The following is a 288358-nucleotide window of genomic DNA, read 5'->3' as shown; positions in this document are numbered from 1 at the left end:
TTGTCTGTCCCTGTGTGCCCTGCGATTGGCTGGCAACCAGTTCAGGGTGTCCCCTGCCCACTGCCCGATGAATGCTGGGATGGGCTCCAGCCCCCCCGCGACCCTACTGAGGATAAGCGGTACGGCTAATGAGATGAGATGAGATTTAATCATTACATTATTACTTTGAAAACACATTATTCATTTAATTCTTATAAATGTACTTATGTTTACCCACATATTTGAATGAAGTATTTACTTTCTGTACTGTCCCAGGTGTTTCTGCAGTGTTCTCGTTTGCCCGTGTCCCTGCGTCCTAGACTCATCATTTTTGCTGGGGACGCATTGTGTCAAATCAACGTGCGTCCCCCGGACGCATCGTTTTTGACACCAAATTGTCATTATTACCCGATTATTTTTCTTTTTTAACAAAGATTTACCACACTCCAAACTTTTCGTCAGGCAGATCCGCCATTGTTGTTTTGGTCTCGCGCCGATCTCGGCAAACGAGATCTCGTCGTTTCGAGGTGACGTCATTGTTGTGGTGATTGTCGAGTTAAAGGAAGTACAGTGGAACCTCGGTTCTCGACCATAATCCGTTCCATTTCTTTGTACGAAAACCGATTTGTACGATCACCGAAGTCCTTTTTTCCCATTAAAAGTAATGTAAAATTGTTTGAATCCGTTCCAACACCCTAAATGCTTACCATGAAAGTAAACATGAAGCTAACCCAGGCTAATCGTACGTTCGCGTTATCGTAATCTTCCGTACGAAAGATTACGCTAACATGAACGTGTAAAAATAAAAAAATCAGGTAGTTTACACGTCATTTAGCACCCGGGTCTCCACAACAAGTGGTGAGCGGTTTAAGGATAAAGAAAAGAATTATGAGTAGGATTTCTTACCTTGGCGGTTGTCTGCAGAAGCCATGCTGTATTCCTGAAAGAAGGGAAACTCGCACACCTTCTTCATATTTTACTATTATTTCTTTCTTAAATGCAATATTTGTAGGTACTACTCCTCTTTTTTCACCTGTAGCAACTTTTCTGCTTGCACCAACCTTCTTCCGAGGCATAATTAGGAGTTAAAACGCTCCCTTCACCGCTTTTGAAAAACGAAAGCAAAGAAGGAGTGCGCGTTGCCGTGACAACAGTTCTTCACGAGGGGTGGGGGCAATCTACACTCGTACGCCGCTCAGCATCGCCCCTAGCGTACCGGCGTTCGAGCGCCGATGTTTTGAACAAAAAGCGAAGCAAGAATTTCTCGAAATTTTTGGTCGAGAACCAATTTGTTCGAACTGAGAGGCGTTCGAAAACCGAGGTTCCACTGTATGCCTCTAAAAAAACAGTTGGTATTAGGTGCAAATCACCAAAAAATTGGTAATTCCTTCAGTGTCTGTAATAAGTCGAAACATAATACAGAAAGTGGTAACAACGGCAATAATTCCGGCACGAAAAAACGGCGGAGAAATTCTTTAGAAGACCGCGAAGGCAAGGAAAAGACGTGTTTTGAAGCGAACGATTCCATGAAAGAAAACAAACAAAAGAACACTCCTAGCAAGAAAAGGACTTTTCTGCCAAAATGGACTCAATTATATTCCTGGTTACACTATGAGGAGGATGATAATGGAGGCTACATGTTCTGTGATGCGTGTACCCAGCGTGACAGAAAAACTGGATTGCATGAATCATTTCTCAATACAAACTTTCAGAAAAGCACATTGGATCGGCACAACAACAATGAAAATTACAAATTAGCTACGAAAATTCCGTTGCTGCAGGAAGAGAGAGACAAGTATGAACAGATACGACATCAAAAAGAAGACTTGGCCATGCTTTTACTGCTAAAAATAGTTAAGTGGATGGCAGAGGAAGATGTTCCATTTAATAAATTTAAAAGCCTCATAAATCTTATGCACGACCTTGGTGTGGAAAAATTTGAAAATTCTTAGCAATAGTGCCATCAATTATGATTCTTATTTTACAATACACGGACTCTTGGAAAGTTGATCAAAAAGTGCTGAAAATAAGACGGAAGAAAAAATGAAAATGTCACCAGTTTTAACCAGTGTTCCCTCTAAGCAATTGCGCACTGCTCGCACATTCTCAACGCACAAGAAAATCTAGCCAGCGCACAAAAATGAGGGCTCAAAATTACTTATCAAGAGGCGACTTAAGTCAAAGTTACAGTGCATGAACGTAAAAATACACGGGTTCCCCTGACGTTGTGTCCTAAATGCGGAGAACCGGCTCGGCTCACTAAAAACAAACCGGATTTTTTGGGTCCTAAACTGCTCTTCAGGTTGTTTTTGCTTCTTTAATCCCAACATGACCAATATTAAGTAAAATTATGCACAAAATGACTTAAAGGAAGGGGGGAATAGAACAAAAGAGAAAAAAATACCAAAATGAAAAAGTAGTGAAAAGCTGAGAAAAAAAATAAACAAAAGAAAGAGAAAAAAAAGAAGGAAAAATTTAGAAGAAAGCCAGAAAAAAAGAAAAGGAAGAAATGTAGGAAAAAGTAAATAGAGAACAAAAAGAAAAAACAGCTCGGAAAAAATAAGCACAATGAGATTTTTTTTTAAAGGAATTTTTTAAAAAAAGTCGAAAAAAAACACACCGAAAAAAGAATAAAAAGTTTGTGTTGCATTCAAATAATTTCCAATTTTATCAAGTGAATGTCACAAGGAGACCGGACCAGAACGGAGGCAGGAGGCAGGAAGGGAGAACTAATTTGCGTTAAAGATTAGTATTTTTATTTTTTAGCAAAATAAAAGTCGTCCATTTCTCAGGGACAAACAAAACAAAAACAGGCTTACAGGCAAACAGGAACTAAGACCAGGGAATACTCACAAAACAGGTTTTAACTCAAAACGTGCCAACACAGATTTCTTCAGAGTCAAACAAAACAGGACAGAGCAAAACAGAAAAGAAAATGTAATGAGCCAGCACCCGCAAAACCCAAACCCCCCCTTAAGAAGCAAACGCGCAAATTAGGCAATCTGCTTCAGCTGGTGCCCAGGGGGCGGGGCCAGACGGTCGCCACAGCGACCATGCTGGACACGACAGAGCCCTCCCTTTAAGGGACAGCTCCTGAGGTCCCAAAAAGAAAAATTATTACCTCGCACCCCGGAATGGTTCGACGCTCTTGATTGGGGCAACCCCGCTCCCTCCTCCGAACACGCAGGAAAGGGGAGAGGCAGGCGCCATCGGCGTCGGACGATCGGACTCGGTGCTTGGCAGGGGCGGGTCGGACAGGCGATTGGCAGCGGAGTCGGAACTGGTCGACGCTCTCGATTGGGGCAACCCCGCTCCCTCCTCCGAACACGCAGGAACGGGGAGAGGCAGGCGCCATTGGCGTCGGACGACTGGACTCGGCGCTCGGCAGGGGGGGTCCGGCAAACAGGACAGGCAAAACCAGACGGGCAAACAGGTGAAACCAGACGGGCAAACAGGACAGGTGAAATCAGACGGGAAAACAGGACAAGCGAAATTAGACGGGCAAACAGGACAGGCGAAATCAGACGGGCAAACAGGACAGGCGAAATCAGACAGGCAAACAGGACAGGCAAACAGGACAGGCAAACAAGGGAGTGGGACTGGCAGGCAAGGGAGTCGGACTGGCAGGCAAGGGAGTCGGACTGGCAGGCTGGGGAGTGGGACTGGCAGGCAGGGGAGTGGGACTGGCAGGCAGGGGAGTCGGTCTGGCAGGCAGGGGAGTCGGACTGGCAGGCAGGGGAGTCCTCCCCGAGTAACATAGGGACCTGTGTTTACTAGTCCCTATCTTGTAAGACAGTCGGTTGTATCTTATGTGCATTGTGCACATCCCAGGTGGCTGAAAAATTCCAGCTCTTGTACAGCACCAGTAAATACTGGCAAGTCTTTTTATTACTTTAGAGGCAGCAGCAAAAGAGAAAAATCCCTACATGATGTACAGATTATCTTGGATGAAAAACCACTGAAGATCAAAGAGATCCATGCTGTGAGATGTCTGTCCTACTACAATGCACTCAGCACAATCTACAAGTCACTCTTGGTCTATTTCCGGGATGCCAGCTCTGAGGCCAGCAAGGACCCCAAAAGTGTTGGTCTGTACAAGAAACTGTCAAACAACAACTTCATATCAATTACCTACATGATGTTAGATGTCATGGCACCAGTGATGATACTCTCCAAATTTTTTCAAACTGAGAATGTGGAACTAGGACTGGTCAATGGGAAGAAAGCCCAATGCATTGCAGAATTGGAAGCTGTTAAAGGTTTAGACACTCCTCATTTAGTGCAGCTGAGAAAAGACCTCGCTAATGGAACCTACAAAGACATTCATAAGGTTTCATATTCCCCAGGATTCAATTTAGCTACAGTCACTGCTGCCTTCGTCGACAACTTGATTGACCATATAAATGACAGATTTCCTGAAGGAGATCTTCTCTTCTCATTTTCTGTTCTCGGCATGCGACCCCTTAGCTTCCTGACAGCAAAGGAAAGAAATGAATATGGAAATGAAGAGATAGAGATGTGTGTGTGAGCACTATGGAAAATCAAAAACTGTTGAGTGGATGGAGGATGATTACACTGAGCATTCAACAACATCAGAGGCGAGAATATCAATCTGTGCTGCACAAAGAGAATGGGGTCTGCTGAAAGAGGTGGTGTTGGCACGGAAATATAGCCGGGATAATATCAGAAGTTTGTGGAGCAGTATAATCTATTTCCACAAGGAGGATTTTCCAAATCTCATTTTGTTGACGTAGATTGCAATGACATCAGCCGTACATACTGCAGGTTGTGAGAGGGTTTTAGCGTCCAAAACAGCATCCTCACAAGAAAACGGAACCGCCTCAATATCGCAACACGCTTATGAATGTGCATCTTACCAAACAATTGGACCTTGAGATCAACTGTGGCGGGACAGCAAACCACGAAGAATACATGAACTGAAAAATCTGAAGTGATTAAAACTGCATGAATATATAGACTAATATTTCAGCAATATTATTTTGTATAATGTACAATATTTTTGTGAACTGAAAAATCTGAAGTGATAAATGCTTTGTATTACCAATTAAGTGTGATTATTAAAACTGAAAAATATAGATTTATATTATATATTTGGGGCAGCACGGCGCCGCAGTGGTTAACGCGTGTGTGGCACAGTTCTAGGGTCTCGGGAACCTCCTGTGTGGGTTCAAATCCGGCTACCGGACTTCCTGTGCGGAGTTTGTATGTTCTCCCCGTGCTTGCGTGGTTTTCTTCCGGGCACTCCGGTTTCCTCCCACATTCCAAAGACATGCATTTCAGGTGGATTGGCCGGTCCAAATTGTCCATAGGTGTGAATGAGCGAGCGAGTTGTCTGTCCCTGTGTGCCCTGCGATTGGCTGGCAACCAGTTCAGGATGTGCCCTGCCCACTGCCCGATGATTGCTGGGATGGGCTGCAGCACCCCTGCGACCCTACTGAGGATAAGCGGTGCAGCTAATGAGATGAGATCATATATTTGTCGCCGATTTACAATTTCAACCTCTATAACACTAAATTTTGGGGACCCATAGATCTCTGTCGGGACCCATAGATTTTTGAGCATGCAAGTCCCCAGGACCCATCACTTTTCAGAGGTAAAATGAACACTGTTTCTGTGAGGTGTTCTTGTAAGTCTGCCCTTGAATCTACCATACTCTTATCATACAACCATGAACATCCAGCTGGGTCCATTCTTAATAATAGTCTTTTTGTGAAAATGAAACTTTTTCGATGCCTTTCATGGGAGAACGCTTTCCTGATCCACTGGCACAGGGTATACGCTGTTTATTTTTATTTTGTAACTATGTAATAAAAGTCTTCAACTAAGGTCTCTTTTCAGCTCGTTTTTTCTTTGACTAAATACTCGGTCTAGTCCCAGGGTGTTGGACATGCAGCGAGACACGAATTTTATACGGCAACAATGTTTATACATTCTTATTTAGCTTAAATTTCGTTACAAATGACAGGTTCTAAGTGTCGTGCGGTGGACAATCCGCATGACTGTGTCTGTCCCGCTGCGTTGCTACCGCCAAGCGGTCCTTATAGGACCAACAAAGAACTAGTTGCCTGGCTGGGACCAGCAAAAATCCCCCCTTCTCCTCCCAGGTCCTCGCAAGTACGATATAAAATGTCAGGTTTGTGTCAGACTCAGTCTTGCAAATCGAGTTAATTGGTCAGGCTCGGGATGGGTCAGTGATTTTTTTTTTAGGCCCAATCTTACCTATAGTGTGTGCATAAGTTTACCTTGTTTTTGTGGTTGACCTTAGAAATATATTAAACAAAGACTTGGGGGTTCGGTGGAGTGGTACCTCGGAATCAAATGGACTGAACAATTTTAAGGCAGTTGCATTGAAAATGGACTAGTTCTGCCTATCCTGATGGAACTGGTGGACATATGGGGAGGTCTGCAAAGCCTTACGCAGAGAATGGCGGGACTGCTAAACAAAAATGCATGATGCTCTCAAGAATAGGATGTGGAAAAAATAACTTAATTTATTTTTAAGGTTTCCAACATTGATACCGTCTCACCTCCTTCTCTTTCCTCACTTGTTGAAAATAAATAGCTAAAATGTGGTGGGCAGGCCTCATTGAGAACAAATAGGCAATCTGTACCAAGCCATGTTTCTATTAAAAGAATCCCTTCCAGGCTAGTGTCTGATATCAAATATTTAATGATAAGAGTTTTATCTAAAAGAGAGCACACGTTCAGCACAGCTAGGTTTATGGTTTTTTTTGAACATGTGCTCGTGAGGTGATGTCTTGATGTAATTGAAATTGTATCTGACAAGCCTCGTTTGTCCTGTGTGGAGTTGTGTGATTGTCTGCCTGTGACAGTCTGAATGTGTGTGAATGTGGGCTGGGAGATGCTTGAGAGAAGGAGTAACCCGGGCTGGGGTGTGGCCTGTGGAGTCAGTTTCTCTGTGGTCTTTGTACACATATGACGACACCATGATAGACGGTAGTAAACCATAGTAAACAATGGACAAGGCCAGTAAACAGTAAACAACAAGAGGTCGGGTCAGGTATGCTCTGCAGATGACACTCAACTGTATCTCCCACTGGAGACAACTGAACAGTTAAGTTGTAGAAATCTGGAGGCTTGCCTTACTGAGATTCAAAGATGGATGTCACTTAATTTTTGCGCCTTAACCCAGAAAAAACTGAAATGTTGATTATTGGTTCAGCTCATTGTCAAGAGTTGTTTGCCCTGAACCTAGACAAATGTAATATCACCCAAAGTGACTCGGTCAAAAATCTAGGTGTTGTGTTTGATCCTAATCTGTTGTTTCAGTTACACGTGAAAAATATTACTAGAATAGCTTACTTCCACCTCCGTAATATTTGCAGTGGGTTCAAAATGCATCAGCGAGATTCTTGACTAAGACAAAAAAAGTTTGAGCATATTACTCCTGTATTGGCCAACATGCACTGGCTCCAGTCCACTTAAGATGTGACTTTAAGGTTCTCTTACTAACATACAAATGTTTGCATGGACTAGCGTCCTCTTATCTCCCAGATTTGATTTCCCCCTATGTTCCTGCACGGAGCCTCCGTTCTGAAAATGACGGTCTACTTGTGACTCAGAGAGCTAAGAAGAAGTCTGCAGGCTCTAGAGCGTTCTCCATCCGGGCCCCTGTGCGGTGGAATGCTCTGACTCCGGAGATAAGATCTTCAACCTCAGTGTAAGTTTTTAAATCTAGACGCTGAGGTTTTGAGTTTTTCCTTGCCTGCATGTTGTTTAAGATCAGGCGATGGTGTGATTGTAATCCTGTGCAGTCCTTTGAGACATTTTTGTGATTGAGGGCTATACAAATAAATGTGACTTGACTTGACGTATTGGAGCACGCGCCTCTAAGGCACTTTGCCCTGCTCACCCTACCCCTCCACTTTGCTGACCTTCTCCGGGCCATCGCCCAGGCAGACGTCCTGCCCATGCCCAAGCGCTTCATGTATCCTGCCAGCCAGAGAGCCACGATACACGTGGGCGACCAAATCAGCGGGTCCAGCCTCTTGGATGCCTGACAGAAAGATTTAATGAACTGGGTCCTGCGGTGGGAACCGCGCCACATGTTCGTAGAAACGCAGCTTGGTGCCCTGTTGCTGTGGTAAGAAATAAAGGGCTCACGGTTCAAACAACGCAGCCCTCATTTGTGTTTTCTTTCTGCGCATAGTAAACATGAGCTCTCTTTGTAATCGCCATCTTGAATGATCAAATGGCCCAGAAACACATGACATTACGACACAGAGTAAAACAGAAAACTGCGCGGGTAGAAACGGCGTCTGGTGTGTGGGAGCACGGCGCCATTGGCCTTCTGCAGCCGAAGGCGTCAACAGGGTATTCCCCAAATGGTTGGCGCCAAGTGGGCGCTGGGTTTAATATGTAAGAAACGGACGTGAATTAGTTCATTTTCAAAGAGCTATACTATTCAACACCATTGGCAATGACTAGTCAAACGAATATTGTTGTTAGATGAGGTGACTCACCTTGTCAGAAAGCACAAAGGGCGCCATTTGGAGAAACTGAGGATAGCATTAGCAGTGCTAGCTTCCAACATATACAGTCTTCCTCCTGACATTTTCACATATCTAAACAAATTGTCAGGTCTGCTTCACTTCAGTCCGCAAAATCTTTACCACTATATTGTACAAAACTCAATTCCAATGAAGTTGGGAAAGTGTGTTAATTGCAAATAAAAATTGATCCAAGTAAATTGCAAATTCTTTTCAACCCATATTTAAATGAATGCACAGCAAAGACAACATATTTATTGTCTTCACTCATAAACTTTATTGTTTTGGGAGAAAATCATCAACTCTGTAATTTGATGACAGCAACACGTGCCAAAATAGTTGGGACAGGTGTCAATAACTACTCAGAAAGTGGATGAATGGAAATCAACCAACTATTTGCAGGTGAACAGATGAATTAGCAACAGGTGAGAGTTGTTACTGGGTATAAAAAAGGGAGACCCGAACAAGCTAAGTCATTCACATGCAAGGATGGGGCGAGGTTCACCTCTTTGTGAACAACTGCGTGAGCAAATTGTTGAACAGTTTAAAAACAACATTCCTCAAAGTACAATTGCAAGGAATTTAGGGATATCATCATCTACAGTCCATAATATTGTGAAAAGGTTCAGGGAATCTGGAGAAATCACTGTGCGTAAACGGCATGGCCGTAAACCATTATTGAATGCCCGTGACCTCCGAGCCCTCAAGCGGTACTGCATTAAGAACCGACATCAATGTGTAAAGGACATCACCACATGGGCTCAGGAACACTTTGGAAAACCACTGTCAGTCAATACAGTTCGACGCTATATCCGTAAGTGTGGGTTAAAACTTTATGTTGCAAAGCGTAAGCCATTCATCAACAACATCCAGAAACGCCGCAGGGTTCTCTGGGCCCGAGCCCATCTAAAATGGACTGATACAAAGTGGAAAAGTGTTCTGTGGTCTGATGAGTCAGTTTTCCAAATTGTGTTTGGAAATTGTGGACGTCGTGTCCTCCGGTCCAAAGAAGAACAGAACCACCCAGACTGTTATGCACGCAAAGTGCAAAAGCCAGCATCTGTGATGGTATGGGGGTGCATGAGTGGCCAAGGAATGGGTAACCTGCACATCTGTGAAGGCACCATTAATGCAGAAAAGTACATTCAGGTTTTGGAACAAAGTATGTTGCCATCCAAACAGAATCTTTACCATGGGCGCCCTTGCTTCTTCCAGCAGGATAATGCCAAGCCACACACTGCACGTCTCACGACAGCGTGGCTTCGTAGTAAGAGGGTGCGGGTGCTTGACTGGCCTGCCTGCAGTCCTGACCTGTCTCCCATTGAAAATGTGTGGCGCATTATAAAGCGCAGAATAAGACAAAGGAGACCCCGGACTGTTGAACAGCTGAAGCTGTACATAAAGCAAGAATGGGAAAGGATTCCACTATCAACGATTCAACAACTAGTCTCCTCACTTCCTAAACGTTTATTGAGTGTTATTAAAAGGAAAGGTGATGTAACACAATGGTGAAGAAGCCCCTTTCCCAACTACTTTGGCACTTGTTGCAATTATAAAATTCTAAGTTTATCATTATTTGCTTATGGAAATAAAGTTTATGAGTTTGAACATGGATAATCTTGTCTTTGTGGTGTATTCATTTAAATATGGGTTAGAAAAGGTTTGCAAGTCATTCTATTCTAATTTTACTGACATTTTAAACTTTTTCCCAACTTCAATGGAATTGACTTTTGTAAAAGAAGAATCCCTATTCATCAATGCTGCTCTGCTTCGTTTTGCCAAGAAATGCACCCCTGCATGAAATGTCCCGCTTGCACAAAAGTTACTAAAATGACTGTATCTAAATTATTGTGGGATGCAATAGAACAGTAACTCATAGAGAATTTGCACCTTATACAGAAATAACTTTTGAGCATGTTGAAAATACTTTCTTCGTCAAAATGATGTTTTATCTTCTGAACAATTGTTTCCTGTTTTGCCCATTGATAATTTGGCACTTCATTTCTGCGTAATAAGCTTAACGGGAGAGCACATAACAGTTTACAATACATGTGACATTCTGAAGATTATCGTTTTAAACTGCTGGTTAATCGCAAAAAAAAAGCAGCTCGTTTACGTTGTAAGAAATGGCAACAGTAAGCCACCAGCTAACTTATCATATCGAGTGTCTTTAACGTGAATCTTACCTACTTAAAATAAAATTGCTCGAATATACATAAAACATATTTTGTAAAAAACGCTCGCTGCAATTCCTGAAATAATTTGAGGGCTGCAAGTCCCTCCATTTGATTTTCAGATAACCATCACCAACTTTTGTCCCTTCCCTTACTGTGTCGCTCTGCCCTCCACTCACCAGCTGAGTGTTCTCCATTTTCGGCCAGGCTTTCAGGGACACTGTGGGTTTTCCCTGGAGTTTATTTCAGCTGGAAAACAAGGCACTATATACTTCTTAGGCTTCATAGAGCATTGGAAGTTGCATTGAAGTGAGATTATTCCTCTGCCCTTCACTTAACGGGAAACCAAAAAAATGGTTGCATAATTTTTGTGACAACATCTAACCGCATCTGTTGGGCCCATCCAATATGGTCGACGTCACACAAAAAATAAAGACTGATTTGACAAGACAGGTCTTGTATTTTACCTCCAGGAAGGCTGAGGATTTGACAGAACTGGAGGCCAGCATGGTCACGACAGCCAGGCAGTCGGGTAGCTCCTTCATGTAGGACACGTACAAATCCAGGAAGTCACTCTATGAAAAAATGGATGCATTCAAGCAGCGTTTTCTTTCTTTTTTTTTTTTTAAATGTATATGCTCGTTGAGGATTCTGATAGATGTGAATTGGAGAAGACATATTGGCCACACTTTTGACCTACACACATTCACATTAAATTGTCTCTGCTGTAGAATTATTATAATCATATATATCATTATTATTATTAAACTATTCAGAAGGATGTGTTGCTTTAATAAACTACATCCTTTTGCTTTTTTGATAGATGCATTAAATGAAATACCTAATGAAATGAAATGATTTGCATTTATATAGCGCTTTTCAAGTCAATGACTTCCCAAAGCGCTTTACAGTGTGCTTCACATTTCCCAATAGCGGCCTTGTATTGCAGCCATATAAGACGCTAACCTGCTTATTGGGGGTATTAGGGGTTCAGTGTCTTACCCAAGGACACTTCGACATGTAACACGGACAAGCCGGGATTCAAACTGGGATCCCTTGATCCCAAGACGAGTGCTCTACCTCCTGAGCTACTGCCGCCCCAGACATAGAGCAGGGGTCAGGAACCAATGGCTCACAAGCCATATATGAATCTTTTCATGTGTACATAAGGCTTGGCGATAAAATACAAATTTGCGTGATAACTTGTTATGTTGTTACCCATGAAGCCGATTGCTGCATGTACAAAACCAAGACATTGGTAAGTATTTACAGGGTTCAGTCCAGTACATATAAAAAACAATTTTAACTGCAGTTTACAGTCAAGATGTCACACTAACAGAACTCGTTTTGGCTAAACATAATCAGATAATCCTTTATATGGAAGTTTATTAAACAATCTGTGTTCATTGTTGAGACACTTACTGATGAAAAGCCACATAACAAACTTTGAATACCCAGAAGCTCAAGCAAAAGACCTGGAGTAAATTGATTAGGTGAGGGGTAGGAATGGGCGAGCTATACACATCCCGCGCACCCCCTCTATTGACCAGCGCGCCTGCACTGAAGGTAAATTTTGGACTGTGTACTTTAATAAGGGATATTCAGTTTCAATCGCAGGACAAGGAGGATTGAGAACTTTGGCTTGTGGCTCTGGTATCAATCTGTTTTAAGAGGTACATTGTCCACTATTATATTGCATCCTTTCGTTCTGCGATATATTGCGTTCCTATTAGAAAAGTAAAGCTGCAGAGTCCTGCCTGAAGATTTGACAGAACTGGAGGCCAGCATGGTCACGACAGCCAGGCAGTCGGGTAGCTCCTTCATGTAGGACAGGTACAAATCCAGGAAGTCACTCTATGAAAAAAGGGATGCATTCAAGCAGTATTTTCTTTCTTTTAAAAAAAAAATGTATCTGCTCGTTATGCCGGTGGACGGAGACATAACAGCGTGCGATTTCTGTTCAAAGATGTGTGAGCTGATTCGGAAAGAATGTCAAGGCTGGATTTTTTGAACAGGTTTGTTCGAAAGTGTCTGAAGTTTAAACTGGAGGAGATGTATTGCATTATAACCTTGCCTTTTGGCAAGGGCTTTGATGTAAGTTTAGTAACGGCGGCTCTTTTGCAAGAGTTTTGGGATCGCTTTGAGGGTCTGAGGCCCCAGTTTTCTGGATTCATAGTGGAGAAGCTGACTGATAATGCTGGCAAGATAGTCATTGTCAGAATGTTTAATGAAGTGGTGAATGCAGATGAAATCTGTTATTGGTTGAGCAGATACTGCTCGATAAAAAGCCAGGCTATGAAGGTGAAGGATGAGAATGCCATTTGGAATTGTGCCGGGAGGATACCCATCCAACAATGGGAAGACCCTCATGGCTTTCAGGGACTGAAACACCTCCCGTCGATGATAGTCCTGGGGGAAAACCGTGGCTTTATCCACTATCAAGGACAACCAAAACTCTGCCAAAAATGTGGTGAGCATGGGCATCTGGCTGAGGTATGTGATCGAATTATTTGTGGAAAGTGCAGGACAATTGGACATTCTTTTGAGGAGTGTAGCAATAGCAGAAAATGCAACCTCTGTGGAGAAACGAACCACCTCTATAGGAACTGCCCTAAATCGTTTGCTAACAAGTTCAGATTCAGATTCAGATTTACTTTATTGTCATTCGTGTACACGTGTATACAGAACGAAATGTCGATACATCTGACCCACACAGGTTCTTTGAACGTCAGCCGGGATAGATAAGATTAACCATGTCTTCGTCAGAATTTTAGCGCAGCAGTTCGTCATCTCGCGGTTCGATGCCACTTCCAGTTGTTAAATGGTCCAGTTTATTGTCCAGAGAGCGAACGTTGGAGAGCAAAATGGATGTTAGAGGGGTTAGCCTTTAGCCTAGCTGTTAGCCCGGCCCGCTTCCTCGTCACGCCGCTGTCTTGCCACTCTGCTTCGCTGCTTTGTAGGCCGCTGGGTCTTGTTGACATAGCAGTCCGTGGCTAATAAACACTCCCGAGTGGTCGTAGCACCGAGTGCTTGATGTCGAGTGGTCGTAGCACCGAGCGCTTGATGTCCTCGTTCGGCGGTCACGCCGCTGTCTTGCCACTCTGCTTCGCTGCTTTGTAGGCCGCTGGGTCTTGTTGACATAGCAGTCCGTGGCTAATAAACACCGAGCGCTTGATGTCTGGATGATCGCATATCCAGCAAAAAAAAACTGCGATCGTATCTTAATCTGCAGTTCGAGCCGACTTTGTGCGCCATCAAAACTGAGTCGAAGACTGGATCTTATGGCCGACGTGTAAAAAAAACATTGCAAGCCGATGCAGCCGCAGCCGAACAGGGCGCCGCCATGATGATGATGATGAAGTTGAAAGCTAGGAAGGCAGTTAACAAAGACAATAAAGACAATGAAATGATTACAGACAACAAAGACAATGAAATGAATAAATGTAACAAAAACAATGAAATGAATAAAGATAACAAAGACAATGAAATGAATAAAGTTATGGAAATACCCAATGAAAATGAACAAGAAATGCACAAAGAAAATGGACAAGACAAACAAATTGAAATTACCGATGTCCCTCCAAAAACCCCTAGTTGGGAAGGACTTGGAGGAGAGGCCAAAGAATCAAATTTGAGTCAGGAAGGACCCGGAGGAGAGGCCAAAAATTCAAATTTGAATTTTCATACAATACCTGAATTTAGACAAGTCAAACAAATAGAAAAGGCAACTGTCCCTCCCCCTCCCAAAACCCATATTAATCTGGAAGGGCCTGGAAGAGAGTCCAAAATATCAAAATTGTTTTTTACTCCACTATCGGAATTTGAAGAAGACAAACAAATCGAAAAGGCGAATGACTCTCCCAAAACCCATACAGCCACTGGAAAGAGGGGTAAAAATAGGACAAAATTGGGGGGGGGGGGGTGAAAACACCGGAAACAAAGACAAGAGATTTAGAGGAAAGCCGATAAAAACGCCCACAAGGGAACTGTATGAAGTTGAGCCGGAGGAAGTCGGGGAAGAAAAAAATGTGATCCCTTGTGGGCAGGGAAGTAAGAGACCCCCGATAGGTCCTCTGGCCCACCCCCTAACCCAGAAAAAAGGGGAAGACCTGAAACCACAGACAGAGTCAGAGGATTCCAGACTTTTCCCCGGTGGGTCTCCAAATGAGGTACCGTTCTTAAGTGGTGCTTTGTGCCCCAATCAGGAATCCGACACAGGCGACACTCTCAATGACCACCAGAGAATGGACTCTGATCCCCCGGTTTCGTCTAAGTAGTTTGTACACTTTAACAACACTTATGAACATTACCTTCTCTACTATCAATGTGAGAAGTGTGAGATCAAAGGTTAAAGCTCACAGCGTTTTATCGTTTTTAAAAAAACCTTCAGAACGGATGTGTTTTTACTACAAGAACAGTGGGAAGAGATATCCTTCATTATGGAGTGGCTCAAATGAAAACAGTAACGATGGGGTGGCCATTTTAATAAACAACCCTCAACACATCATCGTGGTGAGGAGATTTTAATTGCATCCTAAGGGCCCGGTCACACAGCCGTTTGCGTCTGAATCACGGCCAGAAATTTCTGCCTGTGAAGCAGACGATGTTGGACGCTTTGAGATCGCCATGTAGACAAGATACAGCAGTGCTTTACACGTGGTCGGAAATTCAAACGCAGTTTGCCGCGCGAAAAAGTTTTGCGCTGCTCAAAACTTTAGACCACGTGTTAACCGTGGGCGGCACACGAGGTAATGACGCGGAAATGACGCGGAAATGACACAGAACGACGTGCTCTGGCCGCGGCCAGGGCGTGGTTACACATGGGCAGGACGCGAATTTTCAGCGGGTAATCGTGGGTGGAGCACGGTCATAGCATGTTCTGCGCCTGTATTGCGGTGTTATTACGTGAAATTAGCTTGTTACGCGTGTGACGGTCAAATGCCTTTCTCCGCGTATATACAGCGCGATTTGCCGAGCAGACGTCAGCTGTGCTCGAGACTTTAAGGGGTGGACATGGATCCCCGTCACCGTAGTGACCTCGTCTTATTCCATTTTTATTTCTTGACATTTCTTTTCATTTCATAACAAGATAATAAAATAAAAATGAAAAACTATTACAATAATAACATATTGGCTTCTTCGGTGCCATAGCTTGAAATCTTGATCTTCACGGGACTGTGTCTTGAGCGGTTATGATTTCTACAGCCCGGTGTTATGCCGAGAAATGCATCCCTGCCGAGATTTGCATCCCCTCGCTACTAAAACCACTTTTACCACGTTTTATCTCACTTTTAGGGAATGTAATGGCGAACATATAACCAAATCCACTTCGTCTTGCATTTGTTGGGAATGTAATACAACATAAACCATTCCGTCTTTGTTTTTGTTGTGAACGTAATCGAACGGTAATGCACACCGTATATAAATCACTTTTGAGAACTGTTATGCACTCTACCGTAAAGCTTATTATGCAAAAATAAGCTTTATGGTAGAGTGCATAACAGTTTCAATACGAGCAATTTGAATAGAAAAAGGCAAAATAAACATGTTACCTGCTCAAAAGTGATTTGTATACGGCGTGCATTACCGTTCGATTACCTTCACAACAAATACAAAGACGGAATGGTTTAAGTTGTATTACATTCCCAACAAATGCAAGACGAAGTGGTTTTGGTTATATGTTCGCCATTAAATTCCCTAAAAGTGATATAAAAGTGAGATAAAACGAGGTAAAAGTGGTTGTAGTAGCGAGGGGATGCAAATCTCGGCAAGGATGCATTTCTCGGCATAACGCCGGCTCGGCAGCTTTTATACCTGTGGTCCACACGAGAAAATGACACGGAAATGACGCGATGAGGAAGCGGAACAGTTGCCGGCGTCTGTTTTGGGGGCATACCACTGATGAACAGCGGGTTGGCCAATTTTGCGCATTTTCCATCGCGGGCAACCACGGGCAAAAAAAAACTGCAAAATTTTACCCGCGATACAGACGCAAACAACTGTGTGACCGGGCCCTAAGTAGAAAGGATAGAAAGGGGACCGATGAGTTTAAAGTAGATAAAACTTCCATTTTATTACAGTACATGTGCCGGACATTTAAACTGGATGACTGTTTCAAATCAATACATAAATACAGAGGAGGGCTTCACCTGGTTCAGTAGTGACAATGCCAGAGCCTCTCGAATAGACTACATATCTACAAGGGGCTTAACACAGAGTGATGCCAGATTAATTCCTGTCTTTTTTTCAGATCACTTGCTACTGTCCTGCTCTCTCTCATTTCCTTCAGGTATGACTGTTGGGGGGGGTCTGTGGAAGTTGAACTGCTCCCTGCTGGAGGATGAGGCCTTAGCCGCACAATACAGGGAGCGGTACAAAGACTGGCAGACCCTTCAAGACTCGTATGATTCATGAGCACAATGGTGGGAGATGACAAAGAAACAAACGCAGATTTTTTTTTTTTAAATGCAGGGAAAAACAAGAAACTTAAAGAGATGAAACGCACGTTGGGACTACAAAGAAGACTCCAACGCTATTTTGCCCTAACACAAAAGGGGATGGACATTAATGATGAAATCAGAGAGATCAAACAACAACTAAACACTTTGGCGGAAATAAAGAGTAAGGGCATCATAATAAGAAGCAAAGAAAGAGAAATAGAAGAAGGGGAAAAATGTATGCGCTAATTTTTTTTAAAATTATGAGCAAAAGTGAGGGGCTTTTTAAACTCCAAAACAAAAACGGGCTAATAAAGGAAAGTAGTGAAATAACCAAATTAGTCAAAGACTACTACAAAAAAAATATAAGAAAAGAAAGAAACACATGAGAATGAAATGGGGCATTTATTAGATCATATCTTGAGATCAGTGCGTCAAGACCCCTTTTTAGCATCGGACTTTACCCAAGACCAACTGAATGATTGCATAGAGACTTTTAAAAAAGGCAAATCACCCGGGGAGGACAGGCTCAGCCTCGAATTTTACCGGACTTTTTGGGATATTTTAGCACCGGATATGATTACGTTTTTAACTAATTTTCCAGTCGAGACAACATACCAGACAGTTTCAGAATAGGGATAGTTACTCTATTGCACAAAAAAGAGACAAAACTGACTTAAAAAACTGGCGACCCATAACGCTTTTAAACGTGGACTGTAAAACTTCAGCAAGCTTTTAGCAACACGAATGTCTGCAGTCATGAGAGACCAAACCTGTGCCATTGTGGGAAGGAAGATCAGCGACAGTCCCATGCTGATCCGTGACACCATCTGTTATGCGAGAGACAGAAACATGCGACTAGTGGTCCTAAACCTAGACTTTGAGAAAGCCTTTGATCGAGTCTCGCACCAATACCTCTTCAGGGTACTGCAAACACGTGTTTTTCCCCAAAAATACATCAAGTGGGTGGGACTGCTATATCGAGACATGTACAGCAAATTCATGATTACCGGGAATTTATCAGAAGCAGTAGAGATCAACTGCGGTGTACGTCAGGGTTGCCCTTTATCTCTCCTTCTCTATGTTCTTTGCATTGAACCTTTGACACAAATTTTAAGAAAAGATAGATTTGTCAAAGGGATCAATATCCCAGGAAGTGGGGGACAAATTACTAAGTGTGTTTTGTCCATGGATGATTTTAACGGTTTTTTACACGTCGGCCATAAGATCCAGTCTTCGACTCAGTTTTGATGGCGCACAAAGTCGGCTCGAACTGCAGATTAAGATACGATCGCAGTTTTTTTTGCTGGATATGCGATCATCCAGACATCAAGCCCTCGGTGCTACGACCACTCGGGAGTGTTTATTAGCCACGGACTGCTATGTCAACAAGACCCAGCGGCCTACAAAGCAGCGAAGCAGAGTGGCAAGACAGCGGCGTGACCGCCGGACGAGGAAGCGAGGTTGTCGGGCCGGGCTAACAGCTAGGCTAAAGGCTAAACCCTGCAAAACGCCTCTCCCATCCATTTTCCTCTCCAACGTTCGCTCTCTGGACAATAAACTGGACCATTTAACAACTGGAAGTGGCATCGAACCGCGAGATGACGAACTGTTGCGCTAAAATTCTGACGAAGACATGGTTAATCTTATCTATCCCGGCTGACGTTCAAAGAAACTGTGCGGGTCAGATGTATCGACATTTCGTTCTGTATACACGTGTACACGAATGACAATAAAGTAAATCTGAATCTGAATCTGAATCTTATCCGTTAGAAGAGCCCTTGACTTGACTGACCTGTTTGGGAGTGCGTCTGGGTCAAGGCTCAATAGAAAAAAGTCACAAGCGAAGTTTTATGGACTGTGGAAAGAGACAGAAAAGGCAGGACTCCCACTGACGGTGCTAAAGACAGACCAGAAAATTCTAGGGATAAAATTCAATGCAAATGGAGGAGGCGAGACCAGCTGGGACGATGTGACAAGGAAAGTTAAGCAAAGACTTGGCTTTTGGACACTAAGAAAACTGACAATAGAGGGGAAGGTCCTACTCATCAAAGCGATCATCCTCCCACTGCTTTTATCAATCAGTTTAGTTTTTATACCCGAAAGAAACATGCTTTTACAACTGGACTGAGCCATCTTTCACTTTATCTGGGGCTCAAAGTGGGAAAGGATAAAAAGAGATACAATGAAAAAGAAAAGGAAAAAGGGGGGAAAGGGGTGCCTGACCTCCAGCTCTTCCTTGGGAGCAAATATGTCTCCCTCCACTTCCAAAACGCTATGGGCCCACCCAACAACCCGAAAAGTCAAGCGACGACCCAGTTCTGGATGGTCTCGTACTTGCGGAAGCTAAAGCTTGTACCAAACAATCATTTGATAACAGTGTCCTTTAACTTGCCACCAACACATCTCTTTATTCGGGACTTTTTAAAGAAATTTGATTCAGAAACACAAGAATGTCACACTTTACAAAACCACAGGGCCCTTATTGCTATTGTGCAGGAGCGAGCAACAGTGAGTCCTGTGCGGGGGCTTGCGTTTGGCGAGCCTACAACGGTTTGGAGCAACGTGAATCATCCTGCCATCCCAAATAGACTACGGGACCTGTCATGGATGGTGGCTCATGAGGTTCTCTCAGTCAGAGCCGTAACGCACCACCGAGGAATGTCAGCGATTTCGACATGCCCTCGACCTGGCTGTGGCGCCCAGGAGTCGGTGAGGCACCTTTTTTGTAAGTGCAGTGCTGAAAATTCCCGGACTTGCCAGCAGGGGAGGTCCCTGACGCACAGTACGTGTTTTACGGGGTGAATCGGTCGAAAAGGTCAGAGAACGACTTTGTCAAGGACTGGCTCACTCTCGCCGCCATCAAAGACGCCACCTGGACCTCCAGAAACCTGCTGGTAAGGAGGTGCAGGCAGATCCCCCCCGTGGCTGTGCTCCGACTGCAGATAGCATACAATCTGCGAGCGGCAAGCCTAGGACGCACCCACCGGGAAGAGGGAACCAGGGGTCCCGGCAGCAACGGCCTGGTTATTCGGGTGGTTGTGGAAGGTAGAAGTAAGAAGGGAGAGGACCCATCTGAGCATCCCAGGCAGAGGACTGGAGGATGCTGCTTGGGAGGGTGGGATGGAATCCCACTTGAGAAGACAGAGCTATGCCCTTGCACAATAGTATTGCCCTTTACACATTGGTTAACTGCTGTTAAAAATGTAGATTAAAATTGTTTAAACCTCATATTGTTAGAATATGATATAATGAAATTGTGAATGTATTTAATTGCTGTTAAAAATGTAGAAAAAAAAATTAAATCGTCATATTGTCAGATATAACGAAATTGTGAATATGCTTAATTGCTGTTAAGATTGTCAAAAAAAATGTTCAAACCTCACATTGTTTATTTGCTGTTGATAGTGGCAATAAAATTGTTCAAACCCCCCAAAAAAATACATTGATATCTTCGAGTGCAGTATTTGGAAACATTTTTGCTCGCACCTTAGTTTGAAACTATTATTTAGGACAAAAATGACAAATGAAAAAATAGGCCTCAAGCCCATCTTTTCTTCCACAAACTGGTTGAATTTTCTATTTCGGCCAAAAGTTGCGGAGTGACGGTTATTTAATTGCATCTAAGGTTAATGAATCAGGAAGGTTAATTTTCGGAAATATTTTTGTGTTATCTTGTACTCATCTTTTCACCAAGATCTACTGTAAATTCCGGACTAAGAGGACATCTGATTAAAAGCCACATACTCAAAGTCATGAACCAAGCTAAATTTTGTCTTTTTACAAGCTGCACCTGATTTTAAGCCACAGGGTTCAACAATGAAAATGAACTAATTCGCGTTCGTTTTTTACATATTAAACCCAGCAGCCACTTGGCGCCAACCATGTGGGGAATTTGCCAATGATGCATTCGGCTGCAGAACGCCAATGGCGCCGTGCTCCCACACAGCAGACGACATTTCTACCTGCGCGGTTTTCTGTTCTACTCTGTGTCGTTTATATCACGTGTTTCTGGGTCATTTGATTATTCAAGACTGCGTTAACAAAGAGAGCTCATATTTACTACTGCGCAGAAAGAATCTCTAATGAGGGCTGTGTTGCATAAAATGTGAGCCCTTTATTTCTTACTGCATTTACAGGGCAACCATTCTCTGAAGTAAAGTGCCAGATTACAACACATGTCCTTTTGTGTTGTTATTGGTGGTTGCCGTGGAAACGGACCAAATTGTGTTTCTTTGTTATCGTCCCTCTAGGTTTCCGGTTTGAACAAATTTATTGACACTAATAGCAGCAAACAAACAATGTGAGGTTTGAAGAACCCTTCTCGACAATCTTAATAGCAATCAAGCATATTCACAATTTCGTGATATAACATCTTTGTTAGTGTCAATAGATCCGTCCAGGCCAAAGTTGATTGTTTTTTGGTCTGAACAAATCCACCAACACCAACATCAGCAAAACAAACACGACAATCCCAACAGCAAACAAGCATATCCACAATTTTGTTATGTCTGACAAAATGACGTGACAAAATGACGTGACAATATGACGTTTTAACATTTTTTCTTGACATTTTCAACATCAATTAAACAATTTCAGAGTTACAGTAGTTAACCAACGTGTAAAGGGCAATAATATTGTGCAAGGGCATAGCTCTGCCATCCCACCCTCCCAAGCAGCATCCTCCAGTCCTCTGTGTGGGTCCTCTCCCTTCTTACTTCTACTTTCCACAACCAGGCCGTTGCTGCCGGGACCCCCACAGTGTAGCTCCGGTTCCCCCCCGGGTGGGCGCAGACGATTCTTCTTTATGACTGCGTCCTAGGCCCGCCGCTCGCAGATTGTATGGTATCTGCAGCCATTTGGAGCACAGCCACGAGGGGGATCTGCCTGCACCTCCATACCAGCAGGTTTCTGGAGGTTCAGATGGCGTCCTTGATGGCAGCGAGAGTAAGCCAGTCCCTGGCAAAGTCGTTCCGTGACCTCCTCGACCGACTCACCCCGTAAAGCACGTACTGTGCGTCAGGGACCTCCCCTGCTGGCAAGTCCGGGAATTTTCCTAGTTGGTCGGCCATTGTCCACAAGTCCTCGGCAGCGCTGCACTCACAAAAACGGTGCCTCACCGACTCCTGGGCGCCACAACCAGGTCGAGGGTATGTCGAAGTCGCTGACATTCCTCGGTGGTCCATTACGGCTCTGACTGGGAGAACCTCATGAGCCACCATCCATGACAAGTCTCGTAGTCTGTTTGGTAGGGCAGGATGATTCACGTTGCTCCAAACCGTTGTAGGTTTGCCAAACGCCAGACCCCGCACAGGACTCACTGTTGCTCGCTATTGCACAATAGCAATAAGGGCCCTGTGGTTTTGTAAAGTGCGACATTCTTGTGTTTCTAAATCAAACTTCTTTAACAAATCCAGAATAAAGAGATGTGTTGGTGGCAAACTAAATGAAACTGGAATCAAACAATTGTTTGGTTGGAGCTTTAGCACGTTTCTTTTGGGCATAAAAACTAAACTGAATGATAAAAGCAGTGGGAGGATGATCGCTTTGATGATTAGGACCTTCCCCTCTATTGTCAGTTTTCTTAGTGTCCAAAAAACAAGTCTTTGCTTAACTTTCCTTGTCACGTCGTCCCAGTTGGTCTCGCCTCCTCCATCCGCATTGGATTTTATCCCTAGAATTTTCTGGTCTGTCTTTAACAGCGTCAGTCGGAGTCCTGCCTTTTCTGTCTCTTTCCACGGTCCATAAAACTTCACTTGTGATTTTTCTCTATTTAGCCTTGACCCAGACGCCCTCCCAAACAGGTCAGTCAAGTCAAGGGCTCTTCTAACAGATACGCGGTCAGTACATAAAATATTAAAATCATCCATGTACAAAACACACTTGGTAATTTGTCCCCCGCTTCCTGGGATATTGATCCCTTCGACAAATCTATCTTTTCTTAACATTTGTGCCAAAGGTTCAATGCAAAGAACATAGAGAAGGGGAGACATAGGGCAACCTTGACGTACACCGCAGTTGATCTCGATTGCTGCCGATAAATTCCCGTTAATCATGAATTTGCTGTAGATGTCTCGATATAGCAGTCCCACCCACTTGATGTATTTTTGGGGAAAACCACATTTTTGCAATACCCTGAAGAGGTATTGGTGCGAGACTCGATCAAAGGCTTTCTCAAAGTCTAGGTTTAGGACCGCAAGTCGCATGTTTCTGTCTCTCGCATAACAAATGGTGTCACGGATCAGCATGAGACTGTCGCTGATCTTCCTTCCCACGATGGCACAGGTTTGGTCCGGATCAACCAAGTCTCCCAAGACTACAGACATTCGTGTTGCTAAAAGCTTGCTGAAAATTTTACAGTCCACGTTTAAAAGCGTTATGGGTCGCCAGTTTTTTAAGTCAGTTTTGTCTCCTTTTTTGTGCAATAGAGTAACTATCCCTATTCTGAAACTGTCTGGCATGTTGTCTCGACTGGAAAATTCGTTAAAAACAGTAATCAGATCTGGTGCTAAAATATCCCAAAAAGTCAGGTAAAATTCTAGGTTGAGCCCGTCCTCCCGGGTGATTTGCCTTTTTTCATAGTCTTTATGCAATCATTCAGTCCGATGTTAAAAAGGGGTCTTGACGCACTGATCTTGAAATATGATCTAATACATGTCCCATTTCATTCTCATATGTTTCTTTCTTTTCAGATATTTTTTTGTAGTAGTCTTCGCCTAATTTGGTTATTTCACTACTTTCCTTTGTTATTAGCCCGTTTTCGTTTTGAAGTTTAAAAAGCCCCTCACTTTTGCTCATAATTTTTTTTAAAAAGTAGCGTGCACATTTTTCCAAAGCGTTTAGTTCTTGTTTGGTCTCTCTGATTTCATCATTAAAGTCCATCCCCTTTTTTGTTAGGATGAAATAGCGTTGGAGTCTTCTTTGTAGTCCCGACATGCGTTTAATCTCTTTAAGTTTCTTGTTTTTCCCTGCATTTTTAAAAAAGGTCTGTGTTCGTTTCTTTGTCATCTCCCACCATTGTGCTCATGAATCATACGAGTCTTGAAGGGTCTGCCAGTCTTTGTACAGCTCCCTGTATTGTGCGGCTAGAGCCTCATCCTCCAGCAAGGAGCAGTATAACTTCCACAGACCCTTCCTAACAGTCATACCTGAAGGAAATGGGAGAGAGCAGGACAGTAGCAAATGATCCGAAAAAAAAAACAGGAATTAATCTTGCATCCCTCAGTGCTAAACCCCTTGTAAATATGTAGTCTATTCGAGAGGCTCTGGCATTGTCATTACTGAACCAGGTGAAGCCCTCCTCTCCTGGATGTATGGATTTGAAACAGTCCTCCAGTTTAAATGTCCGCCACATGTCTTGTAATAAAGTTGATGTTTTATCTACTTTAAACTCCTCATCGGTCCCCTTTCTATCCTTCCTACTTAGGATGCAATTAAAATCTCCTCCCACGATTAGTGGTTGATGGCCTAGCATATGCGACTGGATGTCCTCTAAGAGTTCGTACCTGAGTTGTATGTCGGGATGGCCGTATATAGTAATGAGGTTAAAATCATTCCCTATATAGGAAAGTCTTGCTAAGATTGTGCGTCCGTCTCTCATCACAGTACTCCCCTTTATGATGAGTTGAGGGTTGTTTATTAAAATGGCTACCCCATCGTTACGGTTTTCATTCGAGCCACTCCATAATGACGGATATGGCCAAATCTCTTCCCACTGTTTATAATTTTTTAGAAAGGGGATGCAGCATTCTTGTAGTAAAAACACATCCGTTCTGATAGTTTTTAGGAACGAGAAAACGCTGTGAGCCTTTACCTTTGATCTCACACTTCTCACATTGATAGTAGAGAATGTAATGTTCATAATTGTTGTTAAAGTATTTAAACTACTTAGACAAAACCGGGGGATCCGAGTCCATTCTTTGGTGATCATCGAGAGTGTCACCTGTGTCAGACACACCACTTAAGAGCAGTACCTAATTTGGAGACTCACCGGGGAAAACTCTGGAATCCTCTGACTCTCTGTCTGTGGTTCCAGGTCTTCCCCTTTTTTCTGGGTTGGGGGGTGAGCCAGAGGACCTATCGAGGGGTCTCTTACTTCCCTGCCCACAAAGGGTCAGATTTTTGCCCTCCCCGACTTCCTCCGGCTCAACTTCATACAGTTCCCTTGTGGGCTTTTTCATCGGCAATCGGCTTTCTTCTAAATCTCTTCTCTTTGTTTCCGGTGTTTTCACCACCCCCAATTTTGTCTTACTTTTACCCCTCTTTCCGGTGCCCGTATTGGTTTTTGGAGAGTCGTTCGCCTTTTCAATTTGTTTGTCTTGTTCAAATTCAGGTATTGTATGAAAAATCGAATTAGAATTTCCAGGTCCTTCCTGATTCAAATTTGATTCTTTGGTCTCTCCTCCAGGGGTTTTGGTAGGGACATCTGTATTTTCAATTTGTTTGTCTTGTCCATTTTCTTTGTGCATTTCTTGCTCATCTTCATTGGGTATTTCCATAACTTTATTTATTTCCTGTTCATCTTCATTGGGTATTTCCATAACTTTATTCATTTCTTGTTCATTTTCATTTGGTATTTCCATAACTTTATTCATTTCATTGTCTTTGTTATATTTATTCATTTCATTGTCTTTGTTACATTTATTCATTTCATTATCTATGTTGTCTGACATCATTTAATTGTCTTTGTTGTCTTTGTTAACTGCCTTCCTAGCTTTCAATTTGTTAGCAAACGATTTCGGGCAGTTCCTATAGAGGTTGTTTGTTTCTCCACAGAGGTTGCATTTTCTGCTATTTGTACATTCCTCATAGGAATGTCCAATTGTCCTGCACTTTCCACAAACAATTCCATCACATACCTCAGCCAGATGCCCATGCTCACCACATTGCGAGTTTCAGTTGTCTTTGATAGTGGATAAAGCCACGGTTTTCCCCCAGGACTATAGTCAACGGGAGGTGTTTCAGTCCCTGAAAGCCCTGAGGATCTTTCCATTGTTGGATGGGTATCCTCCAGGCACCAGTCCAATAGCCTTTCTCGTCCCTCACCTTCATAGCCTGGCCTTTTACCAAGCATTATCTACTCAACCAATAACAGACGTCATCAGCACTCACCACCTCATTAAACATTCTGACAATGACTATCTTGTTAGCATTATCAGTCAGCTTCTCCACTGTAAATCCAGAAAACTGGGGCCTCACCCCCTCAAAGCGATTCTAAAACTCTTGATGAAGAGCCGCCGTTACAAAACTTACATCAAAGCCCTTGCCAGAAGGCAACTTTATGATGGCATGTATCTCCTCCTTTTTAAACTACAGAAGCTTTTCAACAAACTTGTTAATAAAATCCAGCCTTGACATTCCCTCCGAAATTGGCACAACATCTTTGAGCAAGAATTGTACGCAGTTATGTCTCCGCCCGCCATGGCAGGACTCGGCTGCTTTACTTCTAGCTCTGTCAAAATGGTTCGAATTGTAAAAATAATAGTTAACAACACACTCGAGGCCAACGCAGATGAGAGTATAAACGCAGAGATCGAGCAGTGCTAACCTGATTTGTCCGCCATCAAAGCCAACCTGAACCAACCTATATTCTAATTCAGTCTAAAGCCCAACGGCACAGCTATTTTCAACAAGAAACTTTAGCGACCTGAAATCTGATGATACGAACAAAGAAGTGTACCATTTCATAGATAATTTCCACTGCTGTTGTATTCATAGAGGATTTGATTTATGCGTGAATAAGTTGAAAGAAAGTAAGTATGTTGTGAATATTGTGCACTACTTTTATGCAGTATATTAATAATGTTTGAAAAAATATCAAATAATTTTCCCAAGCCGCCTACCTCAGCAGAGACCCTGGATTTATTTGTGTCCATTATTTATAGTATTTCTATTTAAGTGTTGCACTACCTCTTTGGTGGTTAGCCTCATAAAGATATCTCCCATAATGCCTTGCCACTGGCACCTGAGAACACGCTCCTGCAGGGTGTGCAGCAGATCCAAGTGTTGCTGGATCAGGAACCTCAGAGAGCTTGGAAAGGGTCTACTGTGACTCAGAAAAGTTGAGAAGTTAGGTTGGAAACATCCAAACAGATACAAAACCAATAACAAAAATAGCCTCTTGTGCAGTTTTTAACTCATGCTCTTTAGCTATTACATGAGCAAACAGCGGGCTATCCGATCAGGGGTCTCCAACCAAGAGTGACCCCTAAGGAAAGTCAAGGTTCAGTGAATAGCTCACCAGTGCTAGGTTATATAGATTTTATGGCAAAACTTTTTTTTTTATTAGTTGACAATCTATTTAACCCAATTTTTAACGATTAACTTGGTAATAACATGAAAAATTGTTATTTTAGAAATTCAAAGAAACATAGGTTCATGGGCTTCATGTACGAAAAAAGTCTCCGTGATTATTTTTAAGCGATTAATTGAGTAGAATCAGAATTTAATCATTTATAAAACAATGTATTCATCTGTTCATTGATTAATTTTCCAGGTAATACAACTAAATTCCAATTCATGGGTTTCTTCAAGCGAATGATTGACATTAATATAAAGCGAATTGGCAAAAAAGTGAAATGAAATGAAATGATTTGCATTTATATAGGGCTTTTCAAGTCAATGACTTCCCAAAGCGCTTTACAATGTGCTCCACATTTCCCAATAGCGGCCTTGCAGCCATGTAAGGCGCTAACCTGCTTTTGGGGGGTATTAGGGGTACAGTGTCTTACCCAAGGACACTTCGACATGTAACACGGACGAGCCAGGATTCGAACTGGGATCCCTTGATCCCAAGACGAGCGCTCTACCTCCTGAGCTACTGCCGCCCCAGCTAGTGCTGTTTTTAGCATGCTTTATGGCTACCTTTTTAGCTGTTTAACAACCTATCCAGCAAGCTTTTAACATTTTTCGCATGCTATCTAGCTAATATTTTGCCCTTTTTGCTTGTTATCGAGCTAAATTTTGGACTCCTTTGTATCTAACTATTTAGCTTTCTATCCAACTATTTAGACGGCTTTTTACTTGTTTAGCTAGCTATCTAGCTCCCTTTTAGTTTTTTTACCCGTTTACCTTTCTAGCTAATTATCAAGCAGCCTTTTAGTCATCTATAAAGCTATCTAGTTAAGTTGCTATTTTAGAAATTCATATCCCTGCCTTTTGTGCTTATTAGTAACAAAAAGCAGCTGTCAGCTTGAAATGGGTTGGAGAGCCCTGTATTTATCTATCTATCTCGTCCCTTCAGATGAAACAGGACAAGAAGACCCCTGTATTAGATTAACCTTTTCTTGCCTCACAATCACTGTAACCTTTTAAATTCAAACAAGGGTGTGCATGAAGTTGTGCTGGCTTATAATGAAGTAATCTTGTCACCGTTTGTCCTTGACCGCCAGCGCCTCAGAGCCATTGAAGGAGATGTTGGCCTTGAGCAGCAGAGACAAGTGGGACACGTAGATCCTTTCTGACTCCAGCAGCTCCAAGGCAGCCTTTTCACGCATATCTGCAAAATACTTTCAGATTACACCTCAAATTGTGTATATTTCTTTACATCAGTGTCAGGCCGTATATTTCTCACCTTGGCCTTCAGCTTCAGTCACAATTAGTGATGTGTCATTTGAGACCGAACAGACTATGAAAGGGAAATTTCCTATTTCATTTTAGAGGAGAAGTAATTTGGATCCCGCCATCCCACTCTAGGTTGGAAACCTATGGCCCGCGAGCCATGTATGGCTCTTTTCATGAGTACATATGGCTCAGTGATAAAATGCTATCTGTGCAAAGCAACGTAACCAGGGAGAAGAAATAAAAGGAAACTGGCAGACAGTTTGGAATTGAATAAGTATTGATGGACAATATATAATTATCACATGATTCAGATGTTTTCAGGCCACCTGAGAAGGCCTTGCAGGCCCACCACTGATTTATATTCGTACACTAATAGTACATAGTAGAAGCATGGTCAAGTTGTCTTACCGTTTTCATTTAGGCTGTTGTGCATTGTTGTGTCTCCTTTGCCGTTCCCCCATGCTTGGCTTCTGGACAAAGCCCCTCGCTGCCGCTCCGAATTGGATGCTACAACACGTTTCATTTGATCTGATTCAGTCCAAGTGGCTCAATTAGAGACAACAATCCCTACCCTGCGAAGACATGCCACTACTCTGCGAGTTCAGCGAATCGACAAAGTAGCGATTGATGCTGCCAAGTTGTGACAGGCCTGCTGCGCAAATGCGCTCGTCCTCAGAAGTGCTCAGCACGCCGGACCTGGAACTCTTCCTGCTTTTTAACGATAAAAAAATATGTCTCAAATTTACTTTCTCTTATGCTGTGCTATTCAGCATAACAGTTTGTCTGTTTTTAAGGGTGGGGGTATGTTACCTGTGTTGAAAAGGGACAGTAGTCTCTGGCTGCAACTGTTCTAGCTGTTTAACCACCTCATTTTGTCTATGGGACACATTCTGGATGTGGAAAAAGGTCGCACTCAGCTCCTCCTGGGAATGGGTAGATGGGTTCATTGTCAGAGGGACGTTTTAGGTCAGGGAGCTTGAGTTGTGTGGATAGAAGTTAAATCGACTTAGTATAATTGGTAGGGAAGTAAAGTGGGCGTTAAGTTTTGGTTGTGGATGATGTGGGGGAGGCAGGGGTGCTCAAATCAAGGATGGTATTTATTAACAAAACAATGCCCAAAGTAACAATAGATCAAGTGGGCACAAAGCACAAAATGCCCAAACAAAAAACAAAACCTGGAACTGGATAAAGCAAGTAGCGAATTAACAAAGCAACCAGAACTAAACAAACCTGCTGTGGTGGTGGAATTGAAATAAAAAATGACAACGAAAACCACAATGTCAATGGCAAAAAAAAAAAAAGAAAAATCACATGTCCAAACAAAAATCAAACCTAAAAAAGTCTAAATCAGAAACAAAGACTGAAACTAGAAATGGTAGACACAGGGAGCAAAGTTATAAATAAAACCAGAAACAAACAAATCTAATATGGCAGTGGAAATGGAAGTAAGGCAGACAGAAAACCTTTAAATGACCCTACCAAATTTACTGAATAAAAAAAATCATTTTAAATGGTTCAGGATAGTTGAGCACATGTGTATGATAATTGGACACATCTGCCAGTTGGGGCCCTCTGGTGTTGGGATGTATGCCAGACCCTAACAATGCCAGCTCGGTAGCCTAGATGGTAGGGCGCCCGCTCCGAGACTGGGAGGTCGCTGGTTCAAGCCCCGGCCGAGTCACACCTAAGACTTACAACATTGGTACCCATTGCCTCCCTGCTTGTCGCTCGGCATTAAGGGTTGGAATTGGGGGGTTTGGTCACCTAATGACTCCCAACACAGCAGTTGGGTCTAAAAACCCGGCGCCGATCGAAGGCGACGCGTCACGTCGATAGCTTTGCTTGACAAAATGATTTCCGGTAGATATCATGTTGATGGTTGATACTGGCTGAATAATAATAAATAAAATAATAAAAAGTAACGGGAGGTAATCAGAAGATTGATCCAGGTTGACTGGTGTTTGGCATTGATGATGGTTGGTCATTAGGTTGGGTTGTGGGATGTAGTTGATGCACAATAGGGACAGTAGATATTGGTAAGTAATAAGGTACATGAAGCTGTTTGACAAAAATGGTTATAAAAGTTAGTAATTACTAACGTAGGTAGACTAATCGTACAAATACATTAGTGGGTTTGAATGCAGGTTTGTTCGATACTTGAACTGACATTGTACAAGCAGCATGGTTAGGTTAAATTTAGTGGGTTACCAACTCAAGACACCCCAAAACACTGAATCCCTAATGCCCCTGATAATCAGGTAGTTGCCTTGCATGACTGACGCTGTTATCGGGGTGTGAGTGTCTGTGAATGGGTAAGTGGGAAGTACATTATAAAGTGCTTTGGGAGGTCTTCAGTGACTTGAAAAGCGCTGCATAAGTGCAGACCATTTACATTTACATTCATGTAAACTCTGTACAGTTTTCCCATAAATTATATGTTTTGTATCATTTAAATTTGTATAAGCCATATGAATATCTTTGTACGGATAAAAAAAAAATATTACAAAATTAAATTTTTAAAAATTGTTTTTTTTTCGGTAGACCCATCTTTTCTTGTCCATTTGGTTCTAACCTTAATCGTCTCGGTTACGGGTAGCAGATGACAACATCATCGTAGATTGCTAATGTTGTGTCTTGCTGTGAGTAAATAGGAGCCACGTGAGTTGTTTTTTAAATATCTTATTTATGGGAATTGCAGTCAATAATTAGGGGAGCAATTGGCTGATGTTTGCAAGTTTGCAAAATAGACAAGCCAAGAATTTTGAGCGGGTTCACTGCTTCCACAGGTTGGTGGACATACTCAATACACAATGCCTGGAGAATAAAATCAAAACATCTTAGACCAGACCTGGGCACTCCGGTCCTGGAGGGCCATACGTCCTGCCAGATTTTGAAGTTTGCTCTTCTTTAACTCAGGTGATACAAATTATAACCTCGTTAGCAAGCTAGCAAGTGCTCGTTAACGATACCGGTGATTGGAATCACCTGTATTGGATCAGAGAAACCTCAAAAATCATGCAGAACATACGGCCCTCCAGGAACGGAGTGCCCAGGTCTGTCTTAGACAGTACCAAGAAATGGAGAAGGAGATCTGCAAGTGGTTTGAAGTGAAAACTGATAAGGAGTGTCTCGAATAAGTATTCATTTGCTCAAGATTGCACGAGCCAAGGAATAAAATGGCTTTTCTACATCTTATTCATTGTCTACCATTCCTTTTATTATGTGGCTATTTTAAAGCATTGTAATGGTGTAATGCACCGGTATCCATACCTTTTCAAGCATCAAGCTACTTTTCAGTACTAATTAGTCATTTTGCTATGAATTTCCACATGGAAGATCCATGAAGTAACAGTAGTTTGGAATCTTTACAGTACTTTGAGACTTCTTGTAATTAAGGGCTATACAAATAAACATTAATTTCAGCGGGTCGGCTTCTATGTTCAGTAATATGTAACTTGATAGTTACTTTCAGAGAAACTAGCTAATTTTTGGCGTCAGTAATCTGGGGGTAATTGAATTACCGTTTCAATGAAGTAACTAGTAACTGTAACTAATTACTTTCTTTCGGTAACGTGCCCAAGTATGAGATTACCATAGCAGTGTACACAGTACCTTGAAAGTGTTGAGCAGGTTCTTAAGGCCCATTATGCGATCATCCACGTCCGTCTGGTGGGACAGAAGTCTCTCCTCCAGCCGCCGGTCCTCTTGTCGCAGCTCGCACATTTCCGCCAGGGCGACTTGAAGCCCCTCACGCAGCTCCGCCACCAGGCTCTGCAACTGTGTTAAAACAATATTTTACACCAGGGAGGTCAAACTTATTTTAGCTCGGGGCAACATTGTAGAAAAAAACTCTTACAGAAGAGTAGAAAAGAAAGAAAAAGAAAGATAGAAATAAACCAAGAAAGCAGGAAAGCAAGAATGAAAGAAAGCAAAAAAGAAAGAAAGAAAGAAAGAAAGAAAGAAAGAAAGAAAGAAAGAAAGAAAGAAAGAAAGAAAGAAAGAAAGAAAAAAGAGAGAAGAGAAAAAAGAGAAGGGGAAAGAAAGAGATAAAAAGAGACAGTGAAATGTAGAAGAAAAGTCACTAAAGAAAGAGAAAGACAAAAACAGAAATAAAGAAAAGGAGAGAAGTAGAAAGACAGAAGAGAAAAGGGAAAGAGAGAAAGAGAAAAGAAAGAGAAAGAGACAGGCATTGTGAAAAATAATTAGAGAAAGACACAGAGAGAGAAATAACAACATATAGAAGGAGAAAAGGGGAGGAGAGAGAGAGAAGAAATATAAAAAGAGTGAGGTAAAGAAAAAACTCAGGAAGAGAGAAAGAGTAAGAAATGAAAATAGAGAAACTGAGAGAGAAGACAAAAAGATAGCAGAAAAAAGAAAAAGAAAGGAAGACAGGGAAAATAATGAGAGAGAGAGAGAGAGAGAGAGAAGATAAAAAGAGAAAAAAAGGAAGAAATGAAGAGAGGGAAACAAAACAGAGAAAGAGACCAAGAAGAGGAGAAATAAATGGGGAAAGAAACAGAGAGAGAGAAACAAAACATATAGAATGAGAAAGAGAAGAGAAAGAGAGAAAGAGAGACAGAGGGAAAAACAGAGAGACAAAGTGAAAAAAAGAAAAAAGAGACTGGGAGAAAAGTTGAAATAAGTGGAACAGTGACATGGAAACAGATAAACAAAAGATGTGGCAACAAAGAGAAAGAAAAAGATAAAGAGGAAACGCTAGAAAGAAGGCAAGGAAGCAAGAAACCAATAAAGCAGGAAAGCAAGAAGGCAAAAAAGAAAGAAAGCAAACAAGAAAGAAGAGAAAATAAGAGAATGAGAAAGAAGGGAGATATAAAAAAGACAGGCAGTAAAGTGGAGAAAAAAAGACTTAAGAAAAAGAACGATAGAAAGAGAAAAGAAGACAAAGAGAAAATGAAATAAAAAGAATGTGGGAAAAAAGAGAGAAAGAGGTAAAGAAGGTCAAGTCAAGTCAATTCATCTTTATTTGTATATAGTGTAGCCCTTTTTCGTATTGGCTTAAACAGCCCATTCTTGATTTTATCTGATAAAATAACATCAGATAAGTTTCCTCTATGTTATCTGGTTAATTAATGGTAGTAAGCAAATACAGCTACAGTGGAACTTTTGCGTGCCCTGCGACTGGCTGGCAACCAGTTCAGGGTGTCCCCTGCCCACTGCCCGAAGATAGCTAGGATGGGCTCTAGCACCTCCGCGACCCTACTCAGGATAAGCGGTGCAGATAATGAATGAACGAATGAATGAATGAATGGAACTTTTGCAAGTGGTGCCTGGCTTTAGCAACAACCATATCTAAAACTGACATTACGCAATGCAGCTAATCTTTCTCTTTTCTTGCGGCCCACAGAAAAAAATTGGCGGCCCACATTTGGCCCTCATCCATTGACATTTGACATGTGATTCGAAAAGTAACAAACTTCAAGTATAAATTGTTATGAATAATAAGAATTTCTTACCTGTGATACCCCTTTGCTAACATCTTGTTCATTTTTTTCTTCCCTGTCTGGAAAAATAGAAATAGATTTAATAGACTTTTAAAGCTGCCCTGCGATTGGCTGGCAACCAGTTCAGAGTGTCCCCTGCCCAGTGCCCGGATATGACTGGGATAGGCTCAAATAATCTTTCATCCAGGAAAAAAAATATTGATATGAACACTGTGCAAAAATACATGAAATACCATACCAATGTTAACTTTTATCAAAAGAAATCATAGGTCGAGAAATTTGTATTTCTTTTTCACCGTTGGAATCTTTTTTTGGATCGACCGCATGTTCTTCCGGCATCCTGCCGCCACCCTCTGCTGAGCATCACTAGCCCTTGCTCTTACCAAACAACACAGTGCCATCTAGTGGTCAAATATAACGCATTGAGGCTTTAAGTAACTGTGGGAGGGAGACAAGTTTAAAGGTAGGGTGCATAGTTTGAGGTGTCCTTAATAATTCGAAAGTTAAATATTTTCTCCATTGTGTTAACAATACCCAACTCAATTCAAAGATTCCTTAAAGTCATCTAACGTCACATAGAGAAATAAAATATGCTAAAAATTCGCTTTTATCTAGAAAGCGAGTTTGGCGGTTTGGCTGAATTTTCTCTCAAAAAATATGGTATGACTTGCTCTCCCAAAAAAAAATATACTGTGTAATTATAGCTCTTTGGGCCAAAATGTTCCCGACCCCTGATATAGGGCACAGTCTTGACTACAGTTTACAGTCAAGGTGTCACACCAACAGACCCCGTTTGGCTGTAAGTCGCTAAATAATCCTTTATATGGAAGCTCATTAAGTTATTTTTGTTCATTAAGTAGATACTTTATGATGAAAAGCCACAGAACAAACTATAAACACCCAAAAGCTATAGCAAAGCAATTGTAGCAATTTGATTGGGTGAATTGGGTGAGTGGTGGGAATCGGAATATGGGAATATACACAAAGTGCAAACCAATTCAGAGTGTCCCCTGCCCACTGCCCGATGTTTGCTGAGATGGGCTCCAGCACCCCCGCGACCCTACTGAGGATAAGCGGTGTAGCTAATGAGATGAGATGAGACACAAAGTGCACACATTTAGTATCCTCGCCCAGCAATGAATGTTTGTATCCTTGTTTGCAGAATTTTGTGACATTTTAAAAAAAGAACTTTGCAGCACAGCTGAAATGGGGTCTTTTGAGTATTAGATCGCCTGCTTCAAAAGCTTGATTTTTTAATGATCTTATTCACGATTACAAACTTCACCTGATTCGTCTGTGTGAAACTTGGTTGAGACCTGATGAGATTTTACAGTTAAATGAGGCTTCCCCCCCTGATTAGGTGTGCTGTCACGTAGCACGCTCTTTGAAAAAGGGTGGCAGTGCTGTGCTTATTTCTGGGAAAAAAAAAAAACTTAAATTAACTCCCTGAGCCTCTAATAATTAGAGGGCCTGTGAGGCTCGTGTCATGCACTCCTCTTTCATGTCAAATTTGTAGTAACTATTTATTGCGCCCCTGGATCATACTTGGTCTTAGATGAATTCTCGGAACTGTTGTCTGACCTAGTAGACAAAATAATAATTATGGGGAATTTAACATCCACATGAGTTCCCCACTCAGTTCACTTACTGTTGCGTTTTGGTCTCTAATTGACACATTTGGTTTTAATCAACTGAGTGGTTTGCCGATGGAAACACACTGGACTTGGTTCTGACTCAAAGAGTTTCAACCTCAAATGTGACAGTGTTACCGTGTACTAATGTTACTTCTGATCATTATTTAATTACATTTGATGTGCTGGCTAAATGTTGTGTGAAAGAAACAAAAGGATTAAGCTGCCAAAATATTTGCACTGGTACAGTTTCTGAGCTCTTTGATCTTCTTTCAGGGGTGGTTTGTTCTTTTTCCTGATATACAGGACTGTCTCAGAAAATTAGAATATTGTGATAAAGTTCTTTATTTTCTTTAATGCAATTAAAAAAACAAAAATGTCATACATTCTGGATTCATTACACATCAACTGAACTATTTCAAGCCTTTTATTATTTGAATATTGCTGATTTTGGCTTACAGCTGAAAAAAACTCAAAAATCCTATCTCAAAATATTAGAATACTTCCTCAGACAAAGTAAAAAAATAATTTTATAACAGCAAAACTAAATCAAACATTTGAAAATGTCCATTGATGCACTCAGTACTTGGTTGGGAATCCTTTTGCACGGATTACTGCATCAATCCGGCGTGGCATGGAGGCAATCAGCCTGTGGCATTGCTGAGGTGTTATTGATGCCCAGGATGCTTCGATAGCGGCCTTCAGCTCATTTGCATTTGTAGGTCTGGTGTCTTTCATCTTCTTCTTAACTATACCCCACAAATTCTCGATGGGGTTCAGGTCTGGGGAATTAGCAGGCCAATCAAGGACAGTGATGCCATGGTCAGTGCACCAGTTACTGGTGGTTTTGGCACTGTGGGCAGGTGCCAGATCATGCTGGAAAATGAAATCCTCATCTCCATAGAGCTTTTCAGCAGATGGAAGCATGTAGTGCTCTAAAATCTCTTGGTACACAGTTGCATTTACTCTGGACTTGATGAAACACAGTGGACCAACACCAGCAGCTGACATGGCTCCCCAAACCATTGCTGACTGTGGGAACTTCACACTGGATTTCAAGCAACTTGGATTTTGCTCCTCTCCAGCCTTTCTCCAGACTCTGGCGCCTTGACTTCCAAATGAAATGCAAAACTTGCTTTCGTCTGAAAAGAGGACTTTGGACCACTCTGCAACTGTCCAGTGCTTCTTCTCCATAGCCCAAGTCAGACGCTTCTTCCGTTGTCTTGAGTTCAGAAGTGGCTTGACCATGGGAATACGGCTATTGTAGCCCATTTCCCGGACACGTCTGTGAACTGTGGCTTTTGATACCTGGACTCCAGCTTCAGCCCACTGTCTTTGAAGCTCCCCCAAATTCTGGAAGCGGCTCTTCTTCACAATTTTGTTAAGGCTGCGGTCATCTCTCTTGGTTGTGCAGCGTTTCCGGCCACATTTTTCCCTTCCAACAGACTTTTTGTGGATATGCTTTGAAACTGCACTATGTGAACAGCCTGCTCTTTGAGAAATTTCTTTTTGTGTCTTACCCTCCTGATGGAGGGTATCAATGATGGTCCTCTGGACAGCAGTCAGATCAGCAGTCTTCCCCATACTTGTGATTTTGTTTACTGAACCAAGCTGAGTGTTTTTGAGGCTCAGGAAACCCTCGCAAGGTGTTTCGAGTTAATTAGATGATTCAGGTGATTAGTTGAATAGCCTACTTGTATACTTTTTCATGATATTCTAATATTTTGAGATAGGATTTTTGAGTTTTCTTAAGCTGTAAGTCAAATTCAGCAATATTAAAATAATAAAAGGCTTGAAATAGTTCAGTTGATGTGTAATGAATCCAGAATGTATGACATTTTTGTTTTCTTAATTGCATTACAGAAAATAAAGAACTTTATCACAATATTCTAGTTTTCTGAGACAGTCCTGTATAGTTTATGAATTACCTATTTTTCCTGTTGAAGATATCTGTGTATTATTTGTTATTGCAACATCCATTGCACCCTGGTCCTACCTCATGTGCAGTCCCTTCTCAAGGTTTCTTCATTTTCCTCATGTTGAGGTTTTTGAGATTTATTACTCCTGGTCTACAGGTTTTTGAGTTTTTGGTGCATATTTTAGTCATCAAAATGCATGTTTTGTAAAAATAAGATTACAAATTGATTACAATGAGGACACCCCTGTGATTACTGTTCAAACCCAAATATTAAACGTACATAAAGGATATACAATTCCTCTTCACATGTAATTCACGAGTCAAGAAAATAGGTATTGCACGATTTTTATTTTCACAAAGAAGAAATGTGACATTTGCTGCACAATGGCGCCGAGTGTGCTGTGTGCAATGCTTCACTTTTTGTTATGTTACGGTATTATGGCCAAATTGATTATAGTTTCTGTCCAAAAATCCTACAAACAACACCCTATATTACATTAAAAGATGTCTGAGATTTTTGTAAAATATATTCTTTCATATAAGCTTATATCACATATGAGCCAACCCTCTAAAACCTCTTTGAAATAGTCACATACTAAAATAAATTTGAAAAAAACAGGAGCAGAAAACCTATGAAACTATGAACCTGTCATATTTCTTTGCTTGTGCAATATTGAGAGCTGGGCTTCTACTCAATTTTTGGGTACTGTCCATGTTTACATCCCTTGCTGATCGTCTGACATTGATTTCATCCACACCAAACATTCTTGCTGCTTCTAGGTTGTTTCTTCAGCAGCCTTTGTCAGATTTAGCTTGTAGTCAGCAATAAAGAACATACATTTTCCTTTTTCTCCAGGCATGGTGTATTGTAAAATAACTTTACATACAAAATCTTCAAAATTCAGTACACTTCTACTTTTGCTCCTGTTTGGTTTGCCGTTGGCTTGTTGTTCTACAAGCCATGCATCCCATCCAAGCAAAGCCTATTGTTCACTACAGGTGACACACAACCAAAAAGACACATAAAAGCTGACCCCTGATTTCAATATTTCTGTACAAATAAATAAATTTGATTTGATTTGACTTATAATCCTATGTTCAGTTTATATGCCAGTAAAACAGAAAAAAACTAAGAAAAATAAACAAGAAACCCCATAATACAGAGACCCCTCGCTACTCTGCGCTTCAGGTTTTGCTGGTGAACTCCTTCGTGGATTTTGTCCATATTGTCATTGATATCATTGTCTTGTGCATTGTGTTCTGTTAAACAGCAGCGGGGAAAAAACTAAAGGGGGCGCTCTGTGTTGGGTGGGTATGACTATCTGTTTCTTTGACTGTGATAGGCTGGTGTGATTGTCTGTGTGTGCGACTTGCGATGGGCTGGTGTATGCCGTCAGTCAAACAGCAGGCGGGCACTGCCTTGTAAACAAACTGAGAAGTATGGCAACCGCTTGCTTTTAGCAGCTCGTTATATTGTAAAGAAACTCATCAATTAAATCGGACTCTGAGGACAGTCATGACAGCGCAAAGTAATGGTTATCACCATAGGGTGCTCTTTGGATTACTATTGGGTTTCAGGAGAAAATAGGGCGCCGTCAGTGAGAAGGCAAGAGCGGTGCCAATGGTCCGGCCTTCTGCTAACAGCTATGCTAAGAACTCTACAAAGCCACTGCTGCGGACCCTGCATCTTGCCACGCCAGCTCTATTAGACAAGAAATGGATGGCCTGGAGCTACAACTCATTGAAAACAGCTACATTCGAGACATATTTTAATCATCAAGGAGATCTGTCTACATTTTAGGACACCTGATGCTAGCGGGCAGCTAGCCAGCCGCTCTCTAACACTTACTGAAAGAAGAAGCCCTCCAATTTCGTTTTACTTTACAACTTCGCAAATTTTCATTTTGTGCGGGTGGTACTGGTTCCAAACAACTACGAAAACCGAGGGATCTCTGTATTCACAACCTCTGCTGAAAATTTCGTTGGGAGAAATTACAGCCTCGAGTCTTTTTAAATATGACACCAAGAGCTTGGCACACCTATCTTAGGGCAGAGGTGTCCTTTCCTTTTTGCAACACCTCTTGATATCTTGACTGTGTGCTCAGGGTCCTTGTCTTGCTAAAAGATGAACCTTTTTCCCAGTCTTAGGTCAAAAGCCCTGTAAAAGAGGTGGCTTCCGTCCAACCATTCTACCATACAGGCGTGATTGGTGGATTTCTGCGGAGACAGTTGTTCTTCTGGAAAGTTCGCCTTTCTCTAAAAAATTAGCCTCTCTCCACAAAAAAATGCTGGGGCTCTGACAGAGTGACCACTGAGTTCTTAGTCACCTAATTGACAAATTTTTACTTAAATTGAATATTTTCTGTATAAATTAACAAGTTATTGTAACTAGCTCGGGCTATGAGTAGTCGCCCCTTTTAAGTTTCTTGACACGTAGACGCAGATTCTCGACGTTGTCATATGTGAAATATATATATTTTCCAGTTGGCCTTTGTCAAATCCAGCATGCTAACACCATCCAGAGTGCACCAGAGAACTAATGAACTGATTACGTGCACATCGAGCCCATTACCCACTGGCATATCATGACAGCGCTGACAGTTCACCAGCGTCAGATAGCTGATGTATCAACTGGTCCGTGCTGTTTCTCTGAATTCTTGACGAATGCTTTGTGCCACGTAGGACTTTTATTTTTTATCCAGCCATGATTTCTTTATCTTTGTTGCCCGTTATTTTCTCTCCTACCCTTGCGAAGCACACTGACAGCACAAACAAAGTCGTTCCCTTAAGGCGCAGCAATATAACTGTGCTGTCATGTGAACAGATGAACAAAAAGGTACTTTCAGCAGATTGCTAAAGGGATGCCAAGAAGTCATTATACTAGAAAACTTCACAAATCCTCAAATCCTAATACTGAATCACACAAACACTTCTCGATGATAAAAAAACATATATTTATTCAATGCAATTTTTTTTATTGCATCTTTATCCTCAAATACAAATGATTAGTATAGACCAGTAGGTTCCAACGTGGTGCCTGCGGGAACCAGAGTGCCCCCTGAGGGCAGCTGAGATACACTGGGACCTGTTCTGAAAATAGCCAGTGCTGGGTCATTGAGATTTTCTAGTCACATTATTTTTTTGGGGTCATCCACAGAGTTAATTTAACCCTACTTCCTCCTTCTCTTTCTCTCTTTCTCTCTTTCTTTCTTCCTTTCTTTTTTCCCTTTCTCTTGTTTTTCCCTTTCTCTTTTTTCTTTTCTCTTTCTCTCTCTCTCTGTCATTGAGTTTTCAGTTTAAATTGAGTTAATGTAGGCCGAATGCTAAAGCATAATACTGAAATACAAAACTAAAAATGTTTGAGTTGATATCTTTTTACGTATCCGGCCCACCTCAGAACAGAAAGCCACGATCCTGCCCCAGAGCCAAAAGTTATGGAACTTGTGAGAACCGTGTTATAATTGTATTTACAGTAAATATACAAAACATATTATTATAAAATGTAACTGTAATAGGCAGCACGGCAGCGCAGTGGTTAGCGCATGTGCGGCACAGTTCAAGTCATGGGAACCTCCTGCGTGGGTTCAAATCCAGCTCCAGACTTCCTGTGCGGAGTTTGTATGTTCTCCCCGTGCTTGCGTGGGTTTCCTCCGAGCACTCCGGTTTCCTCCCACATTCCCAAAACGTGCCTTTCAGGTGAATTGGCCGGTCCAAATTGTCCCTAGGTGTGAATGAGCGAGTGAGTTGTCTGTCCCTGTGTGCCCTGCGATTGGCTGGCAACCAGTTCAGGGTGTCCCCTGCCCACTGCCCGATGATTGCTGGGATGGGCTCCAGCACCCCCGCGACCCTACTGAGGATAAGCGGTGCAGCTAATGAGATGAGATGAGATGAGTAACTGTAAATATATAAATTCAATCGGAAATTTAGATTTGCTTTCCAGCAACCAATCCACATTTCTGAAATATCAAAATGTACAATAATTTCCAAAAATGTCACCATGATAAGGGGATTTTACCTACTGTTTGAAAATATTGGTATGGGAATTGTTTATAGTCACCACCTTGCTCTTGTATTACATTAGGTAACAATAAGGGAGCTAGGATCAAAGGCAAATCCTCAAGTAGGGGTCTCCAACGTAGTGCCTGCGACCTGAGGACCTGTTCTGAAGATAGGTCACCAGTGCTGGGTCATTGGGATTTTCTATTATTTTTTTTATTGGTTGAATGAGTCTATTTAACCCTTTATTTAATAATGAACCTGCTAATAACACAGTAATACCAGGATAAATTGTTATTTTTGAAATTCAAACAAATGGGACTTTATGTACAAAAAATCTATTCAAGTATTAATGATTTTTGATCAAGCAATTAATTAAAATAATAGAATGAGAATCTATTTATGTATTACATTTATTTATTCACTTTTTATTGAATCATTTGACAGGAAATAGAACAAACTAAATTTGAATATGTGGCTTTTATAAGGCGAATGAGGAAAAGATGTGTAGTTTTTTAAGCTAGCTATCTGGCTACCTGTTGAGCTTCTTACATTTTAGCAAGCTATCTAGCTAGCTTTTTACATTTTTTTGCATGCTATCTAGCTAACGTTTGATTTTTGTGTGCTAATCATCAAGCCAAATATTGTCCTCCTTTTTAGCTAGCCATCTAGTTACTTTTTAGGTATTTAGCAAGCCATCTAGCTCAGTTGCTATTTTAGAAATTCATATCAAACTGGGTGCCCTTTGCGCTAATCATTAACAAAAAGTAGTTTAACTCTTAAAATAGGTTAGAGACGCCTCCTCTATTGTGAAAAGAAAACTTAACTGCTTTCCAATAACTGCTCCACATCTTTGTTGCATGAGTATCACCCTTAAAATACTTCATTTGTACCTGTTTTGTTCAGCGAAGCATTTTCTGTGCGATCTTGAGCTTCTCTTGGGCTTTCCTCCATGTTTTAATCCTTGTCCTACAGTCCAGTGGATGCTGGCGTTTTTACTCCCTGTCAAAACAACTCGAAAAACATGAAGAAGATCTTGATGATTAGCTTGCGTTCATGTCCCTCCCTTGCAAAGAGCATGTGAGTCCTGTGATTTGTCTTGTGTGCACAAATGGCTCCTTGTTCGTGCCCAGGCCTTCATCACAGGCGTCACGCCATCCTGCTGTACACTAAATTGTCAATGCTTCTCAAATTTGCTCTCAACAGGTGACCAAAGTACTCATGTACAGAGTACTCATTTCTTTGTTGGATATTATATGGCTCTGACGTGCAAACAAGAACAGCCCGATGTCCACTACCTCAATGTGAAATGCAGTATTAGTGATATAAAGAATTAGGTACTGTTACTAGTTTCTTCATTTGAAAAAAAATTCCGTTTTCCCTTCAAAAACTGACACCAAAAAGTAGCACGTTATTCTGAAGAACTTATCTAGTTACAAATTATGTATATTTTACACTCGTTAAGTATAATTGACTAATTATATACTCATATAAAAGCTGACCTCCTTCAACTGCTTCTGAGCAGCCATATAATATAAGAAGTAAAAGAAAACGTGTACATCAACCTGTGGAAGCAGTAAACCCTTCATATTTTGAGAGCGTGCAAACGAGCACTTAGCAGAGACGCTCCATATCCATTTTGGCTTTAGACCACTCTTTCTTCATTTCTTGGTACTGCACATGACATTTTATTTTTTTTCCAGGCACCGTGTATTGCAAGATTTTACCCCAAAAATATTATTTTTCGTTGGTTTGTTATACTTGTATAAGACATGCATCCCTCCGCACGCGCTCCTGACCTACTGGTGACACATAAGCAAAGGGGACCTAAGCTGCCTGATTTTAGTGATGTAAATTCAGCTTAGATGCAAGTATATACAGTAGGGAAAATATCTACACATGAGGGGGAATTCAGGGCTCTTGTACGTAAGACAGCGCCACCATAACTGTATTCAGTTGTATTTTGTAGGTAAATATGCACACCAAATAATCGTCATCCAAATAATAACTTGAGTAATAGTAAAAAAAGTACTTGGTGAAAAAAAACTATTTAAGTACTGGGTTACTGTAGCAACATTTTATCTATTATTATTTTTAAACAATTATTCAATCAAATCATCAAAATCTATCTGATCAACAATACATTAAATTTAATTTGATAATAGATCAAAATAATCAACGTAAGTCCAAATACTTATTGTGTATCAAAATACACAATGAAATAAATCAAATAAATAAATTAAGTACAAGTAGCACAATTAAAGCCCCAGGACTTTTTTAACAGGCTCTGCAGGCAGAACAAGCAAGCCCATGGGTCGCCAACCAAAGATGTTGAAAGAGCCATGCCGAGAAACACGGAATTTGAGCTCCCTCCAAAGGTTTTCGATTGGGTTAAGGTCTGGATACTGGCTGGGCCATGATGGAACCTTGAAATGCTTTTCACGGAGCCACTCCTTGGTTTTCCCGGCTGTGTGATTTGGGTCGTTGTCGTGTTGGTAACCCCGGCCACGACCCATCTTCAATGCTCTGACTGAGGGATGGAGGTTGTTTCTGAAATCTCACAATAAACTGCCCCAGTCATCCTCTCTTTAATGCTGTGCACTCGTACTGCCCCATGTGCAGAAAAACACCTGTAAAGATTGATGCTACCACCTCCATGCTTCTGAGTAGGGATGGTGTTCTTCGCATTGTACTCTTCATCCTTCTTCCTCCAAACCCGCTTAGTGGAATTATGGCCAAAAAGTTCTATTTTGGTCTCATCTGACCACAAAACTTTCTCCCATGACTCCTCTGTATCATCCAAATGGTCATATGCAAACTTAAGACGGGCCTTGACATGTGCTGTTTTAAGCAGAGGAACTTTTCGTGCCATGCATGAGTTCAAATCATGACGTCTTAGTGTATTACTTACAGTAACCTTGGAAATGGCTGTCCCAGTTCTTTTCAGGTCATTGACCAACTCCTGTCGTGTAGTTCCGTGCTGATTCTCACCATTCTTAGAATCATTGAGACCCCACGAGGGGATATCTTGCATGTGGCTCTACTCCGATTGAGATTGACCATCATGTCCATTTTCTAATGATTGCTCCAACAGTGGACCTTTTTTCACCAAGCTGCTTGACAATTGCTCCGTAGCCCTCAGAGGGTCAGAGTCAGAAATCTAGATGATACACAGGGGTTCAAACACTTATTTGCAGCTGTATCACACAAATAAATTGTTAAAAAATCATGCATTGTGATTTCTGGATTTTTGTTTTTAGTTTATTTCTCTCACAGTGGACATGCACCTACGATTAAAATTTCAGACCCCTCCATGAATTTTAAGTGGGAGAAATAGCAAAATAGCAAGGTGTTTAAACACTTATTTTCTTCACTGTAAGCCTTATAATGAATGCAACACATATTAGCCTACTATCAAAATGACTAAGTTGGATGCAGTACTTTCTGTGGAGACTGACGTGACTACTCTGTTGTTTGATACTGCCTTAAATTCATGAATAAAATGTTTAATCCTTCATCCTGTCTGCATTTTTCCTTCTACACTTTTTTCCTTTATTTGCTTAATCTTTGTGATCCTATTTCTTTTAAGCCGTGTTTATTACTTTTCATGCTTTCTTTTCACTCCATCTTTCCCTTCCTTCCTGCCTTTTCTATCTTTTTCACCCTGTCTTTCCCACCCTTTTTCAATTTCTCTGTCTCTCTTTCCCTCTCCCTTTTCCCTCTCTTTTTCCTCTTTTGCTGTTTATTCTCTTTCTTTCTTTGTTTCTCTCATTTTCACTTTCGTTCTCTCTTTATTTCTGTCTCTTTTCTTTTTCCATCTCTTTTTTCTCTTTCTCTCTCCCTTTTCTCCCTTTCCCTTTCTTTTGTGAACTCTATTTCTCTCTGTCTTTCTCACCTTTTCTCTCTCTATACTCACCTTCTCTGTCTCCCTTGTTCTCTATCTCTTTTTTATCTCTCTCTTTCCTTCCCTCTTTCTCTCAAAACCTACTAGTCCGACAACTGTGAGATTTCTTTTTCTAGCATGTGGCCCCCAGCTAAAATAAGTTTGGCACCCCTGACTTAAGCATTGAGGCCTTTATGCCTTTTACGGTAAGATTGCTCAACCTCTTCCCCAAATGTACCAAGGATTTCTGTTTTGGCATGTCTGACAAGTAGCTGTGAATTCTCACAGCATGGTGTCAGGTCCTCAGAGTTACAGTGCTATTGTGCCCCAGCCTCTGTAGCTGCTAAAAACAATATTGTGAGGAACACACTCACAAATACAGACATACACTTAGTCCAGGTGGCTTTTATTGTCTGCTAACAGTAATCCAGGAGTTTGCAAGACCATTGCTTACTGTGGTATGGGTACCGATTGAGGCTTAATTAGTGCTGGATGCATTCAGAATCAGCTCTTAAATGTGCGCCACACACACACACACACGCACACACACACACACACACACACACACACACACACACACACACACACACTCACACACACACACACACACACACACACGCACAAACGCTCACACGCACCTAAGCGCTCAGAAAACCTTAATTATCCTTACATGACATACACATGAAAAACCTTGAATATGTTTGTTTGACAGAGAGTTTGTGGGTAAATTCAGTGCAAATTTAAACGTATACAAAGAAAGGCTGTTGAGACACCATTGAATGTTACAAGACTTTCTAGGGATTAAATCAGTAATTAATCAAAATTTAATTGTGTTTAAAATTGTTTAAAGGTACGTTATTTTTATTATAGATTTCACTTCTGAACATTCGTTTCCCGTTTTATCTGATGGGAATTTGACAGTTAATTTCTGCGTAAAAAGTTTAATGGTAGAGGGCGGAAAAGTTTTTAACACATGTAATATTCGTAACATTACTGTTTTTAATCGCTGGTTAATTACAATAAAAACAGCTCATTTGTGGTAGGTAACTGCCTTGAAACAAACATTTAACTAAAACAGCATTTAATGGATAAAATCATCCTTTTAGAATTGAAAAGGCTTTGACAAAATATTTTAATCAAATTGTTGCCATCCATCCATTATCTGCACCGCTTATCCTCAGTACGAACCTACGTGGGGTAAGCGGTGCAGATAATGGATATCACTTCGAGTGCAATGAAAAAAAAGTTTTCAACCAGACAGTCACTCTGGATGCTCAGCTCCCCGAAACTATGAACCTAAATAAACCGCTGATAAATAACCTGTCAACCTGTACGGTTTTGCCGTACAAAGTACGTTTATTATGCATTTTTAGACGTGTAAGACGTACGAGAAAATCTGTACGGAAAAATGCAAAATTGTCAATTATGGGTACCATCCGGTATACACCGAATATCACGAAACGCCAAATCAATCAAGTCAAACGAGTTCACCATGGAAGCCTCTATCTCGGTATCGTTTTTTTCCGTTGCAAACAAAGCGAGCGGTTTGATGTAGTAAAATGAAGTCCGTCTCGTTTTAGAGAACCGGCTTTTTCAGCTCAACACATTAGCCGGCTCTCAAACCGCTCACTTGCTTTGGTGCATTATATTACGAATTATTATGTTGTATAAAGAAGTTAAGAAATAAGGAAGCATAAAATGAGAAAATGAAAAAAGACAGATTTGTAGTTATCCCTTCAATCAATATATTACCAACAATAATTGAATGCAGAAAATGAATTCATAATTTGAATAAGAAAATGTATTATTCTACTGAATTATATTTGCATGTATTTTTTTTCTTCTACAGTGTACGTCCAAGCTACTTAATTTTTGAACTTTTTTTATAATAAACCTCATTCATGTCGAGCAACTCAGGATCTCAAAATGTTAATTAACAGTATATGATATAACGAAACACATGTACAATATAACATGTTAAACTACATAAATAAACACGTTTGAAAAAAATATGGTGTAAAATTATTTGTAAAGAAAAATACAACATTTTGTAAGGGCATGGAGCCGTGGAGGTTGACAGGTATGGATATTCTTTGAAAGATCGCGGAGACGTGGAAAACACGTGTGTTCAAGCGAACGATTCGACGAAAAAAATAAACAAAAGAATACTCCTAGCAAGAAAATGACTTTTCTGCCAAAATGTCAGGTATGCTTATGTAAATATTTGATGGCATAACTGGTAGGTTGGAGGGGGACTTATTCATTGTAAAAATTATGCAATGTCTCTAAAGGTAATACATATACGTTCACCCTATGTATGTTTGTAAATATATATTATTTATAAATAATTTAATATTGAACTAGAAAAAAAACCTTGCTCTAATAAGTCAAACCCAGCACAGAGCGACCAAGTAACGGGTACAGCACTCAGCTCAATGCCCCGCCCATCAGCACTGTATTAACCAGTGCACAGCAACGGAAGCTTCTGACTAAGGGAGATCGCCTGCTCGTGACTCAGGAAGGAAACCTCTCACAAATGACTCCAAAATTAACTTTATTTATTTCTTCGTGTATTTTTCTACACAGACTTTTTCCCACAACTTTGTGGATTTATTAGGGCTCTCCACCAGGAACTATTTTACTTGGACTTGCTGTTGTATCTTTTTCGTTATAGTTAATAATTGAAATACAGTTATTAAAATCTTGTTTACCAAACCGACCGTCATGTCCTATCACTGATATGCACAGGTGAGTCCAAACCGGGTCGGAACCATTTCCTCAAGTGTACAGTCACTTTTACAAAGAAGGATTTAAATTCCCTATACTAAGATATAATAAATATTATAAACACAACGCGGCACAGACTATGTAGAATTAAAAAAAAACATTTGTGTAGATAATCGGCTCGAAAAAGAAATGCTTGATCGAAAATAACATTTGCTTGTATACCACGACAATATTAGTTATATACGATAGAGTTGTCTGCAACAGTGACCGAGACGATCTGTAATAGAAGTGGAATGGGAAAACGAGATTGGTATAACAAAAACAAGGAGTTAAAACAAATACCCGCATACCATTTTAAATAGTGTCACGCCGCGCACGCTGAGGCGAGACGGAAGAAAATTTACTATAATTCAGTACCTTACACGTCTTCACATCTTCAATTTTAACATATTTTAAAAGGTACACATACTGTTTTTCGTTTTTAAATTCCTCAGTAAAAGCTCTTCTTGAAATGATACGTCCAACTTCTACAGGAAATGTTTATTTTGACAACCAAGCAAAACCACAAGAGTAATCTGTAGTTACTGGGTAGGGGTCGGGAACCAATGGCTCGCGAGGCATACCAGTATATGGCGTTTTATGAATTAATCTTGCTCAGAGATAATATAGAACATGCGGAAAAATATACTGTATTGACTTATGCGGAGCCGATCGTGGCTCGTGCGAAGCCTATTCGACGCAGACAAATCGTTCGTTTCGGTCCAGGTTATATTGGCCACAATTTGTAAAACAATTTAGGGTGTAACATCAACATACCCTGTTTTGGCTGTAAATTGCTAAATTATCATTCATATGGAAACCCATTTAACAATTTATATTCAGTGTTGAGTCAATTAATGGTGAAAAAACACAGAAAAAACTGCAAACACCCAAATGTTTAGTTTTTTTTTTTGGTTTGAACAAATTTATTGACACTAAAAACAGAAAACAATCATGACAATCTCAACAGCAATTAAGCACATTCACCCAAATGTTTAGTAAAGCACTTTGATTGGGTGAGTGGTAGGAATGGACGGAGCTATAAGCACAGCGCACGCTCTCCTCACCCAGCGCTGTCTGCACTCAAGCATCTTCCTTTGTATTACCTTGTGACGTTTTACAAAAGATCTTTCCGTGCACCTTGTTTTGAAACTATTATCTAGGACAAAAAAAATATTCAAAATCTTCCTCAACACTTTAACTGCAGGTGGGAGAAACAATTTTAAGTGGTATATTTATATAGATATGGGACACAGGCTCTGGCATTAAGATTATTTTATAGACTTTATCAAATCATCAAATATCACACAGTGAAATAAAATATGCTGAAGAATTATCTTTTGTCTGGAAAGCGGGTTTGGCAGTTTTTTTTGGGGTCAAAAATATATGATCAAATTATTTGTTCTTTTATAGATTATTGGGCCGTAAAGGTTCCCGACCAGTGTGTTAGAATCTAAAGTTCTTCATCTTGAGTTCACAGGATTTGATTCACTCCCTCTCGCTTCTCATTCGTCTTTGGTCTGTTTTTCACGGCAACGTCATGAATCATAGCAGTTTGTTGGTTTTACTTCTTTATTAAAAAATGTATTGAACAAAACGCATCCATAAAAAAATATCTTTGAGTTCAGAATCAGATTGTCCAAACTATTCAAATTACTGTAGAATATAAATCAACAAACACGCCATGGGGAAAGGATGAATAATTTCAGCTATAAAACTAGAGATTTCAGACCGGAATCTTTTCACCAAGGAGCTGTGCTAAAATAAATGCGTTACAGTTCCAGGGTTCAGCAGAACATCTTTTCGCAAGATGCACTTCGGAGGGGTTAAGCCTATGATTTTTTTTAAACAAAATTTCTCACACTTAGTTTATTTGTTTCAAATAGCAGTTGGGTAATAACCAGACTTTTTTTCCAGTCAGTCAATCAAAGGGATTTCTTCCAGAAAGGCATCACATTTGGAACAGTCACATTTTCCCTTATACACAGAAATCAGATTTGTCCTTTTGGTCTGATAACTGTTTATTTGTTTTGTTCCGAACGATGATCCCAGTAAAACAGTAGCTAACAGGTTGAAGTCAACGCTCTAATCAGTAAGAGGGCAATGATGCCGCATGGGTATCATGTGTAGGCCTAATTGTGCACATGTCATAATAATAACAAAGTCATGTATCATCCACAAAAATAGTAAAGCTGACAATTTAGTGTTGACAAATTATTGGAAATGTACATTCATGTTTTAATATATTGTGTTATAAGGTTTAGTAGACACTCAAAATAAGGAGAGCCAACATAAACGTAATTCGAAATTTCAAGGAGAACAGAAGTCTGTCACAGTCAGCTAAGAATTCGAACCAGTTTTATATGTTCTTTTCCGAGCCCTTTCTTTTTAGTAGTTGTTCTAGGTTACAAAAAGCAGATCAGCACTAAGTGGTGTGGTTTTCAAAGAACAACAACCGGTTTGCCCAATGATGACAATTATGTAAACAGCGCATTATGTTCAAAATTAAAACAGTGCGAAACAACAGTCAAACCAACAAACAGAGGGTTTATAGTTAAAATAATGATCGCATGAATCTAAGCAGTAAATATTTCTACACATGTTCTACTAACATGTTCTGAACTTCCTGGCATACATCTTTGAGTGTTTTTTTTTTGGCTAAGCGTTGTTTAACACTGCCATTGCCTTTCCCACCCTGCAGAGCTTATGAGACCGCATTGATCCCAGAGGCGAGCGTAGAACGTCAGTGGCAGGAGCCGAGGGAAAACGGCAGAGAGCAGCACGACTCAGGCTTCTGCTGGCTGGACACCGAAAGAGGTGGCGGAGTAGGAGGAACACTCGCAGAGGCTGCCCCCGTGCTGTTCCTGTGCCAAGGGTGACTCTCTCCCGGGATCATCGCTTTCGTCGCATGGCATGGCCTCCCTGCAGGCCGTGTTTCATTCTGGTAAAAACACTTGCTTACCCTATTTTCGCGAGCATAAGGTGCACATAAAAGTCGCAGATGTTCTTCAAATTGTGCTGCCCGCCATATCGTGCGATGTCATGTAACGTAGCTGAGGACACCATGGGGCTGTGTGGGAAGTGTGGGCGTCACCGCTAAAGGCTGAAGTGTGGACGTGTATATAAGATGAGGTTCACACTACAGAGCTTATTGCTCAATTCCAATTCAAGGGTGAAATCTGATGTTTTTTTGAGTTTGTCACATTCCCAACTAAATGCAACATATATGCGATCTCCTGTTACTTTTATGCAGAAAATAGCACGTGACATCTCACGCAATGTGTCCATTGTTTGCGGAAGTACTTCTGGATTCTAACGGCGTAGCGTATCTAGCAATTTGAAATTTCTTGTGCTACCGGAGGCTGAATAGAGTTGTGCCCCCAAATACTAATTAAATCCAAAACCTCACTTTCCCTCCATTGAATGCTTTTCGTGTTTTATGTTACGCTTAAGAACATGGAAACCGAGCAATCAGAGAATTAAAGATTATTGAATCAAAGGTTCGCAAGTGGTGGAAGCTGAAAATTTCTTTATCCATGTGTTTTACTTTGTAATCAAAACTTAAATAAAGCACAACCTAACTCAGTTTTGCGCCTGCTTGTATTCTGAAATATGCACACTTGTATGATTGTCTGTGTTGTTGTAATGTGGCCACAGAACAGGGCACTTGTGCCCCATTGTGCGTCCTGTGTATGTGTTAAATACAGAAATATAACCAGCTAAGGAGACTCCGCCTTTTAACACAGTGCGCTCTATGGTCGTGAAAATACGATACATGCAAAGCAAGTATGGTTGTGTGAGTAGACTGCGTGTTAACAATATCTTGTGTTAGTGCAGCTGGAGCTATGCAAGATATGCCATGTTTCCCTGGACTCTAAGGCTTATAAGGCAAACCTTTTAAAAACAGTATTTTGTGATATATTTTTTATATACAAGGTACCCTGGACTATAAGGCAAATGGAATTAAAACTAGAATAAAAGCTAGGGTTTCTTAAAAAATAAAACACATTTAACTTAAAATAATTAAAACAATTAAACATTGCGTAATTCACTAATAAACTTGAGGCGGTATCATACAACAGAGTAGTCACGTCATTCTCCACAACACAGGTCGGGAACCTTTTTGACCCAAAGAGCATAATAGCAAAATATTTTGATCATTAATATTGGTTTTTTTTTTTTTTTTGAGAGCGAGCCATACCATATATTTTATGACAAATTAAAGCTAAACAGCCACTCCCCTCTCCAGACAAAATCTATTTTTTTCATCGCATTTTATTTCACTTTGTGATATCAGATGATACGATAACATTTAGGAAATGATAATACTTTAAGACCTCGGTTATCGCGGTTAATTGGGACCAAAACCACCCGCAAAAACGGAAAATCTGCGAAGTAGTAACGCCACTTCAAAAAGAAAAAAAAAATATATATTTTAAAAAAATTATTATTATTATTATTATTATTTTGAATTATTATTTTTTAGACCCGTTTAATGGGGAGCAAAACCACCCAAAAAAGGGAAAATCTGCGAAGTAGCGACGCCACTTCAAAAAGAAAAAAAAAAAATCTTATCTCATCTCATTATCTGCACCGCTAATCCTTATTATTCGCAAGCGAGCCCCTAACCCGCAGCGCGGGTACTTTGGGGCGCGATACGCACGACACCGCGACAAGTCGAGCGGGTCCAGCGCTCCGCGCGTAGGCCGGCCTGTCGGAAGCGCAGAATCGTCCGCCCAAATCTGCAAAGTAGCAACGCCCCTTCAAAAAAAAAAAAGTGTTTTTTTTTCCCCCATTACAGACCGCAAAGCTCTGAATCCGCGAACGTCGAACCGCAAAGTAGCGAGGTCCTACTGTAATGCCAGACCTTGTGTCCCATTCAACAAATATATTTGTCTCCCTCCTGCAATTGCTTAAGATCATGGAAGCCCATTTTGACCTTCCCTTATTTCATAAACAACAATAGTTTCAAAACAAGGTAAAAAATAAAGTCACAAAATACTGTAAATAAGAATACTAACATATTTACGTTTGGTACAGGTGGCGCTGGGCAGTGCATACTGTAGCTCTGCCTATCCATGCCACTCACCCAATCAAATTTCTCTGTGCTTGGATGGCGCTTCTGGCTGTTTACTATTTATACTGTGGGTTTTCATGATTAATTACCTCAAAAGTGAACCTCAAATGTTTATTGAGCTTCCATATAAAGGATTCCTTTGCGATGTACAGCCAAAACAGGATCTGTTGGTGTGACACCTTGACTGTAAACTAGTGGAGAAAATGCTTTTTGTATAACCCCTAACAAAAAGTATGGAATCACCAGTCTTGGGCAAGTCCTCACTCAGACATTTTATTCTGTAGAAAAAAACTCAGATCACATACACGTAACAATAGTAAAGTCATTGCAAAGTGCATCATATTGGCATTCAGAAACACTAAAAGAAATTAAGAAAAAACATTGCAGTGGTCAGTAATTGTTACTTTTATAGAGCAAGTGCAGGGAAATAAATTTGGAATCACTTCATTCTGTGTAAAACATTTTGGAATCCGTGCATTTTGAGTAGAAAATAAGGACACACCGAGTAAATTTCCTTACTTTAATTGGACACCTGGCGCAGATCAAGTATGCTCGTTAGTCAGCAGTTAAAAACAGTGCAGTCATCACACCTTGGAGGGCTCCTGGACTAAATGGATTGGCAAGGCTCTAACAAGAGAGATGTCTTTTGAGACCAAAGACAGGATTGTCAAATTTTTTGAAGGAGGTAACTCTGTTCTTATGGTTGCCAAAAATGTGGGCTGTATCAAAGATTTGGACCAAGTACAAACAGCATAGGAAGGTTGTTAGAGTCAAGCATACTGGTAGGCCAAGGAAGACGTGTATGCGTCAAGACAAACATCTAAAGGCCATATGTCTTGAAAACAGAAAATGATGACAAATGAAGAGGAAATGGGAGGAAGTCGTCAATCTAGGTGACAGAGCTGTGCAAACTCGGATAAGGAAATGGGATTTTTGTATAGGGAAGCTAAAAGGAAACCATCATTGACACTTAAACACAAAAGAACAAGACTGCAATGGGCTAAGGAGAGGCAATCATGGACTGTGGAGGACTGGATTAAGGTTACTTCAGTGATAAATCACGAATCTGCATTGGATTAGGTGATGATGCTGGAACTTTTGTTTGGTGCCGTTCCGGTGAGATTATTATGAGGACGGCTGCATGTCATGCAAAAGCACTGGGGAGATGGTTATGGTGAAATCTGCAATAAACGCACCGGTTTATATTGACATTTTGGACAGCTTTCTTATTTGTTCAATTGAAAAAAAAATGTTTTGGGATGACAAACTCATTTTCCAAGATGGCAAGGCATCTTGCCACAGAGCAAAAACTTTGAAAGCATTCCTCGGAGAAAGACACATCCAGTCAATGTCATAGGCTGCAAATATATTATTAGGCTTTTAATATTTAGCTGCCCCGAACAAATCTGTCTTTTGGTGCAGCATTGCTCTTTTGACATTCAGGGTTGCTGACCCCTGGTCCAGCTTGTTGTTCTGGGGCTTTAAGTATGCGACTTATGCCTAATTAATATATTTGTTTTATGCGATTTTTTTTTTTTTTTTTTTTTTTTTTTTAAGATTACGATAACGCGAACGTACGATTAGCCTGGGTTAGCTTTAAGTTTACGTTAAACATTCAAGGTAAACATTCAGGGTGTTGGAACGGTTTGAAATGATTTACATTATTTTTAATGGGAAAAATGATTTCGGTGATTGAACAAATCGGTTTTCGAACAGGGTTCTGGAACGGATTATGGTCGAGAACCGAGGTTCCACTGTTTTTGAATACAATTTTTGGCTATTCTTACCACCCTTGCAGTGTGGTATAATACTTTAACAATTTCGACAAAAAAAAACATGCAGGGTACGAGCATGACGTCAGTCTTGTGTGTGTGTGTGTGTGCCTCGTGTGCGAAGTACAGCACCATCTGCAAATAGCACTGTTCGCATAAGGTGTCTCACTTATGTCGCCTCTTATGCATGGGGTCTCAGTTATGCCAGTGCTTCTCAATTATTTTCTTTCACGCCCCCCCTTTGGAAGAAGAAATCTTCCCACCCCCCCAAGATCAATCTTTTTTTTTTTTTAAGTGATCACAATATTTGTGAGAACAAAACAAAGATTGCTCGATATTGATGGTGACACTTAACCCCCGCTCATGCAATATGAAAGCCTTTCATCAGCACATTCTCGCTGAACAAAAACGTAAGCGTCTTATCAGAGTCATTGGGTTGTAAGGCCATCAAGTGACAGAGGAATTTGATTGGATGACTTTGCTGTCTGCTGCCAAGATTTTTTACTTAGCAAGCTCACTGGTCTTTGCTCATCTCCCTACAAGATAATAGTGAAGTGCTATGAGAGGTGCCTTTTGCTTGTCTCTTTAACTTGTCTTTCTGCCTGTCTGCGCATTCAAATTTTTTTTTTCATGGGGTCACTTGAGGGCCTGCTACACTTTGTGTCTACACTTCATACTCTGCCTATACTGTGTGCTTTATACACTGTGCAGAGGCTAAATGTAAACAAAACACTGCCTCTGAGAACACCACTGTCCCTTTGTCTACTGAAGGTGCAATTGCACTTTATTCTGCAAAACTTCAAAAAAGGTTCCCCGAAGTCAACCGCGCACCCCCTTTGATGGAGTCTTGCATCTCCCCAGGGCAGCCCGCCCCACTATTTGAGAAGCCCTGAGTTATGGAATCTTATGAACTTGTTCAGAAGCAGCTGGTTGCATGTGTTGCAAAGTTGACTCAAACATTGAACTATGTGAGTCATGTTTTATGGTGTCATATCATCAACTCACATCTACAGGGGGCAGAAAGAGTTCCCAGGAACCTGACGGCTGCACACTAAATACAGGTGCACACACAGGGCATTATGTTATAATAGTCCAATGAAACTAAGTAGAATAGAATAGAATAGAATAGAATAGAATATACCTTTATTGTCATTGTTACAAATGGGCTAACATATTGTGACAACGAAATTGGGCATGACACTCCAGTTTTACACATAGTGAGGGTATGAGCAAGAAGATAAAGGAACAGAGAAGATAATGTTATAAAACAAGGGGAATAAGGCTATAGTTATAATTTACATGGTATTTACACAACAATGTCAGCATGTGGGATGTTACATACAGGGTTGTCGTGATAACGTTGTATCGTAACGGTTGTGCAATATTGCATTTGGTGCAAAGTCATCATGGTGCAAAAATAGTCCGCATATACATTGGTGCAAGCATAGACATCATAGTGCAAAAAAAGGAAATGGTCAGACATTGTGCAATTTGAGCATTAAACGTAGTGCAGTCGACATGAGCAAGAACAAGACTTGAGTAACATTATTTTCGTATGAGGTAGTGTTGGCACGAGTTTTCAGTTTTTGTGCGGTGTCTGTTGAGCAGTGAACAAACATAGTGCAGACAGCATGTACGTGAGTACCATTTTACATACGTGTGAGGTATTTTTTTTTTTTTTTTTTGCAACAGTTTTCAGTTGTTTGTGCGGTGTCTGTTTAGGGTGGTAATGGCTGTGGGGAAGAAACTGTCTCTGAGTCTGTTCGTTTTTGCTTTGTGTGACCTGTAGCGCATGCCGGAAGGCAGCAGGTCGAAGAGATGGTGGCCGGGGTGAGAAAAGTCCTTGACGATGTTTTCTGCTCTGCTGAGGTAGCGAGAGCAGGCAATGTCCTCCAGACTGGGCAGAGAGCAGCCAACGATTCTCTGGGCTGTTTTTATGATCCTCTGGAGCTTTTTCCTGTCTGCTGCTGTGCACCCCGCATACCACACCGTGATGCAGTATGTTAGGATGCTCTCCACTGTGGCTTTGTAGAAAGACACCTGCAGCTGCTGTTTTAGGTTATTTTTCCTGAGCAATCTCAGGAAGTGCAGTCGCTGCTGGGCCTTCCCTACCACCGCTCTGGTGTTTGCAGACCAGGAGAGGTCGTCGGCGATGTGCACGCCCAGAAATTTGAACGAGTGGACTCTCTCTACGCAGTCTCCTTTTATGATGAGTGGTGCTGGATTCCTGCTATTCCTTCTGAAATCCAGAATCAGTTCTTTTGTTTTTGTTGTGTTCAATATGAGGTGGTTTTCCGAGCACCACGTTGAAAGTGACTCAACCTCATCCCTGTATGCCGCCTCGTCCCCTTCAGAGATGAGGCCGATCAAGGTGGTGTCGTCAGCAAACTTAATAATAGTGTTTGTGGGGTGGGTCGGTGAGCAGTCGGAGCTGTAGAGGGTGAAAAGCAGGGGGCTCAGTGCACAACCTTGGGGGGAGCCAGTGTTCAGTGTTAGGGTGGGAGAGACGTGGGTACCGAGTTTCACCGACTGTGGGCGGTTGGAGAGGAAGTCCATTATCCAGTTGATTAGTTCTTAAATTGTTTAATGAGCTTCTATGTAAAGGATTATTTATTGATTTACAGCCAAAACGGGATCTGTTGGTGTGCCACCTTAACTGTAAACTGAAGTGGACACTGTGTCCTATATGTACTGGACAGAACCCTTTTCACTGTCAGTATTGACTCGGCTTCGAAGGTGCAACAATCGGCTCTGTGTGTCATAGTACATTAAGTAAATGCGCAAATCCTTTTTATCTCCTAAGAATATGTACTCATGAATAGAGCCATATATGGCTCCTAAGCCTTAGGTTCCCGACCCCTGCTTTAGGGAAGGCCCGGTCTCGGTAGGTTTGCAGTAGTTTTTCCTCATTCTATTTTGATATTATTGCTCACACAGGGCTCCGGGAGATATGTAAATGTTGTGAAATCTTCTTGAAAATTAAGAAACCTTGAGAAGGTACCGCACATGAAGTAATTCCCCTTCCAGGATGACCAGGCTGCATTGTATGTTGTACTAAAAAATAAAATATAAAATAATTAAAGTATATTATAAAATAAAAACAAAAAATAGAATAAAAAGGATGACCAAGTATGCGATGTATGTAGCATCAACAAACAATACACAGTCATTCTCAACATGAAATGTAGGTCATTCATAAGCTATAGAAAACAAGTATGTTTTAATCCTCCATTTAAACAGTTCCACTTAGGTTGCTGATCGAATCTCAGAGGGCAGAGCATTCGACAGCATCAGGGCCCAAATGAAGAATGCTCTCAATCTCTTTGTCTTTGTTAGTTGTTTAGATCGACATTGGATCATTTAGAAGAGATCAAGGAACTTCTGGATTCAGTTGGCTGAACTGTGAGAACAGGGGGCCAATATTTTTGTAACACCTACTTTATAGTTTTTTTCATTGTAAATATGATATAAAATTGTAAAATTACTTGGTTCCACTTCACAAATGTGTCTCGCATGTTTTTGATTCTTAGCTTTAAGTTTGAAACCTGAAATGTGGCAATATGACATATTTCTTGGGAGGGGGCGGAAAGATGCTTTCGTGAACATTAGAAAAAGGAGAATATGGACTGGGAAAGTCAAGGGAAACACTTGTTGGCTTAGTCCTGTGTTTCTTAATTATTTTCTGTCATGCCCCCCTTCTGAAGAAGAAAATATCTTAAAATCTATTTTAAACTGAATTTTGACCACATCTAGTATTTTTCACAACTTTAAATCAGACACATGGTGAGTGGATTGCCTTTAGGGCTGCAACTAACGATTCATTTAAAAATCAGATCGCTCGATTATTTTTTTGGCTAATTGGTGAATGAAAATTTTAAAAGACACATTTTTGTTTCCTCACATATGTCATCCTATTGTACATTGAATGTTTTTATATGGCTCTTTCAGTTGCATTTTTGTGTCCTAAAAGTGCTATATAAATATATTTGAATTTGGATCATAAGGACCTCAAAATACAGTTTTGAGGGCTATTTAGAAAAAGAGTGTGAGGGAAGAGGTGAAGATGTCAGAGTTGAATAAGGCAGAAAATGAAAGAGAGATTAAAAAGAGCATAGGGGAAGAGTAGGAATGGAATAGTAGAAGAGAAGTGGAGAGTGTGGAATGGATGTGGTTTAAAGAAGCATTGTTGAGGAGTGCGAAAGAAGTGTGTGGAATGAGAAAAGTTGGTTGAGGTATTAGGAAAGGAAGGGAATGGTGGAATGATGAGGTCTCAGGCTGTGACAGGGAAGAGACGTGCCTTTGAGGAGTGGCTGCAAGATAAGAGTGGTTATGCGTATGAAAGGTATAAAGTGAAGAAAAGGTTGGTGAAAGCAGTGGTGAAAGCAGCTAAAAGCAAAGCAAATAATAAATAGTGTTGAAGGATAGTAGAGATATTTGTGGAAAGGAGAAAAGTGTTCTATAAAGAAATGAAAAGAGTAAGAAAGACAAGTCTGTAAAAGAAGAGAAAGTGAAAGATAAGGACAGTAGTTTGCTGGTTAGCAGTTGTGCAGTAAGGACGTGATGGGCAGAGTATTTTGAGGAGTTGTTAAATGTGCGGGATGGGAGAGAAGTGAGAGTCAAGGCAATCGGTGGTATGGGGAGAATGCCCGTGCTGGGTGATTTAAATATAAAGCCTGTGGAAACATGTGAGGTGCAAGAGGCAGTGAAAAAAAATGAAAGGGGGGAAGGCACCTGGGTAGGATGGTTTTAAAGCTGAATGCTCGAAGAAAGGTGGCATAGCTATGATTGACTGGTTAGTAAGCTTGTTTAATGTATGCTTTTTAAGTGGTGTAGTTCTTGTTGATTGGTGTAGTGCATGCCTGGTGCCATTGTATAAGGGTAAAGGTGATAAGTATGAACGTAGCAATTCGAGGTATCAGTTTGTTGTCCGTGACGGGTAAGCTGTATGGAAGAGTCTTGATTAAGAGAGTGAGAGGAAGAACGGATGAGGTGGTGATGGATGAGCACAGTGTTTTTAGGAAAGGTTGAGGATGTCTGGATCAGGTGTTTGCCGTACGACAGGTGTGTGAGAAATATTTTGCAAAAGGTACGGATGTTTGTTTGTCTTTCATGGATTTAAAAGGCGTATGACAGGGTCGACAGAGAGGCATTGTTGCAAGTTGTTGGAAACATTGAAGAGTTTTTATGTGAACAGCAGAGCATGTGTAAGAGTAGGGAGTGAGACAAGTGAGAGGTTCCCTGTGTTGAATGGTGTGAGACAGGGGTGTGTGATGTCGCCATGGCTGTTTAAGGTGTACATGGATGGTGTGGTGATAGAGGTGAATGCAAGAATATTTGGCAGAGGTGTAGAGATGATGGATAAAAGTCGAACGGTGTGGCAGGAAAGTCAGTTGTTGTTTGCAGATGACACGGCGCTTGTGGCTGATTCTGAGGAAACGATGAAAAAGGTTGGTCATGAGCTTTGGAAGACTGTGATAGGCGTAAGTTATGTGTGAATGTTGGGAAGCATAAGATGATGAAGTGTTCACCTGATGGAGTGGAAATGGCGTTGGAAATAAGGTTGCATGTACTGGTGCTTGAAGAAGTTGAAACCTTTAGGTACTGGGGTTGTGATGTGGCTGCAGTTGGTGGAAAGAGTACGAGGTATTGCACAGAGTGAATCAAGTAAGCAAAATTTTGGGTGCTCTGAGGAGAGTGATGAGCAACAAGAATATGAGTATGGATGTTAAGAGAGGACTGTATGAGAGTGTGATTGTGCTGAATGTGTTGTATTATGCAGAGACTTGGCGCCTGAGCGCAGATTTGAGAACTAAATAATATGTTTTTGAGATGAAGTGTTTGAGGAGTATTTTAGGAGTGACAAGATTGGATAGATTGAGAAATGAAATTGTGAGAGACAGAACTGGAGTAGTAGTGGAACTGAGCAACTGTGTGGACAAGAGAGTACTTGTTTGGTTTGGACACATGGAGAGGATGGATTAGGAGCAAATGTTTTAGAGGATTTACAGAGCAGAAGTAAATGGAAGGAGACCAACAGGAAGGCAGCGATTGACATGGATGGATGGTGTTATGAGTGCACTGCAGGAAAGAGGTCTAAATGTAGTGGAAGCTAGAGCTCTTGTTGGTGATAGGAATGAGTGGAGGGGCGTTGTAAAAGGATATTGGGATGTTTAGATTTGTTCTAATGGATGGGCAGGGCACCTGTATGATGCGGCAGGGGTAAACCAGTGAAAGCTGTCGGGCCCTGCTGTTGAACAGAAGAGTGTGTTGTGTCATTCTGACCCAAGTGACATGGCCGCATGGACAGATTCAGATTCAGATTCAGATTCAGATCTACTTTATTGTCATTCTAGTACACGTGTATACAGAACGAAATGTCGATGCATCTGACCCCCACAGTTTCCTTGAATGTACAGATATAAATAAAGTTGTATTGTATTTTGGCTACGTATAGTATTTTACCATAGTGCCGATAGTGCAAGAAGAGTAGCTAACCAGATGTGCAAAATGGGCAGTCAGGTTAACAAGTCAGGTACACAGTAACATTAACACTGTAACAATAACGCTGTAATTACAATAGTGCAGAGAGCAATGTGCAAGGAGTGGCAAGCTATAAAAAACTGCCAGTAGTGCAAAAAGTCAGATTAGCAGCCGTTTAGATTTAAGTTAACCCCACCCCATACCAGCAGATGGCACTGTTGGACTCAGCATTGCAGGACATTTACCAAAAACTATACACATATTTTAGCAGGAATTTCAATAAAATAAAAGTTATTATTACACCCGTTACATACACCCCCCTGAAATTCTGCTAAATATGGGAGTGCTACACTAAACAGAAAAAAAATCACAGCCAAAACGGCAAATACTGATGAAAAAGACACGAAAACTGGTACAGTATCACAAGGAACAAACTGAAGTGCATGTCAGTTCTAAAACTCTCCCAAAAAAGGAGTGTGAAAAGAAAGGAGGCGATCAAACTCCTAACTAAACACAGACTCAAAGATGCCTGTTACATCTCTGAAATATCAAACATTGTTCCTGTAGTTGTAAGTGCTCACATAGGCACAATTCTTGTTTCTTACTCAAGCTTTGTTACTTAAACTGAAAGTGTATCCCTACTGAACTTAAATTAGGAACTAGCAGATATCGCAGACAGAGGAGTGTCACCTACCAACTGGTCATTCATCTGACAAATTAGACGACTAGGAGGCCTGATGGACTGGCGGACCCTAAGACCATAACGGTCAGGTTGAGCACAATTAACCTGAGCTTGAAGGTCTGGGACAGTCAAGTCTAAACAGTCAGTATTAGGGGAGTCTGCGTCCGGATAGTCAGTGTTAAATGGGGTCTCGTCTGGGAGGCCCATACCCAAAGGGATCATGTTTTCAGAGCACTGTGATGGGCTTTCCGTATTGTCACTTGAAGTATGGTCAACATCTTGTTCGGGGATGTGCTGACTTCCTCGACTGGATGTATCAACTGTGAGAGAGTCGGACTGGGCATCAGATCTGCTGTCTAGTGAGTTATCCTCCACTTCTGGATGAACTTGCTCTCCACCTGCCTGTATCACCCAGTTTACTGTACGGACGTCACTGTCTTCAACCGCGTCAGGTAAATCAGGGCATACATCACTTCCGTGCATAGCAGCGTCACACCCTGAGTGTTCAGATTCGCTGGCCAGATCATCCTCACAGGGCAAGAAGCTAACAGAGAGCAGCAAATTCCTGTGAACTACCTTCTCTTTGCCCGTCAGACAATCCTTGACTCTATAGACATTGAGATCAGGCTTGACTGATATGACTTCATACGGGGTCGACTCCCACTTATCTGCAACTTTGCATTTCCCCGGGACACCTCTGTTGGCGATCAACACCCGGTCTCCCACGACGAGGGGTGATCCTTTGGCCCTACGGTTGTACAGCTTGGCATGGCGAGTCTGTTCTCTGAGAGTATTCCTCTGTACAATCTGAGCAGCTTCATGTAGATCTTTCGCTCTCAGCGGACTCCCCGGCTAAGCTAAGCTAAGAAGCGAGTTAGCATTGCTAACTTCGCAAGCTACATTGCTAACTATCAAAATGAGCAACTGCTGCGCTGCGGCTAACTGCGACTACGATGCTAATATTCCACTTTTCAGTTTTCCCCTGGATCCACAACGCTGCAAAACCTGGTTGACTAACTGTTGTCGTCAAGATTTGGCCTCTCAACCACCAGAAGAGCTGCATAAGCACCACAAACTTTGCGCAAAACACTTCGAGCCCTCTCTGATATCTAATCAGAAAAGTCTCTTGAACGACAATGCTGTTCCAACAATATTTGACTTTTCTGCACCTGCCAGTAATGAATTTAACGAATCGACACGTACCAGGAAACGTTCAGGAGGCGCCGTGGAAGAGGAACCCACTGTGAAAAAAATAAAAGAAAACACCGAAACACCAAAAGTTACAGAGGAGACAGAAAGTGTTTGTGATGATAAAACTGCTACTCCTGAACAGAAAGATGACCAAGCTGAAGACAATGCAAGCGATTTTAAAGCCAAAGAAATTCTCAAACCCTATTTTAAGGAAATTTTGGCACTGACAGGATTCAGCATCAACGGTGGCAGCATCAACACAGATGAAGCCACCGGAGAAAGGGAACACCTCAAGCAAATTTGTGTGGAAAAAATTGACAAGAAGGAAATCCTGCAGATTAGCGAGAGCCTCATGCGACAGGAGATCAAGAACACTTTGAAACACGCCCGATTCTTTTCCATTCTTCTGCAAAAAGCAACCAACATTGAGGACAAAGAGCAGATTCCCATTTTTATTCGCTCTGTCACAGAGGCGGGTTTCCCACAAAAACACCTGATTGGCTTCTTGCCTTGCAATTTAGATGCTGAAGGTCTTTTCAATCACCTTTTATCAGAGCTGAGAAATAAATGGGGCTTGCGGATGGAGCATTGCAGAGGGCTCTCGTACCTCGTCAAAGGACCAATGTGTCAGCCGATGCGAGACCTCACTTGCAAAATTTTACAGGAATTTCCGCAAGTTGTGTTATCATCAAGTGACCCGTATTCATTTAACATTTGGATCATTCGCTGCATGCCAGTCACATCAATTCAAGCTATTGTAGACACTGTGGAAGAAGTAGCGTCATTACTCAGAAACACACCAGAGCTCTACAAAAGATTGGAAGGAAAAATCCAGATGACGTATGGCCCTATCAAGGGAGAAGTGGACAGAATCAAGGCCATCCTCAGTCAAAATTGGGAGTATGGCACGGATGCCTTTCACACCATGTTGGATATCTTGGAGCCATTCCTGAACTGCATCAATGAAGTGATTTCAAAGGTGGATGAAGAAGCAGCTGAACAAATGGCCAAGCTTAAGCCCGTTCTGAGAAATTTCAATTTCATCATGACGCTTGTGGTTCTCAAGAACACCCTGTGCTGTGTCAGCATTCTCAACTCCAGTCTCAGAGGAATCATCAGCCTCATAAATGTTGCTGGGCTGTTGCAAAGTCCCTGAGGGAGCCGCTTGTACTCGTGAAGCCCGAATGGTGAGGAGAATGCCGTGTACTTTTTGTCGTCAGGGTGCAAGGGGACATTGTAGTAGCCTGACGTCAGATCCATTGTGGAGAAAAAGGCATTTCCCCCAAGTGCGGCCAAAGCATCAGCTTGATGCGGTAGTGGGTAGGCATCCTTTATGGTTCTTGCATTAAGCCTTCTGAAATCAGTACATACCCTTAGTTCTCCATTCCGCTTCCATATGAGAACAAGCGCAGATGCATAGTCGCTAGTCGACTTCTGAATAATTCCTTTCTCTTCCATCTCGTTCAGAGTTGTCCTCAGTTTTTCATACTGACTTGGTGGTATACGTCTGTAGGGTAGACGGAACGGCTTATCATCAACAAGGTGGATACGATGTACAAACTCTTTGGCCTCTCCACAGTCCATCTTATGGCGAGAAAAGATTGACTCGAATTGTTCGATGATATGAAGGAGCTTGTCTTTACACTGCAGCGAAACCTCACATGACTTCAGGTCAATGTCTTGCAGTCCCAGAGCTTCCAATGTACGCATCATGTCCTCTTCTGACCTGGGTCGGACCTCTTTGCTCTGTACACTCTGCACGTTGCACTTGACCTCCTCTGCATTGGGCAGGTCTTCCGCTGCGATACAAGGAGACACATCTGCAATTTTCCTGTTTCTCCTCAGCACCACAACTCTGTCCGTGGGATTAAAGACTTTCGTCAGAAGTTCATGCATGTGGAAGAGTAATGTATTTTTTGTCAATGTTCTCAGTTCTAAATATAATTATCTATATTGTTACCGATCACAACGCAGTGCAGATTTTTATAGCAGGAACATACAATTTTGCATATTATTTTTTTTCCCTGTGAAAAATACGATACCAAAAGTAAGAATGTATTTTCTATTCACGCTGGACTGGATGATGAGGTTTTTATTATTACAGTTCTGCAAATGGATGAGTCACAACATTAGCTTTTTCTGCTGGGTCTGATCTCTTTGATCTCTTTGTAGTACTCTGGTAAAACTGACAACAAAGCATATCAAAGAGCTGTCTTTTCACTTTACAGAAAATACATTTTAGAATATCACAATACATTTATAAATCTTTGCATTTTAACAAGATACTTTTAACAAGAGATCGTATAGTGGATTTTTAACGTTTACAATGAATTCAACATGTTTTTCTTTACTCTGAATTTTAACCAACATTATCCTTTTTTTAATGTATATGAAAAATAGGAATAAAAACAATAATGAGTATAAAAATGGGTACAATTTACCTGCAAATGGATGAGTCACAACATTAGCTTTTTCTGTTGGGTCTGATCTCTTTGATCTCTACAAGGGGAATTAAGATTTAGTAAAACAGAAACAAAACGAAAATAAACCTAAACAGCTTGACAATATCAATCACATTACTATGCATGGTGAGAGATTTGTCAGCTGGGGTTATAAAGTTTAAAATTAACTTATTTTGTGGAGCACCAAAAGATATGTCTTACCTTTGTAGTACTCTGGTAAAACTGACAAAACCCCGCCTCCTGGTCACATGTTAGAAGCCAAAACCAATGTAACCGCGGTGTACGTGTCCCACCAAAGATCCACATTCACGCTGGACTGGATGATGAGGTTTTTATTATTACAGTTTCTGCAAATGGATGAGTCACAACATTAGCTTTTTCTGCTGGGTCTGATCTCTTTGATCTCTTTGTAGTACTCTGGTAAAACTGACAACAAAGCATATCAAAGAGCTTTCTTTTCACTTTACAGAAAATACATTTTAGAATATCACAATACATTTTTAAATCTTTACATTTTAGCAAGATACTTTTAACAAGAGATCGTATAGTGGATTTTTAACGTTTACAATGAATTCAACATGTTTTTCTTTACTCTGAATTTTAACCAACATCATCCTTTTTTTAATGTACATGAGATAATAGGAATAAAAACAATAATGAGTATAAAAATGGGTACAATTTACCTGCAAATGGATGAGTCACAACATTAGCTTTTTCTGCTGGGTCTGATCTCTTTGATCTCTACAAGGGGAATTAATATTTAGTAAAACAGAAACAAAACGAAAATAAATCAAAACAGCTTGACATGACGAGTCTGTTCTCTGAGAGTATTCCTCTGTACAATCTGAGCAGCTTCATGTAGATCTTTCTTCAGATGGCGTACAAAGTCAGAGTAGCTGACAACAGCATCATTGGTATTAGCATGTTGAAACATGACATCGACAGGGAGACGAGGGATCCTACCAAACACTAGGTAAAACGGTGCAAACCCTGTTGTCTCATGCTCTGTGCAGTTATAGCAGAATGTGAGCTGCTGCAGCATTTGTGGCCACTTTGCTTTGGGCTGAGGGGGAAGGGTTCTGATCATATCTCCCAATGTTCGGTTGAATCGTTCTGCGATACCATTTCCATGACCAACTATGGTGCCGAGGTGCTTAACTTCTTTGGGTGTTTGGGCATTTGGGTTGGTTATGGTCAAAAAATGTGTGTGTTTTGTGCTACATTTTCCTTTTTTTTTTTAAGTTTTATTTGTTTTTGTCTATGTGTTTGTCTTGCTGTCTGTCACTCCTCTCGAGGGATATGACCAAGGTAGCTTGATAGATGGTGTCGTCTATTATGTCCTCTTTACAACACGCACAGGGCGCACTACAAGAAGGCTACTTCTCACAATTTGAAGAAAATCTGAGGCTTCGATGTGCACCCTATTGTTGTGAAAATAAGACAATTAACGTGCTGAGTCCCTCCTAAATAGTGCAACACCAAAAAATGAATATGAAATTTGTTGCCAATGGTTCTAATAATCGATTATAATCTGTTTTATCTTTTTGTTGTTGCAGCCCTAGTTGTCTTAAATGTTTATGACATCCTTACAGTTTATAGCTATCATATCAGTGCATAGCTGATACTCGTAAATTAGCCACCAAGCTGTCTTAATGTATTTCTTCAAAATTTAAGGTTTTCCCTGGCTGAGTTTTCTGTAAATCTTTTACATTTAGCATACATAATTAGAACATTGTGGATTATTTCACAGTCCGTAGTAAAACAATTGACTGAATTAACCGTCTTGCTAAATGGGAGGAGTGTCCTAATTTAATAGAATATAATTAAATACTTTTTTAAAATGTACCGTAAATTCTGGACTATAAGCCGCTACTTTTTTCCCAAATGTTCAGCCCTGCGGCTTATTCAGTGAAGCGGCCAATTTATGGAATTTTTCTAACGGCCACCAGCGCCGCTAGAGTATAAAAGGTAAGATTAAGACCAGTAGAATATGGGCGCCAAGAAAGACTGCAACCTCTAAGTTTAAGCATACATTGTCTGTAAAGTTAAGGTACGTTCCGAAAATGAGGTAAACGCCCTTGATGTTGATAGTTATGAGGAAGAAGTTGAGGATGATTCTCCGTGAATTTCACAATTACGGGATGCTTTATTTCTAACAGGCACGTTTGATACATTGCGAGCGTGATCCTATTAGCGTGTTGGTACCTTTCAAAGGCACGGTTAGGGATGAAAGTTATATTATTATTATTAAAGCTTTGAAAACTCTCTCGGTGTACCGTCTTTCTTCGTAAATATGTATAACCATGTATAATATGTATTTGCAACTGTATATTTTTGTAATGTATTTTTTTTATAGATTTATTCTGTTATGTGTTCTACGGACGAGTCAAAAAGAAGGGGCGGAGCACACGCGGGCTGATGGGAATTGGGGTAAAGCTGAGTTACCGGTAGATCTGTCTGTTGTCGCAGCGGACAATAGTGGATATATATTTTTCCCACCCTTAACTTTGGAAATATACATTTTGTTTCCATGGATTACTTTCAACGGGACCCGGACTTTACAAGTCTGCATCATACGTTAATTACGGGTATCATTTTCAATTTATGATGCCAATTGTGATTCTAGAATTGTGTACTATCCCTGGCAGGGGATACCATGATCATGAACAAGACTGTGTGCTTCAATGAAGGACACGGTTCTAGATTTAAGTACCATGTATGAAGGTTCTGGAGATGTGTACTACACAGGTAGTTACAATCATGGAACTTAGATTTTTGCAATTGGGAGATGGAATAATAGCTTGCTCTGTCCACTCCTCGCATTGGCCCGGTATTCCAGTACCTCCGGGAACGGTGCATTCGCACTGATCGCTGCTTGGCCCTGTGGCTAGGACCTTGACTCATCCTCTTGGCTGAGAGCAAGTGTCTCGGCCTCTTGGCTTTGTAGCGTATTATGATTTGACCGATAACGGATAATGGATAATTGTTAAAGAATATAGAACAATAAACCTCTACATAACCCCCCGCAGCTACAGTCGTGGCGCTAACAGCCCGGTCTGGGTTAAAGATGTGATTGAGTCACAAGTTTTAATGCGGGCGCACGCGGCTTATACATGGGTGCGGCTTGTATAAGAACAAAAGTAGCAGATCACCTAAAAAATTGTGGGTGCGGCTTATAATCAGGTGCGCTCTATAGTCCGGAATTTACTGTAACTGTTTTTGGTCCTTAGTAGTGAAGTAATTTACAGTGTACATCTTGTAGTACACTTTGGTATGCCAACATGTTTCTGCTTAACCCCTACTAGGGGTGAATAATACCAACCTTGACATATGAATCTTGTCTGCATTTCTAAAAGTGTTTTTTGTCCCACAACATTGATTATCTCCATTTATTTTAGAATCATACATAAGGAGGCTTGAACTAGATTCAAACTACTTTCACCTTCAGAAATTTTTGTCCGCATCTTACAATTTTTTGAAAACTTTGATATGGAATAAGAATGTCCTTGTTTGTGATTAATATGTTGTTTTTAATCATTGTTTTCAATCCAATTAGACATAGCCTCCTAGGATAAACGTGTACTGAAAGACTAAAACGAGAATTATACGATAAAAGCGAATGTTAGGACACAACATATTGCCGAAATAAGAGTTGAAAGAATAAAATGTGAATACACATGTGTACTTAGACAAGATCTATTCTTTTCACCACCTAGTAAGCTTGTTTTGGTAGGTATTGAAGAAGAAACTGTTTCTGAGTCCTTATTTTAAGAGATCTGTAGCATCTGACAGGGGCAGCTTATCAGGGTGAAGGGTGAGAGAAGTCTTTTATAATATTGTTGGCTAGATAGATAGATAGATACTTTATTCATCTCCGCAGGGAAATTCACATGTGTGTTTCGCCAGATTACCAAGTACCAAAGACTACTCTCCATATTAGAAAATATGCTGACGTATTGCGAGACAGCAATGTCCTCAAGACTGGGCAGAAAGCATCTTACGATATAACCTTTTGACTTTTGTTGAATTTTAACAATACCATCCAATTATCCCTCTAAGCTTTCTCGGGTCTGAGCAATCACGCAAGGTTGATAAGCATCGCTTGGAACAACGCTGAGCAACATCAATCCAGCATAGAGCCTCCATGGGGCGATAAGCGCAATTTGATTTTGGGGCCCTCTATTTCTGCTATTATTTTTGATTGTCATTTACACACGTACAATTAACTGTAGCTGAACTCTGGCAGCGTAGTTCACAATGTCTGATTGCCATTTTGACATGTATGTATTTGCACAGGTATGTGTTTAAATCTGTTGGATTGATTTACACAACATTCCAAGTGATAAAGATTAAGTGGAACATCATTTAGTCTAAAAAAACAAATAAAAATCATAGACAGTCTTTTTACTGTAAGTATTGTCAGGACCCAGAATGGAATCTCGGATTCAATTGCGTTTGTTTTAAAGGAATCTTTACTGGATTGAGCTGACAGAGCTGGCTTTGGGAGCCAATGGTTGTCGGTCGCTAGCAGCTTTGGACGGAACGGCAGTTCCGTGACAGGTAGGCAGAATCAATATGTCTTAGCGGGCAGGTCGATGGCCAGGGCAGGAGAATAGATCATAACGCGGGGCAGAAACAGGTCGGAACCGAAGGCAGGAATCAAAACAGGAGAGTAGTCTTTGGTACTTGGTATCCTGGCGAAACACACAGGAACACAGAAGTACGCTCTCACGACCTGGTCTGGATGCTGACCGCTTAAGAAGAGAACGTCAGCCAATCAGGGAGCACGCTCCAGCGCGCCAAACGACTGCCACAGGTGTCTTCACTTCGGCAATCATGACAAATATGTTATAATTTTATATTATAGATCCGAACAAATTGCAGCAGCAATGTGGAAAAACAACATTAAAGTGCAACAACAAACTGAAATACTTGGGTAAAAAAATAACAAATTTAACTCTAAAAAAACAAATTGAATTAGATAAAACATCAAGCAAATACTTAAATAATGAACATAGCAACATGAAACAACATGAAACGGATTTTAAAAATAGACTTAAGATAAAAGATCAGGTCTTAAAACTATGTTAATGTTGGTAACAATGTGTTAAAGCTTTGGAAAAACAAATTAATTAATAAATAAACTACCTTAAGCTACACATCTAACTTTTTTGGTTAGGCATCTGCCTCAGTTTTCCACCAGCTTTTTTAGAACCTGAGCTTCCTGGCTTTTCTGGAGGCAAACTCATTTATTACATCATTGTAAAAGATCTCATGGCCAACTTTGTCATTAATACTAATCACTGCTAGGCCACTAAGTCTCTCTCGTGCCATTGAAGATCTCAAGTACTACTTGATCAGCTTGAGTTTTGAGAAGCTCCGCTCTGCAGATGCAACAATCACAGGGAGAGTTCAGGCTATCTGCAAGTGCTACCCAAAGATTTGGATACAACTCACAAATCTCGTTTTGAGAGAGGTAAGTGAGCAGTTCCAGTAGGGTCATCTGTGCTTTTGGGGGTTCTGGCAGGTTCTCCATTTCTGTAGCAAGTGCATTCGATCAATGTCTTGAAAAGTGAGTTTTTCTCTGAGAAGGATACACTGGTCCTTCCTTGTCTGTGCATCAAGCTGCCCGAAGTTGAAAAGCCCTCCCAAGATGCCTCTGACATCCACCATGGACTCAGAGCGGTCCTCCAAAGACCGGATGGTGCACTCTACCACAACATTAAAAAAGGATACTTCCAGCCTCTTCATTACATCAGCTTGTGGCCATCTGATATCTCGTAGGCAAAATGCCTTTTTGTGGTTCGCAACCTCTTCTGTTAAAGCACCGCTTCCATGTTCATCTGTTCACATATCTCTTTTGCTGAGATCTGTGCATCCTTAAATCCATTTGCCCTGTAGTCTGTCAAATTGTCTTTGTTTTTCTTTATGAGGCCCACTGCAACATCAATCTGCATATTGGGTGACTGCATTAGTTTGCTAAAAATGTTAATCTCGGAGAGCGCATAATACCAGACCACACAGAAAATTTGAAATCTAAATGAGCCAATTTCTTCTGCGAGCGAATGGGCGTCGACTCTAACTGTGGGCTCAGTAATTTTTTTCCGGACTTCGATCAGAGCTTCCCTTACAACCTGTGCTTGTTAGTGTAGGGGTTCAATCCCTTTCAGCCTTCTCTCCCATCTGCTTTCACTAAAAGCCTTGAGAGAGATGTTCACATGCTTCTTCAAGATATCCCACTTTTGAGTGGAACCTGACAGTGGTCTGTACATTTTTTCAACATTTCCAAAAAAGCATTTGGCATCCACAGGTGTTACAGCAGCATCAGAAATGACTAGATTTAAGGTGTGGCTCCACAAGGTGCATAAAAATCAGGTGTTTTTTAAAGCTTTTCCTGTACACCCTTGTTTGAACCTTTCAAGTTCCATTGTCATAAGATTGCCCCCTGCAATCTTCAAATGGGATGTTCAGCTCCTAAAGCTTTTCAAGAATCGGTTCAGACAAGCCTTGACCAGTGGACTCAGGGGCAAGTAGAAACCCCTAGAAGTGGTCCTACATCTCTGGTGTTTTGTCCAGATTTACAGTGCGGAGAACAGCAGACATCTGTTCTTGATGACTTCCATCTGGAGTAAAATCCAGTCTTATAGCGTAGTATTTTGAATTTTTGATTTTTGACACTATTGTTTCTAATATTTTAGAGTCTACACAGGATATCAACTCGTTTTGAATTGTTTTGCCCAAATAGGTGACATGCTCTGTTACACTTTCTATGCGTCTCACGTGATCTCTCAGCACAGGGTCACAATTGGCCATCAATTCCACTTCTTTTAGAAAGTTTCCCAATTGTTGGCCTGATGTAATGTATCAACAGATTCCCTAAGTGCAAGGTTCCTACTCCACAGTGACTGGATAATACATGTAAAAACATCTTTCCAGCGATTCTTTTCTGCCATAAGGAGTCCCATTTCTGTCTCATTAATAGTTTTACCCTTTGAAACACGCGAGGCAAATTCCTTCGATTCACCATGTTGCTACAATGATCTTACAGTATGTTGACCTAATCCCCCTGTCTCTCGGTTGCCACCTTTAAGGACTTTTTGGAAAAGAATTTGCAGCAAAAACAATAAACTGCATCTCTACTTTTTTACAAGTCAGCCAGCTCCCCTTGACTTATTCTCCATTCACTAACTAGGTATAGTGGTAATGGAAACTTTTGTCCGTCTTGTCTTTTTAGGAAGAAAAGGTCCTCCTTAATAGGCTGTGGCCTTCTCATCTTCTGCTCAGCCCTGTCTAAATCAGAGAGGAAAAAGGCCACTCGGCTGGGTCAACTGCCGGAGCTGGTGATGAGGAGGGACAGGATGTTGTTGATTCTGTGAAAGTGAACAAGCAAAGACACCGACCTAAAATTAACATACAGGACATTGAAATTAAAGTTTCTGACATAAAAACAGCACAACAAGAATGGTGTTTTGTTACAGACCTCTGTAAAAGGATATGAACACATATTAATGAGATAATTTGACTTAATTAAAATTAAGTTGTTATTTATACACTACAAAAGGAAATATTTATGATATAGTCTTTTCCTCACCTGATAAATCAACGGCAGTCGAGCCCAGGGATGTCGACTGGCTCTGGCCTAAATCTGTGCCTCCAAAATATTTTAACAGTGATCCTAAGGAAGTTTCACAGTTTATTAGTTTACGTAAGGAGTGTATTAATAATAGATTATGATATTAGATAACCATGGTCCACACTGCAGCAAACAACTTATGCAAACAACATATATCTAAATAACTAAGAGGTATAGTAAAGTAAAGTTCTTGAAAAAGACGTTGGCCTTGAAATAGTAGATGGCCTCGTCGATAATATCCGTGTTGGTGGCCTTCTCCTCTCGCAGGTCCTTTAAACTGAGTTTTGAGGGGCAGCACACACACACACACACACAGTGTCCCCAAAACTTGTTTGTAAGGAAATACTAGAGATTAGAGCCATTGCTGTTTCTGGACCCGTTTCCGCCCTGATCTGCCATCCCGACTACTGACCTGTTTTGCCCTGTTTCCTGCCTGATACCTGTTGCAGACCTCTTTTCTGAACTCTATACCGCCCTTGCGCTCCCGTTCCGGCTAGTTCAGACGCTGCCCGATCTAGGGAATGAGTTAGTTTCCGGACAATCGTTCGAAATTTGAATTTGTTCTTAAGTGGCTTCAATGCCATATTTTGGATGTTTATGGTGTATGAAAGTATGTTTAAGGCTTGTATAAGTAACCTGTATTGTTTTGTACGAAAAAATAAACGTTTAAAAAAATGATATGCTCTATAAAGATAGATAAAGTGAGGTTTTACTTACTTTTGGGACTTGCACTTCCAGAGGTCCTCCTCCGTGGTAAAAAAGTGGCCGAAAATAAGCATTCCGACCATTTCCTCAAACGCATCAAGCTTTCTTATTCCACTTTCGTTTTAAAAGAAACGGCTCGCCTCTTCCTTGCACTTTACACCAATCATATTGAATGGATGCACGAGATATTAAACAATAAAAACGTCAAAGTTCGTAGTGTGTTAGCGATACAGTACACGTTGTTATGATTACACACGAACCAGGAAATAGAAGCCGGATTCTTCTTCGGTGTGGATGCTGGGTGACCTCTCACAGCACCACATGGCGGAAAAAAGAACTACAATACTCTATGGAGATAAATGGGAGTTTTTGACTGCTGAAAGTTACTAGCACCAAAAATAAAGTTTCTCTCTATAATGCTCGTCGATTTGGGCAGATTCCCTTGTACAGAAAAAAAACGCTTATTCCCAAGAACCAGCAAACATGGTGTTAAATTTGAAACCGTCCTCTTACTTGTTGTTGTGGAGAGATTTGGTCTCGTGCTCCAATCGTTCACAACATATGGCCCACGTGCTGAACTCTAGGCCGCAGTGCAGGAGCCAGTAGGAAAGAAGGAAGTATCGATCAGGTCCCCTTTTAATAGGGACCAGGGATGCTGGACCAGATCATTCCTCTATGGGCGCGGTCTAAGATATGTGATGTTCGCTTGACCAGATCATGCCTCTACAGGCGTGGTCTTAAATATCTGATACTCCCAGTATCAGTTAATGGTCTTGAATTTGCTAAAATTGTTAGAAAGCCAAAAAGTGAGAAATTTGCGTAATGTTCTGTACTTCAGAAGGCCCCTCTAATCGACACAATTACATACATTAAGAACATCTCTCCTAGGTACCGCTTGCAACTGTTCCTCTGGAACATCTTCTGGGGGGGGTCATCCCTACGAGCAGCTTGCAGTGTCCACCAGGAATGTCCTTTTGGGGTGCCTCTCCTTGCAACAGTTCCGCTGGGAAGTCGTCTTGGGGGGCCTTTCCTAGGCACCGCTTGCAACAGTTCCGCTGGGAAGTCCTCTGGGGGAGTGCATCCCTTGGCCCAGCTTGCAGTACTCCACCAGGAATGTCTCGCTGGGAAGTTCTTTTGGGGTGCCTCTCCTAGGCACAGCTTTTGGTAATCCACCAGAAAAGTCTCAGAAAAGTCCTTTTGGTTGCTCCTTTTTGTTACTGCTTGCAGGCATTCGTTGGGGAAGTCCTTTGAGTTTCCTTTCTTTGTCACAGCTTGTAGGCAGTCATCTGGGCAGGAGTGGTGTACCTTGTGGTAACAATCAGACAACATGCTGCTGGTTCTTCCCACCCATTTTATTGCTAACAGGGTCAATCGTATGAGTTGTCTGTCTTGAGACGCTTGAGGGTGAGGTTCAGCGCGAAGGTGTGGTAAGGATGGGAGGAAGGAATTACAAAAGGAAATGCTTAATCTCCTACACATTAAGTCTACACTAAGCAAATTACTGCAACCCGAAAAAAAAGGAAAAAAGAAAAGAAAGCCTATAGGTTACGCAAAAACAAGAAAAAAATACACCAACGACAATCAGGAACAATGTCTTTGTATCAGCAGTCCCAGTGTCCCTGATATAAGAACAGCGCCATTCCGAGGGTGAACAAAGCGATGAGGATACTGTTGACAGACGACCAAGAGTGAGAGAAAGGAAGTGTAGGGGCCATGGAGGCACAGTTCCTGAATGTACCAATTCACAAAAAGTTGAACCATAATTAAATCTGATAACATGAAGTTTTTAATGTGTTGTCCACAGTTGTGATATCAATATCTTAGCTTCCCTTTCATTGAATCAAATAAGAATTTCGGGGTAAATCTGAATTTGGTCATGATTAAATAATTCAGATATTTTTTGTCTGCGTAAGTGTCAGTGGGTAACGGATACGACACTAGGTCATCAGCGTGTAAGATCGCGCCACTAGGTACACAAATCCACATAGTCTGATTCAATAGTCCAATCTGGGTAGTCGTAAGACGTAAGACGACAAGAGGGAAAAATGACCTATAAATTAACCATGCTAAATTATCATACTGCTCACACGACCAGCCCTGACTCTAACAAAGAAAAATGGGCTTAGCTTCTCAACTGGCATCTTAATCACGAATTGTCTGGTCCTTCTTCAGACCTGGCTAACACCACGTTGTTGTAGCGGCGCTCTGTGGTTGGAATTAAACGGTTGAAACTTGCGGCAAACCAAACACGTTTTAATGTACATTGCCACATTTTTTTTCATGTGCGTCCAGTGGGTCACCTGCTGGAGTTCCGCGACAGGAGCTCTGAGCCCACAGTGTCATATGGTACTTCATGCATACCCCCCTGGGAGTCATAAAATAGAAGACCCTCTAACAGATGCAGCCTATCCTTGACACTGACCAGGTGCTTCAGATTATCGACTGGTTTTGTAGCAACTGTGATGGGGTGAGCGACCAAATCCGATAAATGGTGAACCATTGCGAAAATAGCTGTTATCACCTGCCCGTTGGCTTTTCAGGTCAGGTGTTTCTATCCTTGGAATGCACGCGACAGGGGCTGTTTGGGACGGCCCCGACTCATCAAGGGTAGCCAAAGCTGCTTCTCAATGTGGTCTGGAGGCGCGTGAGGACGGGAACGTCCTGATTGGGCATAGATTGCCCAAGTCTCTCGAGTACACAGTGGGTATCCAATGGGCAATTCCCCTTGATGTTGTACCCCACTGAATGCTGAGGGTGAGTGAGGTCTTTGGGAACCTGGTTTGGGTCTCAGGTTCTTCTGGTTGGGCAATCCTTGTGTTAGCGCCGGTTTTGCCGTGTTCCTTGGTTTGTTTATTCTGGGCCAGATTTTTATTGCCATAGCCGCTGCTGGTTTTTGTTGTTGGTTCCCGGTTAGCCTGGCTGTCCCAAGCAATTTTTGGGGTCGGCGAGTCTCACGTTGAAGCTGTGGCCCCCTTTCGATTATCGGTCCCAGTTAGCCCCCCATTGGAGGCTTGCCCTTTGTTGTAGTATTACTGCATCCACCTGTGACACAAAGCCTTGGCTTTACCCACAAAAACTACCAAAACTTTTCTTAAAACACCCGTAACCTCATCGACTAAATTACACGTAAAACAATATGGCAACAAGCCTGCTAGGGTGCTGGTGTACCTTCAATGGTGTCACAGCTCAGGATGACAAAGACAAGACATGCTTTCTTCAAAATGCATTATCTCTGAAAATAATTTGAATCTACCAATAAAATATATATAGATTTTATGTAAAAAAACAGGCACCGTTTCCTCACACTTTTAGAAATTGGGAATACCTTTAAGTGTTCTGGTCTGCTTCCAGGAAGTTCCGACCAGCCCGTCTGGCCTAGGCTTAGGCTCGGACACGCAGTAGGGGACATGCAGGCTGTGGAGGTCGGACAGGATCTTCGACGCATCGGAGATGACTACAATGATTTTGTAATGAGGGTCAGTCTTTCAAGATATTTTAAATAGTATGTCTGCATTTTACACCCCAAAAATAAAAAATATTGAATACCAAAAAAAAATCAAGGCAAAAATATTTCTGATCAAAGATATTTCTGCTTTTACTAATAATTATATTTCTATATTTTTAGTTTTCTCGATTTTAAAATGTACTTAATGTAGCATTTTTGCAGTTGTATACTGCAAAAAAAAAATCAAGCTTAATTCATTCCAGGATCATGCTCGTATTTCGAATTGTTCCTGTAACGAGCAAATTTTACCGAAAATTAATTATTCTGTCCCGGCCTCCTGAAAGCATCCAAGTTAATCCTAAAAGGCCATAAAACACATTTTCCTGATCACTTAATACACTTTCAGATAGTAATTGAATATAAAAAAGGAATCACATGAGTAAGAACATATTTACGAAGTTTATCATGAGCACTAACCATGGAGGAAGTAGGCAGTTGCTAACGTAACAGAGGTTCATGTGTTTTTCTGGAAGGAGTGACAGAGCACAAGAGACTGTTGATATTTGTAAGCACTTACTGTACTCTTAAAATTAAAGTTACTGTAACGTTAAATGAACATGCACACGATCCTTTTTTAGATTATACTTTTTTTATATTCTTAAAATAAAAGTGCTGCGCAAACTCTTCCGCAGCTTTATCTGCACTGCCAGCCCTTTAAAACTCCTTGTGATTAAGGGCTATACAAATAAACATCACTTGACTCGAACATGACTTCCTTTTGCTGTAGTAGCATGTATGCCAGTCCTCTTTTTGAATTTCTTCCATCAGCCATGGCTGTCCTTGAAATCCATTCCGGTTGTACCTGTTGAATAATCCCTTCTTTGATGACGCATTTCCAAGTTATATGTGCGTGTCAATAGACAGTGACGTCTGCTTTTTTCTTGACGGTATCTCCTGCTCGCTCAGGGGGCAGGAACCATTTTACGCCTATGTCCCATATCAACAAATTTACCATTTTAAACTTGTGTTCCTCTCAGTTACTTAAGATCATTGAGGCTCATTTTGACCTCTTGTAAGTAGTGGTTTCAAAACAAGGTGCAATCAAAGTTCTTTCGTAGAAATGTCACATAAAAATGCAAAAAAAAAAGTTTATGGATGTATTTCCCTTCAGCGCAGTGGCGCGTGTGAGAGAGGAGCGTGCTGTGTGTGCATAGCTCCCCCTACCCCTACCACTCACTTAATCAAATTGTTCTGTGTGATTGGCTAGCGTTTATGGGTAATTACACTTCGTTCTGTGGGTTTTTATCATAAAGTGTCTCAACAGTAAACATACATTATTTGATGAGGTCCCACAAAAATGTACAGCCGAAAACAGGGTCTGTTGTTGTGACACCATGACTGTAAACTATAGTTGAGACTTTATACTGGATCGAACGAATTCTAAAATTAGGCTTACTCCAGTTTTGCAGGGACCTAAATTTACTTTGAGTTTCTGAAACTTGGAACGCTTCAGAGAAAATTAGCTTATTTTGAATTTTATCTCTATCTACTCATGAAAAATACTGTATGGCTCGCTAGCCATAGGTTCCTAACCACTGCGCTAGCTCATTGACACACATCACCAAAAACGAAAGCCTCTCAATCTCATCATCAATAGTGGTTTGCCATTTTGAAAGAACAGTCACTTCTCTTTTATAGCCTTGATGACATCTTTCTGTTTCTATAGCATACAAACAATAATGTAGGTGCTGAAAGATCGTACTGCTTTGCCAGGTCACTCACACAAATACCATTCTCTTATACAGTGGAACCTTGGTTCTCGACCATAATCCGTTCCAGAACCCTGTTCGAACACCGATTTGTTCAATCACCAAAATCATTTTTCCCATTAAAAATAATGTAAATCGTTGTAATCTGTTCCAACACCCTGAATGTTTACCATGAATGTTTAACATAAACATGAAGCTAACCCAGGCTAATCGTACGTTCGCGTTATAATAATCTTCCGTACGAAAGATTACGCTAACATGAGCGTGTAAAAATAAAAAAATCAGGTCGTTTACAAGTCCTTTAGCACCCGGGTCAAGTTGTTAGCGGTTCATTGGAAAAGGGGTTCCGTTCCAACACCCTGAATTTTGGGCTCAGTTCCAATACCCTGAATGTTCAACGTAAACATGAAGCTAATCGTACGTTTGCGTTATCGTAATCTTACGTACGAAAGATTACGCTAACATGAACGTGTGAAAATAAAAAAAAGGATAAAGAAAAGAATTATGAATAGGATTTCTTACCTTTGTGGTGGTCAGCAGAAGCCATGCTGTATTCCCTAGCAAGATCGGAAACTTGCACACCTCTTTCATATTTAGCTATTATGTCTTTCTTAAAGGCAATAGTTGTAAGAGCAACTTTTCTTTTTTCACCTGTCCTGCTTGCACCGACCTTCTTCGGAGGCATAACTAGGGGCTAAAACACTCCATTCACCGATATTAAAAGCGAAAGCAAAAAGAAGCAAGTGCGCATGTGATAACAGTTGGCCACGAGGGGTGGGGGCGATCTACACGATCTACACCCATACGCCGCTCAGCATCGCACCCTATAGCGTACGCACTCACGCATTACCGGCGTTCGAACTCCGATTTTTGGACCGAACAGCGAAGCAAGAATTTCTCGAAATTTTTGGTCGAACTCCGATTTGTTCGAACTGAGAGGCGTTCGAAAACCGATGTTCCACTGTATGTCTATTATCCACTGCTTTGTTTTAAGTGAAATTTTTCTCTTTTTTTGGGGGGTTGGAAAACGCCCTACCATGCATGCGCTAACTCTCGAGCGGTCTCCAGTAGTAGCCTCTGGAGGTTTTCCCAACTTGGTTTTTCTCTTGTATGTTGAGCATGATTTTTGTTCCAAATAAATCTTGTATACCAGAATTCTCGTGTTTCGAGGTGCACATGCATAGAGCTATGACTGTGTTTTATTTCACTATTTTATTTAAAGTCCTTGTTTTGTGATATTCTTGTTTAATGCTGGATTTGTTTAATGCTAGTCCGGGGGCCCATGATCACATTTTTACTAGCCTCTGTCATAAAATTACTAATATGTGGCCTACCATTAATATTGACTGCAGTATTAAACGCATTTGTACTTTTTTTTTTAACCATTTCACCAGATGATGGCAGTAGCTCTTTGGCTCCCTTGTCTTTTAGCCCACCCCATTTCCGACATGGTGACTGGGGGTTAAAAAAAAGAAAGTTGACTGTGAGGGCCGCCTTTTTCAGGACAAGTGGAAATTGGATTATTTTTTACAGAAATCTGAAACAACTGTGTGCCTAATTTGTCTAGAGAGTGTTTCTGTTTTCAAATAAATTAATATCAAGCCGCACCGCCAGACAAAACATGCTTACTACGAAAAGCTAACTGGAAAACAAACTTATGAAAATGTGAAGCAACTAGAAGGTGTTTTAACGGCACAGCAGCGATTTTTGACAAAGCCCTGAGAGTTAAACTAAGATGCTACAAAGGCGAGCTACGAGGTCGAGACTCTGATCACCAAGCACTGCAAAACTTTCACACAGGGTGAATTTATTGGTTGAATAGGAGCAAGATGGCTGACAACTATGTCAGCTTCCTTAAAGTAAGGCTCAAATAAATGCTAAGTTTTTTTTGCCTATTAATTAAAACATAATTGTTTTAAAATGAAAGAAGTTTTCTACCCTTAGGAGCCGCTAAATATTACACATTGTCCCCATAAACCACATGTGTCAAACCATTTTACATTATTGTTATTAGTGGCCCGTTCTCCATCCCATTCAAATCTTTAACTATTAATCCTGGTCAAATACACGCAAAGCCAAATCAAAACTGAATTATAAAGCAGTACTCTTCAGAATATATACGGCAGGTTTTCATTACGATTTACAGTAAAGGTGCCTCTAAAAAAAAAACTTGTTTTGGCTGTACAACGCTAAAGAATCCTTTATATAAAAGCTCACTATCTGTGTTCGGTGTTCAGGTACTTTTTGATGAATCCACGGAACAAATTGTAAATACGCCAAAACACCGGAAGAGAACTTAGTTATTTGATTGGGTGAGTGGGAGGGATGGGTGGAGCTATGCAAAAAGTGCAAGCACTCCCTCCCATCTCTCGCGCTACGCCGTCTGTTCTCAGAATGTTGTGACGTTTTTACAAAATAAATGCTTGGATCTGGTTTTGAAACCAATATGTATGAAAAAAGGGTCAAAATGAGTTTAACTGATCTTGAGTAATTGCAAGAAAGAGACAAGTTTAAAGTGGTACGTTTGTTAAATTTGGGACACGGGCTCTGGCATTATTCTCTTTTCATAATTTTTATCAAATCATCAAGAATAAATGTGATGAAGACTAAGCTTTTGTCTGGGGCGCAGGTTTAACAATTGAGTAAATTTGTCTCATATGGTGTGGCTCTTTCCCAAAATAAAATTAATATATTTTGCTTTTATGGCTCTTTGAGTCAAAAAGGTTCCCGACCCCTGCTATATACTATATATATACTATACCCTTTTCACCGCGCTGAAAACACAATACTGCAAAGAACTACACTGTGTCCGGCTGCGATCAGAGCAAATGATCAAATCAAAGTCAACTTCCGGTTCCGGTTTCCAACATGGCGGCGCGTGTTTACGTTGCGGCTGATTGTTACCCGGCTATCCTACTATTTACCACTGTCCTCCTGCTTTCCTTTTTGGATACATGCGTGGCCAATAAGACCTACAGTCGGGAGGAGCTCATCCGACTAGGTGGGTGTCTAAATTTCGACTTTTCGGGCACTTTCTATACCACCCACGACATCCCAAATGAGCTCCAAAGGGACTCAGGTTCGCCCTGCTTTCCCGCTCCACCGAAGAAAAAGAAGAAAAATCGGAGACGAAGACGGCGAAAAGATAGAAAACAGAAGCGAGGATGTCGTGCAGGGAAGCGTGTGAAGTTGATGGAGCAACGACATGAAGATCTGTCTAATCCAACCATCATTTCTTCGTCGATTCTGCGAGTCAACCGACACCCGAAGCCCAACGCACACAACCGGCATCTCGTGACGATCTCTACAAAGGCTACAGCTAAGTCAAATGATTCAAAGCTAAAATTTGGTCTTTTGAATGTTAGATCGCTCGCTCCTAAAGCTTTACTTGTAGATAATATTATTCGCGATTATAAACTTAACTGTATTGGTCTCTGTGAAACGTGGTTACGCCCGGATGAGTATTTAGCTCTAAATTATGCTTCTCCCCCAGATTATGAGAGCAGCCATATAGCACGCACGTTGAAAAAGGGTGGCGGTGTCGCTGAAAAAACGCTCAAATTTACTCCTCGTACCTCTAATAATCACAAGTCGTTCGAGGCTCTTGTTATGAGGTCCTCTCCATTGTCAATCTATGTGATAACTATCTATCGCGCACCAGGACCATACACAACTTTCTTGGACGAATTTGCTGAACTTTTGTCTGAACTAGTAACCTATGCAGACAAAATTATAATAATGGGGGACTTTAACATTCATATGAACTCCCCACTCAGTTCACTCACTGTTGCGTTTCAGTCTATAATTGATGCTTTTGGTTTTAATCAACTGGTTGATTTGCCAACCCATAAAGATGGAAACACGCTCGACTTGGTTCTGACTCGAGGAGTTTCAACCTCAAACATGGCGGTGCTATCGTGTACTACAGTTATCTCGGATCATTATTTAGTTACATTTGAGGTGCTAGCTAAATGTAGTACCAAAAAAACTGAAGGATTCACCGGACGCAATATAAGCACGGGCACAGTTTCTGAGCTCTCCGATATTCTTCCAGGAGCAGTTGCATCCTTTCCTTCCTACATAGGCTCCATCGAACCACTCCTAAATGAATTTAACGCTACCCTGGCCAATGCCCTGGATTCAGTTGCGCCCATCCGGCATAAATCACGACCTAAAAGACGCACACCTTGGTTTAATGATGAAACTAGATCCCTTAAACGAGAATGCAGCAAATCTGAAAGAAAATGGCGCGCTACCAAGCTTGAAGTTTTCCATCAAATCTGGTGTGATAGTTTGTTGAAGTATAAAGCGGCCCTGGCCTCTGCAAAATCAGCCTACCTTTCGAAAGTGATTGCGTCACAAAAGAACAATCCCAAGGTCCTTTTCGACACTGTAGCATTGCTAACAAGGCAACAGACTATCCCAGATAGCTCCACCCATTCTGCCCACGACATAATGGTCTTCTTTACTAAGAAGATCCAAAGCATACAGGAAGAAATTGCTAAAGACAGTATTAATTCAACACATACTAAAGCACTCAAATCTCTAGATGCACAACATGGTGGCTGTCTAGGTATTTTGTCCCGATTTAGTGAACTGTCACTCGAAAATCTTAAACAGATGGTGAATACGGCCAAACCGACGACTTGCCAGTTCGACCCACTTCCAGGTTCACTTATTAAAGGTCTCTTTGGCGTTCTTGCACCTTCAGTTCTAAATATTTTAAACATATCACTCGCCTCAGGTGTAGTTCCAGCTGCTTTTAAGTCCGCTGTCATTAAACCCACACTGAAACGACCCAACCTAGATCCAGAAAACTTATGTAATTATAGACCTGTGTCAAACCTACCGTTTCTTTCTAAAATACTTGAAAAAGTAGTGGCACAGCAGCTGAATGATTTCATGTCCGAGAACAATCTCTTTGAATCAATGCAATCAGGATTCAGGGCTAACCACTCTACTGAGACAGCTCTGATTAAGGTAACCAATGATCTCCTACGGGCAATGGACTCAGGCGCATCATCACTTTTGCTGCTGCTGGACCTTAGTGCTGCATTTGACACAGTGGACCATATTATCTTGCTAGAACGGTTGGAAAAATGGATTGGTCTCTCAGGAAGCGTCCTATTATGGTTCAGATCCTACCTCTCAGATAGGACACACTGCGTTAAATATGGCGAATTGACATCTGAGCCATTTAGTGTTACTTGTGGTGTTCCGCAGGGTTCAGTGCTTGGCCCCCTTCTCTTCAGCATTTATATGCTTCCACTAGGTGATATTATTCGCAAGTATAATATCAGTTTCCATTGCTACGCAGATGACACTCAACTCTATCTCCCGATGGAGGAATCTGCCACAATAAACTGTGGAACTTTGGAGGCCTGCCTCACTGAGATAAAAGAGTGGATGTCACTCAATTTCCTGCGTCTTAACCCTGAAAAGACTGAAATGTTAGTTATTGGTCCTTCTAAGTCCCATGACTTATTCTCTAAAACCGCAGTGAACCTGGACAATTGCCACATCACACAGAGTGACTCACTTAAAAATTTAGGTGTCATTTTCGACCCTGATCTGTCCTTTCAAACACATGTGAAGAAAATTACTAGAACCGCTTTCTTCCATCTCCGTAACATTGCTAAAATTCGTCCTATACTTTCTCAGTCGGATGCGGAAATCATAATTCATGCGTTTGTTACCTCCCGTCTCGACTACTGTAATGCACTACTTTCCGGTCTTCCGATTGTTGTGGAAAATAGACTTGCATTTGTAGAATAGAGTTGCATACATTTAGAAATGTAGAAAGACTTGCTTACATTGCTTACAGTAGTGAGGGAATGTTGACATCATTCGAGAAGATCCTTGGCAAGACAGTTGAGTTTCCCTAAAAGGGCATGGGACCTGCAAGGTCTTGCTATGCAAGGTCCCTCTGAGCAAACTGAGGCGAACAACATGTCCTAATAAGGATACGACAGCATCTTCCTGTTGTTACTGTGGACTAGGGCCGCCTTTTGGGTTGTACTCAAACTGAAGCTATAAAAGCATTGTTATGTCTGGAGTTCTCTGAGTTCTTTTGGGATGACGAAATAAAAGGCTCCCCCTCATGGCTGGTTCCCGATGTACTTAATTCAATCACGAAAGAAGACTTAAAAGATTATCGAACCTACAATTTCTTCTACACGATGACCAGACTCAAGAGTCTTCAGCTGGTACCAAATGCTGCAGCGAGGCTTTTAACAAGGACAAAAAAGTTCGAACACATCATCCCAATTTTGGCTAACCTGCATTGGCTCCCTGTTAGCCTAAGATGCGATTTTAAGGTTCTCCTACTACTATACAAAATCATACATGGACTTTCCCCCTCATATCTTTCAGATCTGATCTCCCCCTATGTCCCGGCCCGAAGCCTTCGTTCCGAGAGCGCCGGTCTCCTGGTGATCCCAAGAGCCAAGAAGTGTTCCGCTGGTTCGAGAGCGTTCTCCATCCGGGCACCGGTGTTGTGGAATGCTCTTCCCCCTGAGATCCGATCTGCAACCTCGGTGGAAATGTTAAAATCTAGGCTCAAAACTCACTTCTACTCTATAGCATACGAGTAACCTAATCTTCTTATATGTAATAACTTGTGAAGCCCTTAGAGACTAATTGTGATTAAGGGCTATACAAATAAAAATTACTTGACTTGACTTGATTAGAGCAAAGAAAACGTAATGATTAGAATTGTTATTTCTGAGTTTTTATTGTATACGTGTATTAGTCATACAATGGTATGACCCCAGAAAAAAAAAGGAAAGAAGAGGTTTGTTCCCAGTTCTTGTGCCAGGTGTTACTTGTTTAGATTATTTTATCTCAAAATGCAATTAAATGGACATTGTGTATTGTTTGGCGCCTTCGGTGGTAAAAAAATGTAATTAATTAAAAAAAACATTGATTTGAATATTGAGCAAAAATGCATGAACTATCATATAAATGTACACTTTTAGATAACCCTTATAATTTTGCCTTTATTCTACATAACATGACACTCACATAGAAAGAGCTAATATGATTGGCCGACATCTTGCTGCAAAGGGTTCACGTTCATGGATCCGCTGTCGTTGGGGCACCACTTCCTGTGGTGTGTCTAGGGCAAGTACAGCTTGTTGACAACCATCCCTCTCCTGTCATGATTGCTGATTCAGGGCACCTATGACTGCCCAATTGGCGCCAACAGCCCTGAGCGCTGATTGGTTAAGAGACTCTTTTTAAACCCCAGGCTTCCAAGAGGAAGCCGTCAGACCGTTTGCAAACCTATCCTCCCAGCTAGGCAAGCTCATACCTTCCGACATTTTTCTGGCCTGTTTTCTCCTGCTTGATACGTGTTGCCGACCTGTTTCTGGACCCGTTTCCGCCCTGATCTGCCATCCCGACTACTGACCTGTTTTGCCCTGTTTCCTGCCTGATACCTGTTGCAGACCTCTTTTCTGAACTCTATACCGCCCTTGCTCTCCCGTTCCGGCTAGTGACCAGTATCCCTGCTGCCTACGATTATCATCGCTCGATATGGAAGTGCCACTTCCGCGTTCCAGCCACCTGCTACCCGTGTTCGTCGATCATCGGATCGTGGAAGCAAGCACTGCTCTCCCTCATTATCAATAAAACTGAGTAAACGAACGCTACTGGGTCCTGTCTCCGTCTCTGGCTTATGACATCTCCAGGTCGCTTTTTCGTTTCCCATATGAAACAAATAATACAGGTTTCTATGTTTACCAGTAGCAAGGGAAGCCTCCTGATCTGACTACAGCACCTTCATCATCTTGTCACCCATGTTTTGAGGTGTAAAGAGAGGAACCGAACCTCATGATGCTAGATCCTATATCACTTGGGGAAAACTAATTTTTTTTGAGTATCACATTGTACAATACTCATTGCAAACCCCTCTGACATGTAAATGTATATTTAAAATACATTGTATTAAAGATAACAATAATAATAAAACAAAACTGTACCCCTGTGTGAAGCAGCAAATGACACAAATTTTTTATTGCTTCACGAAAACATTTTCTCGTTTAGGGATTGAGACGGATCAGAAAACTATGTTTATCACCATAAAGAAGAAATGAATAAAACGTTTAAATGATATTGTTTGACCCCTTTAGTCTCTGTACTTTGTATGTTTCCTTGTGCTTTTTAGCCCTTGTTTTCGGTTGCACTACACAATACAGTGAGATCTATTGGTCAAACGTTACACAGTGTCCCTTAAATGTAGTTTAGTCTCCTTGTGAGTGGGAAACAAGAGCCAGATTTCATAACAATGGGGCCTTCTCGTAAACAAAACATGTTAAGCAAGTGGAATGTAACATGTACCGGGCACACAATTTTTTGTTCTTCTTTTTAGGAACACCCGCGTTTTTAATTAATTGGACTCTAAAATGGTGGGGTACGAATACAAAAAACAAACATTTGGCTACAGAGTGGACCAATCTATTATGTTGGTTATTTTGACTCGGAATTTTTAAAATATATTTTCCCTTGTCCAACAACCCCCAAAATTTATTTCCTGTTGTTGAAAGACTCCTGTGCCAAACCAAACGAACATTGAGTTGATATATGTGAAACTAAGTTCCCTAAATAGATCATTTGATTTTAAATAATACAAAAAGCAAATGTTGTATTTTTGTTGGACGCAAAAAGTTATTTCTTGTTTTCAACATTTGTTTTTGTTGCTTTATAGGAACCCTGAAAAATATTGGTTTCCAAACACAGAAGAACGGTGTTGTTTGTTCATAACCAACACAAAAAAGGGACAGTTATGTACATACAAAATAAAATAACTGGGTCATTACAAAAAGAACAATGTTTTTTTTGGGGGGTTTTGTAACCGCCATAATTTGTATAATTTATTTGAATCAACTTAAAGTATTGTTTTTTTCCGCATAACAACCTTAAGAGTTGGAAAAAAATTAATCCAAGTTATGGATTGTTCGATTTTTGAGAGAGTTTGGATTTTTTTAAGACAAGTGTTGTTAGAATATGTGATTATGATACTGCAGAAAGTAGCTTAAATTTTGTTTTTACTCTTAGGATAGTAACTTTTTTTTAAATACGTGTATTCTTTAGCGCCTGCATGTGGTTAAAAAACATTCAAATAAAACAACATTGATTAAAAGTAAGCCAAAGTACAGAACCATTATTTGAAAGTGCATTTTTAAAATACTTGGAGGTTATGACATTTTTATTTATTTTACATTATATGATTGTGGGCAGCACGGCGGCGCAGTGGTTAGCGCTTGTGCGGCACAGTTTATGTCATGGGAACCTGTCGTGGGTTCCAATCCAGCTCCAGACTTCCTGTGCGCAGTTTGTATGTTCTCCCCGTTCTTGCGTGGGTTTCCTCCGGGCACTCCGGTTTCCTCCCACATTCCAAAAACATGCATTTCAGGTGAATTGGCCGGTCCAAATTGTCCCTAGGTGTGAATGAGCGAATGAGTTGTCCGTCCCTGTGTGCCCTGCAATTGGCTGGCACCCAGTTCAGGGTGTCTCCTGCCCACTGCCTGGAGATGGCTGGGATGGGCTCCAGCCCCCCCGCGACCCTAATGAGGATAAGCGGTACGGCTAATGAGATGAGATGAGATATGATTGTCCGCCATCTTGCAACTTAGTGTACCCCGAGAACCAAACACCTTGTCAAAGGCTGGTCAGAGGATTCTGAAGAAAATCGGTACGGTTTGGTCATTTTTTTTACACGCACAAAAGAAACAGTCCTAATGAGTCACACTTTACCTTTCTGTAACTTGGAAATACAACAGATTTGAGACCTCGTCCAAGGTTCTTGCCACCTGGATGAATATTAAAAATGAACTTTCAATTAAAGCAAAAATCCTGGAGTGAATCATTTGCTTGTCAGGCCCCCTTTTTTACCGTGTGTTGGATTTATGCATTGCGTGTTTGTTTTCAGACTTCAGAAAATGTTTTCTGGTGTTTTTGTGTGTATGAGTGTATGAAATGTGTTTTTCACGGGCCACTAACAGTGACTGTTTAGATACATTATTCTGCAACCTTGTTGTTAAATTGCTACCCGTGAGTAAAAGTCCAATGTGTAATTATCCTGCCAAAACACTCACACAAATTTTAGCAAAAGCTGGCACACACTGTCGTCTTTCTGTGGAAGTAACAGTAAACAGAAGTAACTTGGAAAAGGTTCGCAAACATGTCGCGTGTTAACGGTTGCATCTTATATACATTACATTGGTCTTCTGTTTTAATATTATGTATTACTATTATTTTGTATTAAATGTTTTGCCAGCTCTACACACTCTGCAGGGTCACCGATTCTGTTCATAACTTATGGACAAAAATTCTAGGCGCAGCCTTGGTGGGGATGGAATCCGATTTGGGGGCCTCAGCATTGCGTCACTGACCATGGCACTCAGCCTGAAAAGGGTGGCATGCTCCCTCCGGGTTGGGGATGAGATCTTGCCCCAAGTTGAGGAGTTTAAGTATCTTGGGGTCTTGTTCACGAGTGAGGGTAGGATGGAACGGGAGATCGACAGACGGGTCGGTGCAGCGTCTGCCGTCATTCGGACCCTGTACCGGTCCGTCTTGGTGAAGAGGGAGCTGAGCGGAAAGGCAAGGCTCTCGATCTACCGGTCAATCTATGTTCCTACTCTCACCTATGGTCATGAACTTTGGGTCATGAATGAAACAAAACGATCCCGGATACAAGTGACCTTAATGAGTTTTCTCTGCAGGGTGTCTGGGTTTTCTTAGAGATAAGGTGAGAAGCTCAGTCATCTGGGAAGGATTCTGTGTAGAGCCAGTTGAGGTGGCTCTGGCATCTGAAAAGGATGCCTCCTGGACGCCTCCCTCAGGAGGTGTTCCGAGCATGTCCCACCGGCAGTAGGCCCCGGGGGCGACCCAGGACACGCTGGAGAGACTATGGCCCAATCCCATTCCTCTCACTTGGCCCTGAGAACCCTCCAGTGAGGTCCCTCCATAGGCAAGTGTTCTTGGTGAGTGGAGTGCAAAGTGGAGATTGTCCCCTAGGAAATTGGACGACACTTGCAAGGTTCCACCCCAGTCCAGTAGATGGCCGTAATACGAATTGGCTGTAGACCTTTGTGACGTATTGGTCTACGTTCGTGCAACGTTAAAAATGCCCGCTACAGCTGTGTTATTACCGATTGCCTGAAAGCTCATCATCTTTTCCGTGTCTCCAAACAACGGAGGAGAAATGTGCTATACTGAAGACAGCTTCAGCGCTATGTAGCGCTGATTCATCTTTACAAGGTACGTACACTCATTAAAAAAATGACCCGTTTGGTCAACTACAGTAAGGGTTCACATAATATGTTTGTGTAGACATAAATGGCAATCTACTTATTAGTATCTTAATGCCATTTTATGACATATAGTAGGGGTCTTTAATGTGTGACATGACGAAAAGTAAACAAACACAAGAACAGTCCACCTCACCCTTAGGCTGACATAATATCGTCACCAAACTTCCCTGTATGACCCAAAAACCTTAGTTCATAAGGAATTTAATTCAAAAGAGTTGTCATTGGATATAAAAAAGGTCATTTCAACATTTTTTCATGATGCTTACATCACAGTAAAAGCTGTCTTTTTCTTTTCTAAGCCCACATTTATGTCTAAATTGTTTATGTTATCTATTGTGTTCCAGAGTGGCCGTCCCATAAGCGTGGACAGGTTGGACAGGAATGTTCCCATCCTGTGCTTATGACTTGATGTGGAGTCAGAACTCATTCAGGACTTAAGGTTGAGCAAGAAGGTCATGTGGGCCCTGCAGGAGCTGCTAAAGAGGGAACAGGGCAATGGATGGAGGTCCTGATCTACGTGTACTGGCTGGCCCACGGTCTGTCGTACCGTGTGGTGTCACGGGTCTTCAGGGTTCCCAGGTCCACCGTACACAGAATTGTCCACAGTTAATATGGAATAAATTGCTCAAAAGCCATGTTTTAGGCTCTGGAAGTCAGACCCACATTTGCATCCTGTGCTTTTCTGCATTACTATTCAATAAACATCTTTTTTTTTTAGTAACACCTTGGTGGTTTATTTCATAATGATGTGAGATACTGTGTGTGAACTATGTGACTGTTGGACAGAAAACAACTACAAATCACTCCAGCTTAAATAATAGTTTACTTTCAGAAAAACAAACTCACATTGGGCCGAAATACATAACAGTAAATAAATTATGTGTCACAAATTGTAACAAAAATATACCAATACTTCCATAAAGCTGGAAAACACAAACGAACTTCATTGAGTTCTTAATAAAATAAAATATTTTCCTTCTATAAAACAAAGGGAAACATTGCAGAGATGTCACTGTTTTGGAAATTTGTCCACGAGCTTCCCAAAAAGGACGGGAACCGCTCAGTTTTGGCCACAGTTTCCTCGAGCCTTTTCTTCATTCCGGCAGACTCCTCTTTCAAAAAATCAATGAGTGTATGGTGCATCCTTTTTTTTCTGGGTGATTTGGGGTTTGGCGCCGGATTGGAAGATGCCGACGACGTGCCCGGTGGTGTGGATGGTGCGGTAGCTGTGATGGTGACCAGCTCTTCCACGGGACGTTCTACAGTGGCCTTTAGGTTGGGTGGAAAAAAACAAGAATTACTTCATGCTGGTGTATTGTACAAAAACAACTGTGTATAGGATGCTCAGCGTGATGATTTTTTTTGGGCAGCTCCCTCGGTAGATTTGTGCACTTCGTAAAGTGGCGATTTTGCAATGTTCATGTTTTAACGCGAAAATACGATTTTCTATTGCATTTACGTCTAAGATATCTCAATATATTTCGTTGCAAATACATGCGTAGTTGTGGAAAACTACTTACATTTATGCGGCTCCTTTCCAGGCATGTTTGTTGATATTGAGAATTTGCATTGCCTTCTGGCTAGTCACTTAGCTTCCAAGTGAGGTAGAGAGCTCCCTCCGTCTGAAGTGGTTATGACATGGTTTGAGGGCACTTCTCCCTCGGTCTTGAGAGTATCGGGACACACCCCATTTTCACGTGAACGCGCAAAACCGAGTGACTAGGGCACATAGCGAGTGAAAGCGCGAAGAATGGGACTCAGCCTATGTCTCTCGGCTGGCTTGGGAACGCCTCGGGATCCTGTCGGATGAGGTAGAGGAGGTGGCTGGGGATAGGGACGTCTGGGCTTCCCTTCTAAGGCTGCTGCCCCCGCGACCCAACCCCAGATAAGCGGAAGACAATAGATGGATGGATGGATGGATGGAGGCAGTGGACTCGAGGATACTGTATTAGTCTTCACCTTTTCATTGTGATACTACTGTTAATGCCAGCAGCCAATCGTAGACCCTGGCAACAAGTAATAACTGAAATGTGATTGGGTTTATTCCTAAACATGAAAACACACATTTGGAAGCAGTGCAACCACGGTAAACGTAATGAAAGTAAGTTGACAGACAATTAAGAATAAGCAGCAATAAGTACAGACGCTGCCCTACTTACGAACGAGACAATCCGGACAATTGTTCGTAAGTTGAATTCATTCATAAGTAGCTTCAGTGCTATATTTTGTATGGAATGTATGTTTAAGGTTTATATAAGTATGTTTAAGGCTTGTATAAGTAACTTGGATTGTTTTAAAACTGAAAAATAAATGTTTGATAAATTAATATGCTCCATAACGTTACAAAGCAGGCTGAATAAAAAAGCATAGTACTGAAATACAAAGCTGCGCATTAGGCATTGACATTCTGTGGTCTGTGAAGCCTTTTGAGACTCTTTGTGATTAAGGGCTATACAAATAAACATGAATTGACTTGACTATAAAGATAAATAAAGTTGAGTTAAACTTTTGGAAGAGTTAGGCGACTTCCTCCTCTGTGGTAAAAAGTTGACAAAAAAAGGGGATCCAACCATTTTTTCAACCGTATCAAGCTTTCTTATTCCACTTATATTTTAAAAGAATTGGCTCGCCAATTCTTTACACTTTACGCCAACCATATTAAATAGATGCATATTAAACAATTAAAATGTCAAAGTTCTTAGCATGATAGAGATACAGTGCAGTGTGTTTACATTACACACGAACTAGAATGTAGGAGTCGGATTTCTTCTTCGAGGTGGATGCTGGGTGACCTCTCACAGCGCCACGCGGCGGAAAGAAGCACTACAGTACTGTCCTTTACTCGGATAAAGGTGCACACAACACAAAATCTAACTTACAGCAATGTCCGGATATTTTTCAACATCACGAAAAAAAAATTGTATCTACTGTTTTGCTGAAGTCAAATGTTCGTAAGTAGGGGAGCGTCTGTATTCATGGACAAAATGTAATTGACATCAAATGATTAAAATATTTGTAGAAGGCCTTGCAGGCCATAACAGCTCACCGCTGCAATCTACATAGAGATTTTTTGGGTGGTCTTTCTCCCATTTTATGAGTCATTAGGTGACCCTAACCCTAACCTGGACCAGACAAAACCTGGAGCCTTAACCCGGACGCTAACGGTGAGCCATCTGGACAATAGTATATTAATTGCAAGAAACGCCGCGTAAAACACAAAGGAAAACTCCCAATCACCTTACTTATAGCAGGCAAAGGCAAAAAAAGGAACGCACGCTGTACACAACGACACGCAAACTTAACTCACGCAGCTTTCGCTGATTCAACCACGCAAATCGGACAAAATAGACAGAAGTCCCCCAGCGACACGGTAAGCAAAGTTCCAGTTTCTCCAGGCACAAATGAGTGCTATGCAACGCCTGTTTACTACAATTTCTGCCTGTTTTTTGACGGGACTCGCCATTGTTATGGGTCTTTGTTGTCATCTGGTTATGTCACAGCTCTTTTTGAGATATGAACCAAATCAGTCAACTTTGAGACTAAATTTCTCGAGTCCCCTGGCGCATGGAATATTCTTCAACATATCTGCATGATTGTGGGGAAGACCACTACACTTTCTGTGGTAATTTGGAAAAAATGGTCTTTTATAATATATTTTAAGTTCAAAGGTCCAGGGGAAATGATTGGAGCTCCCAAGCGTACCTTGGAGGCAACTGGTGTCAAGCTAGAGTGTTATGCCTACATGGAAAGTGTGACAGAATATCTTTTACATGGTTTGGTGGACTTCTTTTATTTTTGTTTTTAATCTTTCCCGGAAACCTGATAGTGATGCTTGAGATCTCTCTACAGAGATATTAGGCTTGAGTGAGAATCACAAGCACAATTTCGGATTTTCTCCCAAATAAAAATTCCTGTTTCTAAAATAATTCTTTATTGCACTCAAAATCAAAATACCAATAAATATTTATACGAAATATATAAAAAAGCTTTTCCTAACCCCCTTAAACCAGGTGGGTTATATCCTTTATTTCGCTTGGTTCACCTAAGCAGAGAAGCGGTGAACGATAGTGAAATGAAATGTTAGCATAATTGCTAAAGACGCCCGCCCCGAGACGGGGAGGTTGTGGCTCAAGCCTCGGCCGAGTCATACCTAAGACTTAAACATTGGTACCCGTTGCTTTCCTGCTTTGCGTTCAGCATTAGGGGTTGGAATTGGGGGGGTTGGTCACCTAATGACTCCCAACACCTCCGTTGGGTTGAGTGAGGGGGCTGGGAATCCCCTCCTCTGAATCAATCTCCCAAAAAGAGTCAGAAATGACTCTAGCCACCTCCACTAGGGGGGTATGGCTGTGGTATACAATATAATTGCTAAGGTCATTTCACCTATGTTTAAAAAAAATCCCTCTCACATCCAAATATTTTCATGTCACATTAAAAGGTTGAAGTGAGGCCACTGAGCAAGTGTTCGTACAATGTTGTAATTTGTTCTTGTTTTGTAACTATGACTAAGGCAACCTTGCTATTAGGCTCACAATAACAAAGCCAGAGCCAGTTTCTCCTTGTGTATGTGCGCAAGCCTTTTAATAGTAGCCCTTGTTATAAGTTATTTTAGGAAGGCAGCATAGAAAGTTGAGGCTGGACAACAAAATCACATGAGTTGTTTTGCAACAGCTAACTGATCAAAAAAAAAGTATAAAAATAAAACAGCAATCAACATTGTGAATGTGCTGCTTGATAGAAACACTGCACAGCAGTTTGAGGACCAAACTGACACATGTGTTGACTTTTTCAATTCCTGCAGTTTTGGCAGTTGTCTGCAATCACAGCGACACAAGCATTGATGGATTTACACCCTGCCCCAAAATCAACAGCATGCTGCATTTTGAATCTCTTCACTTTCTGTGCTATAAATCTTTCCCCTAAGCATAACTGCGAAATGATTGACTGCATATCTCTATGTCATGATGACGGCTCATAGCGATCAAAATTGAAAAATTATCGTATTTTCTGGCCTATAATGTGTATCTGATTATAAGTGGCACGCTCAAAATATTTCTTTATGAGATCATGGTTTCATATATCTATGGGCCATTAAAGAAAACTACAGAAAAAAACGAGGGTTGCATTTAAAAAATTCATCAAAGTTTAAAAAAAAAAAAAAATCATAGAACATAAATACTATTATACCTGATTTTATAACTAAATTTGCGTGATTAATTAATAAAAGGTTACGTACGTTGAAGTATTTCGTTGAGATTAGGCATTTCCAATTTCATTTATCGTATTTCTGGTCTATCAGGCGCACCAGATTATATGTCACACTTTTAAATTACTGCGCAATTTCTGGTTTTGAGGTGTGCCTTTAGAACAGAGAATAAGGTAGATGTCTCGTTGACCACTTGTTCAACTGAGAGTTTATAGTACCTTCGAAGTTTCACAACAAAAAAATCTAATTTAAATGATGAAATGATTTTTAGCACGTATGTTGTGGCCCGTTTACTCTCCTGGTGCACAATCTCACAAAACCAGCAAATAAAATTTGTTTTGAAAGTCCAATAAGTGCTTAAATTTGGCCATGAAAAAGGTGAACGAACCCTGGAAATGATTCATCCATTATCTGCCCAGCTTTTTCTCATCAGGGTCGCGGGGATGCTGGAGCCTATCCCAGCTCTCTTCAGGCAGTGGGCAGGGGACACCCTGAACTGGTTGCCAGCCAGTCACAGGGCACACAGAGACAGGCAACTCACTCGCTCATTCACACCTAGGGACAATTTAGACTGGCCAATTAACCTGACATGCATGTTTTTAGAACACTTGAGGAAACCCAGGCAAACATTGGGGAGAACATGCAAACTCCGCACAGAAAGGGTGGTAGCTGGATTTGATCCCATCACCTCAGAACTGTGCCGCGGACACGCTAACTACTCATCCACCGTGCAGCCGTGATTCATAACTGGGAAAAACAGTCTTTGCTGCCCTCACCTGTTTCCTATCCTGGCAACAGTGCACTAAGTGGGCTTTGGCTTTTCTATATTATTTCCTGTTCATCTATTCATGCCCCCTCTCCTTAGTCTCTGGCTTGCTCTCGTGCTGCTGTTCTTGCTATAAACCAAAAGGCGTGAGGCCAAGGCAGGACGTCATTCTTATAACATTTATGTAAGCGAGCGACTGAACCAGAACTTGACAGCAACACCATGTGTGTGCACCCAGTAGTCAATGTTGTGTTTTTTGCAATGACATCCCTGTGTGAAAATAATGGATGTAAATTCTTTTAGTAGCATAATGAACCCAACTTTTCATGCCTGGCACATTCTAAAGAGGATTTTCCTTCTGTTGCTGCAGGGGTGGGAAATGAATGACTATCTGGATGTTGGCCAAATCATGAGCTTGTTGACGTAAGGAATAAAGACAAAAGTAAAAGTCAGGCCAAACCAAAACACCTGCTATGATCACAAACAACTATTTCCAGGTGTTTTATAGGTGCAGAAATCCTTCGGTTTTCGTGGTTAATGGGGACCAGAACCACCCGCAAAAAGTGAAGATCCGCGAAGTAGCGTTGCACCTCAAAAAACCCACCTAAGGGTTAAACTTGCCTTGAGATAACGTCAATACCGACTGAAAGTATGCAACAGTAACAATAAACAATTATAGTTTTACAAATATTAACACAAAACTTATATTAGCGGTTGAATGAATTGTTTTTTTGTCATAATACAAAAGTAGAACAAAATTAGAGGGCTTCTCCTTTCAGTGTAAGAAAGCAATTTACAGAGCGGCTAGCTGAGTGAGACAGATCGCCGCGATGTTCAAAACAAGACCGTCCCGAATATAATGGTTTCCCACAAGTTGTGGCTCCATGTCATTCATTTAATGAGGACTAGACTTGGCATTGGCAAGATACAGGGTCTGCAGCGGTGGCTTTTAAGAGTTTTTAGCATAGCCATTTGCAGTAGGCTGGACCAACAGCACCGTTCTTACTGTAGCTTTGCCCAGATGCTGCACAAGTCGTTGGTGGAACCCGATGATAATCCCATAAAGCACCAGCTGATGATCACAATTTTGTCGTGCTCTTCTAACTTAAGAGTCTAATTTAATTGATGAACTTTTTTTTCAAAGTCAGAGCCTCTAGTTTCTTTACGGAGGCAGCCCACTGTTTGACTAACACCATACATCAGCCAATCAAGGCCGCGCACACAGACGGTCACAACCACACAACACAGAGTGCCCACCTTAATCTGTACCCGCTGAACACAATGCCAATACAATGATATTAACGACAACAAATACAAAATCGATTCATTTAGAAATCCGCAAAGGATTGAAAGCAGCAAAACCAAAGCGCAAAGAAGCGAGGGGTCCCTGTATTTCCTAATTAAGAAATGTGCAAAATTTGAGGAGATACTACATGTTTTATGGGTGGAATCTATATATATATATATATATATATATATATATATATATATATATATATATATATATATATATATATATATATTACATCCGTATAGTCCAATTTTTTACCGATATAATGCATTTTGAATATAGTCTTGACTTTTTGAACTTTGAGGTCATGTGAGGAACACTGGCGCATGCAAGCCAGTCAACATATTGGTTTATGTGTTAATAAGTCAAATCATTTATAATAAGTTACTATTTGGTAGTTTTTGTGGATAATGCCTAAGTTATTTGTTGCAGGTAGATGGAGTAATAGTACAAAAAGGGGTGAACAGCCCAAAATAAAACATTCCTATCAAGTTTGCCTAAAATCCCTATCCAGGACGTTTTTAAAGTCACTTGAATGCTCTTCTTAAACCGTATGGACAGTTTTGGTCTCTTTAAAAAGGTAAACTAAAATAAGTTCAAGTGCTGCTTACATTGAGTAATCTGAGTTGGAACACACGTTTCACAAGTGCAACATTACAAGACTTTTGAGTGAGTTATGCTGTCTTTATAGTTTTCAGGTATTTTGTTCCAGTCTGATTGTGTTTCTGTGATGAGTACATTTTGAAATGGTAATATGTTATCTAGCTATGATATCTTAAATGCCAAGAGTTTAAGCTTTCCAATGATACAGTATGTGGCATTATGTACTTCTGTGACTGGTGACATCGTGAAGACACGACTTGGTTTATCAACAATCTTAAGGGGTTAAGGAGGAGAGTCAGTGATGTGTACATCAAGTTACCTGCCCAAAAAAAGAGCTCAGGTTTTCATATTGTCTTGTTGTGAGATGTTGTTGGATAATAAACAATCCTTATCGATGGAAAATATGCACTGAGTTTACAAATAGAAAATGTACTTGCTTTAATTGGAGAGTTGATTTGATAACCTACAAATTTACAATTTTAAATTTTCCTAACACTTCTGCACTACACATTATTTTAGTCCAACGGCCTTCAACCATTCTTTACATATGTCCAAACCATCTAAAACATTTTCAGCAACCCTCTCAGCAAGCTTTCTTACCACATCAGCTCTTCTCCTTACTTCCCTATTCCTCAACCTATCCAGGCATTTCACTCTACACATACTATACACACATCTCATTTCAAAGGGATTTAACCTTTTACGCTCATTTACTCTCAAACCCCATGCCTCTGAGCCATACATCACTGCTTTGCATCTATCCGCAGATCTCTACATTTGAACAATCCATTCAGCATACACATTGCCTTGCATCCTTCACACAGCCTTTTCTTCACATCCTCCTCAAAACCACCACCTTCTGCCACATACCACCCAAATGACTTAAAACTATCTACCCCCCACAGGTTTACACCCCTTCAACAAAATTTCGTTATCCATCATGAATTTTGACTTGCAAAAGAAGAACATATTTTAATTGTCAGGGACTGCCTAGTTTGTCAACACCAGCAGCAATCAAAACCTGTTATCCATAAAGCTAAAATTACCAAGCGACACAATCAGACAACAAATCATCTCTTCGGTCATGAAACAGAGTTGCGTCTGTTTAAAAAATGAGATGATTGAGTCAGTGGAACATAGCAACCGTCTCCAAGGTAAACTCAATTCCTGCTTGGAATGGAACTCCAGTATCCCGGGGGGTATGACATCATCACAAGGCGCTATTTCAGGCCCAGCTAAATGGATCCAACTATTTGGGGTTTTATGTGTTTTTAATGATAGAAACATGTGAGATTTTTCTTTGAAGAGCATTCACACAGTAAAAAGTCACATCCTAAACTTCGACATTGTCATCTTGTGTTTATCCAGGGACGCAGAGAAGCAGAAGCCCATCAGAACCAACTGCCAGTTCTGCACATCTACCAGCAACTAATTGTCTGCATGGGCGTCTTACTCCTCGCAATTGTATGGTACTTCAGCGGGGACCACAACAGTTAGCCAGACCACCCTCAGGGTTAGCTTATAAAGGGGAGAGGAGAAAAATTCAAACCCGGCAGACGTAGCATCCTACAAGCCTTCCCATTTCAGGAATCAAATACTTCAAAGGATTTTTAAAAAACATTTTTATATCTCTTCATCTCTGAACTTTTGCTGTGAATTCAAATGGTTGGAAATTTGCACGCCCATTCAGAACACAAACAAAACCTGCGTCCAAGTGACATTTGCGGAAATCATTGCTTAGTCCTTTACAATTACTCTCCGCTCCATAAGTTCCCAAGAGGAAATTCATATTTAAAACTCCTTGTCACAATACCTTTTCTCCTCGTGTCACTGAGAGGTAAGATCAGCCCTAAAAAATGCATCCCGGCCCAGGCCCTCGGGTATTAATGCCTGACCCAGCCCGGGCCTAACCAAATAATGTGATTTGCAGGACCGAGCCCAAAGAGCCCAAAATTTCATATTTTATTTGTGAAGACTCGGGATGAGAAGGGGTGATTTTGACTGACTCCGCACGCCTGCATGCCTGAGATGCAGACTCTGCTGCGCAAGAGGGGGACGGAATGCATCGCGCGCATCCCTTACCTGGAGACACTTGAAGCATGTCTTTTGTAACAAAATCAAAGTGAACAAGATTGTATGTATACACATTTTCATCTTTTATATTTCTGTGTCTGATGATGTTAAATTAACCAACACTTTTCCATCATTGACGGATCATTTTAAGAGTTGAAGGGAAAAATTTAAGGCTATTCTTCATTTTGACGGCTTGAAAATTGGACAATTTACCACAACAGCAGTATGTCCACAAGATGTGCAGCACTTTGAGAGATGCTGAGAGACAAAGCAAAACAATGACAGGTGGATAACAACAATAAAAATAAGTCAGCGACAGAGAAGCCCAGCCAGACCCGAATGCAATGATTGACATTTTAAGCCCAATCCGAATTTTGGGTTGGGCTCGGGCTTATGATCTCACATAGTTATTTTTACTTGTACCAAACATAATTATTAATACTTGTACAGATTTTTTTTTCCATGAAGCACTTGAACTGGAATTTATTTATTTAAATGTCTAAATGAAAAATGAAATGAAATGATCTACATTTATATAAAAATTGTATAATGTCATTACTATGTTATTATTGTTATCATTATAGTATTACCAGGTTAATTATTTAAAAATAGGGTAGAATAAACCCAGCCAACCAATATTTTTTTTTTTTACCAGTACTGGTGAGCTAATTTCAGCAAAGGTCCAGAGGCACCTCAACTGACACCTGCGGGCACCACGTTGGATACCGCTGATCTAAATTTAGAAGTGGCGCTTTGACTTAATTGGTGAAGGGGAGAAATATAAATCCCAGGACAATAGTACTGATCCATTTCAAATACTTGCTTAGGATCAATAATATGGATTTTTGGATCTGCCCACACCTGTACATAAAAAATGAACAAAACATGCATATTTTTCCTAACATTCACAGTATTTTATTTACATTGATCTCTGCTCAGAGATGAATTAGCGGCCCAGACTTTCTAGCAAACCATTACATTTTTTTGTTTTTGGAATTTAGCGATTGTCATTAACTGAAATAACCACACTTCTGTCAAGAACTGTGCATTAGTCCAAAAGAGAAAAAGAGTAGGTTCTAAAAGTCACGTTTTAAGGCAGACCCCCTCAAGTTATAAACAAACAATAGAAAAAACCCATAAAGTGTGATGAATAACTTGTTACAACCCCCCTAAATCAATTATTTGATTAATATTTTCATTTTGGAAATCTTGACACAAACTTGTTTTTAAGAAACTCTTAAGAATAATTTCCACACACGGTATGTAACGCGCTCTACCTAGCTCCACTCAATAGAAATGCAGGTTCCACAAAATGCCTTGAAAATGTATTGGCCCCCCAAGAACCTTTTGATGTATTCAGGGTTTGTACTGGTGCTTAAAATCCTTGAAAATATTTTAATTTTAATGTTGTGATTGCAAGGTTTGAAAAGTGCTTGAATTTTAAATGATGTCCTTGTAAACGGTTGAAATTGTTGGAATGTTTCTCAGTTTAGGTGTTGTGCTAGGGTTAGTAGCTAGGGTTTGAGCTTCAAATAAGGGTTTTAAACTTATTTTGTGGTTCCAAAATAGGATTGGGATAAGGTTAGAAAATGAGGTTTAGGCTCCTTATTTGGGTATAAACTGAATGTAGGGTTCCAACATAGGTTTAAAGCTAGGGTTATGGTTTAAAACCAGGTTAGGGCTAGGATTACACCTATTGTTAGGTGTAGGTTAAGGGGTCTAAACTGAATCTAGAGTTCCAAAATAGGTTTAGAGCTCGGCTTATAGCTTTAGTTAGGTGTAGGGCTAGGGTTAGGAGATAGGGTTTGAGCTATATCAGAAAGAGAGAAAGAAGAATCAGGGTTCTAAACTGAATGAGGGATTTAAAAATAGGTTTTAAAGTTTGAAACAGAATTAGGGCTATAGTTGGGTGTAGAGCTCAGGCTAGGAGCTTGGGTTGGGGCTTTAAACCAATTTTATTGTTCCAAAATAAGTTTAGGGCTAGAATTAGGGTTTTATTACAAAGGTTATGGATTTATTTGTATAATGGTACTGGAACAGTTAGAAAATTGGCTTTGAAAGTGCTTAATATGTGCTTGAATTCGGCCCCAAAAAGGTGTGCATGTTGCCCTATTTCAGGCTTTAAACCTATATGTAAAAAACCTTTACTATTTTTTGTGTACTGCAACTCAATGCTAAATCTATTCCACCCTGGTCATCCTGGAAGGGGGATTACCACTTTTGAGGCCCCTTCTCAAGGTTTCTTTTTTCCTCACGCTGAGGTTTTGAGTTTTTCCTTGCCCGCTGTTGGTTTAAGATCAGGTAATGGTGTAATTGTAATCCTGTGCAGTCTTTGGAGACAGTTTTGTGATTAAGGGCTATATAAATAGATGTGACTTGACCTCAAAATATTTCCCTAAAAATCAACAAGAATTGTGAAAAAAAACAAACAAATGTATTCAACATCTTATATTGTGCTTACAAATTGCTCCCTTTTTTCTTGTGTGTATGTCAATTTGTGGTGTTGCCACTGTAGCCGACCACTTTACCACACAAATTTCACTGAGTATTGTCCTTTTCTATACCGTTGTGCGCTTTCTGACATTTCTCTTCTGGTCAGGGTGGGTTTAGAGATTTTGCTCTCTCCTGTCTGGAAGGCAGAATGCAGGAGCAGGGAAGGTAAAGAGAGTTGCCAAAAGTGGGCCTGTTAGTCATACTCAGAAATAAACTTTGAGAGTAGGGGGGCACTGAGTAAGAGAGAGAAGGGCTGCACCATCTGCACAGAAAAGCGGTGCTTCGAAGAAACAGGATGAGGAGCGAAGTATCGATTTTTCAAGTTATAAACTAACAATATCTCAGAACTTTTTCAAGATGAATTGAGCCACTTATTATCAGTGTTGGGCACGTTACTTTAAAAAAATAATTTTTTATAGTTAATGTAACTGAGTTAGTAATTTAATTATTCTACTGTAAAAGTATCTAATTACCAGGGAAAGTAACTTTTTTCATTCCTTTAAAAAGAAGTTCTTGCATGTCAAATAATTTGAAATTTTTTGAGCAGTATGCGAGTCAGTTGAATAGAGAAGAACAGACAGGTAGTTGGGTTAAAGAACTTTGTAATATTTATTGCACTTCACCACCAACAAATGTATCCTTCACTTGAAGTGCAACTAATATAAACAGTAAACAATATAATAAAATAGCAATCAGCAGTAAACAATATAAACTGAGTCTAATAATCTAGATCTAACTCTCGTAACCTAAGACAATTCCCAAGACTGCTTATCATTCCCAATATTGTCACTCTATAAAATATTTATTTTTTTCTCATTTAAAAAAACATCAAAAGCCACACACCCTTTCCCTTATCTGAAATACAATACATATGTGGTGCCCTGTGAAAACTGAAGACCTCACGTCGTACTAACTAAGTGAGCTTAGGCCTTCGGCAGTGAGCCAAAAGTAAACCCACACAAGAACCGACTTGTGTCAGGGTCTTGTGCATTTTAGAAATAAACAACATGGCTTGAGCTATTTTTCTTCTTCGTTTCGTGTTTAAAGTAAATTACTATTTTTAAGCAAGGACTGCAATTATAAAAGGGAACTAAGTGAGTGATGACCTTTGAATGACCCAGTACAATTGTAGCAGCAGGATGTGTCTTTTTATTATGATGTCTGTTTACACTGTGCAAACACCTCAAAATATTAGCTTAGCTCCGCCCACCCAATCCAATTGCTCCGCCTGCTTGGCTAGCATTTGTGGGTTACTACAGGTTGTTTTGTGGGTTTTGCAATTGTCCAAGATTTTTTTAAATAAAGATTTATCATCTTTCTACATTAACCCTTCAGCGTGACCTATTCATATACAGTAATAATGGTCTTGTTAGTTGACAACAACCAGTCCAGAGTGTCCCCTGCTCACTGCTCGGAGATAGCTGGGATGGGCTCCAGCACCCCCCCGACCTTACTGAGAATAAGCGGTGCAGATAACGGACGGATAGTTGACAACAATCCATGTGTATATATTGAAATACAACAGTTTCAATCATATACAGTCCTAAAATAAATAGGACCATACTAAAGATTTAAAAAATGATTACTGTATACTTTTCAAGTCAAGTCATGTTTATTTGTAGAGCCCTTAATCACAAAGAGTCTAAAAGGGCTGCACAGACCACAGATTATTGCAAATCACAGACTATTATTACACCATCCCCTGATCTAAAACCTACATGAGGGCAAGGAAAAACTCAAAAACCTCAACATGAGGAAAATGAAGAAACCTTGAGAAGGGACTGCACATGAGGTAATCCCCCTTCCAGGATGACCAGGCTGCAATGGATGATGCAATAACAAATAATACACAGATATTGTCAAGATAAAATATAGGTTATTCATATGCTATAGAATAGAATTGTGTTTTAAGCCTGGATTTAAATGGTTCTACTGAGGTTTAACCTCCTTTTGTTTGACAAAAATTAGGAAAACAATTGCATTGCCATGTAAATGTACATTGAAAAACAGAAAGGAACTCTATTATTAAAAATAACTTCCAGAATGTCAGGATCTGGTGCACCAGCTTCACCAGAGGGGGCCAACCAGGTGTGTCCAGTTACACACACCTGATGGTGACCCTTAATAGTGACGGATTGGACAGCACACAGTGTTGAGTTATGGCCATTTCCATTCCAGGCCCGTTGGATGATTAATTTGCCCCTGCCGTAAATGTTTTTAATATTTTTTTAAAAAGTAAGTCCATACCATATTTATTTCAAAAGTGATGATATTTAAAATCTAACGTCTGGTCTGGTTTGTGTTAAAGATATCCGGTTGGAAGCAAAATCCGTCAACAGAGTTTGCAGCTCCGATTCAAGTCGGAACTTTAGTGTCTCTGATTTTGTTCGAGACCCAAAAAGACTCTGAATAGTTGGAAGCCAACTCACAAGCTTAGTTGTTGTCGCTCTTTGGGGGAAGGTCACGTACCACTGCCAGCTAACAGCTGATCTCCCAGTGAACAGCTGAAAGAGTTGTCAGCGAATTCAACAGAGTATATGAGGCTAAAAAACACCCGAACTGTGTCTGCGGAGGAAATGGATGACATAAAAAAGTCACTCGATTTCCTCTTGGAAGAAGTTTCTGCTGTGAGGAGGCAGTAGAAAACATCACGTGTTGACGAGGTGAAGGTGCTCCATATGCAAAATGCAGTAAAGGACAAGTGGCCAGCATACCTTGAAAGTCAGATCGCAATCCACCAGAATGAGTGATATTGTCATCACAGGGATACCGATTTACTAAAACGGGGAAGGCAGGCAGCGGAGGGGAACCTGTCTTCAAGCTTGATGTATTTCAACCGAGCAACAGGTGACTGCATTCCTACAGTCAAAAGGGATTGTTCTGGACTGCAACCAGGTTGAAGATTGTCACCTGCTACCCAGAAGAAACGGCACTGACAAGCTGTCATGCCAACACAAAGCATAAGGTTGCACTCGTTAAACAGGGCAAGATGCTCAAAAGCACAAACATTTACATAAATGAACATCTCATGCAAGGAAAGCACATTACGTGCGGAGAATTAAACAAATTCTGAGTACATGGACTGAAAACGGCAACATAGTCCTCAAGCTGAATATAAAAAACACCTGAAGAGGCCAATCTAATGATGGTAAGGAGCATAGAGGAACTGGATAATTTAGAATAAGCATCATCATCAATACAAAATAAACCAGGGTGGACTGGGAACTGGTTGGAGTTAAGAGCACAAACACAAACCTAATGATCAGGGATAAAGCTCAACCTATATTCAGTGGGTCGTCGGGGCACCAATGAGGACGCAACTCTAGACAGCTTTCTCCACAGCCTGTTCTTGGGTCAGGGCAAATTTGGCCCAAGTCCATTCTTTCAAGTCAAGTTCTTTTTCGGTCTCTTCTCCAGCCCGCTTGGACAGTGCACTGGAAAACTACCTGGGCCAGACCTGTTGATATTGTGATGTGACCATACCACTGAAGTTTACGTCTGCACACAGTTGACAACAGTTATTCATAGGGCCCAATGTGCCTTCTGATGGTGTTGCGCACCATTTTGTTTGTCACATGGGCTAAGTAGCTGATGCTTAGAAGTTCCCTTTAGCATCGCATCTCCATGGCCTGGATTCTCTTTTCAAGTTTTCCTGTGAAAGCCAATGTCTCGCAAGCGTAGAGGAAGATTGTAGTAACCAGCGCTGACATGAGTCCGATTTTTTATTTCACTGCCATGTTCCTGTCCCTCCAGATGGGTTTAAGTCTGGCAACGGCGGCTGTGGTTTGAGCTAACCTGGCCATGATTTCTGGTTCTGACCCTTCTTCTGATATGACAACTCTAATATATTTAAATTAGGTGGCAGGTTGCAGCTCCCGGGATGTTTGTGGGGATACCTTGGGGATTGTTGTTCATTACTTTTTTAGCTGGCTAACTAGCTACCACTTTAGCTTTTTCATCTAGTTTTCTTTCTACATTTCTAGCTATTTAGCAGCTATCTAGCTAGCTTTTTATCTTTTTTTCTAGGTATTACCGGTAAGCTAAAATTTGGCCTCCTTTCTTGCTAGCTATCCAGCTATTTTTTAAGCTTTCTATCTGGCTATTAAGTAGGCTTTTTACTCATTTAGCTAGATACTTAGCTCCCTTTTAGTTTATTACCTGCTTACTTTTCTAGCTAACTATCGGGCTACATTTTTCTATTTAGCAGGCCATCTTGCTAAGTTGCTGTTTTAAAAATTCCTATCACTCGAGGTTCCCTTTGCATTAATTAGTAACAAAAGTAGCTCTCAGTTTGAAAAAGGTTGGAGACCGCTGGCCTAGGCATTCTCCACAAAACCCACAATACACATAGATTTTATGCAAAAAAAACACATGTATTCTTTCCTTACATTTTGCATGTTTAAGAATTTGGGAATACCTTTATAATTCGGTTTCTAGTGGGGATGAGTACTGCACCTCTTTGGCTCATAGTTGCATTAGCCTGGGCTGCATGTCCGTGCATCCCTGCCACCAAATCATTTGTCTTTTTTACACTTTTGTACATTCACAATAGAATACATTTATTTTTAGATGGAGGTCACAGCTCAACTACCTGAAACGATAAAGCAAAACAGCTAAGACAGTGATGGATTGTGGGCCAGCCCATCAGGCTTTTTCATCCGGCCCACTTAACGAAACAATTGTTTCCAAAAATTTGACATCCTTTGAATATTAATAATTAACTTTTTATTTATTATCATTATATGTTAACATTTACCTGTAGTAACTCAAATATCAATTGTATATGTAACCCATTAGGAAAAAAAGGGGTTAACGAAAGCTTTTTATCGATTTTGTTTTATTATTTTTTTGTATTTGGTGTTTGGGTGATACATAATTTATTTTGGAAATTCTGAAGTTTATTTCGCCGGAGATCAGAAATTGTGCTTACTCAGTCAAGCTTAACACTGCTGAGAGATTGCAATCACAAACATCACATCTCCGTGAGAGATTAAAAACAAGAAAAAAGGTACGCAAATGTAATAATTACGATTGTCACATTATTTGTATTCTTAAAGAATGTAAAATGCTCAAAATGTCCTTTTAGATGTCCACGGAACCACTTGGAAATCGTGTAACGAAATTTCCAAATAGGTAACGTTTTACAAGTAAATCCAATAGAATTTTAACACAACTAACAGTTGACTAATCTTTCACTCATACCAAAAACTAACAGTGCAGGAAATGAAATTGGGCATTAGTGGCAACTTGTATTAAGGTACATAAAAACCTAAATAGCTTCCTGTTTTTTATGATAAATAAATCACAATTTCAATACAACCAACATGACTTAAGTTAACTTAAAACAAAAAGTGCAACGGAATTTCAAGGGAACTCGCCAATTGAAAAGAGTGGCCACTCCTTTTTTAAAGCATAATTGACAAACTAATGTTATAATGAGATCTAGTCATCACTTCCACTTTAGCATACTTTATTTTGCTCTCAATCACAAACACGCACACTTGATTGACAAACTTAAGTTATGATAAGAGCCAACATATCAGTCTTAACCTGAAGCGCCACTGTAAAACGAGTTAACTACACTTTTTAAGCTGTCTCTTAATCGCTCCGTCCCGAAAGTCCGCACGTTCCTGGATGACACGGCACCGTGCCCTCCCGTAAAGGCGGCTTTGTATTGCGCCGCCAATCAATATAAATAAGCCCTTTCCTCACCTGGTTAATCGTTGCCTTGCCATCATTCTCACACAACTTGACAACAGTATAAGACATTCTAAGATTTTCTGTTGTACATGGAATTTTTTTATTTAGCACTTCTTGTTGCATTTTGTTGTTTGTTATTCAAATACATTTGAGTTCGATTTGACATTTCAAATGTAAAATAAAAAAACTGCAACGAATGAATCATCCAAATTGATGCGAGATAATCAAAGAGATGAAATACTTTCTTTTCTAGGTGAACAAATTACCAGCCTTTATTGAATGATAAATTTGACATTCTATTTATGTATTGTTGGGTATTTTTCAGGAAGTTTTATGGTGATGTCAAAGCAAGCTATTCAGTTTGGGGGGAAGACATCTTATGTAATATAACTTGTATTGTTTTACCACCAAAGGAAATTGGAAATAGGGGGTTTCTTGTCACATCTTTTCTCCAGTACTTTTTGACCCTGCAGGCAAATATGAATGCCTTGAAATAAACAAGCTAAGCTTTATTTAACTGTACTTATCGTACTAGAACTGTTGGAAAAAAGGATTTGTCTCTAAGGAACTGTCCTCTTATGGTTCAGATCCTACCTCTCAGATAGGACGCACTGTGTTAAATACAGTGAAGTCTCGGTTATCGCGAAAACTGAAAGTCCACGAAGTAGCGGCGCCCCTTCAAAAATGCTTAAAAAAACGTATACAGGTATACAGTATACCCCCGCCGTGTAGCCATTTTCTTCTATTATATCCGGAAACACATCCTCAACATAATGCCTCACTGCTGCTTAATCTGCAGGAGCTGCCTCTCCATACAACGACACACTCTTAAGTCCAACTCGCCTCTTAAACTTATGAAACCAGCCCTTGCTGGCAACGAAAGTCGTACGTGGTCGTCGTGGGCTAGTCTGGCTTGAGGTACCAGGCAGAGGATCATCTTCGTCGCCGTCGTCTTCTTCCTCATTTTGAAAGTTTTCGTCGTCACCACCCTCAGGCACCATAGCATTAAACAATGTTTAAGCCTTACTTCGGATTATGTTTGCGTCCAGGCTGATTTTCTTCGCCCTACAATCATGGATCAACATAACCAGTGCATTTTCCATTTGCACCATTGTCTTATTCTGGGTGTTTACAACCCTTTTGGCATCTTTCGTGAAAGATATTGCAGCAGTTTTCCGGATGTTATTCGCTTCTTTCTTTATGTACCGTACCGTGGATTCATTAAGGCCATATTGTTGGGCTACGCTCGCGTAGCTATTTCCTGCTTTCAACTTGTCCAATAAACTCACTTTTTCGTCAATTGGTAACATCTTTCGCTTTTTCTTCGGTTCACCAGATGCACCAAGGGATAAAGAGCGTCGAGTATTCAGCGAGTGCTGGCCAATCAGCTTGCGTTTATGCCCGTGATGCTTTTTAAAATTTTGTAAAATGATGCACTTACTAATTTTAATCGAATATTTTGTTTTCAAATTTTGTAAAATAATGTAATTTCTCATTTTAATTTAATATTTTTCATTATTATTATTTGTTTTTATATTTTTCATTTTTGAATATTTTTTAGACCCGCAATGCTCTGAACCCGCAAAAGTGGAACCGCAAACTAGCGAGGTTACATTGTATCCTGAATTGACACCTGAGCCCTTTAGTGTCACCTGTGGTGTTACGCAGGGTTCAGTACTTGGCCCCCTTCTTTTCAGCATTTACACGCTTCCGTTCCGGTGATATTATTCGCAAGTATAAAATCAGTTTCCATTGCTACACAGATGACACTCAACTATATCTTCCGATGGAGGATTCTGCCTCAGTAAACTGTGGAAATTTGGAGGCCTGCCTCACTGAGATAAAAGAGTGGTTGTCACTCAACTTCTTGTGCCTTAACTCTGAAATGACCTAAATGTTAGTTATTGGTCCATCTAAATGCCGTTACTTGTTCTTAAAAACGGCTCTAAACCATGACAAATGTAATACCACCCACAGGGACTCAGTCAAAAATTTAGGAGTCATATTAGACCCAAATCTGTCCTTTCAAACACACGTTAAGAGTATTAATAGAAACCCTTTTTTCAATCTTCGCAAAATTGCTAAAATTCGCCCTATGCTGTCTCAGTCGGATGCGGAGATTATAATGCATGCGTTTGTTACCTACCGTCACTATGGCTGTAATGAACTACTCTACATTCTCCAGAGGTCCAAAATCAAGAGCCTGCAGCTGGTACAAAATGCTGCAGCGAGGCTTTTAACTAAGACAAGAAAGTTTCACATTACCCCAGTTTTTGCATTGCCTCCCTTTTAATTTAAGATGTGATTTTAAGGTTCTGTTGGTAGTATACAAAAACATACATGGACTTGCTCCTTTATATCTTTCAGATTTAATTTCCCCCTATGTTCCGGTCTGGAGCCTTCGCTCTGAAAATTCTGGTCTAATAGTGATCCCAAGAGCCAAGAAGAGGTCCGCAGGTTTGAGAGCGTTCTCCATTCGGGCCCCAGTGCTGTGGAATGCTCTTCCCCCTGAGATTCGATCTGCAACCTCAGTGGAAATGTTTAAATCTAAGCTTAAAACGCACTTCTATTCCATAGCATATGAATAACCTATATTCTAAGTTGACAATATCTGTGTATTATTTGTTATTGCATCATCCATTGCAGCCTGGTCATCCTGGAAGGGGGATTACCTCATGTGCGGTCCCTTCTCAAGGTTTCTTCATTTTTCTCATGTTGAGGTATTTGAGTTTTTTTCTTGCCCTCATGTAGGTTTTAGATATAGGGGATGGTATAATAATAGTCTGTGTTTAGCAATAATCTGTGGTCTATGTAGCCCTTTGAGACTCTTTGTGATCATCAGACCAGATAATTTTGTTTTTTATGGTCTGAGAGTCATTCAGGTGCTTTTTGGCAAATTCCAGACGGGCTTCCATGTTCCTTTTACAAGGAGTGGCTTTCGTCTGGCCACTCTACCATACAAGCCTGATTGGTGGATTGCTGCAGAGATGGTTGTCCTTCTGGAAGGCTCTCCTCTCTCCACAGAGGAACGCTGGAGCTCTGAGAGAGTGACCATCGGGTTTTAATTTTAAACATTAAAACCGCAGCTGACAAATCTCTCAAAATGCACAGCAATGTGATTGATGTTGTCAAGTTGTTTGGATTTATTTTTGTTTTGTTTCTGTCGCCATTTATGTTAGTTTTGCCGGACGTTGCATGTTGTGCTAAAATGCTTATTCCCCTTATAGTGTTGAAAGCCAAGCAGAGGAGCTAACCACGTGTTGTGTGTGATTCATTCATTCGTTTTGAAGGGAGCCGGCCGGCTCTTTATTGACGGGGAGCCGTCTTATAGAGTCGTTTCGTTCGCTAACGACCCATGACTATCAAACCCAACACAGAAACACGACGGAAGGCACGTAGATATTTTTTGTCTCTAACACTCTGAAAATCTTTTTATTTGCATCGGAGAGAGGATTTACTCACTTCTGTCTAACAACTTGTGTTTTTCAGATTTACGTTTGGGGTTATCAGTGAGGAATTCGCTGCAGCAGTACCTAAGTACGTAAATGTCCTCGTGGTGAGTCAAGGTTGCGTATTAGACGCGTTTACTTTGTTCTTAATCGTTTATGCAGACACCAGACATGCATTACTCAATTGTTTGTGTCTGTATTTGACCAGTTTCCCCCTTTTGAATATCTGTTTACCTGCTATGACACATTCCCGTCTGCAATCATTTTAAAACTAGATAAATACATACATCCATCCCTCCATTATCTGCACCGCTTATCTTCAGTAGGGTCGCGGGGTTGCTGGAGCCCATCCCAGCTATCTTCGGGCAGTAGGCAGGGGACACCCTGAACTGGTTGCCAGCCAGTCGCAGGGCACACAGGGACAGACAATTTGCTCGCTCATTCACACCTCAGGACAATTTGAACCGGCCGATTAAATTAACCTGACATGCATGTTTTTGGAATGTGGAAGGAAAACCGGAGTGCCCGGAGGAAACCCACGCAAGCACGGGGAGAACATGCAAACTCCAAACAGGATGTTCCATCTCATGACTTCAGAACTGTGCCGCACACGCGCTAACCACTGCGACGCCGTGCTTAGTTGTTTCTCGATGTTGTTGCAAGGTTTCCACCAAAGCATTGAAAGATGTTGCCTCAACCACAGAAAATTGTTTGCTTTGCCTCTCACAAAAAAAAAGCAACACCTTGTCAAGTGTTGCCTGTGCCCTGGGGCAGCAAATGTTGTGAATTTGGCATTTTCCTTTCTAGTATAGCTTGAAGGGGAGGAGTTGCGCTTTCTTAGAGACTCTCGAAAGTCACAGTGGGTGGATTAAAAAAGATACGGTATAATTTTTTAGGCTCCCTCTATAACACTGCGCATACACTGCTACCTGATGGTTGTTTTGGTCACTGGTCAAATCCGAATAAAAGAAACGCATACCTGTAAAACTCCATGGCTCCATTCTCTTACAAAATGTTGTATTTTCCCTTACAAAATACAAAATATAATACACCATTTTTTTTTTCAAACGTGTTTATGTAGTTTAATATGTTATATTGTACATGTGTTTCGTATATCATGTATATTGTTAATTAACATTTTGTTGTGAGATGCTGAGTTGCTCAACATGAATGAGGTTTATTATAAAAAAGGTAAGAAATTAAGTAGCTTGGACGTTCACTGTAGTAGGAAAAAAATACATGCAAATATAATTAAGTAGAATAATACATTTTCTTATTCAAATTATTAATTCATTTTCTGCATTAAATTATTGTTGGTAATATACTGATTAAAGGGATAACCACAAACCTGTCTTTTTTCATTTTCTCCTTTTATACTTTTTTTCTAACTTCTTTAAACAACAATAATGATTCGTAATATAATGCATCAAAGCAAGTTAGCCGTTTGAGAGCCAGCTCTCTTTAATGAGTTGAGCCGAAAAATCCGGTTTTTAAAAAGAGACGGACTTCCTTTCACTACATAACTACCACATGAAATCCGAGGTGGCAGATACATTCGCACAGTAGCATCAAACCGCTCGCTTCGTTTGCACCGAAAAAAAACAATACTGACATAAAAGCTACCGCAACAGATTTTCTTGTACGTCGTACACGTCTTAAAATGCATAATAAACGTAAATTTGTATGGCAAAAACGTACAAGTTGACAGGTATGGAAACATGATGATGAAATAAATGCGACTTACTGTACTTGCGTGGAGGGGACATAAGAAACGGGTTCAATGTAAATAATCTGCATTTAATGAAAACCTCCCAAAAGCATCTTGCAATGTGCTCCATCCACACTTACCATTCACATACTGATAGCAGTGTCAGCCACTATCTGCTTATCAGGGGCAATAGGGATTCAGTGTCTCACACACTTCGACATACAACATGGAAGAGCCTGTGACCTCTTGATCCCAAGACAAGCACTTTACCTCCGGAGCTAATGTAACATGGTAAAAATCCATTTTTTTCTTCACTAATATACCCATAAAAAAGTTAAAAGTATACTGTAGTGATTTAAAAACAGTCGTACATACAAAATATCCCAAAAAGTATTGAAGTAAATGTAACTGAGTAAATGTAACCCGTTATTACACATCTATGTGTGTGTTATTTATATATATATATATATATATATATATATATATATATATATATATATATATATATATATATAAAATATGTTATATATGGGGGCACGGCAGCGCAGTAGTTAGCACGTGTGCGGTACAGTTCTGAGGTCGTGAGATCAAACCTTCCTGTGTGGAGTTTGCATGTTCTACCAGTGCTTGCGTGGGTTTCCTCCCACATTCCAAAAACATGCATGTCAAGTTAGTTGGGGGGGGTCCAAATTGTCACTCAGTGTGAATGAGTGAGTGAGTTGTGTCTCTGTGAGCCAGTTCAGGGTGTCCCCTGCCCACTGCCCGAAGATAGCTGGGATAGGCTCTAGCACCTCCGCGACCCTACTGAGGATAAACGGTACAGATAAAGGATGGATGGATATATAAAAGATACGCATTAAAGCTGGACTGGATGATGAGGCTTTTATTTCTGTAGCTGCAATAAGTGACACAACATATACACACACACAATGTGGTTGGAACCTCCTCTGGCTTTCAAGTTCGTTAGCAACGCGCTGGAGACTGCGATGAGCATTTCAAATAACTCTTTAGTTGACATAAAATACATTTCCGAAGATCAACCATCACAATGAATTTTACATACAATTTAACAAGTTACTTTTAACAAGTGATCGTATAGTGGTTTTAACTTTTACAATGAATTACACTTGACATATTTTTTTAATCTTAAATTGAAACAACAACATCATTGTTTATCTCATCTCATCTCATTAGCCGTACCGCTTATCCTTATTAGGGTCGCGGGGAGGCTGGAGCCCATCCCAGCCATCTTCGGGCAGTGGGCAGGGGACACCCTGAACTGGTTGCCAGCCAATCGCAGGGCACACGGGGACAGACAACTCATTCGCTCATTCACACCATTTGTGAAAATAGAAACATGTAATTACAATAACGAGTGTAAAAACAGGAATATTTTACCTGCAATGAGCGACAACATACACACACACACATACATACGATGTGATGAGCACCTCCGCTGGCTGTGAGGGATATTAGCATTTCAGTGCAACGTACGGCAAAACCAACAAATGATGTCAAAAACAAACCGAAAATACATCAAAACAGCTTGACAACTTCCATTACATGACGTGTATGTTACAAGATTCATCAGTTTTGTTTTAATGAAATGAAATGATCTGCATTTATATAGCTTTTTTCATGCCAATGAAGACTTCCCAAAGCGCTTTACAATGTGCTTCACATTTACCCATTCATACACACTCACACACCAACAGTGGCCATGCAGTCATGCAAGGCGCCGACCTGCCTATTGGGGGCATTAGGGGTTCAGTGTCTTACCCAAGGACACTTCAACATGTAACACGGAGGAGCCGGGATTCGAACTGCGATCTCTTGATCTCAAGACGAGCGCTCTACCTCCTGAGCCACTGCCGCCCTTAATAAAGTTTTTGCGGAGCACCAAAATTTCGTAGGTTACCGTTTGCAGTGCCCTGGAGAATAAATATAACAGTTAGTTGGATTCTTTAACCACTGGGGATGTTAGGGCACCATTTTATGTGGTGTGTCTTGTGCAAGTAAAGCTTTGTGGCGTCCATCCCTCTCCAGGCCAACATTTATTTCCACTTGGTCGTGAACAAGGGAACTTGCGTGTGTTTAGCGAATGTGCTAACCACTGCAATACAGTATGTTACTTTTGGTATTTAATTATTACATACAAATCTACTAAATGAGCATTTTACTTTCACTCAAAAAAACGTATTATAAAAAAAACACTGCTTAAAACTATTGTGATTTCAATAGAATGGGACAAGATTTATTCTTTGTGTTTCCCCCCCTAGCAAACAATGTCAAAATATCATGTATGAAGCAATGGGAACATTTCCAGGCAGGCAATATAGCGATCTGTAATCGAATATTGCCTGTATTCCGATTATTTAAAGCCATGTAAACGGGTACAATAATCCTATGAAGGTCTGTGAATTTTCCAATTACAACGCTTGAGTTATTTCCTTTTCTGAACATTTGTGCATGTATACGCGTTCAAATAATCCAATTGCTTGTGCACACCTGCAGTTTCCCCCTATCTGATATTTTTACCCACCAAACCACGGTGGACGTTGTCTAAAAGCAATTCTAGTGTAGCTCATAAATTGCGCGTTACAATAACCTCCTGTAAACTGTTGAAGAACCGTCATTCTGTCTTACGGCCCGGTCACACAGCCGTTTGCGTCTGTATCGCGGGTAAAATTTTGCGTTTTTTTTTGCCCGTGGTTGCCCGCGATGGAAAATGCGCAAAATTGGCCAACCCGCTGTTCATCGGTGGTATGCCCGCAAAACAGACGCCGGCGACTGTTCCGCTTCCTCATCGCGTCATTTCCGCGTCATTTTCTCGTGTGGACCACGGGTGTAAAAGCTCCCGAGCCGATGTTGTGCCCAAATCCGACTCCTACGCAAACCACGCCCTGGCCGCGGCCAGAGCACGTCGTTCCGCGTCATTACCTCGTGTGCCGCCCGCGGTTAACACGTACTCAAAGTTTTGAGCAGCTCAAAACTTTTTCGCGCGGCCATCCGTGTGTGAATTTCCGACCGCGAGTAAAGCACTGCTGTATCTTGTCTATATGGCGGTCTCAAAGCGTCCAACAGCGCCCAACAGCGTCTGCTTCACGGCCAGAAATTTCTGGCCGTGTTTCAGCCTCGATACGCCCGTGAAAGGTTGCGGACCCGTGCTCTAAAGTATTGAGCAGCGCAAAACTTTTTCGCCCTGCCAACCGCGCGTGAATTTCCGACCGCGTGTTGAGCACTGCTGTATCTCGTCTGTATGGCGATCTCAAAGCGTCCAATAGCGTCCACCTCACAGGCAGAATTTTCTGGCCGTGATTCAGCCGCAAACGGCTGTGTGACCGGGCCCATAACGGCAATTACAAAAGCAGCAGTATTGGTATTTAAATGGGCTGCACGATTTTGGGAAAACCCTAATTCTGGTTTCTCAGCCCAGTATTGGAATTTCAATGTGATTTTTGATTTTAAAAGGAAAGTGCATTTTCTGTGCTAGTTTTGTTTTGTTGTGAGAACGTAACTCTTGGATGTAACCTACCAGTTCATAGACTCTTCCATGAGTGGGCTCGATAATTAGTGGGGGAAAAAATAAAAATACTAACAGCATCATGTCATTCACATGTTTTATGAGGAATACCTGGAATATGACAGCATTAAAACGTTTTTATTTTTAAAGATTTTTGTAATTTACAATCCTACTTTTGCATCCAAGGGTTAATATTAGTGACATGCTTTAAACCACCAGTCAGACTGTTGAGAAGCAAAGAGGTGTTTGTATGATGTCACCAGTCATCATTCACTGGTCTTTTTGGAGTCTTTAAATGGCCACTTTTGGAAACGCTTTGATATACCCTTAGACAATTTTTCAGATTTTGATCAAATAGGACCTGGGACCAGGTAAGGCTTTATGTGTTTGTCCCAGCTGTTTTGGAGCTAAAATCCTGATGCTTCACTCACCTGCAGGCATGTGGACATCAAAAATAAAAATAAAAATCTGGCGAGAACAAAAGCCTACTATTTCTGTGTATGACAACTGGGATTGCTCATGTTAATAGCGCTTGCAATGATTATTTCAGTAGGGGACGAAATTTCAGAGTGTTACCTTTCAAAAGAGACCAAAACCATCCACATTCTCCAAACGGTTCCACAACAGCATTCAATTCACTTTGGGTTCGTCTTGGATTGAGATTTTAGGTGAATTTTACAGGATTATTAAGAGGTGAAATTTTAGTCAACAGCTATCTCTCCTGGGGAGCTGTGTGTGGGTTTGCTGTCTCTTAAGTCCATCAAAGATAAACACAGTGTTATGCGATTACACAATAGCACACGGTCACAACTCAATATTGATAAGATTTCGGTTAATCATGCAGCTTTACTGTAATTGACCAAATCCCCCATATGAATATTACATTTAATTTAATTGAAAACTCATATTGGTGATTTGGTGTCTTTACTCGCTAGATACCTCAAAACGGTACACCATCGGAACAACACTAGTTATTTTTAGTCTAATCAGAGGACGAGCAGTTTTTTGATTGGTTTTTATTATATATATATATATATATATATTTGCATTAAATTTGCCATCTCGTTCACCATTCTTTGTGGGTGTGACTTGTTTGCTGTGCCTTTCATGACTACAGTATTAATTATTCAACAGTGTACATTTGCACACGTTCACCATAGATCTAGCTTTGCAATTTTGCCTAAGAATGCACCAGATCAATGAGTTTGAACAATTTCCCCGAAACATGCAGACTGTCCACCCGCCAGGGTCTCACAAAATTCTATGAGAAACACTGTGTATATATACAAATATCTTCCAAAATAATTGACCCCGATTTGTAGGTGAATAATTTAGCCATTCATTGGAAGTTTTTATAGCTTGTCTCAATATCTGTCAAGTGTTTGTGTGTGACAGTTCTCTCTTTTCAGGGTAAGAAATGCCGTTTACTCCAAACGAAAAGGCATTTTGCTTGATTGAGTATGCACGGACTGAGACACTGGAGACAGTGCAGCAGGCCTTCTTCACAAATTATGCAAAGGAGGTACCGACTGCAAAACAAATAAAGACTTTGCACAATTTGAAGGGCTGCATATGCAAACCTTAATCGACAGGATGGCTATAAACATTAGCAGAGACAGTGGAGCCAGGTTCATGAAGCCTTCATGCGAAGTCTTGAAGAGTGTTAGAAGAGCAAGTGTTCCACAATCAGTTTGGCGGATTCTGAGGATACAATTGAGATTTCACCTTAAAAGTCGTAGCTTGTACAGGCCTTGAGGAAATATGATGGGCGAAAACTTAAAAAGAATTTTGGGCCAGGTCGTAGGATTTTGTATAAATTGACTGCGCCGACAGCCTTCTTTGTCAGATTGTTGCTTAAGCCGTTCCTGCGTGCCCAAGTTTCTGACTCCTGTGCCCCTGGAAGACTTCCTTTATTCCCCCAGCAGTGAGTTTTTTGGACTTTGTTTTGCGCATTTTATTCTTTCCTCCCTAAGCAGGGTTCCCTTTCCTTTACCCCCTAATAAAACAATGTTCTATGTTCCTGCGTTTGGGTCCAACTGCCATAACTTACAGAGAGGTAGTGATTAAGATAACTCACCTCTGAAATGGCCAACACGTGCACCCGACCTTTGTGTGATTTTTTTTTTCTCTGAGGTATTGTAAAAAAATAGTCTTCGTACCCCCCTTACATCTAACAAGAACTTAGAGAATTGTAACTGCACTGAAAACTGTTACCGAAGACATGCTCCAACGGGTTTGCCACGAACTTAACAAAGTTTGATAACTGCAAATTTAGGCTTTGAAAGAGTCTTAAATTTCATCTCCAAGTCTTAATTTGTATGTAACTGTATAAAAAGTAAACAAAAGTATGGAATGTGTCGTAAAATTATTTTTCCTTTTCTCCGACTTGGTCGTTCCAATTGATAAATTCAATGTGTCAGTCAAAAAAAAAATCCAGATTTCTGCGTTTTCGATAATGCATTATGTTGACACTTTGTGTACAGTCAGTCTCTAACATGGTGTCGTCGTCTGATCAACTTCTGGACGGGAAAGTCTAGATTTAGCCCATTGTGACTGAGGGATTTAAACTATAACTTGGTTCAGGCTGTACCAAGGAATGAGTAAAAGGGGTAGCCCAGCTGTCACCTGAACCCTTTGCGGCAGCGGCATCGTTTGATGCGCCGTCGTAACCGCGGTAGTTGGGCGCGGACTTCCATCACGGGGTTGCCCAGCCAACGTCTGGAACAGTCTTGGCAGGGGTGTCGGGGATAACTGGCATTCGGGCCCAGAATTCCATCATGAAATCGCTCGGCAAATGTCCTCAACCCATTGTGGCGCCACCAGACCGTTCTTGGTTGGGCCCCACACCGTCACACCCCTTTGTGCCTGCTTGCCTAAGAGGACTGGAAGCGTCTGTAAAGTTTACGGGTCCACGGACCAGGTTAGCACCGTCGGGGTTCAGTTCCACCACAAGGTCACCCCAGGGTCCCGTCTCCTCAACAACAGCGGCTCCTGAGTCGTCTCTGTACTTGGGTCTGTTCTTACCTGTCCCAGACCCCTGCACAATCTTACTCACAGCCGCCTCAGTCCCATCCTTAGTCCAGGTCTGAGGGCCAAACCTCACTCGCCAGGTATGCAATAGCTCTCCTGCTCCTTCAGTGCGAGAGGGGACTTTGAAGAATAGGTGCATGATTGCTCTTAAATCTCATTGGCTGTGGTCTTGAAAAAGTCTTAAAATTTTATTGGGAAATTCCTAGGGGAACCCTGTGCACTACACAATACAGCAACAACCAGAAGTCAAATGTTACACAATGTCCCTTTAACAAGTGACTTGAAATATTTTTTGTGGGTGAGGGAGATGTTACAATCTCTCATTGTGTTAACCATGTGAAAATGATAAAGCAAAACCATCACATCATTATTTTTAATGTGTTAACCTCACATTGTCATAAATTTTGTTACAGTCTCAAAACAAAATATAAGCATTTGTACAGTATGTAAAACAAAGCCATTTTTATTTTACACTATATACATTTCATAACGTGCACATTGCCCCGTGAAAACAAACAGGTGGGAAATGTAAAAATAAAACCATCAGAATAGAACATAAGACATTAAGTGTGTGTGTCAGTTTTCACAGCAAATACGAGTGATTTTAAAAGATAAAAGCAAAAATAAATGCATTTTTTCACAACAGGAGACGGATTACAGTGAAATGTGTCATTTGCGTTGTCAAATGTAATGTGACATCGAAAACAACCCTGCAGGGTTTGCACATGAAATAAATTTGCATTTTAACAACATTGCCACATTATGAGATTTATTTTTAAATAATTTGGAGCTAAGCCAGAAAATAAAACCTGTAAGAATTACTCCATACCAATTTTGGCAGTCAAAAAGGCACGACAATCACCAGATTTTGATTAACTTTATAACTATATTTCAGTCTCTATAAAATAAGCGCCTCCTTAGACATCAACTTTAAAAAATGACATCTCCCCATAGAAACAATTATTTTTAATACTGCAATGCATAATTTAAGTATTACATAGTTATGGGGAAATAATTTAAGAACAAGTACTTTCTAAAAGGAATTAAGTTGTGATATTCTTTATCTGCAGTTGCGTGAATATTCCCAACCGGCAGATATGAAATGCTCCGAATTCAGCTGGTCATTTCTTAACATCTAGTCAGATACAGTATAGCATTTACTGTATTTTACAGACTATAAGGCACACCTAAAACCTCAAACAATTAAATGATATTCCATTCGATAATTGCCTTGGGGAAACATAGAGTGATCTTTGAGGGTTCTCTTGTGGTTAACATGTTATTTGTACAAAAATGCTTCTTACATCTAAACCGATAAGGGGTATGACAACCTTTTCTTACTAAATGGGACATGAATGTTCAGAAAATAAGGAAACATTTTGCCAAAGTAAATATTTTCAACTTGCTTAAAAGTGATTTCTATACAAGGTGCAAATGTTCTGTGCTTGACTATTATATTACATTTCCCAAGAAACGAAATACAAAGTCGTTTTAGTGAAATATACCAAGTGGAGTCTGCACACTCCTGCCAAGGGAGACTCTTCATGCGGGGTGACATGTTTGGACACGACATCGATAAATGCTTCTTACATCTAAACCGATAAGGGGTATGACAACCTTTTTTTACTAAATGGGACATGAATGTTCAGAAAATAAGGAAACATTTTGCCAAAGTAAATATTTTCAACTTGCTTAAAAGTGATTTCTATACAAGGTGCGAATGTTCTGTGCTTGACTATTATATTACATTTCCCAAGAAACGAAATACAAAGTCGTTTTAGTGAAATATACCAAGTGGAGTCTGCACACTCCTGCCAAGGGAGACTCTTCATGCGGGGTGACATGTTTGGACACGACATCGATAACTTTTAAAGACAGCTGAACAAAAATGTCACTGAAAGGAAAATCATATTCACCAGCTAAGCTGCAAGTAGTCAATTTTGCAAGCGAAAAGCAGAAAGCAGAGATTATGGTAAGTCTGATGTAAACCACTTAGAACCGGAAGGCGGAAGCTGCGGATTGTTCCCAGTGTCAATTAATTGGATTTAAGCCATTTGGAGTGAAACTGATAATTAAAAAAAAAAACACCATGTTATTAATGCTAGACTCATCTAAAAAGTCATTAACATATTACATAGAAACTGAAATTAACAGGCATGTCAATCATTTAATGGTTGTACACTATACAAACTTATTCAGCCAGGTTTTTTCTCATTTTTTTAAGATGACATGTATGTTTTTGGTTTTATCAAATAAATTTCCCCCAAAAATGCAACTTATATATGGGGTTTCCTCCTTAATTGTGCATTTTTTGGTAGTGAGACTTATTTTCTGAAGCGTTTTATAGTCTGGAAAATACAGTACTCAAAATTAGCTACTATTCACATTAATAATGGTTGTAAGTTTAGACAAAAATAACAAATGGGAGCTTTTTTTAGCTTATATTGTTACCTTGTCAGTGGAGGCAGAAAAAAACAGCAGCATCACATTTTACAAACTTGGCCCAAGAATGGTTAAGAATTCAAGATTTGTGTATTCCAAGAAAGTTTAGAAAAGTTTTCAATCAGTACCCCAACACCCCTCCCAAATATATTTTTGTTACATTTGACTTTTGTTTGCAATGACCAGATTCATCATTAGTATTGTTTAATTCTGTGGTAAGTTACTTCTACAAGTTGTCTCCTCCCTGGAAATTGTCAAGATCAACATTGACAGCTTGCTTTAGAAAAAAGTTTGGGATCAGACTAATCTAAATTTGTCAAATTTCATTTTGATAGTGGTTTCAGTTTTAAGAATGACAAAACTGACAAATTGTAGCTCTTTAGCTAACAACACCTAGCTAAATCGCTAACCAAGAGTCAAACTGGATAATGGTTAAGCATTTAAGAACAACGTATTCCAAGAGGAGCATTTGGAAGTTTACAATATTATCCAAGGGCTACATTTCATTTAAACGGACAGTGTATAAAGATTTTTTTTAACAGGGTTCAGACACTTCCAAGGCCATTTTTTTTCTTTGTGGACTATGATGACTATAAAGCTATCTTACGGCTTTTTTGAGCTGTTTCCATCAGTGATCTACGGTCTGTTTGTGTCAATTGGCTGCTACAAACCGACATGATTCTGCTATTCTGCTTCAACAATGCACGAGCAGCTTCAATGCGTCACACCAATTTATAAATAAAGCAAGGGCTCTAAAAGTGTTGAGTAATAATTGAGTTCAATAGGGAAAACAAAAAAAAAGAAATTACTGTATTGATTACGGCAAAAGCAGAGTGCAGTCAATCGTTTAATTTTAGAGAATGCTGATCTTTTGCTTTTTGTTTTACTTCATTTTTTTCCCTGTGTTTTTCAGGGTATTTGTGTCCAAATTGGTTAAAATAAAATTGTAAATATAATTTTCATTTAGAATTTCATTTATTAATAGCACTTAAGTTATTTTTATTTGATATGTTTTCTTTTTTGCAATTACAGGGATTTTGTGTAGTTTTTCGACTTTAAATCTGCACAGTGTGTAAAAAACTAGTATTGTTTTGTATTTTCCAATTTTTTGGGGGGTAAATCTCTGAATATTTCAATTTATATTTCAAGTGTTTTTCAGGAATCCCTGCTAAACATATAAAAAGACTTATAAAATAGTTTGGTGCATGTTTTATTATTGTTGATATATCATTAAAAAAATGTAAGGAGACGTTTGGGAGCCAAGCCAAAAAAGCCAGTTTTCTAAAATAGAGCTCTCCTCCTCGGTGTGACTAGTAGGATGCGGTGACGCTTCACCTGACAATGCCATAATGGCAGGAGACACCAGAGCAGGCGTGTCGGCATCATTTTTACGCGCATCCTTTAATTTTTATTTTTGAAATGCTTGGTCTATAGAGTCAGACTGCCAAGAAACACGGCAACAATTTCAAGCATTTTCAAGTACCTCACCCAAACCAAGTTTTTGCTTGACCTTGAAAATACGACATTAAAATTCAAGCATTTGACAAAGATTTTAGGTACCCGTACGAACCCTGCTTATAGTCCACAGAATACAGTCTTTGGGACACCCTTTATATTGCTGTTATGATAAATAAAACATGAAGCAGTTAAATTGCTAGCCGAGTAAAAATAGATTAATGTCTTTAGTCATCAATTGGTGTGAATGTGTGTTTTTGTAGTTGCTGAAAAACCCACTGTCCGTTTAAGCGGCTATTACGTGATTAAAAAAAAAAAACTGTTCAAACTTTTTTCCTGAAAAACAGAGAGCTGACTTTTGTGCCTGCTCAGTTTGCAGTCAAAGATTCAGACAAAAAATGCCTTAAAATTACACTCAAGAACCCACATTGGCAAGTTGGCTTTTGCCTTCTCAGTTTGTGGTAAAACATTCACTAGTAATAATGTGGGGAAAAAAACACACGAGAATCCACACTGTCCCCCTATCTTCCTGCTTGGAAACGCTGGTCTACTAGTAATCCCAAGAGCCAAGAAGATATCCACAGGTTCGCCATCCGGGCCCTGATGCTGTGGAATGGTCTGCCCTCTGAGAGCCTTGCTAATGATGACAGGCACTACAGACACGTGTGCACACACAAATAAACGACATCACATCATCTTTCACAAAAATCTTTTTCTATGTGCAAATGTTTTTTTTTAACCCTACTAGTGGTTCTCAAAAAAAAAAAAAAAATAAAATAAACATAATAACCCTCAAGGTCGGAATTGCATAAAAAAATGGTGTGCTGATTGAACAAGTGTCCTGCGTTTCCAGAAAAGTTCCACATGGATTTCTTGTCAGAGAACAAGGAAGTTAGTTGCCTACTTCTCTTTCTGCTGTCTTGACAGTTTTGTTGTGCGGAGAGTCTACGCACGCGCCTAACTGTACAAAAGCAGTTTTAGTGTTCAATATCTGTCAAAAAAATTACTACATTTATATGTACATCAATTAAATAGACATCAGTTAAGCACTTGTGGCTGTGGTTGCAAAGGGAAGCTGGTGGAAAGTCTTCCCTTTTGTTTTTCTGCCCCCACATGAGTTCTCATCCTGCAGGCGAATAAACGTCATGCCACAATAAATAAGAGTATGTGGGCGGGGTGAAATAAAGGTAGGTGGGGTCTCTGTGCAAGATGGCCGCAGTAGTAGCACAATGAAGTATAAAGTAGTACAAGTGGTGAGGAGGTCTGACCTCCTTTGCGTGGGGGCATCATGAGAGAGATAATTTCTTACATCGTCATCTGACCTTGAACGCACCGTGAGGCATGTCCGACATTGTGAAAGGGGGGTGCAGGTGGGGGCAGCTAGTCCACTTGGCTAGGTGCTAGGCATTTGAGCACGTGTGTGATTTTCAGTAGCTGTTTTCATGGCCCGCCAGGATGTAGAGGTTGCTGTGGGCCGTCGGGTTTTCGGTGGGTCGACTCTCTAACACCACCACCCTAAAAAAAAAATCACAAAAAGTACGAGAAAACTTGAACAACAATACCACATTTGAAAAAAACAATACAATGGTACCTCCAGGAAGAAATCCAGCGCTGACCAAAACAAAGTTTTTGTTGTTGACTTTGATGACGACAATAAAGTGGCTATCTTGCTTCCAGCACATACTTTGCGCTATTATTAGCTGATCCTGTCAACGATCTACAATCTTTTTATGTCCATCGGCTGCTACGAACTGACATGAATTCTGAATCAATGTACGGGCAGATTCAATAACTCACACTTGTTTGCAAACATAGAAAATCCTCTATAGGTGTTGGGTAATCATGGAGTTGAATACAGAAGACAAAAAAAGAAAGCACTGTATGAATGAATGCAGACAAATGAGCCAAATTTAGACTTTTGGGTGATTTCTCCAAAGCACAGTGCATTTAAAGACTGCTGATCTTTTGCTCTTTGTTTTGTTTTAATTAATTTAATATGTATTTTTTTGTGTTTTTTTTCAGAGGATCTGTGTCAAAATTGTTTGATATAGTATTTCAAATAAGGCAGCACGGCGGCGCAGTGGTTAGCGCTTGTGCGGCACAGTTCATGTCTCGGGAACCTGTCGTGGGTTCAAATCCAGCTCCAGACTTCCTGTGCGGAGTTTGTATGTTCTCCCCGTGCTTGCGTGGGTTTCCTCCGGGCACTCCGGTTTCCTCCCACATTCCAAAAACATGCATTTCAGGTGAATTGGCCGGTCTAAATTGTCCCTAGGTGTGAATGAGCGAATGAGCTGTCTGTCCCTGTGTGCCCTGCGACTGGCTGGCAACCAGTTCAGGGTGTCCCCTGCCCACTGCCTGGAGATGGCTGGGATGGGCTCCAGCCCCCCCGCAACCCGAATGAGGATAAGCGGTATGGCTAATGAGAGATGAGATGAGAGTATTTCAAATAGTTAATTTTCAAATGCATTATATCATTTATTTATAGCACCAAGGAGTTCATATTTTTCATTTGAATTTTATTGCTTTGCATTTTCAGGGATTTTGTGTTGTTGTTTGACCTTAAATCTATTCAGTGAGTAAAAAGCTTAAATTGTTTTGTATTTTCCAAAACTTTTTTTGTAAATATGTAAATATTTTAGTTTATATTTCATGTGTTTTCCGGGGTCCCCTGAAAAACATAAAATTAGCTGAGCCAAAGGAACCAGTTTTCTAAAAGAGCTGTCCTTTTGGGTGCGACCAGTATGGAGTGGTGGTGACACTTATAATGACAAGCCACCAGAGCAGGCGTGGTGGCGTAATTTGCACGCACTTTTAAAAATGGTTTCTTCATTTATTGCCTGATCTTTAGAGTCAGACTGCCAAGAAACATGGCAATGGTTACAATTTCAAACATTTTCAATCACTTTACTCAAAATTCAAGAATTTCCCTCACTTTGAAAATACAATATTAAAATTCAAGCATTTTCAAGGATCTATAGGAAACCCAGTGATAATGTAATGGTGGGCTTTGCAGCCTTTTGAGACTTTTTGTCATTTGCGGGCTGTACAAATAAATGTGACTTGACTTGGTGTTTTCACTCTCATAAACAAGGATCTGCCCGCATCCTGAAAAACTTTACCCAATTCCTCTTGGACATTGCTAATTTCCAATTAAATTAAACGTTCCAGTTAGCAAGCCTCATTTGTTCCAACAGAGTCAGCGATAACTTGGCAAAGTGACGCTTAAGTTATTTGAATCTCTGGCGCTAGCGTTCCGACGGCCCGCCGGTGGGCTGCTGGACTTGTGATGAACAAATACGCATCTGTGGGATGTCACCAGTCACTAGAATAAATCACGCCACATATCATTGGGAAGTTAAACTCATTTCAATTATACTCATCGCAGAAACATAACTATCAGTCTAAAACAAAATTTCTGAAAATTATAAAGCCGAAGTAAGTCACAATTATGTCTCCTGGCTGTCTTTCAATAATTTGAATATCTGCGAAAATGGCTTTGTTACATCAAGGACAATCAAACCCTATAAAATATTTACTATAAAACAAAATAATGCAGACAGAAAAAAACCCAGCCAAAAACATTTCTGCTTCGTTGAACGTTGCTTATTGTAATCTGTTTGTTTCACTCAAAAAATACCCTTATAAACTGAAAAGACTATTTTTTTTTGCAATATGGTAATTTGCCTCCCCTTTCCATTGACAGCTTTCTCGGCCAATAGCCGGCTTTTTTTCATGGTCAACAGCCGAACGTTGCCCTGTTACGGGCCTGTTTAATAAAACGGAGGTGCAAAAGTATTCAGCCAATTGTAAACAAATTGAATGATTGAAACATTGGTTAGCCAATGAAATATCCCACATAGTTTTATGCCATTTTCAGGGGTGTATTGAAATCAGCTGAAAATGACGTGCGCAAGGTAATTTTTTTGCACCATTATGACGCGCAAGTGTGCACAAACATTGATCTGACTTCTGGAAAGAACATTCTCAAATCTTTCACATTGACGTAGAAGTTGGCAAAAGTAAAACACAAGTTTCCAAACTTTTAAGTTTAGAAAACTGGTAGTCTCCAAATGGCCACTTTTGGAAACACCTAAACCATTGGAAAAAATGTGTAAAATACAATGTTTAATTTTTTAGATTTTGATCAAATTTGACAAGGCTTCAAGCCATTGTCTCACCTGTTTTCCAAATTAGATTCCAGTGCTACACTCATCTGAAAGCAGTCCACATTCTCTGAACGGTTAAAGAACAGCATTCAATTTATTTGGGTATGTCTTGGATTGGGATTTTAGGCGACTTTTAAAGGAACGTTAATGGGTTAAACACAAGTGTTTGCATGCGTGTGAGCGATTTTGCCTACCTGTCTGATCCCAGTAGTCTAAAGATCCGCGTACTGTCAGAAATCTCCTGCGTTATCTGGGGAAAGGCACATGGGGAAGGGGGGGACCAGAGGGAGCCAAATTTCAATACATTTAAAAAATATTGATGGCTCCAAAGCAGAATGCTTGTCGATCAGTGGCAGAAGCACTGATGATGACTGATTTGTTATCAGTCCTTTAAAAGCAATTTTTAAAAGCCAATTTTCAGTAGACACGGCACGTTTTAATTTATATTTTTGGCGTGTTTCTCAGAGGTTCTGTGTCCAAACTGGTTAAAATTGAATGGCATTTTCCTTTGTATTATATAATTTGCTATTTACTGCAGAGTTAATATTTTTAAGTTATGTTTTGGATTTTTTTCAGGGATTCTGTTTTTTTGTTTTAGTTTAAATCTCTTCAGTGTGTAAAAAGCTAAATTTATTTTGTATTGTAAATTTATTTTTGTAGATAAGCTAATATTTTTATATATATATATATATATATATATATTATATATAAATATATATACACAAAAATATTTTCCCAAAATATTTTATTTAACATTACATTTGTTTTGTGTAACAAAAAACTAATTGTTATGTTATTGTATTTCATCCTGCATTTGTTGTTGCACTGAAACGCAAACATTTTAACTTTATGTGTTGTTGTGACATTTATTTTTAGAACTTTGGTGTTTGACTCTAAAGTTGCTTAGTATTAATAACTTGAAACTTTAAATCAGGTAAAAGTTTACTGTTGACAAAAACATGTTAATTAGCCAATAAACCAAATGTGACCAAAAAGCCTGCGAACGGGCACACCAAAGTTAAATTTGTCTTTGACTAGTAAACAAATTTAACGTAGTAAACAAAATTTAAGACATCTTCAAAGCTTTTCTTTGCGGTTAGGAAATTTAAGACTCACCTCGTTGGTCTTGAAACTCCGCCCCTGCATGCCATGCCTCCAGAAGGCCAGTACACTATCCTGAAGACAAACTATGAGGCAAAAATAAAATTGTATAACCAATAACCACCATGTTTAAATATCTTGATTTCAGGAGTTACGTTTTCATACCAGTGGACTCAATCTGAAAGTTAAAGGTGAGCTCGGCCGACAACTTCCTGCTGGATTTCAGTCGACCCTGGAGATTGACGATCTTGATGCACCCTGATTGAGAGAAAGTGTGAGCAGATGTTTTTCGGAAGTCATTGTAGGATTAGCGTAGGGTAACTCACTGTCAAGGCAGACAAGAATAGTGTCTCTCTCCAGCTGGGTGACGTGAATCACACATGTTTGAGGCGTGTCTGCTGGGGCAAAGAACACACATGAGGAAGGTCGACTAATTCTCGGCACCAACATTTGGGATTGTGACACATCTTGGTATCGGCATTTGTATCCATTCAATAAGTCTTGTGATTGGAAAAGTGACCGGGGCATAGCTATTAAGGCAGGAACAATAAGAGAGATATGTCCCAACACGCTTTTGTCTGTGATAGAAAAGCGATTAAGAGATAGCGTAATAAGTGTCGTCAGCTTGTTTTAGAGATGCACGTTCAGGTGAAGACTGATATGTTAGCTCATATCATAACATTAGTTTGTCAACCGGGCATGTGTGTTTGTGATTGAAAACATAAGAAGCACGCTAAATGTGGAAGTGATGGGGTCTTATCATAACATTAGTGTGTCAATCGGGCTCTAAAACAGGAGTGCCCACACTTTTCAATTCATCCACACAGTTAAAATTTCAAGCATCTACACAAACCCAGAGTATTTATTTAAAAAAAAAAAAAAAAGGTTTCTGATTTGCAGATTTTGATATTGCAGATCCTATTTGGAAAAATTCCAGCAACTTTTCTATGGTTCATAGAAAAGATGTGTGGTCGGGGTCTCACCAGTTTCGGTGAACCAGGAGGAGGTAGCGTTGGGGTTGGGGTTGACAGTTCCAAAGCGGACCACTTGGTTGAGCTCGCTCCCTTTACTGACGGCCACGCAGATGAGAGGGTAGGTCTGCTCTGGGACCACCAACATCTCAAACACCTCCAGCGGGCAAGGCAGGGGGAAGTCGATGGTCTGTTTTGGGCGGCGTAGTTTGTAAAATGTCAGAGCAAGCAATTGTAATGGAAATAGAAGGAAACTGTCAAAGTTACCTTGATGAGCATGAACTTCTGCATGGATTCCACCCACTCTAGCAGCATAACGTGGGACTGGAATGCCCCACAGAGGTACTTGTGGCCTGTATACGGGTTTCGCACTGCACTCAAAACAATGGCAATAAACATTTACACAAAATATTAAAACACTGGACGGTATTAAAAAAAACATACCAACACAACACTTTTGGCATCCTTTAGTGTCTGGAATTTTAGTTGAAACAGCAAACTTCCTGTACGTGACAAAAAAAATGCAACTGAAATATTGACTGTGTTGAATTCAGGGTCCGTACACCTTTTTCATGGCCATATTAAAGCACTTTCAGAGACAATTTCTTTAATACTTTCAGTACCATGAACAGAATAAATGTGGTGGGATTCATGTATTTTGTATATCCCAAAATGTATTTTTGATTCACATATGCAAATATTTGTTTTAATCTGAACCATACGTGTGTAAGTATTTTTGACACAAATCTCTCCCTTGGGATAAGGGTTGTGTAAAAATGCAGATAATATGTAGCTTACAATTTCAGTTGTTCAGTTCTTGCCATTACTATTTACCACTGGAAACACTACCTTAATTTTTGCATTGCCCATAATAAAAGTCTATAATTGTTATATAAATATTCGACTAATACACATTTCATAGTGCCCTGTTTAGGTGAATCATGCACCTATAATTTTAGGCGCAACCCATGGTGGGCCATGACACTTCATAGGACAATGCTGTACAAACTAATGCCATCTGCAGTTGAACACGGGGGAGATGAAATGCAATGGCAAATTGAAGCCCAAAAAAAACAGTGTCAATGTAATTTTTAAGCAGACTTTTTGAGAAACATGGAAACAATTTCAAGCATTTATAGGCAGTTCACCCAAAATGCAAGCACTTTCAAACCTTAAAACACAAGATTAAAATTTAAGTATTTTTAAAAATTAAGAACCAGTACAAAACCTGTTAATTGAATTGGAAAAGAAATGTTAACCCCATTTCTTAGTAATGGGAATGAACGCTTATTATCAGGCCAATATTTAGCATACAGATAATGTTGCAGTTATTGGCGGACTGCAAAAAAAGTGGACCTGATAATTCAGGGGTAGTAAACTAGGTAAGGCTTTTGCATCCGGTCCGCTAAACAAGAATGTCAAAAATATAATTTTATGCATGAAGTACCCAGATGAAAATTAATTGAATTTGTGCCAGACTAGTCCAATGGATGCATGGATGGATAAATGGATCTTAAGCTTGAGCTCAGCCAGGCCCAAGCCCGGCCTGAAATTCGTGCCGGGCCTAAAATGTCAATCATTATGTTCTGGTTCGGGCCGGGCTTCTCTTTGGCTGCCTTTTGTTTTTAATAATGCACCTTCTTTGTTTATTTCTGTTGGTGGAGAATCTGCACGATAGATTCCGTGTATGCATGTTTAAGATGGCCAAAATCACCCCTTCTCCTCCCGAGTCCTCATAAAAAAAATAAAAATTGAGTTTGCTTCAGTCTTGGTCACTCAAATCAAAGGAATTTATCGGGCTGGGGTTCGGGTTGGGCTAGATTTTGTAGGCCAAATCTTACCTCTAGTCAGTATGTCCCTGTCCTTTCAAGTATAATTTTTACAAAACTTTTTATTGAGACCTTATAGGCCACAAAAATAATTTGGAATTTCTTGTACTAAAAAAACCCCCCTAAAAACTAAATATTACGCTTATGTGCAAAAGTTCTAATATGATTTTTGTCTCATCCACTAAAAAAAAAACCCAGCGTGCCCTGTGTAAAATCTTAAGTATAAATCCTAAGTATTATTATAACATCACAATTTACTTTTCATCATTTTAAGCAGTCCCAAACTCACTGTAATTTTAAGTTATTGCTGTAATTCATTAAAACTTTTTTGTGTTATATTGAAACTGCTCCCTCTGGGGCTCATTTAAGGATTATTCTATCCACCGTATGACCATGTCGAAAATGACAAAACAACCGTCTAATAGTTTATATTGGAATGAAAACTTACATGAATTAAAATTAAAACATTACTTTAAATCAAAAGCCAATTTTTAAATCTGAATGAAGCGCTAATGATTGCATATTTATGCAATATTATTATGCATGTATTCTTATTGAAAATGCTTAATGTTGCATATTATTTCTGTCACCTGGCCAATTTACCTGGGTATCATCTTATCAGGCAGCTTGTGTGTAGGAATGGCTACTGGTAACTTCTGCAGTTGTCTGGCTTGGTCAAAAAGTCCCGGGAGGCCATGAGAGTACAGCTGAGAGGCTTTCCCTTGTAGGACACAATTTAACACATATTTGATTTCTCTCTGCAAATCTAATGATTTGACTGGATGCATTGTAGAAAATGTGAAGCTACTAACCAGATACTGACAGAAGATTGTTGTTCATGACGTACAACCACGTGCACCGGCGAGGGAAGAGCTATAAAGATTGGTTGTTGTAAATGCATCTCGTGAAGTTCAAAATTAAAAACCAAAACACTCCCCCGAAAGGAAATGCTTCACTTACTTGTTCCATTGTGGTCTCATGCAGCTCATTAAGGTTCAGCGTGTAAATTCCCTCTTCAGCGCCAAATATCAAATATTGATCTGAAAAGACAAAAATGACAAGTTAGACAAACTAACGGGGTGATTTGGGTACTGCGCAGGGCGAAGAGCTGACTCTTTCAAGTAGTTGTCAACACAGCCCAAAAAATCATTGGCTGCTTTCTGCCTAGTCTCGAGGATGTTGCCAACTTGCGATACCGCAGCACAGCCATCAACATTATAAAGCCCCGATCGCCTTGACCTGTTTCCCTTAGGCAGGTGCTACAGGTCCCATACAACAAGGACTAAATGGTTCAGACTGTTTCATTTCCAGGACCATCACCACCCTAAAGAAGTGTGCAAAAACAGTTAAATATTCAGTATACAGTGCATCCGGAAAGTATTCACAGCGCTTCACTTTTTCCACATTTTGTTATGTTATAGCCTCATTCCAAATTGTATTAATTTAATCCCTTATCTCAAAATTCTACACAAAATACTCCATTATGACAATGGGAAAAAGTTTTTTTTTTTTTTTTTTTTTTTTTTTTAACTTTTTTTGAATTTATTAAAAATAGAAAACTAAGAAATCACATTTACATAAGTATTCACAGCCTTTGCCATGAAGCTCAAAATTGACCTCAGGTGCATGTTTTTTTCCACTTATCATCCTTGAGATCTTTCTACAGCTTAATTGGAGTCCATCTGCAGTAAATTCAGTTGATTGGACATGATTTGGAAAGGCACACACTTGTCTATATAAAGTCCCACAGTTGAGTGTGCATGTCAGAGCACAAACACCAAGCATGAAGTCAAAAGAACTGTCTGTAGACCTGCGAGACAGGATTGTCTTGAGGCACAAATCTGGGGAAGGATACAGAAAATCTTCTGCTGCTTTGAAGGTCCCAATGAGCACAGTGGCCTCCATTATTTGTAAATGGAAGACATTTGGAACCACCAGGACTCTTCCTAGAGCTGGCCGGCCTTCTAAACTGAGCGATCGGGGGAAAAAGGGCCTTAGTCAGAGAGGTGATCAAGAACCCGATGGTCACGCTGTCAAAACTCCAGCGTTCCTCTGTGGAGAGAAGAGAGCCTTCCAGAAGGACAACCATCTCTGCAGCAATCCACCAATAGGGCCTGTATGGTAGAGTGGCCAGACGAAAGCCACTCCTTAGTAAAAGGAACATGGAAGCCCGTCTGGAATTTGCCAAAAAGCACCTGAATGACTCTCAGACCATGAGAAACAAAATTCTCTGGTCTGATGAGACAAAGATTGAACCTCTTTGGTGTGAATGCCAGGCGCCATGTTTGGAGGAAACCAGGCACCGCTCATTACCAGGCCAATACCATTCCTACAGTGAAGCATGGTGGTGGCAGCATCATGCTGTGGGGATGTTTCTCAGCAGCAGGAACTGGCAGACTAGTCAGGATAGAAGGAAAAATGAATGCAGCAATATATAGTGATATCCTGGATGAAAACCTGCTCCAGAGCGCTCTTGACCTCAGGCTGGGGCGAAGGTTCATTTTTCAGCAGGACAACGACCCATAGCACACAGCCAAGATCTCAAAAGACTGGCTTCAGAACCACTCTGTGATGTCCTGGACTGGTCCAGACTTGAATCCGATCGAATATCTCTAGAGAGATCTGAAAATGGCTGTGCACAAACGTCTCCCATCCAACCTGATTGAGCTTGAGACTTATGCAAAGAAGAATGGGCAAAAGTGCCTAAAGATAGGTGTGCTAAACTTGTGGGATCATATTCAAAAAGACTTGAGGCTGTATTTGCTGCCAAAGGTGGATCAACAAAGTATTAAGCAAAGGCTGGGAATACTTATGTAAATGTGATTTCTTGGTTTTCTTATTTTTAATAAATTCAAAAAAAGTAAAAAAAAACAACAACTTTTTCACATCTTCATAATGGAGTATTTTGCGTAGAATTTTGAGATGAGAGATAAAATTAATACAATTTGGAATGAGGCTGTAACATAACAAAATGTGGAAAAAGTGAAGCGCTGTGAATACTTTCCAGATGCACTGTACATCTTGCTAGTTGCATCAAATAATGGTTACTCATATCTTATTTATTGACTTATTTGGGAAATAATGTTATTGCATAACTTTTAATGAACTATCGTTACAATGCACTATTTTTCATTACAACTTAGGCCAGTCTCCTAGGACTACTTTGTAAATATTATTACCAATTTATCCTGACATTCTTTTATCTTATTTTTCTCTTATAAGTCTTTATTACGTGTTTAACCTAAAGTGCCATGTCTTATCTTGCTGCAACAAATGTGCGACATGTAAAGTTTGGGTGGCTGACGTGTGGGAGTGATTTATTGGTGACTAATACTGAATAAAACAAGCATAAAAAAGTATAAAGTTGATTTGTGGATAAATCGTTTTTCTAACAAATTCAAAAGTTGCAATACATTGTTTCACAACATTGATATCAAACACAATTTTTTAGCATAACAATCTCCAAGGCTGATGAGACTAACTACAGAAAAAAAGTAGAGATTCTGACCTCGTGGTGCAGACAACCTCCTGCTAAATGTCACCAAGACCAAGAAAGTCACTGTCAACTTCCAGAGGCCAAACCTGCCACCCCCCACTGACCATCGACATCACTGTTATAGAGAGAGTGATCAGCACCAGTTCCTGGGCGTGCACATCAGGTAAGAACTCTCCTGGAATACCAACACTACATTACCAACCCAGAATGCACAACAGCGCACCTACTCAAGTTAGTTAGTGGTAAAGAAATTTAGAGGCCTTTGCTCCCGCACTTGTAGACTCACCAAGTTTCATCCACCAAGCAGTGAAACTACTGAACTCTCTCCACACACAGTAAAAAAAAGATGCCTCACAACTCCGTATTGACTTGCACACACCTGCTCATTGTATTTATATTTTATCTAATTCATTCTTTTGGCATTTTGTACCTTTATTTATAATACTGCCACTATTGCTGCTGCTTGAAACAATTTACTGTATGTCATGTCTTATATGTACTTTGAGTATTATCTTAGATCAGGACGGTTTTGTGCATCTGCACTTTATTCTCATCAATATTTGCAAATGGGAAGTCTCAAACGAAATTTTAGTTGCTTGTATGTTGAGAACATCTGATGAATTGACATATAAATTGTCTTTGACTTTTGACTTCAATAAAGCCACCAATCGATCAATCTGTATGGGTTTGGAGTGCAATGCAATACCATCTTCTTTTTGATTACAATATTTTTCAGATTATAAATCGCAGTTTATATAACAATTTTGCGTTGTAGCGACTGAAATTATAAACACGTTATTACATCATTTCATATATAATTTTCTCAATAAACCGTAAGAGGGTCCTTTAGGCCTGTGTTGATAAATTAAAAATTGTGTTGTAGTTTTGGGGTTAGATTTTATCAAATAAAAAGTGTGATTTATATATGTTTTTTCCTCCTTAATTATGCATTTACTGGCTGGTGCAATTTATAATTAAGAAAACTTCGGTAAATATTAACTAACAGTTACCTCTTGTGTCAGGGTTGATCCATGAAGTGGCACAGTGGATTTTGAGGGGGCAGCCGTTGAAAACTTTGGAGAAACATGCACCCATCTACAAACACAGAAAAACATGGAGTATGGAATATTAGAAAAATAATGAATAAAAAAAAAATGTAAAAACCCTTATCTGCTGTATAAGTTCAAAGAGACACTTACATGGACTTTGGGCGTAGGTGGGAGCCCATTACTACTTGGCATCTACAACACAAACACACAAAAAGTGGGTAAAGCACATTTTTAAATGTAAAAAAATGAAGAGTACAAGTTTGTATAAGGTATTAATTTAAATCTCAGATTACCTTATTTTCCGGACTAGAAGGCACACCTATAAACCCCAATTTGGCCAGAAATTTGAAAATGTGCCTTATAACCTAAAGCGTCTTATGTACAGCAGAATACGGAGGATAAGATTGGCAATCAACAAAGTAATTATACAGGGTTGTACACTTGTTTTTTGGACAAATTCAAACACTTTCAAGGCCAATTTTTCCAAGAATTATAAAAGAATAAATGCAGCACCGTTCAAGAGAATGTTTTTTTTGTTGACATTGATGACTAAAATAAAGTTACTATCTTGCTGCTAGCACATACTTTTTTGAGCTGCTCCTATCTCTGATCTTAGATCTTTTTGTGTCAATGGGCTGCTATAAACTGATATAAAGTCTGACATTCTGCTTCAACAATAAGTGCACAGCTTGATTACGCCACTTGTTTACAAACATGGAAAGGTATCTCTAAGTGTTGGGTAATAGTTGAGTTTAATACGGAAGTATTGTATGTAAAAAAAAGTAGAAAAAAACTGCCAAATTTGGACTAATTGAAATTATATCGATTGTTCCGAAGCAGCGTACATTCAAATTCTCAATCCTTGAGACTGCTGATCTTTTGCTTTTTGTTATGCTTCTTTTAATTCATATTTTTTGCATGTTTTTTTCAGAAAGATCTGTGTCTAAATTGGTTAAAATAGAATTCTGAATAGTTATTTTTTTTGCATAGTATTATTTATAGCACGATAGACTTACATTTTTTAATTATAATGTTTGTTTTACATTTTCAGAGATTTTGTGTTGTTGTTCGACTTGAAATCTGTTCAGTGTAAAAAGCGAAAATGGTTTCGTATTTTACAATTTTTTTGTAGATCTGTGACTATTTTAATTCATATTTCATGTGTATTTAAGGGATTCCCTGAAAAACATGTGTAATTACTAATTACTAAATAACGGTGCATGTTGTTGTATTATTATTGACAACATATCATGGGAAAAAACGGCAAAAAAAAAAACAGAGCCCTTTGGGGGCGAAACAGCTGGCTCTTCTCAAGTTACCTGAGCCAAAAGAGGCGGTTTTCTAAACAGAGCTGACCTCTTGGGTGCGACCAGTAGGGGGTGGTGACGCTTCACATGACAATGCCATAATGACAGAAAGCAGGCGTCATTTTTATGGACTTTATTTTTTATTTTTCTTCATTTATTGCATGCTCTATAGAGTCAGAATGCCAAGAAACATGGTCAAGAAATTTCAAGCGCTTCAACAAAATTCAAGCATTTTCCAGATATTAAAAACACAACATTAAAATTCAAGCATTTTCAAGAATTAAAATCACCCATATGAACCTTGTAGGTATGTGTTACATACAAGGTTTTATGGTATACAGTGTGACCTCGGTTATCGCGGTTAATGGGGACCAAAACCACCCGCGATAAGTGAAATCCGCTAAGTAGCGGCGCACCTTAAAAATAAATATATATATATATATATATTTTTTTTTTATTTTTTTTAATTATAATTTTTTTTTTAGACCCGGTTAACGGGGACCAAAACCACCAGCGAAAAGTGAAAATCTGCGAAGTAGCAACGCCCCTTCAAAAATGCTTAAAAAAAAAACAAAAACAAAAAAAAGGAAAATTTTTTATTTTATTTTATTATTATTATTTTTTAGACCTGCGAAGCTCTGAACCCGCAAACATGGAACCACGAAGTAGCGACACCCCTTCAAAAATGCTTACATTAAAAACAAATAAAATATATAAATAAATATAATATATATATTATTTTATTTCATTATTATTATTTTTCAGGCCCGCGAAGCTCTGAATCTGCGAACGTCGAATCGCGAAGTAGTGAGCGAGGTCCCACTGTACTACCGTATTCGTCCAATAATTGAATGATTTGTTAACATCGCTAGACAAAATTGCAAAACGTTGTATGAAACAGGAATTGAATCAGAGTCATGGCAGTGAGAGCGCCGACACTATCGCTTTTACCACTAGACCATTAATGTTACGGGTGACATACGATAAAGCTTTTAACTTAACTGTTTTTTTACAGTATTTTTACTAAATGTGCCAGAATCAAAGATTTGCATAGTGCATTCTGATTAAACTGTTAAAGTCTCTCCACTTTTTTACCAACAAGTGTTTGACAATGGAGGAAACAGAAAGTCTTTCAAGAAAATACTATCCAAGCTCTACGTACGTATACATATTAAAACGCAAACTTATTGACACAAAGGTGAATAATTTGAGAGACTATTAAAACTGTCAGAATGCAGAACAAAATGGATTAGAAAATTTGCATTTCTGGCATAATAAAATAAGCTCTTATGTAGGGATGTCAAACACAGTTTGGCTCAGGATCCTTCCGTTCTCAAGCAGGCTGGATCAGTAACATAACATCAACTTATTATTTTGTGCTTATCATAGTGTATCAGTATAATGTTCTAATTTTCAGCCTACTTTAGAAGCCTACCCTACATATTATAATGATGGATGACAGGGGATATTTTCTAAGCACAACATATTTATTCACTAAGAATGAAAAATGTTTTTTATGTTTGGCATTCGATGTGTTTAACTGATTTTTTTTAACAGTTGAGTGAATGCACTTGCAGACCTGAACCAACTCACTACACTATACAAACTCAAGTGGGAGCTATGAAACAAATATAAATTTTGCCTTCATTGACATACTGGTTTAAAATAACAGACATACTGGTTTAAAAAAACTAAGTTTTAACAGTGCATGGGCAATAAGATTAGGCTGAGCCTAATGAAGCTAAGAGTGTATAATTCACCGCCACTCTAGCGGTCTAGGACCAGCTTCTTTGTTTGACATACCCAGAAATGTATGGCAAGCCGGATTGAATCATCCAAAGTATGTTTGACATGCCTGTTCAATGCCTTTACATTTGTCATATGTTCTGCCTGGTCTAGTTGTGAAGTGCCGGCACTCTCACAGACACTACACGGTTTTGAATGCTGTTCTGAACGATTTGTGGAATGCGAACATTTTTTGTCTCCTTTGAAATATAAGAGTCTGAAGTTTTGTCCCAAACTTAACTTAATTACTGCAGGTGCTACAAACATTGAGTAATCTGAGTTGGAACACACAGAAATAGGTTTTTATTTTCTCCTGAATTCTTTTTTTGTTAAATAAAATGCCTGCAGATGAGTGTAGCATGGGTATCTTAGCTGGAAAAGAGGTGAGACAATGGCTTGAAGCCTTACCTGGTACCTTGTCAAAAATGATCACAATCTAAAACCTAAAAATTGTATTTTACACATTTTTCTAACAGTAGGTCTAGGCATTTCCAAAAGTGGCCATTTGGAGATGGATCCGTTCACAGCCCTTAAAACATTGCATTTGTGTATTTGACTTTGGCCAATTTTTAGACCAGTGGTGTCAAACTCATTTTAACTCGAGGGCCACACGATAGAACAATCATTCTTTCGGAGGCCGGACTAGTAGATTAGAGAGAAAGAAAAAGAGAGGGAAAGAAATAAGAGAAAGAGGAAGCTGAAAAGAGAGAGGATGGGACAAAGAAAGAGAGAGGAAAGAGAGAGTGAGAGAGAATGTGAGAAACAAAAGAGATAAAAAAATAGTGAGAGAGGGGGGAAAAGAGAGTGAAGGAAATCCAAAGAAAAATAATAAGAGAGAAAGAGAGGAGAGAAAAGAGAAAGAGGAGAGAAAGAAAGGGAGAAGAAGAGAAGGGAAAAACAAATGAGAGAGAGAGAAAAGGAAAAAGGAAGAGAGCAAAATAAGATAAAAAGACACAGAGAGAAAGAGACAGAGAGGGTGAAAGAGAGATAGAGATAAAAGGAGAGAGAGAGAGAGAGAGAGAGAGAGAAAAGGAGAGGAGAGGGAAAAGGAGAGGAGAGAGAGAGAGACAGAGACAGACAGAGTACATGTACAGCGTTGGTGAGAGGCACCTGGCTTTGGCAACATCACATGGACATATTTCAACTCAAGGCTCATTTTTCTCTTGCGCTTCCCTCAGCGTTGCCTCGCGGGCCGGATACAATCCCTGATCTGCCCCGTCGGCCGCCTGTTTGACACCCGTGTTTTAGACATTGTGAACGAGTGGTAAATATTTGACTTCTCTTTCCAGGGGCCAATCAATGATTGCGCACACTTGCGCATCATAACGGCGCGTAAAAATGAATCACGGATTGCCTTGGGCAAATTTTTTCTGCTATCATTTGAATACACCGCTGGAAAATGGCATTAAATTATGTTTGACATTTCATTGGCTGACCAATGCTTCAAATCATTAGAATCAGTTTCTACTGGCTGAATATGTTCTGACCTACAGGGGAGATCTCACGTTTATCAAACATGTCTGTAAAGGGTAATGCGAGCTGTGGATTGTGGGAAAAAGCCTGCAATTGGCCAAGAGTGGTGTCATTTGAAAAGTCAAAGGCTCATGACCATATTGGGAATCATTTTACCGATCTGTTCATTTTTAAAAGGGAATTTTGAAGTGAAACTATTAGATTACAAGAAGAAGATCTGTACATTCAAGGAAACTGTGCGGGTCAGATGTATCGACATTTCGTTCTGTATACACGTGTACTAGAATGACAATAAAGTAGATCTGAATCTCTGAATCTGATATTTTGAATCCCAAGAGTTTTCCAACGATATGTGGCATGACATATTTCAGTGACTGGTGACATCTGACAGACACTTATTTGTTTATCAAAAGTCCAGCGGCCCGTTGAGGGGTTACTGAATACCGTAAGTGTATGAAAAGCTAAGTGTATAAAGAGCCCATTGGTTATATCCAAATACACAAAGTGGCTCTTACTGCAGTCTCCTAAATTAAAAATATATGAAGGAAGACTATTTTGGGGAGATGCGCCTTATAGTCCAGAAAAAAGGTATGTTCTATGAGACACATAATCTGGTTTGACAAACTTACCGGAACATCCTTCTTGTCCTTCCGTACAGGAACACTAGGTGGCATAGTGGACTGCTGCCTGTCGGCAGGACTGCCGCGCTCGCCATTGTGTGAGAGGTTCACGCCATTCCCTGCAGATATACAACTCAGTCAGTTTAGGAAAAGCTGAAAGAACTTATGTATCATTGGAAGCACGGCACTGACGACAGAGAGCAAAAACATCTACTAAAAGGCAGGTGAGGAACGCTGGCATGGAGTGATGGAGAGAGGGAGGGAAAATGGGAGCAGACTCGCATGATAAATTTAGCCATGACTTAATCTACTCATTTTTGCCTCTTCATTCTCATTACAAAGTAGGGATTGATTAAATTGGGTTTTTTAGGGCCGAAACGATAATTAGAGAATAACCGATATTTTAAGCCAATGTTCATTTGCTGGAAAAGCTTAAAAATTGGCTAAAGACATTTTTAATAATGCAAAACGACAAACAATATTTGTTATAAATTCAAATAAAACCTGAAACCTTTTACAATAAATAAGTAGAATCTCAACACAACTAACATGACTATTCTTTCACTTAAACCAGAAATTAACAGTGCAGGAAATAAGCAACTTGGATTAAAGTACAAAACTTGAATAGCTCCCTGAAACTGTTTCAACAGCCTAAATAAATAAAATACAATACAACCAACATAATTTAAAACAAAAAGTGCAACGGAATTTCGACGGAGATCACAAATTGAAAACTGTGGGCACTCCTGTTTCAGAGCGAACTATTATTTAAATACATATATATATATATATATATATATATACATATACATACACATATATATATACACATACACATATATATATATATATATATATATATATACACATACACATATATATATATATATATATATATATATACATATACATACACATATATATATATATATATATATATATATATATATAAAAGGGCATTATATATATATATATATATATATATATAAGAGCTCATCACTTCCCCTTTAGCGTGCTATTTATGCTCTTTCAATCATATACAGACACGCTTGATTGATGAGTTAATGTCATGATAAGAGCTAATCTATCAGTCTTCACCTAAACGTGCTGCCCTAAAACGAGTTGACTACACTTTCTATGCTATCTCGATTACAAAGTGGCCTTTCTATCACGGACGCAGGCATGTCAGGACAATTTGCTGAGCTGCGGCACTTTCCAGTTTTAGCGGTTCCTAAGGAGTGGGGTGGACAGCAGGAAACAGGAGGAGGGAAGGGGAGGAGGAGCAAAGAGAGTGTCGGCTGCATGAGACTTAATCTGCCCGTCAAATAAATAAAAATGCAGATACTGATATGTGTAATATACCCCTTAATCCAGACCTGAGCACTCCGGTCCTGGAGGGCCGTATGTTCTGCATGGTTTTTGAGGTTTCTCTGATCCAATACAGGTGATTCCAATCACCAGTATTGTTAACGAGCACTTGCTAGCTTGCTAACGAGGTTATAATTTGTATCACCTGAGTTAAAGAAGAGCAAACTTCAAAATCTGGCAGGACGTATGGCCCTCCAGGAACGGAGTGCCCAGGTCTGCCTTAATCGGTCGACCTCTATTACACAGGCTCCTAGGAGGCTGTTGAATGATAGACAACAACCAATCAAGCGTATAACAATTAGTGTCAGGACATAGATAGCAGAAAGATGACGAACATGGACTTTGTTCCGAATCATTTTGATGTTCGCTAATCTTGAAACACTACATCTACTGCAGGGGTCTGCAACCCTTTTCAAACATTGAGCTACTTTGTCACTAATTAGCATAAATGTCAACCAGTTTGATAAGAATTTCTAAAATTGCAACTTAGCAAGAAAGAAGATTTATAATTAGCTAGAAAAGTAAACGATAAAAAAGTAAAAAGGGGCTAGATCGCTAGCTGAAAGAGTAAAATGCCAAATAAATAGCCGATAGTAAGCAAAAAGCTAGATAGCTAGCTAGAAAGAAGGCTAAAATTTAGCTTGATAAGTAGCAAAAAAAGGTTAAAACGTTAGCTAGATAGCATGCAAAATAATGTAAAAAGCTCGCTAGAAAGCTCACTTAATAGCTTAAAATGAGGAAGACAGCTACAAAGCTAAAAGGGTAGCCAGATAGCTAGCTAAAAAAATTGCACGTTTTGCTCATTCGCTTAAAACCCATAAATTGTTGTATTTCCTGTCAAATAAATAAAAAGATGAATAAAGTTTTTTCATACACAAATAGATTCTAATTCTATAAAATAATGATCAATACTTGATAGACTTTTTTGTCCATGTAGCCCAATAACTGGAATTTTTTAATTTGAATTTCTTAAATAACAAATTATGATGTTAATAATATGTTATCACCAAGTTAATTTTTAAAAATAGGGTTAAATGTACTCACTCAACCACTAATAAAACATTTTACTAGAAAATCACAATGACCTAGCATTCGTAAAATATTTTTAGAACAGGTACGCGAGCACCTCAACTTTCCTTAGGGTACAACCGGGTGAAAGGATAGTGAGATTGTGGACGCGTTCTTAAGGATGGGCTGGGCACCCGTATGATGCGGCAGGGGTAAACCAGTGAAAGCTGTCGGGCCCTGCTGTTGAACTAAAGAGTGTGTTGTGTCACCCTGACCCGAGTGACATGGCTTTCTGGTGTCCCATTTTATCTGGAGGGACGAAAGCATGACCAACTTGGGTGCCGAGGTGCCTAACTTGTTTGGGCAATTGGGTTGGCCATGGTCCAAACATTTTTTGGGGTGTTTTTTTTTTTTTGCTATTTATTTCCCTTTTATTTTATTTGTTATTGTATGTGTGTGTCTTGCTGTCAGTCACCCCTCTTGAGGGATATGACCTAGGTAGGTAGGTAGGTAGGTAGGTAGGTAGGTAGACAACCGGGTGGCTGCGGGCACCACTTTGGCGACCCCTTATCTACTGTGTATTTGAAATGGGTAGAGAGCTTTGGAATAAAATGTTTGCTGACTTTTTGGAGCAGTTTGTTTCCCAAGCCACATGCCAGGGCAGAGCTATTTTCTTCATAAATTGATATTTTCATTTATTTATAAGATCATATATATATATATATATATATATATATATATATATATATATATATATATATATATATATATATATATATATATATATATCATGTATATTTTTACTACTTTATTTTGTATTTTTCAACATTATTTTTCATGTCGTAGTTATGACACTTAACATTTCGGAACAAAATAGTGTTTCGACAGTGATTTAAGATTTAGTATCAGTATTGTCACACAAACCTTGCTACCCGTCAATGCCAAAGTCCGGCTCATCTCTGAAAAGCGGGATGACAATGGACAGTGAAAAACAGTGGTGGACAAATGTTGAAGGTGCTGTATCTGTGTCAGATAACAAGGCTTATCCTGTTACTGGGAATCATGGAAAGAGTACTCCGTTTCATTTGGGGGAGCAAACTCCTATCCCCAAAAAATGACAGAGGCCAGGCTGTACTTGCCCAAGAAACACCACAGCACAAGTTTAAATGTGGAGCAATTTATTTATATATTTATATTTACATTTATACAGCTATAACAACAATACAATTTCTATTTTTACTTTATTTAGCTTGTGTTTCATTTTTTCCATCAAAATAATTAATTTGCGTATATATGTGCATGTTGTTGTTTTTATCAAGTCTTTATTTATATTTTATTTTTCATGTTAAAATTACTGTTCAAAATTTGTAGTCGCTTGGAAATGTCCTTATTTTTTAAGGACAAGACGTTTCTTAAATGAAGAATACATGAAACTATAACTATACCACACATATTGCTAATGTGGTAAATTACTTTGAGTTGCAATTGTTTTTATTGCAATACAATATAGGTGTGTAGACGCCCATTTCCAGCAGCTAGCACCTCAGTCTTCTTATCGTAAATTGTGTTTTCTAATTGTGTAAGAAGGCTAACAGATGATTAGAAAACCTTTTATGCAATTATTTTTGCATAGCTAAAAAACTGTTTAGCTGGTTAGAAAAGCACAAAAATTACCTTCATTTTAGCTGGTCAAATATCTGGGGTATGACATTTGTGGGTGTGATTAAACTTAAAATTAGCCAGAAAAAACTCAAGCATGAGAGACATAGCCAAGAAACTGAAGATCTTCTACAAGGATATGCACTTCTCCCTTCAGGGACCGCCAATGGTCTGCATTTTATATAGCACTTTTCAAGTCATAGGAGACCTCCCAAAGCGCTTAAACAGGCCCTAACAAGAGTAGAAAGAGAAGTGGCAAGAGGAAAAGTACTTTGGTCTTTTGTTTGAGAAAAGAGCACCTCTTACAGGTCCCTAAACTAGCAGCTTGGTTAAATAGTACTCGCAAAACACCATTGTCAACATCAGCTGAGATGACTGGCAAAGAAAAAGCAATATGTGAGACTGGTTCACAAGAGGAAGAGATTCATATGGGCAAACAGATAAATTGGACAAGTCCTTTGATAAATAAAAGCGAGCCTTTTCATGGAAAACACATAATTGTCAGGATGACCCCAAACCTTTGAACGGTAATGCGTATTTGTTTCTTGGTGCCTATTGTGATCTTAATAATGCAAACTGGTTCTACTAAGGTTAGGGTTCTATATTGGAAAAAAGTGATTAAGAACATAGCCCATAGGATGTTAAAAGTTATTAATGGGAATCTCGAGACAGATAAATAGGTAGAGGAGAGGATAACTGGAGGGGCGGAGCAAAAGGATGCCATTAACTACTGGCTCTTACTCTCGTCCTCATTCTCTTTTTCCTGCTCATCTTTCACCTCCTTCAGCACCTCCCAAGCCTCCTCCAGCTCTTCCTCTGTGTGAGGCATGTGGAGCCACTCCCAGAAATGCCTAAAGCTTCCATCGTCCTCCGGGACGGACGTTTCTCCATCTGAGCGCTCGCTTGCGGTCTCGTTACCTAGGCTGCTACGGCGGTGTGGCGGCAGCCTCGGAGGTGGTGGCCGAGGGGGCACATTCGGAGGAGGCCTGGAGGGGCTAGCCGCCTGCGGAGCTGGACAGCGTTTAATAGTCCCGCCTTTGCCGCTGTCGTATTCACTGTGCGAATGGCTGTCGTCCTGCTTAGGCTGCGGGGAGCTGACGGACTTGGGCTGAGGTAGAGGAAACCAAAAGTCTTAATTTGATTCCAGGAAGAATGGTGTATATGCACAATAACCAGCTGTGATAACCATATCTTCCAAACTATAAGGTGTATCCCCCCAAAATAGTATTTTGAGGACTACAAGGCTAACCACTAGGGATATAGAAAACACAAGAAAAGGCATTGGGTCTCATCTCATCATTACACTCAGCAAAATAATATTGTTAGACATTACTCAAGAGTGTGGTACAGAAAAGGTTGAGGACCACTGAAATACAGATATGTATTGCCGACTCGCTAAACCTTCACAAAACGAACACGATTCTGAACTGAATGAAGAGAAAGGCACTGTGGGAAGAAATTTGGTCGTTCTAAACTAAATAAAGAAAAAAGGCAGTGTGGGAAGAAATTTGGTCATTGTGAACTGCATGAAGTGCAAAGCATTTTGGACGATATAACCGCATGGCCGCACGTATTAAAAATGTTTGTCACTTAAAATGTTTTGTTTGAGCTGAAAAAAAGTCAAACAAAATTTTTGACTGATTTTTGATCCCTTTCTGTTTTCATATTTCACTAACATATCTTGTACAGTGTATAAAAACGGAAAAGACCTAATGCCATAGTGTGTTATCCGTATCCCTAGGGATCTAGTGGATAGGGTTCAGCGCTCTTCCTGCCATGATCCGGATTTGATTCCCGTTGCATAAAATGTAATACAATTTTTTACAACCAACTATGTCCCTAGGGTCTTGGTGGTTAGGATTATTTCGAATGCCATTGCCCTATTGTAATAAAATTGTGGTCTGCGATAACATTTATCGGGTCATCAATAATTGCACTAATATGGTAACACATTTACAATTTTGTCTGCATGCAAGGCGCATAGGATTTTAAGGTGCACGTCAAATTTCTGACTAATTTTGGGGTTTATCGGGTGTGCCTTATAGGGTTCAGCGCTCTTCCTGACATGATCCGCATTTGATTCCCATTGCATAAAATGTAATACAATTGTGTACAACCAACTATGTCCCTAGGGTCTTGGTGGTTAGGATTATTTCGAATGCCATTTCCCTATTGTTATAAAATTGTGGTCTGCGATAACATTTATCGGCTGATCAATAATTGCACTAATATGGCAACACATTTAGAATTTTGTCTGCATGCAAGGTGCATCGGATTTTAAGGTGCACGTCAAATTTCTGACTAATTTTGGGGTTTATCGGGTGTGCCTTATAGTCCGGAAAATGCGGTACAGTCAAATCCAGGAGCCTTTTCTCTTATGTACCAAAATTGTTGACATGCATGTCTGAATGAATGCATGAAAGGTTCTGTTTCAGGAATAAATATGGTTAAAAACGCCTTACACTGTAGTTAAACCCTCGTTGTCATGTGTGCCTGCAACTGCTTTTGAGCATCAGTCTTTTGTTGAGGCCACACTACAATGATTGTGCTAGTTCGAGGACATTGTGTCACATGTCTGCTCATCAGTAATAGCAATTGTGTAAAATAAATAATCCAAAAGTACTGTATAATTATTTCAGTGTCCAGGTTTATGTTTTCAGGTATTGCCCTTAAAAATGTATCCATTCCAGTGGCCCATAACCATGTCTTTGACATTAAAACAAAGAAAATCGCATTTTAATGAGTGGTGTACTATGCAGACATCAACACTCAATTATCCTCTGTAAATAATGACTAATCATGGCAGATGCCAGGTGCTGCAACGGCTCCATATACTGTATATAAAGTATCTGAATGTATTGGCGTATCCCAGAGTAGTAGGTACAGGGTTCGTACACATTTTTATGGGCAAATTCAAGCAGTTTTTAAGGACTTTTAAGCCATTTTTCCATTTTTTCTAGTACCCTTAAAAGAAGAAATCCAGTACAAATCAAAATAACAGGAGCCTAAACCTTAGTTTCAAACCCTAACTCTATCCTCCATTGAGGATCATAAAAAAAAGGGTTAAAAACCGTAACCCTAGCTCTTAACATATTTTGGAACCATACATTCAGTTTAGAACCTTAATATGGAGCTCAAACTCCAGTAACCAACCATAACCCTAGCCCTAACCCAGTTACCAACCGTAACCCTAGCCCTAACCCAGTTTCAAACCGTAACCCTCGCTTTAAACCCAATTTTAAATCCTACATTTAAGTTAGAACCTTAATATGGAGCTCAAACACTAGTTCCTAACCGTAACCCTAAACCTAACCCTAATTGTAACCCTAGCACTAACCCTGTTTCAAACCGTAACCCTAGATCCCAACCCTATCTGAAAGCCTACATTTAATTTAGGACTTTTAAACGGAGATAATTCTATAGTTCCCAACCCTATCCCCACCTAACTCTAGCCCCAACCCTATTTCAAAACCTTTATTTCAGTTTAATACCCCAATAAGGAGGCCTAACCCTAAGTTTCCAAGTCCAGCCCCAGACCTTTTTAGGACCAGAAAATAAGGTTAAAAGCCCTATTTGAACACATAAAACATGGAAAAAATTACAAGCATTTAAGAGCACTTCATCTAAAATTAAAGCACTTTTCAAGCCTTAAAAACACGACATTAAAATTCAAGCATTTTCTAGGATATAAAGCACCCCTACGAACCCTGTAGTTAATATGTTAAATCTAAGATCCCTAACATTGTATTCATGTCATCATTGTGTATTTTGCCTAATTACTGGTTTAACGTTTCCACTGTAATAAGCAACAAGAGCGATACCTACCTTTGGCGGAAGCGGCGGTGGAACCTTTGGCCTAAGGATAGTGTTCATCTTGCTATACAGTGAAAGAATGGAGAAGGGTCACTTTGCATAACATCTTCATCACATCCCAAGATAACATACAGCACCAGCAACATATTACCTGATATGGTCAACTCTTAAAAGTTCAAAAATACTATATAATTTGGGTTGATTTGGACAAAAAAATTCAAGGGGGCATATTGGTAGTTTTGTTCTCTAGAGCAGAACACCTCCGTACTTGTGGAGTTACATAAACTCGTACAGATGCTTTTAGAAAAATAACATTTTTTGCGTGAAAGCAAAAGGATAGTCAGGGTTCAAGTGTTAGCAGCAAATAGTAGTGGACTAAAGGTTCTTTTTCTAAGAAATTTGAAACCAATAACAGCAATCCGCTTCCCCTTCGGATGAGAATATTGTTAATTAGTTTTCATATTTGATAAACACACAACTAAGTGTTAAAGTAGTTAGCCACCAGCTTCAGAACAGAAGGTTTATAATTATTATATTATGATCAATTTTCATTTATCAACTATGGTAGGCCAGCATCTGTGCCAAGGGTTCTATTCGCCAAGACCCTCTGCTTCTGCACAATCTCACAGGTGATGATCCCTTGTCCCTTCTGGTTCAAGCCATCAAGGGCCTACAAGCATCGGACCTGCAACCAGGCGCTTGCCAGCAGGCTTCACCTCAAGGTCTGGCTCAATAGGCTTTCAGCTGCCATCGGTCTCCATGTTGAGAAGCACCCTTTGAGGTGTCTTGGGCACCTGCCAAGGATGCTTCCTGGATGAATCACTAAGGAGGTGTTAAGGGCATGTCCCACCAGCAGGAAGCCGCAGTGACAACCTTTTCATTCAGTTATTGGTTCTGTACAGTTTCCATATGGCGGGCCAATATTTTCCTGCGTTGTTATAATTTCTTACTGTGCAAAACATCAGTATGGCATAAATCAACTCTTACATATTAACGCACGTTATCAGCGTTCAGCATAATAACGTATCCCCTAAGATAGACAATGCACGCCCAGGTACATCTGTTGCAGCGAGGCGAAAGAGGAAGCCTTGCAACGAGAGGTTCAAGAAAGGCAAGCGTAGAGGCGTGTGGAACTAATCCATCCTGGTCATCACTGAGGAGTTTCTCAAGTGTGTATTCTAAGTACACTACTTGTATACTTGTGACTGCCTCGCCGAGTCAAGTTCGCTGACGACACCACAGTTCTTGGAGTATTTTCTAACAACGATAAGACAAACTACAGGAGAAAGATGCAACATCTGGAGAAATGTGTCACATCAACAACTTTGTTTAAAACACCAAAAAGACCAAGGAAATTATGGTGGGTTTTAGAAGAGATTGATCGAACATCAGCCTCTCACTCTAGGTAATGAGGAGAAGGAGAGGGTGAGAGGTTCTAAATTTCTTGGGGTAACAATGACTGTCCTGCAGAGTCCTTTATACTGCAGTAGGAAAAGCACAACAGCGTCTTTCCTATCTCACATCCCCATACCTCTGATGATAAATCTTTACAACTGTGCCATCAGCAGTGTACTGACGTAAGGATGCTTAGTGTGGTTTTCAAGCTGCACTGTGGCTGCCCAGCAGGCTCTCCAGCAGGTCGTGAAAGATACTGGAAGAGTTGGACCTACACCACTCGCTGTCTAAGAAGATTGCAGAGCATCCTGTGGTACCACCACCATGTTGCTCACCACATTTTCCACCTGCTGCCCCCAAGGACAGGATGACAGTCCATAAAGGGCAGAGCATCTAGACTGGCGAACAGTCAGTATCCACAAGCTGTTAGTCTTTTGAACTCTGCCTCCCCTGACATATCACAATAATCACATTCACCGACTAACAATAACTGAACTGCTTGCAATGTTGCAGTCACCATCTGACACAATTGCACTTTAACATGGACTTATGCTTCTGTTTTTTATGACACAATTTCTGCACTTTACATTGGGTTATTTATGGCTTTTGGGCAATTAAGGATATTTATTCTGCATTATTTGTCTGTGAATTTTGTATTTTATTTTAATTATTAAATGCTCCAAACGAAGTTCCATTGCTCTTTTTGACAATGACAAATAATCTGAATCTGACACACTAGATGGGTGTGGGCTTATTGTTGCAACAGATCACAAGTAAACTGTGAATCATTTAAAGTGATCTGCGGACGACTTTAAGAAAAAACAAATGCAACATCTAATACTCATGTGCGATTGAAGGGCTTAAGACTCTTCCTTATAAAATAAAATTTCTACTCTGAAGCAATATGTGGATGGCAGTTTTATTAGGAAAAGGCATGTTTTTTGGGTGATCTGATCTGTGCATGTGTCGGACCAATCCATGAACAAAATTTTCAGATCTGTTTCAACCCTATTGCTGAGGCTATTTTTTCGGCGACCAGTCCCCAAAATAAGCACAAGAAAATGGATGGATTAAACGACATGGGTCTCGGGCATTTGTCTTTCTGAATTTCATCTGCTTCAAGCGCACATAGCAGAATAACAGACTAGGTGAAATTTGGCAGTTCAATGAAGTATTACATTCATTGGTGAAAATACAAACATTTCCTAGGTTAGGTTTTAAGTGTAAAGTGCTTTGGGAGGTCTTCATTGACTTGAAAAGCGCTATATAAATGCAGTTCATTTCATTTCATAGTCTTTATGGGGGCTCATGTTGCTCTTGCGACTTTCAGTACCTGAAGAACAAGTAACTTCCTGGCTGGTTGGTTGGTTACAACATCCAAGAACGATCAGTGTTTTATTATTGAGCAAAACATCTGCAAAAGAGATGCGCTTCTTTCTATGTGTTACAAGATAAGTAAGCGCTGAAATGCTTAAGAATACCAGAGACGTGAAACATTTACAATTTCAGAACAACGATAATATGTCTCCTTTAATTGCTACACAACAAGAGCACAAAGATAGAGTATGATGTCTCTGGGAATTGTAGTGCCAAATGATGCTAGGTTTTAACAAGGCTAAACGCCTGTGTGTCAATTCAACAATACACTAACAGATTTCTGATTCATTGTGCATCACAGGAAGGTAAATGTATGAAAACTAGCTTGTTAATGACAATTAATGACTGATGTGAAAACACAAATGAAAATTGACAGCCGCTAGATAATAATAATACAGAAATGAGCGCCATGCACAATGTTGCAAACATACTGCTTCACCCAAACCCCCAAGTTGTCAATCTTTTTATTTTATGCCCATGACATGGTTATCATCCAGCTTTTCAAGTAAATATAAATCAAATTGCAAAATATAAAGCCTTTTACATTTTATTATGCACAGTGATGGGACAAACGTAAAGTAAATGATGCAGCAAGCAGGAGCAGCTTTGGCAGGTAGGCAAAAACACAAGAAAGGAAGCACACAGAGATGCAAGAGCCAGACAAGAAAATCACAAAGAAACAACATTATGAACCTAAACTTGAATCCAGTCACCACTCATGCCCATTGTTAAGTGTGTTGTCATGAGCATCTTGTTAGGTTTTAGGTGCCTTTTTAAATAAAATTGTTTGAAAAAAGGCAGCAAAGCTAAAAGACTGGCTTCCATGTATGTTTTAAGGCAAGGACAGTGGTTAGTTAGGATATAATGCGGCAAAGATTCACAAACACAAAAAGGAGGCTGAGGGAGCGTGATGGTGATGTGTGCTGCATAGAGAAGCGTGGATGAAACATTCACGCAAACAGGAAGCTTTCCTCCTTCTCATCTTCCTTTATATGTTTGCAAGGGAAGAAAACAAGGACAGGGAGGTCTTCAGTTCTACAGCTGCACGGAAAGAGCAAACTTACGGAGTGTGAGTTTCATCCTCATCTGCACCATCATCATCCTCATCCCCTAAGTGTGCCACATGGCCCCTGGGAGCGAAGGTGGAGAAAGGAGGGGAGAATTCCAGGTTGGGAAAATGAGGGGAGGAATGATGCAACCCAAAAGTGGTAAGAGATGACAATTGAAAGAAGAAAATGTCAAAGATGAGGAAAAAAGTAAGAGGATGGGGGAGGGGTTAGAGCTGTGTGAAGCTTTATCCAACAAACAAATCGCTAACCTTTCTAAAAACTTTAGATACACAAAGGATAAAGAGAATGAAAGACTAATTTCCCGAGCTATGCATTTTAACTCAAAACGTATACATTGTTTTCATCCCACACAGGATTTGGATGTAAAACTCACCAGATCAACAGACACGCATGATTACAAACTGATGTGTTGGCACAGATTGCGACACAGTAAACAAAGCAGAAAAAGGCCTCTGCAAGTTTGTGTATAATAAATGCCCACTGCAAACAAAACGTGCATGTTGTGGATTGTCAGTGTGTGTGAGCATGCTATGCGGGAAAGCAGCTAATAAGCGCAACCTTACAAGCACCAAAAAAACCCAGCAGTTTCTTTTTGCAGATGGACCAGAAACAGGAAGGGTTTATTGTGGCGCATGATCACACCCAATTACTAGAAGGGTTAACGGTAATTGGCTGATGTGATGGTTAGAAGCACAAGCAAAAGTTAAAAGGTGCCTTGTTAGAAATGCCAGGAGGAGAAGGAAAGCGTGGGCTTACCTCTGCTGCAGCTCTTCCTCAACAGATTTAAGAAGACTCCTGTTTTGAGAGGACATTGTTATTAAAGGTGCTGTCCGAAACTTACAAATGCTTTACACACTGAGGCCATCTTCTGGCTTAAGTCATTGCAGCCTCTTTCGATGTTCTTTTGTGGAGCGTGCAAGTACATAAATTTCTTGAACACGCTCGAGAAAAACATCTTTTCTTTCATCTTTTTGGGTGGTCAGGTTGTTATTTAGACTGTATTTGAAAAAGGCATTTACTTACTCCAGCCATTTTCAAGCAACACTAACAAAAAACTGATGACCGACAGTGAATGTCTTTTTAACCTGCCCTCTGCCTCCCTCCCCCTTTCATAATTCCTAATGTGTTGAAGAACTCTGATAAAAGAGAAAAGCAGATAGGTGGGGAAAAAAAAGGCTTTTTGAACTCATATGGGCATTGTTAACACATAGTTCAAAGAGAAAATATTCTATTTTCAACTTTAAAGGACACCTCCTAACACAGCACGTTATCTTTGGAGAAAGCAAATATAAAATTAAAGTGGATCATACTTGGCATACAGTTTGGAAACCAAAAGGTAAAAAAAGGCTCAAATAGAGGGACTTACTTGGTTCCTCCGAGCAGACAAGGCGAATCATGACTATAGTCCCCCTGCAAGTCCTAAAAAACATGAACATTTTATCAATGTTAGATCATAATATCGAAATGATTTTAAAATGAAATAACTAGTGCAACTGAAGCCCCGATGTCAAGCGAAAGCCTGGACTCTCAACCATCGCAACAAACTTTTTAACAAGTACAACATTATGACAAGTTGAGGCACATGTTGCATTTGTCTCCTGCTTCTGCTCACATTGTGGCCTTTACAAGCGCAGCTGTAACAAGCCTCATCACTGAAGAGAAAAATCCTGAAAAGGGTGTTTTTTGATTTTCTTTTATAATTCTACAGCAAAGGGTTGCTATTAAGGGTAATTGTACTTTCTGCTATTGAGTGAAGCATCATTTATTTTTTTCCCTGTCCTAAGCTTTGCCACAAATGATCAAAGCTTTACAGTATGTCTCATAATTTTTACTACACAAAACTTTGTTTTGTTCGGGGATGAGTTCAATTTGTTATTTTTAGTTTTTTGTTGCAAAGATTAAGTTCTGTTATTATGCAAAACTATACTTGGTCAAATTATGCTATTCCACTGAATTGGTAAAATGCGCCACAAGAATAAAAAAAAAAAATGCATATCTGCGGCAAGACTTTGGAAATTTGGTGTCTGTATCTTTTTGCAATCTCAACTGAAATAATTGAATGTCCATTTTACGCCAAAATCCAATAATCGAACGTTATCCACAGTGACAGAATAACAATCTTCATTATCTTTGCATTTTGCATGACCTGAAGTGATTGACTCCGCCAGCCTGTTTGGTGCCACCCAAGCCACAAAATGGATTATGAATATAGTGTATATCAGGCTGGATCTTTTATTTTTTTCAACAAAACAAAATCAGGTTTCCAATGTACAGGATTGAGCTGAATTTGATGAGGTTTGTCGACCAAAAACCACCAAGTAAATCCACAATGTGTGAGCAGCCATGTGTTTAAGTTGAGAGAAGTAGACATGTTCGTAGGGAAAAATAGCTGAGAAAAATCAGGAGGGATAAATAATAAGAAAAGCAAAGACGCGACACTTTTTCATCTACCGAAGGTGAAAGGTTTGAACACAATGATAGAGTTGTAAAAAAACTGAAGTATACATTTTGCAAAGCGGGGAATCCTGCAAAAGGTTACTTTTTCTCCATTGTTGTGCCTTGAAGCAAGGCACAGAGTGGAATAACCCAAACACATATGAAGCAAAGTTTTTTGGTGACCGTGTATGTTTACATGCAGAGTATAATCAAATTAAGATTAGACTTTGGGTTTTTGGAACAATTCCTATAATCAGTTTACATGACTAGTGACAAGAAGTAACCCTCGTGTACATGTTGTTTGGGAATAAGCATATTGGATGGAGCAAAAACCAAGCGAGATTTTGACGCAAATACATTTTTTTTAAATTTACGTCACTGATTCTTTGATGCATTGCAATCCTGACGTGAACAAATTTGCATCAATTCATAAATGTCATCATTTTGATTTTCAAAATATGTCAAATGACATAAAAACTAGAAGTTGACCGATTATCGGGCGTGTGCATTATTGTCACCGATTTTTGGGAATCTGACGGATATTGGTATTCCCCTTTTTTTCTTTTATCTGACAATCTGATGATTAAGTCTTTTGCAGCAGAGACTCCCTATCTATTGCTCCTACTCCTCCTCTCTCGCCAACGACCCCTCGGCCTTCTGATTGGATAAGCGACCGGCGGCGTAGCCACTAAAGCAGGAGAGCGGTGCAGTTCAGCTAACTTCTCCCGACATGCCTGTAGAAAGGTGTGTTTGTGATTAAGAAACAGTGTAAGAAAAGTAGTTAACTTGTTTTAGGGAAGTACGTTAAGGTGGAGACTGATAAATTGGGGCTTATCATAACATTAGTTCCTCAATCAAGCGTGTCTCTTTGTTATTGAGAGCATAAAAAGCATGCTAAAGCGGAAGTGATGAGCTCTTACCATAACATTAGCTAGTCAATCTGTCTCTAAAACAGGAGTACCAAAATATTTCAATTTGCGAGCTTTGTTTAAATTCCATTGCACTTTTTGTTCTATGCTAATTTAGGTCATGTTGGTTGTGTTGTTGGAGTGGCTCAGGAGGTAGAGCGCTCGTCTTGGGATCAAGAGATCGCAGTTCGAATCCCGGCTCCTCCGTGTTACATGTCGAAGTGTCCTTGGGTAAGACACTGAACCCCTAATACCCTCAATAAGCAGGTTAGCGCCTTACATGGCTGCACAGCCACTATTGGGAAATGTGAAGCACACTGTAAAGCGCTTTGGGAAGTCTTGACTTGAAAAGCGCTATATAAATGCAGATCATTTCCTTTCATTTATTTAGCCTATTGTAAAATGTTTCATGGAGCTATTTAAGTTTTTATGCACCTTTATACCAGTTTCTGCAAAGCCCAATTTTATTTTCTGAACTGTTAATTTTTGGTCAAGTGAAAAATAAGTTAATTTAGTTGTGTTGAAATTCGTATTTATTTACTCTAAAGGTTTTCACAAAGCTATTAAAGTTTTATTTGAATTTACAACAAATATTCTCGGTCTTTTTTTGTACTGTTAAAAATGTTCTTACGCCAATTTTTAAGCTTTTACAGCAAATGAATATTGGCTCCAAATATATTTTATAGGCCTCCTCTTAATACTAATATTCGGTATCAGCCCTGGAAAAGCCATATCGGTCGATCCCTAATAAAAACAGAATAATAAGTACGGCAGAACTAAGAAGAGAAATTCTGTTCCTCCCGGGACACTAAGCGGACTCGGATGCCTGCGTAGGCATTTTAAACGGACCACAAAGAAAGAGACAAAGGCGACATTTATGCCAGCTGTGTGGTGAGAAAATACAAAACCACGGAGGCCTTTGCATGTGGGCCAGCAGGACTGTATTTGCTGCCTTGCTGTTTACCAGTGATCAAGCAGAAACCTGTGAGCTTCATCAGAAAATGTGAGCTCAGGTAAGCAATACTGCCAAAAATATATTTTCTATAATGGACCGCTCTTAAGGGCAACTACATGTTGCGTGGATGTTTCTTAGACATTATCACTGTAAGTGCGTTTTTTTTATCACAGGGGATAGGAAAATGTATGTTTGAATCCAGATTTTGAAAAAGGGCAAAATAACGCCACACAATTGAACAAGGTTTACATGTGACATCAAAAAGGTAACATTCACAAACTCAGGGAAAAATTTCATTAGAAAATTTCAAAGAAGGGCAAGAAAGTACCCTTTAAGCTTTATAAACGTACGTACTCGTTTCAACTGAAATTAGTGTGCGTGTGACGTTTAGGGAGTTTGCAGTCTGCATAAACTGTCGTGTAATTGAATTCAATTGTTTTACTTTGTTAAAATGCTGTAACTAAAAACTACAAATGTTAATATCAGAGTGAAGGGGGGATCAGTAATCGTTTCATTGTTGTAATCATACACCCTGAATTGTAATCAATAAAGATTCTCCCCCACTCACCACAATCAATTACAAAAACTGGATTGTTCCCTCCTTGCTGCAAACATGTGTTTTGTTTTTCCTGCCAAAAACACGGACTTATGTTATATATATATATATATATATATATCTATACATATAAATTCAGTGAAATAATCTGGCGAGAATTTCTGTGCATGTTCACATTGCCTTACATAAGAATAGAATATACTTTTATTGTCATTCTTTGTAACCATGCACACAGAGCGAAATGTCGATACACCTGACCCGTACAGTTAAACGGGCAGCCAAACAAGGCGTCGCCATTTTAGACCCAACTGCTGTGTTGGGAAGCATTAGGTGACCAAACCCCCCAATTCCAACCCTTAATGCCGAGCGCCAAGCAGGGAGGCAATGAGTATCAATGTTGTAAGTCTTAGGTATGACTCGGCCGAGGCTTGAACCAGCGACCTCCCAGTCTTGGAGCGGGCGGCCTACCATCTAGGCTACCGAGCTGGTAACTCAAATAGTCTTCAATATTCTGATCTTAAATCAACTATTCCCTGCATGTATACATATAATACTGGTTGTTCATAAGTCTTTCATGTGATTGTACATACTTAAGAAAAAGATGACAGCAAGAGTTAATAAGGCACAAACAAAGTGAAAAACAACAAACATGAGCTGAAGTGGGACAGAATATCAATTGACCAAAATGAACACACAAAAATAACTAGGTGGCTCTAGAAATGGCAGAGAGAACGAGAGGTTAGTGATGATGACAAATAATTAAAAAAAAGAAAAGAAAACATCAGGGCTGTAGGTGGAGAGCTAGAAAGGAGAGAGACGAATGAGAGAGCGAGAGAGTACTACCAGATTAGATCTCGCGGTATAGTAGAGCTCCTCAACACAGTCCAGATAGGGCTCAGAATCACACTGGTCAGCAAGACAAAGCGAGAGAGACCTCAAGTTAATATAACAACGTAGGACGATGGAGGGAATGGGGTGGGGGGGGGGGGGGTCAGCATTGATGCAGGACAGAAAACGATGGATGGGGATGAGGGGGAAACAAAATGGACGAAGGTCATTTTTGACTTGATAGAGCACACATTTGTGAAATGGCTTAGATGCACCTGTTGTTGACTGTGAATGTGAAAAACATTTCAGATTTACAGTGCTTAACTGCCAGGGGTAATGAAAATACTGGAGGATTATTAGATTAATTGAAAAAAACAGCTATACTTTCATAACAGCAGTCAAACACCTTTTTCACGGCCAAATTCAAGCTCTTTAAAACTATCAAGGCCATTTTTTAAAATTATTTCCACTACCTTCAAAGTAAAAAAATCCTGCACCGTTCAAAATGTATACCTTCTGCGTGTTTTCAGATTATTCATGATTATCTATAAATTGGTTTGAATAGAATTTTAAATAGTTTTTTGCATTTTATCATTTATTCATAGCATTGAGGAGTTAATATTTTCAATTTTGAAGGATTTTGTGTTGTTCGATTTAAAACCTGTTCAATGTGTAAACAACTCAAGTGGTTTGCATTTTACACTTTTTGGGTGCATAATGTTTTATTATTATTGATAATATATCATTGAAAAAACAAGAGCCATCTCTTCTCAGTGAGCAATTTGAGAGGATATATCTCAGACCCACTTTATGAAACACACTTATAGGTTTCCATGGAGTCCTAAGAAAAAAAAAGAAATATGAGGAATCAAATTATGTCTATCAGGCAATTATTTATTCATAGACATGGAAACCACATAGGTCAGTAAAAGCAAAGATGAAGACCCATGATAAAACATCTAAAATAACCATTACGAATGTGCGCTTGTTAGAATGTCCTTCCAAAAAACAGACATACAAATGTCATTTGAATGTGTGAAAATGTGTAAAATAATATACAGTAATCATTCACTGTATGCAGTTTCCTTAACGCGGTTTTGATACTTGCTATGAAATCTCGTTTGCAATTGTCCATATAAAAAAAAATAACTTTTTAGCAAATGCATTGTGTTCTGTAGCAGACAACACACAGCTAATTCTATCACGGAGGTGGAGGGCTGTGTGTGTGTTGGGTGGGCGTGACTCTGTGTGCGCGAATGTCATATGCTGGTGTATGCTGTCAGTCAAACATTCTTATGCAGTGGGAGGCAGGTGCACAAGTCAATGTGTCCACCCACTCAAAAAAACAGCAAATCATAGCAACAGCTGGCATTTTAGGGTTTTGTTACATTGAAACACACAGGGTGCTCTGTGGATTGGTGTCAGGTCCAGGAAGAGACCGAGGCGGTGTGAAGGGATGAAGCAAAAGCGAGGCTGCAGGTCCGGCCTACTTCTACTCTCACAAAAGCCACCTCTGCTAAGTCTGCATCTGATCAATTGCCCATGAAACAGATGACCTGGGGCTACAACTCATAGGTAACTGCTACGTTTGTGACCGCATTGAGTTCATCCCAGAGACCTGGCTAATCCAGAGGACCACTAATAATAGTGTGCAGCTAGCCGAACGCTCTCCACATCACTTACACTGAAAGGAGAAACCCTTAAATTTTGTTGTAATATTGTAGATGAGTGACAATGACAATACATTTAACTGCAATTCTGTCTTTTTAATTGTAGATTTATAGTTATTATTTTGTTATTCATATATATTAAATCTGCTTAATAAACAACCGTTTCTTCTTTGCATGTTTTGACTATCGCACATCTTTATCTAGAGTGCAACCCCTGCGAAAAAAAGAGAAAGGATTACTGTAATCAAGGAGTAAGGACAGGTAAATGAGTGTGAACCAAGTACTAATCATGGCTTACTTTCAAATGTGCCTTCTACATAATCTGTAGGAAATATTTTGCATCCCCAAGACTATAAGTACTTTTAAAAAACTCCAAACCTACTTTATTTCCTCCAAGGCATATTTGGAGTCGCTTCCAACTGACAATCTGTCGCACTCCCTTTAATTAATTTATGTTAGATGCTTCTAATATAAAACCAACTGGCTACACTCCTGAAAATAAGAGCCAACAGTGGGACTCGGTTTCATAAACTACAGAAAATACAGAGGTTGGTTCTTTTGGGCTCAAGTTTAGTAGGTTAACTGGCCAAGAGTGTGCAGCACCAGTTAAGAGACATAACTTTACATATGGAGCAACTCACCGCTTCGTGATGGGGCTCAGTCTCCTTCCTCAGCGGTGGGTCGAACTTCACCCGACCGACTAGTGAGAAAAACGAAAGGCAGTTGTTAAAGTGTAAATGCCTTTTCAGAATTCACACTTTTTATGCTTATGTATGAACTCACAGTTGATCTCAGAAAGAGTTTTCCCTTCTCTGGTGCTTCTGCTGGTGGATCGAATCCGATGAGGTACTGAGACAGGGGACTGTGGGACACAAATCATAATCTGTTAGCCATTTGCTTTCAGATATTTGATGACACTGCAAAAACAGACCAACTGCACGCAGAAAAAAAACAAATAGAACAAACCTGTCAACTCGGACGTTTTTCTTTTATAGGCGTTTTGATAATTTCAGATTGTGTACGCCTTAAAATCATTTTGATGCAGGATTTTTTTTTTTCTCACCTTGCACATTTCAGCTCCATTCTGGATTGTCTCTGTCACTGGTAGCAGACGACAATGTCATCTTAGATTGATAATATTGTCGAAGTATTGTACATAGTAGGCAGCACAGGAGCGCAGTGGTTAGCGCATGTGCAGCAAAGTTCTGAGGTCACGAGATCAAACCTCCCTGTGTGGAGTTTGCATGTTCCCCCGTGCTTGCATGGGTTTCCTCCGGGAACTCCGGTTTCCGCCCACATCCCAAAAACATACATGTCCGGTAAATTAGCCGGTCTAAATTGTCCGTAATTGTGAATGAACAAGTGAGTTGTCCGTCTCTGTGTGCCCTGCGACTGGCTGGCAACCAGATAATGGATGTATGGATATTGTACATAGTCTGTCTTGCTGTGAGTAAATAGGTGCCGTGTTGTGTTTGTTAACCCCTTAACATTCCGCCGGAAGGCCATCAAACTGTTAATAAACAAAGACGTGATTTCCCGCCTCCTTTAGGTCCGAATATATTAAGCCAGTAGTAACTGATTTAAATAATGATTGACACATTCGTTAGCAAATATAATTCTGGAAAGAACAATACGCAGATATACACTGTGTATTCAAATTAAGACCCCAAAATAAACGTGTGTAACGGCACTTGTGATTAATTTTCGCGCACCATTATTACATGCAACTGTGCACAATCATTGATATACCTTTGGAAAGAAGTCAAAAAAAGTCAGGCAAGGATAAAATAATTCTATATCTGAGTGTTCAAATTTAGATTACTCAATCTTAGTAGCACTTGCAGTGATTATTTCATTCATCAATTTTCTATGGGTACATCTTGGATTGGGATTTTAGGCGAATTTTACAGGAAAGTTAAGTGGTTACGTTTGTTATAGCTTAATAAGGCGAATTGCAACCATTAATACGAGGAGCAATTGGGTTAAGTTGACAGAAGTTGCTGATGCTAATAAGCGGTCTCGAGCAGTTAGCTCTCTCTAGTAGTAAACTCTGTGAATGTTGATGACCTGGATTTTCAGTCGTATGCAAATCAAGATTTTCTTCCAAATAAAACTCATTTCAAAATTCTCATGTTTGGAGGTGCTCGTAGAAAGAGGTACCACTGTATTGGATATCGTACAGAAAACAAAAGGCCATTGGACGGGCAGTTTCTTCATGACAACACAGCTTAGCCACACCAAGCTTGAATAAAAAAGGGCATTCAATTTTCCCATCAAAACAACTACAAAGTATTCCAAAAAACTGAGCAAATCATACTTCGCATAGTTTCTAAAAATGTAATTATTCACTTTCAACCATCACAGTTATTTCTTTTGCAGAATTTCACATAAACTCAATGGTATGTCCACTTGAATTCAATTCACACTATTTGTTAAGACAAACACATCACAGCAGACACTGCAGCACTAAGATTGTACCTTCCGACGGGCTGGGAAGCGGGGCCCCTGCCGTGTATTGGGGCTTACGGCTAGGAAGTGACCCCTGTATTTAAACTTTGAAGGAGGAGGGGGTTAAGGGAAGTAGAGGATGGTGGGAAGGCAGATAATAACACAAGAGAGGTGAGGAAAAGAAAAGGGTTGAAGGAGAGGAGCAGGTGCTGCAGGTTGGGGATGGAGAAAATAGGAGAACATTGAGTGAGGCAGCGCAATGAGGGGGAGGAACGTGGAGAAATTTAGGTTGCTGATAATGATAATGTCAAAATTGGGGATTCAACTAAAGTAGAACGGACTAGACACTAGAGCTGCAACAATGAATCGATAGGATTATTAAAAGTGTTGGCAACTAATTAGATAATCGAATTGTTGTATCACCTGATTTATGAAGTAGTTAAATGCTAATAAGTGCACACAATTTGGTGATGCTGAGCACTGTAGTACCACGTTGTTTTGGCAGAGGGCGCCAAGACCATTTATATAAAAAAGTTATCTTACATTTTTGAAAATATCTTTTACCAAACATTGCATCATAACAAACAAAATTGACATGAACGTTTTAACTTTGTAGTGTTAAACGGTTTTATCATGAGACAAAGTTAATAATTTTCATGGGAACAGAAAGTGTTACAGAAGTACAGAAAAGAAGAAAAAATCCGAAAATAAGAAATCAAATAAATAATGTAGAAAGAGAAATAATAACAATTGACGACATGTTACACTCTACCCAAGGGGCAGTTCCAAAGCATATTATATATGATTTTCATATTGGGAATGTTTATAATCTTCAAAGATTTATTCATTTATTATCTGCACGGCTTATCCTCAATAGGGTCGCGGGGTATGCAAAGATTTAACAAAATCAAAACAAATTTGTTGACAACATTTTGTGGGTTTATATTTTTGATATACAGACGCCTGCCCTACTTACGAACAAGATACATTCCGGACAACCGTTTGCATCCTAATTGTAATATTTTTTATGGAATGTATGTTTAAGTTTCATATAAGTATGTTTAAGGCTTGTATAATAGCCTGTACTGCTTTGCAAGAAAAAAATAAACATTTAATAAAATAATAAGCTCTATACAGATAAATAATGTTAAGTTTAACTTACTTTTGGAAGATGAACTTCAAGAGTTAGGCGCCTTCCTTCCTCCTTCGTGGTAGGAAGTGGCCGAAAAAAAGCGATCCAACCATTTTCTCAACCGCATCAAGCTTTCTTATTCAATTTTCATTTCGAAAGAAACGGCTCCCCTTTTTCTTACACCAACGATAATGAATGGATGCACAAGATATTAAACAATGAAAATGTCAAAGTTCTAAGCGCGCTGGAGATACAGTATACTATATTTACACACGAACTAGGATCATGACACACGAATGTATTGCTCTTCCTTTTTTGTATGATAAGTCCAAACATAATATGATCCTCGACAAAGGTGGTAGGAAAACGGTATATCCCAGATTTGTAGGTGTATAGCAAGTATTTTTGTTTATTGTCAAAATAATTGACCAACACTTTGGATTTTTGTAATTGCGTTATATTATATATATTTTTTGCCCCAATTATGAAATTAATCTTTATTTGCAGCCCTACTAGACACATTTTGGGGAGTGTGGAAAACAATCAACATCCAGTAAAAAAACTAGCTCCATGCTGCCAATAGTGAAAAGGCTTTCAAAGAGTTGTAAAATGTACCGTAAATATCTGCTCAATTACCATTTGGAGACAACGGGTCTAGGAAATTTAATTTCATAAAAAAGACGCAAGTGCAACAAGAATCCTTCAAAAGGGATGATTTGAACTGACTAATTCATAAGTAAGACTTAAAATTTGATTCATGTTTCCATCTTCCTATTATTTATTTATGATTTATTTTCTCAGTACAAATGAAATGAAAAATGTGGTTACCTCTGGTTCAGGGTCATCATCATCAAAGTCATTGTAGTTATTGTGATCTGGGTTTTTGGCTCGGTCCAGCAGCTCTTTAGCCAGTGTTCTGCTCAGTGGCTGAGTCACAAACGGGTGCTACAAAGAGGAAAGCAAGTGCTCAACTTTTTGGGGCTCATAGCGGGGCATAAATAGCAAAATAGTTTTAGGTTACGCACATTTGTTCTCCTGTTAGAAAAAAACATGGATGTTCTCTTGTAAACTTACCATTATTAGGGGAATTACTAAGTAATTGGACTAAAAACGAAAGCCTGCTTCAATTGATGATCTGCATTTACGTCGATTTTAATGTGTCACTTTAACTTTGGCTGTGACCTTATAAGTGTTAGTGTGAAAAAGCATTTTTAGACTCTGCTAAAATGTAGTAGACATCGGGGAAGATATTGTAAATGTTACTTTAAAAAAAAAACCACATGGTACTGACTAGTTTTGTGACAAAACAAGCAGCAAGTGGGGGCAAATCAATGGTCACAGTTTTATTTGAAGTTCATTCTCACTAAAAGGCATTAATGACTACATCATAGACAATTGTGATCTCACCTGAAGAAGTTTCTCTGCTGTGGGTCTCTTCTTTGGGTTCTTGGTTAGGGCTACTTTGACAAAATGGTGAAAGTTGTCCGTCCTGTTGTCGAAAATACAATATAGACCATACAGTAAAAAAGAAAAGTTGCTGTGGTGTGTTCGGTGGAATATCAATATTGCCTTACCACTTGAGTTTGTCTTTCAATTTAGGTGGCTGAAAATTACTCTTAGTCATAAGGAAAAGAGCCCTGGACAAGGGATGCAGAATAAGATGAGAAAAGTGTTCTCGTTGCATTTAAAACATTCAGGTTACACACCTCATGGGATGCAGCTCAAACATGGGTGGCTGAAGCTCAGCCAGCTCTATTGCGGTAATGCCCACAGCCCAGATATCACACAGCTGGTTGTAGCCTCCTTTTCTCTCCACGGCTGCAACTTCAGGAGCCATCCTGTTAGAGGGCAGAGAGGAAAAAACACAATCAACCATTTTGTTTTTGTTTTAAAAATCAACTAATCAATAAAAGCTCACTTAGCTGCACATTAGAATCAGGGATTGTACACCCTTTTCATGGCCAAATTCAAGTACATTTCAAGCACTTTCAAGGTCAATTTTTCAATTTTCCAGTACCTTGAAGAAATCCAGCAACGACCAATCGAACAATTTTTTGGGGTTGACTTTGATGACTAAAATTAAGTCGCTATCTTGCTGCTAGCACATACTTAATGCTAATTTGAGCTGTAACCATCTATGATATTTTTGTGTAACAGGGCTGCGATAGATGAATTCTGCTATTCCGTTTAACAATACATGCACAGCTTGGCTACATCACACTTGTTTACAAAAACAGAAAGAGATCTATAGGTGTTGGCTAATATTTGAGTTCAATACAAAGACAAAAAAAGTAAGAAAGTACTGTATGTATAAAAAAGATAAATAAGAACTGCAGAATAATTTGATTAGAACTTATCTTGCGGAAAATACGAATTGGTGCCAACCTGACACCGACCCTAGCTCAAGGGTTAAGTACAGTTTGAGAACACTGATCTAGAGGGATGTAACATAATTGTCCACCATTCTGTTATGATATCGATAGCTCCGAAACAGAGTCAGTCAATCTTTTAATCTTAAAAACTGATTTTTTGCGTTTTGTTTTATTTACTTTAATTTGTAATTGTTATAATTGCTGCAACTTTTTTTATATTTTTTTAGAGGTTTTGTGTCTTATTACTTACAAAAAAATTGTAAAGTGCTATTTTTTTTTACATTTGTTCACATTTATAGCACCAAATGGTTAATGTTTTTAATATTTTTATTGTATTGCATCTTAAGGGATTTTATGTTGTTTTTTGCCTTTAAATCTTATCATTGTGTAAAAAGCTAAAATTAAAAATGAAATTAATAATTACTTAATAGTCTGTTATAAGATATTAAAACAAAAAAATCTGATGAGCCATTTCGGAGCCGGAAGAGACGGTTTTCTAAACTGAACTGTCCTCTTTGGTGCAATCAGCAGAGGGCGGCAACACAACATTGAAATTCAATCACCTGAACAAACTGTAGAATAGATGGCTGAAGTTTGTAAACTTTGCCTGCACTTAGAGCAAAAACAAAAAAACAACAAAAACAAAACAACAACAACAACAACAAGCACTCACCAGTAAGGCGTTCCAATAAATGACTTTCTCTTGGCCAGAGTTGCTGTGATCTGAGCCGATACTCCAAAGTCAGCTTTTGGGAAATATTTATGGCATGTTTCATTTTGGTGAGAACAATTTAAAGAAATCCCAGATCCATAGTGAGGGAATAACAACAGAAAACGGTTGGTTGATCTCACCAAGTTTGACATAGCCGTTGTCAGTCAGGAGGATGTTGGCACCCTGATAGGACACACCATGTGATTCACGCATCAGAACACATAACACACAAAACAAGCATTCACTTAAAAGAAACATAGCATGGGTTTTGATGTGTTGGTTGTATTGTGACTTAGTTTAGCTTCACAAAAATGCAAGACATATACAAAAGGAGAAAAAAAGTAAAGCAATAGATCATTTGAGACCAGCATTCAAACAGTTTGATAAACCATAAAGATAAAAAAGAAATGTTTTTGAAGCAAAGTCGAACAACCATATGTAAAAACTCTTTATTAAGTGATTTCATGAAATAATAGTTAGACTGTGTGCAAATCACCTTCCTCCAAAACATGCTGCACCTTACAGACAACTTGTCCCCTGCTGTCCCTTTATATAGTAATATGGAAATAGTGACACGAATTATACAAAATGCCTTGCACTCCCCGCCTTAACGCTCTTTGTTGTGCATAATTGGTGGAAATAGTCTAGTTTTTGTCCTTTTCTTGTGTAAGAATGTTTTTCCTGGCAAAGACAACTTCTGCCTAGGCTAAGTTTACCGCCTCACTAAGAGCACAGGTAAGCTCTTCAGCCCAAGCACATATCGAATTTTGAGACTGGTTGGGCCTAAAATGTTACATTTGGGTCGGGCCGGGCTCCACTCACTGACTTTTCTAAAATTTATGATGCACCTTTCATTGTTATTCTTTGTCTCCCTTCCTCTCTCTTAAAGTGCCCCCTACATTCTTAAAGGTGTACTAGTTGCTGTGATTTATGGACCAATTTTCAACTCAGGAAATGTTTCTGTCAACTCTTAAAATGACCTGTCAATGATGGAAAATTGACAGTCAATGTAACCTCAGCGGACACCAAATATAAAAAAAACGTAAATATTTTTATACTATTGTTTACCTTAGAATTCGTTACAAAAGACAGACTTTAATTAACCTTTCCTGACACAGTTTGGGTTTTAACAGCGCCTGCCAATCAGAGGCCCTTAACAGTACTAACAAATAAAGGCGAGGCAAAGTTTGCATGCAGTATGTGCAGGACTGATTGACCGACAGATTACACAAACCAAACAAGACTTTTCTCAAAATCGCTTTCTTGCACTGAAAGGAGAATACCTCCAATTTTGTACTTTTGTATAATTACAATAAAGACGATTTATTCAACTGCAATTCTGTTTTTATTTCTAGAGCTACAGTTGTACCGTATTTTCCGCACTATAAGGCGCACCTAAAAGCCTTTATTTTTTTCAAAAGCTGACCATGCGCCTTATAATACATCCATCCATCCATCCATTGTCTTCCGCTTATCCGAGGTCGGGTCGCGGGGGCAGCAGCGTTAAAAGGGAAGCCCAGACGTCCCTATCCCCAGCCACTTCCTCCAGCTCATCCGACGGGACCCCGAGGCGTTCCCAAGCCAGCCGAGAGACATAGTCTCTCCAACGTGTCCTGGGCCGCCCCCGGGGCCTCCTGCCGGTGGGACATGCCCGGAACACCTCCCGAGGGAGGCGTCCAGGAGGCATCCTTATTAGATGCCCGAGCCACCTCAACTGGCTCCTCTCAACGCGGAGGAGCAGTGGCTCTACTCCGAGTCCCTCCCGGATGACTGAGCTTCTCACCCTATCTCTAAGGGAGAACCCAGCCACCCTGCGGAGGAAACTCATTTCGGCCGCTTGTATCCGGGATCGAGTTCTTTCGGTCATGACCCAAAGTTCATGACCATAGGTGAGGGTAGGAACGTAGATGGACTGGTAGATCGAGAGCTTTGCCTTTCGGCTCAGCTCCCTCTTCACCACGACAGACCGGTACAAGGTCCGAATGACGGCAGACGCTGCACCGACCCGTCTGTCGATCTCCCGTTCCATCCTACCCTCACTCGTGAACAAGACCCCAAGATACTTGAACTCCTCCACTTGGGGCAAGACCTCCTCCCCGACACGGAGGGAGCATACCACCCTTTTCCGACTGAGAACCATGGCCTCGGACTTGGAGGTGCTGATCCCCATCCCGGCCGCTTCACACTCGGTTGCGAATCGCTCCAGCGAGAGCTGAAGATCACGGGCTGAGGAAGCCAACAGCACCACGTCATCTGCAAAAAGCAGTGACGCAATACTGAGGCCCCCAAACCGGACTCCATCCCCGCCAAGGCTGCGCCTAGAAATTCTGTCCATAAAAGTTATGAACAGAATCGGTGACAAAGGGCAGCCCTGGCGGAGCCCAACCCTCACCGGGAACGAATCCGACTTATTGCCGGCAATGCGGACCAGACTCTGGCACCGGGCATACAGGGACCGCACAGCCCGGATAAGACTGTGCGGTACCCCATACTCCCGAAGCACCCCCCACAGGGCCTCCCGAGGAACACGGTCGAATGCCTTCTCCAAGTCCACAAAACACATGTAGACCGGACAGGCAAATTCCCATGCACCCTCAAGGACCCTGAAGAGTGTATAGAGCTGGTCCAGTGTTCCACGGCCAGGACGAAAACCACACTGTTCCTCCTGAATCCGAGATTCGACTTCCTGGCGGACCCTCCTCTCCAGTACCCCTGAATAGACCTTACCAGGGAGGCTGAGAAGTGTGATTCCCCTGTAGTTGGAACACACTCTCCGGTCCCCCTTCTTAAAGACGGGAACCACCACCCCAGTCTGCCAGTCCAGAGGCACTGTCCCCGATGTCCACGCGATGTTGCAGAGGCGCGTCAACCATGACACGCCCACAACATCCAGAGCCTTAATGAAGTCTGGGCGGATCTCATCGACCCCCGGGGCCCTGCCACCGAGGAGTTTTTTGACAACCTCGGTGACTTCAACCCCAGTGATACGAGAGCCCAACCCAGAGTCCTCAGGCTCTGCTTCCCCAGAGGAAGACGTGCCGGTGGAATTGAGGAGGTCTTCGAAGTACTCCGCCCACCGATTCACAACGTCCCGGGTCGAGGTCAGCAGCGCCCCATCGGCACTATACACAGTGTCGATGGCACACCGCTTCCTCCCCCCAAGACGTCGGATGGTGGACCAGAATTTCCTCGAAGCCGTTCGGAAGTCGGCTTCCATGGCCTCGCCAAACTCCTCCCATGCCCGAGTTTTTGCCTCGGCAACCGCCAAAGCCGCATTCCGCTTGGCCAGCCGATACCTGCCAGCTGCTTCCAGAGTCCCACAGGTCAGGAAGGCCCGATAAGACTCCTTCTTCAGCTTGACGGCATCCCTCACCGCCGGTGACCACCAACGGGTCTGAGGGTTGCCACCGCGGCAGGCACCGACTACCTTGCGGCCACAGCTCCGATCAGCCGCCTCGACAATGGAGGCGCGGAACATGGTCCACTCGGACTCAATGTCCCCCGCCTCCCTCGGGACATGGGCGAAGTTCTGCCGGAGGTGTGAATTGAAACTTCTTCTGACAGGAGATTCTGCCAGCCGTTCCCAAAAGACCCTCACAACACGCTTGGGTCTGCCGGGTCGGGCCGGCATCTTCCCCCACCATCGAAGCCAACTCACCACCAGGTGGTGATCAGTTGACAGCTCCGCCCCTCTCTTCACCCGAGTGTCCAGAACATGCGGCCGCAGGTCCGACGAAACGATGACAAAGTCGATCATCGAACTACGGCCTAGGGTGTCCTGGTGCCAAGTGCACATATGGACACCCTTATGTCTGAAAATGGTGTTCATTATGGACAGACCATGACGAGCACAGAAGTCCAATAACGAAACACCACTCGGGTTCAGGTCAGGGGGGCCGTTCTTCCCAATCACGCCCTTCCAGGTCTCACTGTCATTGCCCACGTGAGCGTTGAAGTCTCCCAGCAGTACGAGGGAGTCCCCAGGGGGCGCGCTCTCAAGCACACCCTCTAAGGACCCCAAGAAGGTTGGGTACTCTGAACTGCTATTTGGTGCATAAGCACAAACAACAGTCAGGACCCGTCCCCCCACCCGAAGACGGAGGGAGGCTACCCTCTCGTCTACCGGGGTGAACCCCAACGTACAGGCGCCGAGCCGTGGAGCAATTAATATGCCCACACCGGCTCTGCGCCTCTCACCACGGGCAACTCCAGAGTGGAAGAGAGTCCAACCCCTCTCGAGAGGACTGGTACCAGAGCCCAAGCCGTGCGTAGAGGTGAGTCCGACTATATCTAGTCGGAATTTCTCAACCTCACGCACCAACTCGGGCTCCTTCCCTGCCAGAGAGGTAACGTTCCATGTCCCAAAAGCCAGTTTCTGTAGCCGGGGATCGTCGCGCCAAGGACCCCTCCCTTGGCTGCTACCCAGCTCTCTGCGCACCCGACCCCTTTGGCCCCTCCTACAGGTGGTGAGCCCATGGGAAGAGGGTCCCACGTCGTCCCTTCGGGCTGTGCCCGGCCGGCCCCCGTGGGTAAGGGTCCGGCCACCAGGCGCTCGCCAGCGGACCCCACCTCCAGGCCTGGCTCCAGAAGGGGGCCCCGGTAACCCGCGTCCGGGCGAGGGAAATCGAGGACCAAAGTTTTCTCTCATCATTAGGGGTCTTCTGATCTGCGTTTTGTCTGGTCACTCACCTAGGACCTGTTTGCCATGGGTGACCCTACCAGGGGCTTAAAGCCCCCGACAACATAGCTCCTAGGATCATTGGGACACACAAACTCCTCCACCACGATAAGGTAGCAGATCAAGGAGGAGAATACAGTGCGCCTTATTTATGGATCAACATTAAGTTTTCCAACTAACTTGCAGCCGCCGACTCGATTTTCCCCCGAACGCCAAGTAGTACGCGGTGGATGCTGGGATTTATTTACAGGCGTTTTATTGGCTAACCAATGTGTCAATCATCATTTGAATTGATCTTTATTGGCTAAAGTTATTCGGAGGTCAAGAGGCGGATCCTTTTTATCATTTACAGACTGCCATTGGCTCAAACGGCAAACAAAGCCTGCAATTGGCCGAAAAAGACGTGTCAATCATCAGTTGAATCGATCACTATTGGCTAAAGTTATTCGGAGGTCAAGAGGCGGATCCTTTTTATCATTTACAGACTGCCATTGGCTCAAACGGCAAACAAAGCCTGCAATTGGCCGAAAAAGACGTGTCAATCATCAGTTGAAACGATCACTATTGGCTAAAGTTATTCGGAGGTCAAGAGGCGGATCCTTTTTATAATTTACAGGCTGCCATTGGCTTAAACAGCGAAACAAAGCCTGCAATTGGCCGAAAATACGTATGCGTATAGCATGTGGCTGACGGCATAGAGAAAGCATTTTTTTCTATTCTGTCTTTGTAAATATTGTATTCTCCTGGATTTACTACCCTCACGGATATAAGAGGACATTGCCTGCACATTATTATGAACACAACGACTTCGGTGAGCTACTCCGGCTTTCTATATTATCCCTGTATCTTGTTTCAGACTGAACTCGATGTTTCTGTGATAAGCGGTGCAGATAATGGATGGAATGCAGTGTCTATTTTTAAATTCAACTCAATTCCAAGTGTTTATTGTCATATGCACAGTAAAGTTGCGAGCGAAAAAGAAAATAGATACGAAGGAATGGTTATCATTTATTGAATCCCAAGACTTTAACCTTCCGAATGATGGAACGATGCATTTGAGTGACATCTTACGAACACCGCATCCGCACGTGTTCTCGACACGTATTTGCGTCTTTGCAAGCTTTGGGAATGTTAAGGGGGTAATAAGTTGGACTGAACTATCTGACTGTTTTGTCCACGTTCCCATTGTAGCGCCTTATAATCCGGTGCGTCTTATGCATGTCAAAAATAGGACCAAAAACTATTTTTTTCGGGGTGCGCCCTATAACCCAGTGCGCCTTATAGTGCGGAAAATACGGTAATTTTGTTACAGTCCTATACTCTCAGTCAGTAATGAAGTCATCTAGTGGTAAATTTGCATGTCAGTTTGTTTAAGTTCTCCCAAAAAGTTAAACTAGCACAGAAAATGCACCTTTTTCTTTTAATTTTGAAAATCACATTTAAATTCCAAGACGGGTCATAAATGTCGCATTTACGTTTTTTTCCCCAAATTCTTGCAGGCCTAGTATATCCTATTGCAGATATAATTGGTCCTAGTTCATTTAAACATAAGTAAAAATGAGCCTAGTCTTTCTACTAACCTTAGAATTATACTTTAGTGCAGGGATGTCAAACTCAATTGCACAAGGGGCCAAAATTCAAAACACACTTAAGGTCGCGGGCCAACCAGGATATACATTTATTGAACACACTTAAACTGAATGTTTTTGGAACATAAATATGAATAAAAACAGACAAGAATATTAAATTTAAACCTTAAATCACTTATACAGTTAAATAAAAATATCTTGTTTAATTATACAACTTAGAACATAACTTAAACAACTTAATATAAAAATAACATTCAAATTCCTTTGCTCCTATGTCAATGTATATATTAAAAAAAAATGAAAGGATTTTGCGCTCCTTAATATATCTCCTGTCAAAAGTAGAAATATGAAAATGCTACACAAATTATTTTGTAAAAACGTCACAACATTCTGAGAACAGGGAGCCTGATGTGCTTATCTTTGGCGCAGACGGAGTAGGGCGAGTGATGGGAGGGAGTGCTTGCACTTTTTACATAGCTCACCCCATCCCTCCCACTCACCCAATCAAATAACTAAGTTCTGTTCCGGTGTTTTGGCGTATTTACAATTTGTTCTGTTGATTCATCAAAAAGTATCTGACCACTGAACACAGATTATATAGTGAGCTTTTATATAGAGGATTCTTTAGCGTTGTTCAGCCAAAACGAGTTTTTTTTTGTGTGACACCTTGACTGTAAATCGTAGTGAAAACGTGCCCTATATAATCGGAAAAGTACTGCTTTGTAATCCAGCTTTGGTTAAGCTTTGCGTGTATCTGAACAGGATTAAAGGCTCAAGTTTCGAACGAGATGGAGAAAATTTGCATGCAATTAAATTTGTCTCTGAACCATAGGTACTCTTAGAAAGAGCCATATATGCCTCGCGAGCCATATGTTCCCGACCCCTGGTATATAGTATAGTATACGTCATATATGAAGGAATATGTACAGTGAATAAAACGTCAGAATATGATGACCAGGGATGAGACGGCGTTGTTCATACTGACGGGCCATTAATAACAATAATGTAAAATGGTCTTGCGGACCGGATATGATTTCACGGCGGGCCGGACATGGCCCGCGGCCCGGGAGTTTGACACATGTGCTTTAGTGCATGTCATCTGAACTGATTTATTTGTTTTTTTATTTCTTGCAGAAATCAAAATATGAATACACACATACAAACATTCCAACAAGTTGTTTGTGAACTGGATTAACGGCATTCAAGAAAATCTTGTATTTGCTGTGGTCTTCCCAACCAAAGACTTAGGCCAGAATCATGTAGGCCAACACACAACAATAAATAATCAGCAACTGGTCCTTTGAACCAGATACAATAAAAAAGTCTGTCCAGAAATGTCTACCATGGGCAGGCACCCATTAACGCAATCTCCATTGATGCCAGAATCACCAACACCAACAAAATGCGGAATTCCACCAAGGCGAAAGAGATCCAAACATCTGTAGTTCCAGCACCAAGGACAGCTTCTACATTCCCTGCAGTGCCTCTTGTCTGGCCCCACATTGAGCTCTTTGCTAGTTTTTGAGTAATCATACGTGGCATGTTCCTTCAAGTGAGGGTACTTCCTCATGACCATTCAACTTCTTTGTTTACTTTAGAGCAGGGGTGTCAAACTCATTTTACCTCGGGGGCCACTAAATAGAACAAACATTCTGTCGGGGGCCGGACTAGTACATTAAAGAGAAAGAAAAAGAGAAAGAAATAAGAAAAAGAGCGAGGGAAAAGGAGAGAGGTCGGGACAAAGAAAGAGAGAAAGGGAGAGAGCGTGAGAAACAAAAGATAAGTCGTGAGAGAGGGGGAAAAGAAAGGGAGAGAAAGAAAGAAATCCAAAGAGAAATAGAAAGACAGAAGGAGAAAAAAGAAAGCGCAAAGGGTATGAAGAGAGAAAGAGAAAAGGAAAAAAGGAAGTTCGAGATAAAAAAACACAGAGAAAGAGACGAAGAGCAACAAAGGAAGAGAAAAAGATAGACACAGAGAGTGAAAGAGACAGAGTGGGAGAAAAGGAGTGGAAAAGAAAGAAAGAAAGAGAGAGAAATAAATACAAGTAGTGTCTCTGTTCAAACCACCTGGCTTTGGCAACATCAAGTTGACATATTTCAACCTGCAGCTTGTTTTTCTCTTGCGCTTCTCTGAGTGTTGTCTTGCGGGCCGGATTCAATCCCTTAGCGGGCCTGACATGGCCCGTGGGCCACCTGTTTGACACCTGTGCTTTAGAGAGATGGGAAGCAGGAGCGTACCTCTGAAGTTACCAAATGAGGTGTTAGCATTTGAGAGTCTTGGTTGGTGCTTTAATGCAGGTCTTCTACGTAAAAAAACTGTCTTCACTCTGTAACACCACCAGATAACGCTAAACAATTTAACAAAGTCAGAACATTCTAGCTGGTGGAGGCTTTGACATAAGAAATTGTGCCAGAAAACACATCTGCCTGAAGCCCAGTCTACCCGCGATGAGCTTTGGCTGTCTGCACACGATGAAGTGCCTCTAAACTCCACTCTGGGACTGCAAAGGAAACATGATTCAGACACCCTGCGTGACAAGCACTAAGAAATTCTAGCATGTGAACCTACTCCAAGGTACTTGTACCACACGCTTGCAAGACAATTTGACATTACTAACGGCCACTTTTACATAAACCTTTTGCAGATGCTAAGCTACCCACTTCACAGCCAGTCTTTAACACCATTGCTTACCTTATGATACTACACAATATTACAAGTTCAGCGCAGTTATCAAATTTGGCTCAAAAGTTTAACCCAAGAAACAGCTGTCTATTCCGCGCCTGTCTGGTGTTGAAATAGCTAACGTGTTTAAACCGCAACCCGTAAAAAAGTAGGGCATGATGAAGTGATTCTAAATCGTCCTCCATTGGATACAGTCTCAGTCCCAGAAATACAAGTGCAGGCACCAAGGAGTCTTGAAGGAGCAGGTGGCTGGATGTGCCATCCGATAAAAACCCAGCGGGCAATATAACCCTTAGCAAGCGCCTTGAAAAACTAGGAAAATCCTGTTGCTGGACACATGGACCAGACTTCTTCAGACCGCTATCATCCCAAAGGCCCACCAAATCTGTTACAACTTCAAATCATGCAAAAGAAACCCATGTGACCTTTTGTGGAACTGCTGGACTGCAACGCCCGCAGACACTGATCCAATCCACTCCAGTAAAAATCCTGGCCAAAGCTAATCAAAGCCATGCCTTGTCGCTTCATGGGGCTCCTACGATGAAGTCACTGTTCTCAAGGGAACACAATAGAACAGCTTCTCAGTACGGTGAGTTGCCAATACAACAGGTAATTCACTGAGTAAATCAAGATTCAGAGTCTGTTCTATTTGTTGTTCTGGATTGAACAAGGCCAAACGAAAAGTGTCTGGCCGTCTTTCTCATTTTACAAACATTAGATTGCAAGCTAATGCATGCAGTTTTACTGAACTTAGATGAATATATTGGGTACATCAAGACAACAAGCTGTGAAAAAAATAACAGTTTCATAGAATTAGAGATGGCACAACAAACCCAGGGTACCACACAGCTCAGTCTTCAGAAGCCTCTGTACTGGTCAACTGGCATTGACAGCTTATGGTCATTTGCCATCGAAATAAGAGGCAGACCGTTAAAGAAGTGGGGAATCACCTTTAAATGTATTACGACAAGGTGTGTACATCTTAACCTTGTGTTAAGCATGGATACAGAGTCCATCCTTTGTGCACGACAATGCTTTGTAGCGAGATGAAGAAAGCCACACAAGATACGTTGTGATAAAGCCATTAACTTTTGAGGTGCGCACTCGGACAGTCAAGTCAAGTCATATTTATTTATATACCCCTTAATCACAAGGAGTCTCAAAAGGCTGCCCAGACCATAGGCTGCACAGACCACAAACTATTATATACACCATCCCCTGATCTAAAACTTAAATGAAGGCAAAGAAAAACTCAAAAACCTCGGCATGAGGAAAATTAAGAGACCTTGAGATGGGACCGCACATGAGGTAATCCCCCTACCAGGATGACCAGGGTGCGGTCTATGTTGCATTAACAAACAATAAAATAAAGATTCAGGTCATTCATAAGCTATAGTATGCTAAAATGGACATGCAGAAAGGATTTGAAACACTGGACCCAGCTATAAAGGAATAATTAGATAAGCATAGCATTTTGATCAAGTTCAATTTGCAACTTGCCCCTCAGTTTGGTGGGATTGGGAGCAGGAGATTAAGTTAGTCAGAGCCGCACAACAAGTTGTTCTCAAAGGCAGAGTTCTCCCAGAAGAAGTACTGCTCACTTTACTGAATGAGAAGTAAGGCATCCTAATATTAAAGGCCCTGCACTATGCTACTTAGGACATTGCAGACTGATCCCCGAACACTTAATCTACAGCTAACGAGCAGCAAGATGCATCCCTGCCACAAGCAGTTACCAGTAACAGCAAATTAATTGAATGTCACCATTGGCAACAAAGACAGATTTTTGGCTTGATTTCTCCTGTAAATATCTACCTAACCTAAACCCAAGGACAAAGACGTAGATCACCACTTAAAATCTTGTTACTGAACAAGTGGTCATGGTGATTAAGCCTCCACTGCCCGGAGCAAGTTGGCCGATCGGACAAGTCAGTAAAGCTATCCCCAGCAACAACGGCTGAATCTGCTGCACATGTTTGGACAAAATACACCCAGCCAGTAGCCAGGCTTATTGCAATTATAGAAATGCCTGAGCACTGGCAACTTTATAGCATGGTATATTTGTAGGTTTTTACAAAATTACTTACTAAATTTGTGGGTGGTTATGGTAATTTCTTCGCTCTAAAACATGCTGTGCCTGAGACAACATGATGATGTCACTGCTGTCCCATAGACATGCATTTTCTTGAATGCAGAAGTAGTGAGACTTTTGGGAGAATGTGTCTCCTACTCGTTTTAACGCCCTTTTTTATCCATGATTGACTATGTACATTGGCACCTGGTGATGGTAACAATATAATTTGTCCTAGATCATTAAAACTGTACTGTAAATCAGTTTTCCACTGAGGGTGTTTTTCTGTTTACTATGAATATCTTGTTTTCCATTTACCGTAAATTCCGGACTATAAGCCGCTACTTTTTTCCCAAATGTTCAGCCCTGCGGCTTATTCAGTGAAGCGGCTTATTTAAGTAAATTTTCTAACGAACACCAGCGGCACTCGAGTACAAAAGGTAAAATCTAGACCCGCGGAATTGTGCGCGGAGGTAAACTGCATCTTCTTGGATTATGATCGAATTGTCCGTATGACAGAGGATAGAGGTTCGTTTTAAACGTGAGGATGACGCCCTTGAAGACGTCAAGAATGACGAGAAAGACGAGGACGGCTTGCCATGAATTTCATAATTGCAGCACACTTTTTCTTTTAACAGCTACGCTTTGAGCCCTGCGAGCGTGTTAGGAGTAGCGTGGTGGTACCTTTCACGGGCACGGTTTGGGATGAAAGTTATATTATTATTATTAAAGCTTTGAAAACTCTCTCGGTGTACCGTCTTTCTTCGTAAATACGTGTAACCATGTATAATATGTATTTGCAACTGTATATTTTTGTCATGTATTTATTTTGGACACTTGTTCTGATAAGTCTTGCACTGACCAATTAAAAAGAAGGGGCGTAACAGACGCGGGGGATTATGGGAAGTAGGGACCAGTAAAACGGTGCATTCGCAATGATCGCAACAAGGCTTTAGGGCTAGGACCTTAGCTTAGCCTTTTGGCTGAGAGTAAGTGTCCCGGCTCCTAGGCTTTGTAGCATATAATGAACTGACCGATAACGGATAATGGATAATAAATAACGAAGATAGATCTATTAACCCGGAATTTACGGTAAATTACCGTATTTTCTGCACTATAAGGCGCACCGGGTTATAGGGCGCACCCCGAAAAAATAGTTTTTGGTCCTATTTTTGACATACATAAGACGCACCGGATTATAAGGCGCTACAATGGTAACGTCGACAAAACAGTCAGATAGTTCAGTCAAACTTATTACACCCTTAACATTCCGAAAGCTTGCAAAGAAGCAAATACGTGTCGTAGACACGTGCGGATGCGGTGTCCGTACGATGTCACTCAAATGCATCGTTCCATCATTCGGAAGGTTAAAGTCTTGGGATTCAAGAAATGCCAACCATTCCTTAGTATCTATTTTCTTTTTCGCTCGCAACTTTACTGTGCATATGACAATAAACACTTGGAATTAGTTTAATTTAAAAATAAACACTCCATTCCATCCATTATCTACACCGCTTATCACAGAAACATGGAGTTCAGTCTGAAACAAAATACAGGGATAATATATATAGCCAGATTAGCTCACCGAAGTCGTTGTGTTCATAATAATGTGCAGCCGTGGTCCTCTTATATCCGTGAGTTTAGTAAATCCAGGAGAATAAAATATTTACAAATACAAAATAGTAAAAAAATGCTTTCTGTATGCCGTCAGCCACGTGCTATACGCATTCATCTTTTTCGGCCAATTGCAGGCTTTGTTTTGCCGTTTAAGCCAATGCCAGCCAGTAAATGATAAAAAGGATCCGCCTCTTGACTTCCGAATAACTTTAGCCAATAGTGATCGATTCAACTGATGATTGACACGTCTTTTTTTGCCAATTGCAGGCTTTGTTTTGCCGTTCAAGCCAATGCCAGCCTGTAAATGATAAAAAGGATCCGCCCCTTGACCTCCGAATAACTTTAGCCAATAGTGATCCATTCAAATGATGATTGACACATTGGTTAGCCAATGAAACGCCGGTATATAAATCCCAGCATACACCGCGGACTACTTGGCGTTCGGGGGAAAATCTAGTCGGCGGCTGCAAGTTAGTTGCAAGACTTTGCGAATTAATTTTGTTCCATAAATAAGGCGCACTGTATTATAAGGCGCATGGTCAGCTTTTGAAAAAAATAAAGGCTTTTAGGTGCGCCTTATAGTGCGGAAAATACGGTAGGTTTTCAAGTTTGTCGTTGTAACTGAACTATTTTCTCTTCTTACTTTTAGAAAAAAACGCACATACACACTCATACACAAAAAAAACAAAATGTTGTTTTGAATTTGCCTGTAAACTGGATTGAAGGGTTTTTTTTTCAACAACAACAAAAAATCCTGGTTATGCTGCAGTTTATCTGACTGAAGACTTAGGCCATACTTGAGTAAGCCCACACAAAGCAGAAATAATAAACACAATGCATTAAAAAAAACACATATATTTCTTCTATGCATGCGAAGGAAACTAGAAAACAAAGATTCATTTTCTATTTTAAAGAACTATATCAAAAATCAAGTCAGGACATTTTTGTAAAAGTGTGCAAATAAACTGGAAGACCATCCAACAATCATTTTACTGGTGCGTGTGTCGTTAGCTGTAATGCAGACCTAACTTTGCGTGGATAATTATTTGTTAACAAGTGCATGAAAAAAACTGTCTTAAGGTTGACTCCCCAAACTGGTAAGGTCTCATTTGGTCTACCAGTTTTCACTTAAAACAATTCATTTAATACATCTAAAGAAAACATTATGCAGATGATGTAATTACACCAAACCAAAATACTGTGATCATCTCCCCAAAGCTTACCTTAATGTCTCTGTGCATTTTGCCTTTATTGTGAAGGTAGTATAAACCCTGTAAACACATAATTATTATGCAACTGCTTTTCATGAAAAAATTAATGATAGAACGAAAGAAATGTATTCAGCAGAACTTACCTGGAGGGTCTCTCGTGACATGTAGGCAATTTGAGACTCCAACAAAGGCCCAGTTACTAAAAACAAAAAGGATGGGAGCAAAAGGTCAGAGAATAGATGGCCAAGCGTGAATAAGTCATAAACAATCAAAATGTCGTTGTCACCATGATAGATGTCTTGTAAAGAACCTCCCCCGCAGTACTCCATGCTGATCCATAACTTGTCTCTCCTGATCCAAAACACATGTAGAGTCAAATACACCTGACAGTGTAAATTAAAAGTACCGCAGCATTAATTCTAACATTGCCAATTTGAACCGCAAAGAGATATAGTGTATCTGGGTTTCATTATGCATTCCAATAACGTGCAACAGAGCACGACAGCAAGTTGTGCAACATAGATAGGAAGATCTTACTTGATGTGCATTACTTAAGAAAATAATCCATTCAATCAAAAGTGGTACTGCTCAACAAAGATCAAGACAATTGACATCACATAATAACATAATTAGACAACTGAACAAAGCTTCAACACTTCTCTCAGAGGAAGCCTTGATGTGTACTAATCAGAACATTTTAAATATTATTACCGTCTCATGTTTTTAACAATACATTCATAAAAAAATTACATTAAACATGTCATACATCCACCCATTTTCGTTTGTGCTTGCCCCAGATGACCTTTGACAAAGGCCGTGAAAAGTACTGGACTACTTTTTTTTTAAACAGATAATCCTTTACAATAGGGCTGTCAAACTCATTTTAACTCGGGGGCCACACGACAGAACAGACATTCTGTCAGGGGCCGGACTAGTAGATTAAAGAGAAAGAAAAAAGAGATAAATAAATAAGAGAAAGAGGGAGGGAAAAGGAGAGAGGGCAGGACAAAGAAAGAGAAAGAGTGAAAGGGAAAGAGCGTGAGAAACAAAAGAGATAAAAAAGGAAGTCATGAGTGAGGGGGAAAGAAAGGGAGAGGAAGAAAGAAATCCAAAGAGAAATAGAAAGACAGAAGGAGAGATAAGAGAAAAAGTGCAAAGGGTATGAAGAGAGAAAGAGAAAAGGAAAAAAGGAAATTAGAGCAAAATAAGTTAAAAAGACACAGAGAGAGAAAGAGACAAAGAACAACAAAGGAAGAGAAAAAGAGAGACACGAAGAGTGAAAGAGACAGAGACTGGGAAAAAAGGGGTGGAAAAGAGAGAGAGAGAAAGAGAAATAAATACAAGTACAGTGTCTTCGTGAGAGGCACCTGGCTTTGGGAACATCAAGTTGACATATTTCAACCTGTAGCTTGTTTTTCTCTTGCCCTTCTCTGGTTGTTGTCCCGCGGGCCGGATTCAATCCCTTAGCGGGCCTGACATGGCCCGTGGGCCACCTGTTTGACACCTGTGCTTTAGAGAGATGGGAAGCAGGAGCGTACCTCTAAAGTTACCAAATGAGGTGTTAGCATTTGAGAGTCTTGGTTGGTGCTTTAATGCAGGTCTTCTACGTAAAAAAACTGTCTTCACTCTGTAACACCACCAGATAACGCTAAACAATTTAACAAAGTCAGAACATTCTAGCTGGTGGAGGCTTTGACATAAGAAATTGTGCCAGAAAACACATCTGCCTCAAGCCCAGTCTACCCGCGATGAGCTTTGGCCTGATCAGGCCCGCGGGCCGCCTGTTTGACACCTGTGCTTTACAACATACTAAAACAACTATGGTAGGTACCCTTGGAGGGGCGTTTTTAAGGGTTATTGTTCTATCTTCGTTATTCATTATCCATTATCCGTTATCGTTCAGTTCATAATACGCTACAAAGCCTAGGGGCCGGGACACTTACTCTCAGCCAAAAGGCCAAGCCCGATACATTCCAAAAAACACAACCGGCGGACTATACAAAGAGAACTTCTTGATATGGTATACACCACTATACAAAGGGCACAATCAAATTTTACCTATATAAGATTTAATACAATTTTACACCAAGAGTTACAATACTAAAATATAGAATAGGGCCTAAGGTCTTTTTTAAACAGATTCGAAGTAAAGTGTAAAGAAGAGGCGAGCCGTTTCTTTTGAAATTGAAGTGGAATAAGGAAGCTTGATGCGGTTAAGAAAATGGTTGGATAGCTTTTTTCTGCCACTTTCTACCACGGAGGAGAAAGTCACCTAACTCTTGAAGCTCATCTACAAAAAGTAAGTTAATTTTATTATCTTTATAGAACATATTGTTTTATTAAATGTTTATTTTTTGGAATAAAACAATACAGGTTACTTATACAAGCCTTAAACATACTTATATAAACCTTGAACATACATTCCATACAAAATATAGCACTGAAGCAACAAATTTAACTTGCGAACGATTGTCCAGAATCTCGTTCATAAGTAAGGCAGCATCTGTAATCCCTCTAACCTTCCACAGGTCTGACAAAGTCTGTGAGCATCAGTGATCAACACCAATTCCAAGTTTGGCAACTAAATCGTTATCAAACATTTTAAATTTGAAATTATTTTTCACATTTAAATCAATTGACTAATGTAAAATTGGAAAGGTTGTACGGCCCAAAAACATCAGTTGTTTTTACAACTAAGAGATTTTCCTTCTTTTTTAAAGTATCTTTTGTTACATACAGTGGCTTGCGAAACTATTTGGCCCCCTTGAACTTTGTGACCTTTTGCCACATTTCAGACCTCAAACAAAGATAGAAAACTGTAATTTCTTGTGAAGCATCAACAATAAGTGGGACACAATCATGAAGTGGAACACACTTTATTGGATATTTTAAACTTTTTCAACAAACAAAAAACGAAAAAAGAAGGTGTGCAAAATTATTCAACCACATTGAGTTAATACTTTGTAGCGCCACCTTTTGCTGCGATTACAGCTGCAAGTCACTTGAGGTATGTATCAGTTTTGCACATCGAGAAACTGATATTTTCGCCCATTCCTCCTCGCAAAACAGCTCGAGCTCAGTGAGGTTGAGTGGAAAGCGTTTGTGAAAAGCAGTTTTCAGTTCTTGCCACAGATTCTCAATTGGATTGAGATCTGGGCTTTGACTTGGCCATTCTAACACATTGATATGTTTTTGGTAAACCATTCCATTGTAGGTTTTGGATCATTTTCTTGTTGGAAGACAAATCTCGGTCCAAGTCTCAGGTCTTTTGCGGACTCCATCAGGTTTTCTTCCAGAATGATCCTGTATTTGGCTTCATCCATCTTCCCATCAATTTTAACCATCTTCCCTGTCCCTGCTGAAGAAAAGCAAACCCAAACAATGACACTGCCACCACCATGTTTGACTGTGGGGATGGTGTGTTGAGGGTGATGAGCTGTGCTGCTTTTACGCTAAACAAAACGTCTTGCATTGCTGCCAAAAAGTTCGATTTGGGTCTCATCTGACCAGAGCACCTTCTTCCACATGTTTGGTGTGTCTCCCAGATGGCCCGTGGCAAACTTTAAATAACACTTTTTATGGACATCTTTAAGAAATGGCTTCTTTCTTGCCATTCTTCCATAAAGGCCAGATTTGTGCAGTAAACGAATGATTGTTCTCCTATGGACAGATTCTCCCACCTAAGCTGTAGACCTTTATAGTTCATCCAGAGGGATCATGGGCCTCTTGGCTGCATCACTGATCAGTTTTCTCCTTAAATGAGCTGAAAGTTTAGGGGAAGGGCCTGATCTTGGTAGATTTGCAGTGGTTTGATACGCCTTCCATTTCAATATTATTGCTTGCGCAGTGCTCCTTGGGATGTTTAAAGCTTGGGAAATCTTTTGGTATCCAAATCCAGCTTTAAACTTCTCCACAACAGTATCTCGGACCTGCCTGGTGTGTTCCTCGTTCTTCATGATGCTCTCTGCTCTTTAAACAGACCACTGAGACTATCAAAGTGCAGGTGCATTTATACACACAGGTAGATTCCATTTATCATCGTTAGTCATTTAGATCAACGTTGAATCATTCAGAGATCCTCACTGGACTTCTGGACAGAGTTTGCTGGACTGAAAGTAAAGGGGCTTAAAGATTTTGCACACCCACTTTTTCATTTTTTATTTGTTAAAAACGTACAAAATACCCAATAAAGTGTGTTCCACTTTATGATTGTGTCCCACTTATTGTTGATGCTTCACAAGAAATTACAGTTTTATGTCTTGATGTTTGAAGTCTGAAATGTGGCAAAAGGTGTCAAAGTTCCAGGGGGCTGAATAGTTTCGCAAGCCACTGTAATAAAAAAAATTGGTTTATTTAGTAGCACAATAAAGAAATTTTAGTGGGAGTTAATGTTTTAGATTCAGATTCAGATATACTTTGTCATTCTAGTACACGTGTATATAGAACAAAATGTCGATACATCTGACCCGCACAGTTTCCTTGAATGTACAGATATAAATAAAATGTTGTATTGAGTTGGAGCAAAAATAGACACTCCATTCCATCCATTATCTGCACCGCTTATCACAGAAACATCGAGTTCAGTCTGAAACAAGATAAAGGGACAATATAGAAAGCCGGAGTAGCTCACCAAAGTCGTTGAGTTCATAATAATGTGCAGCCAATGTCCTCTTATATCCGTGAGGGTAGTAAATCCAGGAGAATAAAATATTTACAAATATAGAATAGAAAAAAATGCTTTCTCTATGCAGTCAGCCACGTGCTATACACATTCATCTTTTTCGGCCAATTGCAGGCTTTGTTTTGCCGTTTAAGCCAATGCCAGCCTGTAAATGATAAAAAAGATCCGCCCCTTGACCTCCGAATAACTTTAGCCAATAGTGATCAATTCAACTGATGATTGACACATCTTTTTCGGCCAATTGCTGGCTTTGTTTTGCCGTTCAAGCCAATGCCAGCCTGTAAATGATAAAAAGGATCCGCCCCTTGACCTCCGAATAACTTAAGCCAATAGTGATTGATTCAAATGATGATTGACACATTGGTTAGCCAATGAAACGCCGGTAAATAAATCCCAGCATACACCACGTACTACTTGGCATTCGGGGGAAAATCTAGTCGGCGGGTGCAAGTTAGTTGGAAAACTTTGCGATTTAATATTGATCCATAAATAAGGCGCACTGTATTATAAGGCGCATGGTCAGCTTTTGAAAAAAATAAAGGCTTTTAGGTGCGCCTTATAGTGCAGAAAATACGGTACTAAATAATTATGGCTATGTATAGTATTATACAATAGTGCAAAGAGTGCAAGAGTAGCAGCTAACCAGATGTGAAAAATGGGCAGTCAGGTAAACAAGTCACTGTACAGCAACAATAACACTGTAGTGCGATTGTGCAGAGGAGAACAGATGTGCAAAGGAGTGGCTAGGTATAAAGAACTCCTAGTAGTGCAAAAAAAAAAAAAAACAGACAAACAGATGTACAGATTAGCAGCAGAGTAGACTTACTATGTGTGTGATTGACCATTTACCAGTCTAATGGCCAGGGGGACAAAACTATTGCAGAACCTGGTGGTCCTGCACCGCACACTGCAGTACCTCTTCCCAGAGGCTAGCAGAGTAAACAGTCCATGATGGGGGTGAGAGGGGTCCCTAATGATGTTCTTGGCTATGGATAGGCAGCGCTTGTGGCCAATGTCCTAAATGGAGGGGAGAGAAGTCCCAATGATTTTCTCTGCTGTCCTCATCACCCTCCTCACACTACCCCAGTCTGAGGCACTGCAGCCTCCACACCACAAAGAGATACAGCTGGTCAGGATACTCTCTATGGTGCCCCTGTAGAATGTGATGAGGGTGGGTGGGGGCAGGTGAGCTCTCCTTATCCTCCGCAGGAAGTACAGGCGCTGCTGTGCCCTCTTCACCAGTGATGCAGTGTTCACGGTCCAGGTGAGTTTGTCTGTGATGTGCACCCCTAGGAACTTGGTGCTGCTGACAACCTCCACAGCCTTGTTGTTGATGAGAAGTGGGGCATGGTTGGTCTGGTTTTTCCTGAAGTCGATGATGATCTCTTTAGTTTTGTCAACATTCAGGACCAGGCTGTTGTCTCTGCTCCAGCCCACCAACAGCTCCACCTCCTATCTGTAGGCCAGGTCGTCGTCGTCCCTGATGAGACCCACCACTGTTGTGTCGTCCGCAAACTTCACGATGTGGTTTGTGGCTGACCTGGGGACGCAGTCGTGTGTCATCAGGGTGAACAGCAGGGGGCTCAGGATACAGCCTTGGCGGGAGCCCGTGCTCAGGGTGATGACATCAGAGATGTTCTGACCAAGCCGCACTGGCAAGGGTCTGTCATTGAGGAAGTCCAGCAGCCAGTTCCGCAGGGGGGTGTTGAGGCCCAGGAGTCTCAGTTTGTCTACCAGGTGTTGTGGGATGATGGTGTTGAATGCTGAACTGAAGTCCAGGAACAGCATCCGCACATGGGTGTTCTTCTCCTCTAGGTGTGTCAGGCTCAGGTGAAGCGCAGAGGAGATGGAATCACCAGAGGAGCGGTTTGTCCGGTAGGCAAACTGAAAGGGGTCGAGTGAGGAGGGGAGACTGGAGGTGATGTGCTCTTTAACCAGTCTCTCAAAGCACTTCATTATGATGGGAGTCAATGCAACGGGCCGGTAATCAATGATGAGATCTGGGGATTCTTTGGCACTGGGATGATGGTGGCAATCTTGAAGCATGATGGTATCGTGGCTTGGTCTAGCGAGGTGTTAAAAATGTCTGTTAGGACACAAACAAGCCAGCTGATCGGCGCACTCCCTAAGGACCCACCCTGGAATGTTGTCAGGACCTGGAGCCCTCCGTGTGTTGACCCTTCTCAGGGTCTTCCTCACGTCAGTTGAGTCCAGGAGGAGTTCTCTTTTGTGCTGATGTGGAACCGCTTTCACTGCAGGGGTGCCATTTTGTGCCTCAAACCTCCCAAAGAAGTTGTTGAGGTCATTTAGGAAGTCCATGCTAGTGTCCCCCACTGGGGCGGTGGTTGGCTTGTATCTGGTGATGGCCTGAATGCCTTTCCACATATCCCTGGTGTTGGTTGTGCTGAGGAAAAGGTCCTAGATTTTTTTGACTGTGCGATCGCTTTGCTAGTCTGATAGCAAGGTTCAGGTTGGCCCTCGCTGATCTCAGTGCCTCCTCATCACCAGATTTAAAGGCAAGGTTCCGTGCCTTTAGCAATTTGCGTATCTCAGCAGTCATCCAGGGCTTCTGATTGGCACGGGTGCAGATGGTTTTGGTGTTGCTGACGTCCTCTGCGCATTTACTGTTGTAGGCTGACACAGACATGGCATACTCATCTATGTTTATTTTGTTGTTGTAAGTGGCAGCCGATTTAAACATGTCCCTATCTGTGCATTCAAAGCAGTCCTGTAGTGCCTCCATTGCCCCCTCAGTCCACACCCTCACCTGCTTCACTGTAGGTTTTTCTCTGGTCAGCAGGGGCTTGTATGCAGGAATTAGCATAACAGAAAGGTGATCTGATGAGCCAAGGTGGGGGCGGGGGGCTGCTCTGTATGCTCCTCTGATATTTGTGTAGGCCAAGTCCAATGTGTTCCTACCTCTTGTAGCAAAGTCGACATGCTGGTGGAAATGCGGGAGAACTGTTTTCATGTTGGCCTGGTTAAAGTCCCCCGCAGCAATAAAAATGCATTCGGTGTAAGCATGCTGCAGTTCACTCACAGTTTGGTAGAGAACGTCCATTGCCTCCTTTGTATTAGCGCTGGGGGGCACGTACACGGCAGTAATAATAGTAGCGCTAAACTCCCTCGGGAGGTAGAAGGGTCTGCAAATCACCGTCAAAAGTTCAATGTCCTGTGAGCAGTGATTCGAGATTATCTTAGCATTTCTACACCAGTTGTTGTTGGTATAAATGCATAGTCCGCCACCCCTGCTCTTACCGGTGAGTTGGCCGCTCCTATCAGCGCGGAATGCAGTTAGCCCCACAGCGTCATCTGGGATAGATGAGTTTTGCCATGTCTCCGTCAGAATTATAGCGCAGCAGTTCGTCATCTCGCGGTTTGATGTAAGTTCCACTTGTAAATGGTCCAGTTTATTGTCCAGAGAGCGAACGTTGGAGAGGAAAATGGATGGGAGAGGTGTTTTGAAGGGTTTAGCCTTTAGCCTAGCTGTTAGCCCAGCCCGACAACCTCGCTTCCTCCTCCGGTCACACCGCCTTCTCTTGCCAGTCTGCTTCGCTGCTTTGTAGTCCGCTGGGACTTGTTTACGTAGCACTCCGAGGCTAAGTAAACACTCCAGAGGGGTCGTAGCAACAAGCGCTTGGTTTCTGGATGATCGCATATCCAGCACAAAACTGTGATCGTATATTAATCTGCAGTTAGAGTTGACTTTGTTCGCCGTCAAAAACTGAGTCGAAGACTGGGTTTTATGACCAAAATGTAAGAAACTGTAGCGAGCCGATGCAGCCGCAGCCGTACAGGGCGCCGCCATCTTGGCTACAAGATTGACTTGATATATTTTTCCTTCTTTTTTCCACTTTTTTTTCTTTTCTTTTTTTCCCCTACCTTTTTCTTTCTTTTTCTTCCTTTTACGCATTTCTTCCTTTTTTCTGAGCTTTTTACTTATTTTTCTTGCTTTTCCTTTTTTGTTTCCTTTTTCCTTAGCGTTTTACTTTTTTATTTTGGCCTTTTTTCATTTTTTTGCTTTGCACCCCATCCCCCTTTTTAACTCATTATGAGCTTAAAGTTGCATAATAATTGTGAATATATGCAATAAGGAAACAAAAAACATCTGAAAAACGGTCTGGAAGCTGAAAGGCTCTTTTTAGTGAGTGAGCCGAAAAGGGCCGCTTCTCGAAAAAAAGACTATCGGGGAAACATTGAGTAGCCCCTCAAGTAAATTAGGTCACATCGCTAAGCAGTCTAACTGTGCAGCAATAATTAAATTAAACCACACTCGTCTCTTTATATTTTAATGTCTTAGTGATAAAGGATAATGCCCCTCAAAGCCTCTCTAACCAATCAACACCCAACACCAACAACCCCTCACCCCCCTTTCCTGGCACAAGAATTCGAGCTCATATGCACACTTCACTCACACTTTTGTGCTCACTTTGACTTCAAAATACCATGTTTAAAAACATACCTCCAAGAAAACTCATGTTGTTTTACCCGCATGCACTGTAATTCTGGCCGAATTTCCTACTGAATTCACTATTTCGAGCCCTGATTTTTATGCACTGGATAGATTTTCTTGTGTGCAGCAAAGGTCTGTCCAGTGCGAAACTTTGCACACACGCAGCTCAGAAGGAACAATGTACAGAGCCCTTTCTTTAATCTTAATTTAATTCGCCTTAAAGCCCGCCTTATGTATGGAAAATATATGACAAAAGACTATGTTTAGGGAGTGCACCTTAAAATCTGGAGCACGTTATAGTGCGTGAAGTTATCAATAATTATCTATTTTTCAAAAGTAAAAGATGAATAATGTTTTTAGTAATATCGATATATATCAATGTATTGTTATCTTGAACCGACTCTTAACACCAAACACCACTTAACCTCAAACTAACCCATTTAAGCACGAGTCTTAATCATGCGGCGTGATACAGTGGAACCTCGGTTTTCGAACGTCTCTCAGTTCGAACAAATCGGTTCTCGACCAAAATTTGAGAAATTCTTGCTTCGCTTTTCGTTCAAAAAATCGGAGTTCGAACGCCGGTACGCTAGGAGCGATGCTGAGCGGCGTACGGGTGTAGATTGCCCCCACCCCTCGTGAAGAACTGTTGTCACGTGACCGCGCACTTCTTTTTGCTTTTGTTTTAAATATCGGTGAACGGAGTGTTTTAACCCCTAATTATGCCTCGGAAGACAACAAAGTTGCTACAGGTGAAAAAAGAAGAGTATTGCGTACAACTATTGCATTTAAGAAAAAATAATGGCAAAATATGAAGAAGATGTGCGAGTTACCCTTCTTTCGAGGGGATAGAGCATGGCTTCTGCAGACCACCACAAAGGTAGAAATCCTATTCATAAATCTTTTCTTTTAACCGCTCACCACTTGTTGTGGAGACCCTGGTGCTAAATGACGTGTAAACGACCTGATTTTTATTATTTTTACACGTTCATGTTAGCATAATCTTTCGTACGGAAGATTACGCTAACGCAAACGTACGATTAGCCTGGGTTAGCTTCATGTTTACGTTCATGGTAAGCCTTCAAGGATTTGGAACGGATTAAAATGATTTTACATTACTTTTAATGACAAAAACGATTTTCGGTGATCGACCAAATCGGTTTTCAAACAGGGTTCTGGAACAGATTATGGTTGAGAACCGAGGTTCCACTGTAGTTTGAGGCCCCAGCCTTAATAAGAAAATCTAAGTGGACAGTGTGTATTACCTAGCTCCTCCTTGTGGGGAAAATATTATTCATTAGAAAAACAAAAATAAGGATTTAAAAAAATAATAATACATGAACTATGAAAAAAAACATCCAGGTTTAAAAAAAACTCATAGGTAGAGATATTTGCATTAATTTTACATAACATTTGCCTCACTTAGATAGAACTCACATCATTTCCTGTCATCTTGCTGTTACAAGTAAAGTGGGACCTCGGTTATCGCGGTTAATGTGGACCAAAACCACCCGCGATAAGTGAAAATCCACGAAGTAGCGGCGCACCTTTAAAAAAAAAAATATATATATATATATATATATATATATATATATATATATATATATTTTTTTTATTTTATTTTATTTTTTTTTAATTTATTATTTTTTAGACCCGGTTAATGGGGACCAAAACCACCCGCGAAAACTGAAAATCTTCGAAGTAGCAACAGCCCTTCAAAAATGCTTAAAAAAAAATATATTGAATTATTATATTTTATTATTATTTTTTTTAGTCCCGCGAAGCTCTGGACCCGCGAACGTCGAAGCGCGAAGTCCCACTGTTTTGTAATATCAAAATAGATATATATACTCCCTCTCTCTCTCCCTCTCCCTCCCTCTCTCTCTCTCTCTCTCTCCCTCTCTCCCTCTCTCCCTCTCTCCTTTTCTTTCTCTTTAATCTACTAGTCCGGCCCCCGACAGAATGTTTAATCTATCATGTGGCCCCCTAGTTAAAATTAGTTTGACACCCTTGACCTAGACAAATGTAATATCACCCATAGTGACTCGGCCAAAAATCTAGGTGCTATATTTGATCCTAATCTGTCGTTTCAATTACACGTGAGAAATATTACTACAATAGCCTTCTTCCACCTCCGTAATATTGCGAAGATTTGTTCGATGCTTTTCCAATCAGATGCAGAGGTTCTAATTCATGCGTTAATTACTTCTCGGCTTGATTACTGTAATGTATATTGCTTTCTGGTCTTCCGATGTCTAGCATCAAAAGTTTGCAGTTGGTTCAGAATGCGGCAGCAAGACTTTTGACTAAGACCAAAAAGTTTGAGCAAATTACTCCTGTATTGGCCAACTTGCACTGGCTCCCAGTCCACTTAAGATGTGACTTTAAAGTTCTCTTACTAACATACAAATGTGTGCATGGACCTGCGCCCTCTTAATTCTCAGATTTGATAGATAGATAGATAGATAGATAGATAGATAGATACTTTATTCATCCCCTAAGGGAAATTCACATTTCCAGCAGCATCCCTGAGCTGAGAACAGTACAATAATAAAGCCAGATTTCCCCTATGTTCCTGGAGAGAGGCTCTGCTCTGAAAATGCCGGTCTACTTGTGACTCAGAGAGCCAAGAAGAAGTCTGCAAGCTCGAAAGCGCTCTCCATCCGGGCTCCTGTGCTGTGGAATGCTCTGCATCCAGAGATAAGATCTGCAACCTCAGTGGAAGTTTTTAAATCTATACTTAAGACACACTTCTATTCAAAAGCTAATGATTGATGCCCACCTCATATTTTGTATTATGCGGTCTTTTTCCGACTGCCTAGCTGGTGGTGATACGAGGAAGAAGGACGATTTGAGATGAGTCAGCAGACCAGCGTCTGACCTGAAGCATGTCAACGCCTGCATCGACCAGCCGGCAGAGATGGGAAGCTGCGTCGTTGCTGTTATGGACTTTTTGGAGTATTTGACAGGCTTGACGCATCGTTGCGGTCATGCACTTTCCGGACAAATTTCAACATGTTACCTAGTGTTCTCGTTCATTAATGTTTATTATGTTTCTGTAATGTGACCCAATGCTAAATCTATTCCACCCTGGTCATCCTGGAAGAGGAATTACGAAGGTTTCTTTTTTCCTCTGAGGTTTTGAGTTTTTCCCTTGCCCGCATGTTGGGGGTAAGATCAAGCGATGCTGTCATTGTAATCCTGTGCAGTCCTTTGAGATATTTTGTGATTAAGGGCTAAACAAATAAATGTGACTTGACTTGACTCGTGACTGCCAAGGAAGCAAATGTCTTAAACACAATCACACTAGCCTGCCAGGTTTAGTACTCCAGTCATTAATTTTCTTGACTGCTTAGCTTCTTTGTCATCCAGGTTAAGCTAGGGCCACTTCGAGCTTACCTCAGGAAAAACACAGGGTACTCATACGTCAAACTTTAAGAGGCTCTACTCCCACAGGTGTCATACCCTATAAGGGATTAGAGCTAAGATTCATGGCCCGAGCCCGAACCCGAACCCGAACCCGAGGCAATTTCGGGCCGGGTCGGGCCTGAAATGTCAGTCATACGGTCGGGTCGGGTTCGGTCCTGCTTTTTTTTTTTTTTTTTTTTTTTTAATTAATTAATAATTATAAATATATGTTCATTAAAAATATATACTTAAACTATGTATGGATACTAGACCAAGGAATACTTGTTATAAAATAAATAATTTGGATAAAACGGAGAAGGAGCTCTAATTGCTTTTAACGGAGCCAGAGCACGTGACGTGACGTGAATGCTGTCCTCTTAATAATCTTCCCCTCCGCAAATTCGCGTGATTTTGGCCTGGTATCCCCGATATGGAGTCGGACCAACAAGAAGTTAAGAATAAACTCAAGAGAGGAGAACTGACGAGGAAAACGCACTCTGGTAAGAGTTTTAATAAGCGTTTTATATAGAATACGATCGCTTTTGTCGGAAGTGTACATTGACGTTGGTGACATTTTCATCCGCGTTAAAAAACGCAATTTGCAGAATAAAATCACGCTTTATTGTTTAAATAAACGCGTTATATAGACTAGGATCTCCCAATTATTATAATTAGCTCGCTTTATTGTTTTAATAAGCGTTTTATATAGAATACGATCAGGGGGGGGGGGGGTTTGCATAGGAGTCGGAAAAGGGCACAACACGTCAACACCCCCTCAATGATAGTGCCGCGCTAAAATCTTAAGGACGTACTACTACTGCTGCTGTGGATTATGGCCCAATGATCAAGTCGTCAAAATGACGGACGCCCTTAAATGTTTTCGCTACCTCAAAAAAAAAAAAACCTCAATGACAGATTGTCGCTTAATGTAACATCTGCAGTGCAGACACAGAAATATAAAAGATGTAAATGTTTATACAGTTTTATTTAACTTAGGCCTAGATGTTGTAACAAAAGGCAGAGTTTAATTTGTTATCATAAATCACCCCTCCTTATAAATAAAATATGTAATTTCGGGCCCCCTCGGGCCGGGCCAGCAAATCCAGTTAATTAGTCGGGCTCGGTCCGGGTCGGGTTTAATACCCCTCGGGCCTGCGTCGGGCTCGGGTGCTTTTTTTGGGCCCGATCTTACCTCTATAAGGGATACACTCCTTATGTTAAGCTTTCTTTACCGTTTCGGCAGCATACTTTTTCATTAAATTCAACATGTTCATTATCCATTAACACCCACAAACAAAAGTCAGTCACAATATTCTTACCGGAGATAGCTTCCGAAGTAGGCCACAATGTTGGAGTGCTTACAATCTTTCATCATCAAAATCTCCTGCTGGACAACGGCAAAGTCTTCCCCTGGAGAAAATAAAAGTGACATTACATTGAGAAGGAAGACCAATTTACAGTCAATGAGAAATAAACAACACAGCAGATGAATGAAGGGAGATAGACCAAAAATGCTCACCTGGCTCGAGTTTGATGACTTTGATAGCTGCCAGCTCTGCTGTGTTAACATTGCGAGCCTGGAAGAAAGCAAGGAGGCAGGTTTGCAATTAAAAAGTTTAGAAAAAACCCAAAGCAACTCCAATTGACTTATGGGTATGCCCCTTTACGTGACAAGCCAATCCCACTGCGCATAGCCATTCCAATACAGTTGGACATTTTCTGCTACCATGGTGACTTTGAGATGATATGTGATCTTTCCAAGCGGAAAAAGCATCAATTGCCTCCTGTTTAATGTCTTCTACCGTGACATTTGCCATTGCGCTAATCACAGAAAGTTGAATGTTTGTCAGAGTTAGTAAATGGAGTGGGGCTTAGCCATAGGTCAATTGTTTATGATACTGTATGCAACATATAGTAGATATTCCATAATATACAAAATAAAGAACTAAAACACTAAAAAAAAAGTTTTTATTGTTTTGCTTTGGTTTTTTTAAACAGGGGCCTAATTAGATTAGTGTAGGTTTAATAATTTTAAAACAATTGTCAATTAATTAAAAAAAACACCCCAACAACATGTTTTTAGGAACAAGTAGTTTTTGGAGAATATGCTCCAAGACACTCAAAAGGGTTGGCAGACAATAAATGATAGGGGTGGGCGATCCGATTCAAGTTAATACATGGTAGTGTCATGGTATGATCATTGAATAATTGATCCCCACCTCCTCCAGGTAAGTTTCTAGTTAAACTAACAAATATATTGGGCACTAAATATCTTTTTTTTCTTACATAACTACAATTTAAACTTTAACAGTATAAAAAATAAATGGAAATCTTTATATTACAACTATTTCAGAACAAAAGTTAAGAAAATCAGACAAAAAAAAATCCAGAATATAACAAAGAAGCCATTTTGGATCTGTTACTGTGATGAGAATGGATTTGCACATTTTTGTTCAGGAACAGTTAAATGTTTGCATATTCGGTACCAGCTTGTTTCTCACGGTAACGTTAACTTTTTTTCATGTGTGTGTAAGAATTTGCCACAGCAGCGGATCACTTTATCACTTAATTGACACTTGGTATTGTTTCAGATCAGGGGATGGTGTAATAATAGTCTGAAAAAATAGTCTGTGTAATAACCTGTGAAGCCCTTTGAGACTCTTTGTGATTAAGGGCTATACAAATAAAAATGACTTGACTTGACTTTTATATTATTAAAAAAAAAAAAATAGGGGTAGCACCAATACCCGAAATCGAATCGACATCGCGATGTGACGTAGTGCGGTATTAAAACCGCAAAGCACTGCGTTTTTTTTTTTTAAAGATTTTGTAGTGAGTGATGGAGTTTTGGCCAACCACTATTATTACTGTACAAAATCTAAAAGCGCCGGCCAATCAGAGGCAAGTTTTAATAACAGCACTAGCCAATAAAGACAAGTTTGCAAGCACCACACTATGCCACACCCACCGAGTGAGCTCATTGAGTGTCATGGCGGACACCGTAAACATAGTCCCAGAGTCAACGAACAAGGAGGAAACGAAGCTTGCAACGAAGAAGGGTGGTACACTTATTTGGACCCATTTTTGTTTTGACAAAGCAGAAGTGGAACAGAATAAAATCGCCTGTTGCAGAATTTGCATAGTTTCTAGGTCCAGAGACAACACAAGTAATGTGTACCAGCACCTAAAAAGTTATCACAAACCTCCATCAATGCAGCATTTGCAGCCTTTACGCCGGACGAAAAGTTTACAAAGGCAAAATAAATAACCAATGCTGTGACTCTAGCTAAAATGTATAACTGTGTCCAACCCTTAAACTGCATGATGGATTAGAGGTAACACTTTATATCAATGCAAGTTAATAAGTGAGATGTTATAATAAGAGTAATAAATAGAAGGAGGATTAGTGTTTTAATAAGTTAGCAGGAATGGTGGGTTTGAATTGATACTAAAATATGTTTTTGCACTGATGAGCATGCTGCAGGAGCACATAGAAAATGTTATATTACACTAATTACAGACATGTCACGTATACAGCTTTAAAAGTGTGTGGATTATTTTTATAGTGTGCAAATGTTCTTACATTTCTTAAAGAGTTTTTTTTTTTTTTCCAAATATTATTTATGTTTACTTAGTATTGTGTGGACTATTGTAGTGTGCAATGTTTACCTTTTTATAGTGTGCACAATTTCTTGTTGTTGTTTACTTTGTTTGGTGTGGGCTATTGCGTACATTTTATTTTTTATACTGTGCAAATGTTCTTGATTTATTTTAAGAGTTAATTTTTTCCTTTTTGCAAATGTTATTTCTATTTACTTTGTTTGGTTATGAAGACATGTCAAAATAAATAATTGAATGTTATTTTGTGATGTTTTATTTTTAAAATTGTCTAGACCACTACTTTAATGAGCTTGAGGTGCCATCTAATGTATTTCATAGGTGGATAGGTACTTCTGTCGATTGAGGAATTGAAAACTGGTCAACAAGAAAGCAACCCATGACTCAAGCAACCAAATGACTCCAAGCTATAGAATGGACCAAAGGTCTCCAAATTATTTCAAGAGTTTCAAGAGTCACTAATTAGCGCAAAGGGCACTTAGTTTGATATGAATTTCTAAAATAGCAACTAAGCAAGATAGCTTGCTAAATAGCTAATAAGGTGGTTGGATAGTTAGCTAAAGGGGTAAACAGGTAAAAAACTAAAAGAAGGCTAGCTATAGGAGTAAAAATACATATAAATTGCTAGATAGGAAGCCAAAAGTGAGTTTGATAACTAGCAAGAGGTAAAGTGTAAGCTAGATAGCATAACAAAATTTAAAAATCTCTTTAGATAAATTGCTAAATAGCCAAAAAAGTAGGACGATAACTAGCTGCAAAGCTAAACAGTTAGCCAAGTAGCTAGCTAAAAAAAAACTACATTTTTTTTGCTAATTCACTTTATAAAACCCATGAATTGGAAATGTATTTGTTCTATTTTCTGTCAAATAAATCAATGAAAAGATGAATAGATTTGTTTAATACACAAATAGATTCTCAATCTACCCTCTCAAATAATTGCTTAAAATTAATTATCAATACTTAAATATATATTTATTTTGTCCATGAAGCCCATGAACTGGAATTTATTTATTTGAAATTCTAAAATAACAATTGATCATGTTATTACTATGCTATTAGCGAATTAATTATCAAAAAATAGGGTTAAATAGACACAGTCAATAGATTTAAAAAAAATTGTTTTACTAGAAAATCCAAATGACCCAGCACTGGCGACCTATTTTTCGAAAAGGTCCACGGGCACCTCAACAGTCCTTAGGGGGCACCCTGGTGCCGGCAGGCCCCAGGATGGAAACCGCTGGTTTAGAAACTGATCGATTAGTGACTCTTTTACTGGACACCACACAGGAGGCATGTATAGGAAAGGCTACAGATTCCTGAAAAGTCGAGGATTGTTTTAGTCAACGACATATTGTGAGGACAGAAAAGAGAGATTTTTCTATAACTAACGAGTATGTTTACTTCTGGCCAAAGCGCTTGGAAATGAAGGGAAGGTTCTCGGTAAAACAAGACATAAATAAAAGAAATGTGACTGACTTCCTCACTCGGGCCGAGGCACAGAAGCATAAAAAAATGCGTGAGCATGAATGGGCTTAATAGGAGTTTGACCTTTTCCCCTCTTATTACATCAGAGCCTTGGGGTGAAAAGAGACTTACATTGTTTAGTGTGGCCACTTTATCATCAATTGACTAAAATGATGGTAACAGGGTTCGTACACCTTTTTCAAAGCCAAATTTTAGCACTAAGTACTTTCAAGGCATTTTTTTTCTAGTCCCTTCAAAGGAAGATATCCAGCCCAAATAAAAACGTTTTTTGTTGTTACCATTAATGACTAAAATAAAGTCGCTATCTTACTGCTAGCACATACTTTGTGCTATTTTGAGGTGTTTTATCTGCGATCTTTTTGTGTCAATGCGCCCCTAAAAATGAATTCTGCATTACAAAATGCTGCAAGGCTTTTGACTAAGACAAGAAAGTTTTATCACGAACAAACCTGCATTGGCTACCGGTTGGCTTACGATGTGATTTTAAGGTTCTGTTGGTATACAAAATCATGCATGAACTTGCTCCCTCATCTTTCAGATTTAATTCCCCCCTATGTTCGGTCTGGAGCCTTCGCTCTAAAAATGCTGGTCTACTAGTGATCCCAAGAGCCAAGAAGAGAACCGCAGGTTCGAGACCATTCTCCATTCGGGCCCCGGTGTTGTGGAATGCTCTGCCTTCTTAAATTCGACCTGCAACCTCAATGGAACGGTTTAAATTTCGGCCTAAAATACACTTCTATTCTCTAGCTTATGAATGACAATTTCCTGTTGACAATATCTGTGTATCATCTGTCATTGCAACATCCATTGCAGCCTGGTCATCTTGGAAGGTGGATTACCTCATGTGCTGTCCCTTCTCAAAAGTTTTATTTCATTTTCCCCATGTTGAGGTTATTGAGTTTTTCCCTGCCCTCATGCAGGTTTTAGATCAGGGGATAGTTTAATAGTCTGTAGTCTGCAATAATCTGTTGTCTTTGCAGCCCTTTGAGACTTCTTGTGATTAAGGGCTATACAAATAAAATTGACTTGACTTTTACATTTTTATTTTTGTGTTTTTCATAATATCTGTATCTACATAGGTTAAAATAGATTAAATTGATTTTTTTTTTGCATTCATCTTTTATTTATAGCACTGAAGAGTTAATTTATGTTATTTTTTGCATTTTGTGTTGAACTTTAAATTTCTTCAGTGTGTAAAAATCTAAAATGATCTATTTTACAATTTTTTTGTAGATCTGGGAATAATTTAGTCTATATTTTAAGTGTTTCGCAGGGCACTCCTGCAAAACATAGGAAACTACTAATTACTAAATAACTTGGTGCATGAAATTGTTATTATTGATAATATATTGTTTAAAAAAAATCTTTTTAAATCTGAGGAGGCGTCAGGGACACGAAAGAGCCAGCTCTTCTCAGTGAGCCAAGCTAAAAGAGCTGGTTTTCTTAATAGAACAGTCCTCTTGGGTGCGACCAGTAGAGGGCGGTAACGCTTCACATGACAACGCCATCTTGTAGCAGGCATCTTGGTATCATTTTCACACACTTTTTTTCCTCAAATTAATTACGTGCTCTATAGAGTCAGACTGACAAGAAACATGGCAATGGCAACATATGCAAGCCCTTTCCAAGCACTTCACCCAAAATTCAAGCATTAAAAACAATATAAAATTCAAGCATGTTCAAGGATTTCAAGCACCCGTACGAACCCGGTAGACTTAAACGTATCATGATAACACTTCGAACTTGAAATCACGCCACCAACATCACAGCTCTTCACAGTCCCGTGCAGGAATGTGAAAAGCGCTGTGCCTTCCATTGAGGCCACAAATGGAGAACAGGGGAAGTATTGACAGTATATGAAACAAAGCAGCAGCAGAGGGGAGGAGACACAAAGACTTGTCCAGAAGCTAGAACAGAGACACAGCATGGCAGTGTGTTAGTTCGGTACGCAAACAGACGAGTGATGACTCAGTGGCACGGCTAATGGCAAAAACACACTATTGAATGAGTGGAATTGATTGCGTCTGGTTTCGCTGTTCGATGCAGCACTTTCAATTTAGAGTCACTCGGATTCCAAAATATTACCCCGTATTTTCTGTACTTTAAGGGGCACAAAAATTTGCCCAGAAATTTTAAAGTTCATCTTATAACCCGGTGTGCCTAATATACTGCAAATTTTGGTGGATAAAGATTGGAAAATGTTATATTATTAAACTGTTTCACAGAGTATGTTGTTACTATCGTAAGAGTTTTTCAGCTACAGTTTATTAGTTCTATCATTTAATCATAACACTATTACTTTGATAATCACATTACTCATTTAGTTATTTTAAATGCCTATCCACACAATTAAATGAAGTATATACCATCTTTATAAATTTGATGTTTCAAGGTTTCCATTAATTCTGTACTTTCCCAGTAAGTGTCCTTGAGTCTACCATACTCTTATCGGAACACCTGAAAAAGCCAGTTAGATACAGTCTGAACAATGGTTTCTTTGAAGGTGTCAATCACTGGAAAATTAGAGCCAATTTTTTAATCTGTATAGAGCATATTGTTTTATTAAATGTTTATCTTTTTAGTGTAAAACAATACAGGTTACTTATACAAGTGTTAAACATACTTATATAAACAATAAATGTACAAAATATAGCACTGAAGTAAGTTACGAACAAATTCAACTTACAAACGATCGTCCGGACCCCAACTCATTCGTAGGTCGGGCAGCGTCTCTATAGCTTTTAGGGCCCTTATTTACAAAGTGCTTGAGCAATATGCACATACCCATTATTAACACCTTGGCTACAGCAAAAGTGTGTAAAACAATGTGCTTGGTGTAGTACAAGTGTGGCATTTCACCCTCCTGTGACTAAAACCAAATTCCCAGTTGGTATTTAGCAGCCATGGGCCTGATGAAAATCGATGTACAGGTGAGTTTCAGAAAATTATAATATGTTGATAAAGTTTTTATATGCTGTATTGCAATTTAAAAAAATGTCATACATTCTGGATTTATTAAAATCAAATTAAATCTTGCAAACCTTCTTTTGTTTTAATGTTGCTGAATGCTGTGGTAAAAACATAGAATATGGTGCTGCAACAACAAATCGACAAAATCTATTGAAATCAATAATCAAAAGCGTTGACAACTAATTATATCACCGATTCGTTGTATCACGCGATTTATGAGCTATCAAGAATGTTAAATCAATGCAGATTAGAGTGCACACTCATTGTCTGAAACTTATGACCGGACACCAGGGCAGACAACTATAAAAAGTTGCCTGCCTAGCCATAAAGTTGCCTTCCCCATTTTTCACAACTTGAAATGCAATTAGACGACTAATCTAAAAAAAACCGTTGTTACAAAGTATTAAGGATTGATAATCAGAATATATAACAGAACAACACTTTAAAATTAAGTTTATTATAAATCTACTTGTAACATTCATTGCATGTTTATGACATCGCTGTTTTCCATCTGCCATCAGTATATACCTGTATTTACTCATCTTCATTCATCCAATGTTTGCGTTGCGTCGTCTGTTACAAGCCACGTGACCTCCTCTTTCTACGATGCTTTTAATGTACTTTTAGGTTTTGTAGCGTCATAACTTTTGATAGCTTCTTCTGGGGGTGAGGTTTTGACTCGATTCCTAACGACTTATCCATTTTTCTTGTGTTCTCTGTGCGTCTACTTAGGAAAATGATTTGCAAATGCACGACCTTATAACGCTCGGGAAAGTCCGGAAGCACGTAGGCATTCGATGCAGGCTTCTGATTGGCTGCCGAGTATGCAAATTGCAAAACGAATTTCCGAAATTTACAAACCGAAAAAAGATTTCGAAATCAGAATGAAGCAATCGTTTGATTTGAAAAAAAATCAAAAATTAAAACAAAAGATTTTTTTTTTCTAGAAAAAGTTGTCGGCCACCCGGGCAGACATCGTTGTGTAAGTTGTACGCCCGATGTAAAAGATGCACGCACCAGGCGTCCGGGCAGACATTATTTCAAACACTGTGCACACTATTTCGTTGTGACGCTGGCAATTATAGTACAGGCTTTGGTCCGGCAGAGGGCGCCAAGACAGTTTTTATAAAAAAGCTATGTTAATTTTTTTATATCCTACATTTTGAACATTATTGCATTATTTACAAACAAAATTTACTAATTTGTACTTTGTATTGTTTGACTGTTTCATCATGAAACAAATTTAACAACTTTCCAGGTGACAGAAATAGAGGAAAAAAAAAAAACAGAAAAGTATAAAATAAATAAAGTAAAAAGAAAAATAATAATAATTACATACATAACTCTACCCTTGGGGCAAATTATTGAGCATATATCATTTTCATATTGGCAATGTTTATAATATTCCAAAATGGAACCCCCCCCAAAACAAATGTGTTAACAATTTGAAAAGTGGGTTTGTTTACATTTTTGGGGGGTAAAAAAAAAATCTACATACATAGAAATGAATTGCTTTTTCTTTTTTGTTTTGTATGATAAGTCTAAATTTAATATGATCTTTGGAAAAAGGGGCTAGGAAAAGAGTATCTTACATATTTGAATGTGTATAACATACATTTCAATGCATTTTTTATGATTATCAAGTTAATTGACAAACACTCATAATTGTTTGCATTGTTTTATACCTTAGAACATTTTATTTTGTGCACTATCTATCTGTCCAAAACTTCAATATTTGAATAAATAGGAGGGAAATTAGAAATCCGATTAATCAATTATTCGAAAAAAAAGAATAAACCGTTGCAGCCCTAATTATAATAGTTGCAGCCCTAATTATAATAAAATAGCGATTTTAAAATTATGTTGTGATTATACAAAATTATGTCTGGACTTGCCTCCCTCATGTATTTCAGATTTAATTTTCCCGTACGTTCCAGTCTGAAGCCTTCGCTCTGAAAATGCTGGTCTACTCGTGATCCAAGAGCCAAGAAGAGATCCGCAGATTCAAGAGCAATCTCCATTCGGACCCCGGTGCTGTAGAATGTTTTAAGATTCAATCTGCAACCTCAGTGGAAGTGTTCAAATTTAGGCATGAAACTCACTTATATTCAATAGCATATGAATGATGCTTACCTCAGGAAGCTGTCAACCGGACATTCTGTTATTACCTAGATTTCAATTTGATGATATCTGTGTATTGTCTGTTAATGCCCTTGCAACATTTATTGCAGCCTGGTCTTGATGTAAGGTTTACCTCATGTGTGGCCCCTTCTTTTTTTGCTGAGGTTTTTCTTTGCCCTCATGTTACTTTTGAATCAAGAGGATGGTCTAATTGTGGCCTTTACAGCCTTTTGAGACGCCTTGTGATTAAAAGAAATACAAATAAACATGACTTGACTTGAAATGGTCATTTTTGGTTGTGCCCAATGTGGTGTCAGTGAGGCCAGCCAAAGTATAAGGTTAAAGTTCATGCTGAGGTCAACACACGTTGGTCAAACATTGCCAGATCACACCAAAACGGCTATACGAGACAACTTGTTTTATAAATGCACCCGACAGATATGTATGGAGCCTGCTATGGCAAACAGTCAACACATTTTGCAGGTAAGTCAGGCAAGAGGCCTTTTTCTAGGCTGCCTTCCTTTTTTGAAGCATTGTAATACAATAGGACATAAGGGCCCACACGTATACACACTCATGTACATTTATAAAAGAAGCCAATACTTTTAAATTCCTGCACCGCCTTTAACCAAATATCTGGCAAACACACAAGGCCTGGTGAGAGATCATTATTCCAAAAACTAATTAGAAATGCTCCATGTTTCAGTCTTACATTTGATCCAGCATGATACACGCAAGTGCTAAAGGAAATGAAAGCTAAAAAATACTTTTAAAATTGTGATTCAATGCATGATTATGTTTCTTCTGGGGTAATTACCCATCACAGGAATTAAATAAGTCTGTATCAGTACTATCACATGCTTCTGCCCTTCAATGCCGAGGTCCGACTTATTTCTGAGAATGGGATGACGCTTTACGTCAAGAAAAAAACAGCAACCAGATAATGCAGGTGCTTTTTTTGAGTCAAAACAGGACGCGTTTACTGCTGCTGGTAACCATGGAACCCAGTACTGTTTAATAGGGGAAGGCAACCTCTACCCCAAAAACAGCCTGGAGAAGGATGGACGTGGACTTTGTAATCGCCCATGACAAACCTGGTGGTTAAAAGAACCATGAACTATGAAAAATATATTAAATGTTGTAGTATAGTCCCCGATTAAAATAAAGGGCAATTAATTAGCTTCTTCAAAATGTTAATTTACTGGAAACCAGTATTTTTATAATGAAAATAATATTCAAATACATTTTCCTAAATAAAAGTGCTGTAAACACAAAATCATACTTTGAGAGTCGAGAGTTCAGATTTAGAAAGAAACTTTATTCTCATTTAAAGTGTTGTTTTGTTAACTTTTTTTTGCTAAATGCCCAACTACTGTTACCCCAAAAAATCCAATTAATGTACAACGACAGTGTCTGTAGGGCTGTCGCGGATATGACATTCGTCTAATCGCATACATTTGCCATGTCTGTGAATATGACAATGGAATATAACGTCAACGTATAGCGACGCACACGAGGCAGACAATATTAGCACTGTTATTAAAAAAATATGGTAAATGGTCTGCATTTATTAGCGCTTTTCAAATCAATGAAGACCTACCAAAGCGCTTTACAATCTGCTTCACTCTTATGTGATCATCATGGAAGTGCAACTTTTAGTTTTAAAACCACGCACCACTTTGGTATATTGGACACATTTGGGGTTTATACCGGGCGACAGTGGTAAACCCCAAATTACAGAAGAAGTGTTCTGCAAACTTTGTTTGAAGAAGGTGCCAGTAAAAGGAGATAACACAACTAATCGTGGGCAGCAATTTGAGTCCAGTTACCCGGTATAATTTGCCAAGCGAGTCGGTAAAGGAAGAATGCAGAGGTTGCAGCTTGTCAATTGGACAGACGCGGAGGTTACAGATAGGTCACAACATAAAAACAAGACGCATGCTAAGAGATTATTATCACACGGTACATTGCTGTGTGTGTGTGTGTGTACATTGCTAGTGAAATGCTGCCATTCAATATAGTACACAAAGCAACGTTCAGAGACTAATGCATTTAAATCGAATACATAAAATAGTACAAGTTTGATAAGCTGTAAGACCCACCAGCCAAAACAATTTTAAGTTACAGTGTAGAAAACAAGTATTTGAACACCCTGCTGTTGTGCAATTTCTCTCAATTAGAAATCAGAGAGGTCTGAAATTTTCATCGTAGGCACATGTCCATTGTGAGAGATAAACTAAAAAGAAAAATCCAGAAATGCATGATTTTTTTATCAATTTATTTGTGTGATATAGCTGCAAATAAGTATTTGAATAGCTGACAAAATAAATGTTAATATTTGGTACAGTAACTTTTGCTATTCCAGAGGTCAAACATTTCCTGTAGTCTTTCACCAGGTTTGCACACACTGCAGGAGGGATCTTGGCCCAATCTACAGAGATCTTCCCTGGATCAGTCAGGTTTCCGGGCTGTCGCTGAGAAACCACGGAGTTTGAGCTCCCTCCAAAAATGTTCAATTGGGTTCAGGTCTGAAGACTGGCTGGGCCTTGCTAGAACCTTGATATGCTTCTTACGGGGCCACTCCTTGGTTTTCCTTGCTGAGTGCTTTGGGTCGGTGCCGTGTTGGAAGACCCAGCAACGACCCATCTTCAATGCTCTGAGGGAAGGAGGTTGTTTCCCAAAATCTCACAATACATGGCCCCGGTCATCCTCTCTTTAATGCAGTGCACTCTTCCAGTGAGAAAAAAAAAACCCCCCACGCTTCAGAGTAGGGATGGTGTTCTTTGGTTTTTACTCTTCATTCTTCTCCCTTCAAACACGCTTAGTGGAATTATGACCAAACTCCTGTCGTGTAGTTCCAGGCAGATTCCTCACCTTTCTTAGAATTATTGAGACTCCACGAGGTGATATCTTACATGGGGCTCCTCTCACTCAACAGTGGACCTTTTTTCACCAAACTGCTTGGAAATTGCTCCGTAGCCCGATCCAGCCTTGTGGAGGTGTACAATTTTGTCTCTGGTGTCTTTGGTCTTCACCATTTTACAAGTTAAAGACTTACTGATTGTATGGGGTAAGGACACACGCAAATTGGACGGTTGCCACGGCGACCATGCTGGACATGACAGAAATACTACATACATGCACTACAGTAACACAGTTGTACCTCTATTTATACATTTAATTGGTTCTAGCAGTAAATATGGAATAATGATACTGTTGTAAGTCGAGACATGTTATCCAATTGAAATTGATTGAAACGGGATTAATCCATTCCAAATGCAACCGAACCCTGTTAAATCAACTGCGACTGCCCTGAAGGTATGCTGGTGTTCAGTAAAGGTTCATACATATACACAAAATAAATAAACATGAATTAATATAATGAAATATAACATCATAAATGTAAATGAGAAAAACTGGATGTGTCCCCAGGCCCGTGACGCCAAAAGTTTGCCCACCCTTGACCTAGAACCATTTCTTTTGGGATGATGGACTGGTGGTTAATTGCACTTTTAATGACAGATTTTTTCTAAGAGGCAGAATGTTGGCAATATTTTGAGCTGTTTATAGGTGATGATGAAATAAGTCAATATATTCTCTATAGAGCGTGCCGTGTCGTTTGGTCTCATGTTATAGTCATCATAGTTCCATTCCACTCCATTTAGTTATTAATATAGCGATACGACGAAACACACACACACTCACACACACACAAACACACACACACACACACTGCTTTCGTCTTAATAGAACTGAATCGTCTCCAAGTCTCTGCACCACACAACACAGTCGGCACAATCACACTCTCGTACAGTCCACTCTTGGCGTCCATACTCATTCTCTTGTTGTTCATCACTCTCCTCAGAGCACCCAAAACCTTGCTTCCTTGATTGAGTAGAAGGATGTGTATAAATAGTGCAATTCGCAAAAGAAGACAAATTTGAATTACTGAAATCCCGAGTATTATGGGATGAGTCAGACAAAAGAGAGACGTGCAACCAGTCGGAGTGCCGACTGACTACCAGAAACCAAATATGTTAACGACAGTACAGACTAGAGTAACGGATAATAAGCCAAGCCTTAACAGCTGGTGGACCACTCCAGCACCTAAAGTGACGATACAGACGAGAGTGGTAACGACACACCAAAGATCAGAGAAACCTACACCCACGGCAACAACACTGAAGAGTGAGGTTACAATGCCAACGGCCAAAAATGAGTACACTGCCAGTACGTAAAATTCAGGAAACTTGTGTAGAAAAGGAAAAAGTAACCAAAACTCGGTAATTGTGTAAACGCGTGGCTTCAATGTGAAGGAAAAGGAAAAAGGAAACAATACAGTGCTCATTGAAACGAGAATAACGTTTTTTAAAGAGTAAGACCGTTTAGAATGTATTGTTTTAGATGGAACCGATAGCACATCCCGTTAGGAATCGAAGACGTTCGTTTTTTGGGAAATCGGCGTTTGATGCCAAGGGTGTGTAACGTAATGACCGAGGGCCTATGGAGTTCCCAGAAAATATTTTTTCCGGTCCAAAATGTTTTTTGTTTTTCAACTGGAAAACGATAAACATAGGGGTGAAAAGTTTAGGAAGATTATGTTTGAGTTATTTTAGATGCATTAAATTAAGTCAATGCCAGAATGGCACCAAGAAAAGATAAAATAGTAACAGAAAATAAATAAAAGAATTTCGGTTTACAGTTCAAAATTGGAGAATTAAGAAATGTAAAGACGAGGAAAAAGTCCAATTGAGTGGATTGGGATAGATTAATGTGAGATGAAAGCATTGTTATACTCAGATTCAGATTCAGATCTACTTTATTGTCATTCTAGTACACGTGTATACAGAACGAAATGTCGATGCATCTGACCCCCACAGTTTCCTTGAATGTACAGATATAAATAATGTTGTATTGTATGTATGTGTATGTATATGTTTGTATGTATGTATGTATGTATGTATACGAAAGTAGTGAGTGAGTGAGATAACCCGTTGTAGATCAATGCACGTCATTTCCACATTAAGTAGGTGAAGCTAAAATAGTAGATTTAATTGGTTTGAAAAAAAAAAAGGATTAAGTGAGATGTTTATATGTCAATTTTCCATTAAACTGGTGGGCTAAAAAGCAAGTGTTAGAGGGCGTAGAAGAAGGGAAAGTTATGTAGAAAATGGATTGTTGGCAGAGCAAGTAAGGAAGTTACAAATACAGAAAGATAAAAAGTTAGTAAAAGAAAGTGAGAAGGGGAAAAGAAAGTAGACATTAAGGAAAAGAGAAGAGAGGGACATACAAGTGAGAAAAGGAAGAAATGTAAAGGGGAAAAGGTAATTAAATGAAATATTTTTGTTGACAATTGGCCGGAGTTAAGAGAGCATATATTCCGGATGGACGTGTATGTCTAGATACCATCAGACAACCGAGAGGAATTTCAGATGAATTTAAAGCTAGGAATGAAATTAAGTCTGGATTGGAATCAATATTTATCTGGATGACTCCGAATAAGACCGCAGAATGGATTAATTATATTTATTGATTTATTACAACCAACAACGTTTTCTTGATTACACTAACGAGGCCTTTAGTACAATAGAACACCATGATTTTTATCTGGCAGCATCAACAGTCGGGAAATCCTACACTAGATAATGGAGCATCTGCGGGAATGGACACATACGATGATCTGGACTAAATGAAATATCTAATAGTACTTTCGGTTGACACACAACACACAACGGCGCTAGGAATAATAGCTACAAATATGTTGTTTTCTAATTGTGATTCTCTTGTTGGTATGTCACACTGCCGGGGAGTAAGCTGCCGTCTAGGATGGTCAGGATGCATCGTCGCTTCCGGGTTTTGGGCTGCATGGAAACTGCGCGTGATGCCTGCTGGGATGAACACTCACTCCAACATCTGACTTCACAACACCCGGTGACGAAAACGGCAAAGCATGGTCTTCAAAGTGTTCACGGGGGTCAGGCCAAAGGCCAATGTGTATACTGTATCACTATCCAATCATGCGCTCGTATTGAAATGTATCAGCGACTATTACACAAATTTGTTATCACTTATCGGTTCATTTATTCATTTACCTTTATCACGTACCGATCAACCGTCGACGGTCTGCGTGTATAATCCAGTATGTACGGATAAAGATAAATGAAGGGGGGGTTAGTGCATGGGTCAGGTGTTTGGAGTGTTGGAGGTTTTTGTAATCGAAACATGAATAACAAGAGTTGGAATAATCACAGCAGGCTGACCGCCAGGATTTTATTTTTATTTTTGATTCCGATAATTCTGTCCGTGTAGCTATGATTTAAGATATTTTACCACTACCCTGTATTGATTTTTCGATTTTAATTTCCGTTCAATGTGGGAGTTATAAACTCCCAAAGGGGGGATATGTTGTGGAAAATAGACTTGCATTTGTATTTGCATACATTTAGAAATGTAGAAAGACTTGCTTACAGTTGTGAGAGAATGTTGACATCATTTCGGGAAGGTCCTTGGGACCTTCAAGGACTCTCTGAGCAAACTGAGGCGAACAACATGTCCTAATAAGGGTACGACAGCATCTTTCTTGTTGTTACTGAGGACTAGGGCCGCCTTTTGGGTTGTACTCAAATTGAAGCTATAAAAGCGTTGTTATGTCTGGAGTTCTCTGAGTTCTTTGGGATGACGAAATAAAGGTGTCAAACAGGTGTTCCAGGGTCAGAATTTTAGATGATACACAGGAGTTCAAATACGTATATGCAGCTGTATCACACAAACAAGTTGTTAAAAAAATCATGCATGGTGATTTCTGGATTTTTCTTTTTAGTTCATATCTTATACAGAGGAGATGCACCGACGATGAAAATTCCACACCCCTCCATGATTTCTAAGTGGGAGAAATAGCAAAATAGCAGGGTGTTCAAATACTTATTTTCTTCACTGTAAATGTTCATATTCAAGTTGATGTCATGTTAACAGAGCTCAAGCTATGCATTTTTTACAGTTTCTAATAGTAACTGGATGTTTACTTAGTTACAAACGACCTTTTACTGTTTACTAGTCTTTGTTTGCAAAGCCTAAGAACTTAAAAAAGGGACATTTTTCTGTTCCCGTTAGCCCCATTTACTTTAAATAACCTGAAATCCTAAAACTCAAGGTGAAGCAAAGAGACATTTATCTAATCTGCCACTGTATTCACCTTAAGTGTGTGTGTTGAAATTATTTTTGAAAGTATATTTTCCTCATCTGTGCACCTCACATTTGCACTTTGTTCAATTTTTCACCTTATTATTGAAAAGTTGAGTCAAAGACCTTGCAACCTGTTACCTCACCTGTGCCTTTGTTCCATAAAAGGTTTTAACCCAACAGGCTAAAATCCACTGTAGAGTTAGTTTTAATAAAAGAAACATAATGATGAGTTAATAATAATTTCTTGACTAATCGACCATTACATTGCTCCTCTTTATTAAGGTGTACAGTATATGTAATATAAAGCTGATATTATCATTGTAGTATATATTGCAGAGGGGATTTTTTTCAAAAATGTTTGTCAATACTGATTTTTTGTGTGATAAATAATCTTCTACAGAAATTCATGATCGTGACAGCCCTACGTGTGACCCCTGGACAAAGAGATGCGACTAGAGCTGCTGTGGAAAAATAGTACATGATTGCCAATTTCTTTAAACTTTTATATTTATAATCCTGTGAATCATATTTGTGAACAATGCATAAAAGTAACAGAAGTCTTTTCAGGTAACATGTGTGCTGGTCATGAACTCAAGGCCATTGTGTTCTTCAATCAAAAGCTGCGCTTATCAATAGTTTGCGGAAACACAAAATGTCATCAAGTTCTAACATTGGACTCAGCTGCACATCCTCTCATTTGGTAAATACGTAAAGCTCGATTATTTTGGCTAAGTCATCAGGTTCATGAGCATTAATGAAAACTTATAAGCAGCAAAACAAAAGCATCAAAGGTGTAGCAAACAAGCATGATGGACCAGTCCGAACAGTGCAACTTGAGCACAATGAGGTACTGTGTTACCTATGTTAGTTTTTATAAATATTCATTTGTATTTTGTTTGCTTTAGACAATTCTGTACCATCTAGTGGTCAAATATTACACAATGGACATTTAAGGACTCATCGCTGAATTCAACAGTTAAGTTAAAAAGGTGTGCTGCAAATGTAGGACAATTATTTAAAACAAATACAAAATCTGTATCACTCCAAATCTGTTGTTTATCACTCTGTGTCTTAAGTTATTGAACCACGCAGCAACAGTATCACGTATATTTAGGAGAAAAAAAGATGCAAGATGGCAAAAATATCATCAATGCTTAATTGAAAACCCTAGCTGAGACCAGGTGCTAACACAAAAGCCACATTGTTAGGACTTAACGGGTTCAGAAATGGAGGAAAAGGTCACCTGGTATCACCAAGCCTCCAAGAATGAGACCCAAATTCCAAGCGTCTGAGTACAAAATGCTAATTCTAAGCATGCACATCATTGTATGCCTCAGTTGAACAAATTTGAGACCATCAAGTGTCAGGAAAATTGTTTCGCTCATTGACAATGACAAGTACATTTCTTGCGCAGTAAGGCAAACAGGCAAATACGAGAACATAGGAGCTGACTTCATAAACTGCTTCCTGCTCAAACATTCCAATCTGAGTTTTTCCACACAACGATGGAGCCAAATATAGACATTAATGTAGTTTAGCCAGCAAGGAGCCTGGTGCTTACATGGACGTTAGTGTGTAGAGGTGTTAAATTGTCAAGAAATGGGGTTATACACTTTTTCAGGGCCAAATTCAAGCATTTTCCAAGCACTTCTAAGGCCAATTTTTCATTTTTTCCAGTACCTTCAAAGGAGGAGATCCAGCGCTGATCAAAAGTAGTTTTTTTGTGCTATTTTGAGCTGTTCCTATATATGATCTACAATCTTTTTGATTTGTTTTTAACCATAAAGCTTCCAGAAAAAAAGTTGCTTGATCAAGCACTCCTTAATACTCAAAGACTGAAGGGTTCAAATAACTTTTTTCTGCCCTTGAAGCTTTTGCCAACCAGAAAGGTTTTTTTTTTTTTTTTATAAAGTAAGAGTTGAAAAGACGGTTAATACCATCAATATTTCAAATGTTTTGAACTGCTTTTGTTTTCATTTTCAGACAATCAGAGATGATGATAAATACTGGGGGGAATGGAAACGAGTGAAAATTGTTGTACTGCAAGCGGTAGCAATGAGTGTAACGACCGATATGTCGACATATTGTGAACATGGAGGCGTACTTGGCTGTGACTTGTTTTTTACAATAATGAAAATATGCATCTGTTTGGGGATTTCAACTGTTTCCACAAAGTCGCACTGGCAACAATTAAGCCCAAGTCAACTGGTTTTATGTAGGACTGGGTTTAACTGACAAAGGATGCTGATGATGTTCCAAACGTGATTGGAACAATAAGGTGGCTCCAAATTCGGCACTCAATACATAATTGACAGTTATGAGTTAGAGAGTCTTTTGATTCCCCGCAATGACAGCAAAAAAACAAAGCTACATAGCACCAATCAGCTGGCTGAAATGGGAAGCTGAGTCGTCGCTGTCACAGACTTTTTGAACAATTTCACATATTTTATATATATATATATATATATATATATATATATATATAGGTAATATGTGAAATTGTTCAAAAAGTCACTGTATGTATGTTTTTTAACTTTGAGGTTTTTTTTATGTTTGACTACGTTCTGTTTATTGTTACCCAATGCAACATCTGTTGCAGCTTGGTCATCCTGGAGAGGGGATTACCTTTTGTGTGGACCCTTCTCAAGGTGTCTGATTTTCCTCATACTGAAGTTTTTGAGTTTTTTTCTTGCACGGATGCCGGATTCAGGTCAGGGGATTGTGTAGTTGTGGCCTGTGCAGTCCTTTAAGACATTTTGTGATTAAAGGCTATACAAATAAATGCGACTCGAATTAACATAGTCACATACTTCCGCCCCAATATGTCAGCTAAAGAGAAGCTTCCTCAGGTGCAGTACCAGATGGGACGAACAAGACAAACTGATTAACTAGTTGCCAACGCGCTGGATCAGTACATGTGTAATGTTGTCTAAGCTACACGATGATTGGGAACCAGTGTGGCCACTCTAAAGACAGATTGACTACACCGACTGCTGATTACACCGACAGTTCATTATTCTAGGGAAGTATTTCTATTGCTTGCTCCATTCCATTCCAACAATGGAGTTTTCTGGAGAGAGGCGAGCTTCAGGTTCAACATTCATCCCCATGATTGAAATGCCCTATACATGCAAACTCCAGAGGCAATTAAAACAAGGAGAGTCTAAACCTTAATTTAAAACCGCAACCTTATTTTAACCCTAGCTCCAATCCTATTTTGGAACAATAAAATATATTTAAAACCCCAAGCTCCTAACCCTAGCCCAACATCTAATCCAATGAACATGGCTACAATTTCAAGCATTTACAAGCAATTGACCTAAAATTCAAGCACTTTTCAAACCTTAAAAACAAGACATTAAAATTCAAGCCTTTTCTAGGATTTCAAGCACCCAGCCAGGAAATTATTCACTCTTAACTTCACCACCATCGAGTACGTTATTTATCATAGACGTGATTTTCATTTTTGTAAAATGTGCTAAAATACTAGGGCTGCTGAAAGGAATCAATAAAAAGACAGCGGGACCTCGGTTATCGCAGTCAATGGGGACCAAAACCACCCGCGATAAGTGAAAATCCGCGAAGTAGCGGCGCAACTTAAAAATAAAAAAAATATTTTTATTTTTTTTAAATTTTCTTTTTTTTTAGACCCGGTTAATGGGGAACAAAACCACCCGCGAAAAGTGAAAATGTGCGAAGTAGCGACACCCCTTCAAAAATGCTTTTTTTAAATTATTATTTTATTCCATTATTATAATTTTTCAGATCTGCGAAGCTCTGAACCCGCGAACATGGAACCACGGAGTAGCGACGCCCCTTCAAAAATGCTTTAAAAAAATAAATAAATAAATAAAAATTAATTATTATTATTATTATTTTAGTCCTGCGAAGCTCTGAACCCGCGAAGATGGAACCACAAAGTAGCGATGCCCCTTCAAAAATGCTTTCAAAAAAAATAAATAAATTAATTTTAAAATATATATATATATATATATATATATATTATTTTATTCTATTTTATTTTTTTTAGGCCCGCGAAGCTCTGAATCCGCGAACGTCGAAGCGCGAAGTAGCGAGATCCCACTGTACCGGCAACTAACGTCTTCATCAATTCTTTGCCTCACGCAATTTATGAGACACTCAGCATGTTCAATGCAAATAAGTGCATTGATTTTCGTTTAAGAGGGAGAGTTGTAGTACAATTACATTTTTATTAAATAGAATTATTACTTAAAATTGCATCATTGCAAACAAAATTGGCATGAAACAGTCAAATACTACAAAGTTAACAATTTTCAAGGGAACAGAAAGTGTTGCAAAAATACAGAGAAAAATATCTGAAAATAAATTGACAAGGTAAAAGGAAAACTAACAATGATGACATGTTAAACTCAACACAAAGGTATGTTCTTAACCATAGTATTTATCATTTGCACACCAAGAATGTTTATCATATTCAAATACTTAACGCCCCTAAAAATTAGTTGACAAGATTTGGATTTTTTTGTGTGCTTAATCATTTTGTCACGCATAAAATGTGGATTATTGCTTATTACTTTGTTTATGTTTTGGATTATAAAGTCTGGATAGTTTGGATGAGGTGATACAGGGATGTGATTGAGGTGAGAAGAAAAAGTCTGAAACCTAGCCGGGGGTTTGGGGGCCCAGGGCAGAGCCCAGTGGGGGGGCACTGGGGGGCGATACCCCCCAAAGCTCCTGGGTTTTAAGCAATTTACTTGTCCAAAACAATGCTTGAATTAATAATTTAACATCTTTAGAAGATTTAAATAACAAAATAATTTGCCCACATACCTGATTTTTTTTGTAAATACTGCATGGTCAGTTCAAATGTAGTTCAGACCCTGCAGCTTGTGCAACGATGTGGCCAATTTATGCAATTTTTCTAACGGCCACCAGGGTGCGCCAGAGCAATAAAGGAAAGAGTGAGACAGTCGGATTTGTTTGCTACGCAAGTGAAAAAGTCGGAATTCCGTCTATAGTCGGAAAAATCACATCCCTGGTGATAGGAAAAGTAGATCTTACATATTTGCAGGTGTATAGCATACATTTGTATGTATATTATTTGATAGACACTTGGATTTTTCATTGTTTGATATCATAGAATATTATGTGCCCTGCTTTTCATATTTGTCCAAAACGTCAATATATAATTAAAGGAGGAAATCAAAATGTGTTTTTTAAAAAATGGATTAATAGATTAATTAAATAAATAATAGACAGATTTATCGATAAATAAAATAATTTTTACTTGCAGCCCTATGAAATACTATTTGGATTTATTTTTGATGACAGGTGGCAGCAGTTTGACCACAAAGTGAGACGGATGACACATGACAACAAATACAAACTCAAAAGTGGAACATTACTTAACATCTGGTAATGTACAGAGAAGCTACCTCGATATTGGAAGAATATGCAGTACACTTTCTCTAATCTGTTCTAGCATTGTCTGTGCCATGTTTACATGAATTCTCCAAAACAAGAGGAAATGTGTCAATGAAACCAAGTAGCCTAAGTTACAAAACACTGAACTTTAAATACAAATCTTAAAATAATGAGTCCTTTGTCATTGTAATTCACAGCAATTTCACTGAGGTTTCAACATTATGATAGATGTTCACCTAATTTAATCCACTTTGACTCAAATATCAGTGATTATTTAAAAAAAATTACATATATAGAACAAAATGTAAATGCAAATACATTATTTATTGAATACAAAAGGTCATCAAATCAGTGCCATTTGAGTCTGTCATATTATTTTTGTGAGATCGTTCACATTTCCAACTAAATGTGACATGTATGTGATCTCCTGTGACTTCCATGCGTCTCTGGTGTGAACACGACAAATGTCCCACATGCGCAGAGAGTGACATGTGATGTAACATGAAATGAAATGATCTGCATTTACATAGCGCTTTTCAAGTCAATGACTTCCCAAAGCGCTTTACAATGTGCTCCACATTTCCCAATAGCAGCCTTGCAGCCGTGTAAGGCGCTAACCTGCTTATTTCAGTGTCTTACCCAAGGACACTTCGACATGTAACGCGGACGAGCCAGGATTCGAACTGGGATCCCTTGATCCCACGACGAGCGCTCTCCTGAGCTACTGCCGCCATGCAGTAGCAAGCTAGTTCACAGAATTCAAAATCACTTAGGGGAAAAATGAACTCCGTACACTACAATATCTACGCAGCCCCCTTTCCAATGAACCGCTCACCACTTGTTGTGGAGACCCGGGTGCTAAATGACTTGTAAACGACTTGATTTTTTTTATTTTTACACTTTCATGTTAGCGTAATCTTTCGTACGGAAGATTACGATAATACGAACGTACGATTAGCCTGAGTTAGCTTCATGATTACGTTAAACATTCAAGGTAAACGTTCAGGGTGTTGGAACAGATTAAAATGATTTACATTATTTCTAATGGGAAAAATGATTTCGGTGATCGAACAAATCGGTTTTCGAACAGGGTTCTGGAACGGATTATGGTCGAGAACCGAGGTTCCACTGGATTGTGCCACTGGCAACTGATTTTATTATTGTAATCTGAAACCTCACTTTCCCTCCATTAAATTATTTCCGAGTTTCTGTCCGCCATGGTTGTTAAGTTCTACGCTTCCTCCCGCCTCTCGAGGACTTGCCTGTTGCATGAATGCGCATCGGCTTTTCACACAGAAGTCGTATTCCAAAAGATCAGATATGCAGTGTTCTCGTTTGCCCGCGTCCCTGCGTCCTAGTCGCATCATTTTTGCTGGGGACGCATAGTCTCAAATCAACGTGCGTCACCGGGACGCAACCTTTTTGACACAAAATTTTCGTTTTTACCAGATTACTTTTTTTTTTTTTAACAAAGATTTACCGCACTCCAAACTTTTCGTCAGGCAGATCCGCCATTGTTGTTTTGGTCTCGCGGTTCCAGTTTTCGTCTGCACGCTAATCTCGGCAAACGAGATCTCGTTGCTTCGAGATTACGTCATTGTTGTGGTGCTTGTCGTCGAGGGAAGGTGAAGGCTAAGTATGCCTCCGAAAAAAGTTAGTATTAGGTGGAAATCAACACAAAATTGGTAATTTCTTTAGTGTCAGTAATAAGTCGAAACATAATGCAGAAAGTGATGACGGCAATAATTCCGGCTTGAAAAAACTGCGGAGAAATTCTTCGGAAGATTGTGGAGGCAGGAAAACACGTGTGTTGAAGTGAACGATTCAACAAAAGAAAATAAACAAAAGAATACCCCTAGCAAGAAAAGGTATTTTCTACCAAAATGGACTAAATTATATTCCTGGTTACGCTATGAGGAGGATAATTGATTGGACCTTGAGAAGGCATTACAACTGTGGCGGGACAGCAAACCACAAAGAATATATGAAGTGCAAAATCAGAAGTGATAACTTGCTCTGTATTACCAATTAACTGTGATGATTAAAACTGAATGAAAATATAGATTAATATAATTACTTCAGTAATATTATTTTGAATAATGTACAATATTGTTGTGAACTGAAAAATCTTGAAGTGATAAGTGATTTGTATCACCAATAAACTGTGTTGATTAAAACTGAATGAATATATGGATTTATATTACTGTATTTTCCGCACTATAGGGCGCACCCCCAAAAAATAATTTTTGGTCCTATATCTTCCATACATAAGGCGCACCGGATTATAAGGCACAACTCATTTTGATCGGGATCTTTACCAAAAAGCTAAAATGGTAGTGAATCCGTGAACATGTTTTGGTACCTTCACTCATCCTTGTTTTGATTACATAACGTTGCGAACAACTCGTTTGGATCGACCGCGGTTAGCATCACAATGCTAACAAGAATCAATTGATTCAATTGTCAGGCATGAACCAAGTCCGCAACCAGTTGGTGGTTTGAGACCAAGCTTTAAAAACATCGAAGGAGTTGAAGTAATGACGCAAATGGGTGTATTTCATAAGACCACGCGACGACCACGTTCAGGCTTGGAAAGCGGTGGGCTTAGCATTTTCTCAATTGACGCACTTTAAAACAGAGCGCAGCTTTAAGCAGTGGCAGTGACATCGCTTGGCCTTCACACATTAGTGACGTCATGGTCAAAACTCACATTAACTTTAACACAAATTGCAAGGAAACGGTTTCCGACATGGAACCCAATTTCAACACTCATTTCTCTTCGCTATCTGCACAATTTTACCTTGTACACATCTCCATAGGTGCCGCTTCCTATCCTCTGGATCAGCTCGAAATCCTCCTGCGGATTGCGGCGAGACAGGTCGACACTAGCGTTCATCATGGCCAAAGGCCGCTAAGGGCGTCGCACGACCCACGCAGTTGACAGATGCAAACAATGATATGATCAAAAAGTGATTAAAATATTCAGAGAAAGGGAAAATAACATACGGCGTCAGATAATAGCAATCCGAGCCCACTCCTGCTCCAACATGGCGGGCACTGCGCAATGAGCATGCGCAGTGGGCGTGCCATTCTCTCAGGAGGGCTGGACAAGGCACACACATAAACACATTCTAAATAATAATACATATTAATAAGCTTTTCATAAAACCAAATTATATTTTATAATGGAACGTAACACAACTGTAAATAACGTTTATCACCAAACTTGGTGTCCTTTTCATTGAGTCCAGCAAATACATTTAAAGCAGTGCGTCGCAACTTTCTGTCCCGAGGAAATGGTAAATGGTCTGCATTTCTATAGCGCTTTTCAAGTCAATGAAGCACTTTACAATGTGCTTCACACTCACCCATTCACACACCAATAGCAGCCATGCAGCCATGCAAGGCGCCAACCTGCTTATTAGGGCATTAGGGATTAAGTGTCATTCAGTGTCTTGCCCAAGGACACTTCGACATATAACACGGAGGAGCCGGGATTTGAACTGCGTGCTCTTGATCCTAAGACGAGCGCTCTACCTCTTGAGCTAATGCCGCCCTAAGAAGAAGAAAACGTTGAACAACGTTAGAATCGAGCATTATGGGGAATAGTTCAGCCAAGTAGTGCTCACGGTTTCCCATCCGAATTATTTCAACATAGCCTCATATTGTATCCACCGTTTGTCATAAAGGAAGCAATACTCTAAACATATTTTATTTTTAGCTTTAAATTATCGATATGCAGTTCATAGATATGGATAATGATTGATCAGTACAGATGTAAAATAATATAGACACACACATAGATAATGCAATTGGTTTGATACGAACAAGCTATGTTCATTTGCATGACAGGGACAATTGTATCAAACAAAAGAATAAAGGATATTGTTGACTAAAGAAACTCACATTTTTAATTAACAAAGGAGAAACAATGTGGAAAAAAAAGTTGAGTTGAGATGGCAATTTTGTAATTTCTTCGGGCCGTGTCCTGTGCTTGATGAATGCGTCCAGAAATTTGATGTGATTAACAGAAAGACCAATGAGAGGAACATGCTTTCTGTTGAGTCATTGAAGGGGATTCTATTTGTGCAATACGATTTCAAAGACACTTCTTGAAAAGATTGTCATACTTATTTGTTTGACAACCGAAAACTACTGGGAAATACCAGCTCTACAGCAAAATATGGAAGGGCAGATATGTAAGATGAGGAAAAGCAAAAAGAATAAAACAGGGATGAGGAAGAAAAATAAAAACTTCAGTGACGGTTTTTGTTTGTTAAATTAGTATTGTTGTGAGGCCACTGTTTCATTTACATTATTTCACTGAAAAGAAAAAAAGAGCTTTTTGTTAAAGCTGGATATTCTACAGAAGAAGTTTTATTTAGAACATTATTTCAGATTATTTTTACAGTAAGAATTCAAAGACAGCTATTATTTTGTTCAAGGTTGATCTGCTATTACAGAAGAGGCATTATTTTTTATCAGTACAGTGGAACCTCGGTTCTCGACCATAATCCGTTCCAGAACCCTGTTCGAAAACCGATTTGTTCGATCAACGAAAATCGTTTTTCCCATTAAAAGTAATGTAAAATCGTTTTAATCCGTTCCAACACCCTGAATGTTTACCATGAACGTAAACATGAAGCTAACCCAGGCTAATCGTACGTTCGCGTTAGCGTAATCTTCCGTACGAAAGATTACGCTAACATGAACGTGTAAAAATAAAAAAATCAAGCCGTTCACACGTCATTTAGCACCCAGGTCTCCACAAAAAGTGGTGAGCGGTTAAAGGATAAAGAAAAGAATTATAAATAGGATTTCTTACCTTTGTGGTGGTCTGCAGAAGCAATGCTCTATTCCCTCGAAAGAAGGGAAACTCGCACACCTTCTTCATTTTGCTATTATTTCTTTCTTAAATGCAATAGTTGTACGCACTACTCTTCTTTTTTCACCAGTAGCAACTTTGCTGCTTGCACCGACCTTCTTCGGAGGCATAATTAGGGGCTAAAACACTCCGTTCACCGATATTAAAAGCGAAAGCAAAAAGAAGTGCGCGCGCACGTCATAACAGTTCTTCACGAGGGGTGGGGGCAATCTACACGATCTACACCCGTACGCCGCTCAGCATCGCACCCTAGCGTACCGGCGTTCGAACTCCGATTTTTTTGAACGAAAAGCGAAGCAAGAATTCCTCGAAATTTTTGGTCGAGAACCGATTTGTTCGAACTGAGAGACGTTCGAAAACCGAGGTTCCACTGTATTTCATTTCTATTTTTGTACATTATTATTGTTTTACTATTTTGGGAAGAATTAAGTCTGTTGAGACACCTCTGAGAATTTGGATTTGTGTCTTCGGTAATATAGCTATTACTTTGTGATAAAACTGGATTTTCAAACCATATGGAGGAGGCTGACTGTAAATATATTAATGTGATAAGGAATGTTTGAGTAAACTTCAAGTATAATTTAAATATCGCGAGGCCAGGCCGAGTGTCCTCATTTTAAGGAAATCAAAATATGGTCACCCTATTATATATTTTTCATATTGGAAATACTTATCATAAATATTTAACCCATAAACAAATTTGTTAACAACACTTTAAAATATGGGTTTACATCTTTTTATATATTTTTGATATATATTTCTGTTATTCATAAAATTAAATGTGTTGCTCTTTTTTTTCATCGTAAGACCAAATATACAATGACCTTTGGATAAAGTGATAAGGAAAGAGTATCTCACTTATTTGCAGGAGTATAGCATTTATTTGTATCTATTTTTGTTTATTATGAAGTTAATTGACAAACACTTTTTTAATTGTTTTATATTATAGAATATTCTCTTGTTTTGTTCACGATTTATGTATCCATCCAAAGCTTCAATATTTGGATAAAGAGAAGGAAATTAAAATATTCATCTATTTCACGAAAAAATAACCAACCGATTAATTGATTATGAAAATAATCGTTAGTTGCAGCTCTATTTGTGAGGATTGGTTTTAGTTTTATGTTTCAGACAGTTTATACATGTTTTGGACCATTTATTTCTTTGCTGAGTATTTTGTGATGAATCAAATCATTTTTGAGCACCTTGCCAAGCATCCTGCTTCCTGCGTTTGGGTCCATTGCAAAATCACAACTAAGCGTCCTCTGAGATACTGTGTACTTTTTTTGTCCCCTGGCATCAAAAATCACAAGTGATGGGTTAAGAAGGGAGTGAATAGAAGCCTGTAAGTAAGTCATCCCCGAGTGTGGCTGTGTCTGGCCACCTCACAGTGTAACTAGGCTAAGCTGGGCTAACTCCTGGCAGATGGTAGCATTGTGATTTAGCTGGTGAGGGTCAGTGTGTGAGCACTGCAGTGCAGCTAAAGTCCAATGTCCAAGTAGTCAAGTGAAGTCATGTTTATTTGTCTGACCTAAAAGCTACATGAGGGCAAGGAGAACTCAAACACCTCAGCATGAGGAAAATGAAGAAACCTTGAGAAGGGACTGCACATGAAGTAATCCCTCTTCCATGATGACCAGGCTGCAATTGTTGTTGCATTAACAAACAATTTACAAACATAGTCAACATTAAATATCGGTCATTTATAAGCTGTAGACTATAAGAGTATTTTAAGCCTAGATTTAGACAGTTCCACAGAGGTTGCAGATCAAATCTCAGAGGGCAGAGCATACCACAGCGCCGGGGCCCGAATGGAGAACGCTCTCAAACATCCAGATCTCTTCTTGGCTCTTTGATCACTAGTAGACCAGCATTTTCAGGGCGAAGTAGTGAGAATATCAAACAAACAGAGGATAGATCCCACATCTGGGGTCGGCAACCGAAAATGTTGAAAGAGCCATATAGGACTAAGTGGAAAAAAATGTCTGGAAATTAAAAGCCTTATATAAGCCTTATAATGAATTAAATAAAATTAAATAGCCTTATATAAGCCTTATGATGAATGCAACACATGCTGTGTGTATCTGTATTAGCTATAATGACAAAGTTGAAATTTGATCAAACTAAAAAAATGCAATAAACAAATTGAATTTTTAATGTCCTTTTTATTTTGAGGATTTGAAAAACAAAAAGGGTGCAATAAAACACAGCATGCATTTTTTTTTAAATAGCCTTTTGATGGGCTAAAAAAAATCACATTAACACAGTTTAAGTATGATTTATGCACAGTTACTTTTCTCTTTTTACCTGCCTGGCTCGCAACACTGCCATTTGGGAGGGGCAGAGCTTGGGCTGCACAGCTCTTGTAACGTGGTGAATGATAGGAAAAAAAGCTGATGAGAGCGGCCCGTAGTTTTGCAATGCTAAGTTCGCAATTCAGGAGTTGGAGCCTGAGTTCATGTCACAATATATGACTTTGCAGCGTTTGAAGCTACAATCTGTATCCCGTGCTTGTACCTCCGGATACCAGTGAGATTAGGCAGAAGTCAAACCTGTCACTTCCAGCCCGTGAACTCATACCAGCTGATCTTCCTTCTCGTAATTACACCCCTCAATGAAATGTAATATCTATTCAACACATTTTTACAACATTGGAAAACATTAAAAGTGTTTGTGTCATGTTTGTCCTCCTACAAAAACCATAGTCTCATCTCATCACATTTGATCAAAGCGGCGCTGCCACGAGCGGCTGCCTTTTCCAGCAGCTGCCCTGTTGTTTTATTGTCTGCTCCTATCTTCGGTGTTTTTTCTTCCCGTTTTGACAACTACACTATGGATTACTTCTATCCTATGGACATGGGTTTTAACGCACAAGAAATGCATTTATTCAAGGAATTTCAACTCCTTGCCCTGAAGATTTCTCGTGCCGGCGTGATGAAGGGGCCTATGGTGGAGGAAAAGCCGGAGCTAGCGAAGCGGCTAGCGGCGTTATAAGTCTTCGGTACCATCCGTAATCATGGTAAATGCGAACTCACGACCAAATAAGATCATCGAGTGCTGGTGGAAAACATCGAAGCGCACAGGGAGCGCAGTTGCTGTGTTTTGCGGAAACGTGGCTCACGTTTAGCATTCCGGACGCTAACGTGTAGCCACCCGGAGCTACCCGGAGCAATCCGGCTTCAACGCCGCTAAACAGAGACACGAAAACCGGGGAGAATCGGAGAGGAGGCGGACTTGCTAACACGAGGTGGTTTATCCCTGGTTTTTCACAAAGAAAAGTTTTCCATCTGCCGCAGGGATGTCGAATTTTTGGACTGGCGTGACGTCATCCACTTCGCTACAAGCACCCCTAGGGCATCATGTTCATCTGTTAATAGACAACAGGGTAGACTGCTGGAAGTGTGAATTTCCCTACGGGGATGAATAAAGTATCTATCTATCTATCTATCAGCTACACCGCTTATCCTCAGTAGGGTCGCGGGGGTGCTGGAGCCCATCCCAGCAATCATCGGGCAGTGGGCAGGGGACACCCTGAACTGGTTGCCAGCCAATAGCAGGGCACACAGGGACAGACAACTCACTCGCTCATTCACACCTAGGGACAATTTGGACCTGCCAATTCACCTGAAATGCATGTTTTTGGAATGTGGGAGGAAACGGGAGTGCCCAGAGGAAACCCACGGAAAAACCATAGTAAAACACAAATATATTATCTTCTCCTCTCCTTTCCAATTTGGTTTTGGAAAAGCGATAGCTAGCCTCTCGGCAGCCCCAATGAGCCACGGGTTACTGACCCTTGCCTGACGTTAACAAGAAAGCTTTTTGTGGTGTGATTGCTGGATTTATTTTTATTTTAGAATTTTTTTGTAGATTAATGAATATTCTAATTATATTTCCTGTGTTTTTCAGTGTTATTGTGTTTGTATAAACGTTCATTTAAAAGTTTTTGTTGTGTATTCTTTTGTCTCTTTTTACTCCTGATATTGTATATTTTCTTCTATTTTTTTTCATAATTCTTGTCTTATTTTCTTTTCATTTCCCCCTTTTCCGTGCATAATGTGTTACGGTATTTGGTAATGTAGGGTTCAAAGCAACAAAAACAACCCAAAGAGACGTTTGGGAACTAAAAAAGAGTTTCTTAAAAATAGTTGGAATTACCATCTCACAAGTAATTCCGCAGAAAATTTTAAAATTATTCGACAAACTTCTTTTTAAAGTAACCGAAAATTTTCCAGGTAACCATTTACTTTTACTATAAAGTAATTCAGTTACTTATTGGAAGAAGTAGTGAGTAACTATAAATAATTACTTTTTTTAAAGTAATATGCTCAACACTGGTAAAAAATGAAAACACAATTTGCATGGGCCACATTTACATAGAAGGGACAGTGTGTAGTACTTGACCACCAGATGTTGCTGTATTGTAGTCCAACCGAAAGTGAGTGACAAAAAATACAAACTATCGAGATTCAGGATGACCAAGTCGCACCAAATTTCTTAATTTTTTGGATCATCCTTTTGCATACAAAAGTCAAAGTCAAGTCAAGTCATTTATTTTGTATAGCCCTTTCTCACAAAGAGTCTCAAAGGGCTGCACAGACTATTATTACACCATCCCCTGGTCTAAAACCTTCATGAGGGCAAGGAAAACTAAAAAAAACCTCAACATGAGGAAAATGAAGAAACTTTGAGAAGGGACCGTACATGTGGTAATCCCCCTTCCAGGATGACCAGGCTGCAATGGATGTTGCAATAACAAATAATGCACATATATGTCAACAAAAATATAGGTTATTCATATGCTAAAAAAGGAGGAAAAAAAGAATAAAGTAAAAGTAAATACATTTAAAAAAAAAAAAAAAAAAAAAAAAAAAGCAATGGAAAAAAAGAGATAAAAAGGCAGGATTTTGTTTTTAAGGAGGGATGCCTTAGCTGCAAAATGTCCAACAATGATGCCAGCTCCCTCCAGGTTTATTTGAAACTCATGTCATTAAAATAAATGCTAATTTATTAACCCACAAATAATTTAAAAATGCAAATTGATTTCATAGATTATGTATTAGTGCTAATGTTTTAAACCAAGAATATTTTCATAGACAGGAAGTGGCGAGTGACAATACTGATCCTCTATCCTAAATCACTGGGGAAAACAGTTTTGCTCGGAAATTTTGAGTATCACATCGTACAATACGCATTGCAACACTTGTGGCTTTCATATTTTTCTTGGTAAACAAACTTTGTGGTAAAGACGTTACGTCCTTTCTTTTGTGACATCTTAAAGGCTCAAAGGCTCTTTGTTTAAAAGGACTTGACATTTGCATATATTTTTGTATCTAAATTCAAATTATGTATTTAAATGGTAAATGGTCTGCATTTAAATAGTGCTTTTCAAGTCACTGAAGACCTTTCAAAGCGATTTACAATGTGCCTCACACTAAACTATTGTCAGATTAATTTGGGATATTAATCTTTGGCTGATATGAGAGTCAAGGAAGATGCAGGTTTGATATCAACAGGAGGCCTCCAGTAACCGCGGGGAGAAAAACGGACCCACTCCATTGAATGACTCCCTTTCTCTCCCCGTGGCCCAGTGACCTGAATGTTTTTATTTGGAAGAAGTCAAGCAGTTGTAAAAACATACCAAGATGACTTTCCTGTATCCTTCAAAATAAAGACTGAAAGTGTGCATATATTTTAAACAGAATCATATAAAAGAGTAGAAAAATAGAGAATAAGTAATAAAAATAGTATGAACTCAAGTACATTCCATCAGAGCCATTTGTGACGTGAATAATAGAGATAATAGAGAAAATTACAAATAACTAGATTTAATATACCTTACAACCATTCACACACACACTCACACACCAATAGCAGCGTAAGCCATGCAAGAAGACTATCTGCATTTCGGAGACATTAGGGGTTTAGTGTCTTGCCCAGGGGAGGAGCCAAGAATCGAACATGTGACCTCTCGGTCCCAAGACAAGTGCTCTAACTAACCTAGGCTGAATAAATAACTAAATGGATGATGAATGAGTGGCACGGCAGCTGATTGGTTCGCGCATCGGTAGCAAAGTGTTAAGGTCATGGGTTCAAATCCATCTACCAGCCTTCCTGTGTGGAGTTTGCATGTTCTCGCCGTGGCTGCATGGGTTTCATTTGAGCATTCCATTTTTTTCCAACCTTCCACGCATGGTAGGTTATTTGGCCGGTCCAAATTGACGCTAGGTATGAATGAGCGAGTGACTTATCTATCTCTGTGTGCCCTGCAACCGGCTGGCAACCAGTTCAGGGTGTCCCCTGCCCACTGCTCGAATATAGCTGGGATGGGCTCCAGCATCCCCACGACCCTACTGAGAATAAGCAGTGAAGATAACAGATGGATGGATGATGGATAAAATTGTTTCTATATTTTTTATTTTCTATAATAGTCAAGTCAAGTCATTTTTATTTGTATAGCCCTAAATCACGAAGAGTCTCAAAGGGCTTCACAGATTATTACACTATATTATTTTTCAGCCGACGAGAAGAGTAGGTTATTCATATGCTATGGAGTAGAAGGGAGTTTTAAGCTTAAGCACCGGTGCCCGGATGGAGAACGCTCTCGAACCAGCAGAACACTTCTTTGCTCTTGGGATCACCAGGGGGAGCAGGTCCATGTATGATTTTGTATAATACTAAGAGAACCTTGAAATCACATCTAAGGCTAACTGGGAGCCAATGCAGGTTAGCCAAAATCGGTGTTATGTGATCGTACTTTTTTGTCCTAGTTAAAAGCCTCGCTGCGGCATTTTGTACCAGCTGAAGAGACTTGATTCTAGACTTCGGGAGACCAGAGAGTAGTGCATTACAGTAATCGAGACGGGAGGTAACAAACGCATGAATTATAATTTCCGCATCCGACTGAGACAGTATTGAACGGATTTTAGCAATGTTACGAAGATGGAAGAAAGCGGTTCTAGTAATTTTCTTTACATGCATTTCAAAGGATAGATCAGGGTCAAATATGACACCTAAATTTTTAACTGAGTCACTCTGTGTGATGTGACATTTGTCAATGTTCACAGCAGTTTTTGAGAATAAGTCACGGCATTTAGATGGACCAATGACTAACATTTCGGTCTTTTCAGAGTTAAGACACAAGAAATTGAGTGACATCCACTCTTTTATCTCAATGAGGCAGGCCTCCAAATTTCCACAGTTTAGTGTGGGAGATTCGTCCAACGGAAGATATAGTTGAGTGTCGTCTGCGTAGCAGTGGAAGCTGATATTGTACTTGCGAATAATATCACCTAATGCAGGGGTGTCACATCGCATCGTGGGCCACATATGGCCTAGGGAGATGTCAAGTGGGCCGGACCATTACAATTATACCATACTCTGCTATAAATAACAAAAATATCATGTCTTTCCTTTGTTTTGGTGTAAAGAAGCACAAGAACATTAGGAAAATATTGAAATTTAATGAACTATCCTTTTACAAAACATTTCATAAAACACCTCATATTTCCATAGACAAATGTGCAATTTACTTTTATCATTCACAAATATGCATTGCAACTGATCCCACTAAAGGCACAAAACTTTAATTGGTACTGAAAAATATAGTAATGCACTTTAAGATTAAATGAGACTTTTAAAGAAATGAATTTTTAAACCATTTACACTTACACATACGCATATAAAATCAAAATTTAATCCCTGCGTACACCTTACAAACTAGGGAGAGTGATTTTAAATGTGTAATGAAGAAAGTGTTCGCCTGTCCTGTAAATCTGTAAACTTCATACATGAAACATACATACACATACAATACATACTGAAAATGTATGGAGTTGTATGAACAGTAGAATTCCATCACACAACTTTTGTTTTGAAGCTGCTGACTAACATTAAAGTGCACATTTTTTAAATCACCACAGTAAGGATTCATCTTCACAGAGCTGTATTCTTTCAATGCAAACAGTATCTAAGGTAGCATTTTAAAGGTGTTAGTCTAGTCTGGACTTGTATTTGTTCCTGAAACTTGGCATCTTTTGGCCTGTACAAGTGCATCAACACCAGGTGTCATGTCCTGACTAGCTGTCACTTTCAGAATGTCATTTAAGTGCTTGTTTGTGAGCCTTGAACGCATTTTTGTTTTATTGATATTCATCACTGAGAAAATTTGTTCACAAAGGTAGGTTGTCCCAAACATGCACAAAATTTTAGCAGCCAGGGCTGTTAATTTTGGGTACCCTGGTAGTAGATACTGATAAAATCTGTCCAGACCTGCAGAGGCAAATTTGCCCTTCAAATCTGCATCACACTGCAAATCAATTATTTCTAGCTGAATTTCGACCGGCAGATCAGAAGCTTTAACTGTGAAAGGTGAGCGAAAAACAGAAAATTCTGTCTCAAGTTCACCAAATACCTGAAAACGTTTCTCAAACTCAGTAGTCCTGCAATTTTGTCTTTGTACCGTTTCATGTCCGCATCAGGTCTGGTCACACACACATCTCTCAGACAGGGGAAATGAGCAGGGTTGCCATTTGCCAGTTGCATCTCCCACAAAGTCAGCTTCAACTTAAATGCATGTATGTTGTCAGAAAACTGTATGACAACTTTTTTGCGGCCTTGCAACATTTTGTTCAGATTGTTCAAGTGTTCAGCAATATCAACCAAGAATGCAAGGTCCCGTAGCCATTCCTGAGATTGTAATTCCAACACCGGTTTTCCTTTTTTCTCCATGAACTGTCCGATTTCCTCTCGTAGATCAAAGAAATGCCTCAGCACAGCGCCTCGGCTTAACCATCTCACTTCAGTGTGGTATGGCAGGCTGTGGGTAATGTTGCTGTCGCTGAGAAGTTTGTCAAACTGACGATGGTTCAGACCTCTGGACCGGATGAAATTTACAGTGCGAACAACCACCTCCATGACGTGGTCCATTTTCAGCGACTTGCAACACAATGCCTCCTGGTGCAAAATACAGTGAAATGTCCAGAAACGATCTCCTCCATTAAGGGCTTGTACTTTGTCTTTGAACTTTGTCGCGACACCTGCTTTCTTTCCGACCATGGATGGCGCGCCGTCTGTAGCCAGGCTGACAGCGCGGGACCAGTCCACTCCAACTCTGTCCAATGCAGCAACGACAGAGCCGAAAATGTCCTCGGCTGTTGTGGTGTCCATCATTGGCACCAACTCAAGAAACTCTTCAGTAACAGTCAATGTCTCATCAACTCCTCGAATAAATATGGCCAGTTGGGCCACGTCTGTGATGTCAGTGCTCTCGTCAATTGCCACGGAAAATGCAATAAATGACTTGACTCTCTGTTTCAATTGACTGTCTAAATCTGCCGATAGTTCCGAAATCCTCTCTGCTATAGTATTCCTCGTCAGGCTAATATTGGCAAAAGCTTGTCGCTTCTCGGGACATACAAGTTCAGCCGCCTTCATCATGCATCGTTTAACAAAGTCACCGTCGGAATACGGCTTCGATGCTAATGCTATTTCGCTAGCAATTAGGTAGCTGGCTTTTACCGCTGCTTCACTGACTTCTCGGCTCTGGATGAAAGTTGACTGCTGTTTCCTCAGACCCGCCAGCAATTCGTTAATCTTATCTCTTCTCAGTTGTCCTTGCAAGCCGTCATATTTTTCGCTGTGATGAGTCTCGTAGTGGCGTCGAATATTATATTCCTTCAATACCGAAACTTGTTGCAAACACACCAAGCACAAAGGTTTTCCGTGCATCTCTGTAAATAAATAGGACGTGGTCCATTTTTCTTTGAAAATTCTACACTCCTTATCTACTTTTCTCCGTTTGGATAACGACATTTTGGCTAATGAGGGTGTAGCGGAGAGGTAGAGACCAAGGTATTACCAACGTCGTAACAAGCAGCAGATGGCGCATTGATACCGTCTGCTGTTTTCAGTCTGTCTCAGTGATGCAGCTTGTCTTCTATTCTGATGGAAAGAGTGCGCCCCTTAGCGGATAATCCATGAATTGCAGCGAATTAAAAATATTAATTCCATGTCTTTTATGCATTTTTTCCACTTTCAAATTATCCTGCGGGCCTGATCGAACCTCCTTGGGGGCCGGTTCCGGCCCGCGGGCCGTATGTTTGACACCCCTGACCTAATGGAAGCATGTAAATGCTGAAAAGAAGGGGGCCAAGCACTGAATTACGTATTCAGTGCTTGGCCTCCATTTTCAGAAATGTTTTAATTTGACAATGAGCAAAATTATCTGATATAGCAAATTGAAGATATGTTTATCCTTTTTAAGATTTATGCTATGCTACCAAAACTTGGAATAAGCCATTTGCCATATTGCAAAGTTTTTAACATTATTAGATAAATGACATGATTGTACTATTAGATTTTTAAAATGCGTCACTAAAAATGTAATCATAATTGCATGTGTTTTCAAGTTGTATTAGTTTTATTATTTAACCACAACATTTAACCAGCACATTATGACTTTGATTTTCACATTATGCCCTGCGACTGGCTGGCAACCAGTTCAGGGTGCCCCCTGCCCGAAGATGACTGGGATGGGGTCCAGCACCCCTGCGATCCTACCGAGGATAAGCGGTGCAGATAATGGATGGATAATCACATTATTCATGTAGTTGTTTTAAATGCGCTTATGTTCATCCACATATTTGAATGAAGTATTTACTTGCTGGATTCATATGTTGTTTGACTGTATCCTTTCATATTAGTACTTTCCCAGCAATGGTCTTCCAATTAGTCAGTGCTTATTTTATCATACAGCCTTCAAAATTTAGCTGCTTCCAGTCTTAACAAGGGTCTGATTGTGCCACACTTTGCGTGTAAAATTGCAGCAAGCTTAGTTCAAATTTCCATTTGGCCAAATACACCCATAAAAACTGAAATCAGACGTTTTTTCGATGCCTTTTCTAAGGGAGACCTTCTCCTAGTCAGCCCAAGGGATACTTTTATTTTTGTAACTTTATAATAAAATTCCTCAACTGAACTGCGTCTCTTTAGCTTTTCGTCTTCGTCCAAATTATCGGTCTGAATCCAAGAAGTTGAATACTGGTCAAGAATCTTAAATATACATTTTTAAAAATATATGAAGACGAATTCAACAACAGGAAATTGTCCTAAATTGGGAGAACTAGGCGGAGATTGAACAAAAAACATATCCTTCCTTGTGGATGTTTTTTTTGGGGACTGCAAGGTCAACATTCGTAGGTGGATTAGAACATGGGAAATTGGCGTTCCTTTTTTGGGGGGGTGGGGGTCATCCATCAATCCATTATTAGGAAAGACTGCGTCTGTCTGTGAAGCTATCCAAGTCACCATCATTCACAAACGTTATTTAAAGGCAACACCTATTCTTGTCTGTTTAAGGAGGGGGGCGGTAACCCGCGGTTTAGGAGCCGCATGCGGCTCTTGAATGCTGCCGAGTGACTCCTTGGCACTTTATAAAAGATGTTTACAAATCAAAAAGGAAGGGGGAGGGAAATACATTTTTGTTTTCAAATGGTTTCTGTAGGAAGACAAACATGACACAAACACTTTTAATCTTTTGTTGATCGAATATCATTATCAAGTGTGAATTGGTTTAATGACTTTAGCCATGAAAGAGTCAGAAATCATGTTATGAGTGGATAATTTGGTCCTTTTTTCAGAACCGTAACTTTTCATATCTGGCAATATCTACAACAACTGAACTACAACAATGAAAAATCGAAAAACTGACTTGGATTTTTCAGGATTAAAATTGGAACTGAACATGAACATATTGTGAGACAACAAAGACTGGATTTATACTGTTATAAACGTAACAGAGTTGAAATTTGATTGTTTTGAGGTTTTTTTTGGAATTCTCACAAAATCTGTGTTTTTGTTATATCACTGTTAAAACTCAGGTACCGCATTCATTTGTTCAGCCATGGGCGTGTGCGACTGTCTTTCTCGTTTGACACTTTATGGGCTTCTGCGCTTGCCGTATCTTCAGCTCAATAACCCCGTGCTGAAGGTAAGCTGTGCCCAATATCAGTTTGGGTAAAAACAAACTATTCACAAACTATTTTTGTATATAAATGGATATAAGTTGTGCTCAATGATGCATAAAAAAGCAGTAATTAAAAGTAAAGTAATGCTGCTTGAAACGATGATTACTGTGATGGAACATGTTTCAATGCAACCACGCCGCGATGTGCGGCATGTTGAGTGATGTCCCGTTTTTGTATTTTTGTTTCTATTAATGTCTTAGACCAGTGGTCGGCAACCTATGGCACGCGTGCCAGCAGTGGCACGCAAGGGGTTAACTAGTGGCACGCGAGCGTACGGCAAAGTAATAATTGTTTTTTTAAATGCTCATTTTTACCTGAAATTTAGACATTTTCATTGCGCGTTTTCCAACTGAAATTGAAAATCAATACAGAGTAGTGGCAAAGTATTACAAATCATAGATATCAATACACGGACAGAGTTTACGCGAATCGAAAATAAAATACAATTCTGGCGGTCAGCCTGCTGTGATCATTCTAACTTTCATTGTTCATGTTTCATTTACAAAAACCCCCAACACTCCAAACATCTGACCCATGCACTAACCCCCCCTTCATTTATCTTTATCCGTACACACTGGATTATACACGCGGACCGTCGACGGTTGATCGGTACGTGATAAAGGTAAATGAATAAATGAACTGATAAGTGAGTGATAACAAATTTCGGTAACAGTCGTCGATACATTCCAAGATGAGTGCATGACTGGATAGTGATATCCACATTGGCCTTTGGCCTGACCCCCGTGAACAATTTGAAGACCATGCATTGTCGTATTCGTCAACGGGTGTCGTGAAGTCAGATGTTGGAGTGAGTGTTCATCCCAGCAGGCATCACGCTCAGTTTCCATGCAGCCAAAAACCCGGAAGCGACGATGCATCCTGACCATCCCAGACAGCAGCTTGCTCCCCGGCAGTGTGACATACCAACAAAAGAATCACAATCAGAAACCAATATATTTGTTGCTGTTATTCCTAGTGCTATATAGTGTGTTGCGTGTTTAACAATAGTGCTAATTGATATCGTATTCAGTCCAGATCATCATATGTGTCTCTTTCCGCAGATGCTCCATTTTTTATTATAATGTAGACTGACTATTAACGTTGCCAGATAAAATTCAAGGCGTTGAATTTAGTTGAGTCATCTGTTCTTCCTCACTAAGGAATAGGCTTGGATATTTAATCACTAACTGTGCTCATTGAGCTTCTGCCACCCTAGTATTAGCCACTACTGTCATTTGTTCTCCAAAAGTCTTAAGCATTCCTCTTTTAAGAATAGGTATGGCACAGAAACACAACAAACACATAATTATTACGACGGTTAGTACAAAAATTTCCCCTTTCGCTAACATACCACCCCAGTACCCAAATGTAGACGAGAACCAATCAAAAGAGATACTGTTCTTTTCAGTATTTACTGTCACTTCATTGCTCAACTCACGAATCTTCGACAGTGCTTTAGTGAAGCTTCCTGCTTCGGCTGTGTTTAAAGGTATATAAGTACAGCATTCCTCCTTTATCATATGACACACGCCTCCTTTACTGGCTAAGAGAAAATCGCTTTGCTCTCCTACTGCACTAAAGGCCTCGTTAATGTAATTAATAAAACGTTGCTGGTTGTAATAAATGTAATTAATCCATTCTGCGTTCTTATTCGGAGTTATCCAGATAAACATTGATTCTAATCCAGACTTAATTTCATTCCTAACTTTAAATTCTTCTCGAATTCCTCTCGGTTGTCTGATGGTATCTAGCTATACACGTCCACCCGGAATATATGTTCTCTATACTGCGGCCAATCGTCAACAAAAATATTTCATTCAATTACCTTTTCCCCTTTACATTCCTTTCTTTTGTCACTTGCATGTCCCCCTCTTCTCTTTTCCTCAACGCCTACTTTCTTTTCCCCTTTTTACCGTCCTTTACTAACTTTTATCTTTCTGTATTTGTAACTTCCTTACTTGCTCTGCCAACAATCAATTTTCTACATAACTTTCCCTTCTCCTACGCCCTCTAACACATGCTTTTTAGCCCACTAGTTTAATGGGAAATTGACATATAACCATCTCACTTATTTATTTATTTATTTATTTATTTATTTATTCCAAACCAATTCAATCTACTATCTTAGCTTCACCTACTTAATGTGAAAATGACGTGCATTGATCTACAACGATTCTTCTTACTCATTTGTATTCCACTCAATGAATATTTCCTCCATATTCAATGAAAAGAAAGTATTTACTCACGCTTTTCCACTATTCTCGTACAACAATGCTTCCATCTCAAATTACTCCATCCCAATTCACTCAATTGGATTTTTCCTCGTCTTCACATTCCTTAATTTTCCAATTTTGAACTGAAAACCGGAATAGGTTAACTTTTTTCTTTTTGCTATTATCCTATCCTTTCTTGGTGTTATTCTGGCATTAACATAATCTAAAGCACCTAAAATAACCAAACATAATTTTTCTAGACTTTTCACCCCTAAATTCATCGTTTTCCAACTGAAAAAACATTTATTTTTCTGGGAACTCCATAGGCTCTCGGACGTTATGTTGCACACCCTTAGCGTCAAAACGATTTCTAAAAAAACGAACGTTTTCGATTCCTAACGAGACGTGCTATCGGTTCTATCTAAAACAATACATTTTAAACCGTCTACCTTTTTAAAAACGTTTTTCTCGTCTCAATGAGTACTGTATTGTTCCCTTTTTCCTTTTCCTTCGATATTTTTCTGTTAATCCTTTCAGTTACGTGGGCCGATTAAAAACCAGCACAAACATATAAGACAGGAAGAATAAGAATATAGGAAAGAATACAAACATTTACACATTGAACAAACATAAAACATTTGACAAGACAGATGGCCCACAAAATTTAATTTTAATTAGTCAAATTAAGTCAGTGCACTTCGAGGCCATGCGCCTACACAACTACCGAGTTAGGGTTATGGTTTTCCTCTTCTACACAATTTCCCGAATTTTACGTACTGGCCGTGCACTCATTTTTGGCTGTCGGCGTTGTAACCTCACTCTTCCGTGCTGTCGCCGTGGGTGTAGGTTTCTCTGGACTTTGGTGCGTTGGTACCCTTCTCGCCTGTATCGTCACATTAAGGTTTAGCATATTATCCGTCACTTTAGTCTGTACTGTCGTTAACACATTTGGTTTTCGGTAGTCCATCGGCACTCCGACTGGTTGCACGTCTTTATATTTATTTTAAGTGAAAATCAAAATCCCCACTATAAGATGCCCTATCCATTTTGAGCATTCTATCCCAAAATTCTAACTAGAAGATAAACAATTTATTTTTTAAATTGTCAGTTCTAAATTTCAAATTTTGCTTTTTCACTAAATACAGTCACTGGATCAGTTTAACCATTATCCTTGTCAGAATCATTTACCCTGATTTGAGTGTTTGAGTGTTCTCTTTTGTAGATTGATCACATACGAGAAAAAATTTGTATGCACTTTTTATTTGCATTTTCTTTTGATTTTCAATGTGTTATCTTGCTGTTGGCCATTCCCCTCGAGGCAGATGACCAGGATAGATTGTTAAATTGTCAATTTAACCCAAGAAAAGACGTTTTTATTGTTATGATTCACTCTTTGTTTTGCCTTTTATAAAAATCATAACCTATATATGATCTCTTCAGTAAGTAAACTTGTTCAAAATAACAGTATTTTGCAAAGAAAGCAGGTATTTCACGCTCAAAGTGAATGATTTTGCCAAAAATGAAAAATACCATCCCAAAATGTTCTCAATGTGGGCGATTTTCTAATGGTGAATGGTTATCTTAATTGATTTTTGTTAATCAATTTGACAAACATTGTAAATTTTGTAATATTACAACATTTCTTCTGTGTAATATTTTTCTATCCGTCCAAATTTCGTAATTTGAATCTCAAAAAACAGTTATATGGAGAGCTTATTCAGAAGACAATTTTTCATCAATTTCGGAAAAAACTAGGTTTTAACTTATTTTTACGGAATGTCTCTACTTCCCCCCTGAGTTAAAACCTAAGTTCACAATCTATGTCTCTCTTTCGTTTGACTCATCCCATAATACTCGGAATTTCATTAATTCAAAACTTGTCTTCTATCGCAATTGCACTATTTATACACGTCCTTCTACTCAATCAAGGAAGCAAGGTTTAGGGCGCTCTGAGGAGAGGGATGACTGAGTATGGGCGCCAAGAGTGGACTGAGAGTGTGATCGTGGCCACTGTGTTGTGCGGTGCAGAGACGATTCAGTTTTATTAAGACGACAGCAGTGTGCGTGTGTGTGTGTCGTCGTATCGATACTAATAACTAAATGGAGTGGAATGGAACTATGATGACTATAACATGAAACCAAACGAGACGTCACGCTCTATAGAGAATTATCGACCTATTTCATCATCGCCTATAATCAGCTCAAAAATTTTTTCCAACATTCTGCTTCTTAAAAAGAACCTAAAAAGAAATCCGTCATTAAAAGCGCAATTAACCACCAGTCCATCATCCCAGAAACAATGGTTCTAAGTCAAGGGTGGGCAAACTTTTGGCGTCACGAGCCTGGGGACACATCCAGTTTTTCTCATTTACAGTTATGATGTTATATTTCATTACATTTATTTCATGTTTATCTATTTTGTGTATATGTATGAACCCCTACTGAACACCAGCATACCTTCAGGGCAATTGCAGTTGATTCAACAAGGTTCGTTTGCTTTCGGAACGGACTAATCCCGTTTCAATCCAATTGATTCAAATTGATAATGTGTTTCGATTTACAATAGTTTCATCATTCCATATTTACTGCTAGAACCAATTAAACTTATAAGTAGAGGTACAACTGTGTCATTGTAGCTGTGCACGTATGTAGTATTTCTGTCATGTCTAGCATGGTCGCCGTGACGACCGTCTAATTTGCGTGTGTCCTTCTTAAGGGCTTGCCTGTTCTGAGTAAAAGCCTGTTTTATGAGTATTCCTAGTTTGAGTTCCTGTTTGCCTGTAAGCCAGTTGCTGTTTTGTTTATTCCCTAAGCGTTGGACAATTTTGCTGAATAAAGTAACTGGTCGTTAAGCGATTGAGTTCAGGTCCGGTCTGCACTTAACTCAACCATTCCTGCAGTAGTATCTTATAATATTTACAAAATAAGATTCTGTAATATTTTCGAAGTCTGTTGTAGTATTTTTGAAGGATTTTTTTTTTTTTAGTAGCGCTAGTATTAATGCTGTTGTAGTTTTGTAGCAGTATTCTTGCAGAATTTCTGTAGTTGGTCTTTTTAGAATTATAGCCGTACCATATACTATGTCCCGTTTTCCAAGCTCTATATTCCGTTTTCTAGTAATTTCATAGAATTTCTGTAGTAGGATTTACATTATCGTAATACTTTACCATCCCATTTCTTGTTCTCCTTTGGTTTACTGCACATGAATGGCATGATTAAACCCTAGAGGTTTAATTCTGACCCAATTGTGGAAAAATGTATTTGACAATGTTACTTCCGGCGCCGTCACGAATGGCAGCCACTCCAGCAGCTCCCGTGTTATTTTCGCTACTTTTGTGATTTATTTATTTGTTTATTTAGTTTTGCTTACTTTATCAGTGCCTTGCAACACTTGGATTACTTTCTATCCTATGGATATCGGTTTCAACTCGCAAAAATACGTACATTAAACAACACCACCTACATTGGACATTACCGAATCTTACTGCAATATGTATTCTGTGTAGCACTATTTAGTTATTCTATATAACATGCTAAAGTGGGCATTTGCACGTCACACTGGGTATTTGTATATTGTATTCTTTTGGCTTTACTATTGTATTGTTCTCAGCTCAGGGATGCTGCTGGAAATGTGAATTTCCCTCAGGGGATGAGTAAAGTATCTATCTATCTATCTATCTGATTAATTCGTTCACCCCTGTGCTCAGCATCTTTTTCTATAACAAAATTTTATGTATTGCGTGGTACGTATCTTCTTATTCTAAAGCAAAACAACATGTTATGTCTATGTTTATTTGCCTTCAATTAGATATTGATCCTTTTAATAATTTCCTTTTATTTTCATAGCTTATCTATAAAAATACTGTTATATGTTTTGCACAATGCTGACAACTTTTTTGCACTACAATGACTATTTTTCACCAAATGCATATTCACACAAACCTCAACTGTATGTAACATTTTAAATGCACATTCTTGTGTAAATATTGTATTAATTATAACTATAACCTTATCTTTTCCGAACCTTTACCTAACTCTGAAGATGGAGTGTCATGCCAAATTTAATTGTCAGTTACAATATGTGAACCCGTTTTGTAACTATGTCCGTAAAGGTATATTCCATTCCATCATAAATGGTCTGGATTTATATAGTACTTTTCAAGACCCTGGGGAACTCCAAAAACACTACCTAATGTGTTGTTTTTCATACTTTTGTCTCAAGTCTTTCATACCCAATTTTCAGCAAATTATCCTTATTTAAATCTTTTTCCTTTTCTTTCAGAATTAAAGCAAAACAATATACTAGGTTAACTTTTTTTTGTGTAATTCAGGGGCACTTAGAGTCTCGTTAAGTTTTATCGTGATTACGTACTGAGATATTTTAGTAAATTAGCCAGTTTATTCAATTTCTAAATTTTTCTCTAAATTTAAGTACTAGTAGACATTAATTATCTTAGTTTAATTAATTTCCATTCATTTCCCATGCAGTTATATTTTTAAATCACCATGATATGTCTCGAAATCCACTAATCCGTTATTTTTAATTCCTTTAATTTCCATAGACAATGTTTCATTTTAACTTAACCAAACCATAAGTCGGCTATTGTTTCACCCTTATTAATCATTTGTCGAACGTAACACTCATTCTAAAAAATTCAGTGTGGAATCAATTGTCCTAAAAAAAAAAACTGCCATTCGTGAACTCAATGTCAAAAATTTCTAATTGTCTTTTCATCCCTCTGTAATCATAATCTCTTATTGTTGATTCAATATAAAGCAATACATACTTGTCACTCATGAATTATCTTTTTGACTCGTATTTATTTTACATTACTATCTTAATCTTTTATTCCGCGCAACAATCTTCGTTTTTACGCAATTGTCTTAGTTCCCTTTGTTTCTTTTTTTCTTTTCTTTTTAAAAGAAATATTTCATTCAGTGACTGAAATAGCTTCAGCTACGTTATTAATGATGTCTAGTCTCCAATTTTCTTCCCTGTGATAATATGTCGTCATTTTCAAACTTCTTTCAATTTTTGATAATTCGAAATCATTCTTACCACTAGTAATCTATTATTGAATATGAGAAAACTTAAGGAAACAATCCTTTTACGTATTACGCCTCTTTTGAATTCGTCCATTTATAACCAACGAAAAGATGGACACTGAAATTATGGACGGTTTCCAGTCGTCTTCTTTGTTTTACTCGCCCTTGCTTTATTAGGAGCATAACTACACGTCTTAAAAATTCTTACCCTTTTGCCATTCGCATATTCAACGAGAGATGATTAGTTTTGTTATTTAAACATTCTTTCTTTTTAAACTATTCTGTATAATTATCTTGTATTATACACTCAGTGTTTTCATTTCACCATGTACCTGTGTCCCAGATGCATCATTCATGCTGGGGACGCAAACTTTTCCTTTAAATTGTCATTATCATTTAATTCCTCTATAACAAAGATTCAACGCATTACATCATCGTTACTTTGGTCTTGCTGTATGAGATTTTATTTTTCTGCACGCCGACCTTAGCTAATGAGATCTCGTCGCTTCGAGATTACGTCATTGCTGTTGGTAATTGGTTAAGTCAGTCTTTTTCATTGGACAAAACTGCTTTTTTCTCAATTTATTGAAGAGAGCCAGCTCATAAATGCCCTTCTTGTACTTAACTTGGTATTTAGTTCTGTAGTTATTTATTTTTAATTGATGTAGTGTCCTATGTCTCTGTTTCAAAGTACTATATTGAATCGTTAGTTTTGTGATACTGTTTAGTATACCTCTAGGGCACAGGTGTCAAAGAGGCTGCAGGTTGAAATATGAAACCCAGGTGCCTTGAACAAAGACACTGTTCTGTATTTCTTTCGCTTTCTCTCTCTCTTTTCCACCCCTTTTCTCCCACTTTGTCTCTGTCTCTTTCACTTACTGTGTCTCTTTTTAACTTCTTTTGCTCTACCTTCATTTTTTCCTTTTCTCTTTCTTCCTACCCTTCACGCTTTCTTTTCTCTCCTTCTGTCTTTCTATTTCTCTCTGGATTTCTTTCTTTCTCCCCCTTTCTTTTCCCCCTCTCTCATGACTTTTTATCTCTTTTGTTTCTCATGCTCTCTCCGCCTCTCCTTTTCCTTCCCTCTTTTTCTTTTATTTCTCTCTCATTTTCTTTCTCTTGAATCTATCAGTCAGGCCCCCGACAGAATGTTTGTTCTATCGTGTGGCCCCCGAGTTCAAATGACTTTGACACCCTTGCTCTAGGGGCATTTCTCTATTACCGTATTACTGTCGTAGTATTTTTACGGTACTTTCATTCAGCGATTTTAATTTTCACTGTGTGACGTTTTGAGTGTCGAGCGACTTAAAATTCGACTCTCTCCCGCCGTCACTTATGAGTGCTGAGGCTCATTTTGTCTGTCATCTTGTCTCAAATTATTGATTCAAAACCTGATGCAAGCCAAGTTATTTTGTGAAAATGTCAAAAATTCCTACAACTGAAGATACTTACGTATTTACTTTTAGCACAGGCGCTGGGCAATGGAGTAAAAGTGCGCATGTCCTGTTTATAGTTCCTAACACTTACCCAATCACAACGTTTGAGTTTCTTTGCTACAGCTTCTGGATAAAACGTTCGTTCTCGGTTAAGGTTTTTTCCTGCGAGTTTTTATTAGAAATGTCTTGATAGTGAACCTAAATCGTTTAATTAGCTTTCTTATAAAGTATTTTTAGCAATTTACATCCAAAGCAGGGACCGCTGGTGTGACTACGTGACTGTAAACTAGAGTAATAATTAGAAGAAAATAGTGCTTCTTTGGGCACTGTGACTCTCCTTATTTATCCTGTTCAGCACTTTTACTTCGGTTGCACTCCACAGTGCAAAGAGATCTTGGGGTCAATGTATACACACTGTCCCTTTAAAAGATTTCGAGTGCATGTTTCTTATGGCACCATATTTTAAACATTATATTTTACACATTTTCGTCATATCTCACATTTTTTCTCTTTTCCTGTAATATTTTTGATTTTGGTACTTTCGAGCTTCCATACCTCAGGGCCAGTGAGCCCTTCATGAGGTAAAATGTACTTGTACTTCCCAAATCCTCAACCGTTTTGGCATGTTATACAGTAGTGTCACACTTAACCGGGCCGCTGTCTCTAGGATGCGTCATGGTCTGCAACTGCAGCGTCGCTCTTTGGATCTCCGGTTGCACTTTCGGACCCGCAATTTCCATTCGCCGCTGCGATTTCTCGAGCTCTGCTCCTAGTAACAATCATATCAGACAATTTATTATCATACACAGCTTTGTCATCCACATCTTGTTTTCCTAATTTTAACGTTACTGCCCTGTTGATCTTGCTTGGTCTCGTTGACGGTGGCAGCGTGAGCCGTGGTACCGCGCTTCAGATGGTACCATTTTGAGCTGCCCTCGACCTGGACTGCGGCCGGCGTTGCCCTCACGACGGTGTACGGTCCCTCACGCCTCGGATGGTTCCTCTTTCGTCGAAACCTTGATGTAGACGAGATCCCCTGGGACGTCTTTTCAAATGGTTGTTCGACCCTGGACTCTTGTCTCTTAACCAGCCGGTAGATGACAGCCGTCAATTGTCTCATTCAGTCTCTCAGTTCAGTTTGTAGTGTTTTGTAGTTGCTCAAGTGGCGGCCCCTTATAGGGACCTCCCAGATGCGGTGCTGGTCTGCCTGTTAGCATTTCATGCGGTGTTAAATGCGTGATCCAATGAGTTTGCATGCGATAACTCATCAGCGCTAACTGTAGCGCATCCCCTCAGTCGAGCCTAGTACTCACAAAGATCTTGTTTATCTTTGATTTTAATATTCCATTTACTCTTTTCCACCATCCCTTGACTTTGTTGATAAACCTCACCGAACCGTTGTTTAATGTGTTGTTTTTGTAAGATGCCCTTCACGACCTTTTGAACAAATGTTATCCGAGCTTATTGCTGACGGTATGCCAAATCGCGGAATAACTTCTCTAATCAAAAACCTAATTACTGTTCCCGCACCTAGATCTTTTGATGGCACTGCTCCTATTATTCCTATTACTCCTATTATTATTATCCTCTCCTGTAAATACGGAGACCAGTAACCTTGTTTTTTCAGCTATTTCACACCCCCCCTTGCATAATATTTTTAAATTGTGCACTTGTATCTGATATAAAGTCAAAGGTATTCCCCTGTTACCTATTCTCCTTAATAATCCTCCTGATGCTCCTGCATCTGGAGACACATCACCGTTTTCCTGGAAAGCAGATTCAAAATACAATTTTAGCAGTATTTCTGTGTTAAAAATAAAATAATTCACAATCCAAACGTATCAATATTCCTCAGATTTGTAAACACTACGTCAATCAACAAGATTCTAGCGTGATTCAATGCAGACTCGTGTTGTTCGTTATCACCGCCTCGTCGACGGCCTTGGCCGTCTGGCTCAGTCCATCGTGACGTTCCACTCGCAATCCGCTGCAGGAATGTGCCATGAGCTTTATCAGTGCCACACTGACCTTGGCGCCCAGTTGTCTACCTCTTTCTCCTCGAAACTGGCTGCAATCAGTTCAGATTGCCCCCTGCTCACTGTTTGAGGACAGCCTGGATGTGCTCCAGTGTCCCCACGACCCTGCTGTAGACAAGCGGCGCAGACAACGGATGAGTGAACGTCTTTGTTTGTTTTTTGCCATCTTCAGCCCTTTTCAACAGTCCGTCTGACTTCTGAATCCTGTTAAATCGGTCATGTTTACAAACTCGGATGTTTAGTCTAGGTTTAATGACCATGAAGACATCACCTTAGCAATTAAATTCTTAAATTTTTCATGGTCTTCCTCAAGATCGAGTAATCTGCCCCTCATTGTCTTTTGAAAATGCTCGCCAAATTGTTTCCTCAATTTACCCAAACTATACTTATCACGTTTATCGGAACAAGATCTCACAAATCAAAAGGCCACACGCAAACGGAGCACTTGACGAATTAAGTACTCCCTCCACTTTTTTTTATTTTCCATACAGTAAAGGAGCGAAAGACGGGGGAAAGACGGGGGTGGGGCGGGAATACACACGGTTGAGCTCAACTCACACAGAGCGAAAGACGGGGGAAAGACGGAGAGTGGTGGGGGTAAGCAAAACACTCTACAGCACATACAAGACCGTAAAACGTAGAATAAGCAGTCACTCCATCAATCATCCATGCTTCCTTAACTCCTCTCCCAACGCCAAACAACACAAAAAACAAAAAAGACAAAAAGAAACACAGGCTCTCCTAGCCCTTAAACAGTTAAGTATAAATCACCCGCGCACACTCACTCAGGCGGCCGGGGGAGAAACCGAACCGAACAGAACACACATCCACAGACAGAGAGACACACGCACAATTAACGCCAGCTGGCACACACACCAACATCCCCGAATGAGACATTTCCCAGACTGAAAACATGTCAGCAATTCTCACACATTCTTTGTATCGCTTGTTTCTATGCGAATATATCTTAATAATACAACATCTGATTACTGCTCATTTTTCTAACGTCGGTATAACCTTTCAGATTGTAGAAAATGGCGAGGTCCCATGCACCACACTTTTTCTTAAGTGCAAGGTTACATTTCCCTCCCAAATCATCAATCGACTAGGGAAACACATAAAACATGCCCCGTATTAACCATACATAGATCGTCTACTCTCGAACTGTCACTTTAGCAAATGACGACGTCTTATCACAGCTTTACACAGATCTCAAGACAATCATAAATATACAAATACCGACGCCGCTGCAACCTCTTATCCAGGTTAAATTAGCCTTTTTCCGTTTTCAAGCAGCCTATGTCCCAAAACAGACAGGACTCTCTGAGCTCAGAATCCCGTCGGACATAAAAATCACAACTCAGTCTATATATCTCATCCGTCCGAACTTGGGCCTGACTATAGACGGAAAATCCCACGTGCACGCATTTTCATAATTTAGCTCCGACGTCACAGGCTCCCGTCCTCCCACGAATCTCCACAAGCAAACCGAAGTAAGGAGAGAAAAAAAAATCTTCCTTACCTCAACCGCTCATTCGAGACCGTTCCACTGAGAAGTCTTTTCCCTTTTCTTTTTTACTTAATTAGTGCCAATCCACGTTGCGGCGCCAAATGTTGTAGAAATTGGAGGTCCGATAATCGAGAGAAAGTCTTCTCATAAGTGGATAAAAGAAATAGACAGGAGCCAGCCTCGTTACGGAGGGAGATGTCACTTTATTGATGCGTCAATAAAGATCTCACAGAGCTAGGAACATGACAATGTATTTAAAGCTGGTAGTGACGATTAGGCTTCGATTGAGTACACCCCAAAAGGCGGTCCTGTATCACGTATCAAGTACAGAGCGTCCCGTCCCTTGCACGCTATCTTCAAGGAAACTTAATGTCTGCCAAGAGTATCTTCAAGGATGTCTACCCGACCTTTTCCCACAAACGTAAGCAAGTCTTTCTAAATTTCCACATGTATGCAAATCCATTCTACATTTGCAAGTGTATTTGCCACAACACGCGCTTTCATTGTTTAGTGGGTTTACGGTGAGCGTGTGTCTGCGCGGTGCCTCGCAGAGGAGGAGAGATCTGTTTTAACCTTCCCACAGAAACACCGGCGCGCGATAAATGAACGAATCACGACAGCCAAATCATGACAGCTCTTCGAGCGGAAAAATCTCGTTCTTTTCAGCCAGCGTGAACAGACAAATGGGGCTTTGTGCAAAAAATGACCGTGCTGTTTGTGCATTATGCCTCGAGAACGTTGTACCTCGCATGTCAGGTATTAAACGAGACGAAATATGAACATGAATTCAAGGACGAGTCTGAAAAGGCAGATACATTAAAACGCGCTGTGTCCAGGTACCGACTCCCGTGCATAATCCTCCCCCCGCCTCGCGTGAACGTGCATTCTACTGCGCTTCCGACAAAAGCAATTGCATTCTATATAATAAGTTTATTTGAACAATTAAGCGATCGTAGTCTATATAATGCTTTTATTAAAACAGTAAAGCGCGATTGTATTCTACAAAATGCGTTTGTTAACGCGGAAAAAAAGGTCACCAACACCAGAGACGAATCAATGTACGCTATGATATCCACGATCACAACTAATTGTGAAATTGTAAAAATAGCTTTTATTTGATGTATTATAATAGCCATATGTAATGTATTCAATTGTGAATGAAACCCCGGTTGCATTGGATCCCGCGGTGTAAACAAATCCTTTGTTTTTTTTTTTTTTCATTTAAAATCGGACTTCCCTGCCTATACTGTTTGCAAAGTAGGACACACTTTAAACCTATTATGTTTTTTTGGCTTTGGGATCCAACTACAGAGATATACCTCCACTTTGTGATTTGTTACTGAATAGGTGTTCGACAAATCTAGTTCGTTTTATTACCACTATTATTACTATCAATAATAGTAATATTATGAGAAACGTTCTGAAGCTCTTCAAAATCACTGTGCTGACATATTTATGTCACAGTAGGTTACCCTAGAAGTCACAAGTCTATATCTCAAACAGGGTCCATATCAGCAGGGAAGTCAGATTTTGGCAAATCCCCCCATACTAACTCCTGAATAAAAAGTCCTAATGTGTGGCAGCCCTTTGAGACTCTTTGTGATTAAGGGCTATACAAATAGACATGACTTGACTTTTGTTGTATTTGGAAAGTGGATTTTTGTCGTATTTTCATAGTATTTTTATATTATTACAGTAGTTTTGTGATTATGGTATTTTTGTAGCATTACTGTAGAATTACTTTTTTTTGTTTAGTATTTTGGTACTATCTCTGTTGTATTTTATAATATTTCCATATAAGAATGTTTGTTGTATATCTGTAGTATTCTTTTAGTATTTTTTTAGTACAGTATTACTGTAGTTTTATTTTTGTAGTTTTTAGGGGATATTTCAATAGAATTTTTGATGTATCACTATGGGTGTAATTTGCATTATTTCTGCTATAAACCTCTTGTAGTAACATTTCTCTAGTAGTTTTTTATATTACAGTATTATAAATGAAAATGAAATGAAATGATCTGCATTTATATAGCGCTTTTCAAGTCAATGACTTCCCAAAGCGCTTTACAATGTGCTCCACATTTCCCAATAGCGGCCTTGCAGCCATGTAAGGCGCTAACCTGCTTATTGGGGGTATTAGGGGTTCAGTGTCTTACCCAAGGACACTTCGACATGTAACACGGACAAGCCGGGATTCGAACTGGGATCCCTTGATCCCAAGACGAGCGCTCTACCTCCTGAGCCACTGCCGCCCCTTATGTATTGGTATTTTCTTTGTGTTTCATTAGAAGTATAATATATGTATTTCCAAGGCAGTGCTTTAGTAGTATTTTTGTAGTATTTCCATAGTAGTATTTTTGTCACATTTTAGTAATTTTGTTGTCATGAACCAGAACGGACACTCAGATCCATTTGCGTCAGTTTCAGAGTTTTTATTGACAAGGATCATTGGAACAGGCTTGGGACGTCGGCTCTTGCTGGTCGAAAGCCTCTTCGGGCGGAACGGCAGCTCCGTGATGAAAAGCGTAAGGTGCAACGTAGCGGGTAAGTTGGTGGCCGGGGCGAGAGAGTAGATCGTAAAACTTGTAACGGAAATAGGTCAGGCAACGAGAGGCAGGCATGAATCAGGCAAGAGAAATCGTGGGTACCTTGTTTGTTGGAGTCACACTCAGAGATACGAGGAGTACACTCGAACGTCCATCTCTGGACGCTGACAGCTTAAGTGGGGAACACCATCCAATCAGAAGCGCACTCCAGCGCGCCAGATGATTACCCCAGGTGGCTCCACTTAGGTAATCACGACAGGCGTCTTGAAAATGGTGTTCAGCAGACTCTGTGCCCACAGTCTGAAACTGGCCCCCAGGAAATGTCACTTTTTAAGGAAATCTGTAAAATTCCTGGGCCACATTATTGATGAACATGGAGTGTCAACCGATCCAGAAAAAGTTGAAAGTATAAGCAAAATGACTGTGGCGGATTTGATGGAGTCGGATGGAGCGACACCTTCTGAGAAACGTGTACGGTCTTTCTTGGGCATGTTAAATTTTTATCAACACTTCATTCCGGAGTATTCAACACTCGCAAAGCCATTGTTTTATCTGCTGGCTGGCCAGAAACAGAAGAAAGGCAGAAAGCCCAAATGCACTGTAGTGGGCCGCAAACTGAAATCAGGTGACTGGACTGCTGACCACGACCAGGCATTTACAGACCTCAAAAAGGCCCTTATCCATTCTGTGGTTTTGGCTCATCCAGACTTTAGTCGTCCATTTTTGCTGTCGACTGACGCATCACTGGATGGCCTTGGAGCCGTTTTGTCCCAGGTACGTGAAGGTGACACAGTTGCTAGGCCAATTGCGTTCGCTAGCAAGTCTTTGACCCGGTCACAGAAGAACTGCCCAGCTCACCGTTTGGAATTTCTTGCACTGAAGTGGGCTGTGTGTGAGAAGTTTAGCCATTGGTTGAAAGGCCATGAGTTTACCGTCTGGACTGACAATAATCCACTTACACACATTATGACTAAACCCAAATTGGACTGTTGTGAGCAAAGATGGGTGTCAAAGCTGGCCAGTTACAATTTTGAAATCAAATATGTGCCTGGTCCCAAAAACACGGTTGCTGACGCTCTCAGCCGTGTCCCTTTTTGTCAGAATGTTGGCCACAGACTAGTCAGTGAACCTCTTCATGATCTCACTGCGGAAGCTGCGGTTTTGTCTGATACAGCCGTCCAACAGACTCTCAGAGACTCTACAGATCAGCCTGTCATGGCAGAGAAGCTGTCCCATTTTATAGCCACAAATGTCCAGTCATTACTCGTGTCGGCCCAGACTGTATCCAATCAAGAAGTTGCTGCTGTTGTCCAGTCACACACTGAATGGGCCTCCGGTGCGAGAACTCGTGCAGCTCAACTGATAAGCCACATGCCCCACCTTATTCCAGATACACTACCCAGTCTGCCTGCCTTCTCTATGGATGACCTGCGGGAGGCTCAGTCCAGGGACAGAGTTTTGTCTCGTCTTCGGTTTTATGTGGAACGGTCTCGAAGACCGTCTAGACGTGAAAGGGCACACGAGACAAGTCAAGTCCTGGGCCTCCTGAAGCACTGAGAGAAGTTTGTTTTGAGTGATGATGTTTTGTACAGAGTATCCCGTAATCAGATTTCAAATGCAAAACGCCATCAGTTAGTGGTCCCTGATTGCCTGAAGGCCGAAGTTTTAAAAGGGGTGCACGACAGTGCGGGCCATCAAGGCCAGTCAAGAACCCTGAGCATCGCCAGACAGAGATTCTTTTGGTTGCATATGGACAGAGATGTGAGGATGCATGTTCGTCAATGTCAGCGTTGCATAGTCAGCAAAGTCACTGAGCCTGCAGGGAGGGCCCCTCTGGAAAGCATTGCCACTTCCCGCCCATTGCAACTTGTTTGTATTGATTTCTGGTCCGCTGAAGATTCACACAACAAATCTGTTGACGTATTAGTCATAACAGACCATTTCACCAGATTGGCACAAGCTTTTCCATGTAGAGACCAGTCAGCCAGGCAAGTAGCTAAAGTTCTATGGGAAAAGTATTTTTGTGTTTATGGCTTTCCGGAGAGGATCCACAGCGATCAAGGCCCAAGCTTTGAGAGCAATTTGGTCGAGGAACTTTTACAATTATCTGGGGTGCGTAAGTCACATACTACCCCGTACCATCCGATGGGAAATGGAAGTGTTCAGCGTTTTAATCGTACTTTGGGCAATATGATCAGAGCTCTGCCCCCTGAATCAAAGCAGGACTGGAAAAAGACGTTTACAAACACTCACATTCATGTACAATTGCACTGCTCATGAAACTACTGGATATGCACCATTTTACTTGATGTTTGGGAGAGTTCCTCGCCTCCCAGTCGACACTCTGTTTGGGAACATTTTGTCTGACCCTGACATTACCACCGACGGCAGATATGTTGCAAAACTGTCTGAAGACCTGAGGGAGGCTATGTCAATTGCTCAGGAACATGCAAAAAAGGAAAAGAGCAGACAGACTCGACTCTATAACAGGGCAGCAAAAGGGCCGTCAATTGGAGTTGGAGAGTCCTTGTGGCGAACAAAAATGAGAGGGGCAAGCGAAAATTGGCTGATAGGTGGGAGTCTACCATCTACACAGATCTCACACCTGCGTCTGGGGAGAGAACTAGAGAGTGGGTGCATGGGCTGAACTCTGAAAGTTCTGATCACTCTGGTCATTCCTTGACCACTCATACTCACGACACTGCTGTTAGGGATGACATTTCGACTCTTAGTGAGCATGACCATGTTCAATCTGTAGTGGCTACTGTCTCTGGAGGTAACGTTAGCCACACTGATCAACCAGAGTCTGCACCACACTGCACTACACGCCTGGGTCGTTTTATACGACCAGTCAACAGGCTTCTTCACACTATGGCTAGACAAGATGTCACCAGACCCCTACAGTGTAATGTTTAGACTATGCGTAACACAGTAGTTCGAGCTCTTGGGGGATGACATTTTTTTCCTTTAAAATTCTTCTGAAATAACTTGGTTTTGAAGAGAATGTTTTGTGCTCATTTATGTCTTATATATGTCTTGGGTGAATGTGGAATGTATAAGGCATTCTATAGCCGGTGGCTGGTTCAGAGAATTTTCTCTGCATCCTTAAAGGATACTTCTCAGGTCGGTCCTAATATGTGTGACCCAATGACTACTGTTATACAGTATATTGATTTTGATTTTATAACCAAGTATGAGATTTTGTCCAGAATTCGGTGGGGGTGGGTGTAACAGAGTTGAAATTTGATTGTTTTGAATGTTTTTTTTGAATTCTCACAAAATTTGTGTTTTTGTTGTATTACTGTTAATATTCCGGTACCTCATTCAGTTGTTAAGTCATGGGTGTCTGCGACTGTGTTTTTCGTTTGGCACTTTATGGGCTTCAGCGCTTGCCGTAGCTTAAGTGAATTTGTAAGCGCTGAAGGTAAGATGTGCCCAATATCAGTTGGATAAAAAATGCATACTTTGCTAGACATATGAGCTGCTTTCGCAAATTATTTTTGTATATAAAGATATATAAGTTGTGCTAAATGATGTATATTTAAAAAAAGCACTAAATAAGAAGTAAAGCAATACAGCTTGAAACGATGATGCAACGTGTTTTGATGCAAACACGCCACGAGGTGCGGCCTGTTGAGTGATGACCCGTTTTTTTGTATCTTTAATATTTTAGATAATTGCAGTCGTGAACAGATGCCCCTGATTTTTGTATTGTTTTGTTTACTCAATGCAGGTACGTGGGAAAGTTATGTTTATTGTTATTATGGAAGTTTCATTATTAATGTGCTCGCATGTTGTCTGCTTGCCGTAGCTTAAGTGAATTTGTAAGCGCTGAAGATAATTGCAGTCGTGAACAGATGCCCCTGATTTCTGTATTGTTTTCGTTTACTGAATGCAGGCAATAAACCCAGAGACTGTGAAACCTTGTGTCGTGCATGAAAGAGGGTCGCTACGTGGGACCTTCCCTCTCTCGGCGTCTCGCCTGAACCCTACGGTCGATCCGGGCGGTCAAGTCGATAGCTTCGTCAAGTGTTGCCGGAGGAGCGTGGGATACTAATTCATCCTTTAGATAACCGGACAAAGTGTGGAGGTAGGCGTCGACCAGTGCCTCTTCGTTCCAGTGACTCTGGGCTGCTAGAGTACGAAAGTCGATAGCATAGTCGGCAATGGAACGTCTCCCCTGGCGGATGTTCATGATCGAACGGGCGGCGTCGACCGATGAGGAACCAGAGTCAAATACCTTGATCATTTCCTGGCCCAGTAGGCTAAAGGAGGTGCATGCTGTCGCCTCCCGTTCATATTCGGCCGTTCCCCAAAGGCGGGCTCTTCCAGTCAAATGATTTATTACATAAGCCACCTTCGTCTTTTCGTTCACAAAGCTGCGTGGCTGTACGTCAAATATTAGTCGGCAATTTATGAGGAAGGGGCGGATCTGGGCGGGATCTCCACCGAATTTCTCCGGCGAACCCACTCGTGGTTCAACAATGCCGGTGCCGGACTGATCGGGAAGGGGCGGAGCCGGATTTTGTGGCCGGGCTGCTAGGGAAGTGTTGCTTTGCTGCTCGAACAATTGCTGGTGTCGCTGTACTTGCCGAACCAGGATGGAAACGTCATGGGCTACTTGTTGTACCGCACCTTCAGTGTGCAGTAGACGCTGTAACGCGGATTGCTGCTCGGCATTTCCGCATTCTCCGGAGATAGGGGAAACTTCCGCTGGATCCATGTTATGGTTCGAGTGTTCTGTCATGAACCAGAACGGACACTCGGATCCAATTGCGTCAGTTTCAGAGTTTTTATTGACAAGGAACGTTGGAACAGGCTTGGGACGTCGGCTCTTGCTGGTCGAAAGCCTCTTCGGGCGGAACGGCAGCTCCGTGATGAAAAGCGTAAGGTGCAACGTAGCGGGTAAGTTGGTGGCCGGGGCGGGAGAGTAGATCGTAAAACTTGTAACGGAAATAGGTCAGGCAACGAGAAGCAGGCATGAATCAGGCAAGAGAAATCGTGGGTACCTTGTATGTTGGAGTCACACCAGAGATACGAGGAGTACACTCGAACGTCCATCTCTGGACGCTGACAGCTTAAGTGGGGAACACCATCCAATCAGAAGCGCACTCCAGCGCGCCAGATGATTACCCCAGGTGGCTCCACTTAGGTAATCACGACATTTGTAGTATTCCTCTAGTTGTCTTTTAGTAGTATTTTGTGGTAAATAATTCAGTAGTATTTTGTAATATAGTATTACTGTAGAAGTATTTTTGTATTTTTTCACATAGTTTTTGTAGTCACATAGTTTTTGTAGTTTAGATCGTTCTATTGACTGCACCATACACCCTGATCTGTATTCTTCTATAGCATCTTCTTCTGTGCTTCTTACCTCTGTTTCTCCCTTGTTAGGTGAGGAGGGAGAAGAAATAACATTATTTTCTACCAATAGTCACCCTGCTACTCCACCTGTCAACAATATTTCTGTGGTACGGAATTCGGGCCGCATCTGCTGTCATGCAAGGCACAAGACCCGTGACCGGCAATATAATCCTGTGGAGGTTACCACTAAGGTTGCCATTAAGGTTCAATACTCGCGAAAGGTTTCAGGTCAGTCCACAGTGCTGAAGCTTGGTCTTCTGAATATTATATCACTAGCCTCCAAAGCTTTACTTGTCAATGACCTTATTAATGAACACAATCTTAACCTTATTGGCCTTTGTGAGACCTGGTTAAAACCAAATGAGTTTGTAGTGTTAAATGAGGCTTCTCCCCCTAACTTTGTGAGTTCGCACTTGGCAAGACCATGCAAAAAAGGTGGAGGTGTTGCTCTTATATCAGAAGGTAAGTTGAAATTTACTCCTAATACCCCTACTGGTTTTAAAACGTTTGGAGCACTTGTTATGAGGTCCTCATTGTCAACACCAATTTATTTAGTTGTTGTGTATCGCCCACCTGGACCATACTCAATTTTTTTGGATGAATTTTCGGAACTGTTAACAGATTTAGTAACTTATGTGGACAATGTTGTAATTATTGGTGATTTTAATGTTCACATAAACTCCCTAGGGCAGCACGGCGGCGCAGTGGTTAGCGCTTGTGCGGCACAGTTCATGTCATGGGAACCTGTCGTGGGTTCAAATCCAGCTCCAGACTTCCTGTGCGGAGTTTGTATGTTCTCCCCGTGCTTGCGTGGGTTTCCTCCGGGCACTCCGGTTTCCTCCCACATTCCAAAAAAACATGCATTTCAGGTGAATTGGCCAGTCCAAATTGTCCCTAGGTGTGAATGAGCGAGTGAGTTGTCTGTGTAGCGACCCTCTTTCATGCACGACACAAGGTTTCACAATCTCTGGGTTTATTGCCTGCATTCAATAAACAAAACAATACAAAAGTCAGGGGCCTCTGTTCACGACTGCAATTATCTTCAACGCTTACAAACTCACTTCAGCTACGGCAAGCAGACAACATGCGAGCACATTAATAATGAAACTTCGATAATAACAATGAACATAACTTTCACACGTACCTGCATTCAATAAACAAAACAATACAAAAGTCAGGGGCCTCTGTTCTCGACTGCAATTATCTAAAATATTAAAGATACAAAAGAACGGGTCATCACTCAACAGGCTGCACCTCGTGGCGTGTTTGCATCAAAACACATTGCATCTTCATTTCAAGCTGTATTGCTTAACTACTTATTTAGTGCTTTTTTAATATACATCATTTAGAACAACTTATATATCTTTATATACAAAAATAATTTCGAAAGCAGCTCAAATGTCTAGCAAAGTATGCATTTTTTTTATCCAACTGATATTGGGCACATCTTACCTTCAACGCTTACAAACTCACTTAAGCTACGGCAAGCGCTGAAGCCCATAAAGTGCCAAACGAAAAGAACAGTCGCAGACGCCCATGACTTAACAACTGAATGAGGTACCGGAATATTAACAGTAATACAACAAAAACACAGATTTTGTGAGAATTCAAAAAAACATTCAAAACAATCAAATTTCAACTCTGTTACACCCACCCCCACCGAATTCTGGACAAAATCTGACACTTGGTTATAAAATCAAAATCAATATCTAACAGTAGTCATTGGGTCACACATATTAGGACCGACTTGAGAAGTATCCTTTAAGGATGCAGTGGACAGAGAAAATTCTCTGAACCAGCCACCGGCTATAGAATGCCTTACACATTCCACATTCACCCAAGACATATATAAGACATAAATGAGCACAAAACATTATCTCCAAAACCAAGTTATTTCAGAAGAATTGTAAAGGGAAAAAATGTCATGCCCCAAGAGCTCGAACTACTGTGTTACGCATAGTCTAAACATTACACTGTAGGTGTCTGGTGACATCTTGTCTAGCCATAGTGTGAAGAAGCCTGTTGACTGGTCGTATAACATGACCCAGGCGTGTAGTGCGGTGTGGTGCAGACTCTGGTTGATCAGTGTGGCTAACGTTACCTCCAGAGACAGCAGCCACTACAGATTGAACATGATCATGCTCACTAAGAGTCGAAATGTCATCCCTAACAGCAGTGTCGTGAGTATGAGTGGTCAAGGAATGACCAGAGTGATCAGAACTTTCAGAGTTCAGCCCATGCACCCACTCTCTGGTTCTCTCCCCAGACGCAGGCGTGAGATCTGTGTAGTTGTCAGGGCCTGAGATGCTTACAAGACTCTGCGCATCATCTGCAGCACATCCAGACCGGTTTAGCTGAGCAGGCACTCGAGCATGAGATTCTTCGGAGACAGTGGGACTGGTCATGGAAGAACAAACAGAGGCAGATGATTGTGCAGAGGACAAAGACAAATCAGACTGGAGAGAGGGCTGGTCTTGAACTGGGAGAAAGTTAACCAACATCAGCAGGTTACGGTGAACAACCTTCTCATTCCCTGTGATGGTGTCTTGAATTTTGAATGTGTGTGTTTGAGGGTTCATCTCAATAACAGTGTATATGGTAGACTCCCACCTATCAGCCAATTTTCGCTTGCCCCTCTCATTTTTGTTCGCCACAAGGACTCTATCTCCAACTCCAATTGACGGCCCTTTTGCTGCCCTGTTATAGAGTCGATTCTGTCTGCCCTGTTCCTTTTTTGCATGTTCCTGAGCAATTGACATAGCCTCCCTCAGGTCTTCAGACAGTTTTGCAACATATCTGCCGTAGGTGGTAATGTCAGGGTCAGACAAAATGTTCCCAAACAGAGTGTCGACTGGGAGGCGAGGAACTCTCCCAAACATCAAGTAAAATGGTGCATATCCAGTAGTTTCATGAGCAGTGCAATTGTACATGAATGTGAGTGTTTGTAAACGTCTTGGCCAGTCCTGCTTTGATTCAGGGGGCAGAGCTCTGATCATATTGCCCAAAGTACGGTTAAAACGCTCAACACTTCCATTTCCCATCGGATGGTACGGGGTAGTATGTGACTTACGCACCCCAGACAATTGTAAAAGTTCTGCGACCAAATTGCTCTCAAAGCTTGGGCCTTGATCACTGTGGATCCTCTCCGGAAAGCCATAAACACAAAAATACTTTTCCCATAGAACTTTAGCTACTTGCCTGGCTGACTGGTCTCTACATGGAAAAGCTTGTGCCAATCTGGTGAAATGGTCTGTTATGACTAATACGTCAACAGATTTGTTGTGTGAATCTTCAGCGGACCAGAAATCAATACAAACAAGTTGCAATGGGCGGGAAGTGGCAATGCTTTCCAGAGGGGCCCTCCCTGCAGGCTCAGTGACTTTGCTGACTATGCAACGCTGACATTGACGAACATGCATCCTCACATCTCTGTCCATATGCAACCAAAAGAATCTCTGTCTGGCGATGCTCAGGGTTCTTGACTGGCCTTGATGGCCCGCACTGTCATGCACCCCTTTTAAAACTTCGGCCTTCAGGCAATCAGGGACCACTAACTGATGGCGTTTTGCATTTGAAATCTGATTACGGGATACTCTGTACAAAACATCATCACTCATCATCACCTCTCCCAGTGCTTCAGGAGGCCCAGAACTTGACTTGTCTCGTGTGCCCTTTCACGTCTAGACGGTCTTCGAGACCGTTCCACATAAAACCGAAGACGAGACAAAACTCTGTCCCTGGACTGAGCCTCTCGCAGGTCATCCATAGAGAAGGCAGGCAGACTGGGTAGTGTATCTGGAATAAGGTGGGGCATGTGGCTTATCAGTTGAGCTGCACGAGTTCTCGCACCGGAGGCCCATTCAGTGTGTGATTGGACAACAGCAGCAACTTCTTGATTGGATACAGTCTGGGCCGACACGAGTAATGACTGGACATTTGCAGCTATAGAATGGGACAGCTTCTCTGCCATGACAGGCTGATCTGTAGAGTCTCTGAGAGTCTGTTGGACGGCTGTACTAGACAAAAACGCAGCTTCCGCAGTGAGATCATGAAGAGGTTCACTGACTAGTCTGTGGCCAACATTCTGACAAAAAGGGACACGGCTGAGAGCGTCAGCAACCGTGTTTTTGGGACCAGGCACATATTTGATTTCAAAATTGTAACTGGCCAGCTTTGACACCCATCTTTGCTCACAACAGTCCAATTTGGGTTTAGTCATAATGTGTGTAAGTGGATTATTGTCAGTCCAGACGGTAAACTCATGGCCTTTCAACCAATGGCTAAACTTCTCACACACAGCCCACTTCAGTGCAAGAAATTCCAAACGGTGAGCTCGGTAGTTCTTCTGTGACCGGATCAAAGACTTGCTAGCGAACGCAATTGGCCTAGCCACTGTGTCACCTTCACGCACCTGGGACAAAACGGCTCCAAGGCCATCCAGTGAGGCGTCAGTCGACAGCAAAAATGGACGACTAAAGTCTGGATGAGCCAAAACCACAGAATGGATAAGGGCCTTTTTGAGGTCTGTAAATGCCTGGTCGTGGTCAGCAGTCCAGTCACCTGATTTCAGTTTGCGGCCCACTACAGTGCATTTGGGCTTTCTGCCTTTCTTCTGTTTCTGGCCAGCCAGCAGATAAAACAAGGGCTTTGCGAGTGTTGAATACCCCGGAATGAAGTGTTGATAAAAATTTAACATGCCCAAGAAAGACCGTACACGTTTCTCAGAAGGTGTCGCTCCATCCGACTCCATCAAGTCCGCCACAGTCATTTTGCTTATACTTTCAACTTTTTCTGGATCGGTAGACACTCCATGTTCATCAATAATGTGGCCCAAGAATTTTACAGATTTCCTTAAAAAGTGACATTTCCTGGGGGCCAGTTTCAGATTGTGGGCACGGAGTCTGCTGAACACCATTTCAAGACGTCTGAGTGCAGAACTTTCATCAGGGGCAAAAACTAAAATGTCGTCCAAGTAGCACAGCAGACTTAAATAGTTTTGGTCCCCAAAAATGGAAGTCATCATCCTCATGAAACTCCCTGGGCTATTACAGAGCCCCTGTGGCAACCTGTTGTACTCATAAAGCCCCATAGGCGTAGTGAACGCTGAGTACTTCCTATCATCTTCGTGTAAAGGCATGTTGTAAAACCCAGACGTCAAGTCCATTGTACTGAAGAAGGAGTTGCCACCAAGTGCTGCTAAGCAATCAGCCTGATGTGGCAGAGGATGAGCGTCTTTCAGAGTCCTCTTGTTCAACCACCTAAAGTCAGTGCACACACGCATATCACCATTCTTCTTCCAGATGAGAACTAAAGGTGAAGCATATTCACTTCTGGACTTTCGAATGATCTCTTTCTCTTCCATTTCATTCAAGACTTGGCGTAATTTTTGATACTGACTCGGTGGCACACGTCTGAAAGGGAGTCTGAACGGCTTTTGCTCAACCAGATGGATTCTGTGAACAAAGTCCTTCGCCTTTCCGCAGTCAAGGTGATTACGCGAGAAGATGTCTTGGTAGTGAATGATCAGCTCTGACAACTTGTCTTTACACTCAGACGATGCATCACAACAGCCAACATCTAGTTCACCCAGGCCAATAGACTGTAGCTTCTCCTCAGCATTACTTACATCAGAGCAGACAGGAGGCAATTGCACAACGGAAGTACTCTGATGGCCACTGACCAGGTCTAGATCCTCCAAAGCAACACAAGGCACCAAGTCAGCCAGCTTTGCATTGCGTCTCAAAAACAGCGGATATTCTGTGACATTCATGACCTTCAGTGGAACCCATCCATCTGCCCACAGAGGTGTGACGACTCTGGCGACCATTAGACCCTTGGGGGCAGATCGTGCCGACGTAGGTTCTGTCATCGCTGCGCTCCCAGGAGATACTCGTGCAGTTTTTGACAGCTTCCCCCACAAGAGGTACTCACGGCCAGGCTCAAGGCATGTGGCTGAATTGCAGAGCACTGTGCCTATCTTCTCGGGCATTTCACCACCACTCCATCTATGCAAGCCAGCTAGCATTGAAAGAAATTGCTCCGTTTCAGCATTAGTGGATGATGGAGCAGAGATTGCTGTCCAGTACGCACTAAACTTCTTTGACTCATGCAATATGTTTCTGATAACATTAGTTCCAATGATTAGGTTATCAGGTTGCCCCTCAACAACAATTGTTGGCACAATCATTTTACAGTTATTGATTTCCATATGGATGTTGAAAGCTGACTTTGGGCACACTCGTCGACCCCCAACACCAATGAGTGTCACGTTGGTGGAAAATTCGTCTTCTGTACGTACTGCTCCAACAGAGAGCATCTTACGCAGAGCAGTCTCACTCACGGTACAGGCCATGGAGCCACTATCCAACATCCCCCCCAAAGTCATACTGCTCCCCACTCTAACTGGTACATAAAACAAACTATCGCTGCCCCCTACAGTATGTGTGTTTTGATAAACAATATTAGGCAACTGAGATTGTGTGAACGTGTCAGAATTAAAAACTGAATTGAAATTGAGATCAAATGGGTGGGAGAACTCATTTTGACCTGTACGGCCTCCCTCTGAATACAGGTCAGCTAGTTTCCCGAAACTGAACTGATTTGGGAAGAAACTTTGTCAGGGCAATGCTGCTTAGAGTGACCAGGGGCTAGGCACTTGAAACACAGATTATTCAATTTGCAATGATATAAAGTGGAGTGATCAGCGCCACCACACACCTTACATGGAGGGGAGTTGAAAGGACTTAAGCGCCTCTGAATACGCTCAGGATTGCGTGGCTCCACTCTAGACAAAACTCTCTCTAGCATGCTCATCATTCGGCCAAGGACATCACTGTCATCTTTCTGAGCAGGCTGTGGGACATGCTGTGGTAGGACATGCTGTGGTGGGACATGCTGTGGTGGGACATGCTGTGGTGGGACACGGACAGGCGGTGAGACATGCTGTGGGCGCTGGGCATGCTGTCGAACACACGAAAAATCTGTATATGGATCGGGGTTAACATGGTGGGGACAAATGGACTGGAGACCCGTCTCTATAGAGCCAGAGTAGGAACAACAAGAAGATTCACTGTCAAGCACTGCAGTCGGGTAATTCTTCAGTGGAGGGACACTGCAAGACCTAGTTGACGCCCCTGATTCCCTTTGATACTCATCTATCCTGAGTTGAACGTCCTTAGAGGTCCACTCATTAACAGGCTTGCATCTGAAAATGTTCGATAGCTGTGGATCAGGACAGTACTTTGCAAACATTTGTGCCACTTCCCCGCCAAGGTTTTCCATTTTTCTGCCCAAGCGACGCAAACCCTCATCAGCAGTGTCTGCTGCTTTGTTTAGTCTGATCCAGTAGTCAACTGGATTTTCCTTTGGCGTGGGTAGCGTGGTGTAAAAATCTTGCAACGGGAAAGTTGACGAGGAATGACTAAAGTATCGTATTAGAATGTCATAAATGATATCTGGGTCTTGCCTCACATCAAGTGCCTCATCACTCCTGAGAGCTACTCTGACAACGTCTCTTGCCCTCCCTAAAAGCCTGCTTAGTATCTCATGATGGGGATGAATAAAGTATCTATCTATCTATCTATCTATCTGCTTTTTCAGCTGTTGTATAAGACTGTTTCCGAAGCTGGGCTTTAGTCATGGTGATCCATTCTTGAATTGAACACTTGTCAGAACCATTTCCCCTGAAAGTCACAATTTCACGTTCAGTCTTGACATGGACAATTACCGGTGTAGTGTTTTCCTGCGTTGTGTTATGTGGTCTAGGGTCGTCTTTAGTCATAACAGTCGCTGCTTTGCCAGTCATTGGCATGTCATGTGCATGTGTGCGATCAATGAAACCAGAAGAGAGCAGACTAGCCAATACTAAGTTGCCTATCTGCTCTCCAATTCGGCCTACCATGTCAGTCAGGTGTTGCAGGGCAATATTATCACTCATTGGGGTTGAAGTCTGTGCACTCTCCCTCAAGAACTGTTCACTTGGAGACCAGTTTGGGCTCATACCACGCCCCCTGTCCCTCCCATCACTAACATGTTCTTGGAGACCACCTACACCTTCACTTCCATACCCACTAGTAAGTGTGTTTGCATTCAAACCATTAAAATGAACACCCCTGCCAATAGAAAAGCCCTGAAAATCGCCATTTTGACTACTATATCCTTCAGCCATTATACTTTCAGTAATACAAAGAATTGAAAATAAAAAAGGGATAAAATAAAAACCAGAAATGAACTAATAATTTACGTATTGATAGCAAATGCACAGTGGCACAAATACATAAAACGAAATCAAAGCGCCAATGCAGTGCAACAGTACCCTCTAGTGGACACAAGAAGAATATGGAGCAACGCCGGGATCTGTTTAGAGCAGGGATGTCAAACTCATTTTACCTCGGGGGCCACTAAATAGAACAAACATTCTGTCGGGGGCCGGACTAGTACATTAAAGAGAAAGAAAAAGAGAAAGAAATAAGAAAAAGAGCGAGGGAAAAGGAGAGAGGTCGGGACAAAGAAAGAGAGAAAGGGAGAGAGCGTGAGAAACAAAAGATAAGTCGTGAGAGAGGGGGAAAAGAAAGGGAGAGAAAGAAAGAAATCCAAAGAGAAATAGAAAGACAGAAGGAGAAAAAAGAAAGCGCAAAGGGTATGAAGAGAGAAAGAGAAAAGGAAAAAAGGAAGTTCGAGATAAAAAAACACAGAGAAAGAGACGAAGAGCAACAAAGGAAGAGAAAAAGATAGACACAGAGAGTGAAAGAGACAGAGTGGGAGAAAAGGAGTGGAAAATAAAGAAAGAAAGAGAGAAAGAAATAAATACAAGTAGTGTCTCTGTTCAAACCACCTGGCTTTGGCAACATCAAGTTGACATATTTCAACCTGCAGCTTGTTTTTCTCTTGCGCTTCTCTGAGTGTTGTCTTGCGGGCCGGATTCAATCCCTTAGCGGGCCTGATATGGCCCGCGGGCCACCTGTTTGACACCTGTGGTTTAGAGGCTGATCAAAATTATCCAGTTGTGTAGTCACGGCACCAGTGTAGCGACCCTCTTTTATGCACGACACAAGGTTTCACAATCTCTGGGTTTATTGCCTGCATTCAATAAACAAAACAATACAAAAGTCAGGGGCCTCTGTTCACGACTGCAATTATCTTCAACGCTTACAAACTCACTTCAGCTACGGCAAGCAGACAAAATGCGAGCACATTAATAATGAAACTTCGATAATAACAATGAACATAACTTTCACATGTACCTGCATTCAATAAACAAAACAATACAAAAGTCAGGGGCCTCTGTTCACGACTGCAATTATCTAAAATATTAAAGATACAAAAGAACGGGTCATCACTCAACAGACCGCACCTCGTGGCGTGTTTGCATCAAAACAAATTGCATCTTCATTTCAAGCTGTATTGCTTAACTTCTTATTTAGTGCTTTTTTAATATACATCATTTAGAACAACTTATATATCTTTATATACAAAAATAATTTCGAAAGCAGCTCAAATGTCTAGCAAAATATGCATTTTTTTTATCCAACTGATATTGGGCTCATCTTACCTTCAACGCTTACAAACTCACTTAAGCTACGGCAAGCGCTGAAGCCCATAAAGTGCCAAACGAAAAGAACAGTCGCAGACGCCCATGACTTAACAACTGAATGAGGTACCGGAATATTAACAGTAATACAAAAAAAACACAGATTTTGTGAGAATTAAAAAAAAACATTCAAAACAATCAAATTTCAACTCTGTTACACCTGTCCCCGTGTGCCCTGCGATTGGCTGGCAACCAGTTCAGGGTGTCCCCTGCCCACTGCCCGATGATTGCTGGGATGGGCTCCAGCCCCCCTGCGACCCTAATGAGGATAAGCGGTACGGCTAATGAGATGAGATAAACTCCCCATCAAATTCACTTGCAATTGCTTTTAAGTCACTAATTGATACATTTGGTTTCAATCAAATAGTTGATGTGCCCACTCATAAAGATGGGAACACTCTCTATCTCGTTCTGACCCGTGGCGTAGTAGCCTTAAATGTTACAGTGTTACCGTATCCTAATGCCATCTCTGATCACTATCTTGTTGAGTGTGAGGTGTCGCCATATCCGCCCTACAACGGTATTAGCCTTAAAATAACTATTTCCTACGGTAACTGCAGCCTTCCATTTGTTCACTGGGTCTGTTGACTCACTTACAAACAACTTCAATACTGCTTTGGTTAATGTTCTTGATTCTGTGGCGCTCCTAAGGCATAAATTTCGACCTAAGAAGAATACACTTTGGTTTACTGAAGAAACCAGGTTACTCAAACAAGGTTGCAGAAAACTGGTGCACTACTAAGCTGGAGGTCTTCCGACCGGCCTGGTGTGACAGCTTGCTGAAATATAAAGTAGCTCTTGCCTCAGCTAAAGCATCGTTTTTCTCTATGATTATTGTTAAACATAAGAATAATCAGAAATTTTTGTTTGACACAGTGGCGAAACTTACCAGACAACAACTTAACACAAATAGTTGTACTTATTCTGCTAACAACATTATGGATTTTTTTATAAAAAGATTCAACTAATCAGGAATGAAATTTTAAAAGAACGCCCTGTAACCTCCTCCTATCTCAAAGATGTGAAGGTGTTAGGTAAGAACCGTGTCGGCGGTTGTTCAGAAACATTCTCCAGTTTCAATGATTTGTCCCTTGATAATCTAACACAGATGGTCAGTAGGGACAAACAAACTACTTGCCTGCTCGATCCGTTTCCAGCTTCACTGGTGAAGGATCTGTTTGGGATCTTAGGACAGTTTTAAATATTATTAATAAATTGCTATCCTCGGGTATTGTTCCTGTAGCCTTCAAGCCTGCTGTCATTAAACCCATGCTTAAGCGACCTAACCTTGACTCAGAAAGCCTTGGTAATTATAGGCCAGTGTCAAATCAGCCATTTTTTTGCAAAATTACTTGAAAAGGTCGTTGCACAGCAGCTAAATGACTTCATGTCAGAAAATAACCTCTTTGAAACTGTCCAGTCAGCATTTAGGGCAAATCACTCTGAGACAGCCCTGGCTAAAGTAACCAATGATCTCCTTTTAGCAATAGATTCTGGTGCCTCATCAATGTTACTGCTGCTGGATCTCAGCGCTGCTTTTGATAGTGTCGACCACAACATATTACTGGTTCGTCTGGAATGCATTGGTATCTCAGGAACTGTACTCTCGTGGTTTAGGTCCTACCTGTCAGACAGGATGCAATGTGTTAACTATGGCAATCTGACCTCTAAACAATCTAATGTCCCCTGTGGTGTTCCTCAAGGCTCTGTACTTGCCCCCCTTCTTTTTAGTATTTATATGATCCCGCTTGGTGGCATTATCCGCAAGTATAATATTAGTTTCCATTGCTATGCAGATGACACTCAACTGTATGTGCCACTGGAAACAACTGGACATTTAAGTTGTAGAAATCTGGAGGCTTGCCTTACTGAGATTCAAAGATGGATGTCACTTAATTTTTTACGCCTTAACCCAGAAAAAAATGAAATGTTGATTATTGGTCCAGCTCACTGTCGTCAGTTGTTTTCAAACACTACCCTGAACCTAGACAAATGTGATATCACCCATAGTGACTCGGTCAAGAATCTAGGTGTTATATTTGATCCTAATCTGTCATTTCAGTCACACGAGAAAAATATTACTAGAATAGCTACCACCTCCGTAATATTGCGAAGATTGGTTCGATGCTGTTCCAATCAGATGCAGAGGTTTTAATTCATGCGTTTATTACTTCTCGGCTTGATTACTGTAATGTATTGCTTTCTGGTCTCCCAATGTCTAGCATTAAAAGTTTGCAGCTGGTTCAGAATGTGGCAGCTAGACTTTTGACTAAGACCAAAAAGTTTGAGCATATTACTCCTGTATTGGCCAACTTGCACTGGCTCCCAGTCCACTTAAGATGTGACTTTAAGGTTCTCTTTTTTTTTTTTTTAACTTTTTATTTCTCACACCAATTTTGACAGAGGTTTGATTCCTCCATCATACATCAACACAAAATATATACACTTGACACACTCATAAATAACAGAAGAAACAACAAAGAAGAAAAAAATACTATTAATAGAAAGGAAGAATAAATGTTCATACAATACATCCATACAAAAAGAAATATATATATATATATATATATATATATATATATATATATATATACATATATATAAAATAATAAATCAAAATATACACCCAAAAAAAAAAAAAAAAAAAAAACAACGCACATAATAAATAGGGGGAGGTGTTTAGACATCAAGTAAAATTTGTGTGATAGGCTTCCATCTTTTCTCAAATTGGTCAAGTTTCAGTTGAAGTCTTGCAGTGATTTTTTCCATAATGTACATTTGCTTTAATTTGTCTCTCCATTGTTTTATGTCAGGAGGTTGTGGTTTCAGCCAGGACACTGTGATCATTTTCTTTGCTACCAGAAGCATTACCCTTAGTATATATTTCTGTTGACCAGATAGTAATTCTTCTGGCAAAATTCCTATTACGTAAGCCTTTGGGTCCAACCGCAACTCCCAGCCCGTAAATAATTTTATTTCTCTCTGGATACTTCTCCAAAAATTTAATATTACAGGGCAATTCCAGAAAATATGCGTAAAGTCACCGACCCCCCCACAGTTACGCCAGCATAGATTTGAGGTATTTTTATATTTTGAAGTGATAGAGGGTGTATAGAAGAATCGCATTTTTACTTTCCATTCAAACTCCCTCCATGTCGGGCTGTTGGTTATTTTGTGTCCCTCTTTCAATGTTTTTTCCCATTCGTTGTCTTTTATCGCTACATTAGTTTCTTGTTCCCATTTTTCCTTAACTGCCATGTCCTCATTACTGAGATCCATTCTCAGGGCTTTATATAGTTTTGATATAACCCCCTTTATTGATTGTCCTTTTGTATACGATATTAATAATTCCTCTACCTTAGTTGGCTCCTTACATATTTTCCCCCATTCCTCGTGTTTCTGGAGGTAATGCCTTAGTTGCGAATATTTGTAAAAATCATTTCTGGGTAGGTCAAACTCTTGTTGGAGTTGTTCGAATGATTTCATTGCCTGTGCTTCCAATACTTGGGTAATCAACATCAGTCCTTTTTGGGCCCATTTTTTAAACCCTACCTCCATACCCCCAGGTTTAAAGTCTGGATTTTTCGCTATTTTGGTAGCCCTATTCACAGATCTTGATATTTTTAATTTTTTTTGTATTGTTGACCAAGTTTTAATAGTTCCCTTAATCCATTCATTCTGGATTTTTAATTTCTTCCACCTCGTGACTGATATGTATGGTAACGATTCCACCAGCATATTTGGACAAGATCGTTGCTCCATGTCCACCCATATCGCATCTTTGTCTGTAGTAATCCACAAGATGAGTGCTTTAATTTGAGCTGCCCAATAGTAATATTTAATATTGGGTAGGTCTAGGCCCCCCTTTTCTTTAGGAGCTAACAGGGTTTTGTATTTTATTCTAGGTTTCTTGTTTTGCCAAAGGAATTTTGCTATTAACTTATTTAACATTTTAAATGTGGATGCCGGGATCAGAATTGGAAGGGATTGAAACAGAAATAATAGTCTTGGTAATATGTTCATTCTGATTGTTTCTATCCTGCCGATAAGACTTAAGGGCAAAATTTCCCATTTTTCCAAATCTTTCCTTATTTCTTTTATCAACATTCCATAATTTGCATCAAACAGCTGTGTGGAATGTGGTGTAATGGTCACCCCCAAATATTTAAACCCTTTATTTGTCCATTTAAAATCAAACCTTTCAATTACATCTGTTGGACATTTTCCTGATATCATCATTGCTATTGATTTGCTCTCATTTTTGAATACCCAGCTACTTCTCCATATATTTTAAGGCTCTCCAACAGTGGTGGTATTGATAACGAAGGTTCCTTCAGCATTACCAACAGGTCGTCTGCAAACAATGATATTTTATGTTCTGTTCCTCCTTCATCCAATATCCCCCTTATTTGCTCATTTTGTCTAATTGATTCTGCGAGTGGTTCTATGCTTATTGCAAACAAGAGTGGGCTTAAGCAATCCCCTTGCCGGACTCCTCTTTTGATTTCAAAGAAATCTGAACAGTGACCATTTACTCTAAGACGAGATTTCGGATTTTTATAGATAATTTTCACCCATTCAACAAATATTGGAGGGAAGCCAAAAGCTATAAGTGATTGATGTAAGAAGCTCCATTTCACCCTATCGAAAGCTTTTTGTGCATCCAAGCTCAGTAACATCGAGGGTTGGGTCTTAGATTTTGTGCTCGTAATTATGTTTAGTATCCTCCTAATATTGTTTGCACCCTGCCTTCCCGGAATAAACCCTGTTTGATCATTTCTAATTAGATAGATAGATATATACTTTATTCATCCCCGTAGGGAAATTCACACTTTCAGCAGTCTACCCCGTTGTTTATTAACAGATTAACATGATGCCCGAGGGTGCTTGTAGCGGAGTGGATGACGTCACGCCAGTCCAAAAGTTCGACATTCCTGCGGCAGATGGAAATCTTTTCTTTGTGAGAATCCAGGGATACACCACCTCGTGTTAGCAAGTCCGCCTCCTCTCCGATTCCCCCCGGCTTTCATGTCTCTGTTTAGCGACGTTGAAGCCGGATTTCTCCAGGTGGCTCCGGGTGGCTACACGTTAGCGTCCGGAATGCTAAACGTGAGCCACGTTTCCGCAAAACACAGCAACTGCGCTCCCTGTGCGCTTCGATGTTTTCAAAAAGCACTCGATGATCATATTTGGTCGTGAGTTCGCATTTACCATGATTACGGATGGTACCGAAGACTTATAACGCCGCTAGCCGCTTCGCTAGCTTCGGCTTTTCTTCCACCATGGGCCCCTTCATCACGCCGGCACGAGAATTCCTCAGGGCAAGGAGTTGAAATACACGCATTTCTTGTGCGTTGAAACCCATGTCCATAGGATAGAAGTAATCCATAGTGTAGTTGTCAAAACGGGAAGAAAAAACACCGAAGATAGGAGCAGACAATAAAACAACAGGGCAGCTGCTGGAAAAGGCAGCCGCTCTTGGCAGCGCCGCTTTGATGATATTAATTAATTAATTAATTTCGCTATAAATTTCTGCATTCTTTTTGCCAGTATGCTTGTAAGAATTTTTAGATCATTACAAAGTAAACTAACTGGTCTATAGCTTTCACACAATATTGGGTCTTTTCCTTCTTTGTGCAGGACTGTTATGATGGCTTCCGACCATGATTTGGGGGGATCTCCTTTTGTTAGAGCATAGTTAAATACTTTCTGCAGTACTGGTGTTAATTCTTCCTTAAAGCTTTTGTAGAACACCCCCGGGAATCCATCCGTTCCTGGTGATTTATTTATTTTTAAGTTATTTATTGTATCTTGTATTTCCTGTTTTGTAATGGGGCGAATAATTTCTAATGTATCCCCCCCTGTTAGTGTTGGTAAATGTAGTTTTCCTAAAAAGTTTTGTGCCGTGTAGTTATCTAAGTCATTTTCTGAGTCCTTGTATAATTCTTTATAATAATCTGCAAATGCTTCTGCTATACCTTTGGGTTTTACTAAACATTGTTTAGAGATAGGATGTTTTATTTGTGATATAATTCTATCTGTTTGGGCCTTTTTAAGTTGGAAGGCTAGCAGTCGACTGGCTCTATTGCCCATTTCATAGTATCTCTGGTTCACAAAGCGCAGAGCCCCTTCTGCTTTATTTGTCAAAAGTTCATCTAATTTGCTTCTGGTTGTTTTTAATACCTGTAATCTGGATTCATTTGGTGTTTTTTTATGTTCTTCTTCTAGTTCCTTAATCTTATCCTCCAATTCCTTCTGATTCTTTAAGCGTATTCGTTTCAGCCGGGACGATATTTCTATTAATTTCCCCCTTATTACAGCTTTCCCTCCTTCCCATAATATTGTTGGAGAAACCTCATTGTTGTCATTGATTTGGAAATATTCTTTTATACACCGTTTTATTTCCTGTACTACGTTTTTATCTGAGAGGAGAGATACATTCATCCTCCAATACCTAAAATGGGGTTCATTGTCTAAACTTAATTTCAAAGTAATTGGAGAATGGTCACTTATAGTAATATTCTCTATACCACACTCTACTACTGTATGCATATGTTGTCTTGAAATGTAAAAGTAATCAATTCTCGAGTAGCTGCCATGCGGGTTTGAATAGAAAGTATAGTCTTTAGTTTGGGGATTCTTCTCTCTCCATGGATCTATCAATCCCAATTCTTTAGTTATGTTATTTAACATCCTCGACGTCTTTGTATTTGTTCCATGTACTGAAGGATACTTGTCCACTTTGCAATTCTGTACAGTGTTAAAGTCACCTCCTATAAGTAACATTCCCTTCGCACAGTTGGTTATTACTTTAGCTAATACTTGAAAAAAAGTCCCCTTTTCCTCAACTGGTGCATAAACATTCATTATTGATATTTCCCAACCGGCCATTGACCCTATAATCATTATATATCGCCCCAGATTGTCCTTCACTTCTTTTTCGACTTTAAACGCCACCCCTTTTCCAAGTAAAATTGCTACTCCCCTCCTTTTACCATAGGATGCGTAGAACACCTGGTTCACCCATTCTCTTTTTAGCTTCTTATGTTCAATCTCGGTCAAATGTGTCTCTTGTAATAAGGCTATTGAGCTCTGCAATGTCTTGAGTTGATTCAATATCTTTTTTCTCTTGATGGGGTGGTTTAGCCCATGTACATTATATGAAACAATATTTAGATTGCTCATGCTTTGTATCGAGTCTCACTGATTTTTGAAGCATACAGAAACACTACATTAATTACTAACACCTCCATTGACAAAACAAACCAAATTACTAACAAACATATTGACAAGCACACATAATTTCCCACCAAAAAGAAAAAAAACACACCCAAAAAACAAAAACCCATGTCTTCCAAGAGTCCAATTGGAGAGTTGTGGCTACCCTCCTGGAAATATGCACTCAGTGCGTGAACAACTTTTGTACCGTCGTCCATAGTTATAACTAACTAAATATTTTAAAGTAGCTCTATGCCAATATATATACATACATTGTTTTAATATAAAGATAACAATTTCACTTGGTATTTTACTTACTTCTAACTTATTGAATTTATAATAGAAAGGGCATATATGGTCCTTACTCTTTCTCCCCAAATCCGAATATGGCTTCGTTTTGCTCCATAGGAGCTTGTAAGTCACCTTCTATGATGGGGGTGTTCCCTTGTCTTCCTCTCGATTCCGGTCACTGTGGTCCAAATGTTCTTTGACAACATCTTTTGCAGTGTCTCCGTGTTGTCCTCTTCCACTTCGATCCCCATTTCTTTTAGCAATGTTGCTGCCTCCATCAGTGTAGAGAATGTTCTTATTCCTGAGTCCAAAAACATCTTCAGCTGGGCGGGATATGGTGATTGTGCCTTTACGTTCTTTTCCTTTAACTTTTTGATAACGTCCCTTACTTGTTTCCTCTTTTTTTGGATTTCTGTGGTGTAATCTTGGTTGAAGTAAACGGTCTTGCCTTCGTACGTTGTCTTCTGCTTCCATGCTTCTTTCATTACGGATTCTTTCACTATGTAGTCGGTGAAACGTACGATAATTGCCCGTGGCAGTGCTTTACCTTGAAACTTGTTCCCCAGTGAGCGGTGTGCCCTCTCAATGCGCACATCCATATGTTCGGTTGTCGGAATGTTCGATTTAATAAAGTTTGTTATGAAGCCGATTGTGTCTTTTCTCTCGGCACCCTCGGGAATCCCATGTATCCTAATGTTGTTCCGTCGTGATCTCGACTCCAAGTCCTCACACTTTGTTGCTAGTTTGGTGGTTTGTTGGAGCAAGGAGACTGTTAATTGCTCTAGTTTTGACGTTTGCTCTTCCGTGTTAGCATGTAGCTCCTCCATGCTTTCCACCCTCCGCTCCAGCAACACAGTGCGCTCCAGAAGTTCTTCGATGCTCTTTTCCAGTCTTGTCATCGCAATCTTGCTCTCCCTTGCTGCTTCAGTGTGTTCTTGCCGTAATTTACGGATTTCGTGGAGGATGGCCGAGTCACGTCCCTCGTCGACCGATGCCATTCCTTCTGCTCCCTCGATCTTTTTCTCCTTAGCGCCCTTTTCCTCGACAAGTTTCCCCTTCTTGACCATGTTTTGTTGAATAATTTGTCTTTAATACGAGTCACAATTTATACCTTTCTGTCTTTTCTCCAAGTAAGTATTACATTACTCTTTAGTGATTTTTGTCAGAGCTACTTTCCTTGCTGCCGTCTACCTCATTGCGCCACCGGAAGTCCCCTAAGGTTCTCTTTTTAACATATAAATGTTTGCATTGGCTTGCACCGTCTTATCTCTCTGATTTGATTTCCCCCTATGTTCCTGCATGGAGTCTGCGCTCGTAAAATGCCGGTCTACTTGTGACTCCGAGAGCCAAGAAGTCTGCAGGCTTGAGAGCGTTCTCCATCCGGGCCCCGGTGCTATGGAATGCCCTGCCTCCGGAGATCAGATCTGCAACCTCAATGGAAGTTTTTAAATCGAGGCTTAAGACACACTTCTTTTCCAAGTGTATTGTCCTGTCTTTTTCCGCCTGCCTGCCTGGTGGTGATACGAAGGAGAAGGACCATTTGAGATGAGTCAGCGGACCAGCGTCTGACCTGAAGCATGTCAACCCCTGCATTTACCAGCTGGCAGAGATGGGAACCTGCGTTGTGGCAGTCACAGACTTTTGGACTAGTTTACAGGCTGGGGGTGTCGTTGCTGTCATGCACTTTCCGGACATTTTCAACATCTTACCTAGTGTTTACTATTCTGTGAACAGTAATGCTAATTGTGATTCACCCTGGTCAATCCTGGAAGGGGGATTACCACATGAGAGGTCCTTTCTCAAGGTTTCTCTTTTTTCTTCACGCTGAGATTTTTGAGTTGTTCCTTGCCCGCATGCTGGTTTAAGATCAGGTAATTGTGCAATTGTGTAATTTTAATCCTGTGCAGTCCTTTGAGACATTTTGTGATTAAGGGCTATATAAATAAATGTGACTTGACTTGAAGTAATTCTTTACTATTTTTTTTTTAATTTTAGAATGAAGCAAAATAATATGAGGTCCCTGTTCTTAAGCACTATATTTGATATTTAGTTTTGAAGTTATTGTGAAGTATTTTTGTTGTATTTATGTAGAAGTATTTTTGAGGGGACATACAAAGTGTCAACGGGGACAATATTGGCTCCCCAAAAAGTTAACCACTCTTGGGGGGCCCTCTAACTGTTGCAGGGCCTTAAGCAGCAGCTTAGCTCACTTATGCCTTGCCTAAGTTTGTGATCATGAATAAGAACATTAACAAGTAAAGCTTTAGGAGCAAGCGATCTAATATTTAGAAGACTAAGTTTCAGCAGTGCTGAGTCTTTTAACTTAGCTGAAGTCTTTTTAGTTTTTCCTTGCCCTCATGTACTTAAGGTATTGGATCCGATGGTGTAAATTTTGTCTGCAGTTTGCAATAGTCTGTGGTGTGCGCAGCCCTTAGAGAATCCTTGTGATTAAGGGGTGTAGGCCTAAAATAAACTTGACTTGAAGGCTAGCATCATAAGCCAGGCAAGTGGCTGCATTAAACTAACATCGGTCATGGATCCTCCCCACCCCCCCAAAAAAAGAGAAAAATACTGCACATTAATCACACCTAAACTGTATTTATGGGATTTTATTCACATTTTCAAAAGCCTGCTATTTTCGTTTCTATAAATTAATACCTTCTTATTGCCCAGAATAGGGGCCCTTTATGCATGTTCCATTTAGTTTTTTTCAAGTCCTCAAAGTAAAAATGACCCAAAAATTGATTTATTTATTGCATTTCTTTAAATGTACCAAAGCAGTGAAATATACTGTAAATCAGGGGTCTCAAACTCGATTTACGTGAGGGCTGTCCAGGCTCGGGTCCGGATGAGGTTTGGGGCCGAATCAGGTTTTCCATCAGAAAACCTTCATTATAGAATGTTGCATTTTTAACAAAAAATGCTACGCAAAATAAGATGTAAAAACAGAACCCAAAGAACATCAAAAATGAATGTGAAAATCAATCAATCATACTTTGTGTGGAATGCACTTGTGTGAAAAGGACAGCGTGTATTAACCAAAAACTAGATGTCACTGACTCATTGACCAAAAAGCACAATTTCCTTTCCATGTTCCCCAACCTTTTAAAAAGAAATAAGGAAAATAGAAAACATAAAAGGGAAAAATACTGAAAATGGAGAGAGGGGAGGACAAAGTAGGAAACAAAGGAAGAAAAATAAAGAAAAGGAGAGAATGAGAAAGAAAAAGAAAAAAGAGAAAAAGAAGAACGAGGGAAATATTGTTTTTTGGTACTTTAGCAGTAAGATGCGGACAATTAGCCCATTTTATGTCAAATAAATGCAAATGTCTCAACCAAAAGTATTTGAAAACATGAAAGCTAATAATACTTTGCTTATTTTCTAAATCGATATGTTTTAATCAATTATTTCTTTTACCACCGGGAGACTCTTAATAATACATTCCCTTTAAACTTTCATATTAAGACAGGGGCCTCAAACTGTCAACTTTGAGAACCCTGCTGTAATTCATCAATATTGTAATGGAGTTCAACTTGAGGCAGTATCCTACTACAGAGCAATCATGTTGTGAACCCAACTTACTCATTTTGATATTAGGCTATTATAGCCATTATAGATACATACAATATGTGTTGCCTTCATTATTAGGCTTATATGAGGCTTTTAATTTTTATGGGCCCAGACAAACTTGTTTTTTTTTTTTGGGTCCAAAATGGCTATTTCAACATTTTCGGTTACTAACCCCTGGGTTGAGTTAACAGTGGAAAATGTACAAAATAGAAATATCAAATTTGTGTTTTTATATATTTATGTAGAAGTCCATCTATGGTGCCTAAACCTAATCTCAGAGTGGTTTGATGTTTTAAAGCCAAGAGACGTGTGTGCGACTCAATAACTGGCCCTCTTGGAGGCTCTTTTTTCTGGGTCGGAATTCCTGCAACATCCTGTGCTCCTGGCTGGTTAGCGAATTCTTGTGTTCCCAACGGCAAGATAAGATTTTGCAAAAGACAAGACAGTTGAGGACTCAAGAGGATCACCAAGCTCCCACCAACACGGAGGACTCTGCAAGTAAAGTATTGTCGAACTGATCACACTTTTTCATCACAGTCACTTGTCATACTGCAAAAAAGACCAAGAAGGGTTATACATCAAGTCAACTATTAGAAACAAATCCACTTTTAGATGGTCAAAACTGTTGAAATTTCCTGGTATTGTATCATATATATCAAACAGCAATTATCATGTATTGTCCAAGTCAAAGAAGAGATTACAGCCAGAACATATTTACAAATCGGCAGGGCGACAATCAGCTTAGAGGGAGACAATACTAGAAGGTAGCATCGCCCAGGGTATAAGTTAGTGTGGAACCGCCACTGTAAATATCTATGTGTAGGTATGCATATATGATTATATGCGTTTGACAATGATCAGGAAGCCTTGTACTACTTGTAATGCATATTTAGAATAGACAACAACAACTTTTTTGTCACAAGCTGGCCTTAGTGACAATGTAAGTACCTCTCCATTTCAGCAAGGATGCACGGCAGATTAGCAGCCACGTTGGATTTGGTGCCGAACTTTCTGCCGAACGGAAAATCGCAGACCACCGTGTCCACGCTCGCGCTCGGTAGAGGAATATCTGCCAGAGAACAACAAAGTTGTGAACAGCGAATAGAAATAACCATTGATAACAGTTGATTATTTAAACCAGATTCCCAACCTGTAGATGAAGCTTTTAAGAGGTGCAACCTGTCTCTGAGCTTAGCAAACTCAAAATTCTCTCTCGCATTTTGCAACTGCATGTCATCTATATCCAAACCCAGGAAACAAGCAAGCTGAAACTCCAATTTGGAGAAAAAAAATAATCATTATTCTTTTTTTTACGTCACACCTCCACTCATCAGTTCATAGTCCAAAATGATAATAATAGTGACCTTGCTTTCCTGCGCTGCCTCAATTAGGATGGTTCCCACGCCACACATTGGATCGAGAACAAAAAAACCAGGCTGAAAAACAGAACACAATGTATGATCAGGGTTCGTACACCTTGTTCTGGTCAATTTCAACAACTTTTTAATGATTTTCTAAGTACTTTTCCAGTACCATTCAAAGAAGAAATCCAGTGCCGATCAAAAGAATGGGAGCCACCTCCTTATTTTCAGACCTTTCCCCAACATGATGTAGGAACACTGAACTTTTAAAATCCTCACTTACAGCCCAAACCCAATCTCCTAACCCTAGCTGCACAACTAACCCTAGCTGTAACCCTAGCCGTTACCCTGTTTCAAACCATAACCCTAGTTCTAAACATATTTTGGAGCTCTCCATTTAGTTTAGAACCCTAATATGGAGCTCTAACTCTAGTTCCTAACCCTGAACCCTAGTTGTATCCCTTACCCTTTTTCAAAATATAACCCTACTTTTATTCGTTTCTTTGAACCCTACATTCAGTTTGGATTCCTAATATGGAGCTCAAACCCTAGTTCCTAACCCTAAACCCACATCTAACCCTGGCTGTAACCCTAGTCCCAGCCCTGTTTAAAACTGTAACAATAGTTCTAACCTTATTTTGGAACCCTATATTCTGTTAAGAACACTAAAAAGGAGCTTAAATTGCATCTATGCCTAGCCATAACCCTAGCCCTAACCTGGTTTCAAACCGTTACCCTAGTTTAACGTATTTTGGAACCCTACATTCAATTTAGAACCCTAATATGGAGATTAAACTCTAGTTCCTCACCCTAAATGTACACTTAACCTTAGCTGTAGCCCTAACCCTGTTTCAAACCGTAACCCTAGTTCTAAACGTATTTTGGAACCCTACATTCAGCTTACAACCCTAATATGAAGCTCAAACTCTAGTTTCTAAACCTACACCTAACCCCAGCTGTAACGCTACCACTAAACCCTGTTTCAAACTATAGCCCTAGTTCTAAACGTTTCTTTGAACCCTACATTCAGTTTAGAACCCTAATAGGGAGCTCAAACCCAAGTTCCTAACCCTAAACCTACACCTAACCCTTGCTGTAATCCTAGACCTAACATTGTTTCAAACAGTAACCCTAGTTTTAAATGTATTTTGAAACGGTACATTAATTTTAGAACCTTAATATGGGGCTCAAACCCTAGTTCCTAACCCCAACTGTAACCCCTAGCCCTCACCTTAGTCCTAATGCTGTTTGAAATCATAACCATTGTTCTAAACATATTTTGAACCATACATTCAGTTTAGAACCTATAATGTGAAGCTCAAACTCTAGTTTCTAACCCTAAACCTACACTAACTCTAGTTCTAACTTTAGCCCCAACTCTTTTCCAAACCCTAAATTCAGTATACAGTGGGACCTCGCGACTTCGTGGTTCCACATTAGCGGGTTTAGAGCTTCGCAGGTTTAAAAAAATATATATATTTAAAAATAATAATAATTAAAAAAAAAAAAAAAAAAAAAAATATATATATATATATATATATATGTTTTTCTTTATCTTAAGCATTTTTGAAGGGGCGTCGCTACTCCGTGGTTCCACGTTCGCGGGTTCAGAGCTTCGCAGGTCGAAAAAATAATAATAATTAAAAAAAACAAAAAAAAAGGTTTAAAAAAATGTTTTTTTAAGCATTTTTGAAGAGGCGTCGCTACTTTGCGGATTTTCACAGGTGGTTTTGGTCCCCATTAACCGCGATAAGCGTGGGATTACTGTAATACCCTAATCAGGGGCCTCAATCTTAGTTTCTAACTCTAGCACCAATCCATTTTCTCATCTCATCTCATTAGCCGTTCCGCTTATCCTCATTAGGGTCGCGGGGGGGCTGGAGCCCATCCCAGCCATCTCCGGGCAGTGGGCAGGGGACACCCTGAACTGGTTGCCAGCCAGTCGCAAGGCACACAGGGACAGACAGCTCATTCGCTCATTCACACCTAGGGACAATTTAGACCGGCCAATTCACCTGAAATGCATGTTTTTGGAACGTGGGAGGAAACCGGAGTGCCCGGAGGAAACCCACGCAAGCACGGGGAGAACATACAAACTCCGCACAGGAAGTCTGGAGCTGGATTTGAACCCACGACAGGTTCCCGAGACATGAACTGTGCTGCACAAGCGCTAACCACTGCGGCGCCGTGCTGCCCAATCCATTTTTGGAACCATAAAATAAGTTTCGAACAATTTTTGAATACCTGATCTTTGGAACACGGCAATAATATAAAACATGACCTTATCTAAAATTTGAAAACACAACAGAAAAATTCAAACATTTTCACAGAGTTCAAGCTCCCATACAAGGCCTGTATCGTGTTATGATTTATCCAATTAATAATTACAAAAAAACGATGTGGTAATTATGTTTATAAAAGGCTTCCAGATATACAAGATGTCACAAAATATATCTTCATTAAGCATTAATCGTGCTTTAATTATACAGCAATTGTTTTTAGCGGGAGTTGCATTCCAAAAAGTTCCCGCAACAGTCAAAACCAGTCAGGTAGAAACCTTTATTTATTTGTTTATTAAATACTCTATTAAACTATCAAACATTACAACAAAAGAGATATAAAAAAACATACTGTTATTGTCAGGACCAGAACAGAGACTGGACCCACTTGAGTACGTTTCTCTCAGTTTTATTGGGAAGAAGGGAAAGGATTGCACACACGATACGTTGATCGCTGGTCGAGGGGAGCAGGTTGCTCTGAACGCGGAAGTGGTACTTCCGTGGTGAGCGATGGCGGTGTCGGGAGCGGAAAAAACAGGTCAGCAAAAAACGTGGTCGAGATCAGCAAGGGGTCGCAAGCCAGGAGAGGAGACTAGACGTGGTCAACATCAAAAAACGTGTCGAAGCCGGGAAAAAGACAGGAGCCAAAACGGGGGTGAGTCAGGGTCGAAAAGCTTGCCTAGAGTAAACTGAGGTTTGCAGATGGACTGACAACAGGTGACAGAAAGGAGTGGGATTAAATAGGTACAGGGAGCCAATCAGAGACCGAGGCAGACGGGATGGCAGGCAAGCAGACGGGGATGGCAGGCAGACAAACGGGCGTGGCAGGCAGACAGACGGGCATGGCAGGCGGACGGGCACGCCAGGCGGACGAGTCAGACTGGCAGACGGGTGAATCAGGCGAGCAGACGGAAATGGCAGGCTGGCCGACGGGCGAGGCAGGCAGGCACCTCGGTCAGATTGGGCGTTGAGGGAGTAGGCCCGGAGCAGACGGGATGAGAGGCTGTATGTAGGCAGGTGCAGTGGCATTCAGCCCCCCCACTCCAGAACCGCCCCCCGTCCGCCAGTCAAAGTGAGGGTTGTGCTGAACCAGCCAAGGATGACCCAAGACGAGCGGTTGACCAGGGGAGAGGAGCAGATGGAACCGGATCCTTTCGAGATGGTTCCCGCACAGTCTCATTTTTACTAGCTCCGTAATGTGTGTCACCGTGCCCAGCAGGTGACCGTCCAGAGCTTGGGCAGGAACTGGGGTTGGAAGGGGAACGAGCTTTAACCCCATTCTCTGGGCTAAGGCCGTGTCCAGGATGTTGACCTCAGCAGGGACTGGGGGGAACCAGAACTCAGAAAGTGGACCTTGAGCACTGGCCTTCCGGTCTGGGAGATCGGGGTGTGGACTGAACTCAGTTGGACGACTCCAACCGTTCGGTGAGCTCCCCCTTTTGGGCAGGACGATACCTGGTGTCCTTGCCCGCCACAGTACAGACAAAGGCCCTCGGAGAATCACTCCTGTCGCTCTTCTGCGGACAGCGGCGCGTGATCCACCTCCATAGCCTCCGGTGGGTCTAGTAGGATCCCGGGTGGTTACAGGAAATCCGAAGTGGTGCTACCCCCTTCGGGCGAGCAGGTAATTGGGTGGCTCTGGCGATCTCTCTCACGGCGTCGCCCCTGGACCCGACGATCAATCCGAGCCGTGAGCGCTATGGCCTCGTCGAAACTGGTAGGTGGAGAGTGGGACACTAATTCGTCTTTTATGTAATCAGCCAGGCTGTGGAGGTAGGCGTCCACTAACGCCTCGAAGTTCCAGTTACTCTGGCTCGCTAGTGTCTGAAAATCGATCGAAAAATCGGCGATCGTGCGCTTTCCCTGCCGTATACTCATCAGGGATCTTGACACGTCGGCTGATGAGGATCCCGTGTCGAACACTTTGAGGAGCTCCTGAGCCAGAAAATCAAACGAGAAACACGCCACCGAACCTCGTTCAAATTCCCCCGTTCCTCTGTGTCCAGCCCTCCCGGACAGATGTTGGATGGTAAATGCCACCTTGGCCGCCTGTGACGCAAAGTTTCGTGGTTAAAAGTGAAAAATGAGTCGGCAGTTCACAATAAACGCTGGTACCTGAGCGGGATCGCTACAAATTTTTTCTGGATAGCATACCCGCAGCTCCGCCATTCCGATAACGGACAAGTCTGTGGACGGGAGGGGCGACGGCACGGCAGGAAGGGCGGCGCCAACGCGTGCAGCTGCCGGGCAAGAACCTCCGAGAGCGCATCCAGCCATTGTTGCTGGCGCTGAAGCAACTGTTGTTGCTGCCGAGCAAGTCGAAGAATAGCGGACACGTCACCCGACATCTGTCGGACCTACGCCTCAGTCTGATGTGAGCGCTTCATGACGGAGGGAGTGTCCATCTTTCTCCAATCGGTACTTGCGTGAGCGTTCGCTGGGTCCTTTTTCTGGTCAGTCCGTAAGTCAGGACCAGAACGGAGACATGACTCACTTGCGTGCGGTGTCGGGAGCGGAAAAAACAGGTGAGTAGCGGGGACAGGAGAGCAAAAAACGTAATCGAGATCAGCAACGGGTAGAAAGCCAGGAGAGGAGACTAGATGTGGTCAACATCAAAAAACGAGTCAAAGCCAGGAAACAGACGGGAGCCAAAACAGGAGTGAGTCAGGGTCGAAAAGCTTGCCTAGTGTAAACTGAGGTTCGCAGACACACTGACAACAGGTGACTGAAAGGAGTGGGTTTAAATGGGGACAGGGAGCCAATCAGAGTCCGAGGCAGTTGGCGCCAAAGGACCGGGCACGGGTGCATCATATGAGTAATCATGACAGTTATTTATAAACGTTTTTATTTAAGTAATCTTGCCAAAACTTGTACACCGCAATTGGGACACCATCCACTGTACATTACATGATACTTTGTTGCTATCACGTGAACGTTATCAAAAACTGCATTTATTTTTCGGCCAGCAATCCAAAATATCGAAAGACCAATTTTGTACAAAAAATACCTCCTAAATTATGTTTGGAGCCGCAAAAAATTAAAAGCCTTTCATAAAACCTATAAGCAAGAAAAGACATAATAATGTGTTATGTTTGTCCTTTTACAAAAATCATACTGCATATTTCTCCATTATCAAACATTTTTGAAAAAACGCTGTAGAATTTTTGTAGTATTTCTGTAGTATTTGTTTTTTATTTTACAATGAAAGCAACATAATGTATTAGAACCGTTATTAAGCACTAAATTTATGTATTAGTGTACCAGAGTATTTCTGAAGTAGTATTTGTGATGTAATTCTCTTGTGGGTTTTTTGTAGAACTCCTGTAGTATTTTTAAAGTAGTATTTTTTATTACAATAGTGTAGTAATTTTTTTGTGGTATTTCTATGGTATTTTTGTAGTATTTACAGAGCAGAATTAAAGCAAAAGTATACATAAGTCCCTGTTTTCAAGCATGAAATTTAATATTCAGATATGTGGTAATTTTATCATATATTTGTAGTATTTTGGTGGATTACTGTGGTGGTAATTCTGTTATAGTATTTATGTAGTAGAAAATTTGAATAATAACATTAGGGACAATGTGGACAAAGCTAGCACCCAAATGTTTTTATCAGTACTTTTTTGATTACCATATACGTATATAGCTGCTATGGAATGTCAGAGAGCCGCATGTGCCTTCAGAGCAAGTTATGCAGCTTAAGAAGTCCAACTAAGTTGGCAATAGTACGCATCTTCCTCTGCATTTTGGTGCTTTTGTAAATCCAGTGTGTTTCGTTGACATGATAGCTTTTAGAGAAACTTGAAGTTGAAAAAGATTTGCGCAAACATAAGTTTCGCCAAGCGGTTGTATGTATGTGTACAACTCAGAATGCAACATCATTGACACACAGGCATACACAAGCAGAAAAGGGGCAGGGAGACTGCTTAGCCAATCAGAATGCAGAACAGAATGCACATACTAGCAAAACCGCAATATACAAAAGGCAATACAGCAAGGTATTACTGTACCTGGATTTGAGCCAATTCAGCCAGAGCCCAGGCAACAGTAGACCTGAGTCCTGTCGTTCTGATGTAGCACCGATTAGCAAGAGGTAACCTGAGGAAAATGAACAAACAACCTCCTTCAAATCTAAAGTTACATAGGTCTCCTTTTGCTCTCACATCTACCAATTCTCACCTGGTGAGCGGTATGCCAAGTAGGCAATGGTCATCGCTCAAGTACACTGTGAACTGCGATTGAAAAAAATTAACAGCTGCAAACATCACATACACAAAGAAAGTTCATTCGAAATTATGATCATAAAAATAAACTTCACCATGCCTCTATCTGTGGCTGCCTCAAATCAACCTTCCAGCCCAACTGTCCACGCAGACTTTCTCCCAACACTTTACTCACCACCTTCAAAATAAAATGGACTGTATAAGACAGTAATCCCTCAGTGCATCGCAGTTTACTTAGAGTTCGTACACCATTTTCATGGCAAAATTTAAGCACTTTTCAAGTACAGTGGAACCTCGGTTCTCGGCCATAATCCGTTCCAGAACCCTGTTCGAAAACCGATTTGGTCGATCACCGAAAATCGTTTTAGCCGCATCACTCGATTTCACAGCCTCCTTATTCTTTACTATCGTACTGATAGTAGATTTAGCCATGCTGTATTCACTAGCAAGATCGGAAATTCATACACCTCTTTCATATTTAGCTATTATGTCTTTCTTAAAAGCAATAGTTGGACGAACTACTTGTTTTTTTTTTCACCTGTCCAGCTTGCACCGACCTTCTTCGGAGGCATAATTAGGGGCTAAAACACCCGTACGCTGCTCAGCATCGCACCCTAGCGTACCGGCGTTCGAACTCCGATTTTTTGACCGAACAGCGAAGCAAGAATTTCTCAAAATTTTTGTCCGAACTGAGAGGCGTTCGAAAACCGAGGTTCCACTGTACTTTCAAGAATTCAACTTCTGCTTCACACGCATAGCTTCAATACATCACACTTGTTTACAAACACGGAGCGTGCTCTATTGGCGCTGGGTAATAATAGAGTTCTATACAGAAGACAAAAATTCAAGAAAGTACTGTGTGTATGAAAAGCAGGGAGAAATGAGCAAAATTTAAACTTATTTTAATGATAATTATTGCTACGAAGCAGGGTGCATTCAATCTTTCAATCCGGGAGACAGCTGATCTTTTGCTTTTTGTTTTGCCTATCTAAAATTTTGTCCATTGCATGTTTTTCAGAGGGTCTGTATCTAAATTGGTTTGAATAGCATTTTATGTATTTATTGCACTGAAGAGATTATATATATATATATATATATATATATATATATATATTGCATTTTCAGGGATGTTGTGTTGTTTCATTTTAAATTTTAAATCTATTTTAATTTACATGTTATGTGTTTTTAGGGACCCCTGCAAAACATGAAATGACTAAATACAAAATGATTTGGTGCATTATGTTTTATTATTATTGATCATGTATCATTAAAAAAAAAATCCGAGGAGCCGTTTGGGAGTTGATGTCAAAAGTCAGCCGAGCCAAAAGTTTTCTAAAAAGAGCTGTCCTCTGGGGTGCGACCAGTAGGGGGCAGTGCCGCTTCACATGACAACACCATAATGACAAGCTACCAGAGCATTTATTGCATGGTCTCTAGAGTCAGACTGCCAATCTTTTCAAAATCTTCACCCAAAATTCAAGCATTTTCCTGACGTTGAAAACAAGACATTAAAATTCAAGCATTTTCAAGAATTTCAAGAATTGTACAAACCCTGAATACTGTGATTAAAAAATGTTTTTAACTTTACTTTACCTCACTGCTAATTCTGCGGGACACAGACCCTGAACATTTGCAGCTGATCCGAAAGGAAAGCGAAACAGAAGCATGCAGGTCTGCAGCCTGTGGTGCTTTTTTATCTGGTTCTGAAAGTAAAAAAAACAAAGTGAAATTACTAGTTAACACACAGTGTAAAATCATGAACGTTTTTTGATAAATATAAGAAACAAACAGAAAACAGTGATCACACGTAATTCTCTCAGGTTTCGTACATCCTTTTATGGTAAAATATAAGCACTTTCAAGGCCAATTTTTATTTTTTTCTAGGACCTTCAAGGAAAGAAATCCAGCGCCAATGAAAATAATTTTCGTTATTGGCTTTGATGATTGAAATCAAGTGTCCATCTTGCTGCTAGCACATACTTTGCACTATCTATGATATTTTTGTGTCAATGTACTCCTATAAACTGACATGAATTCTGCCATACTGCCTAAACAATACCCGCGCAGCTTCAATACATCGCACTTGTTTAAAAACATAGAAAAGGCTCAATAGGTGTTGGGTAACAATGGAGTTCAATACGAAAGACAAAAAAACAAAAAAAGTACTGTATATATAAAAAACAGAAAAAAATGACAAATTTTGGACTAATTTAAATGCTATTGATTGCTCTGATATTTCCTGACCTGAAAAAACAACTTTTCACATTTTCAAGGATTTCATGCACCGGTACAAACACTGTTTTCTGCAAATACCATTTTTTCCTGCAGCAAAGTCTTTTATTGAAGCAGCGTGCGCATCACCATAGTTGTTTTTTCTTCGTTTGGTTATTTGATAATCTACTACATTTTCATCCTCTTCATCATTGCTCTGTTTCTCATCCTTCGTCTTCATTTTCTGTTTTGGTATCGCCCCTTGCAGTTGCAGACGCTTCCATGTAATTTCTGCACCAGTCCACTGTTGAAGGTCACCTAGAAGCTTTGACCTCAGCACAAAGGCAACTTTAGCTGGAAAACAAATAAAAAACAAAACTGTATCGAATCAAGCATAATTTAGGCTGCACAATTAATATTGCGGCACTACCAGGGTTGGTGTGAGCGGGCAGCTGGAGGGGTGTATCTCTTTTCACAAACAAGAAGAGTCTCTCTGCGGATTTGAGCTGCTTCACTTGGCTGATGTGTGCAGAAGAGCTGAAAAAAACTTTCCCTTGCAACCGCTCAATCTACAAAACAAGATTGGGAGTGATGAATCCATTGTATTGTAAACTCGGCAGTTCTGGGTTTTTTAGGGCTGATACCAATGATTAGTATTAACTGGAGGCTGATATTTGGAGATAATATTCATTTGCTGTAAAAAGCTTAGGAATTGGCAAGGATAATGCAAAAGGAAAGAAAGAATATTTGATATAAATTCAGATACAACTTTAATAGTTTTTTAAAACTTTTTTTGTAAATAAATGAGAATTTCAACACATCTAACATGACTAATCTTTCACTTAAACCAAAAGCCAACGGTGCATGAAATAAAATCAGGTTGAAGGCTACCGTCACTGTTTGAGTGACAGGAAAGTTTGCACTGATTAGTAGTGTATGTAATAGTAGTATAAGAGGTACATCAAAACCTAAAGAGTTCCCTGAAACTGTATACAATACCCTAAATAAATAAAATACAATTCAACCAACATGACTCAAAACAGAAAGTGCAATGGAATTTCAACCGAGCTCGTCAATTAAAAAGAGTGGGCACTCCTGCAAGATTGACGAAATAATGCTATGTTGAGAGCTCATTACTTCCATTTTAGCGTGCTTTTATGTTCTTAATCACAAACAGACATGCTTGATTGACAAACTAATGTGACGATAAGAGCTTATTTATCAGTTTCGACCTGTACATATCTCCCCAAAACAAGTTAACTTCACTTTTTAATTACCGTATTTTCCGCACTATAAGGCGCACCTAAAACTCTAAATTTTTTTCAAAAGCTGACCATGCGCCTTATAACACAGTGCGCCTTATATCTGGCTCAATATTAAATTTGCAAGGTCTCGCAACTACGAGAAACAGCCGCCGACTCCATTTTTTGCGCTGTGCATACTGGGAAATATTAAACAACGATTCTCTTTCATACGTGCGGTGGGACAGCGCGGGGCGACATACGCCACCATCTGTCAGTGGATCGTAAATGCATGGGCTGATATATCAGTCTCAACTGTGGTCCGAGCTTTCAAGAAGACGGGAATTGTCCCCGAACAGCCAGACAACATCAGCGACACTGACTCAATTAATGACGACCTTGATGAAACGGAGCCGGACGTGTTGGATGGCCCATTCACTGAGATGGTCAATTCGAACACTGCAGGAGAAGAATTCGAGGAATTCGTCGATGAGGAGCTTATAGAGTGATCTTTGTTTTTCTTTTGTGTGTTTACGTTTTACATTTTACAGTTATTATGTTATTGCTTTATTGTTATTGTTTTGCACTTGTTGTTTTTGCACATTACGAGTGTCACTTTATTGCGATTGCACTAACGTTTCATTTAAAATAACAGTATCAGACGTTTTTTTTTTTGCGTGTTGACTAAATGGAGGAAAAGTAACATGATATGCCTTGATGTTGTTCAAAGATGTTAAAGATGTGTCACGAAAATGCTTTACCTCAGAGAAAATAATAAAACGGCTGTTTATTTATTTTGGGAGTGAATGGAGTTGTGGAAAGCTTGTTTGTTAACAATAAAGTTTGACCATTTTGAATGTTTTGTTGACATTCCCTTTAGCGTGGCAACATCTAGAGGTTTCATAACGTAACTACATTCTCTACTGTAGTCAAGTCAAGTCACATTTATTTACCGTAAATAGCCCTTAATCACAAAAATGTCTCGAAGGACTGCACAGGATTACAATTACAAAATTGCACAATTACCTGATCTTAAACCAGCATGCACTTATAGCGCCTTATAATGGGGTGCGTCTTATGTATGGCAAAAGTTTTAAAATATATCATTCATTGAAGGTGCGCCTTATAACACGGTGCGCCATATAGTGCGGAAAATACGGTAATCACTCTTAATCACAAACTTCTATCATGGACACAGACATGTCAGGACAAGTAAACTGAGCTGTTGCTATCTTGTGCTTTATAGCTTTTTTGTTTTTTGTAGTTGACTGAGTCAAATTAATCCTATATTTTATTCTTTTGTTTATTGTTTGTTAATGCAACATCAACTGCACCCTGGTCATCCTGGCAGGGGGATTACCTCATGTGCGGTCCCTTCTCAAAGGTTTCTTAATTTTCCTTATGGTGAGGTTTTTGAGGTTTTCCTTGCCTTCATGTAAGTTTTAGATCAGGGGATGGTTTATATAATAGTCTGTAGTTTGCAATAGTCTGTGGTCTGTGCAGCCCTTTGAGACTCCTACATGACATGACTTGACTACTTCCTACTCTCTCTTCTTATCTTTCTTTCTCTAGCTCTCTTTCTCCCTGTCTCTCTCTCTTTTTCTCTCACTCTATTTTCTCTACCTCTTTCTTTCTCTTTCTTGTTTATTTTTCTCTTTCATCCGAACTCTCTCTCTCTCTGTTTCTCTCTCCATCTTTCCCTCTCTTTTCTCCTCATTCTCTCTCTTTCTCTCACTTTTCCCCTTTTTTTCTCTTTCAATCATCCTCTTTTTTTCTTTATATATATCTCCTCACTCTTTTTATTTTTTTCCTCAATTTTCCTTTTTCACTGTCCATTTCTTTTTCTCATTACTTACCCTCTTTCTTCCACTCTCTGTCCTTCTTTCTTTTTTCTGTCCTTATTTTTTTTAGCAACAACATAGTAAGTAGCACAAGATGGTAAATGATCTGCATTTATATACCGCTTTTCAAGTCAATGAAGACCTCCCAAAGCGCTTCACAATATGCTTCACACTTACCCATTCACACACA

General features: G+C 40.2%; 4 protein-coding genes, 1 long non-coding RNA gene and 2 pseudogenes across 17 annotated transcripts in view; 3 read left to right on the top strand and 4 right to left on the bottom strand.

Moving 5' to 3' along the window:
* The window catches only part of arhgef33 (Rho guanine nucleotide exchange factor 33), a 62736-nt gene extending 20013 nt beyond the window's left edge, over positions 1-42723 (bottom strand). For 3 of the 6 annotated variants that reach the window (XM_088351360.1, XM_088351361.1, XM_088351365.1), the window contains exons 1-9: positions 42584-42723; positions 34158-34204; positions 32296-32460; positions 29494-29606; positions 29255-29394; positions 29092-29190; positions 28492-28618; positions 27031-27166; positions 11152-11259 (exon numbers count right to left, since the gene is read on the bottom strand). In XM_088351360.1, coding sequence (XP_088207486.1) covers positions 11152-11259; positions 27031-27166; positions 28492-28618; positions 29092-29190; positions 29255-29394; positions 29494-29606; positions 32296-32460; positions 34158-34204; positions 42584-42644 — 996 coding nt within the window. In that variant the 5' untranslated portion in view covers positions 42645-42723. The remainder of the gene's footprint in view (positions 1-11151; positions 11260-27030; positions 27167-28491; positions 28619-29091; positions 29191-29254; positions 29395-29493; positions 29607-32295; positions 32461-34157; positions 34205-42583) is intronic. The other 3 variants (XM_088351362.1, XM_088351364.1, XM_088351363.1) reach the window with 2 other exon arrangements.
* Positions 42724-48045: 5322 nt separating this feature from the next.
* LOC148353487 (uncharacterized) lies at positions 48046-101007 on the top strand. Its single transcript, XR_015852468.1, has 5 exons — positions 48046-48321; positions 51041-51283; positions 77693-77817; positions 100105-100573; positions 100667-101007. It is a non-coding gene; the product is annotated as an uncharacterized LOC148353487 (long non-coding RNA).
* Positions 63195-64704, top strand: LOC148353489 (52 kDa repressor of the inhibitor of the protein kinase-like). The gene has a single exon (XM_088351387.1). It carries the CDS (start codon positions 63267-63269, stop codon positions 64695-64697), a length of 1431 nt encoding a protein of 476 aa, XP_088207513.1. The 5' UTR covers positions 63195-63266; the 3' UTR covers positions 64698-64704.
* LOC148353488 (U2 spliceosomal RNA) lies at positions 68752-68867 on the top strand (annotated as a pseudogene).
* Positions 101008-121071: 20064 nt separating the features above from the next.
* map4k3b (mitogen-activated protein kinase kinase kinase kinase 3b) lies at positions 121072-220362 on the bottom strand. 5 transcript variants are annotated; one of them, XM_088351692.1, is made up of 34 exons: positions 220086-220362; positions 196023-196080; positions 195823-195913; positions 182248-182312; positions 182105-182160; positions 181974-182021; positions 168254-168296; positions 168075-168147; positions 166736-166867; positions 166604-166666; positions 166437-166518; positions 165858-165974; positions 162233-162311; positions 162091-162149; positions 159795-159857; positions 155463-155515; positions 154853-154891; positions 154091-154156; positions 150267-150318; positions 147183-147549; positions 142416-142525; positions 137372-137413; positions 137183-137267; positions 133637-133716; positions 133489-133549; positions 133280-133397; positions 131292-131350; positions 131115-131218; positions 130860-131037; positions 130203-130271; positions 130042-130134; positions 129892-129962; positions 128970-129025; positions 121072-126124 (listed from the first exon to the last, which is right to left on the bottom strand). In XM_088351692.1, the coding sequence occupies exons 1-34, from the start codon at positions 220182-220184 to the stop codon at positions 126037-126039; spliced, it is 2919 nt and encodes a 972-aa protein (XP_088207818.1). In that variant the 5' UTR covers positions 220185-220362; the 3' UTR covers positions 121072-126036. The 5 variants fall into 5 exon arrangements, with proteins under 5 accessions (XP_088207818.1, XP_088207822.1, XP_088207820.1 ...); XM_088351696.1 differs by having other exon boundaries at positions 147360-147549; XM_088351694.1 differs by lacking the exon at positions 154091-154156.
* Positions 220363-230204: 9842 nt separating this feature from the next.
* Positions 230205-231981, bottom strand: LOC148353485 (general transcription factor II-I repeat domain-containing protein 2 pseudogene; annotated as a pseudogene).
* Positions 231982-274069: 42088 nt separating this feature from the next.
* Positions 274070-288358, bottom strand: part of thumpd2 (THUMP domain containing 2) — a 17195-nt gene continuing 2906 nt past the window's right edge. Inside the window, exons 2-11 of one of the 4 annotated variants that reach the window (XM_088351674.1) lie at positions 285517-285655; positions 285189-285440; positions 284469-284578; positions 282976-283053; positions 282832-282884; positions 282663-282750; positions 276377-276448; positions 276163-276283; positions 275961-276081; positions 274070-275504 (exon numbers count right to left, since the gene is read on the bottom strand). In XM_088351674.1, the coding sequence (XP_088207800.1) occupies positions 275228-275504; positions 275961-276081; positions 276163-276283; positions 276377-276448; positions 282663-282750; positions 282832-282884; positions 282976-283053; positions 284469-284578; positions 285189-285440; positions 285517-285655 (1311 nt within the window). In that variant the 3' untranslated portion in view covers positions 274070-275227. The remainder of the gene's footprint in view (positions 275505-275960; positions 276082-276162; positions 276284-276376; positions 276449-282662; positions 282751-282831; positions 282885-282975; positions 283054-284468; positions 284579-285188; positions 285441-285516; positions 285656-288358) is intronic. The other 3 variants (XM_088351675.1, XM_088351677.1, XM_088351678.1) reach the window with 3 other exon arrangements.

The sequence above is a fragment of the Urocampus carinirostris genome, chromosome 13 (assembly GCF_059441175.1).
Source record: "Urocampus carinirostris isolate Australia breed hairy pipefish chromosome 13, RoL_Ucar_1.0, whole genome shotgun sequence".
In the NCBI taxonomy this organism is placed as follows: Eukaryota; Metazoa; Chordata; class Actinopteri; order Syngnathiformes; family Syngnathidae; genus Urocampus; species Urocampus carinirostris.
This window is presented reverse-complemented; position numbering and strand designations above follow the sequence as displayed.

Bases quoted from the DNA above. Each gene is read 5' to 3' on its own strand.
- LOC148353489 (XM_088351387.1), top strand. From the start codon at position 63,267: ATGAGCAACTGCTGCGCTGCGGCTAACTGCGACTACGATGCTAATATT.
- map4k3b (XM_088351692.1), bottom strand. From the start codon at position 220,184: ATGATGAACGCTAGTGTCGACCTGTCTCGCCGCAATCCGCAGGAGGAT. The intron at 142,526-147,182 runs GTAAGAGCCAGT...GTATATCTGCAG, and splicing joins AAAAGAGAATGAGGACGAGA to GGAATGGCGTGAACCTCTCA. The intron at 131,219-131,291 runs GTATGTTTTTTT...TTTTGAGTGCAG, and splicing joins ATGCCAAAAGTGTTGTGTTG to TGCGAAACCCGTATACAGGC.